A 212859-nucleotide genomic window follows, 5' to 3' on the forward strand; every position below is an offset into this window, starting at 1 on the left:
AGTAAAAGCTCCCTAATTCTGGTTGGTGATGTTTCCAACCATGGGAACTGCAGGTTTTTATTACAGAAAATAAATACTCATTTTTTATAAAAAAAAATCATCCCTACTTCAACCAGATCTATCTGCAATTTTTAGACCCCAACTAGAGAACAGGCAAACAGAGAACTTGCTATTCTAGTTCGATGTGAATTTTTTTTTATGTTACGTGCACTTTCAAACTAGGTCATGTAATACTGAATAATAATATCAATCATGCTTAGTTCAGTTCTAAGAAGCCTCCATGGCTGCTGGCTCAAAAAGTCTCCATGAATGGAATCCCCCCCTGTGCAGAGGTCCAGTATTATACAACCCATAAATTCTACTTACTCCCAATTTTGTGGCTTTAAGGGGGGCACACTCCTTTTATCTGGCCCTCTGCATGGGGGGTGGGGAGGGGACGATTTCACTCCATGAGCTTCTTGCTACCAGGAAGGCTAATGCTACGTCTTCAAGGAAAAATTTTAACTATCACCTTCTTTAGCTATCAGGGAGGGAACACTGTGTTCCATGTCACCTCTCAAAGCAGTGTCCCCGGCCTGCCCAGCCCAGCTGTCGTCTGTGTATCTGTGCTCTTCATACTGTCATCAAAGGGATTTGAATTTAGCATGCTGCCAGTCTGCTCATGTCATCATTCTCTTGGCTGGAGTCATAGAGGAGCATTCTGCCAGTCTGGGAAACAAGCAACAACCAGACCACTAAAACGTACTGCGTAGCTGCAGACAGTGTCTAACATAGTCAAAGGAATGTGGTGCAGTAGACTGTGGGTAAGGAAGAGCTTATTTGCATAAACTCTGCCCCTTCTAAATTAGCTCTGCAACTTTCAGAAGCTTACTGCCACTTAAAAGATTGGGGTTTTAATTGGCTTTTCAGGCAGGCTGGCCTTGGCTGTCAAAGAGCCAGGATCTGTGTACGGATGGCTGTGGATAACATTTAATGAATCAAAGCCCTTAGGAAGTGCCCTTTAAAGAAAGGCCTTTTTAATTAGAAAAGGCTTCTCTCCACAGTGCCCGACTTATGAAAACAAGGCAGATACGCTGGCACATGTGAGAGTTGACTTTATTATATTAATATCTACCTACCTACCACAGGGTGTTATGTGGCATTAACAGCAAGATTCCATTTTGCAGCTACATTCTGTTCAGCAGCTGAGCAGAAAGAAGCAAACATAACAAACCCATCCTGTCTACCAAAGCAAAGCCTGGGACACGCAAACTTTACGCAGAAGTTGCTATTATTGTCCACTCTGAACATCACATTCCACCAGCACGTTTCAGTGACATTGGCTGCTCATTATTATCAAGTTTCATATCGTACTACGGTAAACACTTGCTACACTTGACAGGAAAGCATGAGCACGATAAGACTTTCCAATGAGTCACTTTAATATCCATGGCAATGCCTGCCTTGGGCCTGTGTGCCCCTGATATGCCACAAAGGCAAATTAACCCCAATCCTGCAAAGTGCTGAACCCCTCCTGCAGCATTCTCAGCAGCCTGTTTTCATTGACCTGCTCAGCACCTTACAGGACTGGGCCCTTTGTGAGTACTTGTAGTTGCTGCGTTATGGCCCTTTGTGAACACAGGAGTAGCTCTAGCGTGACATGCATGAGGAAATAACCTATTTCTACAAACACATATCAATACTGTACACACCCGAAAGTGTAAATATCTTGACAGAAGGTTCAATCAATATTTTCCCAATATTTATACCACAGAACATAAGCGCCCGACAGTAAATTATTTAACATATTGTCCTCTCAGGACTTTCCTGCAGATAAAGGAAGCATCTACCTTTCCGCACATTACCCTGGAAACATTATTCATGTTAGCAAGGATCAGCCTTTGCATTTACAGCTTTAAAGCTAGAACTTAAGTGGCCATTTTTGACCTAACGAAGCCTGACATTGTCTAAAGCCATTCCTAGAAGGAGTAGTAACAGCGTTTTATTAGAATGAGTAAATACAAAGGAAAGTTCATCCTCAAAATACCCTAGTTACAAACAAAACTGAGCATTTATCAAGGAGAGATTGGAGCAGGATTAAATTGTTGATGATCTCTCAGGCCCTCTCATAATAAATTGATGATTCATTTGATGATCTATTTGCAGTGATCTTCTGGCCAGTGTTTAAGAAAGGGAAAAGAATCGCACCCTAAGAAATACGCATCAATATCCATGCAATTACAAAGTGATAATTTAATGTCTTGAACACTGATGGAAAAAAGAAAGATCCGATGACACAAATAATTGAGGTCATTAGTTTACCTGTAGAGATATTTCAGGTGTGATGTTTAAATGTATCACTTACTCTAACTATCATTGGTTTAAAAGATGAATTTAGGGGTCCTTCACTGTAACTTTCTGCTATGTATTTTGCTTGTGCTGCTGTCCTTGCACAGTCCTGGAGTTCTGTTTTTCTGTCATTTGTTTGATCAGACCCTGGTCTTCTGGCCTTTCCTTCAGCAGCAACATTTTCATGCTTTGCTAAATCATTTGATGATAGTTTATGGTACTTCTTAAAGCCATGCTGGGTTTTCCCCTGTTCTACAGGATTTTTATCATGTTTGGATACATCATTTGATAGGGGTAATTTTTGGTAGTTATCGATGTTATGCCAAGTATTCTCCTCTAATGCTGAATCACTTTGATGCTTCATGAGATCACTTGGCAATGAAGCTTGATACTTCTCAAAGTCACACAAACTATTTTTCTTTCCTGAACTATTAGTTTCATACCTCTCCAGTTTACTTGAGGAGGGTAACTGGTATTTCTCAACTTTGAGATGTGGATTTTTCTTTTCTGTAGTACTAATTTCATGCTTCCTAAAATCATTTGATATTGGTATTTGTTGCTTCTTTACTGCAGTATTTTTTCCATGTGTCACCAATTTATTTGATGTGGTTAATTGGTACTTTTCAGAGCTATGATGTTTATTCTTCTCTTTCACAGTGTTAGTTTCATGCTTTCTAAAATCATTTGATGTTGGTATTTGTTGCTTTTTCTCTACTGTGGTATTTTTTCCATGCTTGACCAATTTATTTGATGAGGTTAACTGGTACTTCTCAGAACTATGATGTTTATTCTTCTCTTCCACAGTTTCAGTTTCATGCTTCACAAAATCATCCGACAATGGTGTTTGTTGTTGCTTCTCTACTGTAACATTATTTTCATGCTTCACCAATGAACTTGATGATGGTTTTTGATTGTTCTTAGGGTTACACAAGGTATCTCTCTCTACTGCAGCTTTCTTTCCATGCTTCTGTGGTGCATTTCTTGAGAGTAACTGGTACTCTTCAAAATTATGATTGGTACTCTTCTCTTGGACAGTTTTACTTTCATGCTTCCCTATATTTCTTGATGACGGCTTTTGGTAACTCTTAAAGTTACTCTGGATATTTCTTGCCTCTGCAGCATTATTTTCATGTTTCATTGATTCATGGGATGAGAACAGTTGGTATTTCTCAGTATTACAACAGGCGTTTTCCTCTTCTGTTGTGTCATATTCATTTTCCACTAAATCTCTTGATGGCATTTGGTATTTGATGTTACACAAAGTATTTCTCGGTCCTGGAGTGTTAATTTTATTCTTTGATACTGGTAATTGGCATGTCTCAAAACTAGAAGAATTCTTCTCTTTTGCATTATCATCCTTATGCTTCATAAAATCACCTGATGTTGGTATTTGACACATCTCAGAGTTACACAAGGTATTTCTCTCTGTTGCAGTAGCATTCTTCTCTACGATTGTATCATTTTCATGCTTCAAGCCATCATCTGATGACAGCATTTGGTACTCTTCATATTTATGTAAGTTATTTCTTTCACTTGCACTATTATTTTCATGTGTCACCATTTCATTTGAGGAAGGAAACTGTTTTTTCTCAAAGTTCTCACCTCTCGTCTCATTTTCATAATTCAGAGCATCATTTGGAATTGGCAGTTGGTCCTGCTCCAGATTACGCCAGGGTCTTGTTTTTACCACAGTATTATTTTCATGCTTCTCTGATTCATTTGGTGAGGGTAGTCGGTACTTTTTCCAGTTATTCAAGGGGATGCTCCCTACTACGGTATTATTTTCAGGCTTCACCAGTGCATTTGATGAGGGTAATTGGGATTTCTCTATGTTACTCAAGGGACTTATCTCTTCTGCAGTATTATTTTCATGCTTCCCCAGTTCATTTGGTGAGAGTAACTGATTTTTCTCAAAAACATGATGGATATTCTTCTCTTTGGCTGTATTATTTTCATGGTTTATGACATCACTTGATGATGGTGGTGTCTGGTAATTCTCACCGTTATACATAGTATTCTTTGCTATAATATCATCTTTATGCTTCGCTGACTCATTTGAATAAGGTAATTGGTACTTATCAGAATTATGACAAGCCTTCTTATCTTCTACACTATAGGTTTCATCTTTCACCAAATCTTTTGATGATGGGATTGGGGGCTTTTCAATAGCATGCCAGGTTCTTTGTTCTGTAGCACTGTTTTCATGCTTTGTTAAATAATTTGATGAGAATGATTGACATGTCTCAGAATTAGGCCAGGGATTCTCATCTGCAATGTCACTTTCATGCTTCATGAAATACTTTGATGGCATTTGATAAGTCTCCAGATGACACAAGGTACTCCTTTCTCTGGCAGTATTGTTTTCCTGACTTGTCATTTCATTTGATGAGGATAATTGGTCCTTCCCAACATTCTCTTCTGGAATATAACACCTGTGCTTCATTAAATAACTTGACAATGGACCTTGGTCCTTTTCAAAATCAGAGCAGATATGCTTTCCTTCTACAATACCACTTTTTTCCTTCTTTGAATCATTTGATGAGCGTACTTGGTATGTCTGATTCATAGTCGGATTTGATACATTAGTGCTGAAATTATCAATGTTATTTTGTTGGCTGAGCGTTAGATGTGGTTGTGATTCCTGGGTTATTTGTTCAGTTTGCATTTGACAATCAGACAGCTTGTTTGGGTTTATGGCTGGCTCCTTTTCTTGCTTAGCTGTGATTTTGCAATCATTTTTTCTAGAACTAGGAAATATTTCCTGTTTACAGTGAAATTTCTCTCTTTTTACAGCAGCTTTGGAATGTTTGCCTTTAAAATCTGATGCATTTTCTTGCCTGGGCATCAGTGGTGGAATTTTGTCAGTAACTGGTATTTTGACAGTTAACTGCAGGTCATCATTTGGAGGCACTACATTCTGAGATGCCTGAGCTACTGGGGAGCAAAACAATGGAATATTTTCCGATAGTTTCTCCTCCGGGAAACATTTTTGGCTTGTGAAGAGAGGATCTTTTTCTGACTCTGAGAACACTATTTCTGTCTCCTTTGAACTGCATGCATTCACTGTTATTTTAGGAATATCAACCTCTTTAATATCCTGGGGACTGTGTCCACTGGATCCTTCAGCTATACCAGAATAAGGCAAGTTAGTAGATGGATTGTCTTCCCTAACATTTTGAGCAGCTTTATTATCTCCTAATGAAGATGTATCAAATCCAGCTAATGTGCTCTTCCCCTTGTGAGATAGGGTGGGTTTAGATAAGGTAGGAATGCGCTCTGCAAGGGCTTTATTTTTACAGAAAGTAGAAGAGCAGTCTAGATTAGGAAGGAAACCAGGTCCTTGGTTTGTGGAATCTATTTTAGTCTCTGCACTGTCCTTGTTGTCAGTCATGACCTTGGGCATTACACATTGTACAGTTTGCATCTGTCCTTTGTACTCTCTGTCTTGTGCCCTATTTTCTGGCATTTCATTCTTACCAGGCTTAATATCATGTTTGCTGTCAGAGTCACTCACCTCTCCCATTTGAGTGCCAAGATCAAAAGGCTGATTACTATCAGTGTTGTTTGTCAACCAGCTCCAAGGATGGCTAATTTCAGTCACAACACTGAATCTAGGCATTGGAGCGGTGGTACACACTAAATACTGGGACTGAGGGCTATTTAGAACTGTGGCTGTCACAGTGTGTAGCACTGTGACCTCTGGTTTGTGAATAGGTGTTCTACTTGGGACCTTTGTATTATTTTTCTCACCTTTGCGCAACAGCAAAGTTTTCGCCTCCGTGGCTGAACAAACAGAACTTGCCTGTTCAAACTTTTCCTTCAGTTTGGAGAAAACAGAATTCCTGCTGATTATTTTTGGCAAATTGCTGTTTGGCTCTTTCTTTTTCCAGACAGAAGTGTTCTCCTTAGTTTCTTTCTCCTCTGCAGCTAAAAATTTCTTCAGAATGTTTTTCACTGTATTTTTCCCACTCAGACCATTCCACTTGACCCTCTCATTGGGCATTATCTTTTTGTTCTCTTCTGGTGCTTGACCACTTCCTTTTTTTTCCTTATTTTTGTCTAATTTGTTAACAGTGGCATTTAGACATCCCCTGTTTACCCACTGCTTTTCTTTAACGATTAGTTTGCCAACTTCTCTTGTCTTCTTTATGTAAGGTTCGCGATTGTTATTCATGAACTTGGATTGCAAAAGCTGGAATCTTGTGGGGCGCTTGCTCTTGTTTGCACTTTGGCATTCAGGATTACAAATCACCTTGCTTCCTTTGCCTTCTGCCCATTTTGCCTTCTTCCTCGGCATCTGTGGGTCGCAGGCCGCGAGGTCTGTGATGTAAAGCAGCAGGCTGCTGAGGACAGCAAAAGCCCCTGGTTCTGTTGCCATCCTATTTAGCTTCTTCTTCAGCACCATGGGATCTATCAGCAGCTTATCATCACAAAACTTTGTACATTTAGTGCTGCATAAAAGAAAATGAATGCTCTTTTGAAGTCATCAGTATTGCCTCTACTTCCTTACTCTGTATTACTTTTATTTTATTTATTAACAGATCCTTTCTTTTATAACAGAAATCTTCTAAAACTTGTTTTACAACTTAAATCAAGATAAACTTAGTATTATACACACATACACAATTAGAAATTGGTCTGTGGAAGTCCCTACAGCTGTACTGACCAGTCCCACTACCAGTCACTTTCTTCTAATCTTATTATTTTTAAATTACATGTATAGTGCATTAAACAGAATACCTTAACTTACAGTTCTTAACTGGGTCATAGTTAGTTGCCTGTTAACAGCATGCAAAATATTTTAGAAGCCTCATGAAGCATCTTGTGGTGTGTGTGTGTGTTTGCAGATTTTTAATAACAATCCTACATTGTGCAGCCTGCAATTTCTCCTGTATTTTGTGACAATTGTTTAAAAATTTGGGTAGCACTGGACAGTAACTGGCAAATAGTCATGAGAAGAAACAACACTAACAATGGTGAACAAAGCTCATCTGTGCCATTCCTCACTCTCTTTAAATTCTATTGTCCCCTGATACACAAGTGTTACCAAACATTTCCACTCTTGCTAAACAATAAAGAAGATGAGAACACACTCAGTATGGAAATACAGCTGTGCCTCTGGCTTAACATAAAAACAAAATCTGAAGGCTGAAAAGTGTAGATCAGCCACAGACTCAGGTTTCACTGTAGATACAATTTAGAAATTAGCAGGAATCTTTCCAGTTAAGGAGGAGTCTAATCTAATCTGGGACATTTGGCATGTGGGAAATGCCTCCTTAAATCTACTTTCCAAAAGGATCACACCAATGACAAGTAGGACAGAACTAGAGATAGAGCACTTTATGTAATGACAGCCATGGCAATGGCACTTGACTACTGCACCCTTTCAGTATTTAACCTGGAGCAGGAAGTCTGGCATGCTGTCTCTACAGTTCAGTTTGGAGAATTAGGCCTTCAGAGAGTCGAGGATTTAAAAAATGGTGCTGATTGGTTACTAAATAAAATACAGAACTTAGTGCAAAAGCTGTAGAGTGAAGTCAATAACATAAGACAGTGCTTTGGAAAAAACCACAAGAGGTGTCAGCTTTCTAGCACCCATGAGAAAATGGATTACTTCACTGTGCAATAAAATAGTGTTGTGGATGGAGTCCAGCCAAGACACCAGGCGAAGATTTGGAATATTCATTTTTATGTCCTCCTCATTTATGAGCAGAAATGGGACAACAAATTCTGTAAACTAAACCCGATGTACACTAATAAGGTGCATAACTAGAATGAAGAGAGGTTGCAAAACTGTTCACATTTTATGTAGTATCAGTCTTCATAACTGTATTCTTATAGGGCAAGATCCTGCCACTCTTACTGACAGCAGGTTTGTACACCATTGATTTCAATGGGAAATTAAAACCAAACCTATGTAGTGATTTTAATAGGGCTACCTGCAGATTATGGTACTGCTCATTGTCAAAAAGGGTGGCAAAATCTGGCTTTCAGATGGCTACATTTCAAGTATACAGAAGAGAAGGCACTTAAAAATTACATACAACAGCATGAGATTAAGCTGATGGATCTAATAGGTTCTATTTATAATGACCTTCTGGGTATTTTAAAAGACCAAAACAGATTTTGACAACTGGCTGATGTCTGTATAACAAACAACTAGGCTCTGGGTTTCAACTGTGAATGACTACATTTCACCATAGCACAGGTGCCCTCCCCATACATAGTACATGGTAACACTGATTAAATACCCCTTCACGTAAGCAGTAACACACACAAGGACAGAAATATAATGAAGCCAGTTCTGATGTCATACTGAGAGTTCCATTTGTTACAACTGGTGTTAATTTCAGAAGGATGCCCTCATTGGCTATCATTAGATTGCAGTTCCCCCTCCTGTTATGGATAAGGGCATCTAAGGCAGGAGGAGATTAAGTAAAGTCACTCTTTTAAAAGCATATTTTTTTGGATTGCAATGGGCAGAGAAAGCCAAATGTTCAATGTATTTCAATCAAGAGCTCTGATGGATTTATAATTTTGAAAACTCTGTTATCATGACATTTGAGTTGATTGTTACCAGTTTAGTTTGAATTTTTTTGTGAGAATTAAGGAAAAAAAGAAACTCTCTCCCACTTGCTCTAGCCCTGCCCTATTTTTCTGTCTATCTCACCTCTGACTGCAAGCTTGCCAGGGTTGCGGCTGTTCCTTATTCTGTCTAAAAAGTTCCTACCATACTGTGGACATTCCCATAAACATATAATAAAGTATAAGCTGACCTGGCTTCCACTAACATCAATAGCAAAACCCCAATTGACTGCAATCGGAACAGGATCAGATCCTCTTGTTTTTGGAGTTCATTAAAATAGCATTAATCAATCAGTTGAGGACTGTGACACAATGATCATTAGGTGGTAAAAGAAACAATAGTGATCTCTATTGAGGGTTTACCCATAAGTCAAATCAATAGGATGTATTTTAGAGTATTTTCGTTAGGGTGCATTTTCAGAAATATTACACTGTTTTATAAGTACACAACATTATTTTGTGTATGTCCTATATCAGAATTTCTGGTCTATATTCATCAGCTAGTAACAGAAGATGAACAAGAGCTACTCTACCTATTCAGGGCATCTGAAGTTTTTCCAAGATGATTTCACCCACAAACGAGCATTACAATGTATCTGTGAAAAAAATCTGCTCTCTCGAATGACCATGTACCATGAAATATAAATCCTGGGTTCTCTATGTGAAGTTATTTCTCTAAAATAAACACAGATGTGTGGGGACACAGGGGAATGCTGATACTATTGTTACAGCATTAAAAAACCCAATGCATTTCCTAAGGGAGAGTCTACTGCATGAAGTCCTGCAGGGAAATCTTGACCACATTGAATGGGAGTTTTGACCTTGATTCCAATGGGGTCAAGATTTCATCCCTAATATTATCCCAATGCCTGTTGTTCACTCCTTGGACTATAACCACCTGTCATTATAGCTGAGAGGAACTGGACAGAATGGTCCCTTTGGGCTGTTGTGCATAGTGGGAGTCTGTTAACACCATTTCATAAACAGTCAGAGGGTTTTCTGTTGAGAAGTGCAAGGCACTCCCCCAGGCTATGAGCTAGGCCAGGGAATGAGGTAATAGCATTCTGGAACTGGAACCTGGAACTCCCCCATGGCAGTGGGCAGCACTAACGCATACAGTAGAACATCAGAGTTACGAACACCTCGGGAATGGAGGTTGTTCATAACTCTGAACAAAACGCCATGGTTGTTCTTTCAAAAGTTTACAACTGAACATTGACTAAATATAGTTTTGAAACTTTACTATGCAGAAGAAACATGTTGCTTTCCCTTTATTTATTTTTTAGTAATTTATGTTTAATACAGTACTGTACTGTGTGTGTGTGTGTGTGTGTGTGTGTGTGTGTGTGTGTGTTGCTGCCTGATTGCATACTTTCGGTTCCAAATGAGGTGTGTGATTGACTGGTCAGTTCTTAACCCTGGTGTTTGTAACTCTGAGGTTCTACTGTACCAGGCTTCTCTTCCCTACCCCCAAAAGCCATTTTTAAAAATTATGCTTCCATCTACCTTAAGAGATCTAGATAAGCTATTTTCTGGGTATTTTTGTCCTAACTACATGATTTTAAATGTCAGAATGGGCTGATCACATGTATGTCCAGGTGATCTAAGACCAGTTTCAAAGATCTTGTTTGTTTGTTTATTTTAAATGAACCCCCACCCACTCAGCAATAATATATTTTCAAGAGGCAAGCAGGCAATTTACTTATTTATGCATAGTTGTTTGCAGTAGTGTTATAGCTATGTTGGTCCTAGGACAGGAATGACACAAGGTGAGTGAAGTAGTAGTTTGTGTTGGTAAGCTTTCGAGCTACACAGAGCTCTTCTTCAGATCTGGGAAAGGTACTCAGAAGGTTGCTGCTAAATACAAGGTGAAACAGATTGCTAAGCATAAGGAGTTAACACATTGCAAGAAACCGTTCAAAATGAAGTTGGCAATTAACACCTCTGCAGTCATAGGACAAAGGTGAGTTAATAGTTTACAGATTGTTGTAATAAGACATATACTTCATGTGTCAGTATATTTACGCCTGTATCTGTAATTTTCACTCCATGCAACTGAAGAAGTGGGGTTTTTTACTCACAAAAGCTTATGCCCAAATAAATCGGTTAGTCTTTATGTTGCCACGGGACTCCTCGTTGTTTTTGTGGCTACAGACCAACACAGCTACCCCTCTGATACAAGATATATACTAGTATCTCTATTGTATCTATGATTTCTGGTGTCTATCAGAGTTATGAATTTATGCTCCCAGGCTCACCTCTTGAAGGTGTTGTGCCAGTTTACTTTGAGGACGTAGACTGAGAGGTCAGATATGGAGTTATTATTTTATGACAAGAGTTCACTCATGGGTAATGTTTTTGTCTTTTATAATTTTTCTGTATGAGTTCATTTGAGAGCGTAAAGATTGTCTGGTTTCACCCCTATAGTGATTGTTAGGGCATTTGATGCACTAGATGAGGTACACCACATGTTGCAATAGGTACGTGTAGTACCTATGGATCTTGAAAGGTTCCTATGGGGGATATTGAACAGTGTAGCAGTAGAAATATGGCTATGGGTTTTGCATCTGTTCTGGCAGAGTGTGGTGCCGCTCTGAGTGGGTATGTCCTGGTCTGTGGGGAGCTTGCTTCTGACGATGAGTTTGGCAAAGTTGGGGGGGTTGTTTGAAGGCCAGAAAAGGGGGCTTGGTAAAGATTTCTCGCAAGATGTGATCCTCATCAAGTTTGGGTTGTAAATGTTTAATACCACCTCATATGGCTTCCAGTGTGCGGTAATAGGTGACAGCTAGGGGTGCATGGTCAGTGGACTTTTTTCTGTATTGAAACAGGTTCTCTCGGGAAATTTTGGATGACCCATTCCATGATATGGTCTAGTTCTCTGGTGGAGTGTCCTTATATGGTGAAGGCGGTTTTATGTGTGTTAAAGTGTATATCCTGGACTTTCTCCTCAGAGCATATTCTGTGGTATTTGAGTGCCTGGCTGTAGATACCAGATTTCTTGGTGTGTTTGGGGTGGTTGCTGGATCTGTGATGGTAAGTGTGGTGATGTGAGGGTTTCTTGTATATAGTTGTCTGTAAGGTTTCTTGCAACATGAGTTAATTCCTTATGCTTACCTATCTGTTCCACCTGGTCTTTAGCTGTGACACACTGATTACCCTTCCCAGACCTGAAGAAGAGCTCTGTGTAAGCTCGAAAGCTTGTCTCTCTCACCAACAGAAGTTGGTCCAATAAAAGATATTACTTCCCACACCTTGTCTCCCTTATTTATTCACAGGCACTTCTGTGACACTTATCACTGTACTATCTGAGTACCAAAAGCCTGATACACTAGCAGGCTGAAATGCAATCTAATCCCAGTGACTGGGTTAGCCCAGTGAAAGCCTTCATAGCAGACACTGTCATGTCACAGACCTGAGGACGGTCAGACCCTGTGCCTATGGGGGCAGAGGAGATGTGTTCAGCACCTGAGCAAGAAGAGCTGCTGGAGGTAGGCCGGGGAGAGGGAGCTCATACCAATGTGTTTACTAACCCGATGAACAACCCCTGGATCCTGGCCCCTTCTTGCCTCTGTGCTGGGACTGTGGGGGTTTCTGGAGCCCTAGACCAGCAGTAGTGCCTATGCAGTCCTGCAGAGGGAAGGTGGTTTCCAACAAACATACACTTTAGAGGCTTGGGGAGCTCTCCTTTTTACCATCAGTAGGTGGGTGCTGGGCATTGCCCTTCTTAGTACTCTTCAGCCCATACTAAGCCATTCAGTCTCGCTGGCTGGCATGCAGTAGGAGCACCATGGTTTGCCAGCGCTGCAAGGGAAGGCTTGCATTAACAACAACAACAACAGTGTATCCAGGGCTTGTTAACAACAAACAACAACAACACAGAACTTTTATGAAATATTCACAGCAGATTTTGTCAAAACCTTTTGTAAAAAGAAACAAACTAATTCTTGGCACTCAACTCAACTACCTGGGTTTCCATTAAGGCATTATTATGCCAATGTGTCTCAGAGAGGACTAGCCGAGCAGGGAGTGCAGAACAGGGGCAGTGCAGGTTCCCCCCATGCCGCCTTGCTGACATGGCAGGACTGCAGGGGTACAAATGGTTTCATTTTCTCGAAGATGTGCTCAGCTTTTAAGAGGCCAAGTAAAGCTGCAGTAGACAGAATGACTGTCATCCTAACTAAAGAAGGCTTCTACTTAGCTCCTTTGCATGACAAGTATTTCTCACTACACTGTTCCATTCTTCACCATCTACACTGTAGGCAGCCCTAGCCAGGGTCATCAAGTGAGGGCTACAACGGCTCCAGCCTGGGCAGCCAATCACGACAAGTTGTTTTACTATGAGCTGCATGATTGGTCACCCCCAGGGCCGGCTCCAGGGTTTTTGCCGCCCCAAGTGGCGAAAAAAAAAAAAAAAGCCGCGATTGCGATCGGCGGTAGCTCCACTACGCCACTTTCTTCTTCGGCGGCAGGTCCTTCCCTCCGAGAGGGACGAGGGACCCACCGCCGAATTGCCGCCCAAGAGCCCGATGTGCCGCCCCTTCCCCTTGGCCGCCCCAAGCAGCTGCTTGTTCAGCTGGTGCCTGGAGCCGGCCCTGGTCATCCCATTGACCCACATAAAACTCCCACTGCCTGGCTGAAGGTGGCTATAGGTGGGGGAGAGAGAACACCTGGCAGGAGCTATGTTGCTTCTCATGCCCACTTGCCCCTATTAGAAAGCTTTTCCTGCCTGCTCACACAGCAATGTTCAGACAGACAGGCCTGGCCATATGGTTTGTAACTGCTACAGGTGATTTAAGTTCTGATAAATTAGGTTATTTGCATCCTATTTGCACTAGCCGGTTGTATTTTCTTTTCTCTACACTGGGTAATGTTAAGTTATTGTCTGGTCATGAGTACTCAGTGAGTTGGCTCCTGTTTCAGCATCTTTTTCTTAGTGCTAGCAAGTTTTAATATATCAAGTGGAGAGAGGCTTCAATAGTAACGCTGGTTCAAAGTTTGTTGGGAAAGGTGGTTGGTGTTTGGTTACTGGGAAATGAAGGTACTCTGTACCACAAGATAAGCCCACTTATAGAAGTTTCCAGGAGTTGACTATCAGCAGCTCTAACTTAGTGTTAGTTGAATCTTGGTTTGAGTCAGACGGCCATGACAGGGAGGCAAAAAGGCTGTTTTAGTCTTGGGACCACACGTAGTATCTTGAGGTCACCTGGCTTTGCATGTAATTTGGTTCAAGGAATAGCCTACAGTAAGGGAAAGCAACAACAGTGTTCCTTTGCAGTAGTGGGTACTCTTATTCGTGCTGATGTTTAAACCTTGTTATGTCTTTAATAAAGTGGTGGCCAATGGCCTATTTCCCCCTATAACTGTGGAAACAATGTTTTGTTAGTATTTGCCTGCTTTATAGCTTCTGTCTATGTGAACCATCTTTGTGAAATTAGATTTGTTCTTCTGTCTCTGAAATTAAGTTTGGTCATAAATGTAAGGTAAGATGAATAATGGGATAGCTTTGATACATTCTAGAAGAACAATATTGACAATTGTTAACTTAAAAACCACAGCAACCATATGTTTAGTTCAACCTTTCAAAGTCTAATGATGAGTCTTTGTGGAATGATGATTTCTTTTCCCCTGGAGATTTTTTCCTGGGTAAAGGAAAAGTTAGATGTACAAGAGAAAATCGTACCTTATGAGGACTACATTCTTCTCTCTTCTTAATTTCTGAATTTATTATGGGGAATGCTACAGGCATCATAAACTAGAAAGAACGTTGTCAGAAAGTCTTGATGTTTTCTTGTATAAAGTCATACGTTACAAACAAATATCCTTCTTTAAATGTTAACATATGCTCAAAATGAGAAAGCAGCACATAACAAAGATGCAAAGAGAGCATTCTAAAACAAGAACTCAATGTTGTTCATTGGGTAGCCCACATTTTAATCAAGAGATTGGCATGTGGACCATCTCCCCTACTAATCACAATGACATGGATCACCTGCTCCCCTTTCTATCATATAACATCCCAATGGCAATTGCTTACATAGAAAAGCAATAGGAAAATATTTATGTATTTTTAGCTGCCTTTTAAAATGCAAGTCAGCAGGTGGAAATAGAGAAGAGAAAACAGGACCACGTGACCAGCCAACTCTTTGTGGACCATTAGAATGTTCTCTGTGGACCACCTGGAATCAATCATATGGGGCTAAATTCTGCTCTCAATTACTCCAGAATTAATACTAGTATAATTCCACTAGTGGGAGTTATTCCACATTTATATCAGTATTACAGATCAGAATATGATTCACTAAGTTCTACTGTTAGTTTTATTCAGATCAGATACTAATTTTTAACTTGGCCATATAGTTAGTTGGTTTTCTGTTTTAAAAGCCAAAGTAACTGTTTTCTCTCCAGGCCTCTTTGTGAGAGAAATCTCAGTCACATGAAACACATCATAGCCTGGCTGGTGACACACTACGAGTCTTAAATGGCCTCAGCCAAAAATTCTGATACTGATACAGCAACATATAAGTACGATCTAAAAATGAAGAAATGATGCTTATGACGAGCATAAGATTAATTTATTTACAAATATTTCAGCCAGTTAACTTTTAAAAAGAGTTTTGAAGAGTCTAGAGTGAAAAAAACATAACAATGCAGAAATGTTAAACACAATGATGCTTTGCTGTACCTTGGAAGTGTTGCTAGTGTTGGCCTTTCCTTTCTGGAAGTTTCTCACATAACAATACATACACACCATAGTGCTGACAAAGGGTTAACATTTCATTAATGAATAATCTGTGACACATTAGGGTTGCAAGTATTACAGAGACATTAGATGTGAGGAGGAGGAAAGAGGGAGGTGGAAGAATTGTCAAAAGTTTAAAATCTACAGGGAACTAAACATCCTCACAAAAGGATCATACTATTAGTTTGGCAAAAAAAGCATTAGTTCTGAAAATTAATTATATATGTGTACAAGAAACTACTGATAATAGCGTTTTAGGGGTGGCATTAGTAAGGTAGGCAGAATTTTGATAATAAGAGGGGTTTAGTTATTTATATATTTTTTATTTAAAATAATCTCACTGACCTGAATTGTACTTTAAGAGCAAGTTCGATACTCAAAGTCCCTGCATCTGTGAAAAACTGAACATTTACAGTGTCCAGTTACTCCTGAATGACTCAGCTAACTGCACTTTAGAACTAAATCTCACCAGCCCAGAACAGTGTTATTATAACTAGTCAGTTATCTACAGTGTTTGACAGAGTCTTTATAGAAAGAGAAAAATGGCAGAAACTGCTTTACTTTTCCTCTGTGGATCGTCGGTAAAGAGACTCGCCCAAGTATTCTAGCCTCTCCCTCAGTTCAAGATCCTGGTACAAGCCTTTGGGAACCTTGTTCAGGCCGTAAAGCAATCCATACAAGCAGCCAGCAATAGATCCAGTGGCTGCGCTCTCACCTGTAAAATTAAACACAATTGTGTGCAGTTCTGTTGTCGTGAAAAATGCACTCTCCTTTGCAGATATATCACTACACAGAGAAGGAAGCTTTAAGCCACTACGGCAGAGATTTCTACTTATATGTGGTGTGCCAAAGAGACTCTCAGAACAGTAGCTTTAGGGAGTTCACCAACCAACTGGAATGTCAAGCCTCCACCTTTGCAAGAAGTAACAGGTCATACTGCATAACGTATTCCTGGGGGAATTCTGCACCAACAAATTAAAAATTCTGCACACAATATTTTAAAATTATGCATATTTTATTTGTTAAAATAATGCAAAATAATCATGTTGGTTTCAATTATTTTGGTAATTTATTTAAACTACAATACAATGGATGGAGAATGGAGTGGGGAGCACTGGAGGAAATCTCAAAATCCCATGTGTGTGTAGCTAGTATTGACCCTTTACTTCTGGTTTTGTCAACAAATATATTCAGCCATACGCTCAGTGTTACATCATAGGCAACTGAAGAGCAAGCAAGGGCTGGGCCTCAAATTCACAATTTATATTGGCTACTGACCATCTCCAGAAAAGTCAGTAGCAATCAGTTCATGGAGCACATTTTGATAGGAAATGTTAAAAATTTAGACAAGTTCTATTCTCTAAAGCACCATAAGCATTTATAAAGCCACACTGTCCTTTACAATATGTCTCTCAGGGTGCAACAAACCATTGCAGTTAACCCAGGACTAGAAAGGAAGAGTAGCTACAGAAGAAACCACTAGATTGCAAGATCTTTAGGGCAGGGAATGTATCTTATTATTGTAATTAATAAATAAAAATCACATAATGGCTGTGTGTATATATCCATAGTATCTTGTGTTGAGATCCCGTTAACTCTCACAAAGCTAAGAAGGGATGGGTCAGCACCTTAGACACGGAGTCTCCTTGGAATGCCTAGGTTGATTGTTGATGGCATCCTGCTGGGCTGAATCTGCAGTGTTGGTGATTCCGCATGAGGGTAGGGGGCAGGGCACAGTGATGAAGGAGCTATCTTTGGCATGAGATGCAACACAAATATATTAACCACTGTGACAGACCCAGGCCAGTGGGGTACAGAAGTCTGTTTTTTTTTTTTTTTTTTTTGAAAATTCTGCATATTTTATTTGTCAAAAATAACACAATATAATCGTGACATTTTTAATTATTTTGGTCATTTATTTCAAAATATCTGTCAGTGAGTATGTCTGTAACAATACAGACACCCCCTTCCCCCAAAAAGCTGTTTTTAAAAAAAAATATATTCCTAACTAGGCAGTGTGATAGACCCAGGCCAGTTGGGTACAGAAGTCTGTTAGAGGGCAAATATACTGGTCACTGGATGAGTAGTTTTCTGTTCCCTGAGTGACCAGAGCAGGGGCTGCACTAGAGATCAGGAAGCTGCTAGAACCAATTAAGGCAGACAGGCTGATTAGAACACCTGCAGCCAATCAAGGCAGGCTAATCAGGGCACCTGGGTTTAAAAAGGAGCTCACTTCAGTTTGTGGTGGGCGTGTGAGGAGCTGGGAGGACATGCTGCTGGAGGACTAAGGAGTACAAGCGTTATCAGACACCAGGAGGAAGGACCTGTGGTGAGAATAAAGAAGGTGTTTGGAGGAGGCCATGGGGAAGTAGCCCAGGGAGTTGTAGCTGTCATGCAGCTGTTACAGGAGGCACTATAGACAGCTGCAATCCACAGGGCCCTGGGCTGGAACCTGGAGTAGAGGGTGGGCCTGGGTTCCCCCCAAACCTCCCAACTCCTGATCAGACACAGGAGGAGTTGACCCAGACTGTGGGTTCCACCAGAGAGGGAGGTCTCTGAGGTGAGCAAATCTGCCAATAAGTGCAGGACCCACCAAGGTAGAGAAGGAACTTTGTCACACCACTTGTGTTCCTTTAAAGAGCACATGGTGTTTTTTATAAGAGTAAGGATGTTAAACCAGACAAATTACTGCTCAAGTAATTACATACTACAGTACCTGCCTGAAAACTCCCTGCAGTTTTAATTGCATTCAGTATTCTTTTTCTTCCCTCATATTATACACTTATGTTGTTTTTCTGTGAGTGGTTCTATAGCAGCCATCGCAGACAGAGGTTGCTGTATATAAGTGGTGGTAAAGTGAACCGTATACATAGATATCCTTAATCTACTTGTTGTGAGGCTTAATTCGCTAATGTTTGTAAAGCACTTTCCGAGCCTTGAATGGCAGGTGCTATTGACATAACACTAATCATGTGAAATTGATAAAGAATCAATAATAGGCAATATGGCAGATTTGATTTAGTCAGCAGCTTTACTGCTGAAATGCCTTTTTCGTGACTTAAAGGTTGCATCTCATACAACAATGACCATTTTGCCATTTAAACTCTAGGGGATTCAAATACTTGACATTATAAAGGAACAACAGGATTACTCACCCCCATGGAACATTGCTCGGTTGCAAAGTTCTGTCCAGTCACCACCACATCCTAAAAGAGCATCGTATGCAATCATGGGAGCATCATGGCCTCTTCTTCCACCCCGTCCTTCAGAACTCCACCTCCTGTAAGTCTAAAAGAATAGTTGTCAAGTTGGTCACAAAGCATTGCAAGTGCTCACCACCTTTCACATGCAGAATGATATACTGTAAGACACTTATACCCCAAGATGGTTGATAAGGACCTGCATTCAGGGGACGCTCACTCCTATCTATTTGTGACATTTTGTATGGAGCAGTGGAGGGGTGCCTCTGATCTTCCCATTTACAAATGCAACCACAATATTAATTTGAGATATTTTTTCAAAGCCTCCTACCACTGACAAATTCCCTGATTCCTCTGCTGAATAGTCCGTCCCCCCCCAGAAGCAGCCCTGCCTCTCAGGGACAGCCAGAGGCTTTAATGCCAACAGTCATGTAGGCCAGAAGGAAACAAAATACTTGTAACTACTCTGCAGGCTGGATCAGGAGCAAAGGTCTCTAGAATTCAACTGAGCCAGGAATTTCAAGAAGCTCATCAAGTCAGAGTCTCATTTCACATCTTAAAGTTCATACTCATAGAAATTAGAGGTGGAAAAGATTTATTAGGTTGTCTTGGTCTCCTCTCAGACAATGAGGAATTGTTCTCCATTCCCCCTACCACATATTCTCAAATGTTTTGTCCAGCCCAGTTTTAAATGTTTTTACTGTGTCCTCTTGCACATGTGTCCAAATGTCTCCACTTCTAGATATTTTATTTCAAATCACTCTCTCACCTTGTCCTGCCAGGCCTCCCTTCCTCTCAGACTGCTCAGAACAACAATATTGAAAATGATCTTCAAATACAAGAGGCAGAATACTTCCTCAGCAACAAAACCCCCTGGGCCCATCAAACAAGCCCTAGAATAGGTGCATCCAGACTTTACCTTTTTTACCTGCCCCAATTTCCAAACCACATCCAAAGTGCATCTGTTATGCTTATACCAAAAACATCATTTTGATTAAAGATTGGCCCGCAAGCCCGTTTTTTATCCCCTTAACATATAAAATACAATATAGCAATTTGAGTTGTACTTCCTTCAACTAGGGCTGAATTTGGCCATGAGCTTTATGGTGTCCCGAGGACTGTGTTGGAACTGCAAGCTATTGTGTTAAGAGCAGTGTGTGTGTATTTGTCTGTCTGTCCCTAGTTCCACGTGCAGACTAGTGGGCTCTGCAGCAAAGAATGGGAGCATTCAGCAGAGTCAGTGTGCAGACTGTCAGCTAGAGTAAGGTGAGATGAGCTGTACCTCTCTGCTTAGGGAGCAGCCAGTTTTGTTTCTCTCTGTTTAGGAGTTCTTGTGTGTTCTGAGAAAGTAGTGTTACACTGCAGCCTTCCAGCTGGAGTATTATATATTTTATCTAACTTCTGTTAGTATGCTATGAAAATAACTTTAATTTAAGCTTTATATATTTATATACTGTGCACCCACACACACATCAAAGGGGGAGGGGTCTCAGGCTAGACTGCAGCATCACTTTCTCCTTACTTTCATGTTTGCAAACAGGCAGTGCCCATCTGCTTCTGCTGTCATCTTACACAAGTAGACTGTAAGACCTTAATTCTGCAACCCTTATTCATATGAAGTAGCATTGATTTACACAAAGTCCCATTGGGATTACTTGCATCAGTGCTATTATGGATCGGGCTGCAGACATATGTCTCAAGTATCCTTTACTTTGAAAGTTGTCACTCATTTTAGTCCTGACGATACCTCCAGATTTGGTGTCTCCTAGCTTTGTTGAAAACTGTTATCTCAGAAATAAAGACTCTTGAAATTGAGACTATAGAAAGTTATTAGCACTCGGGAATCAAACCCCAACATTTTAAGCTTCTTGTATGAACGCTTTTTCAGTCCCCCTCATTTTGGGTCTTTGTCACACATTGCTTCCAACATTTGAGTCTCGATAGCTTGAGAGCTATGATTGAAGAATCAAGTCTTAAAATGAGATTGAGCTGCAGTGTCTATTTGTACAGTTTATTTAACACACAGTTAAAGAGTCAAACTCATATTTACTGCAAGATGATTTGTTCTGATTGTGTCCACTGCCTGCTTCTTGTCCATACAGTCAGGCAGAGTTAACTTATCTTTCATTGCCCCAAATTTCTGGGCATCTAGATGTGGCAGCCAATTTTATAGAATGTACTGTATATCCCTTGTTAATCTGAAGATTATTTATTTTTACAAATAAAAATGGTCTTTGCAAATATATTCCAATAAATAAAATCCGGCTATGTCTGCCTAATATTCAAAGCTTCTGTAGTTTTTGCGTGCATGCTTAAATGGGGGCTTTGCATGAACTGACAGCTGCACACATGATTTTAGAGGCCTGTTTGAAAATTTAGCCCTGGACATTTCTCTTCATTGTTGCAATACAGAAGGAGTTCCATGCGCAACTGATAAACTGAAAGGAATGCAGGGAAGAGCTCCAAAAAGGATCAAAGTGCAGCTCTACTTTGAAAAGAGGCTGTGAAAGTGGCACAGTGCGGGTTCCATGTGTTTCCCACTCAGGGACTGCAGATCCAATGTGCTCAGTTTACAAGTAAAAAGATGCATTTTCCAACTGTCAGTCCTGCAGACAGCCAAGGCGCTGCAAGTCAAGCAAGGGTCTTTCCTTCTTGTGCATCATTAATAACAAAAGCTCTACGTGCCAAAGTGGTCACACAGGTGTAAGTAGAATTTGGTCCTTGTAATTGGAATTTAGTCAACTATTCTGTTGATGATGAATGAGGAGGAATGTTATTCAGCTCAGCCTCTCATATAGTAGTTGTATTGACACTAGTAGCAGCAAAAACTAGTAAAAACTTATTGTCACTAAAGTAAGAAAATATGACTGAATACACACAGGGAGCAGAGCTATTAAGTGAGCAGGAGCCATCTTATCTACTATTGGTATTTCATTATCATCCATGGGGGCCTTCTGTCATATATAAGAGCACCGAAAAGTTTACAGAGCACTCCAGGTTAGTCACTTTTCAGAACAGAACCAAGCTCTAAGGCAGGGGTGGCAAACCTGAGCCTGAGAAGGAGCCAGAATTTGCTAATGTATATCACCAAAGAAACACGTCAGCAGCCCCACATCAGCTCCCCACACCCCCCACTCCCAGCCCCTCCCACTCACCAGCAGCCCTGCCAATCAGCACCTCCCCCTGCCTCCCCACACCTCCCGATCAGCTGTTTTGTGGCATAAAGGAGGCTCAGAGGGGGAGTGGGAGGAGCGATGTTATGGGAGGCTCAGGGCAGGGGGCGGGAAGAGGGGGAGTGGGGGCAGGGCCTATGGCAGAGCCAGGGTTAAGCAATGAGCGCACACCTACATACACACCAGCACATTGGAAAGTTGGTGCCTACACAAGGAGCTGCATATTAACTTCTGAAGAGCCAGATGTGGCTCTGGAGCCACAGGTTGGCCAGCCCTGCTGCTCTAAAGGACTGGAAGAACTGATATATGGGGAAAGTTTAAAATAATTTCATATTTATTGCCAGGCTGCTAAGTAAGTTGGAAACATGAGAACTATCTTCAAATACGGGAAAGTCATAAACACCAAGGAAGAAGAGGAATTTATTTAGTTTGGTTCAAGGAGCAATAACTAAAAGTAATGGGATTAAATTAAAAACAATGTAGACTACAAAATAAAGTACCCTGGGAAGTGGTGAAACACCATCTCTTGAGATACTTAAAACAAGACTGGACAAAACCACTGTGGGAATCAATTCTGTATTGACCAGGGAATGGACTAGGTTGGGGATTTTCAAAGAGCCTTGAGAGAGTTAGGTGCCCAACTCCCATGGTAATTTCTAGGAGAGCTGGTCATCCATTTCCTTTAGGGACCTTTGAAAATTCTAGCCTAGATCTCTGAGTAGGTCTTTTCCATCTTTAATAGCCATGATTCACTGCAATTTGCTTCTCAATTTCACACTTCTCTAGATGTTTATACATCTGGCCAGCTTGACTTGTATTGTATTTCTCCCTGTAATGGGTTATACTGGCCCTTTAAAGAAAAGAGAAATCATGTTGGGGGATGGGACAGCAAAGTCCAGGCTATTGTTCCCCTTTCCTCCTGATTCTTCTTTTCCTTAAAGTGCCAATATATGCTGTTTCACTCCCATTCCATGACTATCGCTTAGAACCTTATTCCTGATTCAACTGTAACCATTTCTTGTATTAACTCACATGTTAAGTAAAGATGGAATGATTTTTCTTGTCAGCAAATAAGCAAAAAACCTTTTCAGAAGAACCCCCATCCTATGGGGCAGCAAAGACCTTTAACAACCATCTCGGATTATCTCTCTGGAAATGTCTGTTAGTAATGAGATTTTCTGAGCTCTTCTTTAAGTTACATTTGCAGATTTTTACCTTTTCTCTCTCCTCAGCATCATAATTATCAGGAAAGACGGGTTTATTCTGATTATCTTCAGTGATTTCTCTCTCCTCCAAATAGAACTGCCATTTGGCTTCAAAGTAAAACCAGTGCTCCTGATATTCTGAATGCAAAACAAACTAATGGTGTAATATTTCATGTTGACAAGACTTTCAGGTGCACTTATATAGCTTTTAAAGAAAGAACAAAACAGGGTTTTCCCAGTAAAACTTTGTATTCTACAGGAATGTAACTTTAATAATTCACACACTCTCAAGGAGGATCAAACTGCATGTTCTATTTGATTATATCAATGGAACAGGTAATAGGAAGGCAGGAAAAATGAATATTAAAAGAAAGAAAGAGAAACCATTTTTAATTTTCTAAGAACTGCAGAATTGTCTTAAAAACATCCAACAAACTGGAAATAGGAAATACAGCATGATTTGAGATTGAGACAGTGCAACCTTCACCTGAAACAAACAGTATAAAAGAAAAAGATAAATGTGAATTACAGGGGAGAAAAATTACTCTATGCCTTTGTTTGTTGGTGTTCCTTTATAGCAAATCACGAATACAAACATTTACTTTTGTTTGGTTGAGTTTCTTTAAAACAAAACAATTTGCTGGGAGGGGTGTGCTTTTTTTACCTTAGAAATATGTGGACTGTCAAGTCTTACCTTCCCTGGTTTTGCTGGAGGACTCAGAGATGTGGACTAGAGAGCTTTTCTCCCAATTGTTTGAATGAAACAGGTGTTGAAGATACCAAACAAAATACAAAATGTTTTATACAGCCTGAATATAAATCACTTTCCATCTCAATTATTCAGATTTTATATGTAAGATTTCTCTAGTGTCTTGAACCTACTAGTTCTTCAGTCATCCATAGAATCTTCCAGGAAAAACTGAGTAAATAAAGACCAGAACTTACAAAACAGGAGGAGAAAACCTTCAGGCCATCTTTATATATCACCTACTTTTTTCTCTGGTCAGTGAGAAAAAACAGTGAATCTTGAAATCTGCAAACACACATGCTTAACTTTCTGTATATAAGTAGTCCTATTATCTTCAATGGGACTACTGATGTCCTTGATTCAGCAAAGTACTTAAATATCTTACCTTGCTTACCTTTTAAGCAAGTGCTTAAATCCAATCCTATTCACTTAAAACATTTAAACATGCACTTAAGTCTTATTGACTTCAATGGGTGTACTCATGTGTAAAGTCAAGCACATGCACATTTATTCGCAGGATTGAGACCATGAGGGGAAAGCTGGAAAAAAGGAATAGGTGGCAAAGATGACTAGGGTTAAGAATTCAAAAAGCAATGAGATGGAGAAGGCCATTAAATAAGCCATTGGAAAGTTGGCACTTCAGTACAGGAGTATGATTGCAGGTGTGTTCAGCATCACTGCTGCTCCAAATTAAATACAAACTAAGTCTGAATTCTGTTTCCCCTTCAACCATGGTGACAATCAGGGTACTGACTTCCCAGGGGAAGAAAAGAGGGTCGGAACCCAAACCAATAAGCAAACTGAATCAAATGATTGTATATGATATTATTGTATATGAAAGTGTATCAAATAAGATATTGTATAAAAACTGATGACATGCTGGCCATGAATATCACTGCATGATGTCTGTACTGATGGTGTGTAAAGAGATAAGTACATGCTCTGGAAATATGTTCCTAAAATATGTTGTGGAGAGAGCTGATAAACAAGCCTGCCTTAGACAAAGAAATGTGGATTTATATGTCTGAATAAAGCTTTGTAAGCCAGAGGACAATTAAAGTACATTTACATGTAAGATAAATAAAGCCACCCAGCTAATTAGCAGAAAACAGCCTACTGAGCACACTGGGAGACAGAGTCTGCACCCCTAGCAATTTTTCCTGGCTCTTGAGGTAAGACATTGCACTTTGGGGAAATATAAAAGGAACACAAAAAGCTATTCCAGTTATCCATCGCTTAGGGAACAAAGAGGACAGCACCCTAAGATTTTGTGAAAGTGGGGTCCTCTGGCCTGGAGGGCTAGAGTTTCTGGTAGCCTGATTTAAGTGAGAAAACTGGTTAGGCAAAGATAACCTGCTAAAATTAAGTTTTAATCACTAGAAAGCATGTTTTGTTTTGTTTTGTTTGGAATCACACCTGCCTCCATTTTCTCTTGCTTAGTATCACCTAAATCTCTGTTCTTTATTAATAATCGTATTTTTAGTTTTACTATAAAGCATCTTAGTGCTGTTATTTTGAAGTAGAGTGAGTGTTAGGTGAACTTAACAGGCTGGTGTGTGCCCTGCCTCTTTGGAGGCAGCGAATTTAGTCATTTCTGTGAGTGTCCAGTGAGAGGCACTGCAGAGAGACATCTTCGGGGGAGGTCGGGAACTGGGGTTCACTGAGTGTTACCTGCAAGGCAAGGTTCAGACTGGCAGAGTCTCTAGGAGTTTGCTGGTGAGGCAGACAGACTGGTGTGGCAGGGAGCTGACGTACAGTCTAATCTCCAGCAAAGCTCACTTCTGGTTCTGGGTTCCTTGAGGAGAGTGTCACAAACACTCAGACATGACAGAAAATTAGCAACTGTGCACACACAGTAGTCACTTTTCTAAATGAAGCAATTTGGTTCTTTCTTTTTCCTTCTTTTTTTTTCCTCTTCCAAAAAGGCTAAGCAAGTGCTCCTCATTAGGAATTAATATCCTGAAAACAGTTCATCTTCATCTATCAAAAACAAAAGCTGTTTTTGTTTACTCTGGTATTTTCTACATGCTGGTAGCTCTCCCACCCTGCACTTCCCAGAGGAGTATGTGAAAGTATAATGATAGTAGAGTCTACAGCACTCCTGATGCTGCAGCAGTTGCCATAGATCCCTGGGCCTGGGGGGCAGGAGAGAATCCAACCCCCCAACAGAGTTCCCTTACACCCACACCAGGACCCAGGGTTCATAGAATCATAGAATATCAGGGCTGGAAGGGACCTCAGGAGATCATCTAGTCCAACCCCCTGCTCAAAGCAGGACCAATCCTCAACTAAATCATCCCAGCCATGGCTTTGTCAAGCCTGACCTTAAAAACCTCTAAGGAAGAAGATTCCACCACCTCCCTAGGTAACCCATTCCAGTGCTTCACCACCCTCCTAGTGAAATAGTTTTTCCTAATATCCAACCTAAACCTCCTCCACTGCAACTTGAGACCATTACTCCTTGTTCTGTCATCTGCTACCACTGAGAACAGTCTAGATCCATTCTCTTTGGAACCCCCTTTCAGGTAGTTGAAAGCAGCTATCAAATCCCCCCTCATTCTTCTCTTCTGCAGACTAAACAATCCCAGTTCCCTCAGCCTCTCCTCATAAGTCATGTGCTCCAGCCCCCTAATCATTTTTGTTGCCCTCCGCTGGACTCTTTCCAATTTTTCCACATCCTTCTTGTAGTGTGGGGCCCAAAACTGGACACAGTACTCCAAATGAGGCCTCACCAATGTCGAATAGAGGGGAATGATCACATCCCTCGATCTGCTGACAAAGGTCAGGATTTTGCCCAGGTGCAGGACCTGGAGGAGCCCAACACAGAGAGGGTTCAGTTGGCATTTGCTGACCTTGGCCATCCTTAACACCACCAGTGGTATCATGCTGAACACACCACGAGGTACTTTCATTCTGCTACAGGGAGCCCAAGCAGCAGTTGATTAGTATCTTAAAAGAAATTCTATGTTCGAAAAAAGCAGAGTGAAAATGTCTACCTACATCTTAAAAACCATGAGAGTATTTTAAGAGAAAAAAAGTCCTGGTTTAAATAAACCACCACACACAATTCATTTGATCATCATGTGATTTTAAAACTAGCTTAAAAACTCAAAAGACCTAGCAATTATCTCTGCTTTTCTGTTGCACGCACCAGCATAGTACCCTGGTGCTAAAAACATAAATGATTTCCCCCTCACAACACTGCTGTAAGCTAAGGAAGTATTATTATCCCCTGTTTACAGATGGAGGATGTGAGGAACAAAGAAGTTAAGTGATTTTCCCAATCCCATGGAAAATCTGTAGCAAAGCCAGAAATTAAACCCACGCCGCCAAAAGTCCTGTGCCTGAACCACAAAACCATCCTTCCTGTATTTTGGCCCAGTTTTTCAACCCTTACTGGTGTTGAGTACTTACTTGCACTCCAGGAGTAGTCATACTGAAGTCAATGGACTACACATGAGAGTAAGTGTAACTTAGTGAGAGCAACAGACCTTTTGGAATTAAATGGGTCTCATTGTCTTTGTGACAGAAACAAAAATGGTTTTCTAAAAATGTAGGGCTCTGTTCAGCAGAAATTCTCTTCAGTGCATCTCAGCAGCCAAGGGTCTCGAGCCTGAGGTGGGAGATTTTTTTCCCCTTCCAAAATAGCCCCAAGCTCCACAATGCCATTATTATACAGTGCATTCTTCAGGAGTCCCACATATCTTTACACATCTGTGGGTTCACCCTGGTGGAGTGACAGGATCCTTCTGTAAAGTCAGTCAAAGTGAGACCTATATATACTAATCCTGCACCTGCTGCTCTTAGGTCTAGTCTATAAAAAAAAAAAAAAAACTTAGAGCAGAAGAGGCTGCAGTAAAAGAATTCAGTGTGTTCCAGAAAAACTTCTTGCTTGTCCACATTTTTTTGAACTGCAACTTTATCTCTCAAATAAATCTTAGTTCTTGGATGCTCCAAGTAAAGATTTAGATGTAGTCTGATCATCGCGTTCTCCAGGCCCCTATAACTCTTTAGAACAGATGGAAAAAACATTTCATAGGTAACATTTTTGGGGACACATCAAAGTGACTTTGGAAGTGAATTAAGTTAAATCAAATTAAGGACACTTTAATTCTGAGCAAAAGCATCTACACAGGAATTTAATGTGGTTTAACTAATCCTCTTTAAATTCACTCATTTAGCTACTTTCCCAAGTGTCCTCCTGTAGAAATTTGTTCACATTAGGACAACAATACTACAATATGGTGATCCTAGGCAAACAGGCACTAAAAAGCTGTTATGTATAAGATGCAGTAACATTATCTATCTCAGGAGTCCTGTTTCACTCAACTGTTTTGAACAATGAGTACAACAGAACATATCCTAAATGTTTGCACGGAATAGCAACAGCCAGATTTGAACATACAGACAAAGGATGAATTAACTGTTCTCTAAATATATGCATCTCCAGCTGCGTTATGGATTCCATTGGCAAAATGAGGCGTGTCTATTGAATTTCTAATGGAAAAAGTTGTACTGATCACTTGGGTCTCTTCTACTGTACCATTTGATGGAAGGCAGCTGAAACAGCTTAAATCTCAGCATACATGCTTTGCAAATGATTTGCTGACAAACATTCTTCCTACCTTGTAATGACATTGGAAGACTCCCTACAAAATAAATCTGGGCAGTTTAGCATTATAATTATTGTTTTGTCTGTTTATATAGTGCCATTAGTGTGCTAGGCAACTTGCAAGCCGTATGAAAACAAGGTCCCTACCCTGAAGAGTTTGCAGTCTAATGTGCAGACAATGTGGAAAGACAACATGTAAGCACAGGAGATGATGGCAACTAACAAAAGTGGCGCGATTGAGCAGTGAAGTTTAATGGGTGTCTTTATAGGTGATTGGTTTTAAAAAAAAAATAGTTTTAGTTTAGGAGTGTTACCTGCCATGTGTCGAATGGTCTTTTTGCAATATTCTTCAGCCATTGGGACCACCTTCATCATTTCCCTTCCCCACTGCACAAGTGGTTTTCCTTGTATTGCATATGATACAAACAGAGCTGTACAAAAGGACCCTAAAAAGCCTAGAATTAACATATAATATTAATAATTACTAACATGTGATCTACATTTCTACTGTAATAAATAAATAATAATAATAATAAAGACATCTTCGGCATAGCCTCAGGAAAATCATTACTAGCTGTGTCATATCTCTAGGATGGTTTAACAAATCCATCTGACCTATGTCTTTGTGTTTAATGGGCTGACACTTGGTATGTCAGGACTCTTGGCTGAAGCACACTGCTCACTGGATGATGACTTATTTCACATATGAGGGAGATTCTGTTCTCAGCGGTATAACATGACAGCAAATAATGCAGACGTCCAAAATAAATATCATGTGTTCATATGATACTTAAAATCTTTTAACTCAAGTCACATGGAACAACTGACATGGACCAAGTAATTCAGTTATACTCTAAATCACTTTGATTACAAAATCATTCAGCTTGCAGACTGATTAGGATTTTAGATGTAATACTGTTTCTTGCTCATTTTACTCTGAGTAACTAAGTCATTTCTTCATAGACGTTATGCATACTACTATGTTCTGTAGGTTTCTTCCTATTTCGTTTTGGGATCTAACTGCCCTCAATAGGAAGCTGTGCAAGTAGTCTATGGTGTATATTTGCAGGTTGCAGATCAAAGAATTTCACTGTTCAAGATAATATTTTCTTTTAAGAGACACTCGCAATATTGGCTGAGTTAGAAAATTACTTGCTTGTTTTCTTATATCTACTTGTGAAATTTTTGAGCTTTTTTTCAAATACAGCAAAAAATACCGAGTGCAAACTTTAAAATAAAGCTAAGAAACCAGCTCGGTAATTGTAGACCCTAAAGCCCCAAATGCAAAGCACTGGAACATGTGCTTAACTTCAAGCATATGAGTCAATGGTACTGCTCACATGCTTAAAGTTAAGCACTGGCCTAAGTGTCTTGCTGGATCAGGGCCTTATTCCTTATAGGAACATCCCCAACATTTTGGCCATTCAATCTTTTTAGCACCTAAAGGTGTCGGACTATGCCATAATTCTGTTTCTCTCCACAGAATGAATTTTCCTGAGAGCATAGTCAAAGAGCAAAGGTGCAATAAGAAGTATGCCACTCACTGGTGGGGACTGTGTGTTTGTTAAAGACATGGTCATCATGAAACATCCAGATAAAACAGTACAAAATGCAACTACAGTAGTTGCATTAAGTTAGGAATACAATAATAAAGCACATATGTGATTTGTGATCTTAAATATTTTGTTGGTGGCACTAGATTTATTAAATACAGACATGTGCTATAGGAAAATAAGTTTGCTGATAGAGTAATGCTGGTCTTCAAGGAATTGTAAGGGGTAAAAAATAAAGTATTTTATGAAGTTACAGCTCCAAATTAAACCATTACACCTGTTCCATGTTGCAGTTCATTGTGTGTTTCTCTACTACTGTGTAAGTAGCACAGAAATATAAACATGAACCTTCAGAACACAAACAAATTAATTTTTTTAAATTTCTTCCTAAAACATGTGGATTTGGAAACATCTTGATGTCCAGATTTGCTTCTCTTCACATCTATAGCTAACATAATCTGATGGGGCAAGACCCCATAAAAGAAAAACAGTATCTTCTGAAGGATAAACCTACGTGTTCACAGGATCATCTGGATAAATGTGAAATTGTTACACAGTAATTTGAGCAGGATAGTAACATGCAAATTCTTCAGTCATTACAAGTGATGTTTAAGGGGGTCTTCCACCCTACAGCTGGGGGTGCTATGTATTGAACAAATACCTCATGGAAGGCAAGGCTCAAGCCAGGATTTAGCGATCTGCAGATACAGCAGTAGTTCAACCAAGTGAGCTAACAGGAGCTGTGCTAGTCTGTTCTAAATTGATAATCAGTTATATATATCACAGGCAAATAATTTTATTTCAGTGGATGTTACCTGTAGGGTGATTATGAGTCATTCGTCCACACTCGATGCTCACTTCAATAAGAGTTTCTAGCCTCTCAGGCTTCCAGTATTTCATCCCTAAACACATGGCTTTTGTAGCGGCTCCAAATCCAGAACCTACATTAAAAAATGTTACGGGCTTTAAAAAGGAAATAATTATACACAAAATGTAGAATGCCATTGGAAACAAGCATATTTTGTTAATTCTAATAACATTTAGGGAACGGAGAGCTATCAGTCAAACGGTACCACAGTTTTCATAGCCTCACACATGGATTTTTGCCTCCATATGTGGGAACCTCATTACAATTGTCACTAAAAGTCCTGTAAGGAACACTGTAGGTGCACAAAAATACGTGTTCTTCCTTTCCCCTCATTTAACTCAAAAACTTCTGAAATCATTGATCAGTCTTGGCTGACACTGGAGTTGCTTTGCTTTTTCCTGACGCCAATATTGAACATAGTGGTAGGAGAAACAGACAAGCTCAAAAAACATAGTGGAAAGCAAATCTTTCAAATTGTTTGTTTATAGGACCTGATTTTTCAGAGTACTTTTGTAGCATTGAATATGCTCAGTCACAGCACCCATTACTTCAATGAGCACTCAGCACTTCTCCAAATTAGACCCCAGGAGTCTCAGATTGGGCACCCAGAATTTGAGGAACACACAATTAATAAACACTGTGAAAGTTATGGTTTAAGTGATTTGTCCAGCATAAACTGGCAGGCAGATTCATCAGCCTAGGGAGCACTGAAAAGGCCAAACGCTCAAGTTTAGTTCTACACTTTTTTCCTTGGGCGGGCTTTAACCAGAACATGCTCAAAGTCATACACCACACATACTAAGAGACCTTTCCACCTTTTGCAGGCTGGGAAAGAAGAAGACATATAATTTTCCCTTCTGCTACTGTAAACACCCACACTAAAGCTTCCCTGACGACTGGTCTCTTCTGTCTGCAGCTCTTACCTAAGAGGCAGGAAACCTTATACCTTAAACACCACATCAGAATATATATGCACGGAGGTTGCATGGGCAACCTGAATTCTGGCATTTCCTAACTTTTGAGTGCTTTACTTTGCAACCTTAATGTTCTTCTAACATGGGTTTTTTTATATATATAATTTCCTAAATTCTAAAAAAAGCAAAGTCCATCATGTGGAATCATATTGACCCCATCACCAGATCTGAAACCTTTAGAACCACATGAAACTGTTTTACCACTTGAACTAGCAGATGACAGTAGTAGGTTGTAATCCTCTATGTGGACCAGTCACTAAAGGGGATAAGGCAAACATTTTGCTTGGTGAGTTTAATATCTTTTTTCCAGACAAGAGCAATGTTGAGACTCAAATATGCTGGGTTCTCTTCCAGGTTCTGGAAGGGAATATATGCTCTAGTGCTTTTAGACTCTTTTGCTCTGTCCCATAGGATTGCGCCCCTTTGTTCCAGTCCCCCTTTGCCCACCATTTCTGGTCCCTCTCTGTTTTTCCCTCTTCTACATTCACATCAAGCTGTTTCCTTCTTCTCCTTCAAGCTGACATAGGCACCAGTCGGGGGAACATCGAGACCATGGGGGAGACAGTCTCCCTCATCTCACTTCCATTCCCTAGTGCCATGATGGCCTCTAGCAGCTGAGTGGTGTAACTGCAGGACAAGACCCCCTCAGTGCCTGCAGCCCTGGCGTAGAGCACGCTCAGTGCAGAGAGAAACTCGGAGAATTTAGCTGCCAAACCCTAATAAGACTCTCCATTTGGGTGTATTGGCACAGTAACAGCAAAAGGTACACCTCTGATACCAGGGTGACCCACCTGTCAAATTTTAAGTCTTTGGTCCAGAGCATGGAGGGCCCAGAGCTTCTTAATTAAATGGCTATGAGAATTTATATTAACACTGGCAAAACAACATATTTCCCCATAACCTCTTAGAAACAGCTGAGCCATGTTTGTTGAAGCCTTAAAAAAACATTCAGCCCAAGGCAATTGCCCAGCATGGAAATTTTCAGCCTGAACAATTAAAGTTTAGCAAAGTTCTGAGTCACTGAAAACAGGGTCGTACAATGGAAAACATTAGGCAACATTAACTACAAGTGTCACTGCCAGTTCAGCCTATAATACTAGAATCGCTTCATCCCTTAATGTAATACTGCTGCCTGTGAAACAGAATATGGCCATTATTTGACAGTGTACAGCAACAGTACACAACAATTTATCACAAGAAGTGACTAGGATGACTGTATCCAGAGGAAACTGAGCACACAAAATTTATGTAGGCAGTATGTAGTTACCCACTCTGCAATTTGCCCCAGGACATGGAGGCTGACATACCAACTTTTGCAAAAGTGAAACACTCTAGAATGACCACAAGAAATCAAGAATTTGGTTCTAACCTCATCTGAAAGATTAATCCGATCACCAGACTTTCAGTTCTACTGGAATCTTCTAATTTCATGAAGAAACTTGGAGCCTTGGGTATAGGGAATCCCTCACCTCAATTAAATTTTGCTCTGCTCTCAAGATTAAAAAAAATCCTTCTTGAAATATACAGATCAGCATTTCTTAGAATAGTTGGGCAAAACACAAGATGGAGCAGTGGGGACAAAAAATTTAACTGGCTTCAAAACCAGGCTTGATAAGTTTATGGAGGGGATCGTGTGATGAGACTGCCTACAATTGCACCTAGTTGATCTGTGACTGTTAACAGCAAATATCGCCAATGGCTAGTGATGGGACACAAGATGGGGAGGGCTCTGAGTTACTACAGAGAATTCTTTCCTAGGTGTCTGACTTGTGGGTCTTGCCCACATGCTCAGGGTCTAACTGATCACCATATTTGAGGTTGGGAAGGAATTTTCCTCTGGGTCAGATTGGCAGAGACCCTGGAGGTGTTTCACCTTCCTCTGCAGCATGGGGCATGGATCACTTGCAGGTTTAAACTAGTGTAATGGTGGATTCTCTGTAACTTGAAGTCTTTAAATCAGGATTTGAGGACTTCAGTAACACAGCCAGAGGTTAGAGATCTGTTACAGGAATGGGTGGGCAAGGTCCTGTGGCCTGCAACGTGCAGGAAGTAAGACTATCATGATGGTCCCTTTTGACCTTAAAATCTATAAGTTTTCATTTTAGAGAATTCTAGCTTAAGGCATCCTAAGAACTATACTTCCAGCATGAGAAAAAGAAGAAGAGGAAGGCTGAGAAGAATAGATAAGAACCCAAAGAGCTAATTAAATTATGTAACCGTGGTACTCTGTTTCTAGAGGTACACCTCTACCCCATTATAACGCCACCTGATATAACACAAATTCAGATATAATGCGGTAAAGCAGAGCTCCGGGAGGGCAGGGCTGCGCACTCCGGTGGATCAAATCAAGTTCGATATAACGCGGTTTCACCTATAACGCAGTAAGATTTTTTTGGCTCCCGAGGACAGCATTATATTGAGGTAGAGGTGTATATATAACTTTCTCAGGGCCACACATGCAGTCTCCCACTGATTGAATTGCCTCAGACTTGGCTTAAAATCAGCCAGAGCATGCATAGTGCCCATCACAGGGACATTGCCAAGTCCCTGACACACAGGAGGAGTAAATGGATTGGAGTTGCCAGGATTGCTTTCCTTGCCTCCCAGCAACTGTGTTGAGGGACTGAGCATGTGAGAGAGGAGCTATTCCTGCTGAAGAGAGTTGGCTGCAGAAGAGGGGGAAAAACAATGATAGCATTGGACTGCAGTGTTTTGGTCCTGATAGTGCGTCAATATTTGATGCTGTTGAGTGGTGTTGGTGCAGAGTCATATCACAGCAATACAGTATCATATCAACCTAGTGAGATGTCTGGATACTGTAGTACATTTTAGTGACTGTGACTATTTCATTTGATGATAAAGCGGTTCTCCGGTTTCTTCAAGGTTAAACTGTATGTATATGTGTGTATATATTATTAAATGTATAGTTCATTTAACCTTGAACTGGAGAGTCACAAATTAAATAGTCACAGAGAGCCTCAAATATATATTATGTATATACACAAATCTCTGTGTGTGTGTGAGAGAGAACAATGCTAAAGGATGGTAGGATTATCAGTGAAGAAAAAATTGGTCTTGGGAGTTTAATGCTATATCTACCTGAACAAAGGTAACATAATAAGATCTTTCTTTTTCCGCCAAAGAAGAGTTACACTGAAAAGGTTATCTACCTATAGGGTGACCAGATGTCTTGTTTTTAAAGGGACAGTCCCATATTTAATCCCTTCTGCAGGTGTCTCAACTTTTTCTTTAAAATGGTCAAATTGTCTGGTATTTTCTGTCTCCATCCCATGAGTACTAGCAGGTCCTGCTGCTGGCCGGATCCCTGCTCGCCAGCCACCCGCTCTCCACCAGCGAGTGGTGGGGGTGGGAGTGTCCAGTGCCCAACGATGGAGGTGGGTGTGCAAGGCTGGTGGCAGGCCAAAGCTGCAGCATGTGAGGCTGGCTGCTCCCCCTGCTGGGCCCTCAGCGCAGCCCCTGCTGCATGCTAGCTCTCAGCCAGCAGGGTCCTGTCCCCCACCCTGTTTCTGGACAACACTGGCTGCGCACTGTGAGCTGCAGTGGGTGGTGAGTGCAGGCAGGTGCCAGGTAGTGGCTGGTTACATGTTGCCTCTGCTGCCCACCCATTGGCCCTTTATAGTCTCCCCCTCTCAATGTCCTTTCCCTGCTTTGCCCCTTCACCCCCCACACCCCACTGCTCCTCTATATCCCCCTAGGCAGGACGCGTCCTGCTCCCAGCGCTGTGTGGAGAACCAGCCCCTGACTGGAATACAAAGCTCACCAGCAGCCTGGCCGGCAGGTTCTTTCCTTCCCCCACTGCCTCGGGCTGGGCCAGCGCCCTGGGAAAGCCCAAGACCCTCCAGCCCTCAGCACTGGCCAGGAGCAGCCAAGCCCTGCATGTGCCAAAGCCCCGCACAGCGCTGGCACAAGGAAGCCTCTCTGCCCTCAGCTAAGCTCTGGAGTGGAGGGGGAGAAGCAATTTCCAGCCTGTTCATGTCCTGACCCCTCAGGCTCTACAGCAGCCTCTGAGGCATGGGCTTAGCACCATCCTGACCTGCCCCCAGGAAGCGTAGGGCTGCTCCTTCCCCATGGCACCTCCCCTGCTGAGCCACCTCTCTGGCTGGGTTCGCTGAAGCCCCTGCAGTCAGGTTCCCTGAGCCCTGGTGCACAATGCGTCCTTAGGCCTTAACCCCTTCCTGCCCATGCTGTAATCAGGGGACAGGAGGTGGCTAGGTTATGTCGGTGGCCAGCAGCAGCCTGGAGGTGGTAGCTGCCTTTCAACACTGTGCGGACAGGAAGGGACAACTGCTTCCAGACACAGGGGAGCATGGCCGGGGGAGAGGGAGGGAAGAGATGAGCTCTATAAAGACACAGGCAAGATCATCCCTTCCCCCACCTCCCCTGTGGCTGGAAGCAGCTCCCATCCCTTCCCTCCCGCACAGTGCCGAAAGGCTGCTGCTGGCCACATCCTAGTGTGAACCCTGGCAAAAATCTGGGGAGGGGAGGCATGTGACCCTGCTTGCCCCACCCATGTGTTGTCTCGGGAAGATGTAGTGCCAGGTATCAGGAGAGGCGGTTCTGTGCTGGGGGCCCAGCCAGGCATGGAGCATGGAGAGTGCCAGGTGGGGAGGGCGGGTTGGTCAGTCACCCCCCGCCCCCATATGAGAGAGGGGTATGGGAGTGTGTGTGTGTGTGAGACCTCTCCCGGTGTGAACCCTAAAGCCTTAGAGATAAGAAGATAAATAAAAAGAATCCAATTACACAGTATTTCTTTTTAACAGGGGCTCAGTCAACTTGATGTTAATTTGAATGTTTGTACTGCATAGTTCTGATTGATTGCCATTGAACTCGCTTGAATACAAGTAATTTTACCAGATGTCCCATATTCAGCATAGGGAAATATGGTCACCCTACCTATCTATCTCAACTGCAAGCTCAACAATTTGTCTTTTTCAATGAGATCATTAAAAAGATAAAAAACTAGAGAAACAAAAATGGAAACATGGTGGAAAATATTCCTTAAAATAAACATGAAATTCAAGGACAAAAATCTGGACCCAGAAGCATAAGGCCAAGAATAAAGTTTCTTTAAATAGATGTTAAGCAGGCCAGAATTGATTTACAAAAGGACATAGTGCCCTACAAAAGGAATTTCTTGCATATCACTTGCCATCTTTGGACAAACATAGCATTGTTACAGTACGAATATCTTATTTGTGGCAGGGGAAAAACAATCTATTTCGAGATATTTCACTTTAAAATAAATGTCTTATTAACAGTCAACATATAACAGATAGAAAATACTGTACCCTTTTCATTAAACGGTGTATGCCAAGCTAGGAGATAGTTATCTGGTTTTAACTGTGAGCAACCTTCAATGGTAGCGGGGTCTGACCATTTCCCTGGAAGTTTGTCAATAATCTCAACATAGTGTTTTACCAAATCACGATACAGGTCTTCTAAACACCAGTAATCTGTGTAGAATAAGGAATAAAGGACCATTATAAATGGAAAAAGAAGAGGGGAATATTGAAAAATACAAAAAATAACCCAATCATGCATTTTTCAAATATGACTATTTTTCATTTCTAATTTATGTGAAGATTTGTTAACATAAATGAATACAAACACATTTATACAAACCATTAAAACAGCCCTGGAGAGGGTACATATGCATCTACGTCCAAATTACAATCAATAATATAAACAAGCAAAAGCAGAAAACACTAGAGAGGACATATTTGTATTTAGTTAGTTTAGTTGTTATTTTAATTCCCGCCAGTAACTGTTGCTTCAGAGCCCATTTAGGCCCTCATTGAATAAGGTACTTAAACTTATGCCTCGTTTTAAGGGCATGAGAAGTCCCTTTGACTTTAATGTGGCTATTCAAGTGCTTAAAGTTATGTACATGCTTTAATACCTTGACAAACCAGAGCCTCTGAGTTTATATGTGGACACTAGTCCAGTTCAAGACTGAATTACCCTGTTTAAAAATTTTCCACTGACTAGTTTTTAATTCTACTGATTCATTGTAATTAAGCACAGGGGCAAATTAGTGTTTTTTAATATATTTTTATTAATTGTATATTTTATATAGTTATTGATCATTTTATTTAGATTTGCATCCTCTTCAGTGCAGGGGTTTGTGTCTTCCTATATTTCTTCAGTGTCCAACACGACAAACTCTTGATCCTCGGTGGGTGTTACCATGATATAAATTATGATGAGGAGGAGTATTAATAATAGTAAATCTATATAATCTTAATTTTCTCAGCAAATGATTCTCTGAAACATGGTCATTAACTACATTTGCTTGTTGGTTATTTCTACTGTGCTTAAACCTGAGGTCTTTACTGAGAGCCCTTAGTAATGTTGAATAATACATTACTTCTTCAGTAGGACTACTTGTTGGAGTAAGTTACTAAGCGCACCAGCAACTCATCAGCTCATTCCAATTGGGCTTAAAAGAATGCACCTGGGCCCTTGAGGGAAGAGAGACCTGTTGAGTCAGGGCTGCCTGGGTCAGTCAGGAAAGGGCTGGTGAGATCTGCCAGAGACCGTGACAGGGGCAGGGGAGGGAGCTGCAGGAGGTCCCTTTAGGAAGCTGTAGATGGTTCCTGGGGGAAGGCTGGAGAGCAACAAGAGGGGTTTGCTGGCTAACTTCTCCAAGCCAGACGGTCAGGGCTGGAGACCAGAGAGCAGCAGAGGGAAGTGCCTGCTGGCTCTATGCTGGAGAGCCTAAGCTGAGAGCCAGAGAGGGCTGAAGGCAGGGGAGCAGCTGCTGTGCTTACGCACTGACATCGCCACACTGGAGAGCTGGAGCCAGGGGAACTGTGAGAAACTCAGGGGGGCAGCGAGATGCTCCCCTGGTGAAGATGCACTCCCAGCAGAGAGGCTGTGGGGATTGCTTCTGGGAAGAGCAGGGTTGCACTCAAACTGGACAGGGCAGAGGGCTGGAAAATGACTGATTGGGAGCCGCGGTGTGGTGGAAGATACCAGAGTGTTGTATGGAAAGACTCACAGCAGAGAAGCTCGTGGGCTGCCCACTGGGAAGAGTGGGGTTTTAAGGACGGGTGCAGGGTTAATTCGGTTTAACGCTGCTAAATTTGAGATAAACTTGTAGTGTAGACCAGGCCCAAGAGATCACCAGCACTGAGCAGATCCTTCCATTGTAAGATCTTCACAACACAGACCACATCCACTCTTGTGTTTATACAGTGTTTAGAGTAATGGGGCACACTCTCAGTTGAAACCTCTGAATGCTACCATAATATAAATATTTAATAACAAAACACACATACAAAAGGTGAGGTGAAAGAAGAGGAAATAATGAAATGTTGTTGCAGCTGCCACAAAGGATCACTATGTGTGTTATTAACCAATACAGCTAATGGGATTTTTTTTCTGTTTTTCCTTTTTTGGGATCAGGGGGTCTTCCAAATTTCTGATAAAGTCCTAAGAAACTTCCTTTTTTCCCCTTCTATGTACATACGGCCTTATGCTCCTCAGTCTGCATCAAGGCCACCATCTTGGATGAGGAAGACAGGAGCCTTCAGATGCTGACAATGCTGCTCCGTAAGCTTTGAATGAGAGAAAACGATCCATTTAGCAGCAGCTTCACAGGAGAGAACTAAGTCACAGATACAAGTGGTAGCTGAATAGGCCCAATAGACTTGATTACTTTAGTTTTACTGCATTCATTTCAATGCTTTGACACCATTGTGAAATGAGAATCAGGTCAAATATCTTTTATTTGCTTTCAGCCCACCACAGTGTTACAGACTGCTCTAGTTCTGTTTTTCTTCAGAACATACGATAAAAGTTCATTCATCATGCTTGTGTTCTTCCCAGGCATGTGGCTACGGGTTGAAGAGTCTTCACTAAAATTTCCCTCTCCAATCTGCAGCTGTCTCAGTAGTCCAGTCATGCATTTTGTTATAGTTTCTCCAGTCAGTGTGTACCGCATTCAAAGTGCAGGATAAACACAGTCTGACATTGAGCCTGGGCAAATGAGTGGATTAGATGATATGGACCTCAATTAATCAATAAATTAAATGAGAGTAATGTAATTAAAGCCAAGCAACACGGGTTTATGGGAAATAGATCCTGTCAAACTAATTCAGTATGTTTTTGGATGAGATTACAAGTTGGTTGATAAAGGTAATAGTGTTAATGTAACATACTTAGACTTCTGCAAGGCATTTTACCTGGTACCATGCGACATTTTGGTTAAAAAACTAGAATGATAGACAATTAACATGGCATATATTAAATGGATTAAAAGCTGGCTAACTGATAGGTCTCAAAATGTAATTGTAAATGGGAAGTTGTCATTGAACGGGTGTGTTTCTAGTGGGGTCCCACAGGGATTGGTTATTGGCCCTACGCTTTTTAACATTTTTTCAATGACCTGGAAGAAAACATAAAATCATCACTGATAAAGTTTGCAGATGACACAAAAATTGGGGGAGTGGTAAGTAAGGAAGATGACAGATCACTGATACAGAGCAATCTGGGTTGCTTCATAAGCTGGGTGTAGGCAAATAATATTTATTTTAATAAGATTAAATGTAAATGTATGTATAGAATCATAGAATGTAGGTCTGGAAGGGACCCCAGTAGGTCATCTAATCATCTCTTGCACTGAGACAAGATTAAGTATCATCTCTCTAAACCATCCCAGACAGATATTTGTCTAACCTGTTCATAAAAACTTCCAATGATGGAGATTCCACAACCTCCCTAGGAAATGTATTCCACTGCTTAACCACCCTGACAGGAAGTTTTTCCTAATGTCTAAACTAAATCTCCCATGCTGCAATTTGAGCCCATTACCTCTTGTCCTGTCCTCAAGTGAACAAAGGAGAACAGTTTATCACCCTCCTCTTTATAACAACCTATTACGTACTTGAGGACTGTTATCGCGTTGCCCCTCGGTCTTTTCTTCTCCCTACTAAAAGGCAATTTTTCAATCTTTCCGCCTCATCATGGTTTCTAGACCTTTCAAGTATAGAGCAACAAAAATTATTACTTTCTCCAGTTTGTCCACATCTTTCCCAAAGTGTGGTGCCCAGAACTGGACATAGTACTACAGTCAAGGCCTTTTTCAGTGCTGAGTAGAGTGGAAGAAATACTTCTGTCTTGCTTCCAACATTCCTGCTAATACATCCCAGAATGATGTTTGCTTTCTTTGCAACAGTATTACATTATTGACTCATATTTAGTTTGTGAGCCACTATAACCCCTAGATCCCTTTTTGCAGTACTTCTTCCCAAGCAGTCATTTCCCATTTTATACTTGTGCAGTTAATTACTCCTTCTTAAGTGTAGAAGATGTCCACGCAGTGTGCAGAGGCGGACAAAAAAGCAAACAGGATGTTAGGAATCATTAAAAAGGGGATAGAGAATAAGACTGAGAATATCTTATTGCCCTTATATAAATCCATGGTACGCCCACATCTCGAATACTGTGTACAGATGTCTTCTCACCTCAAAAAAGATATACTGGCACTAGAAAAGGTTCAGAAAAGGCAACTAAAATGATTAAGGGTTTGGAGAGGGTCCCATATGAGGAAAGATTAAAGAGGCTAGGACTCTTCAGCTTGGAAAAGAGGAGACTAAGGGGGGATATGATAGAGGTATATAAAATCATGAGTGATGTGGAGAAAGTGGATAAGGAGAAGTTATTTACTTATTCCCATAATACAAAAACTAGGGGTCACCAAATGAAATTAATAGGCAGCAGGTTTAAAACAAATAAAAGGAAGTTCTTTTTCACGCAGCGCACAGTCAACTTGTGGAACTCCTTACCTGAGGAGGTTGTGAAGGCTAGGACTATAACAGCATTTAAAAGAGAACTGGATAAATTCATGATGGTTAGGTCCATAAATGGCTATTAGCTAGGATGGGTAAGGAATGGTGTCCCTGGCCTCTGTTTGTCAGAGGATGGAGATGGATGGCAGGCGAGAGATCACTTGATCATTGCCTGTTAGGTTCACTCCCTCTGGGGCACCTGGCATTGACCACTGTCGGTAGACAGATACTGGGCTAGATGGACCTTTGGTCTGACCCGGTATGGCCATTCTTATGTTCTTATGTTCTTATAAACTTTGCATTTGTCCTAATTGAATTTTATCCTGGTTATTTCAGACCATTCCTCCAGTTTGTCAAGATCATTTTGAATTCTAATCCCTTCCTCCAACGTACTTGCAACCCCTCCCAGCTTGGTATCATCCACAGACTTTATAAGTGTTCTCTCTATGCCATTATCCAAATAATTTACAAAGATATTGAACAGAACCAGACCCAGGACAGCTCCCTGTGGGACCTCACTTCTCTCCCACCTTGAGAACCATTGATAACTATTCTCTGAGTAGGTTTTCCAACCAGTTGTGCAGCCACCTTATAGTAGGTTCATCTAGGCCAGGGGTAGGCAACCTATGGAACGCGTGCCGAAGGTGGCATGCAAGCTGATTTTCAGTGGCACTCTCACTGCCCGGGTCCTGGCCACCGGTTTGGGGGGCTCTGCATTTTAATTTAATTTTAACTGAAGCTTCTTAAACTTTTTAAAAACCTTATTTACTTTACATACAACAATAGTTTAGTTATATATTATAGACTTATAGAGAGAGACCTTCTAAAAATGTTAAAATGTATTACCGGCACGTGAAACCTTAAATTAGAGTGAATAAATGAAGACTCGGCACACCACTTCTGAAAGGTTGCCAACCCCTGATCTAGGCTGTGTTTCCCTAGTTTGCTTATGAGAAGACCATGTGAGACAGTATCAAAAGCCTTACTAAAGTTGAAATATATCACATTTATTACTTCCCCCTATCCACAAGTCCCCCTATCCCCTGTCAAAGAAGGATATTAGGTTGGTTTGACATGATTTGTTCTTGACAAATCCATGTTGACTTATTTTTCACCTTACGACCTTCTAGGTGCTTACAAATTGATTGTTAGATTATTTACTTCATTATCTTTTGAGGTACTGAAGTTAAGCTGACTGGTCAATAATTCCTTGTGTTGTCCTTATTCCCCTTTTTATAGATATGTACTATATTTTTCCTGTCCAGTTCTTGGGTACCTCTCCTGTCCTCTACAGGTTCTCAAAGATAATCTCTAATGGCTCAGAGATCTCTTCAGCCAGTTCCTTAAGTATTCTAGGATGTATTTAATCAGGTCCTGCCAATCTGAAGACATCTAATTTGTCTAGTTCTTAAATTGTTCTTTCCCTATTTTAGTCTCAGATCCTACCCAATTTACACTGATGTTTGCTGTGTTAGTAATCCGATCATTGTTAACCTTTTTGATGAAAACTGAAACAAAAAAGACATTTAACATCTCAGTCATTGCTGCATTTTCTATTGTTGTATTCCCTTTGAGTAATAGGCCAACCCTTTCCTTGGTCTTCCTCTTGCTAACGTATTTGTAATTTTTTTTCTACCCTTTATGTTCCTAGCTATTTTCAACTCATTTTGTGCCTTGACCATTCTAATTGGCCATTTAAGAACAAAAAATGTAGGCCATACTTGCATGAGAAGCAGTTACTGAAAAAGATTTGGGGGTCATGGTGGATTATCAGATGAACATGAGCTCCAAGTGCGATGTTGTGGCCAAAAAGGCTAATACAATCCTTGAAAGCATAAACAGGGGAATCTTGAGTAGGAGTAGAGAGGTTAATTTTACCTCTGTATTTGGCACTGGTGCAACAAATGCTGGAATATTGCTCCCAGTTCTAGTGTTCGCAATTCAAGAAGAATGTTGATTAAATTGGAGAGGGTTTGTGGAAGAGCCATGAGAATAGTTAAAGGATTAGAAAGTATGTTTTATAGTGATGGACTCAAGGAGCTCAATCTAAGTATCTTAACAAAGAAATAGTTAAGGAGTGACTTAATTACAGTCTAAAAGTACCTACATGGGGAACAAATATTTGATAATGGACTCTTCAATCTTGCAGAGGAAGATATGACACCATCCAATGCTGGAAGTTGAAGCTAGACAAATTCAGACTGGAAATAAGGCATGCATTTTTAACAATGAGGGTGATTAATCATTAGAACAATTTACCCAACGTTGAGGTGAATTTTCCATCACTGCCAAATTTTAAATCAAGATTGGATGTTTTTCTAAAAGATCTGGTCTAGGAATTGTTTTGGGGAAGCTATAGTGTGTTTGTGGTGATTTGTTGTTGTTTTTTAGGAATAGCTTTGCTTCTGTTGTATTTCAATAATCAAATTTACTATTACACTACAGCATAACGAACATGATTACAAGCAGGACTTGTCAGGCCTAGCAGATATCGTTTATACTTTTATAGAGCTTAAGAAGCAGGAAACGTGATGTGCATTTAATCATTGACCATATTCAGAAATATGTTAGACTGACATCTTGTCCTTATCTTTAGTGTATTAGCTATCCCTCAAACCATTGGTTAGCCAGTAGCCAAACATGAAGTATCCAACATTCTCTTCAACTGATCTCTGGACACTAAATTTAGAACAGTTCAGCAGCAGGCAGATAAAACATGAAATATGAGCACAAGTGAAATTTCATTAACTTAGACGATACATACATGTATCTATACATGCTAATATTATATATTATTACTTAATGTTAAGGGAAACAGACTAATTTTAAGAGAGAAATATTTGCTTCATTTTGAATAAAAAGATCTCGCTTAACACTGTTACTATGTGCTTAATGATGTGTTTTTGATGGCAAGGGCTTGCTAATCTTAAAAGCTTTGACTCATTGGGCAGAGAGTGGACATAAAAACCATTGCTTCCTATAGAAAAAAATTAATACCTTAAGAAAATGCAGACGTATTTATTCAGACTTGTGTGATTTTAGAGAAGGATGCATATAAATAGCAGTGACTGTTGTAATATATTTTAGGTGAAAATATAGTAAATTAAAATGGCTCTCTGTAGATCAAAGATACACATTTTTCTAACCAGGTTACTTCTTAATGGGTTTAAGGTGGCCCAGTGACATCTTGATGTACTATATAGTATAATGCTCAGAAACTCTATTAATGATTAGTCTATATGCATTTTTTTCCGAGCTTCATTCTTTCAAATAGGTTTATTCCCAGAGGGCAGTACTGTTCTCTGAAGCTTAGGGCACAGAAAATACTTATTTAACCAACTTTTCACCAAGTGCCCCACTGTATTAGTATTTAATTTTTATTAGCTTTAAACTTTAGAAAAAAATATAGGGAAATACTCTAAACCTAAGAAATCAAACCTTGTTACTTTTTGTTGCTGTGAGAACATTACTTTCACCTGGGAGACAAGTTGTGGGCTTATATTTATTATTCAGTAAAGCTGTGTCTTTAGACTCTGAATAGTTGCTCCCAAGCTTATTGCTCCCACATCATTTAGTGCCTATTTTAAGAAAGCTAGCAGCTCCACAGCTTTGTTCCTTCCCAATCTAGGTTCACTAGTCAGCTGTTACTTACCTGTGATGACAGCCTCTGCAGTAGCCATGTGCATGAGGGTATTGTCGCTCACTGGCCATTTGTCTCCAGACAGCACCAGGTTCTCAAGTCCTCCAATTTCCTTTAGTTCCTCTTGGATCTTTGCACCTAAAGCACTGTTTTCTCGGGTGAAATTTCGATAACCAAGAGCATCCCCTACCCCTGCCAGCAAGACAGCAGCCTTAAATTTCTCCATCACAAGGGACTTTGACTCTTCTCACTTTCCTTTTGTCTAAAGCAGCCACTGAGTCTTGATCTTTCTTTGTTCCTTTGCCTTCAGCTGAGCCCAACTGACACTTTATATTAGCCATTGTGTCACTGCACAGATCTCTCTGTATAAGGCAAGGCTTGCCTTTTCTGGCTTTGCAGGTGCCACCTCCTCTCCCAAATCCAATGAAGAGAAAATATTTCTTAATCCAAGTATATTTTACAGGGAGTTAATTGTAAAAATGTGTGTACAACATACAAGAAGTGAAATGCAAAGATCAAAATCATTCCTGCAATGCAGCATAAAGCAAGCCAGAAATACTTTGACTATCCAGTTTAAGTAACTCTACACCCAGATAAATAAATCTCTGGTAGGGGTGTTAATTTTTTTTAATGGCTTGTAAATGAACATGTTTTTCTTTGGTTCTATAATATTTTAGAATTAGTTTCTCTTTGTGGAACTGATTAAGAAACGGAAGCACAGTCTGCTGTTACAAAAGGATGTACAGAGCCCTTCCCAAAATGCAATAGATTCAAGGTTGGCAAATTATGTAGAAAGAGCCCAGTAAAATTCAGTAGCTTTCACATTTCTAACTATATCCAATGGCAATGTTTTATTATCTGGAGGCACAGATGGGTTTGTTACTGAATTTAGACAGGTAACCCAGAAAACACTGGCTCCAAATTAAGCTGGCTGATCCATTAAAAAAACCCATCACATACACACACTTTTTTTGCTCTTCCCTTTACAGGTGGAATCATTAACTAATTCATTGTGTCCTTGGATAAAATCAAGTAAAATAATAACTTATACCACAACTACTAGTATTCTCCTCTCTAGGAAGGAATGTACTTTTCATACCAGCACGTCCACAGGCTGCATTTTAGCTGTGACTGGAGATTAGAATAATATGTTTTGGAATGAATATTAAGTGATGATCAAAGGGGACTAGGAAAATTGTTTATCCAGAAAATGTCCAACTAGATGGATAATCTTATATTTTGGTAAACACTCTTGTACTCAGTGTTTGGTTCACTCTGTGCCTACATATTTGACCAGCCCTTCTGTGGCATGATTTAGGGAGGTAGACTCTACCCTTTGTACCTGAAACTGTGCACCCAAGCACAACTATCCCTGTCCACTCTGTCTACACTGCGATGAAAAAACACAGCACCGAGTCCCATCCCACAGCATGACAGGAGTCAGGAGGTCCACAGACTCAATGAAGCCTATGGATGCCTGCTTGTCATCCAGCTGGCCTCTGTCACTGCCCCTGTGGCCCTCTGGCACAGTCACCCCTCCCTTTCTAGTGGCTGATCCCCAGCACAGACAGATCCCCATGCAGATGGCAGGGCCCATCTTGTCCCCTGACCAGACTGAGCAGCAGAGGGAGCACAGCAGCTCCTACTGGAGAGGGTGGAGGGAACACAAATACCATCTATTGAGGGTCAACCCTCAAGGAAGGATGACAACCCCAGAAGTGGCAGCAATGGAGGAGGGTCAGGAATGGGAGTAGGAGTGGGGACCCTGACAGCCACACCACTGGGGGGTTGGCAGCACCATACCAGTTACAGGGGTTAAAGGGACAGTGATAGTGGGCTGAGGTGCCACAATAGATTCAACACTTGTGGCCTCTGTATTAGGTGTTAGGCTTGCTGGGTTGGGGCCCCCTCAAGCTGTTCTGGAAGTGACCAGCCAGCCTCAGGAGGGGGCACCCAGGAGGCTCAAAACCTGGCTGTTCAGCACCAGCTTTTGCCACAATAGGCTTGGCAGCCTTGAGCTTGGTGCCATCTACAGTCAGGCAGGTGGAAAGGGCAGAGGGCACCCTCCTGTGCCGTAAGATGGGGGAGGGCAGGAGGAGGAGGGGGCACTGCAAGGGACTTGGCACCTAGCCCTAGGCCTGCTGGCAGAAAGTTGTCTTCCCCTGGGGCTAGAGAAGGCAGACCCATGGCCTCAAACCTCCTTGAAGATGGCCTCAAGGCCCTTCCCTACACTGGCAAGGAGGCATCCTCCTCATCAGCCACCAAGGTAAGCTCCACCTCAGCACTGACAGGAGGGCCACCCTCCCAGGCCTCCACCAGGAGAGGCGTGACAAGAGCAGAGTCATCCCCCCTGCACCGCCAGAGCAGCCCCAGTCAGCTCCACCCGCTGGACCTTCTTAGTGGGGTGCAGAAGGCAGCCCAGCAGTGCCCCCCAGATGCTGTATAGGAGGCCTCTTCCCCCCCCCTTTTCAGGTCACAAATGAGGTGCTGGGCCCACAGCTTACATCTGTTGTGCTTACCGCCCCACTCCCCCCATCCCCATTACCAGTACCCAGTCCTCATTGGTGTTGTCTGAGGGCGGGCCAGTGGGGATAGGCTCAGTGGGTAGGGCTGATAGGATGGGGATTAGACGAAGCACAGATGGGACAACTGGGTGAGGGACAGTCTCCACCTTGGATGGACCCACTCCCATGCTCCCTGACATTGCCTCAAGTCCCCTGCCATGGACACCACCCTTAAGGCTGGTGGTGGCACTGCCCCCAGAACCCGAGCAGGGTTGTTAACTGGGGAGGAGCAGGGACCAGGTGGGCAGAGTCACTGGTACTGGTGGGGCCGGCGCTCTCCTAGGACACAAGGAGTGCCTTGCACCACTCCTTCCCAGGCCAGGGGACAGTCCTTCTAGAGGTGCCTCGGAGCCTGGGAGAGGAAGCACCAAACCTCCCAGGCTGGATTTGATTTAAATCACTGATCAGGAAGACTCGATTTAATCATGGATTTTTACACAAAAAGGTCTTTTTAGATGTTATAACCTTAATACATGTTCCTCACAACTCAGATATAGATGTACGTTTCATTTTTAGAAAGTACAGATACATTTTTAAAGTGATTTATTTTGAAAACATTTCAGATTAGTTTTACAGCTATATCAGAAAATGAATGAATGATTGGTTATTTCATTTACCAAAGGTAATTGAAGCAGATATTTATTAAGTCATTGGAAGGTGAACTATCTCCAATTCAACAGGTTAATCATTAATATTTGGAGGATTTTCTTGCCATGCTGTATTAGGAGGAGAATTTCACTAGACAGACATTTAAATTGTTTTATTTAACTAAAACAACAACATTATGTGTTCTGGATATTTTTCTTCAACAGCAAACATATAGTATTTTAACAAAACAAGCATATGAATTTTCTAATTTAAACATTCACGTTTTTTAAAATCAGGGTTTTTTTGGTTAAAATTGTTAAACTTATTTGCTAAAATAGTTAAATGAAATATTTAAAAACAAAAAAACCCAAAATCAACTATGTCAGCCAGGTCAACCTGAGAAACTTAAAATATTGGCTTCTGCAGCTAACTCAGTCGTCTTCACCTTCATTTTCCTGTTTGTTCATAATCTGGAAAAGAAAATCAAGTTTTCCTGCTTTTTCAGGTCCCAAACAATTTCTCAATTTGGAATGAATTAATCCAAAGGAAGAAAATATTCTTTTGACACTGGCAGAAGAAGCTACTGCTATTAAAAGTGAGATTATCACTTCAACAGCCTCTGAATCCAAGTGCTTAAGTGACTTCCACCAGTTCACTGGTGTGACTTTCTTTAAAACATCATCGGCAAACATATATTTCTTGAATGGTTCACCCTTAGTTCTGAAGTTTATTATAGTTGGCATTATGCTGGATGTCCACATCATAGCCAACTCCTCTTCTTCAGCAGTTAAGGTTTGACTCTGGTACCGAGTATTGAGAATATTTGCAAGAAAATGAGCTGGAGATAGTGCTTGTCCCATTCGTTTTTTTAATGCTTGTAATTTAACTCTGTCATTTCATATTTTTCTTTTTAAGATCTCACTCAGTTCCTCCCAAATTTCAACAGCGTCATCAATAACATGGCTATTTCCCTGCATTTTGTTCATGGCTACAGAAATAGGCTGTACTCAGCATATGTTCAACACTTCTCTTAAACCCAATATTGAGAACCTTGGCTGTGACAGTGCCACCTATTTTTTTCACGATTTTGTTCACGAACTGTCATCAGATTAAGCCAGTTCTTGATACAATGCTCAAAACAGTCCACTACTGAGTTCCATCGCACGTCTTGTGGGAGAGTTAGCTTGGTTCCTCCCACTTTTTTCAGAGCAGCTGCTGCAAAGTGGTTATTATGGAAGTATTTTGCAATTTCAACATTTGCCTTTATTTCTGGAACACTGAAGTCTTTGGCTAGAAGTGCTTCAAATGAGCACTGCAACCGTATGTTATTACCTTGGGACTCTCTTCACTCTCTTCTAAATAATTTCTTCCCATCTTGGATACATTTGCAGCATTGTCTGATCAAGCTGCATTACTAGACATTTTTTTCCCCACAGTTTGTTATAGCTTTTACTGCTACTTCTTGTAAGTATTCTGCTGTGTGTGCATTTCCTGATGTATCAACTGTTTCTGTAAGAGACGTTCCCTTCTTCTGTTGTCACACAGGCACATACAACAGGATCATTGTGGACATTGCTCCACCTATCAAGACTCAGGTTAACAATTTTACCACACTGCTCAATTTCTCTTTCATACACTTTATCCAGCAATTTGCCTGCAACATCTGCTCTGTTGGGTGGACTGTATCCTGGTCTTAATGACTGAACCATGTTAATGGAGTGTGGGTTCTCAATCATACAGAAGGAAGAGTTTGTTGCAAAAACAAACTGGGCAATTTTTTCATCAATTACCACTTTTGTAATTCTGTGGTTCTTATCACAAACTTATCTATGGTTGTTTCTGGATGATGGGAGTTTTTTTTTCTTTTTGCTACAGGTGATATACTGTGGCTATGTGACATACATGATGTGACTGAAACGCTATCATTGGCATATTACTCTGAAACTATAGAAAATGGTGATCTTGAAGGTGGATAGTTTACAGAATCCTGTATTTTGAAGATGGATTCTCCTAAACAAAACAAGTCAATGCAGTTATTTAATTATTATTACCATATTGCTGCTTTAGTATTACTCATTGCATTCTGACATTCAGTACTACTTTAAAGGTGAAATTGTAAAAGGAAGATCTGCCTATTTCAGCCTTTTTTTTTATCACAACTGAATCTAAAATAGTACCATAGAGTAACAACTATATTTTTTGTTCCAACATGAGAATTCTAGAATTGTCCAGAAGGAAGACTGGCAGCCCTTAAGAAAGAAGTATGAAATAAAAAAAGGTTTACCAACCTGAAGATCCTGCATGTTCAGACATGTTCCTTTCATCATCTTCAACGCAGCTTCCTCCTCAGAAGGAACACCTCTCATGATGTTTAGTGATTTTGGCAGTGAAGTCCCTGCCTGTGCCTTCTGCTGCCACCCTGCTGGGGTCGATGATGGTGTCAGCAGAGGTGATTGGTGTAGCCGTAGGAGTGAATAGGGGAGAAAGTTGAGGTGGGGCAATGACAGTGGCTGGAAATCCCCCTCCCTGTCTTCCCCCCAGAGATGAAGCCTCTGGAGCATCTGCCATTGAGGGCAGATGATAGGAACACCTGGGGGGAGGGAGCAGGGGGGAAGAGGATGTAAATAATAAAGGGAAGAGATGAGGGGAAAGGCTGCTAACCACTCCTCCCCACTAAGCCACATGGGGGTGGGAGGACACAAACACAAAATGGAGGAGTTAATCACGCAAATGAAGGGGAGAGGGGAATGCAGCAGTGTGTACATCAAGAAAAATTGGCTTCTCCTGCGACACTGGGAGTTTGGGGGGAATGCACTGAGTGAAAACCAAACCAAGTGGGAGGGAGAACACACATATGGGTACATGAGGATGCACAGGAAAAGTGGGGTTGTGCAAGGCAGGCGAACAGCAAGTGGGGGGTAGGCCGGATGCAGAAGCAACAGGACTCAGAGGCAGGCAACAAATCACAGGGGAGAGGGAATCACAAGGGGGGCCACCCCAAATGGGAGGGAAGGAATGAAAAGCAAGGGAAAGAGGGCCTACAAAACAGGGGGATAGAGTACTGTGGGGGAGGGGGAGAAGAATCATACAAGTCAGAGAAGGAGCAGCAAACTGCAAAGGGGAAGACCATGTTGGGGGGAGGAAAAGGGCAAACCACAAGGGGGAACCATGCAAGAGAGAGGGGGGAAGGAAGGCAGCAAATGGGAACAATGCGAGATGAAGGGGAAGGGGAGGCAGCAAACTGCAAAGGGGGAATAACATAAGATTGGGGGCAGTGAACCGTAAGAGGGGGCTGGTGAGCAGGCTCTGTGTTGAGTGACTCCCTCCCACACCCAGTATATACTTATCTGATTTTAAAAGCTTTGTGCAGGACACTTTTCCCACCCTGGTGCTAGAGGTGAAACAAGTGGAAGCATGGATGGAGTATGGAATCATTCTTACATATTTACAGAGAAGGTGCAAATAGCAGCTGGGAAAGGGGTCCACACATCAGTGTCTTATTCCCCTCCCCTCAGGAGGCTCTTCTACTGTTCCTGAGACATCCACTGTTCTCACTCCTTCAATAGTCTTCCTATTTGAAAAAAAAAATGAGCATCTTCGTTTTCTCCTCACACTCTCCTCATTTCATTATGACCAAGAATGGCTCCTGTGGCAAAGGGGCAGCACATGCTACTGCATTATTCTAGTCAGGTTTCTATATCAGACCCATCTCCCTAGTATTCGAGTGCTGCCTTAGCACCAGCTTTAATAGTGTTCAACCTAACCTTGATGCTACTGGCACTTGATTAAATTTTTTACCTTGCTCCAAGATTGCTTCAGTGACAAAGAAAAACAACCTGGTTTACTTATTAAAATCATCGAGCTCCATATTCCCATTGTTGTAAGTTACATGACTTCTTTAAAAAAGCACGGTGTCTGCCACCCTCCATTAGTGCACTCTCATACCAATTATTAAAAATTGTAGTATAACATGTCCTCATGATTTAAGGCTAGATTTATGTGAAATCAATAAAAAGAGATAGGAGCCTAGAACTGCTCCCTAAGGAGTATAGGTGGTGTGCTGGAAAGAATGCCATTGGAAATCAAGATCTGTGAGTGGGTAGAGAATTGAGGCAGAAGAAGTTGATGCTAGGAAGTTTATTTTGGAGTTCACAGCCTGGAACTGAGACAGATGTTTGGTCAACTACATTGTACTTTAATGATTCCATCACTGCAGTTAAACATCGAAGAAGGATTTCTAAACTTTTTGAAATCTGAGATTGCCCAGCTAAGCAAAATGGACAGAATTTTCTTTTAAGCTTAAATACTAAAAAACTCATTTTTGTTATATCTTTGTAATCTGCTGAATGACTGAATAAGAATGCAAGGATCTAACAAATAATCTGAACTGTAAAAACACAAGATTTCCAAACCAGAAAAGAGACAAAAACCATACACCAAACAATTTGTTATTGTTTCTGATGCATTATATTGAAAGTATTTATTCTTTTTCCATTACCACAAAATTTACAGATGTACAGCTTATTTAGCAGCAAGACTCTCATGAGGTGCATCATATGAGTGAATGCCTGCAGGCTTGTTCTCCTTAACATGACACATGATAAATCACATTGATTTAGAACTATCAAGTACAAACTCCATGATTCACTTAAGATATTTTAACAAGTCAAACCAAACAAATTGGCACCAACTTAAAAAAATATATATACAGTGTGTCTAGGCACTAATACCGTACACAGTGAACAACCTGATGACAGATTTCTGTATAATTTTTCTATTATAAACAGGTCAGCCTAGATGTTATCAATATACTGGTTTACCTAAATGCCAAGTCATAGCCAGTCTCCTTTGAATAAGTTTGAACAAAGGACAAAAGCAATCAGTAAAGTAATTATGTGAAAGCAAGATATTTATATTTAATACGGCTCTGGCTTAACAGCCAAGGGGTATTGTTCTGTGCTATTACGTAAGAGGATCTAGGCTAAATTCTAGACACAACCTCATAGGTGCAGAAGACCAGTAGCAACACCGAAGTGGGGTACTCCACCTAAGCAATAATTGCACCCTACTGGCCAGCTAATTTCACAAACTGCACTGTGGGACTCCTGTCCAGTCTTCCTTACATGGAATCTGTTTTCCAGAAAGAGCCCTAATAGAAGTAAGGCTTAAAAGTGAGCGGATAAAGGTGTGTGTGTGTCCAGGGAAACTGAAGATCCTCTGGAGCACTGAGCACCTCCTTCCTCTCTGAGTCAGAAGGGTAAAAGCAGACAAGCCCAACCTGGCTGCAAGATTCAGCTGAATGATAACCTCAATATTTTAAAAATGTTTTCCCTTAGTAAAAATGAATTTTATACAGTACATGAATTTAAAAAAAGGTGAAGTGTCAATTAGATTGATTCTAGCAAGTGTTCAGCATGACCAAATGTTTCACAAGCTCTGCTGTAATGGAAGTTACCCAGTTGCCTATAATAGAACTATAGATTAAGCAATTCATTCTTAGTTTGTAATGTACATAACTATATTTCAAGTCACAGTTGTCTGATAAAGGACTATGCTATTGCATTTGGTGAGATAAATATAGTTGAGGATATCAGAAAATGTTAAACATTTCACATCTAATGGCTACAGAGTATTCACCTATTTGGTTTTGTAGAAACAGTGCAATCCTTTTTGCTTTTCTTGCTTTAGCTGCATTTGATTTCTGTAGAATAATTTAAATTATGCATACAAATATATTTCTAAGCAGAGGCTTCAGAGGTTAGTTAAAGTAAAATAGTGTTATTTCTTAGTTACTATAAATAATATATAGTAATTGCCCATAGAGATAGGAGAAAGTTTTCTAAAGGACTGAGATACTGACATCTAGTGGATAAACTGTCAAGCAAGATGTGTTTACAAATGCTCAATACGGGTAAAACTAGACTAAGAATAATAAAAAAAAAATTGCCAATGGTTTATTTAGAACATGTCTGCTATGGAACTTCTTACAGGAAATTTCAGGATTCAGACAAATACAGATTCCCATCCCCACTTTTTAACAGCATACACAATTTAAATTCATACAAGAGGAAGAAAGAATGGAGGTAATATTTCCCTTGTTAACATATTTATGGAGAGATGCTTTATTATTGGAGGTTGTCTTCACATATTAGAAGTCAAGTACTTATTAAAAAGTCAATGTTGGTTTTTTTTTTAAATATGATGTGTCTTGCATATCTTCATGACTGATGAAGCAAAATGGTACAACTGGTTATGAAATGTTTACATTATTGATATATAATATGATCTAAATATTAATCAATAAATTACTTAGCTCAGAAGATTAGCTAATGCCTTTACAGATCTTGTGTCAATTCAGCTCTGACTAAAGGAAAGATCAATCATAGTTGTAAGTAATTAACAGCTCTTTGCTTTAACAAAAACTTTTACAATGACGATGATACACTCAGCAGGATGAGGTAGTGTTTACAAGAGCCCTGTATGTTAACATAATATGTTGAATACTTTCCAATGAAACCTCTCTCATATGCACTTTTTGTGCTTATGGATAGGGAAGACACTAGAGAAAGATAAGATTAATCCCTTGTGCTAACCCACAGCATTCACCTGCGGAAAGGTACAGATCATGGGAAAACAGAGATGATTGACCAAACTGAGACTTGGTATAAACAGATGCAACTCCACTGAAGTCAGTGGTATTGCATGCACTTACACTATAAGGAGAGGTTAGTCACCCTCTGGAGTAACTATGATTCTTTGAGACATGCATCCTGATGGATGCTCCACTTCAGGTGCTCATGCTCCTCTCGAGCCCTGGATCAGACATTTTCTATTAGCAGGGTCTGTTCGGCCTATGAATGTGTCTTGTGTATCCTTGCACCTCACACTGAGGCTATGTAGGGCTGTGTGAATGAACCTCCCTCAGTTCCTTCTCCATCCAAATGTTCCACAGAGAACAGTCCAAAGCAGAGGGGAAGGAGGGCAGGTAGTGGAGCATGCACAGCAACACACATCTCAAAGAACCACAGTTACTGCACAGGATGAGTAACCTCTTCTTCTTCTTCTTCGAGTAGTGTCCCTATGGGTACTACTACTTGGGAGTCACCTGGAGCAGGGAGCTTCATAATTGAGTCCAGAACTGAAGACAGGACCACATTACCAAGTGCTGCATCTGAACTGGAGGCATGGAACAAGGCTTAGCATTGTATGTACTAAATGTATGTACTGAAGATACTGGAATGTTTTTGAGTAATGCCCTGGACATTGTGATCTGGTAGAATGTGCTGTCACCTGAGGGGAGGGAGGGTTTGAGCACCAGCTGCACCATAACAAGTGACAATACACCCAGGGATCCACTTTGACAATCTCTTGGCAGAAGTCATGGACTTGTCCGCAATGAAAACAAACAGTCTAGGTGACTTCTGAAATTGATTGGTCCTATCTAGATAGAAGGGCATTGGCATCCTAATCTTTAAGGTATGAAAAGAAGTCTTCTGTTGAGACTTACGTGGATTTGGAAAAATCCAGAAGATAACTGGACTGGTTAAGATGAAATTCTGATAGTACCTTAGGTAAGAATTTAGGGTGTGGGTGTAAAGAGACCTTGTCCTTGAATAACTCCATAAAGTATGAGGGAGGGTCTGCCATCAAGGCCCCAATTTCTCTGACCATATGGGCCAACATAATAGCTACTAAACAGGCAATCCTCCATGGATAAGTGAAGCAAAGCGCAGGCTGTCCTTGGTTCGAATGGAGGTCTTGAAAGACATCTAAGTACAAAGTTGAAGTTCCCAGTTGGAGTGGGGTCCCTAACTTGGGAAAGAATTTCCCCAAAACCTTAATAAATCTAAAGACACAGGGTGAGCAAATACAGAAAATCCTTCTACTGGAGAATGAAAAGCTGATATTGCAGCCAAATGAACCTTAAATTGAGCTAACTGATAAGTTTGATTTCTTTAAGTCCAACAGGTAGTCCAGAATAGCTGAAAGCAACAAGGATTCAGACACAAGTCAGTGGCACTGACACCAATGGTTGACTCTATTCCACTTCTGCAGGTTAATAATTTGGGTTGACTCCTTTCTACTATTCAGTAACATTTATTGTAGTTCCACAAAACAGGTAGATTCTAATCAAACCAAAGATTACGGAACCATGCCCTGAGATGGAGGATCCTTAGGTTGGATGAAGTAAATGACCCTTGTCTGGGGAGAGGAGATGAGGAATGATAAGAAGTTTGGTTGCTGTGTGGATGCACAGCTGAAGCAGGTAAAGATACCAAGTTTGTCTCGGCCTGATTGGTACTATAAGGATAACGCGGACTTGGTCATGTCTGATCCTGTTCGTTAGTCTCTGTATTTGCAGTGTTGAAGGAAATGCATAGACTAGACCCTTCATGCAAAATAGGAGAAAGGTGTCTTCCAGAGACTGATAGCTTAGACCCCCTCTTGAAAAAAACAGACTAAAATACTTCTTGTTCCTGGTGGCAGCAAAGAGGTCCACACCTGGTAGTCCCAATTCTAGAATATACGGTTGTGGAAGTACAGAAAAGGATAAAGGGAATTTGAACCTAGATATCTTGACTTCTAGGAATAAAGTAAGCGTCAGGCTAACAATAGCTCTAATAATGCGTGATTTCAGGCAGGGCCTGGACAAGTGGAAAGCGAGTGGAACAAAAAAGTGTAAGAGATACTGTTTTTCGACCTTGTGTTAGATAAAAATGGAATACAGACTGTAGCAGGAACTGCTGAGAAAAGTAAGATATCAGAAGGAATATGTATAAACAAGATGCAGTTGTTGATCATTACTGTCTGTAACAAAAGGTACAAATGCTTACCCTAATTGTTTATCTAATGGAGACCTACCTAGGGAGGGGAATCCCTGCCCGTGTGTACTCTCCCATGCAATTGCAATTGTTCGTAATAAAGCTGCCTCTGGCTTGTTGCTTCAAACTCAGAGTGAGGACATTGTTTTCTTCCACAATTTTGGTGCTGTGACTCGGATGGCAACGCCCAGCTGAGACAGCGACAACTACTACGGACCATTCCCCTTCGAACCCCAAGGCTCCAATCAAGATCAGATGCAGAGTGGTTCTGAGGAATTTGTTGCCGCCCTTGCTGAGGGCATCAGCTGTGGTGTTCTGAACTCCAGGGAGGTAAATGGCTGAAATTTGGATCTGTTGTCACAATTATTGTTGGAGTTGGGTGAACAATAGGAGTGCCTACATAGACGTTGAGTTGATCTTTTCAGCAGTCTAGGGAGTTCTTTACATGAAGAGGGACCGTGACCTGCTTGTCCAAACTGTCTCTGGTTGGTGAATAGATTGTTCTGAGCCAGCCCTAGGAGCAGCAGTGTTGTAGTCTTGCATGACTGGTTATGCAGGCACAAGCTACCATATAACCCAGAAGCTGTAGACAGTTTCTTTCTGAGGATTAAAGTCTCCCTTCAATGGTCCTGATTAGATGTAATGAAGTTAAGAATCTTTCCATGGGAAGGTATACCATGGCTGCCATTGATTTCAAATACACTGTATGAACTGTATTCTCTGTACAGGGATCAGAGTGGATTTTCTTACACTGAGCTGAAGACCTAATTCCAGGAAAAGAGAAAGTGACGTCCGAGCAGATGACAGTACTACTTTGTAAGCCTGATGCTTGAGCAGCCAGTCGTTGAGGTAGGGAAGACTAAAATCACTTCTTGATGAAGATAAATAGCCACTACCACGAGGACCTTTGAAAACACCCTTTGGATCAAGAAAAGGCCAGAGGGAAATATTCTGTATTGAAAATGTTCCTGGCCTATAGTAAAACGTTGATATTTTCTGTTAAATGGGTGTATCACTATATGGAAGTTGGTTTTCATCCCTGGACCTAAAAGATACCTATTGCCTGCCTCTGATATAGGGATTATTGCTGCCAGAGTCACCATCCTGAACTTATGAGACTTTACAAATTTGTTTAGTAGTCTTAGATCCAAAAACTGATCTCCACACTCCATCCTTCTTTGGCACAAGGAAATATCTCAAATAGAATCCCCTACCCCTGTGAAGAGCTGATCACAGGATGACTATGAGCGGGCAATGTGATATGGCCGTTAAAAAAGCGAATGCGGTTTTAGGATGCATCAGGCGAGGTATTTCCAGCAAAGATAAGGAGGTGTTAGTACCGTTATACAAGGCACTGGTGAGACCTCATCTGGAATACTGTGTGCAGTTCTGGTCTCCTATGTTTAAGAAGGATGAATTCAAACTGGAACAGGTACAGAGAAGGGCTGCTAGGATGATCCGAGGAATGGAAAACCTATCTTATGAAAGGAGACTCAAAGAGCTTGGCTTGTTTAGCCTAACCAAAAGAAGGTTGAGGGGGGATATGATTGCTCTTTATAAATATATCAGAGGGATAAATATTAGGGAGAGAGAGGAATTATTTAAGCTTAGTACCAATGTGGACTCAAGAACAAATGAATATAAACTGGACACTAGGAAGTTTAGACTTGAAATTAGACGAAGGTTTCTAACCATTAGAGGAGTGAAGTTCTGGAACAGCCTACCAAGGGGAGTAGTGGGGGCAAAAGACATATCTGGCTTCAAGACTAAGCTTGATAAGTTTATGGAGGGGATGGTATGATGGAATAGCCTAATTCTGGCAATTAATTTGGCAATTGATCTTTGATTATCAGCAGGTAAGTATGCCCAGTGGTCTGTGATGGGATGTTAGATGGGGTGGGATCTGAGTTACTACAGAGAATTCTTTCCTGGGTGCTGGCTGGTGAGTCTTGCCCACATGCTCAGGGTTTAACTGATTGCCCTGGAGGTTTTTTGCCTTCGTCTGCAGCATGGGTCACGGGTCACTTGCTGGAGGATTCTCTGCAGCTTGAGGTCTTCAAACCACAATCTGAGGACTTCAGTAACTCAGACATAGGTTAGGGGGTTGTTACAGGAGTGGGTGGGTGAGATTCTGTGGTCTGCATTGTGCAGGAGGTCAGACTAGATGATCATAATAGTCCCTTCTGACCTTAAAGTCTATGAGACTGGCTCTATTGCTCCTAACTGAAGGAGACAATCTATTTCTTGCCTCAGTAAAGGCTTGTGAGAGGGAAGGATGGATAAAAAATGGACAGTGTAGTCTGATGTTATGACCTTTATGACCCACTTGTCTGTAGTGATCCACCTCCAAGCATGCTGGAAAGGGAAAAGCAGTCTTCAAAAGGGGGGATATGGGCAAAGGGTTGCAAGCTGCTGAATCAGAAGTGTGGGAGGATTCAAACCCTTGACCGACTTGTCAAAATTGTTGTTTCAATGATGACTTGGAACTTTTGGAAGAAGGAGTAGCCGCCTTTTTTCTCTGGAACTTATGTCTCTTCCTGGGGGTTTGGTGGATCTGTGAAATCCAACTGAGATGGGCAAGATCTCTGGGCTGTTTGTGACCTACTAAATCTTCTTTCATCAGAAGAGATATCTATATATATTCATTCAGAGATCTTAAAATGGCCATGGAGTATTTCAATGTGTGAAGAGACTTGTCTGTGGTTTCTGCAAACAGCTTTCAGCCATCAAAGGGGAGGCATTCAACAGTGTTCTGAACCTCTCTTAAGAAACCCTGAGAGTTGGAGCCATGACGCCCTGTGCATAACTACAACAGCAGAGATGGAGCTGGCATTGGTGTATGTAGCATCCAAGAATGCTTGAGGAGAAGTTCTAGCTAATAACTGACCCTCTGCAATGATGGCATGAAATTGTTCCCTCTCCTCCTGTGGAAAATCAATAAAAAGACTGTAAATTTATTACAGTTTGTGAAATTATTTGTCCATGACTGCCTGATAACTCTGCAATTTCAGATCGCAAACTAAGGAAGAATAGGACTTCCATCCAAAGAGGTCTAAAAGCTTTTGCCCTTATATGGGGTAGACTGAGTAGTGATGCTTACCCAACTCATTCACCACATCCACCACCAGAGAATTAGGTGGAGGATGGGAGAATAAAAATTCAAAGTCCTTTTATCCACCCATTTGCAAGTCGGCGGAATGTTAGCAGATGTTTGCCAAACTGTCTTTGCTGGGTCCAGGAATGCCTCATTAATGGGTAATGTAACTCTAGTGAGTGTTGCAGTTGCAAAATGTCAAGCAATTTGTGTTGCAAATCCTTGACCTCTTTGAGTGGTACTTGAAGAGTACTGGCTACTCACTTTATGAGGTCCTGAAATTGCAGAAAATCATCAACCATGGATGGTGATGGAGGTATGACTGCCACATCTGAAGATGATAAACAGACAGGAGTGAGGGGTGGCTTCTTCATCTGTCCTAGTCTCCTGTTCTTCAAATGTTTCCTTGTGTTGCAGAGTAGAGAATTGAACATCTCTAACCTTCCAATGTGTCAGAGATGGTTATCTGGCAAGTTGCTATCAGTACTCATCCCAAGGATCCCAGTATGGCCAAAGGGGGGGAACCAAATGGGAGAGAAAGTGACATCCAGGGTTGGTCCCACAACCCTTGGTATCAAGCATGAGGATCTTCCCTATGGGAGTCAAAGAACAGATTTCTATATGGATGTGCAATAGAACCCTGGATGAGACTGAAGAAAGTCTTCCTCCTCCTTGAGTATCTTCCAATAGGGGAGCACAAGTGGAAAAGGGTGGAGAGTCCAGCAGTACCAGAGAGCGATGGTAGTCCAGAGACTGGGGTCTTGATACCAAGAAGCATTTAGTATCCATGAGCAGTGGAGATTCTGGTCCATCAGCCATTGATAAGTCCTTTGAGTATCTGAATTCCTGTGGTACCATGTGATCGGTACTGCCATGGCAGTGTGCTTGGCAATTGAAGCAGACAGTACTATAGATTTTGAGCATATCAATGTAGGGACTGGTGGCGTCACACACTTCGGTTGTGTGATACTGAGGGTCCCAACTGGGGAGATGCCAACGATAAAGCCATGCTCAATGGTAATGGGCTGGAGAAGTGCTTATCCTTGTCCTCCTTGTCCCCTGTAGTCAGTTCCAGGGCTCTGTCAGAGCTGTGTTTCTCCTTAGAACTCTGGGACTCTTTGGACTCACTAGTACTGGAGGAGTCTTTCACCTCTAAGGTATGGAGCCGAGAGGTTGAGACTTCTGATGCCATGGACTTACTGGGGGACCAAGATCTTTTTGAGAGCAGTCTCATGATGGGAGCCAGTGCTCCTCTTCTTGGGAGACTTTACTGTGGCCTCACAAGGCACAGATCTTCCCTAGAAAGGGCAAGACAAGACCAAAGGGGCACTGGATCTGTCCGGAGACAGATGTCCAAAGCAGGGATATCCTGACATGGAGCGCTCCCTTCGACCTGCTTTAGAGAGTCATCAGCAGCAGCCTCAAATGGTTTTTCCTTGCCCTAGATTTAAGGGCCAGGCAGAAGTCACACTTCTGGGAGACATGCAACTCTCCCAAGTGGTGGACTTAGAGTGGCTGCAGCTGACTGGGAGATGTTTGAATCCTGTAGAGCTAGGTACACCATGCCAGGAGAGAAAAGCTTCCCAGAGGGAGGGAGAGGCACAAAGTTAATCCTCATGCTACTTATCTACTAACAACTATTTAATGCTAACACTAAACTATAAACAAGCAGTTAGCTGAGGCACGCTCCAGGCAGACACACTAGGGGTCTATCTCAGGCCAAGGTGGAACTGAAAACGAACTGAGGGTGGTTTGCCTGCACAACCCTATATAGCCTTGGTGTGAGGTTTAAAGACGTATAGTATACTTGTGTGGGCCAAATGAACACAGCTAAGGGAAAATCTTCAATCAAGGGTTTAAGGAGCATTCACACCTGAAGTGGAGCACCCATAGGGACACTATTCAAAGAACTATTACCTGTTTTACAAAATACAGCTCTACCTCGATATAACGTTGTCCTCGGGAGCCAAAAAATCTTACCGTGTTATAGGTGAAACTGCGTTATATCAAAATTGCTTTGATCCACCTGAGCAGCCCCAACCCCTGGAGCACTGCTTTACCACGTTATATCCGAATTCATGTTATATTGGGTCGTGTTATATCAAAGTAGAGGTATATTTAGAACAACAAGAACCAAGAGGCTTCATAACGCAGAGGAAAAAAAATCAACCCCCGTCAAAGGTTTTCAAGAAGGGGAAAGTTAAGAGGTATTGTCCATATTGTGGTTATGTCTCTTTATTTTCCCCCTTCCTTTTTGGGGTTGAGATCATATCAGGAACTGCACGCACAGAATACTGCATTTACACAGAACTTAGCTATTTTACGGTAAATTGAAGGCTACTAAAATCCTCAAATCTCACCAATTCATTATTTACAAAGAAGTAAATGGAAAATGTAAAGTTGAAGAAAAATTGAATTATGTTTATCTATTAATTATAAAAATGTGTCTTTGGTTGTTTAAGAGTCTATTTAAAAAAAAGTAAAAATGACTAATCAACACTGTAAATAATCATATTCAAACCAGTCTTGGAGTCAAAACAATGTAGAGCAGTCCTTGTGCAGCAATGCTATTGATAGCAAACATAACCACACACACATCAGGTGAACACTGTGATGAAGAAGTTAATCTTACAAGGGGAAAAAACAGACATGGTCTGTACATTTTTGAGAGCTTAAAAATATAAATCTAGAATCCTGGCACCAAGAAAAAAGTGTCAGTAAGTGTTTTGTTACAAGTTTATATTAGGGCAGATACTTACACAGAGCTGACTTGTATAAAAATACAACATACTACATAAGTTTTATTTAGGGATTTAATTTATATACCACAAATACTGCTTTTAATATAAGTACAATATAATACAGTTTTAATTATGTAACTGCTGGTGTTCATCTTGGATCATGAACTGAATGGCATGCTCTGCTGTCAAAACTTTAAAATGACCTCTAGTTAAACTTCCCCAAAGTATAAAATCATGCAAAATCTACATCCTATATGATACAACCAGCACAATAATTGAAGCCAATATCCTATGAACAGCCTGGGCTATCTTGAGTTTCTTCTTGCTGTGTCCATGAGTCAGCCATCATTTTCTTTAGGCGGAAAGGAGCAATTTCAATTTTGTCAGTGGCATTGAAACCAGTGACGGTGTGCACAGTTATTGGCGAAAACGTCTTCATTACCTGATAGAGTTCAGATTGCAAACTTAGTCCATTTGGAAGTGTCTGTGGTTAGGAGCTTTTACGCTTTACTCCTGTGACTACTGGTCGTGCGTATTCCACAAAATCATCTATGAGAACAGGCCATGCTCCTAAAGAGAAGTCAAACAATGTAAAAAGTCATAAATCTTAAAATAAATCTATTTAGTCTTTAAACAAGGGATATCAACTTCGCAGCATGATCTATATTTTAGTCATTGAACTAGATATAACAAAGTGATAGCATGGGCTATCTTTCACAAAGAAAACATGCCTAGCTAATAAAAGAAAACATTAAAGCATGTTCTCTCTGAGCTATACTCTGAGCGAAAACTATTTGTATGTTGTATCATAATTCATATTATGAGATGTTTATAATAAACTTGAGCTGAAAGCAAGATTATGGTACTCCTATTAGAGACATTCATATAATGGGCACTATTCACATACATAAAGATACTCAACATGTGTACGTGTTTGTAGATTTGGGGCCACCATATAATATATGTTAGCGAGAATACAAAAATGCAGATTTGTCCTTAATTTTTTTACTAGAAGAGACAAGGTTTAGTTTTTATTATTAGATATTTACATCGATTATGAACTAACAAATACTTTCATAAACTTAATTTTCACTTCCAGACTTCTATACACTATTAAAAAGCTATTTTGTGTAGATATTTTTTCTAAGTTTAGTAGCCTTAATTTAAAGCTAATAAGGATTTTTGTATGAGAATACACATTATTATTGTGGCTCCTGTAACATAACATGTTAGATAGAACGCACTGTACCAATACAGTTAAGGACTGCTTACTTTCATCTGCATATTAAAGCAAAATCCTGTTCAGCATACTTACAGGCAACATTCTTGGCAATAAATATGATCTAGTATATTTGTAGCTCTGCTCCCGAAAGTATACATTTTAAAACTTTGGGTATAAGTTGTGTTTTGGAGTTTATTCACAGCATTATTTCAATTTTGCTAAATCCAATTTTAAAAAATATTAAAATACATATTAATTACCTTCTTCATCATAGTTTGACATATCATCTGCAATCATATTTCCAAAGTCTAACAGAAGATTCCAAGTATCTTTTGGGATTGATCTTTTATGGTGTTCCTATGTAATATGGAAACAAAGTATATTGTTTAAGATACAGGTTATTTTCAAATTCTGCAGTTGCTTTAAATTCATATTTTACTAAAAAGAAATCTTACAGAGTTATATATTAACACCATCCTGCAGAATCCTCTTTACTAACATTGAAAGCTTTCCAAGAAAACTACAAAATAAAATATTTCTAAAAAAGGTAACTGTATAGAGCACATTTAATAATACTGATTTATTTCTCCTGATCTACTCACAGCAATTTATTATTATTTATTATTATTTTAAGAACAGTGACTGTTAGGATCAAGCACTCAGACAAGCAACCAGCCAAAGTTCAGATCCCTACTCCCCATTTGCAGTCCTGGTTGCTTCAGCAGGGGATCAGACTGTATTTAAAGCTGCAAGATCAGCTCCACTTCCGGCCAGTAGGGGGAAAATGATGTCACCAGATGACACGAGGAATCAAAAAACTGGTGTGTGGGTGGGTACAGAGGGTACAGGCTGAGACAGGCATAAGGTTGCTGGAGAGAGGCCAGAGATTGTGGGTGAAAACAGTCAATGGCAAAAGGGAAAAATCTAGTCACAGGTGGGCAGCAGGCTGGATATACCACCAAAAAACATAGGGAGGTCCTATAAAGGAACCAAAAGAAATCTCTGGTGTTTCCATATGTACGGGAGTCCCTATTAGCTCCTGAGTATTTAAAAAAATGCTACCCCTTTCCACTGCCTCACACAGCTTTTAGTGGAGTAGTAGCAACAGCAGAGAAATATATTTAACAAATATGTTTAATAAACAAGAGTATTCTTTGGGTTTTGCACTGGGACTCACAGATCAGAGCACTTCAAGATTTAAGCCAGCAGCCCCCAAATTTTTGAGGGCCGTGCCCTCCCTTACCCTTATTAATGCCCCCTCCCCCGGAGCCAGGCATGGCTGGGAGGGGGATGCAGACAGGGGTAAGGGAGCCAAGAGCGAGGCCAGGGACCGAGCTGCAGCTCTGCTCCCGGCTCTGCTCCTGCCCCCAGCCTCAGCCCCAGGTGGGAACAGAGCTGTGGCCAGGGGCTAAGGCTGAAGCGGGAGTAGAACCCATGCCAGATTCACAGCCAGGCCCCCAGCCGGGTGCAGAGCTGGACCACGGCTGGGGATGGGACTGGAACAGAGCTGTGGGTGGGGAGGGGCTGGGTGGCGCTCCCTTCCTGCCCCGGTGGGGCTGGCCTGGATCCATCGTGTGCTCCTCCTCCCCGAAAGACCCGCCATGCCCCCTAGGTAGGCAGGCCCCACACTTTTGGGACCTCTGATTTAAGCATACAGTTGATTTACAAGGAAACTCTTTTGGTTCATAAACTAACAGATTATTTGATTAAAACTTGTATTTGCTAAGACAAAATAGTACAATGTCAAAATGATGATATATATATTTTTCCAAAGGTTAAGGAGCTGAGTCTTCTTGCCTGCTCTGTCCTGTTCTTCAGCCATATTTGGGGGGGGGGGGGGGAGAATTTCCAGGGAGGGAAAGTGGTGGCAGTGGCCTTTTTTTTTTTTCCTCCTCATGGGGGGGGGGGGGGCTTGCTAAAGAAGTGGGTGGATTGGCTTATGTGGCCTGCATCTAGCAGGAGGTCAGACTAGATGATCATAATGGTCCCTTCTGATCTTGAATTCTATGATTCTATGATACTTGCATCGTTACAGAGAACATCCTCCTACTACATTACTTCCAGGGAAACTGAAAATAATTCAATAAACTATCCATGTGATGGGCAGGTAAGGCCCCACACTGGCGAGCCTGTGGACCCAATTGGCCTGGCCCCGCTACACCTGCAGGGGAGAGGAGAGACCTAGCCCAGTTCAGGGCTGCTCAGGAAGGAGAGCAGAGTTCTACTTCTGATGTAAGGGAAGCCTGAGCTAGCTTGCCATCTGGACAAGACATGCTAGAAGGGATGACTAGACCTTGAGGGATCAGCTGAAGCGAGACTATTTGAAGGTAAATCCAGGACAGAAGGGCAGGGTCCCATCAAAGATTCATCAGACAACCCTGTTTGGAACTGTGGTTTTCCATTCTGTATAGGACTGAAGCGTGCTTTGGGCAGAGGGCCTACGTACCATGACCTTGCAAGAAACAGTGACCTACCAGAGGAGACCTGCCCAGTTGAGGAATGAGCAGGTGCCATGGAGAAAACCTGGTCACAATCTGTTACACACAAAAAACTACATTAAAAGAACATTATCAAGGTTGCATGGTCAAGCACTGCAAAAGGTTAGGAAGTGCCAGAATTAAGGTTGCCTGTGCAATCTTAATTCAGGCTTTTTGTGCATATATAGTCTTTAATTACATGATCATATACTAATTTGTCCCCACAAGATCCTTGCCTCATTCAGTGTATAGAATGGACTATGCTTAATGAGCAGCTATTCAATATTTTGTTTTCTTTTCCTTTTTCAAATGATGGTCCCATGCCCTGTTTACTGCACATTAGTCAAACCCTGCTTTGAAGACAGAATTATAAACTTCTTCATGGGCTCTTCTGTGGTGTTCAACAGAATAGAAGTAACTAACTGTCACAAACAATTATACTATCTTCAAAACTTCCCTATGAGATGATGGGGTATTACCCCCAATTTACAGATGGGGGTTTAGGCACAGAGAATAAGGTCAAAAGTGGCCACTAATTTTGGGTGGCTAATTTGAGACATTACTGTTTTTGAAGTTGCCTACCTGCAAGGATATACTGGGTCTACTTTTATAATCAGAGACAAGGAGTGAATGTATTGCAAAACCATATTTATTCAAGAGAAATGTTTTCCAAGATAGGGCCTGATTTTTCAGAGTACTTAGTATTATACAGCACTACATAGCACTCGTATGTTCAAAGCAAGGTTCCCACTGACTTCAGTGGCATCTGGGAGTGCTCAGCACTTCTGCAAATCAGACCCCATGGTCTCGAGATGGGCATTCAGAAAATGAGTAATACACAATTAAAGACCACCTGTGAAAAGTGATTTAAGTGACTTGCCCAGTACCACATAAGAACTATGTAGCAGAGGCAGGGATAGAATCCAAATATTTCTGGCAGCATTCAACTGCCTTAACCACATGATCACTCTTTCTCTTACTACCATCCTCTGCCTCATTCACTACACACACCTTCCAGCTTCTGCAACAAACGAAGGAGGCTCCTACAGACAACAGCCTCTTTAACTACACAGTCCTAATACATCCACAGAGCAGGTCCACCCCGTGCACTGAATGAGGCAGGGGTCCTGTGGAAAAAATAGCATGTATTCATGTAATTAAAGACCATCGTAATGCATATACATGAAGTGACCACATTAAGGTTGCTTATGTAACCTTAATTCTGGCTTTTACTAACTTTTGAATGTTTGACTTTACAGCCTTAATGTTCTTTTAATGTAGGTGTCTTTGTGTGATTTCCTAGGTTTAAACAGGGAGAGTATTCTCTAGTGCAGTGGCTCTCGACCTTTCCAGAGCACTGTTCCCCTTTCAGGAGTCTGATTTGTCTTGTGTACCCCCAAGTTTCACCTCACTTAAAAACTACTTGCTCACAAAAATGAGACCTAAAAATACAAAAGTGTCACAGCACACTGTTACTGACAAATTGCTTACATTCTCATTTTTACCATATAATTATAAAATAAATCAACTGGAATATAAATATTGTACTTACATTTCAGTGTATAGTATATAGAGCAGTATTAACAAGTCATTGTCTGTATGAAATTTTAGTTTGTATTGACTTCGCTAGCGCTTTTTATGTAGCCTGTTGTAAAACTAGGCAAATATCTAGATGAGTTGATGTACCCCCTTGAAGACCTCTGTGTACCCCTGGTTGAGAACCACTGATCATGTGGGCACTGACTCTTCCGTCTGCTCTCAAGCTTGACCTATTCTGACCTGTCCCTTCCAATCTATCCCAGTTGTCTCTATTCCTCACCCTGGCTCCTCATTCTAGTCCTATTTTCTTTACTTAGCCAGTCCTAGTCTCCACCCCTCAAACTTATCCAAGTCTCTTTGTCCAGCCTGTCAGTTCAGATAGAATTTTCAGTTTGTAGCAAAAAACCTCAAGCAAATCTAGTGAGCATTTGTAAATTGCAGTTTTTCAAATAAACTTGTTGGAAAGATCTATTACTTGGGCCAATGTGGGTGGATTTTCTTGGGACTAGCAAAAGACACACCTCTGACACAAAGGCCACCCTCCTGCCAAATTTAAAGCCCATACTGCACAGCGTGGGGTTACTAGAGCTTCTCAAAGAATGAGAATGAAAAAAACATGGGGAAAACATTTTTCACTAGCCTGGTTCTCAGAAATGGCTGAACTATTTTGGCTGAAATTTTCCAAAACAATTCAGCCTGAGGCAGATACCCAGCAAGGAAAATTTCAGCCCAAACAGTTAAAGTTCAGTAATGTTATAAGCAACTGAAAACAGGGTTTTATAATGGCAAGCGTCAAGCAAACAATAATAGATGGTATCAGCCCCACCTATACTACTGCTCCTAAAAGCAGGAATCTGAACAGATGTGTCTCAGAGCATATTTAAAGTACATGACAAAATGGAGAAAGCTACATATTTTAACCTTTTGTTAGCTTAAATGTGCCTATTAGAGTTTGACTTTTTTAAAACCAGTTTTCAGAAGCAGTCACAATGCAAAATCTTAGGACAAATTTTGTCAAGTAGGTGTACAAAATCCTCACTTTCAGATAATGAATAAACCTCTGCTGTCCCAGAGCTGTATTCAAAGTATACTTGTGTGAAAATATTTACATTTTAAAACATATACTTGGGTTTCACTAAGACCACAGACAGCGGTACTTTTGAAATCACCAGCTTCCTTGGGTAAACTGTAAAAAGTCTATTTGTACAGAGAAAAGATGTTAATAAATTGCAAAAGAAGAAGTTGCCTTGTACAGTAATGATGGTTCTTCAAGATGGGTGCCCCTATGGGTGCTCCACTGTAGATGCGTCTGCATTCCTGCGCTGTTGATCGGAGAACTTTGATAGCAGTCCGTTCCATCCGCACATGTGCTGCTCCCTGCCTGCCACAAGTCTAGCCAGTGTGCGCAGGCAATCCTTCCTCAGTTCCTTCTCTACCGCACAGTCAACTAGAACTCTGAAGCAGAGTCCTGGAGCACCCACAGAGACACAATGTTATTGCACAAGGTGAGTAAACTTCTCTTCTTCTTCGAGTAGTGTCCCTATGTGTGCTCCACTGTAGGTGACTCCCGAGCAGTGCCCACTGCTGGAGGCTGGGACTTCAGAGCTGAGTCTGATATGGATGATAGTACTGTGGCGCTGAATTTGGCATCTGCAGCCGAATCCCCCAGGATGGCACAGTATTCTGCAAAGGTATGTTCAGATGCCCAAGTAGCTGCTCTGCAGATTTCTGATATAGGGATACCCTTGGAGAAGGCGCTGGAGGAGGAGATCGACCTCCTAGGATGAGTGCGTATTGAAGATGGGGGTGTTACATTACACAATTCGTAACAGAGTTTAATACAGCCTGAGATACACTTGGAGAGTCTCTGAGCTGAAATCACTGTACCTTTTGACCTATTTGCAATGGAGAGGAAGAGTCTCTGAGATTGTCTGAAGACTCTTGTCCTGTCCAAATAGAAGGCCAAGGCTCTCCTCACATCAAGCGTATGGAGGATGGCTTCACTATTATCCTGATGAGCTTTGGAATAAAAGGCTGGAAGGTGAATAAACTGATTGAGGTGAAATGCGGAAGTCAGCTTGGGAATGAACTTTGGGTGTGGTCTAAGCACGACCTTGTCAGGGAAGAACACAGTGAAAGAGGGATGCGCCACCAGAACCACTATTTCCCCAGTCCTTCTTGCAAGGGTGATGGCGATGAGGAATTCGGTCTTCATGGAAAGTTGAGTTAATTAACAAGTGGCCACGGGTTCAAATGGTGGCCTTGTCAGACCTTTTAATATTAGGTTGAGATCCCACGGAGGCGTGGGAAGTCTGGGTGGTGGGAAGAGGTGAGAAAGCTCTTTGTAATTGGATGTGAGGAAATTGAGTATCCTTCTGCCGGCTGATGGAAGGTTGCAACTGCTGCTAGATGACCCTTCAGTGAACTGATAAGAGTCCTGATTTCTTGAGAGTCAACAGGTAGTCTAGGATCACCAGCAGGATGGATGTATTAGGGATGATACCTTTGGGCTGGAACCAGATTTGGAATCTCTTCCATTTTTGTAGATAGGTATGGCGAATAGCTCCTTTCCTACTATGCAATAACACCTCCTGTACCTCCTCAGAGCAAGATGTCTCTATGTGCTGGAATCATGAAAGAGCCATGTTCTGAGCCATCAAATCCGCACGTAGGATGAAAAATGCACCTCTCATTCTGGAACAGAAGGTAAGGAGTGATTGGAAGAGTCATTAGTGGACATAGTGCTAGCTGTGACAGGTAAGGGTACCACATCTGTATGGGCCAGGTGGGAGCAATCAGTATGATGTTAACACACACTATTTTCACTGTCAACAGGACTTTCAGTATTAGAGGGAATGGGGGAAAGGTATAAAGAAGGCCCTTGTCCAATGGAGGGAGGAGGGCATCTCCCATGGAGTGTTGTCCAATCCCCAGTCTGGAACAGCACTGTGGTCATTTCTTGTTTTGGTAAGTAGTGAACAGCTTTAACATCAATGTGCCCCATCGCTGGAATAGATTTGGTGGTATTCCACAACGTATTTCCCATTTGTGGTCATGTGGGAATTTGCGACTGAGACTGTCCCCCATTGTGTTGTATATTCCCAGTAAGTAGGCTGCTGATATTAAGATATTGTGGGAGATGCACCAGTTTCATAGTTTTAGTGCTTCTACACACAGGGAATGAGACCTGGCACCTCCCTGATGGTTTATGTAATATACAAAAACCTGTAGGAGAACACTTCAACCTCCCTGGACACACAATAGCAGATTTAAAGGTAGCCATCCTGCAGCAAAAAAACTTCAGGACCAGACTTCAAAGAGAAACTGCTGAGCTCCAGTTCATCTGCAAATTTGACACCATCAGCTCAGGATTAAACAAAGACAGTGAATGGCTAGCCAACTACAAAAGCAGTTTCTCCTCCCTTGGTTTTCACACCTCAACTGCTAGAAGAGGGCCTCATCCTCCCTGATTGGAACTAACCTCGTTATCTCTAGCCTGCTTCTTGCTTGCATATATATACCTGCCCCTGGAAATTTCCACTACATGCATCCGACAAAGTGGGTATTCACACACGAAAGCTCATGCTCCAATACATCTGTTAGTCTATAAGGTGCCACAGGTCTCTTTGCTGCTTATGTAATACATGCAGGCCATATTGTCTGTCATGACTCTTGCGTGCGTATCTTTGATCAGTGGGAGGAAGTGAGCTCACACGTTTCTGACCTCTCTGAGTTCGAGTAGGTTGAAGTGGAGGCATCTCTCGGCTGGAGACTATTTGCCCTGTATTGTGAGACCATTGAGATGAGCACTCCATCCTATGAGGGATGCACTGGTGGTCAGAAGCAGAGATAGGGAAGACTGAACAAGTGGGATTCCCATACAGATGTTCACTGGGTCCTTCCACCGGCCCAAGGATTGCTTGCCCCTGGTGGGCATCGATAGTTTGCTTATGTTGTCTCTGTTCAGCCTGTAAACCAAACCAACCCATTCTTGGAGGCATCTCATACATAGTCTGGCACGAATGATAATCTATGTGCCCATGGCCATGTGTCCCAGGAGTTGGAGGCACTGTCTGCTGAAATATGGGGACTGAATTGTACTGTCTCTACAGATTTCTCAGTCTCTCCTTGTTGATAATGTGGGAGGAGCACCTTTGCCTGAATGGAGTTGAGGTCGGCTCCTATGAATTCTAGCCTCTGTTCTGGTGTTAATTTTTGTTCATTGATGTCAATTTTTGTTCATTGATCTGTAGGCCCAGATTCTGAAACAGATCCAGTGTGGTCTGAGTGACTTGCTAGGCCCTTACGAAGGACTGTGCCCAGAGAAGGCAATCGTACATGTAAGGATAAACCATGATACTTTGAGAGCATAAGTGGGCCACCACCACTGAGAGGACATTGGAGAATACTCTGGGGGCCGAGGAGAGGCCAAAAGGGAGTTCTCTGTATTGGTAGTGGTTTTGGTCCAGCATGAACCTGAGGTAATTGCAGTTATACCAAGCCACAGACATGTGAAAATAAGCATCTTGGAGGTCGAGGACTGAAAACTAGTCTCCTTTTTCTAACACTGGAATGATCTTGAAATTCTGAGCCACACTTGTTGAGTGCTCTGAGGTCCAATATAGGTCAACACCCTTTTTTCTTCAGTATCAGGAACTAATGAGAATAGAAGCCTCTGTCCCTTAGATGTGCGGGCACTGGCTCTATGGCTCATATGCTGAGGAGGTGGTTTATCTCCTAAGCACCAGGCTCTCATGAGAAGGGTCCCTGAAGGGGGACTGGGAAAAGTGTTTGGGAGGGGGGAGAAATGGACAGAGTATCCATCTCAGATGATCTCCAACACCCATTTGTCAGAGGTTATCTATTCCCAGGTGCTGCAGAATGGGGCAAGACTATCTCTGAAGGGATGGGTGGAGTTTCCTAGTGTGAAATGAGGTGAGTGTTCTCCAGGTACCTCGACTACCCTGTCAAAACTGTCTCTTTGAGGTAGAGGGCTAAAAGGAAGTTTGCTGAGATCCCGATGTCTTTCATCTGGAGAACCTCGGCTTTTTCCTCTGAGGTTCATACAATCTCTGGGTATACTGAGATAGAAACTGGGACGAGTACTGAGCTGAGTATTGTGAGCAAGGTTTGAATGGTGGCTGAGTGCTGTGCCTTCTTTTGTACCCAGGTGTATAGACACCAAGGATCAAAGAGTGTGGAGAGAGGCAACAGTCTTTTCAGCAAATAATTTCGTCCCCTCAAAGGGGAGGTCCTCCACCATCGTTTGGACCTCCTTGGGGAAGCCAAACAGATGAAGCCAGGAGGCCCATCTCATCACAATGGCAGCTGAAATAGAACATGCTGCCGTGTCAGCTGCATCAAGTGCAGACTGGAGAGATCTTTTTGCCACCAGCTGGCCTTCATTAACCAAGGCTTTAAATTAGTCCTCAAGAGAATTGGGGAGCTGTTCAATTAAAGAATTAAGCTTCACATAGTTCTGATAGTCGTGTTTAGCCCACAAGGCTTGATAGTTCAGCACTATGAATTGGAGGGTGGCCGAGTAGGCCTTCCTGCCCAACAGGTCCAAGTGCTTCCAGCCCCAGTCATAAGCGGTGGAGTTAAAGTGGTGTTGGCGGCTTTTAGAGTTAATCACATCCAAAATGATTGATTAACTCTAAAAGCCGCCTGTAGGCCCAGTGTGAGAACAGGAATTCCATGTCCTTTGCTGGCACACATATCTTGTCCGCCCTCTTATAAGTTGGTGGGATGGACGCGGGGGTCTGCCACATCACCCTGGCAGGATCCAGTAGAGCCTTATTAATAGGGAGGGCCACCCTGGAGGAGGTGGAGAAGTGTAGAATGTCCACCAGTTTGTGTTGTGACTCAGATACCTCTTGTAAAGATATTTGGAGTGCCTGTGCCATCCTCTGTGCCAAGCCCTAGAACAGTTTAAAGTCATCCTCCATATACGGCGGAGGAGGCATCACCATCTTGTCTGGTGATGACGACGAGAAGTGGGCTGGAGAAAAGACTTCCTTCTCAACTTCAGCTTCCGGTTCCTCTCTTGCCTGCTCAGGGAGTTCAGAGGCCCTCGAGGTAATGGCTGAAGGAGGGTACTTCCTTGGCTGTGGGTAGACCACACTAGCAGCAATGGAGGCCTGTAGCCTTTGGGCCTGCCAGGGATCCCAGTATGGCCACTGAGATGGGAAGGGGCTCGGTGATTGGTACCACAGTTGCCCAAACCAGGGGGGCTGCAGGTCAGAGGGGTGATATGCCTAGTGTCCATAATGAAACTGGGCTCTGTATGACAGGTGAGACAAGAGTGGGAAGCTAGCTCACATTCTGATTTCAACAATGAAAAGGGCAGTGTGTGGCAGGAAGTTGTCAGTGAGTCAAGGGCTCTGTGTGAATTTGGTACCAGGGGCCCATTACTGAGCAGAGGAGAGTCCAGTGTGTTGGACACGGAAAGATCCGTCACGCACCAGAAATCTGTCAGTGCAGAGGGCCTTGGTACTGGCAGAGGCTGTTGGTGCCAAGAGGCTTGCACCAGCAGTGTTGGAGATGTGGACCTGACAGCAGCGTCCGTCAATGCCTGGGAGTATGGTCGGCGGTACTAATGTTGATGACCGTACAGATGGAGCCTTCCCCAGGGCGGATATTCTACATTTCTCATGTCCTCGCGGTAACAATGCTTCTTTGCCTGTGCCCATCGACTCTTTAGGCATTCCGACTTGCCCTGTCAGTTCGGTAAAGTGCATGCCCTGGATACCAGATTTCAATGGCTTTGGTGCCGTCAGTACTGATGATACTGATTGATTGAGGCGAGGATTGTTTTCAGCTTGATCGGGGCTCGCTATGGGGACTCATGGACCTTTTCTTAGAGGCCTTACATGAGTGGCTTGCAGCCATCTCTCTAAGCTCACCTCCCTTCAGAGTGGAGGGCGGTGGCGAAGGCTCCCACCAGGACTCCGGAGATTTAAGGGCTGACTCCATGAGTAGGAGTTTGAGCCTCAGTTCTCTGTTCTTCCTTGATCTGGGCTTCAGTTGCTGACACAAGCCACACTTCTGTTTCTCTCCCAGGTGGCGGATGCACTGCAAGTGTCAGTCAGTCAGTGGGATAGATTCATTGCAACTGAAACACTTTTTGAAGCCCGGCTCTCTGGGCATATCCCTATGGGGTGGGCGGATTCCCCCCCCCCCCAACAGGGGGTTGACAAAGTCCCTTTCTTTTCTTAAAGGCAACAGCCAAAATAAAAAGTAAACAATGCAAAGAAAGATAAAAGGGGCTTCAAAAGAAGCTAAAATTAACAATTCTAAGAGAACTAATGATCTGCAAACAGACAGCTCTAGCTCTGTCTCTAGCCAGGGGCAGTTGAGAAGGAAGGGAGGAAGGATTGCTTGTGCATGGCTAGCATTGTTCCCCACTGGCCACAATGCATGCATGGGCAGGACTACTACCAAAGTTCTCCGATCAGCAGTGCAGGGATGCAGACACACCTATAGTGGAGCACTCACAGGGACAATTACTCAAAGAAAAAACGAGGAGTCCTTGTGGCACTTCAGAGACTAACAAATTTATTTGGGCATAAAGCTTTCGTGAGCTATAAGCCACTTCATCAGATGCATGGAGAGAAATTCAGTTGGTAGGTATAAATATACAGCACATGAAAAGATGGGAGTTGCCTTACCAAGTGGCGGGGGTTAGTGCTAATGAGGCCAATTCAATTAGGATTGATGTGGCCCATTCCCAACAGTTGACAGGAAGGTTCGAGCATCAACAGAGGAAAAATTATTTTTGTAGTGACCCAGCCACTCCCAGTCTTTATTCAGGCCTAATTTGATGGTGTCAAGATTGCAAGAAATGTATGTTTTCAAGATAAACATTTTCCATGCTAAGTGTATGGAAATTTCATGTAAATGAAGTAAAGTAGGTAAGTCAGATGCTTAATGACAGTATTTTGGGCTTTGTTTCTAAAGCCTAATTTGTACAACTTTTATTCTACCACCTACAGAAGTGTACTGATAGTAGATTATTATTTTTAAATACCGTAACTGTCACATTTTGTTAATGATTGCTCTCTACAAAAGGAGTCAACCTAATCGCTCAAACAGAAAAAATGCACTCCATTTTTTATTTTAAAATAATGACTCCCAACCTCTCAAGTCAGCCACAACAATACTGAAATTTAAAAATAGGATATTGTATGCATAAATATCACAAAGATGGATCATTTTAGCTTGGTACAAAACACACTTGTGATAAGCCTATGTGTGCCAGAGGATAGGCAGGATGTGGGCTCAATCTACAATTTAGGAAGTCAGATTGTATCTTCAGCCTTCACAAATAGAGAGTACAGGGTCAAGTGGTTCCCAGACTAGGGAGGCCTGCTCCTTAAAGGCCAAGAGACCTGAGTCTAGTCAGACCTGTTCAATCAGCTCCCCTCACCCCTTTGCCATAATTAGCTGCCTCCCAGTGTAAGGTGGCTTAACTAATTGGAGTCATTTGACAGACTGATAAATATCAGGGCCTCATAAAAGGGCAGAGAGAACTCAGTCTGAAGGAAGAACTACAGGAAGTAAGTTGGTCCCCTGAAGTAAGTTCTGGAAGGACCCCAAGGAAGAAGGGGCAGATCTTTATCCCAGAGCACAGAAGAGGGAAAGGTAGCCCAGAAAGGCTGAGACTGTGAGAGGGAGTCATAAGAAACACTCTGGGAGTTAACACTCTATCCCAGAGCAAAGGGATGTAAAGGGAGCTCAGAAGTTGTTATGAAGAGGAGCTCTGAGCCACATGAATTCCTGGGAGACAGAAAACCCTAGTAAGGGGAAACTGAGACAGAGTGTGTTTGCAGCATCATGCTCAGATAGCGGGGGGGTGGGGGGTGGGGGGGGGGGGTGATGCTAAACAGGCATACCTTATGAAACTGCCTCTAGGTATCATTTCCCTTTCCCCCATGAGAGAAATTACAGAGAGGATTCATTTAGTGCCTATTAACAATGTTCCATATCAGTTCTCGGAAAGCAAAGATGCTGAAAAAGAAACTGCTGTCATTCACTGTACTCTCGTCTTTTCTTTTTTTTGGTGTGCATGCGCAGTGGGAACACAATCTTACAAGCTGTGGGATTTGCCTCACTATTGCGGATTAACACAGGAACAGAAAAATATACTTACCAACAAAAATTTATTCCAAAGATCTAAAAATTTAAACCTTCCCGATAAGACTAAATTCCAATATGCAATTGCCATTTCTAAATCTGCAAAAAACAAGACAAAAAAATCACATATTACAGTGCTTTATACACAGTAAACTCTCAGAGTTAAAAAGCTCTCTCGATTCAGCTCTCAGTTTTGATTTTTCCCATACATCTCACTATACAAATGTATTGGCCAGTTTTTAAATCTCTTTTTATGATTAATGGTCTTAAGACCCAGTTAAAAAGCTGCCTGCGTGTTGAGGTGTAAAAGCCTAGGATATAACTCCATGGTACACAGTCATAAAGATGTACTTGTTAAGTGTGGCTCTGAAGTGCTCAACAGTTAAATAGGTCATACTACTGCGTGTGACTTTGCTCGGTTACTTTTAACTTGTAACAAAAGCTTTTCAAAGCTTTTCAAAAACTCACATTTTGAAGTACTAGTTCCCTGTGAAGTTGTATATAAATCAAAGCAGCCTGGTTTGATTACCATTGAAGATAGCAATTCAGTAGCAATAATGGCATATGGAACAACATAGGCATAAAGGAATCCCAATTATATACAGAGAAGGATAAAAGGAGGAACAAAACCTTGAAATTATCATTGAGCATGTTAACATATCTTTTACCTATATAGGTAGCACTCAGTGATTATCAGTAACCCTGGTTAAACCCCAGTTTGTAAAAGGTATTGATATAGTATCCATCTAGACATGCATAAAACAATTCACATGAAGAAAATGGTATTGATTCAACATTAATGTTTGGATTTAAATTCACAAAAATCAAGATATTCAGCCTGAAAGATGCCGGATGCCTTGTCTCCTTGCCCATTTTGTGTGTTAGATTGGCATTTCTTAGGGCTTTTAAGGAAAAAAAAAAGCCTTCAGTCATCTGGAGCACAATATTTCTGCAGCAACCCTCATGACAGTACAGCTTTTCTACAAGTCACTTACAACAAGAAGGCCTATACCCAATATTAAAGACCTATGTCACGATTTATCAAAAGCAACTAGTGATTCTGGGTGCCTCACTTTTGGAGTACTCAACTTGAGATACATTCAAAGTTGGGTGTAAATGTTTTAAGGTATCTGGGTACCCAAAAAAGGGGAGGTATTTAAATTAAAAGAACTCTTTTGAAAATCTGGGCTGTGGACTACAGTAGTTAGTTGCTTAAGTGAATCATGGCAAGAATAAAGCAAATTTTAATATCATGGATACTGAGTTCAGAATTTAGCAAAGTAACCGAAGTGTTAAATGAGTGACTGTCCTTTGCTTAGTTCACCGGGGATCGGGGGATGATACATTCAGATGGAACTTGAACAGGGGATTTTTGGATCCCAAAGTAGTTCTGCTTGTTAAGTTGAGACATTCCACTAACTTTTATTAGTAGTAGTGCCTCCTTTTCAAACATCTACTGAGAGAGAGAGATTAGTTTTAATCATGAATTACAGTGTACTTGTCCAGGAGTCCTAGCCCGTAAGAAATTATCCAGAAATTCTGGCTGAAAACATAGGTTTATGATGGAAGGCCTGGTCTACACTAGGCGTTTAAACCGGTTTTAGGAGCGTAAAACCGATTTAACGCCACACCCGTCCACACTGAGAGGCCCTTTATATCGATATAAAGGGCTCTTTAAACCGGTTTCTGTACTCCTCCCTAACGAGAGGAGTAGCGCTAGTATCGGAATTACCATATCGGATTAGGGTTAGTGTGGCCGCAGATCGACGGTATTGGCCTCCGGGTGGTATCCCACAGTGCACCACTGACCGCTCTGGACAGCAATCTGAACTTGGATGCAGTGGCCAGGTAGACAGGAAAAGCCCCGCGAACTTTTGAATATTTCCTGTTTGCCCAGCGTGGAGCTCCGATCAGCACGTGTGGCGATGCAGTTAAAAATCAAAATAAAGAAAGAGCTCCAGCATGGACCACGCAGATGTGATTGCTGTAAGGGCAGGCAAATCTGTTCTATCAGCGCTCCGTTACAGAAGACGAAATTCAAAATCATTTTTAAAAAATCTCCAGACAGACGCCATAGCAGGGACTCAGCGCACTGCTGCGTGACAAGCGTAACGGAAAGCCAAAGAATCAAATGGACGCTCATGGACTGGAGGACTCAAGCTATCCCACAGTTCCTGCAGTCTCCGAAAAGCATTTGCATTCTTGGCTGAGCTCCAAATGCTTCTAGGGTCAACACAGTGTCCGCGGTGGGTCAGGGCATAGCTCGGCAATTTACGCACCCCCCCACCCACCCCCAGAAGTGAAAGGGAAAACAATCCTCTCTTGACTCTTTTACATGTCACCCTATCTTTACTGAATGCTGCAGATAGACGCGATGCTGCAGCACTCAACACCAACATCCTTGCTCCCCCCCCACCATGGGTGGCTGATGGTGCAATATGGCTGATATCCATCGTCATCATCAGCCTATTGGCACATGGGGCAGTGCAAAAGGACTGGTAACCATGCCGACTAGCATCCGTGAGGTCGATCAAGGGCGCCTGGTCCTAATTTTTCCTGGTAGATGGTGCACTATGGCTGGTAACTGTCCTCATCATAGCAACAGGGGGCTGAGCTCCATCAGCCCCCACCCTTCATGTGTAAAGAAAAGATTCAATTGCCCCTGGACTAGCAGCGGGATGCTGGGCTCCTCTCCTCCACACTGCTTAATGTCCTGTCTGGGCTATCATAGCAGCTGGAGGCTGCCTTCCACTCATTTCTCACTAACAAGTCACTGTGTCTTATTCCTGCATTCTTTATTACTTCATCACACAAGTGGGGGGACAATGCTATGGTAGCCCAGGAAGGCTGGGGGATGAACAGAATCAACAGGTGGGGTTGTTGCAGGAGCACCCCCTGTGAATAGCATACAGCTCATAATTTCTGCGGGATCTGACACAGAGCAGCTGTGCTCTCTGGTTCTATGATACAGTGGTTCTCTAGTACACTTGCCCATATTCTAGGCAGGACTGATTCTATTTTTAGATACCAAAAAGGAGGAATTGACTCAGGGAGTCATTCCCAATTTTGGCTTTTGCGCCCCTGGCTGATCTCAGCCAGGGGCACTTATGACAGCAGCAAATGGTGCAGTGCAAAAGGACTGGTAACCATGATCATCTTATTACCAATTTATGGTATGGTAGATGGTACAGTATGGCTGGTAACCATCTCTGCTGTCATGCAAAAGCAAAAGCATGCTGCTGTGTAGCGCTGCTGAATCGCCTCTGTCAGCGGCATCTAGTACACATACGGTGACAGTCACAAAAGGCAAAACAGGCTCCATGATTGCCATGCTATGGCATCTGCCAGGGCAATCCAGGGAAAAAAGGCGCGAAATGCTTGTCTGCCGTTGCTTTCCCAGAGGAAGGAGTGACTGACGACATTTACCCAGAACCACCCGCGACAATGATTTTTGCCCCATCAGGCACTGGGATCTCAACCCGGAAATTCCAAGGGGCAGGGGAGGCTGCGGGAACTATGGGATAGCTACGGAATAGCTACCCACAGTGCAACGCTCCAGAAATCAACACTAGCCTCGGACCGTGGACGCACACCACCGATTTAATGTGTTTATTGTGGCCGCGCGCACTCGATTTTATACAATCTGTTTTGCTAAACCGGTTTATGTAAATTCGGAATAATCCCGTAGTGTAGACGTACCCGAAGTGTTACCTTGCCCATACCCCTCTACTCTACAGTATACTTAATGAGAACATTTATGCGGATATGTGACCTTATTTTGTTCTACAGCAACATTAATTACCCAAGACCAGCATTTAAAAACTCAGAATTTAGTCCACACCCTTCAGCAGAAGCAATCTGTAATTCAGTGCACGCATATGGAAGAGTGGAGGCTATATTAGGGGACGGGGGGAAAAGGATGCTTTCTTGAAGGCCTATATTCATTCCCAACTGCCCATGACGCCTAGGCCCCCACTATTAGTGATCCTTGCAGATAAGAACGTGTATGTTTCTGTACAACAGGAGAATGAAGTAAAAGCCTCTAGCAAATTACACACACACATTCAGTGTAAGATATATGGGTATACAAAAAATGAAGCTGTTAGAGAAAGTCCCGATAAGGTATAAAGAGAAAGTCCCCACCTCCACCAAGTTACAGCAGAGGAACATAACTAACATTTCAGATTTGATTATTACAGCTCTGTCATGTCACAGTTCAAAAGCAACTGTTTGGACTGAAGACAGTTCATAAGTTTGAAAGGGAAGATGTGGATGTATTTGGTACATTGTTAAAGCAGGCTGTATTTACATATGCGTGTGTGTATACTAATATACAAACAACTGCATTAAAGTTGTGAAGAGAAGCACTAAAAAGTCAGGAATTGACAAAGGTAAAGGTGCCCAATCACCTTCATCTCTGTCCTCTTGACTGTATGCATAATAGTTATATCATCATACACTGTTTTCCGCAGGATTCCTGCCTTGTTCAGTGCAGCAGAAGAATGGTGTTCATTGAATGAAATAGCTGGTTCCAAATTTTTTCTATCCTCACCATTGTTATCGCCCATTTTCACCCTGGAACTACTATATTTCCAGATAGAAAAATCTGTGGCAGAGCCCATATTTCCTACATCTCAGTCCAGTGCTCTGATCATAAAGCTATTCTTCCTCTTCCTGCAGACTCCTCTCATTTGCTACACATCATGCTACAACAATCACTAAGGCTGAGGTGCTGTGGACCCAAGGCCCATACACCAAAGAATCCTGCTTCATTTTCTATCTGAAATACACAATGAATGAGTAAAGGGACCTGTGCAAGGAGGTGGGGGGGGGGGGAGTTTGTCATAAACTATTGTCATACATTCATAAGATGGGACTAAGTTAAGACTGAGCTGGTTCAGCCTATAACTCTGACTGGCTTTAGGAAAACAACAACAACAAAAGTCTTGCTAGGTAAGTTGCCTTCTTTTCCCAAGGCATTTTGTTTGCAACCTAACGTACTGAATAGCTTATGTTCTTTAGAGATTAAGGTAACATTTAATACAACAAAAGTTTTAAAGAAAAAGCATAAACTCTGATAGAGCATTTCCAACCTTCGCTGTGTGATGATCTGGCACTCATCTCCTCATTTTATGGACATGATGGTCCACGATCATGCAATACATGAACTTATTGTAAGAAAAATTATGACTGTATTTAAAACACACCAAGACAAACATTTATTTGGAAAGAGTTAACATATAATATAGTCAGAACAAAAATGACATTAGTACAAGGGGATATTGTACACAACTATTTTATTCCACTACTCATGTGTACTTAATATTGAATGAATAGAGGAACTAATGTGAATAATATTATGGTTTCTATGATTCATTATGAGTTGATTGGTTTTGGCAATGGTCACTCAGCTCATAATTATGAAATGTTATCCTTTCCAACATAGAGAAATCAACCTTCCAACACCACCATATGACATTTTACATTGAAATGCACATTATAGGAAAGCACTACTTTTCTGAGAGAAAAGTTTTAGAATATTAGATTAAATACACCTGTTACAGACTCAAGGGATAGAAGTTCTCTGGGGCTTTATTTGATTTATTATAGCATCTATATTTAAACAGAACGTCTCAATTATGAAAATGTTTATTGTTAATTAAAGTGAACTTGATTATTTCAAGATTGTATTTAATATGGTGAAAAAGTTTTGGGGAATGTTAAATGTTATTCTAACATTAATACTATACTTTGAGGGGAATTCTCTGTGTGAATGTGCAAGCAATCTCTTGCACAGTAGGCAACAAAAATATAGGACAGGCTTGATATAACAATGTACGATAAGCATACTTCTCATGCAGAAGGTAGAACTACACATTCATATTTCTAAATTCTCTTTTATGTAGTGATTTCTGAGACAGATAGCAAAGAGAAAAATTCATAACGGGTAGTAAAGTTAGCATTAATGATTATCAGGGGTGTTGTATGTAAGACACAAGAGGCAACTGTTGCACTCCACTCGGCACTGGTGATGCCTCAGCTGCAGTACTATGTCCAGTTCTGGGCATCACCCGTTAGGAAAGATGTGGACAAATTAGGAAGAGTCCATTTATCAAAATGATTAAGGTTTAGAAACCCTGACCTATCAGGAAAGGTTAAAAAAACTGGGCATGTTTAGTCTTGAGAAAAGAAGACTGAGACCTGGTCACAGTCTTCAAATAGGCTAAGGGCTCTTATAAAGAGAATTGTGATAAATTGTTCTCCATGTTCACTGAAGATAGGACAAAAAGTAGTGGGCTTAATCTCCAACAGGGGAGATTTAGGTTAGATATTAGGAAAAATATAAAATATTCTAAATTTTCTAAATATAAAAAAGGGTAGTTAAACTCTGGAATAGACTTCCAGGTGAGGTTGTATAATCTTCATCATTTGCAAGTTTTTAACAACAGTAAAAATAAGCAACTGTCAGGGATGATTTAGGTTTAGTTGGCCCTGACACAGCGCAGGGGGCTGGATTTGACGACTTCTCAAGATCCCTTCCAGCCCTACATTTCTAAGATTCCTCAGTCCTAGCACTGCAAAAATCAAGATCTCCAAAAGTCATAACATTCCAAAAATTAAGTTTGTTCCTGCAGTGTTAACTTGGTCACACTGCATATCCTATACATTTTATACTGTATAGTAATAATTGCATTAAAAATTACATTAAGAGAGAACATAGGAATAGAAAAAAAAATACTACTCCTGGAGAGATCTAAAAAAAAATCAAATTCATGGGGGAGAAACATAAATCTTAGGACTTTCCTCACTTAAGTGTCCGATTTTTCAAACTTAATGTTGCATTAACTTTTTTTCCGTTTTTTTTTTTTTTTTTTTTTACATTTAATCTCTACTTCCCCCCCCCCCCCCACACACACACAAAAAAAGGTAGAAGTGAGGTATGGAATTATTTGGGAATTTTACATTCTACCAGCCTCATCAGAGCTTCTAAACTCAATGGACCTAGCTTCCAGTTTAACTGTGCCAATAAACTGAAGGACTACTGGGCATCATTAGCATTTTTCCTTAATGCACTGCAAAACTCAAAGAAAAACTCCACTGCAAATAAGCAAAATTGGTCAATTTACATGCTCATAACTTTAAAACCACTGAAATAACAGCTTTTTTGAAGTCTCAGTGAAACCTACAAGACAAGAGAACTTTGCATTTTGTAGTTTCAGCTATTTAAAGAAGTTTTTAGTATGCAAAACCTTTTAATCAGAAAATTTGGAAAAAAGTCTTTGTACTTGAATAACTCAAATTGGCTGACCTGATTTTTCTCCTTTGGGCTGAGAATCCAAGCATGGAAAAAAGTCACATCAAAAAGGAATTTATTGGATAAAGTTATGAGCAACTGAAACATAGGGATAGGAATGGAATTTGGAGCTCAACTTCAGTGATAACAGCTGCTACCCATACCTGCAATAATAGACATACCATGCATACATTACCTGCTTATGAAGTTAGGGAGATCCTGAGTTAGGCCTATTTTCTCAAACATGTTTGGCTACTTAAAAAAAGAAAACATACCTCCTAATGGAATACAAAGTTGCCAAAAGCTGCAGGGGGAGGTCATACAACTACTACAATGAATTTGAAGTACTTAGAAATTATGAGACTCCTTAGGCCATGGGTGTTTTATGTCCTGCAAGAACATTCTCTGTGTGGGCTTAGATTCAGTGTGTAAATCTTGGGATTATTTACTTTAACATTGTACAGACATAAAAGCATCTTCATAAATAAGATGAAATCACCTTAGGAACCACTTTAGGAAAAGGATAGATAAAAAGACAGAAAATATCCTAGTGCCACTAAAAGAACAGGAGTACTTGTGGCACCTTAGAGACGAACAAATTTATTTGAGCATAAGCTTTCGTGGGTTACAGCCCACTTCATCAGATGCACAGAATGGGAACATATAGTAAAAAGATATATATATATATACACATACAGAAAACATGAAAAGGTGGAAGTTGCCATACCAACTCTAAGAGGCTAATTAATTAAGATGAGCTATAATCAGCTGGAGAAAAAAAAAACTTTTGTAATTAAGATGGTCCATTCCAGACCGTTAACAAGAAGGTGTGAGGATACTTAACATGGGGAAATAGATTCAATTTGTGTAATGACCCAGCCATTCCCAGTCTCTATTCAAGCCCAAGTTAATGGTATCTAGTTTGCAAATTAATTCTAGTTCAGCAGTTTCTCATTGGAGTTTGCTTTTGAAGCTTTTCTGTTGAAAAATTGCCACCTTTAAGTCTGTTATTGAGTGACCAGAGAGGTTGAAGTGTTCTCCTACTGTTTTTTGAATATTATGATTCCTGATGTCAGATTTGTGTCCATTTATTCTTTTGCGTAGAGACTGTCCGTTTTGGCTAATGTACACGGCAGAGTGGCATTGCTGGCACATGATGGCATATATCACATTGGTAGATGTGCAGGTGAATGAGCCCTTGATGGCGTGGCTGATGTGATTAGGTCCTATGATGGTGTCACTTGAATAGATATGTGGACAGAGTTGGCATCAGGCTTTGTTGCAAGGATAGGTTCCTGGGTTAGCATTTTTGCTGTGTGGTTGCTGGTGAGTATTTGCTTCAGGTTGAGGTGCTGTCTGTAAGCGAGGACTGGTCTGTCTCCCAAGATCTGTGAGAGTGAGGGATCGTCTTTCAGGATAGGTTGTAGATCTTTGATGACGCGCTGGAGAGGTTTTAGTTGGGGGCTGAAGATTACGGCTAGTGGTGTTCTGTTATTTTCTTTGTTGGGCCTGTCCTGTAGTAGGTGACTTCTGGGTACTTTTCTGGCTCTGTCAATCTGTTTTTTTCACTTCAGCAGGTGGGTACTGTAGTTTTAAGAATGCTCAATAGTGATCTTGTAGGTATTTGTCTCTGTCTGAGGGATTGGAGCAAATGCGTTTGTATCTTAGAGCTTCGCTGTGGACAATGGATCATGTGGTGTATCCTGGATGGAAGTTGGAGGCATATAGGTAAGTATAGTGGTCAGTAGGTTTCCGGTATAGGGTGGTGTTTATGTGACCATCACTTATTAGCACAGTAGCGTCCAGGAAATGGACCGCTTGTGTGGATTGGTCCAGGCTGAGGTTGATGGTGGGATGGAAATTGTTGAAATCATGGTGGAATTCCTCAAGGGCCTCCTTCCCATGGGTCCGGATGATGAAGATGTTATCAATGTAGCACAAGTAGAGTAGGGGCGTTAGGGGATGAGAGCTAAGGAAGCGTTGTTCTAAGTCAGCCATAAAGATGTTGGCATACTGTGGGGGTCATGTGGGTATCCATAGCAGTGCCACTGATTTGAAGGTATATATTGTCCCCGAATGTGAAATAGTTGTGGGTGAGGAAAAAGTCACAAAGTTCAGCCACCAGGTTTGCCGTGACATTATCAGGGATACTATTGCTGATGGCTTGTAGTCCATCTTTGTGTGGAATGTTGGTGTAGAGGGCTTCTACATCCATAGTGGCCAGGATGGTGTTTTCTGGAAGATCACCAATGGATGTTTCCTCAGGAAGTCAGTGGTGTATTGAAGATAGCTGGGAGTGCTGGTAGCATAGGGCCTGAGGAGACATCCACATAGCCAGACAATCCTGCTGTTAGGATGCCAATGCCTGAGATGATGGGGTGTCCAGGATTTCCAGGTTTATGGATCTTGGGTAGCAAACAGAATACCCCTGGTTGGGTTTCTAGGCATGTCTCTGTACAGATCTGTTCCTGTGCTTTTTCATGGAGTTTCTTGAGCAGATGCTGTAGTTTCTTTTGGTAATCCTCAGTGGGATCAGAGGATAATAGACTGTAGAATGTGGAGTTAGAGAACTGCCTAGCAGCCTCTTGTTCATATTCCAACTTATTCATAACGATGACAGCTCCTCCTTTGTCAGCCTTTTTGATTATGATGTCAGAGTTGTTCCTGAGGCTGTTGATGGCGTTGTGTTCAGCAAGGCTGAGGTTACGGGGCAAGTGATGCTGCTTTTCCACAATTTCGGCCCGTGCACGACGACAGAAGCAATCTATGTAGAAGTCCATAGGAAATATTCTTTGAGTCGGAGACATCAAATCCCTGGTACACCCACACCTTGAATATTGCGTGCAGTTCTGGTCACCTCATCTCAAAAAAGATATATTAAGAATTGGAAAAAGTACGGAGAATGGCAACAAAAAATGATCAGGGGTATAGAAGAGTTTCCATATGAGGAGAGATTAAAAAGACTGGGACTGTTCATCTTAGAAAATGGATGATGGAGCGGAGGGGTGAGGAGAGGAATACAATAAAAGTCCATAAAACCATGAAGAGTGTGGAGAAAGTGAATGCGTAAGTGTTATTTACCTCTTCACATAACACACAAACCAGGGATCACCCAATGAAATTAACAGGCAGCAGGTTTAAAACAAACATAAGGAAGTATTTTTTTACACAATAAACAATCAACCTGTGGAACTCATTGCCGGGGGTGTTGTGAAAGCCAAAACTATAACTGGGTTCAAAACAGAAGTAGATAAGTTCATGGAAGATAGGTTCATCAATGGATATTAGCAACCCCGTGCTCTGGGTGTCCCTAAACCTCTGACTGCCAGAAGCTGGGACTGGACAACATGGGATGGACCACTTGATAACTGTCCTGTTAATTCCTTCTGAAGCATCTGGCACTGGCCACTGTTGGAAGAGAGTATACTGAGCTAGATGGACCATTGGGTCTGATCCGGTATAGCCATTCTTATGTTCTTATCTACATAGTCTCCCCCATATTATATTCTGAGGGTGAAAGTCTTATAGGTGAAAAAGGCAGAACAAGAAGAACATATCTCTGGAAATAGCTTTGCATCTAAATTAGAAGCTCCAGAAGTTTAGAATAATTTTAGTATAAATAAATGTACAGGTCTTTTTGGTTATGGTATAGAACAGCTGCTCAGTGGTCCGTTAGTGTATGGCAAACTACACTGTTAAGATATGGAGAAATAGTTGGTAAAATTAAAGTAGGCTGCGAAGCATATCCATTGTTGTTTTGGACTTGTTGATGGTTTGGTCACATTGGTCTGAACCTAATATAAAAACCTGCAACAGCATCATGACCAACCAGGAATGAAGGATGAAAGGGATGGTCACAGTGCTCTTAAAACACCTTTCCCATAGCCAAATACATATAGCATCTTAAATAGCTCATCTAAATAGATATCTGGGAAGAATGAAATCTAGATGAGTAACTAAGGGTGATAGATTAACAATAAAAAAATCCCACAGGAAGTGTAAGGACTCTCTTTTGCCTGAGACAATTTTGTGAGAAATAATAAATAATACTCCTATTTTTTAAACATCTGGATGTAGCAAGTTATGCAGCCTATATAATACAATCACACACTATCTGAGGCATTAGAAGGCTAATTTTACACCAAAGATATTAGTTGCAGGCACTTAGTTCCTAATACATAATTATGAGAGAGGAGGTAATGGATTCAGCCCTTGCAAGGGTTGGTACCCTAAAAGCTTTGAGATACAGAACTCTATCAAGGAATCTAAGGCTTTGGCTACACTTGCACTTCAAAGCGCTAAGTGTAGTCAAAGCGCCAGCGCTGGGAGAGAGCTCTCCCAGCGCTGTCCGTACTCCACCTCCCTGTGGGGAATAACAAAGCTGGGGCTTTGACCACACTGACACTTTGCAGCGCCGCAATTTGCAGCGCTGGAGAGGGTGTGTTTTCACACCCTGCTGCAGCGCTGCAAATTTGCAAGTGTAGCCAAGGCCTAAGAGCAGAGGATTTTTTATGCTCTTAATGCCACCATTTGTGCCCCCCCACCCCAATAAATTGACTTTCAGGCTATTTTAAAGGGGTAGTTAACCATGTTCTTGGAAGTCTGAACTAAGAGGTAGCTCACAAATCAAGAGTCAGCAGTTTGAGAAACTGAAAGTATTCTCTATCAGTGTTAACCTCTTCTGTCAAATGTATAGCCAATGATTTTAGTTTATTGTTCATTTACTGTGTGGTTATGATTAAGGCCTGGTCTACACTAGGAGTTTATGTCGAATTTAGCAGTGTTAATTCGACTTAACCGTGCACCCGTCCACACCAAGAAGCTAATTAGTTCGACCTAGAGGGCTCTTTAGTTCGAATTCTGTACTCCTCCCCGACGAGGGGAGTAGCGCTAAATTCGACATGGCTATGTCGAATTAGGCTATGTGTGGACGGAAATCAACCTTAGTAGCTCCGGGAGCTATCCCACAGTGCACCACTCTGTTGACGCTCTGGACAGCAGTCCGAGCTTGGATGTTCTGACCAGCCACACAGGAAATGCCCAGGGAAAATTTGACACGCTCCGGCACCTTGTGGATGTTCTGCAGGACCACCGGCAGGAGGACAGAGCACCCCTGCACTGTATCTGCAACCGCCCTCCCCCGCCACAAAGTCCCAAACCCCCCTCACCCAAAGTAACAAGGAGGGGCGACAGGGGCCGTGAAAACTGTCACTGCACCCCTGCAGAGTGCACAAATACAAGAAGGCTCTCATTCCCTAAATGTTGAGAAGTCCTTCCCTTCCTGGCTCACCGAAGCCCCAAACCCAGTTTCATCCCCTGTGTAGTTGATTATTAAAAGTAGTTTGCTGTTAATTACTATTTCTGTCAAGTTTTTCTACAGAAGACTGTCTGTGAAGGGGGGGGGGGGAGAAAGGGGTTGTTAATTGCATAGGACAGTCACCTTTACCAGGGTACAGACACGGGGGCAGGATCAACAGCAGGTCACACACACAGTGCAGTCAGTAGGCACCCTGGTCGGTCTGGGAGGTGGTTTTCATGTTCTGTGTGGGTGGGGGGTACGTGACTTTGTGGCATGGGAGGGCGGTTACAGAACTTATGCAGCGGTCCTTGTCCCGGACCACAGAGCCACGCAGTAGGGGAATCTGTAACTGTCCTCCCCCGCCACAAGGTCACATAGCCCCCACACACAGAGTCCCAAAAAGGAGGGATGGCAGGCTCCGTTGAAACAACCAGTCCGGCACTGCAGACCACTATGGGAGCAGGAGCCTATCATTCCTCGAGTGTAGAAGCAGTGTTAACATCACTGCACACCCTACCCACCACGGTCTGCCTCCCTGTTTCAACCCTTTAACGCGAATTCATTAATAAAGAAAACGTTGTTAATTAACAATGTTCCATTAACTTTATTTTTAAACGTGTGTTGGAAGGGGGGAAACGTGGTGAACAGGATATGTAACCGCAGAAGAAAGTCAACAGTAACTGAAGCAGGGGCAGGTTCAGCTTCTCTGTAAAGAAACTGAACAGTCACAGGTTACGCTGCTCCCTGAGGAACCTAGCTTTCAAAGCCTCCCGGATGCACAGCGCTTCCCGCTGGGCTCTTCTAATTGCACGGCTGTCTGGCTGAGCGTAATCAGCAGCCAGGCGATTTGCCTCAACCTCCCATCCCGCCATAAAGATCTCCCCCTTGCTCTCACAGAGATTGTGGAGCACACAGCAAGCTGCAATAACAATGGGGATATTGGTTTTGCTGAGATCCGAGCGAGTCAGTAAGCTCCTCCATCTCCCCTTGAGACGTCCGAAAGCACGCTGAATGATGACAGTTACCCAAGACCACCCTTGACACATTTTTCCCCCCAGCATGCATTGTGGGGAAATCCCAGAATTCAAATGGGCAGCGGGGACTGCGGGATAGCTTCCCACAGTGCACCGCTTCCAATGACGACACTTGCTCTGTTAGTGTGGACACTCAAAGTCGAATTAGTTTCCTTAGTGTGGACACACAAATTCGACTTTGTAAGGTCGATTCCACACATTCGAATTAAGTTAAATTGAACTAATCTGGTAGTGTAAACATACCCTAACATGTTATGTCATATATAATCAATGCTAAATAGAGTTACGTTGTAGGATTACAGAAGTATAAGACTGATCAGTAGTTAGAAGGGATAATTATATATTAGATATCTAAGTAAGTAGGGCTGAAACACAAGGTTTGTAGGCTGAGGCCTGCAAGATTTTAGCTTAGCTATTTTAGGCCTTGGAGATAAGAAATGCTTGACACAAGTAAGTGACCAAAGAATGATCCTATGCCACAAGATTATGGGAAAAGATGTACCAATGGGTGATAGTGAAAAATTAACAGTAATGTTTAGCTTACAAGATGCCCAGTAATCACATTTTTCTAACACATGCCCTAATCAGCATGATATGTGTAAATGCTAATAAGGTATAGATAAAAATCACATTATAAAAAGGAGCTGCCCAGAGCAGGAAAATTGAGTTCCCTATGGGAAACTCCAGCAGGAACCATCCATCTACTGATGAGCAATCCATGAGAGACCCTAACACTATTGTTAAGGATGTGAGTATAACCGTATTTGCAACTTGGGTAATGATAACTTTAATAAAACTTGTAAAACAGACTAGATCTTGTACTTGTGAATGTGTGTGTGGTCACTACCCTCGGTCTTTGTGTGTTCCTAGAGACTCTAAATCTGAAGCAAGTAGCACAGGTGACTTTCACTCTGTTAAGCTTGAAACTGTGGCGACCAGAGCCAAACCCACAGTGATGTAATACCATATTACAAAATTCACTTTAAATAAAATAAAAGGATACAAATGCTGCACTTTATACAGCCACCTCAGTGGTAATTATAACTATATAATGTAAATATTCATGTATTTAAACAAGACTTGATAATTCCATAGAGATACAGAAACCTGATTACATTGTGGAGACAGACAGTATCCTCATGAGCCTTTTGTTTATAAACACTCAATAAACATTAATATCTGCAGGGCATGCTCATCAGTTGCCATTCATGAATTTAAGATCTTTTTTTCTTTTGGGACAAAATTAATATTATATGAAATGGCAAGAGAAAGAAAAATATTTAAAAAGTGTTATAAAAATAAAGGCTAGTATACTTTCACTAATTATGCTGGGTTTTCACAATCAGACACAGGAAAAGAACCCCATGACATTTGCCATTGTTTATAAAAGTGAATCACCATCTTCACAGAATCGTAGAACTGGAAGAGACCTTGAGAGGTCTTCTAGTCCATTCCCCTGCACTCATGGCAGGACTAAGTATTATCTAGACCATCCCTAACAGGTATTTGTCTAACCTCCTCTTAAAAACCTCCAATGACAGAGATTCCACAACCTCCCTAGGCAATTTATTCCAGTGCTTAACTACCCTGACAGTTAGGAAGTTTCTCCTAACATCCAACCTAAACCTCCCTTGCTGCAATTTAAACCCATTGCTTCTTGTCCTATCCTTAGCAGTTAAGGAGAACAATTTTTCTACCTCCTCCTTGTAACAACTTTTTATATACTTGAAAACTGTTATGTCCACCCTCAGACACTCTTCTCCACATTAAACAAACCCATTTTTTCCCAATATTCCCTCATAGGTCATGTTTTCTAGATCTGTACTCATTTTTGTTGCTCTCCTCTGGACTTTCTCCAATTTGTCCACATCTTTCCTGAAATTTTGCGTCCAGAAATGGTCACAGTACTGCAGTTGAGACCTTATCAGTATGGAGTAGAATGGAAGAATTACTTCGTGTCTTGCTTACAATACTCCTGCTAATACATGCTAGAATGTTAGCTTTTTTTTGCAACAGTATTACACTGTTGACTCATATTTAGCTTATGATCCTATGACCCTTAAAAATATAAAAATATATTTAAAATATCCCTTTGGTGCAGCCTCTTCCTCCCTGGGCAATCAGGGAATGGAAGTGCTACCAAATCAGCACAATCAACATGGAGAGAAAAAAACAGGCCATTATATTGTAGTGATATTCTATGGTTTACCCAGCAGCAATACCAGTGGGCTCTCCACAAAGCTATATGCCCGACCCATTCTTGACTAGATGGACAACGTAACAAGAGGCCGGGATGTGAGAAATATGCAAAACATTAAATACTAACATACTGTGCTTTTCATCCACAGATCACAATGTGTTTTGATAAAGGTGGGCAAGCACTATTAACCCATTTTAGGGCTTGACTGAACCCCCATTGCAGTCAATGGAAAGGCTCCACTGATTTCGGTTGGCATTCATTTCCTACAGAAGAGGAAAACGAGATGTGATTTGTTCAAGTTTGCAAATGGATATAGGGAATAAAGCACTTGGATGACGCACATTCACAGAGTTTAAAAAACATGGTAGCAAGAAGTTGGTTGCAGAGCTACTTCCTTTGCTTCCTCCTAAAACCAGGGTTTAAGGTTAATATGAACTAGTACGACTTGCTGTGCAGGAGGAGAGCTTTAGGACTACAGGAGGCATTGGCCACGGGGAAAAGTCCCACCTGTCTTGAACCACTTAACAAAAATGCTCTTTATGTAGCGGTGTTCAATTTTACAGCTGTTTCCTTTTCAGAGAATAAAAAAAAAACAATTACAACTTAAAATTACTAAAGTTAAAACTAAAAGAAGAGGAGGAAATAGAGGAAGTAATACTGCTCTTTAAAAACAAACAAACAAACAAACAAACAAAACCCCCTGACAGGTGCACTCACTTTCTTTGAGAATCTTTAAATCATTTAGAAAAATATTTGAGTCTGAATACTTCTTGCTGGCAAGCTAATTAAGTTCCTAACACCATAAATGGTACATTCTTCCCCATCTTTATTTTATGGCTGTGAAACAACTAGACTACTGTTATTACAGCTCTGTCTTTTGAGATTAATTGGCTAACCTGGTAATTGCATTTTTTTCTCTCTTCTGTTGAAGCTTAATCTTCTTACTGATTCTGTAAAGCTTTGCTGCTTTAAATAAGCGTCACTATTATGAAGACCCTCTTTAAGTTTATTTGTTGAGCTGCTTGCTACAAGCTACAGTGCCCACAGTAGAAAAGTAATACTGTTTATGCACGGACTACTTTCCCTGACCTCTTCTATATTTACAGAAAGTGGTCTTATAATTGGAAGTGCGTGGGCAACCTTAAGTATAATTGGTGCTACCTGCTCTGCCTATAAATAGACACAAAAATATCTATGTTAAAAGAATGTTAAGGTTGCACCATCAAGAAGTTTAGAGTTAAGAAATGCCAGAATTAAGAGGGAATTATCAGACACAAATGAACACAATATGTTGGGGAAGAGTCAACATGGATTTTCTAAAGGGAAATCATGCCTCACCAATGTATAATTTTTGGGAGGCAGGGTGAGGGGGGAAAGAGAGGGGTGTCAACAAAGATATGGACAAGATGATCCAGTGGATATAGTGTACTTTCAGAAAGCTTTCAACAAGGTTCCTCATTAAAAGCTCTTATGCAAAGTAAGCAGTCATGGGTAGGGCCCTACCAAATTCATGGTCTATTTTGGTCAATTTCACAGTCATAGGATTTTTAAAACTGTACATTTCATGATTTCATGAAACTATTTAAAACTGAAATTTCATGGTGGTGTAATTGTAGGGGTCCTGACCCAAAAAGGAGTTGTGTGTGTGGGGTGTCACAAAGTTATTGTAGTGGGGGTTGCTTCAGACCTGGGCAGCTGGAGAATGGAAGCTGAAGGCAGCACCGCCAGCAACAGTGCAGAAGTAAGGATGGCATGGTATGGTATTGCCACCCTTACTTCTACGCAGCTACCTGCAGAGCTGGGCCCTCAGTCAGCAGCTGCGACTCTCTGGCTGCCCAGCTCTGAAAGCAGCAGCACAGAAGTAAAGGTGGCATGGTATGGTATTGCCACCCTTACTTCTGTGCTGCTGCTGGCAGGGCGCCGCCTTCAGAGCTGGGCGTCCGGCCACCAGCCACTGCTCTCTGGCCACCAGCCGCTGCTCTCTGGCCACCCAACTCTGAAGGCAGCGCAGAAGTAAGAGAGGCCCCCCCTAAAATAACCTTGCTATCCCCCTGCAACTCCCTTTTGGGTGAGAATCCCCAATTTGAGAAATGCTGGTCTTCCCCGTGAAATCTATACAATACAGGGTAAAAGCACACAAAACACCAAATTTCACAGGGGGAGACCAGATTTCATAGTGCGTGACACGTTTTTCACGGCCGTGAATTTGGTAGGGCCCTAGTCATGGGATAAGAGGGAAGTTCCTCACATGGATCAGTAACTGGTTAAAAGCTAGGAAACAAAGGGGAGGAATAAATGGTCTGTTTTTACAAAGGAGATCTGGAAAAAAGGGTGAAACTGTGAGGTGCCAAAGTTTGCAGATGATGCTAAATTACTCAAGACAGTTAAGTCCAAAGCTGACTGTGAAGAGTTACTAAGGAATTACACAAAACAGAGTGACTGGGCAACAAAATGGCAGATGAAATTCAACGTTCACATACAAAATGATGGGGTCTAAATTAGCTTTTACACTCGAGAAAGATCTCGGAGTCATTGTGGATAGTTCTCTGAAAACATCTGCTAATCATGCAGCGGCAGTCACAAAAGCTAACAGAATGTTAGGAACCATTAGGAAAGGGATAGATAAAAAGACAGACTATCATACCACCACTATATAAATCCATGGTAAACCCAACAACTTGAATATTGTGTGCAGTTCTGGTTGCCCCATCTCAAAAAGATATATTAGAATTGAAAAAAGTACAGAGAACAGCAACAAAAAATATTAGGGGCATGGAACAGCTTTCATGTGAGGAGAGATTAAAAAGACAGACTGTTCAGCTTAGAAAAGAGTCTAAGGGGGAATATGGTAAAGGTCTATAAAATCATGAATGGCGTGGAAAAAGTGAATGTGGAAGGATTATTTACCTCCTTCACATAACACATGAACCAGGGGTCACCCAATGAAATTAACAAGCATCAGTTTAAAACAAACAAAAGGAAGTACTTCTTCACAAAATACACAGTCAACTTGTGGAACTCATTGTCAGGTGATACTTTGAAGGCCAAAAGTTTAACTGAATTCAAAAAAGAATTAGATAAGTTAATGAAGGATAGGTCCATCCAAGACAATATGATCAGGGATGCAACCCATGCTCTGGGTGTCCCAAAACCTCTGACTACCAGAAGCTGGGCCTGGAAAATGGGATGGATCACTTGATAAATTGTCCTATTCTGTTCATTCCCTCTGAAGCCTCTAGCACCTGCCATTGTCAGAAGACACAGTACTGGGCTAGATGGACCATCTGTCAGACCCAGTATGGCCATTCTTATGTTCCTTAGGTTGCTTGTGCAACCTTAATTCAGTCCCTTTCTGCTTATTACTCCTGCACGTGCACAGAATTCATGTTCCCCGCAGATTTATTTGCCTCCCTGCAGAAAAATGACTTTCTGACAGGGAAACAAAGGGAAGCTGCAAGAGCAGTCATGCACCACTCCCTAGCTGTGCAGGTACATCATTTCAGGCATCCAGAGCAGCTGGCAGAGAGGTAAATCACCACAGGTATGGGGACACTCCAGCCAGTGGCTTCTATCCTGAGCCAGCATCATTTGCTAGTCCCAGCTGGGCTGGAGGCAGGAGAGGATGTGACTTCCTCTTCCCCTGCAAGGAGTGGCTGGGGATGTGTCAGACCGATCCCCAGAAACCTCCCCCAGCTGCAGGAAGTTCAGCATCCTCCCCTGCTTCCTGTCTCCATCGCTTCTCAGCTGTGGGTGGAGGGGTCACTGTATGGGGAACTGCTCCTCCATCCGCCCAATTCCTATGCATCTGGACCTTCCATACCCAGACACCCCCACCAAGCTTCATCCTGTATACACAAAACCACCCTAGCCCTCCATACCCAAACCCCATCCCACTGAACCTCAACCCCTGCATCTGGAGCCCCCTCCACCCAGACCCACTGCCTCCGGACTCCCATTCCTGCATCCAGATCACCCCCCCACTGAACTCCCTGCACTCAACCCCCCACCCTGATGTCCCACCCCCTGCACCAACTTGACCCCCAGGCCACTGACCCCCAATTAGCTGCGCCCAGACCCCCACTCCATCAAGCTCCACTCCCCCAGCACCCAGACCCCCATGCTGAGACCTCCACTGAGCCCCAACCACTTCCACCTGGAAGCCCCTGCAGAGTCTCATTACCCCTGCACCTGGAACCTCCTTAATGAACCTCTGTGCATCTAGATCCCCCCACACCTAGACTCTTCACTGAGCTGCCTGCACGCAGATTGTCCCACACAGAATCCTCTTACTGCACACCTGGATCCCCCCCACACTGAGCCCCTGCACACTTGGATCCTGCCTGGATGAGCCTGCCTGTCCCACTCCTGGTGTGCCTGGTGCAGAGGAGCAGGGCCCCAGGGTGTCTGTGGGGCAGGCCCAGGCCTTGCACTGTGTCAGGGTCGGGTGCAGCCTCACTACTGAGTCCGTGTCCCCAGGGTCAGGACACTGCAGGGTGATCTCCCACCTTTGTGCAGTCAGTGGCCTGTGCTCCCCACTGCCATGCTGGAGCCTCTGCATTTATATATTGACAAATAAAACGTGTAGAATTTTAAAATATTGTATGACGAATTTGTAATTTTTTTGGTGCCAAATTTTTAATTTGGGGGGGGGGTACAGAATGCCCTCAGGAGTAGCTTATGCATTTTGATCCAATCTTTAATTACATGATCACATATTTTTACACCGACAAAATTAAGGGCAGCATGGGATTTCCTCAACCTCATCAGAAATTTCTAAAGACATATTCCCAAGAAGCTACAACTTCATTAAAAACATGACTGTAGCATAGATTTAGCTAGTTTGAGAAAGAAGCAGGGAGGAGAGAATGTTAGCACCTCATTCTGGACTGTCTTTTCCCACTACTTCTGAACTTATTCTAGGACTATGAAAGAAAGAGAATAACAATCATACCATGCAACATATCCCCCTTCACAACACCGTCAGCCTCAAAACATCGGAGTTAGAAAGTGACTCCTATGGCTAAGTGTCATACATGTAAGCATATTGCACCATTCAGTATCCTTACATGTAAAGGGTCTGCACACATAAAGTCAGGATATGTTCTCCATAAAAAACAAACAAACAAAAAAACACACCCTGCCACAGCAAGTCTCAGAGCCTAGGCCAACTAACTTGGGCTTATGGTAGCATGGGGCTAAAAATAACAGTGTAGACATTAGGTGGACCCGAGACCCTCCTCCCTCGCCAGATTTCTGAGTTTGGGATCCAGCCTGAGGCCAAATGTCTACACTGCTATTTTTAGCATCGCAGGGTAAGCCTGAGTCAATTAATCCGGGCTCTGAGACTTGCTGCCATGTTGGTGGTTTTTTTTTTTTTGCTGTGTAAGTGTACGTTAAGCTTGCAATGTATTCAAACTGCTGGGTGTTATTTTTTTCTGCAAGGTGCCCTGGATTGGTCTCCTTTGGTCTTTTTCCTCTTGTTCCCTGACTGTAACTTTATGTGAGATGACATTTTTTTCTCCTACAGCTCAAACAAAAGCTTCACAGCATAGTCAAATCTATTTTTTGCTTCAATTAGTCTTTCTGACAAACTGCAGTGAAATCTGGCTCATGTGCCTGTAAAGAACAGGATTTTCTCAGAATAAGTCAACTGATTATGTGCAAGATGTGATGAGCTACTGAATCCCTCCTTTGCCTTTCCACTTTTGATTAATCATAATACTTGACTTTAAACTACAAGCTTGCTCATAATGGATGTGGAAAAAAGAACCCTTTGCTCCAGCTTCCAGACAGAAATAAAAAACTCTCCATATTGCCAGGTAGGATTCATCACCAGTACGGTTCACCCTCGAAACCTGTCTGCCAGATTCTCAAAGACTAATAGAAAAATTTACCTAAACAAAAGACCAAAGAAGCAGAACATGAGGCATTACTAATATTAGTAAGCCATTCCCTAATTACTGACAGAATTTAGCATCAAAGAACTGTGTCTTACACCAGTGCTTCCACAGATTGACATGCTTTTCAGAATACCAGCAAGAAAAATGTGAAATGGAAGAAAACAGACTAAGGCTATGTCTACACTGCTTATCTTACAATGGCATGGCTGTGGTGCTGCCGCTGCGTCGTTGTAAGGTAAGCAGTGTAGCCGCTCTTTGGCACCAGGGGAGAGCTTTCCTGACGACAAAATAAAACCACCCCGAATGGGTGCAGTAGCTCTGTCAGCTGGGAGAGCATCTCCCACTGATGAAGCAATGTCCATACTGGTGCTTTTCATCGTTAAAACTTTTGTTTTTTAGGGGTGTGGTTTTTTCACACCCCCGAGTGACAAAAGTTTTAGCGACAAAAGAGCAGTGCAGACATTACCAAAACTCTCTCACATAAGAGAAATGAACAATCATGGAACTACCCACTTTCAGGACTAAATACAGAATCTATTGATTCAATTTAGCTTTCCCCTCAATAATTTCTTCACCCACATACAGAACATACCCACTCTTTTCTCACAAACAACCTCTAAGCTAATTCTCCTATAGGTTTGTAAGGAAGATTGTTATTTCTATTTTTAAATACTTGGGAGGTGCACAGAGTACCTAGATAGAGCAAGCATCTATCCTGTTATTCTGACAAACACTGTAAAAGACAAAGAAAGTACAAACATATATGCTGTTGCTTTTTCTATACTAGTAGTTCAAAATCTGGGTCACTAATTGTATAAAGATGATTCCCCCACCAATGTTGAAGTAATCTTTCAGAGAGTTGCAGACCCAAACAGTCTACTCAGCGATTACTACTATGGAAGCTAAAGATGATGCTGCAATTAAAAAGAAGAGCTCGTAATACCATCTACTTATGGAGGATGCAACCTTCTTGGAGTCCTCATCCAAAGATGATCTATCGCTTAATCAAGGATACCTTTGAAACATGAACCTGAATGCCCGTCTCACAAATCAAATTTCTCTTACTCATTCCTAGTAAAGTGGCAGAATGAAGAAATGACACCCCCTTGAACCAGGTGTATAGGTGAAGAGATTTTTAGCAGAGCCACAAAGACCAATCTGACCACTGTTTCCTGGTGGGAAATGGAGGGACTGCTAGATGAAATGATTGAAAGTTCCTCCACTCTTCTGGAACAAAAACTGTCCATACGAAAATAGTCCTGAGCACAGGCAAACTCTCAAACATTAGTGCTTAGAGCTCAAAAGTAGGATTCTTTAGGATGTTCAGAACAAGCTTCAGGTCCAAGGAAGAAAGAGGCCTCATTCTGAACCTGGTTGCTGTCTCTATGATTCTGACCATCTTTGGGTGTAAACTGACCAAGGAACAATTAAGCCTGTCCCTTTGAACAACTGTGTCATCCAAGAGCTAAGATTCAAACCTTTATTCAGACCACCCGTGACAAGACCCAGAAGGCCTGGAGCACAGGTGAGATTAACCTCTCTAGTCCTATACCAAGCAAACCTTAAAGATACTCCAACTTCCAGACTCAGCAATAAGATCATGAGGTGTAGATTAAACATAAGCAGAACCATGGTGAATCCCAAAGTCTGAAAAATCACTCTAAAAAAAGTCTTGTCAAGTTTTCCTGGTGAACTATACGACAAAACAACTCCCACCTGGAAGATACAGGAAACATTCAAATGAAATTTAACAATTCTAAACACCACATCTGCCACGTCTAGGATGGAGCCATTAAGATGGCTATGGCAAGAGCCCTTGCAACCCTTTGCAAAAACCTGCCCACAGCTGAGAGAGGGCATCAGCTCTAAGGGCCAGTAAGTCCCTGGAGCTGACACAGTAGTCTACCTGATCTCTGCTCTCCCAGGCAATCACCAGGTGTACTTGAGAGTGCTCCATTTCATGCAGACCTCCTAAAGAAGTTCCACTCTCCAGGGCAAATTTGATAGATTTGGTGTTCAGGTCCCCAGTAATATAAATCAGTGAGAGGGAGATAAGGATTTTTCCCCCCCAGCTCACAGAATGCAGAACTCAGTCATTGTGCCTCTGCTCTGTCTTCCCTACAACTCAGTGGTCCAAAACACCTTTACAGCCACTGGGAGAAGGCTGCTATGGGTCCCTCCCCTTCTCACATGACTCCTTTAGGTAGAGAAACATCTACGGGTAAAGCCTCTCCAACACCTGCCCCAACACAGAAGGCTCAAGACTTAGCAAATATACTGAAATCTGAGCCTGAGAAAGTTGGTCTGTTTCCTTATAATCCCAGCAAGAACTTTAAGAGATTCAATTCCCAAAGTACTGACCCCAAAAGGAAATATTAGGATCTAGAGGAAAGACCTGGGTGTTGTCCTTTATCAGTTATACTTCTAATGAAGAGTATGTTACCTGGGTGAAGTAGATGCTAGTTCAGCTCCATGTTAGGTAGAGGAGGACTTTGGTGCCTGCCTCTAAGAAAGATAGGAACACTGTACTGATACACAGGTAGTAGCATTTTCTTGAATTTGGGTGGCATAGTATACTTCTCCTTAGCGATCAGAAAAAAAAATAGCACCTGTTGTACCAAAAGGGAAATAAGCTCTCTTTGTGCACCATATCTTCACCTGTACCAAAACCTCTTCTGTTTAATTAAACTGTAGTTATGGGGTTGATGCAGAATTTTCCAAGTGAGTTTCTTTGGCTTGTGTTATGCAGGAGGTCAGACTAGATCATAATGGTCTCTTCTGGTGTTTAAAAAAAAAAAATCTATGATTCAAACATGAACTCCAGGATTGAAGTATTTGTCGTACAGATGAAAGTGTGTTTTGAATGAAAAGGGAAGCAGAGATCATCACTGTACCACACTGACTGTCCATAAACTCTAATGTGGTGGAAGTGGTTGGCTTGGCTCTGCAGAAACACCATAAGGAAAGGCTTCAAATGTTTTTGGTAAGAGATGTGGGAAAATGGGGCTTGTAAATTCATGAGACAATTCCTGCGTCTTTTGTTAATATGACATGACTAGTCACTAGGCCACCCACAAAGAAATAGCTCCATATGGAGCTGTGGTAGATAGATAAAAACAAACCAGTTATCTAAAAAGAAAACACATTAAAATAGCCATGTGAAGAGTGAGAAGAGGATAAAAAAAAGAAAAAGAAAAAGCTAATTCAAAAGCTTTACTGTGTCAGACTGAGTCATTTATATTTGCTACAATAGGAAGTAACCTGGATTTCTCAGCTGATACTGACACACTTACAGGGTGCTGACAGCATAAATTTTACTGCAATTTCCTATTTCTATCTACTGGTATGGGGCTATATGCTGTACTTAGTGACCATACTGACCTAGGAAACACAGAAGAAAATACTGTTTCAAACAGCTCTGAATAAACTAATAATGACTTTAGATTATAAAAAAGAAAATTTTGCAGGCCAGTCAATAATGAAGGTGAGTTTTTAAATCAATGTTAAGATAATGGAACATTTAAAAAGAAAATCAACGCTTGCATCCTACAGTTTCTATGTATAGGCCTGCTCACAGACTAAATTCCAGGAACTTAAGCATTACTTGCCACACTGAGAGCTCAGTCCTGCCTTTATCCTAAACTTTGTAAAAAGAGCTGTTGTGTATGGATATATACAATATTTAATGTTTTAGAAACATCTGGAATATTTAATGACATGAACCAGTGGATGAAAATTTTGAACAGCATATAGCCTTCTTAGCAGAATTTCACATCCAAAGAGCATTAAAAAAACAACTGTCACATGGTGAAAATTTGCTGCAATTTACCATCACAAGCAACCCTGCCAACCGTAATAGGGAAGGCACTGACAAGACCAAAGGGCTCAAACCCAAAAGAATGAGGTTGTCACTCAGGGCCTCAAGTTTTTGCTTTTATGTTTACATTTGTTTTTAAACACAGTTAAAGGCATCTAAAGCTCCTGATACCTTTTCGTCTATTATGAATCTAAATAAAAAACTGATGGTCGTGGGAGAGAATCTTTATAGTTGCAAAGGTAACCTTCAGAAAGTGAATCAATGCACCACTTCCAGAGCCTGCAGACATCCACTATGGCCTAAGTCTACACTTAGGATTTACGTATCAGAGGTGTAGCCATGTTAGTCTGGATCCATAAAAAGCGTCAGAGTCCTGTGGCACCTAATAGACTAACAGACTACTGGAGCATAAGCTTTTGTGGGGAATACCCACTTTGTCAGACGCATGTGAGTATTCACCAATGAAAGCTTGTGCTCCAATATGTCTGTTAGTCTATAAGGTGCCACAGGACTCTTTGTCACTTAAAATTTAGGTTGTCATAGCTACAGTGCTCAGGGCTGTTAAAAATCTATACCTCTGAGCACTGTAGCTATGCTGACCTAATCCCTTGTGTAGACAAAGCTAGATCAATCCAAGAATATTTCTGTTGATCTAGCTATTGTTGCTCAGGAAGGAAGTATTCCTACAGCGACACAATAAAACGCTTCCATCACTGTATACTGTGTCTACACTCTGGGGTTATACTATAATAGGTTATTTTGAACTCCACTCCTGTCCTTTGACTGTTTGCAACCTCTCCCATCTTGGTGTCATCTGCAAATTTTATAAGTAGGCCTGTCAATTAATCTCAGTTAACTCACACGATTAACTCAAAAAATTAATCGCAGTTTTAATTACACTGTTAAATAAGAGACTACCAATTGAAATGTATTAAATATTTTGGATGCTTTTCTACAGTTTCATATACATCTTGTATTCTGTGTTGTAATTGAAATCAAAGTGTATATTTTGATTACAAATATTTGCACTGTAAAAATGAACAAAAGAAACAGTATTTTTCAATTCACCTCATACAAGTACTGTAGTGCAATCTCTTTGTCCTGAAAGTGCAACTTACAAATGTAGAATTTTTTGTTATATAGCTACACTCAAAAACAAAACAATGTAAAACTTCAGAGGCTACAAGTCCATTCAGTCCTACTTCTTTTTCAGCCAATCGCTAAGACAAACAAGTTTGTTTACATTTACAGGAGATACTGCTGCCCTACTTCTCACTTTGAGGTGACGTAAATAAGAACAGGTGTTCACAGAGCACTTTTGTAGCCAGCACTGCAAGATATTTGTGTGTCAAATATGCTAAACATTCATATGCCCTTTCATGCTTCGGCCACCATTCCAGAGGACATGCTTCCATGCTGATGACGCTTGTTAAAAAAATAATGCGCTAATTAAATTTGTGACTGAACTCCTTGGGGGAGAACTGTACGTCTCTTGCTTTGTTTTACCTGTATTCTGCCATATATTTCATGTTATAGCAGTCTCGAGTGATGACCCAGAGATGTTGTTCATTTTAAGAACACTTTCACTTCAGATTTCACAAAACATAAAGAAGATACCAATGTGAGATTGCTAAAAATAGCTACAGCACTCGACCCAAGATTTAAGAATGTCAAGTGCCTTCCAAAATCTGAGAGACAGGAGGTAGGGCGCATGCTTTCAGAAGTCTTAAAAGTGCAACACTCTGATGCAGAAACTACAGAACCCAAACCACCAAAAAAGAAAATCAACCTTCTGCTGGTAGCATCGGACTCAGAAAAGGAAAATGAACATGCGTCAGTCCACACTGGTTTGGATGTTTTTTGAGCAGAACCCATCATCAACATGGATGCATGTCCGCTGGAATGGTGGTTGAAGCATGAGCATCTGGCACATAAATATCTTGCGATGCTGGCTACAACAGTGCCATGAGAACACCTGTTCTCACTTTCAGGTCACACTGTAAACAGGAAGTGGGCAGCAGCATCTTCTACAAATGGAAACAAACTTGTTTGAGCAATTTGACTGAACAAGAAGTAGGACTGAGTGGACTTGCAAGCTCTAAAATTTTACATTGTTTTATTTTTGAATGCAGTATTTTTGTACATAATTCTATATTTGTAAATTCAACTTGCATGATAAAGAGACTGAATTACAGTACTTGTATTAGGTGAATTGAAAAATACTATTTCTTTTGTGTTTTTACAGTGAAAACACTTGTAATCAACAGTAAATATATAGTGAGCACTGTACATTTTGTATTCCGTGTTGAAATTGAAATAAATATATTTGAAAATGTAGAAGGTATCAAAAAATATTTAAATAAATGGTATTCTATCATTGTTTAACAGTGTGATTAATCACAATTAATTTTTTTAATCGCTTGACAGCCCTATTTATAAGCACACTCTCCACTCTGTTATAGAAGTCATTAGTGAAAGTGTTGAAAAGTATCAGGACAGACCCTGGAGGGACCCCACTAGATATGCCCTTCCAGTTTAACAGCAAACGATTGAAAATTACTCTGGAGTATGGTCTTTCAACTGGGTATGCACCCACCTTAGAGTAATTTCATCTAGAACATATTTCCCTAGTCTGCTTATCAGAATGTCATGTGGGACTGTGTCAACGCCTTACTAAAATCAAGATATTTCACATTCACTGCTTCCCCCATCCACTAGGCTAGTAACCCTGTCCAAGAAAGAAATTAGGTTGGTTAGGAATAATTTGTTCCTGACAAATCCATATTGGCTATCGATCATACCCTACTGTCCTTCTAGGTATATGAAACAGTCAGTTTGTAAAATTTGTTCCAGTACCTTTCCAGGTATCAAAGTTAGGCTGACTAGTTTATAATTCCTCGGGTCTTCTTTATTCCTCTTTTTAAGGATAGGTACTATATATTTGCCCTTCTTCAGTCCTCCAGGATCTCACCTGTCCTCCATGACTTCTCAAAAGATAATTGCTAATGGTTCTGAGATTGCTTTAGCTAGTTTCTTAGGTACCCTATGGTGAATTTCATCAGTCCCTGCGTTCTCGAATACACCCAATTTATCTAAATACTCCTTAATCTATTCTTTCACTCTTATTTTTAATGTTAATTGTGTTGAATAATCTGGTCACAATTAACCTTTTTAGTGAGGATAGAAGCAAAAATAGATGTTGAACACCTCAGCCTTCTTGATGTCATCTATTATTAGCTCACATTCCCCACCTAAGTAGTGGATCTAGGCTTTCCTTTGTCTTTCTCTTGCTCCTAATGTATTTATAGACCCTCTTATTGCCTTTTATGTCCCTTGCTAGGTGTTACTCATTTTGTGCCTTAGCCTTTCTGATTTTGTCCCTACGCACTTACACTATTGTTTTGTACTCATCAATACAATTTGTCCATGTTTCCATTTTTGTAGGATTCCTCTTTTTATTTTCAAGTCATTAAAGAGCTCCTGATAGGAAAAATAGTAAGAGATCATTATGGCTCCATCTTTCCTTCCCATCAGGATAGTTTGCAGCTGTGTCTTTAAAACTATCTCTTTCAGAAACTGCCAGCTCTACTATACAACGTAGCTGAGTCCCCACTACATTATAAGCTCTCGAGTCAGCAGCACTCCAGCTTCAACTCTGATGGGCCAGCTAGCTGAATTTAAAGAACCACTTAACTCAAGCTCAAGACTTGTATGCATACAGGGGAATAAGATTAGGGGCAACACTCAAGATACAGCTCGAGCTTACACTGCAGTAAAGACAAGCTATAAGAATTTCCCCGAGGCATAACAGACTAACAGAAAAAAACAATTAACTGCTTTGCAAGCTAGCCTGACTCTTGAAGATTACTGCTTGTCTGAAGCAGTTGGCATCATGGAATTCACTGACTTTCATAAAGACATAAGAGTGTGCATTCTAATTTACATGCTGATTCTGGACTTCCTCCCAATTAAACCCACAGTGGACCAAAGTTCAGACCTGATGAAAGTGGGTGCATCTCCACTAAAATCAAAAGAATTACACCTGCTTAAACTTGCCTGAATTTGATCCTTTTCTTAAAAATACTAAAAAAGTTAAATTTCCAAAGGCTGAAAAACCTATATAAAAAACTTACAATCTTTCAAAAAACCCAACACTACCCAGTTCAAATAATATCAAGCATTACCAGAATTGTTGACATTCCCAGTATAGTCATCAGTTTCTAGAGTCCTCTTTAGATTAATTTTCATTTCTGCTCTTCTCAGTTTTGTCTCATAAGTATTTCAAGACATTCAGGTGTTCCTTACCTAAAATACCATTTTTCAGGATAGAGAGATACCATATACCTATTGGCCTATCCAGGGTCAGTAGCTAACTCCTTTCTCTTCAGACCAGATAAATTGGGGTATTAGAAAACTGTTCAATTCCATTTTTTTCTGGGCCACATACACAAGTATATCCATTGCTGTAATTCTGATTGCAGTGCCTTTCCTATTTCTTGGTACAGATTTAGGTAAATGTCTTCTGTAATATATTTTAAATATATTGGTTCCTCTTTTGCATTTAAGCCAACTAAAACAGCAAGTGGCTTGTAATATACTCTTTCTTTAGGTATTCCAAGAAGTCAGATATTAAGCAAACTTAACCTGTGTTTGATAAGTTTTGCTCTGTCTCAAAGCACTACGATTTTTAATAAATGGTATGTAAGACTTCATGCATTTTAGAACATAAACGTTTAACTGTTGAGCTTTAGCTCTACTAAAAGTCACATAGCCAATGCTTTACTCTGTCAATTTTAAAGTGGATTGATTCAAATTGCTTAGGAGCCCTCACAATAAGATGTCGGCTGCAGAGCTTTGCCAGACACTTAAGCTGCATGATGGTATCTTGTCTGTATGACAGTGGCAAGAAAAAAATATTTGGTGAGAGGGACAACACCTAAAGGAAAATAAAGCTGATAAACTCATCATAGTTGAATAAAACCTCCAAAGCCAGTGGGGAAGGCAAGAACCAGACACTCAAAGTCAAACCAAGGAAAGAATGAACAAACCTCTCAGCCAAGATTGTCTGAAACAGTTTTTGCTCCTATTCTTGTCCGTCTTCACTCTCCTTCCCCTCAAGCTACTTTTTCATAGTAAAAATGTCTGTTAACATCCACACCAATTTCAAAGTGATACACAATTAAAGTGTCTGGAATAAGTGACTACTTTCTCCCAAATAATGTGCATATAGCAAAAGAGAATGATGACAATATTGTTACATTGATGACAATACAATAAATGTTTTGTTAGCCCTCATGTTAGCTGGTTTTACCAAGCTGTTGTCTGCTCCATGGATAAATTCCTTTAGTATCTGTTGGACAAAAACTTACGAATTTATTTAATACCAAAGGTTTGATACTTTATCTACTTATAAACTAGGTAAACACCCTTGACTTGACAAAAGTCATAAGGAAACAGCAGGTGAGAAAAGATATATTTACAGTACTGCATCAGGCAGTGAGTAAAGAATACCAGTTGTTATACTGACAGCAACAGCATGGTATGGGTTCTGATGAACTGTCAGAGTCTTGTTAAGAGAACTGTAAAAAAACGATACGGCAGGGGTCAGCAACCTCTGGCATGCGGCTCGCCAGGGTAAGCACCCTGGCAGGCCAGGCCAGTTTGTTTACCTGCCGCGTCGGCAGGTTTGGCCGATCGCAGCTCCCACTGACCAACGAGTTCGCTGTCCCAGGCCAATGGGGGCGGCAGGAAGCCGTGGCCAGCACATCCCTCACCCACGCCACTTTCCGCTGCCCCCATTGGCCTGGGACAGCGAACCGCAGCCAGTGGGAGCCGTGATTGGCCAAAACTGCTGACGCAGCAGGTAAACAAACTGGCCCAACCCGCCAGGGTGCTTACCCTGGTGAGCTGCATGCCAGAGGTTGCCAAACCCTGCGAAACTGTATGCTGATATCTACCTACCAACTTGGAGCTGATCCTACGTTTTATGCCAAATTGGATCAAAATAAAATATGATACCAAAGCAGGCCTACTTTAGTGTCAGCCTACAATTTTCACCTTTGTGTAAAGTTTTTGTTCAGGATAGTGGGGTTTCCAAGGGTTTGCCTCCACTTTGGGATGAATAGAGCAGCAGAAGTTTAGTTCGTGCTGAACAAAACAAGGAAGACAATGTGATATTCACACCAGAGCAGCTTACAGTCTAAGTATCACCTTTAATACTTGTTATAGGTTTGTGTTAATTTTTCTAAGGACCTTCTTACCATGTGCACCTATATACTGAATTTATTTAAATTCATAGAGTAGATATTATGTCAAACGTGCTAGGAAACCTAGCTAATTTACCTCACCCAAGGCAATATTAAAGAAAAGATTAAATGGGGGCGCGGAGGCACAGAAATCATTAAGTGAACTTTACTATAGTCATCATTTGCAACTAGTGACTACTATATTATTGAAAGCACATGAATCAAGCTTGTTGTTTTACCCTTCTCTTGTTGGGTTTTATACTCACCTAAACCTTTTTGTCCAGGGTTTTTAGCAAAAGTAAAGGTAAACTGATAAAAATCTTTGAACTTTATTGGATCCTTTAGCTCTTGTTCCAATCTTGGCAGTAGAGCTTTTAGCTTGTCTGTGGTGTCACACCTGCCGCAGAAGAGATGACAATATTTGTATATAAACCATACATAAACCATTTTAGAAAAGAAGTTTATAAATATTTATTATAAACACACAAATGAGTAACATTATTGTAAGATTCAATTACAAAATATCACTTTGGTTTACTTTACTAAACATTTAAGGGCCCTAAGCAGAAAGGTGGTTCTATACAAGCACCAAAAGTATACAGACGAGTAAGATTGAGCCATTTAGTTCAGGGACTTTTTTCCCCATAGATTTTAATAGCAGAATGGACCATCATCATCTAGTCTGACCTCCTGCAAAACAGTGCAGAGACTCTCACCCAATAATCCTTGTATCCAGCCCAGAACTGCTGGTCGAGCTAAGAGCACAGCTTTTAGAAAGATGTCCCATCTTTGTTTAAAGACTCCAAGTGAGGGAGAATCTCCCACATCCCTAGATAAGTTGTTTCAAGAGTTGATTACCCTGACTGTAAAAATTTTACAGCTTATTTCTAGTCTGAACTTGTCTACCTTCAACTTCAAGCCACTGGATCTCAAAATGCCCTTGTAGAGTGATGTAATGTATGGGAATAAGTAACAGTTTCCCAAACTGTGTTGCTGTGAATATCATAAGTTACAAGTTGCTGTTTATTTTATTTCTTGGTAGTTGTTAATACTTAAGACTACTTTTGTGAATATGTTTGTTTGTGCACGTGTGTGAATTGATGGGTATGTGAATGTGTGCGTGTGCGCACACCTCAGACTGCAGATTAGAGCTGATCAGAAAACTTTCTTAATTGGTTGAGCTGATGGACTAATGAACGCTCTTCTATCTTAAACAGGACCACCAGAATCAAGTAAAACTTAAATATAACTAATTGCAATCCTACTGAACTGTAATGTACTGTTTCTTTATTACTTTTATTGCTGTTCCACTAAATGTGAGGTTTTTAAAATTTATGAAACCACACACCGTAGTCTATGTACACCATATGGGAATTTGTACTACATGTTAAGCTTGTGACCAATGTTAACTTTAGAAGACTTTTCAACCACTAAACTGAATCATCCACAGTCACATTCCTTAATCAAAAACCAGGAAAAAGATGAGTCCTCCACCATGACCTGAGGGCCGGATTGGCAGACCAAGGTGGAGGAAAATTTCAGAATTGAGACCCTTCTGCTTAAAGACAATAATATTGAGACATTGCCAGCTAAATTACCCAATTTGACCTCAGCTGACTCAGCATCATATAGGAAGCATAAGAGTTTCTCAGGTAGCGAGGAGACAAACCAAAAGACAGATTACTGGATGTAGCCAATACTATGAATTGAACCTGGAAACAAATTAAGAACAGAGGAGTTGGAAGCACATCTTGAATGGGGGAGGGGGAACAGAGGAATAGGAGATGAAGAGATCACCCCGGCTCCTACCTGCTCCCCAGCCCAATCCTGGGCACTGCTCCAGCCTATCTGGGTCCTGCTGTCACCTCTCCCTCCACATGCGTGCACACAATTACTATCTCTACACTGGTGGAGGTGTGCCCTGCCCCCAGCTATTGCTTGAGCTGAGGGGGTGGCCAGAATCTGATTGACTCTCAGCTCCCAAACAATCAGCCAATAGGGAGGGAGCAACTGGAGCTTGATGGCATGGGGCAGAGTCAGACCTTGGCTACACTGGCACTTTACAGCGCTGCAACTTTCTCGCTCAGGGGTGTGAAAAAACAGCCCCCTGAGCGCAGCAAGTTACAGCACTGTAAAGCGCTGGTGTAAACAGTGCCCCAGCGCTGTAAGCTAATCCCCTCGGGGAGGTGGAGTACCTGCCGTGCTAGGAGAGCTCTCTCCCAGCGCTGGCGCCATGACCACACTTGCACTTCAAAGCACTGCCGAGGGAGCGCTCCCACGGCAGCGCTTTGGAGTTTCGAGTGTAGCCATGCCCTCAGAGGGGAAGCAGAGCTGAGCAAGGACAGAAACAGAGATAATCCCCCACAACATTTCTATTGCGGGAACTGTTTTGATAATTCAGCCTACAAATTTGCCTTAATTGAGAACTCAATGTAAAAAGTACATGAGAGTTCAGAAGATGTCATGATAACTTATAACAAAAAATGCTGATGGGAAAAGGTATGAAAGAGAGACTGGGAGAATTAGTCCAAACAAAAAGGCTACAGATATAACTCAAGGACTGTGTTAAGATTATTCTTGATAAACAAGAAAGTGTGGAACCAGAAATAAGTGAACCAAAATTGGTATGTCAGAAATTAGGTCTGACTGGTGGACAAAATGATGGGACAGGCTATATTGCCCATGATTCCTTTTCTGAGTCCTTAAAGAACAAGACTATGTAGAGAAAAACAGGCTACTAGGGCAAGCTTCATTACCATGGCTGCCACCCCCACCATCTTCTGAGATCCTATGCTTTGTCATCCTGCTCCTGAGAGATGTTCTGACCAGAGGAGGTCAGAGATAGGGACCCAAATGACATTGGGATTCAGCTGGGGCCAACAGAGCTGACAAACACCACCTGAGATGAAATAGGATCAGACTAACAACAGCTCCAGCTCATCTCAACTAACCTCTTCTCTTTCCCCCAAAAGGATAGTTACCACCATCTTTGATACCTTCTAAGAGACTGTTAAACAACAGGGGTTTTCCTTCTAAAAGCTTTCTCCAGCTAAGAGATACGGAAAAAGAGATGCTGTTAAAATGAAAGCCTTATTTAATACTTTAGATTTAAAATGCTTGATCTGTTTTTTCCTTTTTTCTTTTATCTTTAATAGAAAGTTTAAAGGATTTTTAATGGTGTGTTTGCCATGGTACTAAACAGGCTGTGGTCTCTGTATAACAAACCCCAAATCTTGTTTAACACTGTTTAATGTTGGACAGTAACTGGGTTATGTTAACACCTTTGGCCCACATATACTATATTACACAACAGGGCACTAGCCATCACTGCCTTCTACCTCCATGCCACCCTCTCCCCATGGTTCCACCTCCCTTGGCAACAATATAGTTTTCAGAGAATCACCTTAATAAATTTATTCCAGCTAAAATTGCCAGCAGGCAGACAGCTTCATTTTTTTTTTTATCAGCTGAAACCTCAAGAATAACTTTATTAGAGCACATTGATGAAATCTATTTTGAAGGTGAAAGACGCGGATAGTCATGGCGAAGATCACATCATGGAGAAATGGTCACAACTGCCTTATGTAGTGCAGCTAAAATATCTTTGACTCCCAATACACTCTGATAATGAGCAATCAGAGATTCAAACACTTCTTTACATCAAGAACTTCTTGTCTGAAGGGTAGGTCAACTCCCTAAATAATGGAGACAGGTGCCATACTCTAGAGACTTTCTGGCAGTATCGTTTTGTCTGGATCAAGCCTCAATCATTTTCCTTTCATCTAAATCCTAATCTATGCCTACTGTTAGGAAAGCAGAGAGACTGCAGCACCTGGGTTCAACAAGAAAGGTGTCAAACCACCTATGATCAGCATATCAATGGCCAGACAATGAGACTATTGGTCACCTACACACAAACAGCCTCACGTATGTGTTGAGCAGAATTCTGTCTAAAACAGCTCCGAGTGCAGAAGAGCAATACCACCAGGAAGAGGTGAAACCACTAAAGTCTGCTGGCAGGTTTAAAAAGAATCAGCATGAACACCTACTGCTGCCCAATGTTAGATGATCAAGCAATTATCCTATCAGTCTCTAGCCAAAAGCAAGAATGAAAGGGATAAAATAAATAAGAGGACTTCATATGACATCAAAGTTTTTTCATTCCCTTTTTTCCATATCCATTCCTTACCCAAAAAGGAAAGCTTAGAAAGAGGTTAGGAATTAATGAGATCACAAGCAACAAATGGTTTCTTGAGCAGGGGCCTAATAGACACTTGTGGTTTATAGAAGTTGGCACCTTATCAGTATCTTCCTGCAGTACAACAATCTCAAACCAACCTAAATTTTATTAGCAACAAGAATATGGGGTCAAGTCACAGGCCAAAGCTCTTCACGCACCTCTACAACAATCTCAATTAGTGGAACTCAATGTGACCCTTCTGGGAGTGGATCAGTCAACATGAGAAGAATGTATTTGATACATCTTTTCCATGGAACAGGTGTGTGGGGTGGGGTGGGGTGGGGGGGTGGTCAAGTGATTAATCGCTCTGTTAAATAATACTATAATACCATTTATTTAAATGTTTTTGGATTTTTTCTACATTTTCAAATATATTGATTTCAATTACAACACAGAATACAAAGTGTTCAGTGTTCACTTTATTTTTATTTCAAATATTTGCACTATAACAAAAATAATAGTATTTTTCAATTCAATTTTTCCAAGTACCATAGTGCAATCTTATCAGGAAAGTTGAACTTACAAATGTAGAATTATATACAGAAAATAACTATTATTTTTGAATGCAATGTAAAACTTTAGAGCCTAGAAGTCCACTAAGTCCTACTTCAGACAATCGCTCAGACAAACAAGTTTGATTACAATTTGCAGGAGATAATGCTGACCACTACTTGTTTAAAATGGCACCTGAAAGCGAGAACAGGTGTTTGCATGGCTGGCGGGCCCGAGCTACCCGCCGCCCAGTGTCCAGCCCCACCACCCAGGGCAGGTGGAGAGACTCAGCTCCCCACAGCTGCCAGTACGGCTTTCCCCAACCCGGCTCTGGCTACGGCAGCTTGGAGGTAGGCAGGCAGCTGTGGGGAGCCACGGCGGACCCTCCACCTGCCCTGGGCATGGGGTCCAAGCAGCATCCCCGCCCAGTGTCCCTGCTCCCCAGGCCTCCTGCCCAGGGCAGGTGGTACTCACAGCTGCCCGCCCGGCTCTTACTGTCAGAGCCCTGCATGGATAAAAAATTTGTATCCACATTCGCGCTATCTGCAGAAATGGTCCACAGATATAAAGTGGATACCTGTGGTTTTGCAGGGCTCTAACCATTTCCACTACTGTTGCCCTAACTTCAACCCCAGATACCTCATCTCTCAGAGGTTCTCAGAATACTAAAATGACCAGTACAGAGAACATCTAGAAAGATGGAGCTTATGTACCGCACAATTAGCAAACAAACATTTAGAGACAGCTACGGTTGCAGTAAGATAAACCCCACCCATATAAAACCTTAAAAGTAGGATGGATAAAAATTAGTTATAAAAAATCATATTTGTTTTGTTTATTACATATAGATTTTTTTAAGTAAACCATTTAAAACAGATAACTTATGTTAAGGCCTAACCTTATTACAAATTATTAAAATCATTTACATTAAATACAAAAATAATATTAAGCAGTGCATTTTTGCTGCCATATTTTAAAGAAAGTCAGTCCACTGAACTGGTGGAAGTCACAGGCTAAGCCTCTGGAATCAGAGTTTGCTGAAGTGCTAAACTAGCTTTTGACAGCAGTAGCCTATTTGCAAGTGCAGAGAGAATATTTTCTCTATTTCAGTTTATTCACCTAGTTCAGTTCAATGACAAGTTCATTTAAAGTTGAGAAACCAATTGGGAGTTGAAAAAGAAGGAAAGCTTGCTATTCTCTTCCAATCTATGAATAAAAGCTACATGTAAGAGGATGAGGTCTACTAGTTCTAAAATTTTGAAGGACATAGCGGCCAGAAACAATCAATCAGTTCAATTCATTAACTACAGATAATACTTCCCTTCTTTAATAAATCAGTATGTTTTAAATGTAAAACATGTCTGATAAGAAAAAAGCTATGTATCTAGCACAGTGGTTTTTCAAACTGCGGGTGGTGATGCAGTACTGGGTTGTGGAATGTAAGGCACTGGGTCACGGTGGCTCTGGTCAGCAACGCTGACCGGGCTGTTAAAAATTCCATTGGCAGCGCTGCCCGGTTAGGGCAGGTTAGTTCCTACCTGTTCTGACACTGCACTGTACCCTGGAAGCAGCGAGCAGTAGTTCCGGCTCCTAGGCGGGGGGCAGCATGGGGCTCTGTGTGCTGCCCCCGCCCCAAGAACTGGCCAATGGGAGCTGGGAGGGGAGGGGGGCAGCGCCAGCAGGTAGGAGCCATGTGGAGCTGCTTGTGCGCCTCTGCCTAGGAGCCAGACACAGTGCGGTTCGCAGTGCCAGGACAGGCAGGCAGCCTGCCTTAGCACCCCCGCTGCTCTGCTGACTGGGAGCTGCCTGAGATAACCCCATGCGCCAATCCCCTGAACCAGCCCTGAGCCCCCCAAAACCTGGTGCCCCTTCCTGCACCCCAAACCCCTCATCCCCAGCCCTGCTCTAGATCCTACACCCCCAGCCCAGAGCCCTAAACCCCTCCTGCATCCTAACCCCCTACCCCAGCCCAGAACCCCCTCATTCCCAGCCCCACCCCACACCCTAACCCTCTGCCCCAGCCCTGAGCCCCTCCCACACCCCGAACCCCTCATCCCTAGCTCTGTTGGGTCGTAGGCATCAACAATTTTCTTCAACTGGGTCGCCAGAAAAAAAGTTTGAAAACCACTGATCCTAGCACATTGAAGGTAGTTTTATTTAATTTTTTTTAAATCCTGTTTTTGTGCATTTTAATTGAATTTGAGTATTCATCCAAATAGAGGCTGAGACAAATCACAAGTAAAAAAATTAATCATCAGGTAAATAAGAAATATATCATTCATCGTTTTCCAACAGAATAAAAAAGGGAACATTAAGAATCTGAATAAATGCAAGTTAAGCTATGCAACTGCTTAAATAAATGTGCACAGACATAGTGTATCTTCCTGGTTAGCAAAAAGCAGCACAAATTTAGTGAAAAGGCTCTATTTAGTTCCAAATCAACTTGTTTTAATGGTTACCAACCTATAAGAATAAACCTTTCTTTAAGAAAATAACTGAAGTAAAAATGCAAATACAATTAAAATAGATTATTTAAACCAAGGTTCCTACTTGCTGATTTAAATAGTTTTGATTTAAATCAATCCTTCCTGCTTAGAAAAATGGAAAAAACGTACACATTCTTTCCCACCTTCATATTGCTATAACAGTTTCCCTAAGGCTTTCACTTCCACTTTTCAACTGACAGCCAAAAGCAATACATACCCCCTATTTCATCAAATATGCACTCAACACAAAGCCTTAACAGTGACCTCATATGCTTTTATATCAACAGATTAAAACATCTGACTATCACACATTCTATGCATTTGGGAAATTATTTTCCCTGTGTCCTACTGAGGTCAATGTTAAAGTTTTGCATTAAAGTGCCAGTTTGAAGCCTGGACACACATTTTTGTGAACCTGCAAGGGTGATGGTTCATGGCTGCCATCTTGGCCAAAACCAGGCATTGAACAGATGACCTCCAGAACTAAAAGCATGCTTGTGTTAAAGAGCCGGGCTCTCAGAGTTGTCACAGACTTGCATCCACAGGTCAACATACACACTGACCAATGGGTGACACAAGCAAAATGTGTAACAAATTACCGAAATGTGAAATGTATATTTTGGCAATTCACGTCATAGTTTACAAATCATAGTTTTCAAAGTACAAAATTGCTGGTAAAGTGGTCACATGAATCCTGGATTCTATCACTGGTTCTGGGAGGCGTATGGTGTATACCAGTTACTGATAGGATAACAAAAACTGATTTAGTCACTCTGAAAGGCAGTGAATAAGACTGGATTTTGTCATGTTGGAGACCTAGGTTCTATGCCTGTAATGACTTTGTATAAGCCCTACTAACATGAAAGGGGAGAGGTAAGAAGAAGAGTGTTCAGTAGCTCTTCCCTTTCTCCCAGGCTGAGGGTTCATAGTTTCAATCAATAATAAGGGGATTTAAACAAAAGTTAGCAGAGATGAGATTTCAGCTCCTGAACTATTCACTTCCATTACTGGGCATCCCTAAAATCAATCAGACAGGAAGAGCAGGCTAATTAGAAAGGATCACTACTGCCATCACTATCTAAGTCAGTAATTATGGGAAAGGAAATCAAGAAAAAGTGCATCATGCTTCAGTGAAATTTTGGTAAAACTCAGATGCACACATTATACAAATGAGCTATAGTCACATTCAGAAGTGTAGCTTCTTAAAACTCGTTGCTTATTTTACTATATTTAGCTTTGCAGAGGCAACACAGTCATGAAAGCATGAGCTGGAGTCTACTGTAGCTTATTTATCTTCAAAATCATCAGCTAAATTTGAGTTGTAGAAATTTCATCCCACTGGAACATTCAGCTACTACAGTGATAGATGCTTCTGAAATGAACACAGTTACTAGTAGCGCTGAGGGAAACTGCAGGAATACAGCCCAATTTAAAATTCCAGGCTTAATGAGACAAATCTTTTAAATTTGCAGTTTGAGCAGATCAGCAATGGAAGCCACTGAGTAAAAAATGAATATGGAACCACACCATACCACTTTTCACAAAATCATTTTTCAGACTACATAACAAATTTACCTAATTGGAGTGGCAATATAGTATATTGTAAAGGTCACTGAACTGGGAGTCAAAAGACCTGGATTCTATTCCCAGCCATGCCAATGACTTACTATGTAATCTTCAGCAAGTCATTTCACCTCTGTTTCTGATTACATTTTGCTTACGCTGTAAGCTCTCTGGGGACAGGTATTGTCTTTTTATTACGTGTTTGTGCTGTGCCTACCACAATGGGGCTCTGGTCCATGACTGGGGTTCCTAGGTGCTACCTTATACAAATAACTACAGCTGGAGCTCTTAAGTTTAATATCATGGAAATATTTGTTTTAATCTAATTAGACCATTAGCAGATGTTTAGAATGTTGCTATTGCAGCATTCTAGCAAAAATACTAACTTCTGGGATTCATGGTCCATAAAGGTGGAATAAAGAGAGAACACTTCACAGAACTGGGTACAGCAACTATCATACAAATAAAAGGGAAAGACATATGGTGAAGGAAAAAATAAGAGGAAGCTGAAATATAGAAGTATTTTCCTACTAGCTATAGTGAGTGAGGAAATGGCAAAGAAGCAGACAAATTAGACTTAAGATGAGATGTAAAAAGACGTTATTAAGATAAATACCCAGAACAAGTGAACAAAAATGCACAAACAAACTTAGAAGAAGGTGACAGGGAGAATGTAGACTGGAGAAGTGGAGACTGGAGGGTAAGTCAATTCAGTCTAAATTAAGGGAAGCGCGGAGCAAATCCCTGGAATGTTTTAAAAGCTTGATGTCTGATCCAGCTTTCCATTGACTTCAGTGGGAGTTGGCTTAGGCCCTAAAAAGTTTTGAACTACACAGAAAACTGATACACTCACCCCAATTCTGTCATGCCATCTACAAATTCCTTTTTACTGAATTCACATTGAGTGGCTGCCCTGAACTTCCATGCTATGACCAAGACGCTGATACTGGCAGGGTCCAGGCTTAAATCATCACAAAACTGCTGAATTCCATCAATACCAATTTTATTTTCATCCTGTGGGTCTGCAGTCAAAAATATAAAACGTATTACAAAACATATTAAAAACTTTCCTATAGACTAATGATCGAACAGTTTTGATATGCTGCAGTGCAGAAACTATTGTATGAGTACTTCTCAAATATATTCATTCTTAATTAGGACATCAATTTGAAATCTAGTCTATTTCAAAAAGTGAGTTAAAAGGTTTATCTTACAAAGACCCCCAGCCAATTTTTGTGAGTTTTTTAAATTATTTTAAAAAATGATTACCCCTTAGATATTTTTTCCTTCTCCCCATTGCTGTGTGAAAAACCCACAAAAACAATAGGTGGAACTGCCTAACTATAGGGAGGAAATACTGAAATTGATTATACCCAGACTGCTATAAAATGTACAAGTAGATAAGGCATTTACTGGTTAGAACCCTACTACAGGTGAAGGAGAAACACCAAATTTAGCTACAGATTCTTTTTCCTGGTAGTGATTTATGAGAAGGGAAGAACTTAAATTTCAGAGCCCAGGGTTAATTTGGGAGGCTGGAAGTGAGGGTTTTTTTTTTGTTTGTTTATTTTAAATACTTGCAGAGTGACAATCAATGAGACACAATGTTTATTTAGTGCCTAGCACAACAGGCCTCAACCTGGATGAGGCCATTCAGCACCACTGTGACATGCATAACTGTTTAATAATAAGTGGTTACCACTTAGGATAGAACCACACATTGTAATTGCCAGTGTCAGTTTATGTCACAACCATAATTATAAACATTTAATATGGAAAACTAAATCTAACAAAAAAACCCAAACAAATCCTTCATCAAAATTATATTGGATTTTTAATTAGTCTGACCCTAAGAAATGGTTAAAAAGAAGCAGTTACTGTACTATACAGGTATGGCAGCTGTTTTATTTTGCTACAGAATACCAATTACACTATAATGCAGGATTCTCTTAAAAATGTACTATGGTTACACACACATAAGTAGTATCTTCAAAGTTACCCTTCTATTTTTCATATACAACATGTACTACTCAAAATACAGAACTGTTTTTCCCAAATTTAGATGCAACAAGTCATAAGTCTTTCTTTAATTACAACAGCTTACTATATTACAGCTACAGTTAAAATGCAACTGAAATATTCTTTTAAGTTTGATATTTTGGATAACTAATTGGTAAAGACTTCAACTGTTCAGGCCTTTATTAGACCCTGATCCTGTAATCTGAACAGACTGCAAGATCAGGGCCTTAATATGCAGCTTCATTTAAGCATTGCTTTGGTTTCCCAGAGGTTTCTGAATGACTAAAGATTTAATTATTGGCTACTTTTAATAAGGACTTGATGCAGCAGTTACTACTTGTTTATCTTTCTCCCGGGTGTAATTCCATTGAAATTGATGGAACTAAGTGTTGGAGGAAAGAGTAAAGCTATCTAGTGTGTTGTAAGAATCAGGCTCCAAGAGAATATCTTGATTTATTAAGTTTTAAAATTATTCTTATAATATTTGCAGTGAAATTTTGTCTCCAGTGAAGTCAATGGTAAAACTCCCACTGGCTTCAAAGAAGACAAGATCCCACTCTTAGTGTTATTATTCACAATATCTGGGCAACTGAGGGAATAATAAAAAGGAACATGCATTGATCTGATTTGGATGTTACTCATTAAATAGGCAAAAAACAAGTAGGAAAGGACAGTACAGTTGGACAATGAAAGATGTGTCATCTCACATTTCAAACATGATGCCATCTACACACTTTTCTTTAGGTTCTATAAGCAAACCCTTTCTAAGGGCTTAAAAAGGAACCCTGGCCAGGCAGCTAAGGTAAAAAGTTTTTTTTTTTGTTAAACAGAAACTAAAAAGATGTTTAAAAATACTAATATGAATAGAAATGGTTTCATGGTGAATTTTTCCCTTATTAATTTGTTTAAACATCCTTACAGCCTTTTCAGTCCTAACAATGTTGCAATATTGTGCTGATGCATGAAAACAACAAAACTGACTAGACTATTTTCTTTCAACAAATTGAAATGAAATAGAAAAGTAAACAGCACAAATAATGAAAGATAAATAAGATTCATAAAATTCCTTCAGTATTCAAGTACAGTTCAGAATTTATATATATTTGCTTCCTTTAAAACTGGCAAACAAAAAGCCAAGAAAAAGACTGATATAAATAAAAGCAAAATTAAACCAAGTAAGTGGTTTAGTAAACTTCTACAAGTACACACAAATGTTCCAGTTTTGCCTCAATCTCTGTGCTCCTACAACTCAATGCAACCTTATGGTTTTAAAATGAAATTTTGAAGATCATCACTCTGTAATAAGGAATGAGCCTTTATGGTGTTTAAAACCTTTCAAAATAGTGTAGTTAATAAGAAAGAGACTAATGTACATACAAAGCAATTCTGGCAAAAATCATAACCATATAGTAGGTTTAAAAAGGATTCAGATTAGACAAAAGTCTGGTCAAGTATCCATTTAAAAAATGTCTAGATGACGATTTAGATTTAAGCAACAGATAGTGATTCAGAGCTGCTTCATTCTATTCAATAAACATTTACATGCATTAATATAAAATATTAACATTTCAAAAGAAGCTCTTACACTGGATCACGTCAATTCTTACACTTCCATGGCCATTTTTTCCCCTTTTATTTTTCCTCTTCTTTTAAACACTACCATAAAATAAAAAAAGAAATGGAAAATAAAACACAACTCCACCTTTAATTCACTTCCTTGTGAGTATGTTTTTCCTAGCATATCTAAACAGCAGGTGATCTGGCATATCATTTATAATGTAATATGCAAGCACAAAGGGTAAATTAAGGATGGAGTTTCAACCTTAATTCTGAGTTTCCTTGCTTGATAGTGTTATCAGACCCTTTCTTGTAGCTGAAAGCGTTCTTGTGCTTTAAAATAAAAGATTACCCCCTTTTATCTCAACTATACTTAAACATTTAATAGAGAAATTACAGTCATAATTTTACCATGCAAAGTAACATCACCTATCAAAATTCTTTAACAGACTTCATGGACAAGAGATCAAATACTATGCATAATGTGCTTGTACACAGCCATGGTCAAGTCCATAAGTAACTGATTTTAGCCCATTTTTTTCTAACTTCATATGCAGTCCTTCCTATGGTTAAAGTGATTTATACTTTATAAAACAAAATTTTGGATTTCCATAGTGAACATAAGACATGCAAGAAGAAGAAGAAAAAAACAGCCTTACATTCCAGAGAACCTCCTATTACAGCTACATACAGATCAAAAATTAAAAGTAGGATATTGCTTTAGCAGTCTTAAAAGATGTTATCAGTGGCAAAAAAGTAAAGTAGAAACATAATTAAAATTAAATAGTTAAAAGAGTGATCCTTACCTTTGTACCTGTTATACAATTGTTCTAATTTCTTTCTGTCTACTGAATTTTTCATGGATTCTTTGTAGTACAAGTCTGGGTTCTGGAAGTAGTTGTCTGTTGCCACTTCTAGTTTCCATTCATTCTGCATTAAGCAATATATAGCAGTCCTTTCACCAGCCTGGGTAAATGCCATAAACTGGCGGACCTTGTCCTTCTGAGACGATTTAAGCTTATGCTTTGGGATGCAAAAGAAGCAGGAAAGCCAATGAAGCTAATCCAGAAGTTTGTTTCAGCATTCTACTACTAGTGCCTATCTTCTAAAGGGGTTTAAGTTTTCTTGGCGTGTGACAAGTTTCACTTCAGAATTAAATGAAGACAAAGCCTTGCTCTTCTGCAGTTAAAAAGACAGCACTTCTGGAAACTGAAATGACAGCATCTGTATGTACATTTTAGTAGCAAATATTCTGGCAACAATAAATTCAAATTTGTGTTCCTGCTCACGTACACACAATTGTTTTGTACGAATTGTTTGATCTCCAGGTATTTCCCATTAAATTCAGAATTATTTGGTTAAAAACTCTAAAATACTACTGTTATGACAATTGGGTCTATTTGCTGAAAATAAGTCTAACATTAATGATAAAATACATTTCAAAGGTATGAGTCATATAAAAAAAATCAGAGATTCTGTAAATAAAGGCCTTGAGAAATATCTGAAAAGTTTAACAGTTGACTTGAGATTTTTCCTAATTAATTTCTAATGCTAGTGAACAATAGTGTTTTCCAGTTGATTATTTAAGGCAGTTAAAGTTACAAAGCACTTTTCAATTTTAACACTGGGAACTTGTTCATTGTTGCTTTCAGAAAAAGTGAGGTCAAAAGGAAATAAAATTGATAAAGAAGCCAAGCAAGAGATTCACTCAATATTATGAGTTTACAAAAAGTTTTTGTAAATCTAATCAAAAGCTTTAATATGTTCTGACAATAGAAGAGATGTTTATTTTAACCAATTACATGGGTTACTTTTATTCAGTAGAAAATAGGGTTTATAGGAACTATGAAATGTTTTTCTTGATGGCAATGAGCTGCGGCAAACCATATATCTACGTTCCCAGAGGATACTTCTGGAGAATATAGGAGTTGGAGGAAAAGAGGTTTGAAAGAAAGCAAAAATCTGCTACCAATGTGTTTTACCATTATTCTCTGCTGTATATATAGTAACTTTTTAAAAAAAAATCAACTCTCTTTGGGTTTCAATATATCTCTTTTACTCATCATAGTTAGTACAAGTTATGTTTCTAGGTAGATAACTAAGTTATCTGGGTAAACATTTCATAATTTGCTCACCCTCATATTTAACGACAGTGTAAAGTGACGCACTGACTTGCTAATACCTGATGAACATGCTTTTATAATATATTCTACTGCACATCACTGTTTCATGTTCAATGTGACACTACAGTTTAAATATACATATATCTTTTATCTCTTTTACACACTCTACATATAGTCATATCATTAAAAGATTATTGCAGATGATATAAGACAAGAAGTGCATCATATGCACAAGATAGAGACTTTGTTCTTTCCTTCATAAATTTATTTTCTAAATATTGAAAAAATACAGAAAAGAATACTCATAAAATAGGAACAACTTTATAGCCACAGAAATAAATGCAATTGATTTTTCAAAGGAAATGTTAAATTATCTTTGTTTTTTCCCTACTGGAGATACTGTGTACATCTATTTATATTTTTAAAAATCTTATATTTTCCTTGAAGTGGAAATATAAGAAATCATTCTACAATAAAATCTTGTACATTTAAACAAGAGTCTTTCTAGTTACAATTAATTTAGTGTTGGGTGACTTCACAATAGGAATCTGTGATAGAACTTTTAGTTGTCATGGTTGTTAGAGACAATGTGGTTGAGGTAATATCTTTTATTAGACCAACTTCTGGTGGTGAAAGATACAAGCTTTCATCACTAGAAGTTGGTCCAATAAAAAAATATTACTTCACCCACCTTGTCTCTCTAATATCCTGGGACAACATGGCTACAACACTGCAAACTAAAAGTTACGTCATATATATAAGGTCTACGAACTTCAAGTAACCTGTCTCTTTTCTGCTTCAAAAGGACAGAGATGGAAAAGAAGATCATTCACTTCACCTCTCTGCCAATGCAGAATTGTTCTCCAGAACACAGTTTTAAGTCCCGTTTAAATTACATACATACAGATTTTTTATTTTTTAAAAAGATACATAGAAATCATTTTTTCTAGCCTGTCTTCTTTCTAAATGATTGCAACATAGTATGTATATTTTGTAATAGGTCACAATGAGATGAAATACTTTATGTACTCTGACTTGAAAAATACAATCTGCCACATCACCACCAAAATTCTAAAAATTGTTAAAATACATCACCTATTTAAAACAGATGTTGCAAGATGAGGCCTAATTTGGACTCTTTCAAAATAGCTTTGATCACCTTTTAATTAATTGTAAACTCCTGTTACTTTTCTGGGCTTTCCAATTATGTACTTGCACAGTAGTGATGGCCTTGGAATGTTGCTCAGTGGGACATAAACCTGCTCTCTTTTGCATGAACATATATTTCCCCTATACTCAGTCAAATATTTATTCCAATAACAATCTATATATGCATTTCTATCTTGCCAATCATAGTCACATGTAGGTGCCCAAATACAATTTAAGCTTTGCTATTATCCTGATAGGACTGTTTCCCAGTGCAGTGGATTTGTACTCGCTAGGCTGACTTTCTCTGGGGACTATGGTGGGCTAGAAGAAAACTTGCCAGCTCAACTACTGGAGCCTCTCCTGAGGAAAGTGGCAATGCCCTTATTTGACAACAATTTATGGAGTCACGGATGTGATTTCAATTAGGGCTGAAAGAGGGTTTCCATATTATGGATGATTTTTCATTCTCGTCTAACTTTCTTTCCTTACAAAACAACACCCAGCAAGTCCGTGAGGAACGAGGGTGGCGGAACCACTCCAAGTGGTTTTTTTTAGTTCCCCTGGAGCTCCCTAAACCACCTTCCCCAAGTCCAGCACAGACACGTGCAGCACAAACGCAACACACCCCATAAGCCGACTTAAATCCTCCCTTCCTCCCACCCCCAACAGGGAGCTCCTCGCTGCTTCCCAGGGCCCTGCAAACTCCCAACCCCCGAAACCTGGGCAGCCCAACTCCGCTCCCACCCAAAAGACAACACCGGGACAGGGGGAGGGAGGGACTCGGCTCTAGCCTCCTGCCCTGGAAGCCCAAAGCCCAAAAAAGGGCAAGTACATGCCGCTGCTCCCAGGCTGAGCTCTCAAAATACCCACAGCCTCGCTCCGCCCCCTCCCCCTCCGCGGGACCCTCCCGGCCGGGCGCCTCACGCCGCGCGCTCTGCCCCCAGTTCCCCGGGACCCTCACTCCCCCCCCCCCCCGGGCCCTGGCGGGGCCCGCCCTCCCCGCGCTCTCCGTCCCTCTCCCTCCGGCCCCCCGCCCGGTGACCTTCCCTCCGCCGACCCCGGCAGCAGGAAACACGGCTCCGCGCCGGCCGGGGCAGGGCCGCGGCGCTGGGATCGGGACAAGAGGGGACGGAGAGGGGGGGATATTTTCCCACCTACCATCTTATTCCCGGCGCTTTGACCAACTTCACTGCCCAGCGCCGCCGCCTCCTGCGCAGGCGCGCACCGGTTCTCCTCAGCCACCTATCGCTGAGCGGCGCCGGCGAGCGGGCCCTGGGCCCCGGCCGCCTCTCTGGGAGCAGCAGTCCCCGCCTCGTCGCCGCGCCACAGGCACTGGGAAGTCGGCGCCCGACTGGAGGGGTACAGGGGACTACATCTCCCATGATGCATCGGGCCGTCGAGCCGGAGATTGTTACCCACCGTGCACTGCGCCGGCGAGTCGGCACTACATCGCCCAGGGGGCACTGCGCGCGAAACGGGGCGGCAGTTTGCGGGCTGGGCGAGCTAGGAACTACAAATCCCATATGACATTGCGCTTAAAGGAGCCGCATCTGCACTCAGCAACCGGCACTAAGGGAGGTAGCGTCTTGGCAGCTGGCGGTGTCGTTATTTTTCACCAGGGGGCCGTTGGGGCCGTTGAGTCAGGCACCCAATAGGAGCAGGGATAACGGCACGCGGCGCCACCCCGGCTCCCTGGGAGCAGCCGCCCCCTTTGGGCTGGCCTCGCCTGCGGCTCCTCCCGCTGCAGGTGAGCCGGGCGGATGGAGGTAGCGGCAGCCGGAGCCTGAAGCGGCCACCTCGCCCCAACCCGGCCGCCGCCCCGAGGTAGGAGCGGGCAGGGCCGGGCCGGTTACTCCTGCGCCGGGAGGGCGGAAGGGGGGTGACCCGGATCCTACAGCTGTGGGCGGGTTCCCCGCCCTTACCGGGCTCCGGGCCGAGCCCCTCGCAAGTGACAGCGAAAAGCGGCGCTGCTGGGCCGGGACAGGCGGATGGGCGCAGCCGGCCAAGTGGGGGCATCCCGCCCTGGAGAGACTCCGACACGCACAGCCCCGTGTTCCCCCCGCCACCCGCTCCCGTCCCGGCCCCGGGTCAGCCCCCCACCCCGGAGAGGCCGTGAGGCGCACACAGCACAGCTCCCCTCTGCCCCCGAGACACCGTGAGAGAGACCGCACAGCTCCCCCACCCCAGAGAGACCGTGACACGCACAGAACAGCTCCCCCCCCCCCCGACACACATCCTCCCGAGAGACTGAGATACACTGTGAGACTCTGGCGGGAGGCCGCACCCCAGCCCCGATCCCCCTCCCAGAGCCAGAACCCTGTATCCCGTCCTGCGTCCCCTGCCCCAGCCATGACCCCTTCCCAGAGCTTGCACCCCTCACCTCCTCCTGCACCCCAACCCCCTACTCCAGCCCTGACCACCCTCCTGGAGTCACCACCCCGTACCACTTCCTGCACCCTAACACTCTGTCCTAGCGCGGAGCTCCCTCCCACTCCTTGGCCCCAGCCCAGAGCCTGCACCCCCTCCTGAACCCTAAATTCCTACCCCAGCCTGGTGAAAGTGAGTGAGGGTAGGGGAGATGGAGTGAGCAGGATGACCTTTTTGGTGAAAGGGCAGGGTAGATGTTGGGTTGCCCTTACATTCAAAAAGTGATCTTGGGCAAAAAAGCTTGGAGACCACTGTTGTAATGGAAAACCACAAACTTTTGCTCCTTTTCTTATCTCTAGAGAGAGCAAAACTGTATAGGACATGGCAAAATCTCTTTCAGATATATCCAGAAAAGTTGTCCTCTTCACACATGTGCGGAAATAGATTTATAACAAAACCAGCCAAATCCTCCCCAAACACTGGTTTAAAATCTGTTCCCAGTGAGACAGTTTGTTACTCTACCTATCCCCGTAACACACCCCAGTCTCCTCCAGAATTAGTGAGACTTGATAGGAAGGAGCCGCTGGAGCGCAGCCAAGCGGGAGAGGCGTGGGGCTCCCTGGCAGCGCCAGGGAAGTTTATTAGTTTGGGGGACCCCGACCGGCTCCTCGCCCCTGTCCACCAGCCATTCTGCCTGGGACAAGTCTTGCGGGCCCTGCCCACTCCGCACTGCCCCCGGACCCACCGCGCTGCCCTGGGATCGGCCGGGGACAGGCGGCAGCGCAGGACGGAAGGTGAGCGGTGGGAGTCCGGTACCTTGCACTAGGGGGTCTGGGCGAGGGGCTCCCCAGTGCAGGGCCCGCAGGGCAGGGGCGCAGGCCACGCTGTCTGGACGGGGGGCCCTGGTGCGGCGCAGGAGCCTGGAGCGCAGAGTGGAGAGGATGGGACCCTGTGGGTGGGGCCGGGTGGTGCAGCCCAGCGGGGACACCTGCAGAGCGCTTTGGGCAGGAGAGACTCTCCCGGGACCATGGGGGTATCTGCACCTCCGGGAAGCCCGTAGGAGTCCTGAGCTGGGCCCCGGGGTTAATCTGGGGGGGGAAATTGGAGGAGCCAAGAGGGGCATGGCCAGAGGAGGAGCCTTTTTTATGTTTTCTCCCCCTACACTTAGAACCTGGCTATGCCACTGATTGTAAACACTTACACATGTGTTTAATTTTATTACTGTGAGTAGTCCCATTGACTAAACGTGGCCACTGTTGGAGACAGGATAATAATAATTGGAGATATACCTATCTCCTACAACTGGAAGGGACCTTGAAACAAGGTCATAGAGTCCAGCCCCCTGCCTTCACTAGCAGGACTAAGTACTGATTTTTTGCCCCAGATCCCTAAGTGGCCCCCTCAAGGATTGAACTCACAACCCTGGGTTTAGCAGGCCAATGCTCAAACCACTGAGCCACCACCAGCAGCAGCACAGAAGTAGGGGTAGCAGCACTGCAATCCCTCCCACCATAACCTTGTGACACCACCACCCCTCCTGTCTCTAAGTTAAGGAGTTGGGGTATTTTTCCCACTCTTTTTCTTGACTTAAGCAAACCACCCTTTGTTAGCTGTTCCGCTCTTTATTCTTTGGACCAGGTCTTGAGGGTTTATAGTGAGCAATTAAGGAATGTAGGCAGTGTTAAATGGATGGCTCTCTTAACTGTTCCAGACTAATGTTTTAAATGTATTAGAGAGACAAGGTGGGTGAGGTATTATCTTTTATTGGACCAACTTCTGTTGGTGAGAGAGACAAACTTTCAAGTCACACAGAGCTCTTCTTCTGACCTGAAGAAAAGCTCTGTGTGGCTCGAAAGCTTGCCTCTCACCAACAGAAGTTGGTCCAATAAAGATATTACCTCCCCCACCGTGTGTCTCTAATATCCTTGGACCGACACAGCTACAACTACATCATTTTAAATGCATCTATGCATCCGAAGAAGTGAGCTGTAGCTCACGAAAGCTCATGCTGAAATAAATTTGTTAGTCTCTAAGGTGCCACAAGTACTCCTGTTCTTTTTGCGGATACAGACTAACATGGCTGCTACTCCAAAACCTACCATTTTAAATGTATAGCAGGAGGTTTTTTAAGTATATATTTTGGAGAGATGTTAGCTGGACTCCATTACTTTCATAGGTTATGGCTACACTAAAGAGCTTACCAGTGGCACAGCTTAATTGCTCCAGCCCCTGCAAGCAGTGGTAGCTGTGTCAGTAGAAGAAGTTCTCCCACTGACATAGCGCTGTCCACGCCAGTGCTTAAGTTGGCATAAGTTATGTCGCTGAGGGGGATGACTAATTCCTCCCCCCCCCCCCAAGTGGCATAATTTATGTAGAATTATGCTGTAGTGTAGCCTTAGCCATAGTCATTCTTTCCACTAATTTTTTGTTTGGTTGTTTTGGAATATAATACCCAGGTCCACCCACCAATTTTAAGACCCTTCATTGGCTTCTTCTCTCCCTATTAGTCAAATCCAGTTTCTCATCTTTGTTTTCAAAGCACTTCACAGCTCAGGTCCTTCCTACATCTCCATTCACTCACTCAAGACACATGTTTACCTATGCTCTTCATGTCCTCTTATTCACAAACTCCTCTTTGTGTCATATTCTGTGATGCTGCTACCTGGAGCCCCCACTCCCTGACTCACTATATTACATCCACAACTATTCATCTTTCAAGCTCCTTAAAAACATTTGTCTTCCAAATGGTCTTTAAACTCTAGCCCTATTGGCAATCTTTCTCTGGTTTAAAAACAGAATTAAAAAAAATGACGAGCAGATTTTTTCATTGTGTGTATATATATTTTCACTCTGTGTGTGTGTGTGTGTAGCTAGATTAATAAATAAACATTCATTTCACAGGTTCTGAGCATGTTAATTATTTGAACAACAATTTTGGTTTTGTAGTTTTTTTTTTTTTTTTTAAATCATCTCACCTCTTCTGCCGCACACAAGGTCAGTGTCCGATATTAGCACATCTATACTATTGGGAGTGAAGGCATGCTTTAGGCTTGATAGAAGCCTGCTGTGGTTTTTAAGTCTCTGTTTTGATAACATTTAACAGCTTAAGCTTAGGTAGAACTGTGCATGTGTAAAGACATTGCAGAGTAATTATGTTTAGTATTGTGCATGTCTAAGGAAAATGCAGAGTAATAGTTTTGGGGAGGGAAATGTAGCCACAAAGCTAGGAAAAAATTGGTTTGCGCTAACACAAAACCTGTACTGACAGGACAAGAGTTAACAGAAAAATAAACTAATACATAGACATACCCTCCCTGCCTGCCTCCCCGAAAATACACCTCTACCCTGATATAACGCCACCCAATATAACACGAATTCTGATATAAAGCAGTGCTCGAGCGGGGCGGGGCTGCGCACTCTGGCGGATCAAAGCAAGTTCGATATAACGCGGTTTCACCTATAACGCAGTAAGATTTTTTTGGCTCCCAAGAACAGCGTTATATCGAGCTAGAGGTATATAAAACAGTTAGTCTAAACCAGTGGTCCCCAACCTTTTTCATCTGGCGGGTGCCAGAGGAGCCACGGAGGACCTCTGGTCCTTCCTACATCTCGTCATCCAGAGGCGTTGCTGCTGATTTTCGGCGGTATTTCAACCTCTGGATGACGCAGCTTGTCAGCAGCATTTCAGTGGATGCTAGTCCGCTGGCCGGTACGTGGGTGCACTTAGATGCCTGGGTGGGCACCATGGTGCCCGCAGGCACCGTGTTGGGGACCCCTGGTCTAAACAATGGAAAGCTGAAATTGTATATTCTCCTGTGTTGGGGATGACTGTGTGATTGAAAAAAACAGGAGTACTTGTGGCACCTTAGAGACTAACAAATTTATTTGAGCATAAGCTTTCATGGGCTAAAAGGTAATAATTGGAGATATACCAATCTCCTAGAACTGGAAGGGACCTTGAAAGGTCATTGAGTCCAGCCCCCTGCCTTCACTAGCAGGACCAGTTTTTGCCCCAGATCCCTAAGTGGCCCCCTCCAGGATTGAACTCACAACCCTGGGTTTAGCAGGCCAATGCTCAAACCACTGAGCTATCCCTCCCCCCACTTCATCCGATGCATAGAATGGAACATAGGAAGAAGATTGTATATACATACAGAGAACATGAAAAAGTGGAAGTAGCCATACCAACTGTAAGAGGCTTATTAATTAAGATGAGCTATTATCAGCGGGGGTGGGGGGAATTTGTAGTGATAATCAAGATGGATTTTGTGTGGTGAAACTATCCTAATGAGCTTCCCACTTAGTAGGAAATTCTTATTTACTTACAAGTGTTTTGCCTAACAAAAATTTGTTAAACCAATCTGCTGAGTAGTAATTCTCTCAGTCAAATGTATACATTGGCTTATATCTCAATCCCCCATCTTTCTTCAAGAAGCCAGTTGAAGCAAAGGTCCCTCTGGCATGATCTGAAAGTTGACAAATCTAAACTATTTTAGATCAGAGATAGGAGTGAATTCCAGCATCTTAGGGCCCTTATGAAGAGCACTATGCCAGCCCTCCCTCCTCTCTCTTGTATCTAGTGACCTAACGTCATCAACTCAGCTCATTGTAATTGGCAATGTATCATGAGTAGAGAGTTGGTGTCTCAGATGGACTGATCAAGCTATTTGTGCTTGTAATCTTTCTTGACTACGGTTATTGCTCCAAAGTTCAAAATTGAAGCTAAATATTTACCTGTTCTGAAAATTTGCTAAAATTTCAATTAAATTGTGTAATTCTAGAATGGCATGTTTAGATGGCAAATACATCATTTTATTTATTTTTTTAAGGAAATCTAAGTCCTTTATTGGGTACCATATTTGCACATAATTTCTGAACTAATGGAGACTGTTCACATCCTTTGTCCGTTATTTGAAATCCTACCATAGTTAGTGCTAAAGACACATAACTGACTATTTTAAAAAATGTTTATTTTTAATTATTTATTATCAGCACTAGGAGATATTCCTCAGAAAACCACTGAAAAATGATGTTGAGAGATACTGGTATAGCTTAGGGAAATTGGACCAAGTCCGTCTCAAGCTGGAAATGACAAAAAGTCAGGAAAATCTCATTGCTATCTGTCATATGAACTGAGAATTTTGCAACATGATTTATATTGTAATTTCTTTGTTTTTCTGTATCTTCTATAAAGCAGCTATTATACTTTGAGGTGCTATCCATAATTTGACAATGACATATTTTTGTTTAAATGTAGGCTTGAAAAGCACAGATGGTTCATGGATATTGTAAAATGAGCAAACTTACATACTTGTTAAGCTGTTAAGATAAAGGTTATACTTAGTTACTAGTAAGTTTAAAAAAACAGGTCCACATATCATTCAAAAGAAGCATGAGAGACCAGTGTGGTACTGCTAAGCTTTACAGCTTGATGGATTTAAAGCAAGGTATGTTTTGAAAAACAGGTAGCTCAGGAAAATAAAAATGTTACTAAACCAGAAAGATTTGATGGTTTTGACTATCGGTTGATCAAGGGAGAACGCACACTTTTTATTAAACTTCATTTGAGACTTTTTTTTTAATGGATTTGATCCAGTGGCCCAATACTGAACCATGTTTGACAGCTAATGTGTATTATCTTTCAGCACAACATGTGTATTCGAAATGCAGAGAGCATATTATAGAAGGCTTTGGACTGTTCCTGGTTGTATACAGTAATACAATGAAGGCAATTGAATTTAATTCCCTATGGATATTGATTTCACTACTTTGCTGCCAGTTATTGAACACTGCAGAGCATGAAGATGTAGTAAAGCATGCAATAAAGCTGCATCGTGGGAAAGGTGCTGCTGTCACACAGAGAAAACAGTGGGTCTTAGAAAACTGCAGAAAGCTATCTGGGCTCCTTCGCCAAAAGAACGTGGTTCTCAACAAACTAAAAAATGCAATAAGATCAGTAGAGAAGGACTTGGGGCTGTCAGATGAAGAGAAACTTTTTCAGATGCACACATTTGAAATTTTCCAAAAGGAGCTGAATGAAAGTGAAAACTCAGTCTTTCAAGCAATCCATGGACTCCAAAGAGCCCTTCAAGGTGATTACAAAGATGTTGTAAACATGAAAGAAAGTAGTAGACAGCGATTGGAGGCCTTGAGAGAAGCTGCAATAAAGGTAGTACTATCCAATTTTACTAATGCATTATGAAAGGTAATATGGTGAAGGTTTCATAGGGATCTCTAATTATTAAAAAGAGGTTTAAATTATTTTGTTTTATATGAAAAATATGGATCTGCACCAAACTTTCAATACTTATTCCTAGTGTAAAGATGGAATTTTGAGCAACGCTAGCAGTAAATCTGTTCTCTTCAGGTAAGTTAGAAGAAATGTAGTAGTTACAGGGAGTTTCCTTATTGACATTTAGAAATTTATAATAATTATAAAAAATAATTCTAATGAGAACTCCTGTAACTCCCAACTCCAGCATTACTTTAGAAGGCAAAGGAATATGAGAGGTGAGACTATTCATATAATTTGGCAGTAACATAGCATTCTTTGTTGTAATTGCACTTCTTTGTGTCAAGACAAACTAACTGAGATTGCCTTCTTTATAAAATAATCACTTTAAAGAACAGATGTGTGATAGTGAAGCATGAGCGTTTCACTGACTATTGTGGCTCGCTAGCCTCACCTTGATCTGTTAGGGCTCACCAAAGGGAGCCCCAGTCCAACAGACCTGGCAACGTTTAGAGAGACAAGGTGGGTGAGGTAGTATCTTTTATTGGACCAACTTCTGTTGGTGAGAGAAACACGCTTTCAAGCTTACACAGAACTCTTCTTCAGGTCTCAGAAACTTACTCAGAGTATGGAAAAATTTGTCCGAGCAGGACTGCTCTCTGGGGAACCACAGCAGGTCTCTGTGACACTCTGTACCTCAAAGTAGCACTCTGGAACCCCTATTCACCATTGTGATATGATTAGGATATTTTGGTACAAACACATGCCTTGTGAGGTATCATTTTAAAAGTCTTGATCTATTGAACATTAATAACCTCTTCGATTGTATGTACTGTCAGTGTATGTGGAATTATGAAGTATTGCAATATATACTATTGAAATATGTTGTGAGTTTGGGAGATTGCGAAAATGAGACTTTCAGTAGGGGCAAAGGAGCACCCATCACTGGCCATATGGACGTTGATGGCCCAATAAGAAAACAGTCCACTATCCCAGAGGCTCCTTACAGAAGGCACGTACACAATGGAGACTGCTTGACCAGTGGGAACTGACTGACCCCCATGCCACAGCGAGGCTCTTTCTAGCAGCTGGAAGAAGGTGTAAAAAGAGAGATAGTAACATCATCATTTAGCCTCTCTCCCTGCACCCCTATCTCAACACCTGGAAAATCTTCTGGAAGAAAAGACTTTAAACTGGGAAATTTGGTCCCAGTCTGGAAAAGGGTTCAGTCTGGGTATTGAGGAACTGTGCTCATATCATCTGTCATGGTGAGACACTGCTTGATTCAAATCATGCGTAGTCTCTTTAAGTTAGAATTTAGACTGCAAGTTTATTTTTGTTTCTTACTTTGCTCTCTATGCCTGTTACTTATAATACCTTAAAATCTATCTTTCTGTTCTTAATACATGTGTTTTATAATTTACCTAAAACAGTGTGGTTTTTGGTTGAAGTGCTAGGGGAATCTCAGCTCAGATTACAAAGACTGGTGCATGTCCACTTTACTATGAAGAAGTGGCGAACTTATTAATGAGTTCGCCCTGTCCAAGAGAACCTTGAGCAGTGCAAGATGGTGTATTTCTGGGGTGCAATGCTGGAGAGCTGGGAGAGTTGTCTGGAGCCTCTCCATTGGTGGTTCATGAGTGGCAGGGAGATCATTTATGTAACCCAGTTGGGTGTGTCTCTGCCTGTGGAGGTCTGTGTGAGTGCAATACCTGTCAGAGGCTTGTAGCTTGACATCAGCATCACAGTGTGAGAGGCAGCCAGCCCAGGTTGGTGAGTTTGGAGGGCTCAGTGGTCCTATAGTTCAGCTTACACCGTGGGGACCTCGTCACAGTCTCCCATCCAGAGAAAGTGCCATTATAGTGGAGTTACATGCAGTGGTTCCTTGGGCACATTCACAGTAATCCTCTTGTTTTCCTTGCCCCCTCTCCATCCATTATTGTAGAAAATATAATCAGAAATGTTCCGATATTTACAAGATAGGCGGGAAGGAAATGGAAGTGAGTTGTCATGGAAGGTGGAGAAGAGGGGAAGAGTGTGAGGGGTGTCATGGCTTATGTGACTGGGAGATCCTTGCAGGGGGTGTAAGTGCTGGGGACCTGGAGGCAGAAAATGGGGCACAGATCAGGGTTTCTCAACCCATAGGTCAGGACCCAAAGTTGGGTCACCAGAATATTTCAAAAGGACTCCTGTCCTACAGGCTGGCTGGGCTCCCCTCTCTGCTCCAGGCACTGCAACCTCTGGGGTCACAGCCCCACTCAGCTTTGGCCCAGCTGTCATGATGATGGGAGCCTGGGTAGGCCAAATTTGAGTGAGTGGCACTTCAACCCCATAAGAACACAAGAATGGCCATAGTGGGTCAGTCCAAAGGTCCATCTAGCCCAGTATCCTGTCTTCTGACAGTGGCCAATGCCAAGTGCCCCAGAGGGAATGAACAGAACAGGTAATCATCAAGTGATCCATTCTCTGTTGCTCATTCCCAGCTTCTGGCAAACAGGCTAGGGACACCATCCTTGCCCATCCTGGCTAATAGCCATTGATGGACCTATCCTCCATGAATTTATTTAGTTCTTTTTTGAAGATGCTACTCTTCCCCTCTTCTGCTCCCTTCCATGACAACTCACTCCCATTTCCTTCCCTCCTATCTTGTAAATATCAGAACATTTCTGATTATATTTTCTATAATAATAGATGGAGAGGGGGCAAGGAAAACAACCCCATGAGCCAGGTCACAACTCCACTCTCACACATTTGGTCCAGTTGAGAGTGGTAGGGCCAAACCTGAGCAGTGCTGCAACCCTGGAGGTTGCAATGCCCAGAGCAGAGAGTCAAGTCCAGCCAGCCTCACAGCACAAGAGCTGCAGGAGCTGCCGCTGTGGGATGAGTGCTAGGCAGAACTCAATCCCCCCTGGGGGGGCAGGATCTGACCTAAACCACTCCAGCGCAGGGCGGCAACCAGAGTGGAGCATTTGTCCAGGGTGCGTGATGGGGCCAGGGCTTGGGGAGGGAGCGTCACCTGTCTCGGTGTCTGGAGTCCCTCACTGCTAAGAGTGCCAAACTCAGGTCAGATTGTCAGAAATCAGGGAAGACACCCCAAATTAGTGGTATAGTCCTCCTGGATCACTATATTAATTTTACCATGGAGCCACAGACAGTCCCCTGTAGGCTCACCCCGCCCTTATTTTACCATTCACATAGATTGGACTTTATGATGAAAGATTATTAAAAACCAAAATTTACCACCCTTTAGGTTATTTCCAGACCCAAAAGTCCAGTCACTTACCCCAGGTCAAAATATGCTTCAGATCTCACCGAAGGCAATGCTGTAGTCAGTCCTTTAGTAAACTAAAACTAAAGATTTATTAATTAGGAAAAAGCAATGAGAGTTATAGCAAGTTTAAAGCAAATAATATACATTACAGGTGAATTAGGGTTTGTAGGTTCAAAATAAAAGCAGTGATATAGCAATGTGCCAGTCTCATAGTCTTTTCACAAATTCTCTCAGGGTTTTTCCAAAGTGAATTTGGGGAACTCTGTCTTGTATCTAGAAAGCTACCTGACAGCATCCAGAAAGATCAGAGATGGCAGGATCATTCCCAGCATCCAGTATTTATAGTTGAAAATAGCCTACCAAGTGTTTTTAGCACAGCATGTGTCCCTAGATTTCCCTCTGTTGAGCACACAACACCCATGCTTTGAAGTCACTGTTCCTCCTTGCTGAGCAACTTTAGACAAATGAGTATAAATAAATGGGAATAACGTGATAGCCAAAACCATTTAGCTTTCATGCAGTTTTAAGCACCAAATGAATCCACAACTAATCACTAACACACATTATAGTTCCAGGGTTAATTAAGTATACACAACAGCAATCACAGGTAAGATTAGCGTAAATGTAATTAATGGGGCATGTGCCATGTAAACACAGTGTGGCAATATCTTCCTTTGTTCTAGTCTAACAAGTGGATACAATAACATTAGCAACCAATAGGTTCACAGACAAGTGGATACAATAACATTAGCAACCAATAGGTTCACAGACAAGTGGATACAATAACATTAGTATTTCTTCTGATCTACGATTATTTGCTATAGTGTATGCTTAATAGCAAATAAGCAACAGGATATTGCCAAAATTAACAGATCAAATTTTACAAGATTTTACAAGTGGGTTGCTTTGCATGTTATAATGCCTCTTGATGTTCCTCTGAGGTTCACAGACAGGTGAACTGCCTGTTGCTTTTAATCTAAGCTGGTTTGCCTGCACCACAACCTCCAGCCCCTGACTCACCTTAGCAGCCCACCCAGCATGACTGGGTTGGGGAGGGGCAACCAAAAAACCTGGGGGTAGGGTGGGCACATGAACCTGTGTACAACCCCCCACACACACACGCACACACACAACACCTCTAGTAGGGGGTGCAAATATGCTTGCTTGCCCCAGGTGCTAAAATGCCTAGTTATAGCTCTGCCCCAGGGCCTCTATCCCCAGACTATTTAATGGATTGCGACAGTCCATAAATATTTATAAATAGACCCTGAGCCCAAAAAGTTTGAGGACCACTAGCATAGATGATGCAAGAGACTGAGGTATCCAAGAAGGAGGTGCAAGGGGTGATGTGAACAGAGGGTAGGATGCAAGCTGAGACACTCATTGAGTAGTCTGTGCTCTGAACATGGGGAATGAGGGGTGTGGAAAGTTTGGCAGAGAGTACCTTGAACACAGTGTTCTCCAACCAAGCCCCACCGCACGCCTCCATGCCACTGCTTCATGGGAGTGCAGGAGTTGGCCTCTGCAGCATATAGCTTTATGAAGCTTTGGCAATCATTATGAAATTAACATGATTTTTGACAATTTCACTGCTGTACAAAATTTTAAGTGGAAAAAATGCAGATTCACATCAACCAAACCATTTTGTGAATTGTTCTAGTTTAAAAAAGAAATGAATTGAGAAAATCGAAATGTTTCTTTGACATTTTAAAAATGAAACTTTTTTATTTTTTGATTCAAAATGACTTTTTATTTAGAAATTGTCTCCAGTTTTGTAATAAACCCTTCCTAAAAACATAAAGCTCAGTTGAAATGACATCTTTCATCTGACTCTAAAAGATTTTTTAAAGTTATTTGGAACTATCAGCAAACCACACATTGGTTTTCCCTACGGATCTAGTTCTAAATAGCAGCTGTGAAGCTAATCAGAATCTTACACATTTCACTCTTCTGCTTCTTTGCAAAGGTACTAATAGCAAAAGAGGTACTGGAGAGATCTCTCTGCAGACTTGGGAATAAATCACTGCATTGGATTACATTTTAGTCACATTTTGAAGATTCTTTGGAACAATAAGATCTAGAAACTTTTTAAAAAATAAAAAAATAAAGAGAGCTTCAATTCTGCTGAAGTGGAGGGTGTTCCCCTTGTGTGTCATTCAATCTTCTTCTTCACCCGCAACAAGCAGATTATTTTAAACTCTCCTTTTTTAATATTTGTAAAACATTAGCATGGTGATTTAACAATCTTATATAAAGCATAATAATGAGAGATGACACTGGAAAATGGTGGATGAAAAGAGAGGGAAGCTTACATGAGGTAGGTTTAAGAGTACTTGTTTGCACGTTCTTCCAGTTTTGTTCTAGTTTATTTGTATTAAATGTGTTAATTCCTTAGTTAATATTGATGTGTTCACAGGAAGCATTTTTTTCACTTTTCCAGTGGGATGTTAGGTGCAAAAGCCAAAATTCTGGGTGTCTGTGGCCTACTGTCTTCACCTCTGACTCCTTAATATGCTGAGGCATATAGCTTCTAGCTCCTGAGTGTCATGTCAGTTTCATATTGTTATTACATGGAAAAAGATGTTTGTTATTCACAAAGGAGAGCCAAAAAAGAAGGATGGGAGAGGGTGCAATACTGGAGGCCTCTTATGTCTTCCATTCTTCCGCCTTTTACTCCTTCTTACAGCAGAGAAGCTTTAGAGGATGGAGAAGTGACCAAAAGCTCCATTTATCTTTCAGTAACTTCAGATTTATCAGACACCTACTAGCCAGATGCTAGTACAAAAAACAAAGCTGCCAAGCAGGGTCCAGAGACGTATCCTGATAGTAATTCCACCACTCTCCCCTTTCCTAATAGCAGAAGGTGGGTTCTCAGCAGGGAGTTGCCCGTAAATCTTGCTGGTTGGTCTCATTCTTGGTACCCACACACTCGAGGGCACTCACCTTTACCCAATTCCTAAGGCACAAGGTGTAACCTGATTTATTTAGGCACTTTCACCCTGACCCAGCTCTTAGGGCTCTGGGCGTACTCTTCTGTGGGTTTGCAGGATCTTTTTACCATTGAAAGAGCCTTACATAGTAATATCCTTACCGTCTATTTAGTAACAATTACCAAGCAAAATACACATGCTAAGCATACAAAGCAATACTCACCAATCCTGGCCATGCAGGCACACTTTCCCTGTTGGCCAGGTAAGGTCGGTCTCATCTGGGTTCTGGTTGCTGCACATCATGGTTGTGCAGAGGATTCTTAGCAGCTCTGATTTTAGGCGATCTCTTGGGTGGTGAGTTCTTCTTCTGTCAAGTCTTTCCTTCTTATTCTTCTTTTCCCTTTTCCTTCCTTTTTCCTTCCCAGCTGGTCTCCTCCTTGGACCTCAGTTTATATAGTGAAACTTGAGTCCTGCTTAGCTATACCTTAACAAATCATTTTACTAAGATATTACAAAATAATTCTTTGACCAATCCTAACATATTGCAAAATAATTCTTTACCCAATAATACCCCCCTACCACTTCAGTTTATTTAAATCTTGTAAAATTAATTATGCAACAGACAGAAACAATCAAAGAACCAGACAGAAACCAGACAGATAAACAATAGAGAAGTGGGGACCATAAAAGCAAAACAATAAAGAAGTAGAGATTTCACACCCACAACTGTTGATAAGTGATTCCTTGCCTGATTAGAATGCCATCAAACAAAGTTTTCTTTAAACATCTTAAGAGATTCCTTGCTTATCTGGTGACAGGTTTCAGAGTGGTAGCCGTGTTAGTCTGTATTAACAAAAACAACAAGAAGTCTTTGTGGCACCGTAGAGACTAACAAAAATTTATTTGGGCATAAGCTTTTGTGGGCTAAAACCCACTTCATCAGATGTCTGGAGTGGAAAATACAGTAGAGAGGTACAAATACACAGCATATGAAAAGGTGGGAGTTGCCTTACCAAGTGTGTGTGTGAGGGGGTCAATGTTAACAAGCCAATTCAATTAAGGTGGAAGTGGGCTATTTTCAACAATTTCCCCCCTGCTGATGTTCACATCTCCTTGTCAACTGTTTGATATGGGCCACCTTGATTACATTGAACTCATTAGCACTACAAAAGTGATTTTTCCTCCCTTCTTATCAACTGTTGAGAATGTTTTAGCCCATGAAAGCTTGTGCCCAAATACATTTGTTAGTCTCTAAGGTGCCACAAGGACTCCTAGTTGTTCTTGCTTATCTGGTGATGGTTGGTACTATTAGGAGGGGCACCTTCTTAATAGCCCAATATTACATTGTTTTGATATAATTTAAAAGGAATGTGAGGATGTGACTTTCTGCTTCTTGACTCATGGCTGCTGCTCTCCTAATATGACTGCAGAAAAAGGCCTCAGCCTCATTTTGTGTATCTCTAGGTGTTTAGTCCTCTGGCTAGTAGGTGTCTGTAAATTTTTCAAGTGCAGATAATACTAGTACAGATTCTGCCATTTTGTGTTCTGGTGTCTCATTTCATCCAATGTGAGGCACAGTGCAGTGTGTGTACTGTCATATGCTTTTGACTAGGTCTGTTCAAAGCAGCAGCTTTTGAAGCAACATTTTCTTTTCATGGACCCACCTGCTATTCTTTGCCAGATGGCTCCCTCTGCTCCATTGCAGGATTGGGGCATTTGCAGAGCTGTGGCATGGGTGGAATAGTAAATGGCCCCCCTGGATAAATATTACAGAAGTTCTGCCTCCATCAGATGAAGAGGCAGTTGCAGCTAACTGCCTTTCAAGTGATCAGAAATCTTTTGTGTTACTGTTCAGATCAGGGGTCGGCACCTTTCAGAAGTGGTGTGCCAAGTCTTCATTTATTCACTTTAATTGAAGGTTTCGCGTGCCAGTAATACATTTTAACGTTTTTAGAAGGCCTCTCTCTATAAGTCTATTATATAACTAAACTATTGTTAAGTATCAGAGGGGTAGCCGTGTTAGTCTGGTTCTGTAGAAGCAGCAAAGAATCCTGTGGCACCTTATAGACTAACAGATGTTTTGCAGCATGAGCTTTCGTGGGTGAATACATCCGAATGCATCCGAAGAAGTGGGTATTCACCCACGAAAGCTCATGCTGCAAAACATCTGTTAGTCTATAAGGTGCCACAGGATTCTTTGCTGCTTAAACTATTGTTGTATGTAAAGTAAATAAGGTTTTTAAAATGTTTAAGAAGTTTCATTAAAAATTAAATTAAAATGCAGATCTTATCAGTTTAGTGCAGTGGTTTTTAACCTGGAGTGCACGCACCCTCTGGAGGTGCGAGACATGCAAGATTTTTTTTAGAAGGTAAATCATCGAAAACACAAATTAAGCTCAGGCACATAAGTACAATTACTTAGGTTTGATGAAACAATGTATTTATTAACATTATACATTTTTTAACGATTACTGTAATATACAAAGTTTTTAAGTTTTCAAGTTTTAAGCTAATTGTAGTGTAATTTTTTATAAGGGGTGCGAGAACATATTTTGAGAACTCCAGACCGTCAGCAGCCTGTGCAGGGCTGGGTGTAGTGTATTAAATTGCTCCCCATAGGAATGTGCTACTTAGGGTGTACTACTTACGGCTGCCAGTCCTGATGCTCTGAGCGGCATGATAAGGGGACGGGGAACAGAGGTGATTTTGGATAGGCATGGGAGTCCCAGGGGACCTTTCAGGGGTCGGGGAGTGTGGATAGGGGTCAGGGAGCAGGGGGGCTTGGATGGGGGAGTGGGATCCTGGGGAGGTGGATAGGGGTACCCCAGACTGCCAGCGGGCTGAGCCGCTTAGCCCGCCACCAGTCTGGGGTTCCGGCCACTGGCCCCGCTCAGCCCGGTGCTGGTCTGGGGTTCCATTCACCCAGGCCGGCAGTGGGCTGAGCGGGGGTGGCGGCTGGGACACTGGCTGGCAGCAGCATGCCAGTAAAAATCGACTCGTGTGGTTCAGATGTAGCTAATCTCTGTTTTCAGTTTATAGCCTTATTTACTTTACCACAGTTGATCTCTAACTTGTTTTGTCTCCAGTTTGTCCTGACCTAGGGGAGGAGCTGGCATGAATTGCTCCTCTTGTAAGGAAAAACTGCCTGGATGTTAAAGGCATCCTATATTCCTCTCACTGTCCAAGGAGAGTGTCTGTGCATCAGATCCAGAATTGCTGGGAGAGGTTTTTACCCTTCAAATGGTGCTTTCTAGCCGAGATCTATAAAGGGTTGGGAAGCATACAGTCTTTCAGAAAAATAGGAAAGTGCAAATATTCTTACCAGGGGACTAGACAGAAGAGCTAAAGCTATTGAAGTTGGGCCTGGCCATATTTGCGGTTAATTTCCCCCCCAACTCCACTTACTCTAGGAATGTTGTCAAAAATCTATCTGGCAAAGGGTAATTTTCATCATGCCAGTGAGACTGTGGGTTCTGGCAATTCTAAACATGTTAATAAACAAATCTGTACACCAAGGCCAGGGTTTTCATCACAACCTAGAGTCTTTGACTGGAAAGAGTTTTAATGGGATAATCTGAAGTGACAGGGTTGCTCTGAACAGATTGTTGTCACAACATTAACATCGAGGAAGCTATTCATGATTTGTCACTAAATGGGATGGACTTTGTTTTCCCCTTGATGCAGAGGACATGTAATCTATAAAAGAAAGAACTGCTCATGTCTCATGCTACATGCAATACAATTTTTTATGCTTGGTCTTGGTGTTAGATCCATTAAGGTCCAGATAGTGGCTGTCACTAGCGTTTTGGATCCAAATAAAAGCAGAAGCCTGTCATCACATTCTATTTTCCAAATTCTTACATGCTCTCACTAAATTAATGCATCTCAGACTCTTAAAAATGTTTTCCTGTACCACCTTCATTCTCTTCCCTATCCCAAAGAAACTCGGTTTTGTGCTCTGACCAAGAGGGTGGATTAAAAATCAACAATTCTTTTGGAAAAATTCAGATTTTTTTTAAATTTAAATTGGATTGTCTTTATTTTATTTAAATTATAACAAATTCAGATTTCATTTTAAACAGATTTATTTTTAAAAAGAAAACTTAAGTTTAGGCCTTAACATATTCTGTATTATTAACATTTCTTAAAACATTTATTTAAAAATAAATATGCTGAATCCAAAAGCCTTTATCAAAAACGTTGCGTTAAAGGCTACTTTTCTATATGAAGAATCGGGCAAAACATCTAGCTTTTGAAGTCAAGCTTTATAAATCTGGCACAATAGGTCAGCCTAAGTAATTTAGGAGACTCTCTCATTTTGAATTGACTTAGATGAGTAGGAACTTAAGCTTCAGTCATTTTCACTTAGACATATTTGAAATTTTTCTCAAGGCTGACTTGAAATATTAATTCACTGGCTATGGCTAATCCTACTGGTTTAATAAATCATTTAGTTGTAAATGTGATCCATGTTGTGATAAGAGATTTATCCAAAACATTTAAAGTTATTTTGTTTAATAAAAATAAATTGGATATACTGTTGTGTTTTTAATTAAATTCCAGTTACCATCCTAATGCACCTTGACACAAATCATGAGGAAAAAGTTAAGTAGTTAATAAGCAATATATCATTCACCATTTTCTAACATACTAAAATATACAGTTAATAAGAATATGAAAATATTAAGCTATATAGTTACTTAAATAAAACATATATTTATGTTAATATAATGTGCCCTCCTAGGTAGCAAAAAGATGCACTAGATTTGGTACAAAGACTCTAGTTGTAAATTAAGATGTTTTAATGGTTATATCAGCCAATGAGAAACACACCTTTCTTTAGAAAATAACAAGTACAAATAGAAAAGTTGATTAAAATCAATTATTTAAATCAAGGCTTTCCAGTTGGTGATTTAAATCATGATTTAAATGGCCTTGATTGAAATCACTCCACCCTGTTGACAGAGCATCCTTTAAATCTCTTGCTTCAGTAACTACTTAGTACTTCTCTATTAAGGGTTGCAATCTTAGGGCTTGGCTACACTTGCAAGTTAGAGCATATTAAATCAGCCCCGGGCACCCTAACTCCTGAGGTGTCCACACTGGCAAGGCACTTAGAGTGCCTGGACTCTGTAGCTGGAGCGCTCCTGGTAATCCACCAGCACGAGAAGCATAAAGCTCACTGCACCCTGGCTGAAATGCCCAGGTGTCAGTGTGGACGAGGTGTTGCATTATTGTGCTGCGATTGGCCTCCGGAAACGTCCCATAATCCCCTGAACTCAAGTGGCCACTCTGGTCATTGTTTTGAACTCAGCTGCAGGCATGCAGATTTAGGGATATCCCCTTTCAAAGCTCAGTTTCTGACAACTGGCATGCTTATCTGCTCCTGGACAAAGCAACTGTGTGTGTGTGTGTGAGAGAGGGAGACACGAGGGGAAGGGGGGGTCTGCTGCTGTCTGAACTTACAAGACAACATGCTGACATGTGCTCAGCCCCCCAAAACACACTGTGTCTTCCTCCCACATACACACAACACACTTCCTGTCACACTCCACCCTCTCCCCGATTTGAAATGCATGCTTCAGCCACTTGCACATTGGAATAGCTACCACAATGCACTGCTCTTTGTGGCATTGCAAGAGCTGCTAATGTGGCCACGCCAGTGCGCTTGCAGCTGACGGTGTAAACACACGGCAGCGCTTTCCCTGCTGTGGTCTCCGAAGCCTAGTTTAACTTACAGCACTCTACATCTGCAAGTGTAGCCAAGCTCTTAGTAGTTATAATCTTGACCAGGAGCCTATTTGTGCTAGTGCACTGTCAATAGATAATATTGCACCTTCCATTGTTCTGCTATCCTTTCTGCACCTGAAATTCCAGAGAAGGAGAAACAGCTAAAATTTGATTGTGAAGCCATAACAGTATATTTGTAATGTACTGAATCACAAGATGTCAGCACTTCGTTCTTCCTTACATCTGAAGTGCAGGGACCAAAAGACTTCAGACTAAATGCATAAGGCATTGAATTTGAAAGGTGCACAAGAAATCTGGCATTTAATTGCCTTCTGACATCAGGGCACATAATGCAGCAGTGTCTTTTTATACAGAGTGAGCAGGAACCTCAACCATTTATGCAAGACTGCTACTTGATTGTTGAGCTCTACTTTTTCCAAGTGCTACAAATTGGCTCTCTGGTTGGTATCTGATACTTTATTTAGCAAAGGGATCTCTAGGTCACAGCCAAACCAAACATAGGCTTCCTTTTTTGTTTCATCTTGTTCTCTATTTAGAATGCTTTTTCTCAGTGTAAACGCTTTTTCTGATTAACTACATCCCATCTGTAAGGGTTAGCGGATGCATCTTTGAAAGAGAGAAATGTTTTCTTACCTGCTAATTTCTGTTGTTTGAAAGCATGCTTATAAATCTCATCTTCCTTTTTCTAAGCTCACTTGATATGTTCATGTCTTTTCTGTTTGTGGTCTTTTTTTAACAATTTCCTGATTTTATATAGAGGTTTATAAAACTTTGAGAATATTTTCCATTATATTTGTTTGCTTGGTAATAGCTAGTGAAGTCATACTTTTTAGTTCACTATGCTCTAACTTCCTTGCTAAAGTGTATTTTTTCAATTGTACGTGGCATTGGAATTAATATATCTTCTAGAGAGTTTCTGAGGGTGTCCCCTCTGGTCCTCAGATTTCCAACTGCTTTTAAATGTTATAAAAGAACAGAGGAACCCACCTGTAAGAACTGGTGGATGTGTCTGTTCAAGTAACAAATAAAAGGTAGAAAAACAACTGTAAAGTCTCAGTGGAATTATTTAAATAAAATTTGCTATGAAGTTCTAATTCTTGTAAAATGGTTTGTTTCAAAAATAGTATAAATTAATATTAATAAGGTGGAATGTTGTCCTGTTCAAAGATCAAATAAAAACTTCATTCTTATTTGCTGTAAAATCCAACAGGAGGAAACAGAGTATGTTGAACTTTTAGCAGCAGAAAAACATCAGGTTCAAGCCCTTAAGAACATGCAGCATCAAAATAAAAGCCTGTCCATGCTAGATGAAATTCTTGAAGATGTTAGGAAAGCAGCCGATAGGCTGGAAGAGGAAATAGAAGAACATGCCTTTGATGACAACAAATCAGTAAGTGACATTGTAGAAATCATTCTGCTTTTTAATTCATATATTTTCATTTTTAGATCTAACGAAGCATTGCATTGATGCTACTTTTATGTCAGATGTAATAAATAGTGGTAATAATTTAGTGACAACTTTAAAATATTTGATCTTATTGCGTATCTTTCCTGTCCCGATTCCCACAGAAGAAATTGCTTATTTAGAGCTATTATGACTGCTTTCCAGGAAGAAATTGCTTATTTAGAGCTATTATGACTGCTTTCCAGGAAGCAGGTACTCTCAGCCATCTCCCTTATCACTAGTATTTTTTGTCTCTTAAATATGATTGCCACTTTTAACTATTATGTTGTGGAACAAACTTGCACATCATGATTTTGACATAACTGTTCAGGGTCCTCTAGGCTCTCAAAATACAGGCTCACCCTGTTAAAAAATTAGCCTCTATTTTTTTATTTCTGATTTTTTTTCTCTCTCCATTTTTGTTGAGAATATAATGGGAGAAGGAGTACCTTTGAATTTAGGTTTCACAGTCCGAAAAAAGGAATAGTGTGCCAGGTAAGGGCATGAAACACCTCTGTTGCATTTGCAGTGGCTTTTTTCCACTTGGACTTCATCTGCTTTCAGTCTCTTGGACTACTTGCAATGGCTCTGTGGGTGTGGGAGACTGGGGGAAAGACACAATCCCCAGGTTAACCTTGTGTGTGTGTTGGAGGAGAGAACACATCCATTTCTCTATGCCTTCCATCAGCCTTCCTTAGAGCCTCTCCAGTCAGTCCTGTTATCTGAACATAAGGTCGCAGCTTTTTGGCCTTGGCTTCTACTCTTGGAAGTTCTGATGGGAAAGGCTTTTGTTGGCTTGCAGTTCCTGGCGCAAGGTCTGTGCAGTTCATGAGTTGTGTTATGGGGGACTGGAAGTTGCCCTTTAGGAGAGAACCAGGGCCTCACTAGGCTCCTTTTGTGGTGGCCCCCTGCTGGGAAGCAACTAGCTGTTATGTTATTCTCTACTCTAGGCTGGCCCATCCTTGTAGATGGGGGTCATGGTTAGCAGGAGCACCAATGACCAGGGAATAGTTGGCAATAGCACTGTGTTCTGTTACCCCTGCTAGTAGTGGTACAGCCTAATGGAGTCAGGCTGTGTGGAAGGAGGCCAGGTTTGTCTGCAGACCCCTTTCATGCTGCCCTTCCTGCTTATTGGCAAGAGGTTGAATGGCTCCTTTTTCTCCAATGATTTCTTTTCTCTTTTCCTCCCTGTGCTCCTGTTAGTGGGAGAGAAGGAATAAAGTACCAGTCCGAGGCCTTCTCAGGTCCCCACTTCAGTTTAGCAAGAAGCATTCAGTATTTTCTTGTAATTTTTCTTAAACCAAAACATGTTACTATACCAAACCTGGGCTACAAACCAGACTTTTGTAAGGAAAAGAGCACTATAAACAGAGACTCAGTAATCTAAACATATATTTTCATCAAAAATATAACCAACTAGGATAACACAATAGGGATGGTATCCCTTGCCTCTGTTTGCCAGAAGGGAATGGGCGACAGGGGATGAATCATTTGATTACCTGTTCTGTTCATTCCCTCTGGAGCATCTGGCATTGACCACTGTTGGAAGACAGGATAATGGGCTAGATGGACCTGTGGTCTGACCCATTATGGCCATTCTTATGTTCTTATAAAAAGGAAAGGAAAATAATTCTTGTAAGCCTCTTATGCAAGATAACAGCAATCGCACACAAAACAGGCAAATAGGACTTTGTCATGTACAATCCACATACAATAAATACTCCTTTAGGAGACAAAATCCAGAAGTGGCCCATTAGATGTTCAGAGTCCTCAACACTCACTTTTAAATTAATAACACCTAGTGCTTATATAGCACCTTTCATCTGTAAATCTCAAAGCGCTTTAGAAAGATCTGTATTATCACCATTTTATATATGGGGAAACTGAGATACAGGGAAAGTGAAGTGACCTGCCCATGGTCACTCAGCAGATCAATGGCAGAGCCAGGAATAGAACCCTGTGTCCTAAATTCCAGTCTGGTGCATTATACACTAGGCCATACTGCCTCCCTTCCAACACTGACATCACTCCGGGTGCCATCCATGCCTGCCCCCATCAATATCTGTATTCCCTAAATTCCTAATTGTATTAACTTTATTACAACAAACCCTCAATAGGTAATCAGTACTTGAACTTGTTTATATGTTTGTTATATAAAAAGCAGATTGTGTAAAAATATCAGTCTGAGGCTTGAATATTTACTTTTCTACTGAGAAATGCTTTCTTTCTGCCAGGTGAGAGGTGTTAACTTTGAAGCAGTTTTAAGGGTGGAAGAAGATGAAGCAGACTCCAAGAGAAATATTTCAAAAAGAGAAGTGGAAGATGACCTGGGTCTTAGCATGCTTATTGATTCCCAAAACAATCAGTATATACTTACCAAGCCTAGGGATTCAACCATCCCTCGTGCTGATCACCATTTCATAAAGGTAAATTGTTAGACAATACTCTAAATAAATGTATATCGTGATCTAATAAATGGAAAAGTTCTCAAATTCCACCCTTCTTCCCTTATTGAAAACTTAGTGTTACGTTTAACTTGATCTTCCTGAAGATAAGGAAAAGAATGTATTTTACATGTTTCCAGAACACTATTATCAGCCCTTAACTTTTTAAAATCAAATCTTTTAAACATTTTTAAAATATTTCTTCAGACAAGGCAAAAACACTAGTCTTCTTTCAGCCCTTTGTACTATACATACTAAGACTGTAGTTTAAAATAAAAATTTTCTGCAATCTGATACCACCAGTCTGGAAAACTTATATCAGTTATTCTCATCATGTGAGTTTCTAGCAGAACCACCACTCAACATGCACCAGATGTTTTGGTGTAAAGGATTCTTGGTCTTGCCCTGTCTCTCCCAAACACACATTTCTTGTGTTTCCTCCCTCGTAGTGAGTCATTTCCCTTTCATCAGGACTGTGAACCATTGCCTAAAAGGGTCTTAGAGCATCCTCTTGTTCCAGGACCCTCAATCTTCAGATCAGTTTGCAGTTCCAATGAATCTCTGGTGGTGGTGCAGAATCTTTTGCAAGAAGTACGAAACTCTGTTCTGTCTGTTCACTTTCCGGTAGGAGATATAACACTTCCTTTGTTTTTTCTCTAGCTAAATTATTAGAAGAAAGAAATGGGCAAAGAAAGATGCAAAGGTTATCTGATTTAGAGCTTGTAGTATGAAAGCCTGGGACTGCCTCCTTTTTGGGATGTGAGAGGGGAGTCCTGGATAGAATTAGAGATGCAAACCTGTAGTCTTTTCTATACTTTTTCACCAGACCAACACTTAATGTATCTACTGAGACATTTTTGGCCATGTTTTTGCCACATTTTTGGCCAGTTTTGAGATCAGTTGTGTGAAGACTTCGCTGCATGAACCCCCGCCATCCTCTCCTGTAAGGGACTAATTCCAGACTGATGAATCCAGAAATTGCAGAAATTAGAATGTTTATATGTAAATGATGTTTCTGTATTTTGGATACACCAGTTTGGAAGGTCTCTCATTAGTATCGCAGATATTAATTCTTTGATATACATGGTTCATTAGCATTCTTGTTGTTCATTTTGAATGTTTTTGCTACAGTTGGTTTGTTTTTCATTTTGGAATATGAGCTACTTCTGACTGATACTTTTTATTATTATGGATTTAGCTCTTTAATATTTCCTTGTATTTCTCTCTTACGGAAGCTTCATTTGGGAAGGTCAAGAGAGACATGGCAGGATTAAAAGTCCTCAGAGACAAAACTTTTGGCATATCACTGACAGATCTGTGTGTCAGATCTTTCTTTCTGACTGATATGCTGAGAGCCACTTTCCAGAGTTGTGTGGCTAATATACAGAAACATCAAATACAGGTTAAAAAATTATTTTTAATCATCTCAGTTGCAAAAACAGGCAATGTCTATTAAATTTACAAAACACAACTCTGTTCCTCAGTTTCTTAATCTTTAAGTGGTAGTGGTGGTTATGCTTACTACATAAGAGTTTTGAGGCTCAGTTCATTCATATCTGTAACATGTTTTGAACTCTGTGGATGGATGATATTGTATAAATTTTATTTTTACATTGCCACCAAACTTTAAAGTTGGGAATAGCCATTAATTTCACCACAACTGGCTCATGACTTTTATATTAATATATTACTCAATTTTATACACTAGGATATTGTGACCATAGGAATGCTATCTTTGCCATGTGGCTGGCTGTGCACAATGATAGGATTGCCAACCATGTTTGGGTACATCATTTGTGGAGTACTCTTGGGACCATCAGGATTAAACAGCATTAAGGTAAGAGAGTGAGACTCTTGTATTTTTTTTTTTAATATCTGCCTTCATTTTTAGGGTTGCTTTAATAATTTTTTTAAGTTTTATACTGTTGCCAACTTCCATTGTTCAAAAATCATGAGAGAGGCCCCAGAAAATCATAGGATTTTCAAGAGACTCGTATTCTTTTTATTTCCCTTCTGATTTCAGATCCTTTAGCATTCATTCATGTTTTCAAGTTTTCTCCATCCCCATGAAGGATAGAAACTTACTTTTTTTTTAAATAAAAGAAAGGGAGTTTTCTCTAGGCTAATTACACTGAGAAATTGTTTCCCTGTGCAGTTGGAATAAAACCCTACTTTTCAGTATTATAGTTGCTCCTACTCAGGAGCTCTCCTGTGATCTATGCAGTATTGTTGTAGCCATGTTGGTCCCCAGATATTAGAAAGACAAGGTGGATGAAGTAATATCTTCTATTAGACCAACTTATGTTGGTGAGAGAGACAAGCTTTTGAGCTTACATAGAGCTCTTCTTCACGTCTTCTCCTGTGATCTGTCATGTTTCTCCTGAATAAGATAGCGTGAAATAATTCTTAGGGTGGTGAATTTTATTTATTTATGCTATCATCTGAGTTTGAGAAGGATGTGGCCTTTAGGAGGAAGGGAGAGGCAGGCCAGATTTTAGTCTGGGGAGGCAGAGAGAACATCTCTCAGTTCCCCATAATCAATGATGGTGTTTTATCCTGTTTTTCTATCTACCTCTCTTGCTCTGAATCTTCCAACTGTTGAGAAGTTTTAAGTGGTGATGGTGTTGCTATGGGAAGAGAGGCATCTGCCTTCTCCACTTTGCTGTCACTATATCATTTTCTCCCTGCAATGAAAGGCAAAGAGTTGGCAGAGTGATCACAGAGATGCAACCACAGTGCTTCTGAATAGCAGAGAGAAGAACACCAACTGGAGTCTATCGGAATGAATTATAGGCAGAGAAAATATTCAGCACTGCAAAGCAATATAGTAGCTAGGCAGAAGCTCCCTCCCTTATAAAGACATCAGAGATATGTGTGTCCTGAGGGGTGATTTAGGACTGCCTTTGGCTTCATGTACATTTAGCTCAGGAGACATCAATCCATATTCAATAAGTGCAATTAATAGGCATTTATTTACAAATTTATCAAGTTCAGCCCTTTTAGAATCTCTAATTTAAATTTAAATCTGTCAGGATTATTGCCAAAAACACCAGAGAAATAAACACTGTGTGAAATTCTTGTCTATGTAAACAGGAGTTCTAGGCCTGTTTCCCCCGCTATAAAATGGGAAATTAGTTGAGTAAAAATTGATCTATGGAATTGTAATCAAAAGATCTCAAAGTGCTTTACAAACACTGAAGAAGTATTTAATGCAAACCACATGAGGACTGTTACAAATTCCTTTTGTAGGCAAAATACATTGAACATTTTTAGAGTTCAAAACTTTGCAGATGAAAATAAACTTATGGGTGGTATTTTCAAAAGTACTTGGCATTGGCTTAACTCTGCTCCCATTGACTTTAGTGATCATTTACATTTTCAGAACACAGTGTGTCCACTAAATAATGGCAATGGTCTCTTCACCTTTAAATTAATTTTATTGCAATTAGTCATGCACTTGTCAGGTTCTAACAAAATTATATTAGTGCATTTATTTATAATCACTGTCAAATATTGAAGGCTGATAATGTTACAGGTGGGATTTTCAGCAATGCTCAGCATTGGCCTCTGCAAACTTGAGTGCTTTGAAATCTTGCTATGCAGAGAGCAAAGACACAGAATAATTTTTTTAATGTATTTTGTAATCAGACTCAGCATAAGATTTGTCACTGACTGTCTAGTTATCTCCTTCTTGCTTCATCTGTCACAGGTAATCTGTAAACTGTGAGGACAAAGCAGGGGAGGGAGTTTAGGGACCATTGTAGCAATAGCAGAGAACAGAAGATTGTTTTAAGTCCCACCAAACTATCGATAAAATGATATGTTGGAGGAAAAACAAATTTGTCTTAAACTCCAGTTTTCATCTTCCTTCATGCATACCTAGAAGAATACAAACAAAAGTGACAAAACTCATTTCAGCCAATCTTAGCAAAAGTCCACTTGCAGACTAAGCATGCAAAACTTCAGTTTCCGAGAGAGATTTTTTGCCCAATAAATGAGGGATTGAAAATTGGAGTGAATGAATATGTAATTTTTTTTAAAAAGTCTGTGTACTTACAGTAGACACATGCTTAAAAATTTGACTGTTTACTGATAAAGATGTTTTAGAACCAATCAGGGGTCCACTGTAATTTTCATAGTGTGCAACACATGTTAATAGAGAGGTTGTCTTGCAGAATACCACCTATGTGCGATTGCGCAGGCCATCACCTCTGTTGTTCCCAGTCACATAACATGCCAATATCACTTTTCAAAGTAACTGCGGTCCTTGCTGCAAGGAAGTATTTATGTATTTTTAGCTGTCCAGTGTGAAATGTTCAATCACTTGTGAAAAAAACTAATACCTACTTTTGCTCTTCATTTAATCTTTTCCTACCATCTGTTCTATTCTTCTCTCCTCTTGCTGCACCCTGTACATGCATCTCTGCCACCTGGTCCCCTTGTTTTGGTCTGCACCTGCTTCCCTGCTGTTTGGTTTCCTTCTCCTCTGGAAATGTTCTCCAGCTGCTTCATTATTTTTTTCCACTCCTCGGGGCATTTGTCTCCTAATGGTGATTGGTGGCTCCAATTCCTGAAGACAGCTCTTGTTCCATTTTCACCACTCTTTATGTAGCAACAGCCCCTAAAAAGAGGCAGGTAGGCAGGTTCCTTCTTGTTTGTAAGTCATCGTTGTAAAAGAGAGCCTGGCCACCTTCAGAAATAGTTGTGAACAAAGAGAACCAGCACCATATGACTACCAGTAAGTGTTCCAAAGACCACAATTTGGGTACTGCTGATCTAAAATAGTAATGTAGATGTGATTATATTATATTATAGTAAGCAGACTACACTGAACATTTTATATTCTTATTTTGCAGTCTATTGTACAAGTGGAAACATTGGGAGAGTTTGGTGTGTTCTTCACTCTGTTTCTAGTTGGTCTGGAGTTTTCCCCTGAAAGGCTAAGAAAGGTATTTGTGTATAAAACTTCTGCATTTCAGGATTTGATTGGTGATGTTGAAGTTATCAATTATATTTCAGAATTTAAAAGCCTGTCTACAATATATCTTAATGTAGTTTGACCATGATTTTTAAAAGTAAGAAAAATATCTCTGGTTCTTTCTTCAGATACTGGGGGTGGAGGAGAAAGAATGCAGAAAATGTTATCCTAGTGCCTATTTTAATATCCATCTTGATTTTCACAGAACAGTTCATGATTTCTAGGAAATGAAGACACACATTTACTGCAGGGCAATCCAACTATATTATATTGTGATGTTGAATCTAGTTGTAGAGGTGTAGACATCACAATGTTGTGAAGCAGGCATGTGTCCTGCAAGGCATAGTTAATGTATTAAATGCCACATGATGGATTTACAACATAAAGTGTACTGGATGAAATGTGTTGTTAGAGCCTGTTGGCCCTTGATTAGACATGTACCATAGTATAACCTAATTTATGTATTGAGATAGTCAGACTTCAGCAAAAAAAGGGACAAATATGTTAAAGAAAAGTTGACTTGTTAATGTAGAGAGTCAGGAACTGCAGCTGATTTTATGATATAAGGTTAAGATACATTAATTTTAATAGAAAATATACTGTTGCAAAATTATTAAAACTAGCACAATAATACAAATAACAGTAATAGCTAAAAAGACACATTTTGCATGGCATATGTTTGTTTTAGATTGCTGGTTGAAAGCCAGTGAGATCACATAAAAGGTGGTCTATTTTATTGATATCTGGACAATGATAGGAGTATCTCAGTTTAATTATATAAATTATAGACACTCATAAATTACAGATGTTAAAGATGAAGGCCTATTAAACCGTATGCTAGTCCATACCTTGCCATTGCTGGATTGAGTTGTACCTACTACAATATATTTTCTAGTGTTTTGTCCTGTCTAGTTTTAAATAATTTTGGGGGATGGGTTTTCTCTTAAAAACTGTTCCATAGCATGGTAGCTCTCATATTTGGGAGGGTTTTCCTGATATTTAACGTTTTTTCCTTTTCTTTATTTTATCCCATTACTCCTAGCATCATGCTAAATAAGTCCTCTGCTTATGTGGTGTCTGTATAGTTCAATTTGTCAACAATTACCATGTCAAGCCATCTATCCCTTTAATTATTTTCATTTCTCTTCTCTGAACTCCCTCCAGTTTGTCTAATACATCTAATAAGGTACCCAGCACTGGACATAGTCTACCAGGTGCTATCTCAGCAGAGCTGTGTAGTGAGGGGCTATTACCTCTATGGTATAACTCTGCAGCCCAAAATCACATGGATCTCTTTTACTACTCACGTTGAAAACCAATGTAACATTCATCAATGAGAGAATAACCCTCAGGTTATACAATACAAATCTAACTGTGTGTTATCCTCAAGGTGTGGAAGATATCTTTGCAAGGACCCTGTTACATGACACTTCTGATGATTGCTTTTGGCTTACTATGGGGACATTTACTACAGATTAGACCAACACAGAGTGTCTTCATTTCTACTTGTTTATCCTTATCCAGCACACCCCTAGTGTCCAGATTCCTTGTAGGGAGTGCTCGAGGAGATAAAGAAGGTAGGTGCAATTTAGATATGGATTGTCCCAATGACAGTGCTGATTAAAAATGTCTGTAATAAATTCTCAAAATGGTTGAGCATCATACTAGTGTCATGAGACAAAATAGAAAAGAGAGCATTGCCATTATTATGTAATGTACTAACTTGATGGAGAGCCTAGAATATTATTTTGATAATACACCTCTACCCCGAAATAACGCAACCCGATATAACATGAATTCGGATATAACACAGTAAAGCAGCACTATGGGGGGGCGGGGCTGCGTGCTCCATTGGATCAAAATAAGTTCAATATAATGCAGTTTCACCTATAACACGGTAAGATTTTTTTGGTTCCTGAGGAGAGCGTTATATTGGAGTAGAGGTGTACCAAGCATTGGTGCTTGCTTGTTTTTGTGTGGTTTGCACAGGCCCACTTCCTCTAAAATATAAGAATCTTAATAGATAATAGCATCATGTATTTATAAGGAGTCATGTTCTCTTTTATGACATCCCTTTGTAATGGAGTCCAACACTGATTTTAACCCTTTCAACCACAGGTGATTTTCATGTGTATGCTAAATCGCCAGATTAAGACTGCTACGACCAATCTGCCATGAGGGCAGAAAGGCCTGACCCAGTAACTTGCACCTTCTTTCTGCAGTCTGAGGCTTGCCTGCTAATATACTCTTTACTCTAAATACTTTTAGCTTCATATAGGCGGATGTGCTACAGGAAAGTTAAGGCAGCACTCTCAGTGAATAGTTTTTGGTTAAATATCTAAGAAAATTATGAATGTAAATTTCAGGGCTCTGAGTCTGAAAGTTTTCCTTAAATTATGCACTTATCCTGTATTTTCTAGTTTTTTCCTTTTAGAAGAAATGCACTCCCATTCCTACACACTTCACGTAGTGTAATTCTACTCTGTGACTGTAAAAATGCCAATGTGTGAATTCCATGTTTAATTATTTCCATTAATTATTTTCTCTCAGTCAAAATTTGTTGTTTACTTCTCATTTATCATTACTAAGGCTACGTTTATGTCACAGAGGTCACGGAAGCCGTGACTTCCAGAGACCTCCATGACATTTTCTGCTTCAGCCCCTGGGTCTGTGGGACGGGAGCTAGCAGCCAGTGAGGCCCCGGCTGGGTTCCAGCAACAGGCAACAGCCTCCACACTTTCAGCAACTGGGGACAGCCTTATGGGGGTTGAGGGAGAGAACTATGCAGCTCCTAGCCACCACGGTGGCAGGGGAAACTATGGAGCCGCATCAGCAAAAGTCACAGACAGGTCACGGCTTCCATGAATTTTTGTTTATTGCCCATGACCTGTCCATGACTTTTACTAAGAATAACCATGACAAAATCTTAGCCTTAATCATTACCAGTAATAAAGGTTCTTCAAGTCAAATGATTACTCCTGGGAGAATACTACGCCACTGTGTGTCCGCAGAATTCATGCTCCCCCATTTTTTATTTTTATTTTTTTTGCGTCCTGGCAGAAAAATGACTTTCTAACAAGGAAGCAAAGGGAAGCTGCAAGAGTGGTCATGTACCCCTCCCCAGCAGCACGGGCACATCACTTCACTGCTGGCTGCTTCGGGTACCTGAAATAAATCACTACGGGGGGGAGGGGAGTGGCAGGGCTGGGGATGCCCCAGCAGCTCCTACCCTGTGCCTGGCTCAGCTGCTAGTCTTGTCTAGGCTGGGGGCGGAGGAGGATGGGACTTCCGATTCCTTGCAAGGAGTGGCTGGGACTGGGTCAGACCACCCCCAGAAACCTTCCTGGGCTGCAGGAAGCTCTGTGTACACACTCCGCTTCCTGCCCCATTGCTCTTCAGCCATGGGGAGAGGGGTCACTATATGGGGAGTTGTTCCCCCCCATCCGCTCAACTCCTGTGCATCCAGACCCCCTGCCAAGCCTCACGCCTCCGCACACAGAACCCCTGTACCAGGGGCGGCTCCAGGCCCCAGCACACCAAGAGCGTGCTTGGGGCAGCAAGCCGCGGGGGCGGCAGGCAGGCTCCCTCCGGCGGTTTGCCTGCAGAGGGTCCGCTGGTCCCGCGGTTTCGGCGGACCTCCCGCAGGCGTGCCTGCGGAGGGTCTGCTGGTCTTGCGGCTTCGGAGGACCTCCCGCAGGCATGCCTGCGGGCGGTCCGCTGAAGCCGCGGGACCAGCGGACCCTCTGCAGGCAAACCGCCGGAGGCAGCCTGCCTGCCGTGCTTGGGGCGGCAAAATCCCTAGAGCCGCCCCTGCCCTGTACCGAGCCCTCCACTTGAATCCTTCATGCCAAGCTTCACTTCCGGCATTCAGAGCTCACCGGCACCCAGACCACCAAGCCCCATTACCCTGCACCCAGACCCCCACCCTTGGACCCAGGCCACCTCCTGCTGAGCTCCCTGCACTCGAACCCCTATCCTGATGAACCCCATCCCCCTGCACCTGGACCACTCCAATGAGTCTCCCGCACCTGGACACCCCCCCCCCGAACCTGACACACCCAGACCCCTCCTTCTGATCCCCAACCAACTTCACCTTGACCCCCTGGAGAGTCCCATTACCCCTGCACCCGGAACCCTCAACAAGCCTGAACACCAAACTGAGCTGCTCCCACCCATGCTAAGTCCCTCCACTCTTGGATTTTGCTAGGCTGAGCCTGCGTGCCCACACCTGTGCACCTTGCGCAGAGGGGCAAGGCCCCTGGGATGTTTCTGGGGCAGGCCCAAGCCTTGTGCTGTGTCAAGGTCAGGTGCAGCCTCACTGCTGAGTCCATGTCCTGGGGCTGGGGGGAAGAGTTGCAGGGTGATCTCCCACCTCCATGCAGCACAGTGGCCTGTGCTCCCTACTGCTATTTTGGAGCCTCCATATTTATTTATTGACAAATAAAATTTGCAGAATTTTAAAATATTGTGTGCAGAATTTTTAATTTTTTGGTGCAGAACCTCACTGACAACTGTGCAACCTGTTGTGCTTCTTCGAGTGCTTGCACATGTCCATTCAAATGTAGGTGTGTGCATGCCCTGAGCACAGTTGCCAGAGATTTTTCCCCTATTAGTATCCCTTGGGTTGGCTTGAGTGCCCTCTGGTGCTGCGCGCTCATAGCACTGGTATGAAGGGCCCTGCTGACACCACTCTCCCCAGTTCTTCTTAGGAAGGAAGAAGTACTGCAGATTTTTACTGACATTGAGGAAGTGACGGAGGCTCCTTGACTGTCATAGCCTTTTTGTTGTCCTCTCCAGACAAGGCAGTGGGGGCAGCAGGGATGTCCTCACCACAAAACATTCCAGGATTTGTTAAAGCGGGAAGCCTCAAACTTGGGAATACAAGCAGAGATGGTCAAGGAGACAATACATAGTCTCTTAGATATTTTCGTGGTGGGCCACTCTAGAGTGGCTCTACCACTTAACCAGGCCATTATGGACCCAGTCAGGGCACTGTGACAAACCCCTATCTCCCTCTGTCCCTCCTACAGTGAAACATACAGAACATAAATATTTTGTACCAGCTAAAGGGTACAAGTTCCTTCCCTTGCACCCTCCCCCAGGGTCCCTGGTTGTGGTGGCTGCCAACTAAAGGGATTGACAGAGTGAGGCAGGGTCCATGTCCAAAGCGAAAGACCCAAAGAAATTGGACCTTTTTTTTTTTTTTCAGAAGTCCTACTCCATGGGCTTCTACAGCTAGCATAGTGAACCAGCAAGCCTTGCGAGGCTGCTATGATTTTAATATGTGGGAGTCTGTGCTAAAATTTAAGGACTTGCTCCCTCAGGCGTCTAGGCAAGAATTCTCATACTTAGTCAAGGAAGGGAAGATTCCACAGCCAGATCAATAGCCACAGCTGTAACCATGCACAGGAACTCGTGGTTGCAGTCCTCAGGGTTTCTGCATGAGGTGCAACATATCCTTCAAGACCTCCCCTTTGAAGGGTCATGCTCTTTTCAGAGCAAACGGACGCTAGACTAGATGGCCTTAAAGACTCTAAGGTGACCTTGAAATCTTTGATCTGTATACCATGCCCTCAAAGCTGAAAAGAGAGAGAGAAGGAAGGAAAAAGAATGAACTTTCTCCCAGCAGGCAGATGACCTACCAGGAAATGTGCACACCTACTGTGGGTGGATCTGTGGTTCCAAGATAGGGCTCCTGAATCATCTCAGGACCCATATGTATATCTGTGGTAGAGAATCAAGGGATCACCGATGATGATATCCCGCCTGTATCCAGAAAGCACTACAGGCCCCAACAGACTGGCCTCTACTTTGCCCAGCCAGCAAGGCAAGATCAGCAGAGGAAGAAGAGCAGGAGGTTCAGACGAAGGCCCCCTCCACCAACCTCCTCAGCAGGACCAATACAGATTGGCCCCAAACACTTGGGGACCTTGAAGCATTCGTTTTGGTGAGATGCTCAAGGTCAACATTACAATCCCCTCAGCACTAGATCCAGTTGCCCCTTTGTTTTCCAACCAATTCTTGCGCATCTTCGATGCCTGGACCCACATTACCTCGGATCATTGGGTTCTAAGCACAGTAGAAATGGGATACACCATCCAGTTTTTGTCTACCCCAACTTCCCACACCCTTTCACTATTCATCTTCAGGGACCCTTCTCATGAGCAACTGTTGGAATAAGAAGTCCAATCCCTCCTTTTGGTGGGAGCCATGGAAGAGTTTCTGTTCTACCTAAGAAGAAAGGTGTTCTATTCCTGTTACTTTCTAATCCTGAAAGCCAAGGGTGGTTTCAGACCAATCCTAGACCTGCATCGTCTCAACTGCTATTTCAAGAACTTAAAGTTTCACATGGTCTCCTTGGCTTCCATCATTCCCTTTCTGGATCCAAGGGATCGGTATGCCGCCCTTGATCTCAAGGACACATACTTCCACATATCAATTTTTCCAAGGCCACAGACGATTCCTAAGATTTGTCGTGAACCAAGTTCATTACCAGTTTGCAGTTCTTCCGTTTGGCCTGTCCATCACCCAATGGGTCTTCACCAAATGTATGGCAGTGGTGCCAGCTTTTCTCAGAAAAAAGGGAGTTCGTATATTCCCTTATCTCGCCAACTGGCTGGTCAGAGGCTTGTCCAGAGCTCAGGTGAATCCGACATCAGTCTCATCCAATTGACCTTCCAACCACTAGGCCTACTGGTAACCGACCAGAAATCCAACCTTATTCCTGTCCAAAGGATAGAGTTCATCAGTGCAGTTCTCAACTCTGTGCAGGCAAGGGCCCTTCTTCCAGATGATCACTTTCGTTCAATTACAGTCCTGATAAGATCACTCCAGGCTTATCAGATCACGACTGCATGAAAGAGTCTGAGTCTTCTGGGCCACATGGCTTCATGCACATATGTAGTGCAACACGTGAGGCTACATCTCCGATCTCTCCAAGTGTGGTTGGCTGCAGTATACTCTCCCTCACGTCATCACCTGGACAAGGTGCTCACTGTTCCCACTGAGGTCTTTGATTCACTGACATGGTGGCCGAACCATTGCATGCTATGTGCGGGGGTACCCTTTTTGCTGCCCTCAACTGTCAATATCTCTAGTATCCGACGTATCAGCCCTCAGCTGGGGTGCCCACCTAGGGTCCCTCAGGACTCAGGGCCTCTGGTCTCAAGAAGAGCTTTCCCTCCATATCAATGTCAGGGAGCTCCAGGCGATCCGCCTAGCCTGTCAGGTGTTCCTACCCCACATTACAAACAAGATCATTTTGGTTCTCACAGACAACATGATGGCCATGTTATATATCAACAGAAAGGGCAGAGTGCACCCTTCCCCCTTGTGTCAGGAAGCAATCCGGCTGTGGGAGCTCTGCATCGCACACTCAATCAGTTTAGAAGCGTCCTACCTTCCAGGAATGCAGAACCAGTTGGCAGATCACCTCAGCATGTCTTTCTCCTCTCACCACAAGTGGTCCCTCCAACCGGACATCACAAGGGACTTCTTCCAACCATGGGGAACTCCCCTTATAGATCTGTTTGCTACCTGCAACAACAAGAAATGCCATCAGTTCTGCTCCCTGGGAGGCCACAGTCCAGGGTCTCTCACAGACACGTTCCTGTTATCATGGATAAATCACCTGTTTTATGCATTCCCTCCTACCCCACTGAATCTGAAGGTTCTGATGAAGATCAAGCGGGACTGAGTGCAGGTCATTCTCCTAAACCTGGCATGGCACTGGCAACATTGGTTCACCTCCCTCTGAGGCCTTTCGGTGGAGACCCTGCTACTGCTTCCACTACACCCAGATCTGATCTCTCAAGAGCACAGTTGCCTGCTCAATCTGAACCTAAGCTCTCTTCATCTGATGGCCTGGAAATTCTATGGCTGAATCCTGAGGAGCAAGCTTGCTTGGAGCAGGTCCATAGAGTCCTACTGGGCTGTAGAAAACCCTCCACCAGGGCCACCTACTTGCAAAATGGAAGCTGTTCTCCAGCTGGTCTTCCCAACAGGGAATTCCACCTACACAGCCCTCTCTGCAGCTCATTTTGGAATACCTTCTGCTGCTGAAACAAAGTCTGTCCCTCTCTTCAGTTCAAGGTTCACCTAGCAGCCATTTTAGCCTTTCATCCCAAGGTCAACAACCAGTCCATTTTTTTTCCACTTGAGATTGTTATCCATTTTCTCAAAGGCCTGGAGATGGTATGCCCCCAGGTTAGAAAATCCATTCCTCCCTGAGATCTAAACCTTGTCTTGTTGAAACTCACGGGTCCACCATTTGAGCCAGTAGCAACCTGCTTGTTGTTGCACCTCTTCTGGAAAGTGGTTGTCTTAGTGGCCATCACTTTGGCCAGAAGGGTTTCAGAAATAAGCCCTTACATTGGAATCCCCATATACAATCTTCATGGATAGGTTTCAGCTGGATCCACACCTGTCATTCCTCCCAAAGGTGGTTTTGCAATTCCCCTGCAGTAAAGCAATCTTCCTACCAGTATTCTACTCTAAATGGCATGTGAACAGAGAGGAACAGCGCCTACAGTCCTTGGATGTTAGATGGGCTCTGGCTTGCTACATACAAAGAACCAAACTATTCCACAGATCAACTCAGCTGTTCATAGGAATAGCAGAGAGAATGAAGGGTCTTCCCATTTCTGCCCAGATAATTTCAGCCTGGATTATTTCATGCATCCAGGCATCTCACCCCCCAGCTAATCTGATTGCTCATTCCACAAGATCACAGGCCTCCTCAGCTGCCTTCCTAGCACAAGTCCCTATTCAGGACATCTACAGAGCAGCAACCTGGTTGTCGGTGCACATGTTCTCAATGAACTTTGTCATCACCCATCAGGCTAGAGACGATGCCAACTTCAGCCACGCAGTCTTGCAGTCAGTCTGTCCTAGAACTCCAAGCCCATTTCCTGTACAACTGCTTGTGAGTTACCTACATTGGAATGGACACATGAAAGCACTCGAAGAAAAAAACAGTTAATAACCTTTCTGTAACTATTCTTTAAGGTATGTTGCACATGTCCATTCCAAAACCCACTCTCCTACCCCTCTGTCAGAGTCAGTCGATAAGAAGAAACTGAGGTGGAGCAGGGTTGGCAGGGTCCTTTTACTGGCGCTGTGAGCGTACAGCACTAGAGGGTGCTGGAGCCAACCTGACGTATACCAGTAGGGGAAAAAATTCCAGCAACTGTGCTCAGGGCATGCATATGCCTACATTGGAACAGACATGTGCAACACATCTGGAAGAACAACAGTTTACAGAAAGGTTAGTAATTGTTATTTATCAATGGGTTTGCGTAGATGTAACTGATCAGAAATTAACAAATAATTCTGATACAGAAGAAGTAATAGAATGCAGCTCAATCTCTTAGTTGTATTGGCTCCACAGTGCTAACAGGGCTGAAAAGCAACCTTATTTTTATCACTAAAGAAGTAGGTATGATTCCGAATGCACATATAGAATAGATATGGAAAGTCAAAAGAGTTTTACTTGAACACATTTCAGAGGAGAAATGTATCTTACGTAACAGCTCCTTATTTTCCCAATGATTCCCAAAATTTTTGCCTCATAAGCTTTTTGCCCACCTCCTTTCTTCTTCCCCAAAGGTCTATTGCAGGGGTCGGCAACCTTTCAGAAGTGGTATGCCAAGTCTTCATTAATTCACTCTAATTTAAGGTTTTGCATACCAGTAATACATTTCAATGTTTTTAGAAGGTCTCTTTCTAAAAGTCTATAATATATAACTAAACTATTGTTGTATGTAAAGTAAATAAGGTTTTTGAAATGTTTAAGAAGCTTCATTTAAAATTAAAATGCAGAATCCCCCAGACCGGTGGCCAGGACCCGGGCAGTGTGAATGCCACTGAAAATCTGCCATAGGTTGCCTACCCCGGTGTATTGTAATTAAGAAAGAAACTGCACATCTCCTTAATGGACACTAACTTAGGTTTATTCACACCCCATTGCATGAAACTTAAAGAATATTTTATGCATTCTATGTCTATTCATCAGGCTTCTGTGTCTATCATTCTACAGCAGGGGTCTCAAACTCAATTTGCCTTAGGGCCAGTGCCAGTCCTCAAATCCTCTCAGCGGGCCAATAATGTCACTGAAGATGCTGTTCAGAAAAGAAAACGTTCTATTTTGAATTTCTTAGAAATAATAAAACTGTCATACAACTTTTTCTACAATTCTTCACCTGCCAAAGAGGTTTTAGTGTTTGCCAGACACCTGGCAACGCTTCAGTTCTGTCACTTTGTTGATGTTTGGCCTCAGGGACTGAGCAGTTGAAACCTTCAGGATTGCACCAAGGTGTGCATCAGATAGTTGTGTTCAGAATTTTGACTTGTTTATATTCATTGTGGGGGAGAAAAGTGATGCTGCCTCCATGGCTGATTCTGCCGGGCAACTAATGATGCTGCCTCCATGGCTGACTTTGCCCGGCAACTAATGATATCTCTGTCCCTTTCCCCCCGGCCAATGGGAGCTATGGGGGCAGCGCCTACAGCGAACATTGTCTGCAGCATGTCTGCCTGCGTCTCTCCTCCCATCTTGCCTCCGAGGGCTGCAGATGGCCTGCGACATGGGAGTTTGAGACCCCTGTTCTACAGCATCTTAGTTAGTTTACAAAATAGAAATGATATACCCAATAACTGATCAGCTGGCTTTAACAAAAACTTATTTTTAATCCATGATAAAAACTTCCTGAAAATGGCTTATAATTATTTCCATATTTAGATTGCCATAGTTTGATTAAAAAAATATAAAGTATAACACTGTATTCTATATCTTCAGTCAATGAAGAAGTCTCTAGATATATGGTTACTACTCACATTGTTACAGATGCCATTAGATGTTTCGTCTGCATCAAGCTACATTTTTATCAGCGTCTTTTTCTGACAAACAGGTGATATTGATTACAGTAGTGTACTACTTGGTATGCTGGTAATGCAGGATGTACAGCTTGGTTTATTTATAGCTGTTATGCCAACGCTTATTCAAGCAGGAGCCAGCACATACTCCAGGTAAAGAGGTTTTAAAAATGTATTTATTTATTTGTCTCTGAAGAGGGCCTAATTGTTTTGTGGCTTGTCAAATTTGCCCACCCATAAGCTTATGGATCTGTGTATGACTGTGACAAAACTATATTTAGAATTTTTAATGTCAGTTTCTCAAAACATGATCATCCAGTGTCATGTGCACCCTTATATTATTGATATGTATAATATTGAATCAGAACACCTCACCCCAATACTTAACTTTTTTCCATCATTTGTTTTTTGTGATTTGTGTCAAAATTAAAGGCCTTCTATACCATTATATCCCATAATCATCCTATTGAAATATAAGTCTGAGTAAATTTATTGAGCCCTGTGCCCTGAAGGTCAGCCAATACAGGCTGTGTTGGACCATGTCGGGAGGAGATTCTAGACTTTAGCAGGAATTACTAGGTGCTCTGCATTTTTGATAATTAGGACACGTATTGAGTTGCCTAAATATGAATTGAGGAAGTTAACTAGCAACCCATTTTTGAAAACCTTTGCCATTAGATTTTTCACTTGGGGGAAACTGGTTTAAAGGCAAGAGAACAGGTAAAATAACATGTTTTTTCTTTTTTTCTTTTCTAGCATTGTCATGGAAATACTGAGAATACTGATACTGATTGGCCAAATTCTCTTTTCTCTGGCTGCTGTTTTTCTTATATGTCTTGTTATAAAGACTTATCTCATAGGACCATATTATCGCAAGTTGCATGCGGAGAGTAAAGGGAATAAAGAAATCCTCATTTTAGGAATATCTGCTTTCATCTTTCTTATGTTAACGGTAATCTTTTAAAATAATAAAACATTTTTACATATCTTTGATGTACAGATTAATATGACATCAGTACCAAAAACACTGACACATTTAACCTTTATTACATATTTTCCACAGTTCTGTAATTGGTATTTTAAAACCAAAACTCAAATGCATGGAGGATCAAAGCATCTAGCACATTTTAAGTTATACTGCAATATAAGTGATAAGTGGTAATTGATTAGGAGTTATGGATCAATAATTTTAATTTTATGTAACCTAAATAAAATCAGGTTGAACTTCAGCAGATAATTTTAAAATAAAACTGTTTGTGTAAATTATCATATTAGTGTGTGGTGCAAGTAAAGGTCTGTTAGTCCTCATTGTGTGTCCCAATTTTCTGAAGGTTTAAAATCCTATTTTCCAGTAGAGAAAACTGCTTTTGTTTGTTTGGGTTCTTTGGGGTGTTTTTAATAAATTTGAAAAATAATTTGAGGAGACATTTTGAGGTACTGAAATAAAGTAAACTTTTTTCCTGTTACATTTGTTTTTAACATTATTGGCTTACCAAATTTAGTCTTTACTACAAATTATTTGTTTCTTTTTGTGGGGGGGACTTTTTTTAACCAGATTTTTTTCTTTAAAGGCTATAATGGATCCTTGAAGCCACTATAGTTTTTTAGGACACATACACAAATTAAATTGTAATAAGTTCTTGATAGATCTTAGAGGTATATTTCTCTTGTCCCAGTGTCCCCTCCATTAATTTAATGCTTCATATTCCAGTCATCCAGTAGAGCAGACTGTTTGAGAACAGAAAGTGGGTATCACTCATAATATTTTACGAACTGTGGGTTTGAAATAGCACTGATATGGATTTGCAGAATCTGTTCATGCTCTTTGAATTTCTGCTGGTGTTACCATGCTTTAGATCATTCTTTCAGTTCTCCAAGTTTATGCTTTAGGACTAATAGTACAAGACAGAAGCAGAGTATGAAACTGATGATAAAAGTAAGAGGAGCTTGTGGACATGTTTGTATTGTGAGCTTTTTAAAACAAAATGTTGGCACTAAGACATTTTATAGGGAACAGAAGCAGGACCAAGATGGAGTAATGAAAACAATTAAGTTCAGCAAAATGTGTATAGATGCTTTCAGATACACCCTGAGAAAATCTTGCTATTAAGACTTTGTCTACACTTGCGGCGCTGTGTAGGATACATGTAGCTACATGCTACAGTGAAAGGGAAGGCAGGTTGTGTTCACATTTGTAAGTGTGGTGTGTATCTACATGTGGCAGTGAAGGGCTCAGGCAACTCTCTACTGCCAGTGTCTTCCCTGCAGTGTGGAAAGGCTCCAGCAGGAAGGAAGCAGTGGGACATTGCCAAATACAGCAGTGTAGACATGGGAGGCGCTGCTTGGCCATGTAGAGAGCCATGTAGGGTACTCTATTTGCTGACCCATGTCTCACCATCTACACTGCTAGTTGGGTATGCATTGTCTGTACTGTACACACCACCCTAAGTAGAGACATACGTTGAGAAAGGACTTGAGTATTCATGCCACTTTTTACTAAGGGACTACATCTTTTAATCTTTATAATTTAGGTCATGTAAGAGGTTAACAGGCGAACCATTTCATAATTCATAGACTTCTACAGCAATGGCATTTTTCTAAATTACACAGAAGTGCTTGAGATTCCAATCCTTTTCTAAACAAGCGCAGCAGATTGTTAAGTCATATAAGTAAGAGAAGAAACAGCTTATTCTTCTTCGAGTGATTGCTCATATGCATTCCAGTTAGGTGTGTGCGTGCCACGTGCACGTTCATCGGAAGATTTTTACCCTAGCAACACTCGGTGGGTCGGCTGGGCGCCCCCGGAGTGGCGCCGCTATGGCGCAATATATACCCCTGCCGACCCATCCGCCCCTCAGTTCCTTCTTACCGCCCGTGTCGGTCATTGGAGCAGTGGAGCGTGGCTTAGCTGACCTCCACTTCCCTAGCTACTTGTAGTTTCTCTCGTTAAGTATTTAGTTCAGATGTTTATAGTTGTAGTTAACTTTATTTGTTTGTAGTATAGTATAGTGTATTTATTTCACAGGGGTTCGGGGTTTATCCCCATCCCCTCACCCGGTGCCGGGTCCGATGCCCGGTCCACAGGGTTTTATAATGCTCGGCCGGCCACAAGCCGATGCCGACAAGAGATCCTCTCCTAAGTGCCTCGAGGGATCTCACCTCACAGATAAGTGCCGCATTTGTGAGGCCTTTAATCCGAGAACAAAGGAGAGCGGGATTTGGTCTCAAACAGCTCCTGAGAGAGGCAGCTCTTGCTCCTCCGCTCTCGGCGCCGAGCGCTGGTTAGTCTTCAAGGAGCGCTCCCTCAGCACTGGATCGCCGGTACCACCAAGGCCTCCCGGCACCGGCCGTCGCCGGCACCGACGTTCACTCGGCATGGATCCCTCTCCTGGAGGATGAAGAGGCACAGGACTCCTGCTGCGTCCGAGCTGCCTGCTCCGCAGCCCGAGCGCTTTGCTAAGTCGGATCGCCCGGCACGGATATCTGCCGTGGCACTGACAATATCCGCACCGTTAACTCCGGCCACGCAAGAGCCATCGAGTCCGGTGCCGGAAAGCTCCCCGGTACGAGCCGTGGTTGAGCTCACTATTAAGCTGCGTCAGAGCCGCCTGCTCCGCAGCCCGAGCGCTTTGCTAAGTCGGATCACCCGGAATGGATATCTGCCGTGGCACCGACAATATCGGCACCATCGCCTCCGGCCACGCAAGAGCCGTCGAGTCCGGTGCTGGAACAGTCCCTGGTACAAGCCGTGGTTGAGCTCGCTATTAAGCTGCGTCAGAGCCGCCTGCTCCACAGCCCAAGCGCTATACTAAGTTGGACCTCCCGGCACCGATACCTGCCGTGGCACCGACAATACCGGCACCATTGACCCCGGCCACGCAAGAGCCGTCGAGTCCGGTGCCGGAAAGCTCCCCGGTGCGAGCCGTGGTCGAGCTCACTATTCCCTCCACGCCGGAGACAGTTTCCACGGCTAGGGAGCTGATTGCACTGACAGCGTCTGCGCTGCCTCAACCCCCGGCACCGCCGGGGCGGCTTATATAGTCGATCAGCAAGCCTGCCTTGATCAGACCACCCTCCGTCGGCACCGCAGAGCGGCACCGTTCACGATCGCGGTTCCGCAGACGCTCTCGGTCCCGTCACCGATCGAGGTCCCGACGCCGCTCACCGTCTCGGCACTGTTCTCCATTTCAGTACCAGTAGTACTCGCGGCACCGGTCAGCGTCCCGTTCGCCGGCCCGGTACACTCAGCACCTATCCAGCACCCGGCACGGCTCCAGGCACCGGGACTCCCGTAGCCACTCCCGACATCGAGCCTCGCGATCTCAGTCGACCGCCCGGCACCGCTCCGGTGGCAGGTCCCGTTCTCAGTACCGGTATGCCTCCCGGTACCGATCCCCGGTGCCGCGTCGAGCGACGTCAGAGAGGGAGACTCTCTACCAAGGGCTTTTCAGCTCCTCCAGGGCCATCCAGCCACGCATCAGTGTTGTCCCGTGTGGACACTTCATATGCGCAGTACTCTGTTTTCCGATGTGCCCTCCAGAGTCTTCCAGGAGACCTATCAGTGGTCGTTCTGGTCACCTTGGGCGTACTACCACGCCAGAGGCATACCGGTGATCCCATCGAGCTCTGGATGCCAGAGGTGACAATTAGCCGTCCCCCTCCGACTGGTACAGAGCAAGCCCTGGTTCAACCGGGCTCCCAGATACCACCGGATCAGGAGGTCGTCCAGGAGCACGAGCCCCACAGGACCCGCTTGTCCCTGGCCTTTCTTCTTCCTCCTCCCCGGATGAGGCGGGGGCAGGAACATACTCCTCGGGCCCTCCTCTAATCAAAATGCAAGTACATGGTATCCTCCAGGGAGTAGGAGTACCTATATGTACATCTCCCCCCGCCCTGCTCCCTTGTTGCCCAGTCCCTCATTGGGACGGAATGCCATGGCCAGCAGGCACCAACCCCTAAATCCAAGGAGGCTAGGCGAATGGTCTTACTGGGCCGTACTGTACTCGGCGGGGGCCCTGCAACTTCGTGTAGCAAACTAGCAAGCCCTGCTTAGCCGCTACTATGGGTGGCGGTGGGCAAATTTACAGAGTTGGTTCTTCAGAACTCCCGTCAAGAGTTCGATGCCCTCCTGGAGCAAAGGAAGAAGCTGGCGAGAGCTTCCCTCCAGGCCTCGTTGGATGCAGCTGACTCCGCTGCCACGACTCTGGCCTCGGGTGTTGCCACGAGGCGCATTTCATGGCTCCAGTTATCGAGCCTTCCCTCGCAGCTGCTGCACACCATACAGGACTTGCCCTTCAATGGCAAAGGCCTGTTCTCTGGGAAAAAACTGGGCCTAGGCTGCAAAGCCTAAAGGGCAGCAGCGTCACTTTGCGCTCTCTCTCGGCATGCACACGCCGGTGCTTCAGCGCCGACCTTTCTGTCCCCAGCCTCACCGCTCTTACCCTGCGCCCAGACAAGGTCAGGACTTTGCCAGCGGGCGTGGCTTACGCGGTCATAGGCGTCAATCAGGACCCCAAAGGAGCCAAAATTAGGGTCCTTCTAACCACCAATGGGGCAAAAGCCTACCCATCCTCGTTCCTCTTAGGGACCCCTCTCACGAGCGATTCCTCTTGCAAGAGGTGCGGACGCTCCTCTTCATCGGAGCTATAGAGGAGGTACCTAAGAACGAAAGGGGCAAAGGGTTCTACTCCCACTAATTCCTAATCCCCTAGGCGAAGGGAGGTCTCAGACCTATCCTAGACCTGCAGGAACTCAACAAGTTCACGATACAGCTAAGTTCCGCATGGTACCCATGGGGACAGTCATCCCATCCTTGGATCCCGGAGACTGGTATGCCGCCCTCGATATGAAGGGCGCGTATTTTCACGTCGCCATTTCTCCTCCACACAGACGGTACCCCCGGTTTGGGGCCTACCGTTGTCATTTCCAGTATACGGCCCTCCCGGTTGGCCTCTATAAAGCCCAAGTGTATTCAAAGTGCATGGCGGTACTCGCCACCTCTCTTCGCCACCGTCGGATACACGTTCTCCGTATCTAGACGATTGGCTCATTCGAGGGACTACCGGGTCCAAGTTACCAGTCATGTGGTCATCGACACGAACCTATTCCTGTGTCTAGGCCTGATGATCAGTAGAAAAATCCACTCTGATTCCCACACAGGGAATAGATTTCATTGGGGCCATCCTGGATTCCAGTCTCACCAGAGCCTGCTTACCTCAGCCTCGGTTTCAGGCGATGGTAACAATTGTACAAGGTCTACGGACCTTCCCGACAACTTTGGCTCGCACTTGCCTAGGTTTCCTGAGTCACATGGCTGTCTGCACGTTTGTAACCAAACATGCCAGGCTCCGCCTCCGTCCACTTCAATCGTGGCTCACCTTGGTGTACCACCCAGGCAGAGATAGCATACTCATGGTCGTCTCGTTCCCCCCGAGCATCCTAGGCTCCCTCGACCGGGAGTTGACGCCCTCCCTGGTGTATCCAGGGATGCTGTTCCATTCACCCCTTGGGGTCCCTCATGACAGACACCCCATCTCTCGGCTCGGTGCTCACCTGGGTCAGTTCGCTCTCACGGCCTCCGGTCGGCTCAAGAGCTGGCCTTACACATCAATGTCCGAGAGCTGAGAGCAGTCTGCCTTGTATACCAGGCGTTTCAGCTGGCGGATCGCCTCAGCAGATCCTTCCTGTCTCACAAGTGGTCGTTTCCTCCGGACGTTATCCATTCCGTTTTCCGGAAGTGGGACTTTCCCCGCACAGCCCTTTTTGCTCTCGCGAGAACGAAAAGAGAGAGAAGTTCTCCTCATTCCAAGGCCTCTCCCCAGGCTCGATCTTGGAGTTTTTTCTGATGCCGTCGATGAGCCATCTGCTGTACGCTTTTCTACTGTTCCCGCTGGTTCACAGGGTCCTGCTAAAACTCCGCAGGGACAGAGCGCACCTGATCATGATCGCTCCAGCGTAACCCAGGCAGCACTGGTATACCACGTTGCTACACCTGTCGGTAGCCAACCCTATTCCCCTGCCTCTTTGCCCAGACCCCATGACGCGGGATCACGGCAAGCTTCACCACCCGGACTTGTAATCCCTGCACTTCACAGCATGGCTGCTGCGTGGCTAAACCGATCCGAGTTACGTTGTTCTACCTCGGTTCTACAGGATTCTCCTGGGTGGTAGGAAATCTTCCACTCTGTTAACGTATCTGGCCAAGTGGAAGCGTTTTTCCTGCTGCTACGAAACACGCAATGTTTCTCCCTCCAAGGTCCTGATCCATTCCATCTTGGACTACCTCTGGTCTCTCAAACAGCAGCACCGGGCGCGATCATCATGAAGGGTACACTTGGCAGCCATCTCTACCTTCCACCCAGCGGAGAGTGGCCGCTCCGTATTCTTACACCTTGTGGTTTCCAGGTTCCTCAAGGGCTTGGAGCGTTTATACCCCCCCCCCAGTTGGCCCCACCAAAACCTGGGTCTTCAACCTGGTTCTAACCAGTTTTATGACTGCCCTATTCGAGCCACTGACAACATGCTCGTTGATATACCTGTCCGGGAAGACAGTTTCCCTTGTAGCCTTTCCGTCGGCCAGACGAGTCTCCGACAGGGGGCACAGACAGTAGCTCTCCACCAGGTGCTAAGGATTACAAAGGAAGGATGACCTGGACTGGATGAGTTATTACCAGATAGATCCCAGATGCATTACTTAATAAAGTTGTGGTCTGGTTAAATCCCATTACTTGTATTTTTTCTTTCAGCAGAGCACTTATGTATACATGCTTAAATTCAGCCCTATCCAGCAAAGCACTTAAGCATGTTCTTAAATCCCATTAACAATGGAATTTAAGCACATACTCAAATCCTTTTTAAATCAAGTCTGTAATCTTGTCCCAGATTATAAATTCAGAGTATTTATCCTTGTTTAACAATTGGCAGGAAATTTGCTGGTTTAAATTAATTTAATTAGGTGAAATCCAATCTCTGTTGAAATCAATGAGAGTCAGTGGGACTAGATGTTATTCCTGGAGCATGATACAAGAAGTCTTAAAGTGCGGGATGGAAAATTTACAGTTATGTTTCTAGAGGGTGTCTCTAGTTTAGTTTATTAATAATCTAGATTACCACAGTAAATGCATTACTGTAGAATAATATATTGAAATAAATCTTATAAATTCCTTTCATTGTTGAAATTGTATTGAGATGCAGTAAGTAATACATTAAATCCCAAAGCAGTATTTTTGTAGTCTATAACTGTAAACTATAATCATAATTGATTACAGCCAGAGAATAGGAATAAACCTTCCTTTCTTCTTTAACAGATCACAGAGCTATTGGATGTTTCAATGGAATTGGGATGCTTCTTAGCGGGAGCACTGATCTCTTCTCAGGGTCACATGGTTACTGAAGAGATTATGTCCTGTATTGAACCAATACGTGACTTTCTTGCCATCATTTTCTTTGCATCTATAGGTAACTTTTTTAGAAAGTTCATTAAAAGTGTCAGACTGCAAGTCTACCTTCAAGTGTGAGTGGAGGGGCGGGAGGGTTTACAAGATTTTTATTTTGTAAAAATATTAAGAAAAGTATTCACTAACTACATTAATTTACTAATGTTTTATTTTTAAATACAGCATTGAAATATTTTATGGATGTGTAAATGAAATCTGTAATGTTAACTCTGGCCTCTTACTGGCATTTAAAAATGCAAATTCTTGAGTGTTAAATCTCTCAATTGAATTGGACCTGTTTTACACACAGAGCTAAAATGCTTGCAGTTAAAACTGTTAAAAAAAAAACAAAAAAAAACACACCGCACTACTCTTCTGTGTTTATTCCCTGCCTTGGATATTTCTTATTATACTAAAAATAATTTATGATGATCAGTCAGATTGTTGAATAGGCAATTCTTAAAATGAATCAATTTTTTGAGGGAGGGTGAATTTGGCAGGCTAAGGTACAACTTTTGGGTATGTACAAGTGACTGAGTTGGAATATTCATAGCTAAAGATTCTCAGCTGAACTGTTAAACCACCAAGGGACATTTCAAGACACAAACAGCCTCAAGCCATTCCACATCCCCCTTGGTATGGCCAAACTTGGGGGCATCCCCCCCATTCCTTTGTTGCCCACCTCAATGGCCATATTGGGAACCTTGGGCTCCCTATCATCAGCAGGTCTCCAAGGCATCTAGCTTCCGGATTCAGTGCCAGAGTCTGCGCTCTTCTGTTCCTTCCATCCCTCCCTCTCAGTCCCCACCACAGGAGGAGGAGTTTGAAGAATAAGAAAAAAGAGCTAATGAGTCTACCCCTTAAACAAATATTTATTTGTCCTCCTCTGATGAGGCATTTATCTCACCCCCACAGATGATTTCAGACAATTTCAGGACCTGATGAACAGTCACTGACACTCTCCACATTCCCTTGGAAGAAGTCCAAGAGTTCCAGCATAGACTATTGGATTTTCTTCATACTCCCTCTTCTACTCAAGTAGCCTTGCCCATAATTGAGGCTTTTCTAAAGCCCACAAAAACAATTTGGCAAATCCCCGACACAGTGCCACCAACTTGTAAGAGGGCAGATACAAAAATACTACATTCCTGCTAGAGGTTGGCATTTTTCTTCACACATCCAGCCCCCAACTCTTTGGCTATGGATGCTGTGAATGAATGCAACAGACAATTAAAAATGACCCTCCCTACCCCATGATAAAGATCTAAAGCATTTGGACCACTTTGATTGTAAGAGATACTCATCTGCCACTGTGTAGTTCAGAATTGCTAATTATCAGGTGCTCCTTGCTAAATATAACCACATTAAGTATAGCAAGTTTAACTCCTTTATTGAACATCCCCCTCAGAGAATAGTTTAAGGCCATCTTCACTGAAGACCAGCTCCTAGCAATAACTTCTTTACAAGTTTCCCTCAAAGTAGCTGATATAGCAGCTCACTCCATCTCCACAGCTGTTGTCTTGTGGTGACCCTCATGGCTGCAGTTGTCCGGAATCTCAAGGGAGTAATATAGTGGAAGGCTTTCCTTTTGGTGGGCTCAGCAAGTCCATAGATGAGTCCTTACACTCTCTGAAGAATCAAGAGCTACCCTTTGTTCACTGGAGTTCTGTACACCTGCAGGCAAGAGAAGCTTCAATAGGTCACAAAGGGCTCAAAGATCTCACACATCCCAATTTTCTACTTACCATGGACCCTCAGAACTTCCTAGAAAGAAACTTAGACTGCAGAAAAGAAAAGCCTTGGCTACTTTGACAGCAACAACTCAGCCATCCTTGTCAGCCAAGCATACATTTTGATAACTTTGGGGGGTTACGAACATTCCCACTTCTTGCATATGACATTGCATCATCCTACCATGACCTACCCACCTTTTGGTGATCATCTCTCTCATTTTCTCACCTCATGGGAGTAGATTACTTCCAATAGATAAGTTTTGGAGGTTATAACATGAGGCAACTCCATCCATTTCAAGTCCATATCCTCGTCCCATCCCCTTCCTTGTCCCTTTCAGGAACCTATCTCATAAACCTCTGTGGAGACCAGAGGTTTTCTCCCGTCTGCATATAGGAACTGAGGAGCTAGATCCTACCCAGTACAAAAGGAAAGTGTTCTATTCCAAATACTTTCTGGTTCCCAAAAAGAAGGGCAGATGGAGACTGGTCTAGATCTCAGGATGCTAAATGCCTCCATCAAGGAGCAGAAGGTCAGGATGGTGATACTTGCAGCTATTGTACCATTTCTAAATCCGGGGGACTGGTTCACAACCCTCGATATACAAGACACATACTTTCATATTGCAATACATCGTTCTCATAAGGTGTTTCTATGTTGTGTCAAAGTCAAGAGCATTTTAAATGTCAAGTGCGCCCCTTCAGGCTTCCTACTGCCCTCAGGATATTTACAAAGGTTACGATGGTAGTTGCCACCAAATTTCATTAATGGGGAGTAGTTGTCTTCCCCTAGTTTGATTTGGCTACTTGAAGGATGTTCTTACACCAAAGTTCAAGTCGCCATCAAGAAAGCTGTGACTCTGTTCAACATGCTAGGGCTTCATTTTAATACTGAGAAGTCCTCTCTCTCACCAGTTCAGCTACTAGAATTCGTAGGGGCCATTCTGGATGCTACAAATCCAGGCCTTAGCTACCAAAGGTCAATTTACTATATTAACAAATTTGGTTTATGCAAGTACAGATGAGTCCTCAGATAACTGCCAGGACTTCTCTGCAGCTCCTCAGCCACATGGCAGCATGTACCTTCCCTACATCACATGCCAGGTTACAACTCTGCTGCTCCTAGGCCTGTCCAACAGACAAAGATTGAACAAGTTGTTCTCCGTTCCTCGTCACATACCCTTGACTGGTGGAAGAATCCCAGCCAAGTCCCCTTCACCCATCCACCCCCCACCATCACTATTGTTTCTGATGCATCCCTTGTAGGATGGGGAGCTCATCTTCCTGAGCACACTATTCAGGGCAGGTGAACCTCCCAGGAATCTTTTAACCTTCTGGCACTCAGGGCCATCAGAGGTGCCTGTCAACAATTCCTTTGTATGATCAAAGGACAATCTGTCAGAATGACAGACAATGGGACCAGTATATATTACATAAATTCTCTGGGGAAGCGAGATCCCCTTCCCTTCATGCAGAAGCAATAAAGCTATGGAACTGCTGTGTAGACCATCACATCCTTACTTCAACTGTTTGTGTACCTGGCCTCCAGAATACCACCACCACCAAGAAACCATTTTGCTCAAGAGGCGGTCTAGGTTTTCATTCTTTGGGGGATGCTTTTCACATCTCCTGGTCAAAGAACTTGTTCTATGCTGTCTTCCAACACCTCTCATCCTCAGAGTCCTACACAAGATTAAACAGGACAAAGCCAAAGTTACTGTGATTGTGCTGACTTGGCTGAGGCAGGCATAGTTTCCTTACCTAATTTGTGTCTCATCTCACCCTGCTATCAATCTTCTGTCAATGCCTGATCTTCTCAATCAGGACTTGGGAAACATTCCTCATCCCAATCTGAGCATTCTATGAATCAAAGCTTGGTGGCTGGTTACTTCTTGGGAATAGAATTCTCCTATTCTGTAAAGGTTCAACAGGTACTGTTGAATGCCAGAAAAGAATCAACTAGAAAAACTTATCTGCAGAAATGAAGAGATTTTTACCATTGGGGGTGTGCAACAACAACTGTCTCCTGCCAACTCTCCCCTCTTGGAGATTATAGAGAAGCTTTTCATTTTGAAGAACACAGGCCTTTCTCTGAGTTCTGTTAATATTCACCTAACAGCCATCAGTGGGTTTCATTCTCCTGTGGAAATGTGTTTGGTGTTAACTCATCCTGCAACTTCAAAGTTCCTCAGAGGGTTATCTAATATGTTTCCTCAGGTCGGGAAGCCCACCATAGCGTGGGATTTGAATTTGATCCTGTATCAGAGGGGTAGCCGTGTTAGTCTGGTTCTGTAGAAGCAGCAAAGAATCCTGTGGCACCTTATAGACTAACTTGCTTTTATAGTTATCCATGAAAACAACTTTCCTGGTGGCTATCCCCTTGCTCACATAGTTGGTGAGCAAAAGGATTGATGGCTGATCCTTCCTACAGAGTTTTCTTTAAAGGCAAAGTATTTCTCTGACCACATCCCTGGTTCTTATCACTGGTGACCTTGTGTTTTCATATTAATGTACCAGTTTTTCATCCTAAACCTCATTGGTTCAGGGAGGAAGCCACTCTTCACCTTTTATTAGCCTTTTATTTGGACTCAATCCTTTCGTGCCTCTCCTAGTTTATTTATCTCTTTCACAGACAGAGTTAAAGGGATACCTATGTTCATCCAAAGATATTCCAAAAGGGTTTGTAGTTGAATTCTCTCCTGCTGCAAGGATGCTAATGTCCTGTGCCCTCTTAGCCCATCCTCCAGCTCTCAGTCCACTTCTGTACCCTTACTAAAAAAAAAATTACCTATTTGTAAAAATTTGCAGAGCTGCTACATGGGCTTCCATCCACACTTTCTCAAAGTAGTGTGACTTAGTGCATGTATCTCAAGCGGATGCCGCCATTGGAATTGCTGCCTTTCAGACAGTCTTAGACCCTGCTCCAAAACACTCACCTCCTTTTGAGGAATACTGCTCATAGGGCACCTGAAGTGGAGTACATGTAAGGACATAACTCAAAAAAGGAAAGGTTACTTATTTTGTACAGTACCTGGAGTTCTTCAAGATTTATGTTCACATGGATGCTCCACTACTTGCACTCCTTCCCTCCTGCTTCAGAATCGTTTTTTACATGGGATTGAGAAGGAACCAAGTGCAGTTTGTCCATCACAGCTGTATATACCCTTGTACTCCTGAGGGAATTCTGTGCCAAAAAATTAAAAATTCTGTTCACAGTATTTTCAGATTCCGCAAAATTCTGCGTATTTTATTTGTCAAAATAACACAATATAATCACACCAGTTTCAATTATTTTTGGTCATTTTATGTCAAAATACCTGTCAGACAATACAGACAACAAAAAAGATTCAGGAACTGTTTTTTGACAAATAGATTCCTTACTAGGTATATTAATACAGAACTCTGAGTAATAATTAATTTAAACTACAATACAGAACCATATTTCCTGCACCCCTCAGAAGCAGTGCAAAGGCTTGGGGGAGTCAGGGGTAATGGAGGAGCTGAGGGAGGGGGAGGTAAATTACTGAGAAGGAGCCTGGGTTTGAACTTGGAGAGTTGCTGGGTATGTGCGGGGAAAAATATGGAACAGGTTTTTTTGTGGAGTGGGGAAGGATTATTAGGGATCTTCCCATATGCAGACCTTGTCTGACCCCTAGCCTCTCCCATTCAATCAGGCACATCTCTCCCTGTCCCCATGTGTTTCTGCATACCCATGTGTCCCTCCACCCCCACTCAGACATCCACTCCCCCATCCATATGTGTCCATGTACCACCTTCCCCCTGTCACCATATGACTCTGTGCCCCCACCTAGCCACCTCCTGTCCCTGTGTCCCTGCATCTCCATCCCTATGTGTCTTTGTGCCCCCATTCAGCCACCCCCCATCCCTATGTGGCTCTGCATCCCTTCCCCCATCACCATGTGGCCCTGTGCCTCCACTCCCATTCAGCCCCTGCCCCATTCTGTCCTCCTCCACTAGCTCTTATAAGCCCCATCTCCTGACCTGATCTTACAGGCGCTGTGAAGAAGCTGTGAAGAAGGCAGGTTCTTTGTCTTCCCTAGCTGTCCCGGAGCTGCTGCTATGTCCTATTGCCACAGTGCCCTCTGGTGGGCAAAATATGGAATTGCAGCAACGTTTCAGCGGAAGCTTTTTTCTGCACACAAAAAATAGAAATATGTGCATCTCATTAATTATGCAGTAGCGCAGAATTCCCCCGGCCAGGAGTAACCCTTGGTACAAAGCATGAGGATAGCTAGTGTGTGTGCATGGACCAAACAAGCACTGCTATCACGTACCAAAAAATCTCTGATCAAAAGGGCCTGGGACACATGCACACCTAAAGTGGAACACTCATAGGGACAAACATTTGAAGAAGTCCAGTTACTTTACAAGAAATCTTTCCTAATCTTGTAGCTTTCCCCCCAGAACAACCAACTAAACAAAAGCAAAAGAAATCACAATTATCTTGTAACATAACTATGTTGTTCCAGTGATTTTCACAGATGTATTTAAGAGAAACTATTAAAAAGAAAACCAGTCAGGATTTCATCATCCTATGTTTGTTTAGAAATGTACATGTAAATGTTCTTGTGTTATATTCACTATTACTGGAAAATGATACAGTAAAGCAATAATATTTATAACCCATTCTCGGTTTCTCTTACAGGGCTTCATGTTTTCCCCACCTTTGTAATATACGAACTCACAGTCTTGCTATTTCTTACATTATCAGTGGTAATAATGAAGGTATCTTTTTTTCTTTATCCTTTGATAACATAGGTATTTTAAGTGCTGCATGCCATGTAATACGCATAGTATTTAAACATACATGCTTAAATATAGAATTGTCATTTTGGCAAAGATTTCTTCTGAATACTGTATCAGAGAGGTAGCCGTGTTAGTCTGGTTCTGTAAAAGCAGCAAAGAATCCTGTGGCACCTTATAGACTAACAGACGTTTTGCAGCATGAGCTTTCGTGGGTGAATGCCCACTTCGTCAGATGCAAGAGTGGAAAGGTGAATGAACCGGTGATGGTGTGGCTGATCTGGTCAGGTCCTGTGATGGTGTTGCTGGCATACAGTCCCCAGCTAAAGCCCCTCCAACGCATCATCAGGAATCTACAACCCATCCTGGACAATGATCCCACACTTTCACAGGCCTTAGGTGGCAGGCCAGTCCTCGCCCACAGACAACCTGCCAACCTGAAGCATATTCTCACCAGTAACTGCACACCACACCATAGTAACTCTAGCTCAGGAACCAATCCATGCAACAAATCTCGATGCCAACTCTGCCCACATATCTACACCAGCAACACCATCACAGGACCTACCCAGATCAGCCACACCATCACCGGTTCATTCACCTGCACATCCACTAATGTAATATACGCCATCATATGCCAGCAATGCCCTTCTGCTATGTACATCGGCCAAACTGGACAGTCTCTAAGGAAAAGGATAAATGGACACAAATCAGATATTAGGAATGGCAATATACAAAAACCTGTAGGAGAACACTTCAACCTCCCTGGCCACACAATAGCAGATCTTAAGGTGGCCATCCTCCAGCAAAAAAACTTTAGGACCAGACTTCTAAGAGAAACTGCTGAGCTTCAGTTCATTTGCAAATTTGACACCATCAGTTTAGGATTAAACAAAGACTGTGAATGGCTTGCCAACTACAGAACCAGTTTCTCCTCCCTTGGTTTTCACACCTCAACTGCTAGAACAGGGCCTCATCCTCCCTGATTGATCTAACCTCGTTATCTCTAGCTTGCTTCTTGCTTGCTTATATTTACCTGCCCCTGGAAATTTCCACTCTTGCATCTGACGAAGTGGGCATTCACCCACGAAAGCTCATGCTGCAAAACGTCTGTTAGCCTATAAGGTGCCACAGGATTCTGAATACTGTGTGTCTGTGAGATATAGTAAATGTTTTTATATAATAATAATAATAATAATAATATCGAGTACTTTTCATCAGTAGATCTCAAAGAACTTCACAGTATTTGATGTATTTATCCTTGCAACACCCCTGTGAACTAGGGAAATGTATAAAGTGTTATTACTGAAGAATGTATTTAATATCAATTTTTGCTATATGTTCTGTAATTTTTACTTAGAGTTATATTTTGATGTGAGACTCCAGTATTTAATGGGACTTTTTAACATTAAAGGGGGCAGTTAAATTTAGACTTTGTGGGATGTATGCAAGCATTGTCAGATGTTTTCACTGTACCAAATTCTGTACTACTTTTAGACTGTATAAAGGACAGCTGCCAGTGAACAGTGTGATTTAAGTGTTTAAATGCATAGTAACTGTTGACCAACACAATGGTCTTCTGAAACAATACATGGTAATAGAGTACCTGGTATAACTGTTATTGTATTAAAACAGCATGCTCTCTGTAATCATCTACCATACTTCTAAAAACAAACTGTTTTCTAAAGTTTGTTTTGGCAGTGCTTGTCCTTTCTCTGATCCTTCCAAAGAGCAGCCAGTATATCAAATGGATTGTCTCAGCAGGGCTGGCACAAGTCAGTGAGTTTTCTTTTGTTCTGGGAAGTAGAGCACGCAGAGCAGGGATCATTTCTCGAGAGGTGAGCTATTTATAGATATCCACTTCATTTTTAGTAACTGAGTAGTTGATTGGGTTTTGATACTATATTGTATCTGAAACATACAGTCTAAATTGGTAATCTTTTGGTATCATCTTGCACATGCTGACTAAATGAGATAGGCCTGCATAAATCAGAAGATATTTGATGCATGCAAGTCTTTCATAAATATAATTTATCTAAATAATTTCTTTATCATTCATATAATTTCATATTGGGGTTCCATATTTTTAAAATGCGGCTTTCCCTTTTGGGCAACTTGTTTTAATTTAGCACAGTCTTTAATTCTATAAAGAATGAACAGCTATAAAGTTTTGTACTTGATGGAGAATTTCTGAGGACACCCAAATTATTAAAGCTAAGATTGAAGACCCTTTAAAATATCGTAGATACGTATGTAACTGGTCATTATTGAAAAGGATTAATGAAATAACATTGGCCTACAGCTACAGTGTGTGTGACAGGAGACGTACTAGTTTCCCAAACACATCTGTCAGCATACCTTAATCTTGATTTACAAAACCCGTTGGCTTAAATCCTTTTAAGCAAAAATGGCCAGCTTTTCCACAAGTTATGAAAACATGTACTACAGTGAGACCATCAGATGTATTTTCATTTTCAAGCTATTAGAACCTTGTTCTCTTGTTTTATGAGCGGTAATGAACTGTGGCTGCAAACATAATAAGTTTGTCAATAGAAATTGAGCCCACAATCTCAGCACAAATAACAATATAAATAAATCTATTACTTGAGCTAAAGAACTTTATTCTGTGATAGCAGTAGGCTATATTGTTGTTGGGGCCAGTTACATATAAGGGAAACAAAAACATAGTGTATTATATATGCATTCTGACTAATGGCCCTATGCTCCCCTCCATAACATGAAGTTATAAAAACTGCACTTTTGTAAAATAGTTGCAGCCTGTGCAAACAGAGATCACAATGAAAGTTTGGGGCCTGCTTGTGCGTGCATGGAGTTCTTGTTGTTTATTTTTGTGAGCTCTGAGACCAAGAATTATGGCACCTTTCCTATCTTTGTTCCCCCAGATAATTTTACATAGAATCATAGAAGTCTAGGATTGGAAGGGACCTCAATAGGTCATCTAGTCCAGACCCCTGCACTCAAGGCAGGAGTAAGTAATAACTAGGCTGTTCCTAACAGGTGTTTGTCTAACCTGTTCTTAAAAACTTCCAGTGACAGAGATTCCATAACCTCCTTAGGCAATTTATTCCAATGCTTAGCCACCTTGACAGTTTGGAAGTTTTTCCTAATGTCCAGCCTAAACTCCCTTGCTGCAATTTAAGCCCATTGCTTCTTGTCCTAATATCCGAGATTAAGGAGAACAGTTTTTCACCTCATCCTTGTAACAACCTTTTATGTACTTGAAAACTTATCATGTCCTCCCTCAGTCTTCTCTTCTCCAGACTAAACAAACCCAGTTTTTTAAATCTTTCCTCATAAGTCATTAGTTCTAGACTTTTAATCATTTTTGTTGCTATTCTCTGGAATTTCTCCAGTTTGTTCACATCTTTCCTGAAATATGGCACCCAGAACTGGACACACTGCTCCACTTGAGGCCTTAGCAGCATGGAATGGAGTGGAAGAATTACTTCTTGTGTCTTGCTTACAACACTCTTACTGATACATCCCAGAATGCTTGCTTTTTTTGCAACATTGTTACACTGCTGACTCATATTTAGCTTGTGATCCACTTTAATCCCAGATCCCTTTCTACAGTACTCCTTCCTAAGCAGTCATTTCCCATTTTGTATGTGTGCAATTGAGCGTTCCTTCCTAAGGGTATGTCTACACTACCTGCCAGATCGGCGGATAGCGATCGGTTTATTGGGGATCGATATATCGCGTCTCATCTAGATGTGATATATCGATCCCCGAACACGCTCCCGTGAACTCCGGAACTCCACCAGAGCGAGCGGCGGTAGCGGAGTCGATGGGGAGCCGCGGCTGTCGATCCCACGCCGTGAGGACGGGAGATACGTTGAAATAAGATACTTAGACTTCATCTACGCTATTCAAGTAGCTGAAGTTGCGTATCTTACATCGACCCCACCCCAAGTGTAGACCAGGCCTAAGTGTAGTACTTTGCATTTGTCCTTATTGAATTTCGTCTTGTTTACTTCAGACCATTTCTCCAGTCTGTCCAGATCATTTTGAATTTTAATCCTAGTCTCCAAAGCACTTGCCGCCCTTTCCATCTTGGTATCATCCGCAAACTTTATACATGTACTCTCTATGCCATTATCTAAATAATTTATAAAGAAATTGAACAGAACAGAACCTAGGTCTGATCCCTGCCAGACCCCATTTGTTACGCCCTTCCAGCTTGACTGTGAACCACTAATATCTACTCTCTGAGAATAGTTTGTTTATGAGACGGTCATGCAAGATCAAAAGCTTTACTTAAGTCAAGGTATAGCACTTAAATTTCCAAAAATAAACTATCCATTTTTAAAGACGTAAACAGCTTTTTTCTGATTTTTGATTTAAAAGTAACTATTTTAAACTTTTCAGGATGTACAGTCATATAGTTATGCTTTTAGAATGAATGTAAGCACTCAGTGTATGGATTATGGCTTGATTTTTATCTGTAAAATGGCTAGCACACTTTGGTGTTAATTAACACCAAATATAGAATTTTTGAGTGTAGTTGGTACTTGGCCTTTGGTCTTGTCCCTTATTGAATCCCATGGACTGCATTTTTTAAATTGTCCTGTAAATATACCAATAATTATTTGCATTTCACTACTTAATATGTGTATACATTTGCATGTGCAATTGCAGGCACAGAGTTAGAGGCCAATCTGAGGCCTCTATGAAAAGTGGTCCAGAAATTCCCTAATTGGCATACCTCATTAACCTTCCCACCCCTTCCTTAGTTTATTGCACAACTATGAATATGAACTATAGAAAAGTAATTCCATTCTGATCTCCAATTTTCAGGTATATCTACTTATTTTGAGTGTAACTACTCTAAGCCTTTTGCTTGCCCCAGCACTGTGGAGAGCTGCAACTATGAAATGTGTTCCAAGACCAGAAAGACGATCAAGTACTTGACAAGACTTGTATTGAAATAATAAATTTGCTTTGGAAAGAATCTCCTCATTGCTCATTGTGTTTCTATGCAGCTAGAAAACAGTAGGTTTTGATATTCCTCTAAACATGCACTTGGTTCTGATACTGATTTTAAGAAACAAAACACTACATTAAAAAAAGGTTGGTATTTTAATGATTGCACAGCTTTTACAAAACGTTGTAACATATTAAAATCTGCCAGAATAACCTTTTATTTGGATCCAATCAGTTACACAGAGTAGAAATTATTTTTTTAAATATTGCATCATGCAATCGCCTTGAGTATTTTGCCTGTATGTGCCTTTTTATTGCATTGATTTTCATCCTCTACTGTTCATTCATCACAAAATTTTGTTTAGAAAAAGAGAGGAATTAAAAAAAAGAAAATATAAGTTATTTTATGGTGCCCATGGTACTGTCTTAAAATAACTCTTGAGAAAGTTAATTGTACATTCAAGAGTTAAAATGCTGGTCTGACATCAGTCTCTCTCACACACACACACACACACACACACACACACACACACACACACACACACACACACCCCTCTACCCCAATATAACGTGACCCGATATAACACAAATCAGATATAACGTGGTAAAGCAGCGCTCCTGGGGGGCGGGGCTGTGCACTCCGGCGGATCAAAGCAAGTTCGATATACCACGGTTTCACCTATAATGCGGTAAGATTTTTTTGGCTCCTGAGGACAGCGTTATATCAGGGTAGAGGCGCGCGTGCGTGTGTGTGTGTGTGTATATATAATATACATACATACACACATACATACATACAGTAGTGTGTAAACTCTAGCCCTTTAAGGCAGAGATGAGGTTTAACAACTCTAGCTTTCAGCTATTTTAAGCATTAAAATATATATCCCCAAGTGATACAGCCAGTATCTTGATTTTCGTTATACCTCTTAAAGTAGATGTTATGTATTTGCTTAGGATTGTAACTTCAATTCATTTTAATTTGTTCTCATATTTATTGACTACGTTTGTGACTAAAAGTTAACTGTGATCAGATGGTGTCTTGACTTTTAAATTGTTTTTAAGACTGACACCAATTATCAACATCTCCTGTTATTGATTTATTGTTATACTGATCGTTTACACTTTTTTAATTAATTGAGACCAAAATAAAATAGTAGGAAAAGAGAGCCTAAATATTTCAGAACATAGATATGAAAACATTTCAGTGACTCTCTGAAAGTTCTTTAGGATGAAAGTAGATAACTTATTCTACATTAAAAATGATTTTGTGTAAATTATGTTGCACAAAAGAAGGGACAATTTGGATATGTTTTGAGAACATGAATAACTCAAAACTTTAAATTTATACTGAATACAATGCAAACTTCTTAGTGATATATGAATATAAAAATGTTTTTAATTTGTGCTGATATATGTATGTGCTTCTGTTTAACAAATTCTTATAATTTAGTCTGTGTAGTAGAGTAAACCTTGTGAAAGCCCGCTCTTTAAATGTCATAGAATGAGCTGACTAACAGAATGTAGTTTACTTTGACAAACTATGGAGATTTAGCTTGAGTGATTTCTTCTGTTTAAAAAAAACAACAAATGTTTTTATTAAAATAGAAAGATGTAATTTGTCAACATTTTACATCTACTATTACACTGCCATATGAAATACCATTTTTGTGAGTCAAAAATAGAAAATGCACATTAAATATGTATTGTAGAATTTCTTAACTTGCTAATGAAATCTAAAAAAATCTACCACCTGAAGCACTGTTCAATTAATAAACATACCATCTTTAACAGAAAAACTTTGAAGACTCTTTATTTTAATTTTTTTCATTAATTTCAGCTATAGTTTTCAGTTGCAGATCAGCATTTGACATTTAAATTATAAAAGTACAGTAACTACTCACTTAATGTTGTAGTTATGTTCCTGAAAAATGCAACTTTAAGTGAAACGATGTTAAACAAATCCAGCTTTCCCATAAGATTTAATATAAATGCAGGGGGTTAGGTTCCAAGGAAATGTTTTTGGGCAGACAAAAGGCATTATATACTGTACAGTACTGTACAGATGGTTGGGAAGTGCCCCTGGCTTACCCCACACAGGCAAGCCCACTGCAGGCAAGGATGCTAGGAAGTACTTTCTCAGCAGCAGCTGCAGCTTCCCCAGAGAAGAACAGGTGCCGACTTTGCTGGGGGATGCTCCAGGCCCACCTCTTCCTGTCCCTGCTCCACTCCAGGCTCACCTCTTCCCATCCCCACTTCACCTCCTCTCCAGAGCAGCCACATCCCCGCTCCTTCCCCCTCCCTCCCAAAGTTCTAAGCACCGCCAAACAGCTATTTAGTGACACTTAAGACTTTCTGGGAGGGAGTGGGGAGGAGCAGAGCCACGGCACTTCCCCGCTCCTCCCCTCCCAGCGCTTTGTGCTTAGGACTTTCTGGGAGGGAGGGGGAAGAGCGGAGATGCAGTGCTTCCCCGCTCCTCCCCCTCCCTCAGAAAGTCCTAAGTGCCGCCAAACAGCTGTTTGGCAGTGGGGGAAGCGCTGGGAGGGAGGGGGAGGAGGCGGAGAAGAGAAACTTGTGCAATGCTCCCTTGTAAAGTCGCTGCTCTTCCACAGAATCTTACAAGCAGTGAACAGAGCAGGCAGCCAAATGACGTTATAAGGGAGCATTGCACAACTTTAAACGAGCATGTTCCCTAATTGAGCAGCGACATAACTTTGAAACAACAGTAAGTGGAAGGACGTTAAGTGTGGAGTTACTGTAATTGAAATAGACTGGCAGCTTACCATTCTTTGAGTGCTTGTCTATATGTATTCCACTTCTGGTGTGCATACGCTTGAAATTGGAGTTCTGGCTAGTAGTGTCCATTGGGCCTCGCCTGCACTATCCCACCAAGCTGAGGGCATAAAAGGTGGAACAAGGCCAATGACCATCAGTTCCTTAACACCTGTGGCTGCGAGATGGAACAGAGAGAGCAGTGCCTATCTGTTGTACTTGTGCTTCTTCAGGAGAAATTGTATAGTTATCTTTAGTTTGGGTTAATTAGTGTGGGAATATTTATGTAAGCTTTAGTTGTGTGACTTTTTTTTTTTAAACTTTTCTTCTCCTGGTACTGGGTCTTCAGCCTCATGGCTGTTCAAAAATCCTTCATTTTAAAATATGGTTTATGTGAGGTGGCTGTTCCTTTCAATGATGGACACTCAATGTTTATTTTGTCTTGGTGAGCAGCATCTCACCAAGAAATGTATTTTGTTTTTAAAACAGACTTTATACTTGCATAAAGGTTTTTCTTTTAAATAAGTCTATGAGGCTTTCCTGAGACCAAGATAGGCAGGATTCATCTGAATCCTAGCAGTTCTCTACAAAAAATGCCCTGGCAGCTACTGCCACTGCCTCAGGTTCTAGGGCTCCTGCTTCTTTACTGAAGCATTCCTCTGCTCCTCTCATTCCTTCGTGAGAGGTCTCAGCCAAAATTCCTTCTAAATTATTTTTGTACTGAGTGGGCTACTAATTCCACTGAGTACTACTTTGTTTTGGAAGGGGTGAAGGGTAGAGGTCATGGGTGAGAAGTATGCAGGGGCGCTTGCCCCCAGGGTGGCTTTTCCCCATTATCACACACAAGTCCCTGTCCCCACCATTTGCAGGAGTCCAGAGGGAAGCAATTCACTCTGCAACAGCACTTTCTGGAACCAGGTGGAGGGAGGGGGAAGAGGGAGCGCAAGAGGTGTTCTTGGGTAACATGGGTGGGTTTACTTAAGAGGGGATAAGCTAAATGGGAAGAAAAGGAGGGGTAAAGGGAACAGGAGAGGAGAGGGTAAGAGGGACAGGTATGGAATGAAGCTAAGTTGAAGAGAGTGTTGGTGGTGGGGAGGATGGAGCAAACAGCCAATTAGCACAGGGCAGAGAAAATCCGGTCAAAACTGGAACGCTCTCAATGTCTGAAGTCTCTGCTTTCGCTGCTTCTGCTCTTCCAGTTGAAGTTTCTGGCTGGCTTCTCCCTGCAGTTGTCTCCCAAGCCCACCTTGGGTGGGGAGGGAAGGGAAGCACCACCTTCATCCTAGTGTCCCCAGAGTGGCCATCCTGTGGAATTGGATATCCTATCAAATAACAATTTCAGTCCTTCATCTTACCAGGGTTACAAAATAAGTTGGGAGACTGCTAAACCACTAATGGTTAATGAAGCACCCCCTCACCCTGATAGTGTTCAACCAATGGGGATTCCCAGACATAGAGTTCAGTTTGCAGCTGAAAAGAACATGACGTGCAAAAAATTCTGTTCCATAGGGGGTCAAGTAGATGCATTCTTCATATCATGGTCTATGGGGCTGCTGTATATATAACCAGCAATTCCTGTCATACCAAGAGTTTTCAAGAAAATCAAGCCAGATCTGTGCTGATGATCCTCTTAGCTCTGGCTTGGCCCAGGCAATCCTACAGCTAATGAAATTCTTCTTCGAGTGGTTGTTCATGTCCACTCAAAGTAGGTGTGCGCACACCGCGTGCACGCCAGCCAGAAGATTTTCCCTAGCAGCGTCTGTACGGTCGGCCCGGGCGCCCTATAAAGGGGCCCGCTGACCCTCCACCCCCTCAGTTCCTTCTTACCGCCGGTGACGGCTAGCTGGAACTTCTTCTTCGAGTGCTGTCCCTGTGGGTGCTCCACTCTAGGTGACGGTGCGTCCTGGCGCTGTCGATCGGAGATTTTCGGTAGCAGTGCCTGGTTGGGGCGCACGCACTCAGATGGTATCGCCCGTCTAGATGGAATCTTCCTGAGTGCGTGCGCCCCACACCCTCCTCAGTTCCTTCTCAACCGTCCTCAGCTGAATTGCTGTCTTCTCTTCCCTGATCTCTATAGGAAACATAGAAATAATTATTAATTACTTCCCAATTGTTTCCCTTCCTTTAGTATAGTTACATAGTTAGTTACTTAGTTTAAAAAAAAACAAAAAACCCTCAGGCTTGTCTCCCATTGAGACACTTTCCTCACCCATCTCTAACTCATAATGCCAGGAGCTTCAGGTTTCAAAAGATGCATCTCCTGTCAGGACTCCATGCCACAGTCAGATGGCCACTCTCAGTGTGTGAAGTGCCGTGGGGACACCCACATCCCCGCGAAGTGCCTCCATTGTGCGAGCCTCAAATCAAGAGCTCGTCATGACAGGGATCTGCGCCTCAAGATCATTATGATGGAAAAATCCCTGCAGCTGTTGTCGGAGAAGGGAAAAGTGGAACCCGCCCCCACATGCTCCCCAGCCAGATCAGAACCGGTGGGGAGCGTCGCTTCACCCTCCCTGGAGCGGAGGCACGAAGCGCAAAAGTCTCACAAACGAGACTCTAAAAGGGTAAGGGGTCTCCGGCGAGATCCCTACCCCCTGTGCTGACAGCACGAAATACAGCTGCTTCAGCCTCTTTTGATGCCTCAGTTACTGCTCTGACAGAGCTGAGAGGCAGGGACCAGACCTCCCGCGCTGGGAAGGCACTAGTTCATTCGGTCCCCTCAGCGCTGCAAATGACTGCAGCGCGGACACCTCACTCCTCTTCAGCACTGAGACAGGCTACAGCACTGGCACCACGTTCCTTCTCGGCACCAGCAACAGCCGCGGTGCCGGCAGTGCGTTCGGCACCGACACCCAGAACAGCTGCGGTACTCACAGCCTGGTCAGTTTCAGCGCTAAAAGCGGCCGCGATCCCACCAGAGCGCTCTGCCTCAGCAACAAAAATAGCTGCAGTGCTGACAGCGCGATCAGCCTCGGCACCGAGAAGAGCGTCGGCACCCAGCCACTCTGCTACCCGCGCACCAGCAGCAGACCCCCTGCAGAGCACCTCCAAGCTCAATACAGTAGGACACTCTCTGTCACTCTCTCCTACTAAAGAGCTAGAGCAGAGAGCAGGCTTAGCTCAGCCTAGAGAGCAGGAACAACAGCTGCTCACTCAAAGTGACCTTTTAGTGCCACCTGAGCCTCACTCTCCACTCCTAGATACAGAGGACTCCTTTCTTGACCTGCCACTTTCTCCACCTGAACTGGCTTTCACCGACGGTGACCTTGAGCTACAGCAGCAAGTGGAGTTCTCCCCTCCTGCTTCTCCTCCACAGGCACCTTTACCACCTCAGGTCACGGCTCAAGCTCAGCAGCCTCAGTTTCCCTACGTTGCCCCCCCGTGGGTGATGCCTGGGTTCTCCTACCCCATGCCTTGGCCTCAGTGGTACCCGTGGCAGAATCCTCCTACCAATCATCTTCCTTCGGTGCCTCAATCTCCTGCTCCATCCACTTCCAGGGTGCCTGAGCCCCCTCCTGAGCCTGGGAGCTACGCACCATACCCTGACTCTCCTAACCCTAACTCTCCATTAGCCTCAGATGAAGCCATCCTCCCTTCACCTCCACAGACCGTGGATGACTGCAAACAATTTCAAGAACTTTTCAGGAGGGTTGCACTCAGTCAGGATATCCCCTTAGAAGAGGTTCAGGAGACTCAACACAAACTCCTCAAAATCCTTCAACCATCTGCGCCCTCAAAAATCGCACTCCCTATTAACGAAGCACTCATGGAGCCAGCTGACACTCCCTGGCAAATCCCAGCTTCTCTAGTACCAACTTGCAAGAAGGCCGAACGTAAATACTACATTCCTGCAAAGGACGCAGACTTCCTATTTTCTCATTCCCCACTGAACTCTCTTGTCATCAATGCAGTTGCACAGTGGACCAAACAGTCACAATATCGACCCACCCCGCAAGACAAGGACCTTAGACGCCTTGATGTCCTGGGCCGCAAGGTTTATACATCCTCTACACTACAATTCAGGATTGCAAACTATTCTGCTCTCCTCGCCAGCTATGATTTTGATAATTACAATAAGCTTTTCGAATTTGCCTCATACATCCCAGAGGACAGAAGAGCAGACTTCAAATCAATCCTGTCTGAGGGACAACTGATCTCCAGAACGGCCCTACAGGCGTCCTTAGACACGGCGGACACAGCAGCCCGTACCACTGCAACTGCTGTGGTTATGCGCAGATCCTCATGGCTCTCTGTGTCAGGCATTCCTAAAGAACTCCAGACCAAAGTGGAGGATCTCCCCTTTGATAAGGACAAACTCTTTTCGAAAAAAACTGAAGAACTCCTCCACACCATGAAAGATTCGAGAGCGACACTGTGCACCCTGGGCATTGACTCATCTTTTCCCAGGAGACAAGGATACCAACCCTACCAAAGACCACGCACACATCAGTACTATTGCCCTCAATCCAGACCATACAACACAACTAGGAATCGTACTAGACTTCCCAAACACAGACAAAATCAAAATCAAGCCACCACCTTCCGTCCACCGGGCAATAAACAACAGTTTTGAAACGTTGGTCGAGGGTCTGCACGACCACCCCTTGATCCCACCACTTACTTCTCCATTTGGCCACCGCCTCCAGTATTTCCAACATGCTTGGCAGCAGATTACACAGGACCGGATCCTCGAAATAGTTCAGACTGATTACTCCATCCCCTTCATATCCTACCCTCCTACCCTTTCCCCTTCCCCGTCCCTCTTCAGGGACCCCTCTCACGAGCAGTTACTTCGCACAGAAGTGACACACCTTCTGCAACTAGGCGCAGTGGAACCTGTGCTGACGCAACATCAAGGGACAGGATTCTACTCCCATTACTTTCTAACGCAGAAGAAAACCGGGGGATGGAGGCCTATACTAGACCTACGCCGACTGAACAAATTTGTGAGGACACAAAGATTCAAGATGGTCACACTGGGCACAATAATACCTGCATTGGATCAAGGGGATTGGTTTACAGCCCTCGACCTACAAGATGCTTACTTCCACATATCAATTCATCCAGCTCACAGACGCGTCCTACGATTCACAATCAGTCAGGATCATTTCCAATACAGAGTTCTTCCTTTCGGACTCTCCACAGCTCCAAGAGTTTTCTCCAAGACCTTAGCTGTGGTTGTGGCTCACCTCCGCAAACACGGGGTCACACTTGTAGTAAGTGCAGGCCCTGATAAAGGCCCAGTTGAGGCCTGAGGCCTGAACTAAAGTATGGTCAAGCCTTAGCTAAAAGCAAAAGGCAAGCTGTGAGCTGGAAGCCGGCCCTGTTTACAGAAGTTGGCGAGAAAAGGGCTGATGTTGCATAAACATATATTCACCTAGTGTATTATAATATAAACACAGCACCAGAACACACTATACTGGAACATTCCACAGACAACAAGGGACAGGCTGACCCATCCCAATGACAGGGGCAAAAGGGTAATCTGATGGATAGAGTTGTTTTGATCAAACCAACATGTACAAGGTGAGAGGCAGCACCTTAATACGTAGAGGGGTTGTACCTTGCTACATGGAAGGGTTGCACCTCAATACGTCAGAAGTGATGTGTAACTTGTTTGTACCTGTATATAAGAATGCATCCCTGGGGCGGTGTCTTTGCCCAGCCGAGGGGGCAGTGGAAAGTCCCGCCACTGACTGAGCTGAGTCCATTGCCAAGAGGCACTTTCTTGTAGTATGCCCTGAATTAGGCTAAGAAACCTACAGGGAACTGCCATTGTGTCCGAGGTCGCAAAAACCTAGTCGACGTGACTTTGCATTCTCGTCGGGTCTGCTGTGTCAGCTATCTTCGAAGACTTTATCTTTGGAGAAGATTGTGTAGGGAGGGTGGGCCATGAGGGCACTCATTTCACTAACATGTTCGGAAAATCCAAGATTAATCCCAGTCACTTAATAGTTTCTGCTCCAATTAGATTATCTCTCCCTGCAATAGCACACTTCTCGTGAATAGTATGCATTCCAAACTGGAGGGGAAGGGTTTTAACATCATATGTTAAACATTACTCTGACAACAACACTGTTCCCCTACCTGGACGATTGCCTCATCGGGGCAACTCCTATGGCGAGACACTTCAAGCCATGCGTTTCGCCATCTCCCTTTTTCACAGCCTGGGCCTCCAAATAAACATTCAAAAATCTACCCTGATGCCCACGCAACAGATAGAGTTCATTGGAGCTCATCTTGACTCAACCCATACAACAGATTCCTCGCTATCACGCAGCTCATACGTACGCTCTCTATTCGTCCCAGGACGCAAGCAAGAATCTGCCTACAGCTCCTTGGTCACATGGCAGCCACCACCTTCGTAGTTCAACATGCCAGGCTACATATGAGATGCCTCCAGGGCTGGCTCAACTCCAGTTTCAAACCCAGAAGACACCCCTTAGACACCCCCTAACTCCTCCACCCCTATAAATTCCCTACAATGGTGGACGAGTCCAGAAAACCTCTGCACAGGGGTTTCCTTCCAGCAACGATCCCCAACGCTCATGCTCACCACGGACGCTTCCCTGATTGGTTGGGGATCGCATCTAGAGGAACACAGGGCACAAGGCCGGTGGTCTGCATCAGAGACACATCTACACATAAATCTCTTAGAGCTCAGAACAGTGAGGAAGGCATGCCTTCACTTTCTTCCCTTCATAACGAACAAATACCTGCGAATCTTAACAGACAACATAGCATGTATGTATTACATAAACAGACAAGGGGGAGCCCGATCACATTCCTTCTGCATGGAAGCCATTCGACTATGGAATTGGTGCATACGACATTGAATACAGATCATCCTACCTACCAGGCTGTCACAACACTACTGCTGACGCACTGAGCAGACACTTCTTGACAGAACACGAATGGGAACTGCACCCCGCAGTACTTCAACAGCTTTTCTCCCACTGGGGTACGCCGTCAATAGACCTCTTCGCCACGACCCGAAACCGAAAATGCCCCCTGTTTTGCTCCAGGGCGGGACTCGGGACTGCATCCTTAGGGGATGCATTCCTCATTCCATGGATCAACTACCTCCTGTATGCCTTCCCACCCATCCCTCTACTACACAGGGTTCTTCGGAAGATCGCGGACGACAAGGCCCAGGTCATCCTTATTGCCCCGGCTTGGCCAAGACAGACATGGTACCCCTACCTTCTCCGCATGTCCTCCCGTCACCTATGGGCTCTCCCCAACAGACCAGACCTCCTTTACCAGGACAACGGACGAGTCCTTCAACCCCAGCTCCAAAAGCTCCACCTCACAGCCTGGTTCCTTCATGGTTCCAAACCCATGAACTAGCCTGTTCCCAGAAGGTCCAATATGTCCTCTTGCACAGTAGGAGAGACTCCACTAGTAAAACCTACCTTCAGAAGTGGAGACGTTTCGCTCTTTGGTGCTCGCATAAACATTTAGCACCCAATAATGTGACCCTCCCTAACATTCTAGACTACCTCCTGAAACTGAAACAGGACGGACTCTTGCTCAGCTCCATCAAAGTGCACCTGGCGGCGCTTATGACCTTCCATGAGCTATTGGATGGGTACTCACTCTTTACACACCCCACCATTAAACGCTTTCTCTCTGGCCTGCAAAATCTTTACCCTGAAATTCATCCAACAGTGGCTACATGGAATCTTAATCTCGTTCTTCATGCCCTCATGAAACCTCCATTTGAGCCGTTGGCTACCTCCTCTCACCTCCATATGTCCATGAAGGTGGCTTTCCTAGTTGCCATAACATCAGCAAGGATAGTTGGTGAAATGAGTGCCCTCATGGCCCACCCTCCCTACACAATCTTCTCCAAAGATAAAGTCACTTTGAGACCACATCCTAAATTTCTTCCTAAGGTGGTGTCGACCTTCCACCTCAACCAACCTATATACCTACCTACTTTCTATCCCAAACCTCACAAAACTCCACAGGACGCAACCCTGCACACTCTCGACGTCAGGAGAGCAATTGCCTTTTATTTAGAACGGACTAAACCGTTTCGCAAGTCTCCACGACTCTTCGTTTCCATTGCCGAAAGATCAAAAGGCACGGCTATCTCTAAACAACGTCTATCCAAGTGGATTTCTGACTGCATCAGATCATGTTACCGTGCGAAGGATCTTCAACCGCCCGACAACATTAGAACTCATTCCACTAGAGCCATGTCGGCATCCATTTCCTTCTTACATAACGTTCCCATTCCTGATATCTGCAAAAAGCGGCTACATGGTCATCTGAACACACGTTTGCAAAACACTATGCTCTCACGCAAGACAACACAGCAGACGCAATAGTAGGCCATACAGTACTATCTTCAGTCCTCACTGCCGCATCTCCAAAGTCCCACCAACCATAGTGGGTACTGCTACACATTCACCTAGAGTGGAGCACCCATAGGGACAGCACTCGAAGAAGAAGAGAAAGTTACTCACCTTGCAGTAACTGAGGTTCTTCGAGATGTGTGTCCCTGTGGGTGCTCCACTCCCCACCCTCTTCCCCTCTACTTTGGAGTACAGAGATGACTCTCCACGGTAGAGAAGGAACTGAGGAGGGTGTGGGTCGCACGCACTCAGGAAGATTCTATCTAGACGGGAGATACCATCTGAGTGCGTGCGCCCCAACCAGGCACTACTACCGAAAATCTCCGATCGACAGCGCCGGGACGCACCGTCACCTAGAGTGGAGCACCCACAGGGACACACATCTCAAAGAACCTCAGTTACTGCAAGGTGAGTAACTTTCTCTTCTCTTGCATAGCAAGTCTGCAGTGTCCTATCTTTAGTTTAGTCCATGTATAAAGTTGTATTATAGTTAGTTCTCTGTACATAGTTCTTAGTAGTGGGGGGGTCCCCCCCCCGACTTTCATCGCCTTCTGGGGCATGCCCAGGTCCCCCGGGTTCAAACTTTGCAAGGATTGTGGAAAATTCATGCCCAAGAGTGACCCGCACTCTGCGTGTTTAAGGTGCCTCGGAGAGAGCCACCAAAAGGAACGGTGCTCTATCTGTAGAGGCTTCCGCCCACGAACTCTCAAGGACAGGGCTCAAAGACTTAGAGTCCTCCTGATGGAGGCGGCCCTACAGCCACCCTTGGACCCGGAGCCGGCCGAGGCGGTGCCCAGCACGTCGTCTTCGGTGCGGAGCGCCCCGGCACCGGCATCAGGACTTAGGGCCCAGCCCAAGTCGTCAAAGACCCGGCACTGGACGGAGTTGGGTCATAGGAAGTCGGCCTCAGTGCGGCACCGCTCGCCTTCGCCGGTGCCCGCCAAGAGGAGGAAGCCGGTGAGGGATAGGTCACCCCACCAGGATCCGAGGCTGACGCCGTCCGCGACTGCAAGCGGACAGGCCGGGCTACAGCCCTCTGCGGTTCCGTCGACTCCCGCACCGCAGAGAGGGCGGTCAAGTCCGGACCAGCCTAATTGCCCGGACCTTAGCGGCAACTTACACCCCCCTTCGACGCCGGAGGCATTCGAGGCAGCCTCCGGTCTGATGGGACTCTCGGCGCCAGCCTCCCCACACCGCAAGAAGTTGCCTACGGTGGTCCGTCCCCCAGTGCAGTCTAGGGGCAAGCCGGCCATGCTGTCGCCTCCCTCCCCGCACTGCACCACGCGGATGGCACCAGACCAGACGAGAGGCCCTCCGCACCGCTCTCCAGTGCCACCGGGTGCTGCTCCCCCTAGGTCCTCATACTCAGAGATCTCAGACTCAGAGGCGGACTCCTATTGCTCCAGTCGGTCGCGGAGCAGGAGATCGGGGTCGGGGGTGAGCCACCACCATTACCCACAGTGGCAGCAACAATGGCAGCCACCCTCGCAGTGGCTGTTTTGGACCCCCTGGGCCTACCACCAGTCAGTAGGCCAGGCGTTTGGCCCTCGATCACGGTTGGTCTCAGTGTCCTCGATCTCGGTGGCCCCGGCACAGCTCCTCCTCCACCGGCACCGTCGCCGGGCAGGGGTGTGCCATTTCCAAGTTCAGCAGCCCCTAGCAGGGCAGCAGCACCGGCAGCAGCTTCAGGTCGGGCTCCGCAGGCACCGCATGATACGCCAAGCCGCTTACTGGCAACCCTGGTACCGGTCGCGGTGCCACAGTTAGACTCAGAACCGGCACCGCAACCACAGTACCGTGTGCCGCAGGACCCTGAGGGACTGCATGCACCGCAGGAGGGGCCGCTCCATGTACTCTCCTCGTCATCCTCCCCGGATGAAGCAGTCTCGGGCATGGCTAAGGCACCGGCCCTAGAGGACATTCGTATCCTCTAGCAATTGCTCCAGCGAGCAGCTCAGAGCCTCGTGATCCAGGTGGAGGAAATCGAGGTTGATGCGGACCCTGTAGTGGATATCCTGGCGCCCTCAGGGCCATCCAGGGTGGCCCTCCCACTGATAAAGACTATAGCGGATACGTCCCGCACCCTCTGGCAAACGCCAGCCTCATTGGCCCCAACTGCTAAGCGGATGGAGCGGTGCTATTTCGTCCCCTCCAAAGGGCACGAACATCTGTACACCCCCTCCCGCCCCCTGGACTCCCTGGTAGTGGATGCAGCCAACCAGCAGGAGCGTCAGGGGTTTCAAGGGTCAACGCCAAAGAACAGGGATGCGAAAAGACTCGAGCTCTTTGGCAGAAAGGTGTACTCCACGGGGGGCCTACAACTCCGCATTGCCAACCAACAGGCGATTGTAAGCCGATATGGTCACAACACGTGTTCGGCCATGTCGAAGTTTATGAAGCTCCTTCCCCAGGACTCGAGGTCAGAGTTTTCAGCCTTAGTGGAGGAGGGCAAACTGATCTCCCAGCCTCCCTGCAGGCCACCTTAGACGCGGCAGACTCAGCCTTGCGCACCCTGGCCACAGGCCTGGTCATGCGGCGAGGAGCCTGGCTCCAGGTCTCGGGCCTGCCCTATGAGGTCCAGCAGACGATTCAAGACCTCCCCTTCGAGGGGCAGATGCTGTTTTCAGAGAAAACGGACAAACGTCTGCACAGCTTAAAAGACTCGAGGGCCACGCTTCATTCGCTGGGCCTGCATACCCACGCGACCCAGCGCAGACAGTTTAGACCGCAAGCGGCCCCCCGCCTGTACCAGCCACAGACTCGCCAGGAGCTGGGGCGCAGGTGGGGCAGAAATGGCCGGAGGCGTCACCAACGCCACCCCTCCGGCCAGACGTCAGGTCAATCGAGGCCACCATTGGGGCCTAGACCCCCTATTTGATGGTACGGTCGAGGGAGACCTACCAGTCGAGACTCTGGATCCTTCCACCCCTACCTTTGGGTCACGTCTGTCCCCCTTCTACCGTGCCTGGTCCCGAATCACGTCGGACAAATGGGTGCTCCGCACGGTAGAGAGGGGATATTCTATCCAGTTCTCCTCCTTTCTGCCCCCCCAACCCGCCTCCCCGTCCCTCTTCAGGGACCCATCTCACGAGCATCTTCTAACTCAGTAAGTGCAGTCCCTCACGGAGGCGGGGGCGGTGGAGGAAGTCCCTTGGGAGCTCAGGGGCAAAGGCTTCTACTCCCAATATTTCCTGATTCCGAAGGCGAAAGGGGGCCTAAGACCCATCCTAGACCTGCGGCGGATGAACAAGTTTGTACGGAAACTCAAGTTCCGCATGGTCTTCCTGTCCTCAATTATTCCCTCCCTGGATCCAGGAGATTGGTATGCCGCCCTCGACTTAAAGGATGCCTATTTCCACATTGCCATAATTCCCCGACACCGTTGGTACCTCAGGTTCGTCGTGGCCAAAGCCCACCTGCAGTTCACAGTGCTCCCGTTCGGCCTGTCAGCCGCTCCCAGGGAAGTGCATGGCAGTCATGGCCGCCTTCCTGCGCAGGCAGGGCATCCAGGTATTCCCCTACCTGGACGACTGGCTCATAAAGGTCCGCTCCAATGAGCAGGTAGAGACACAGGTGTCGTTCATCAGGCGGACCTTTCTCGACCTCGGCCTCCTCTTGAACAAGGCCAAGTCCACCCTGTCTCCGACACAACGCATAGAGTTCATAGGAGTGGTTCTGGACTCCACTCACGCCAAAGCGTATCTGCCGGAATCCAGGTTCCGGGCGATTTCTGAGCTTATCCTTGGACTGCGCCACGCTCCGGTAACCACGGCGCGAGTGTGCCTCTGGCTGTTGGGCCACATGTGGTGGCCCAAGCCAGACTCTGGCTTCGCCCGCTACAGTCCTGGTTAGCGACAGTTTATCGCCCGGCCAGGGACCCCCTGGACTTAGTGGTGTCCATTCCACGTTTGGTGCTAAGCTCGCTGCAGTGGTGGCTCGACCCGCGGGAAGTCTGCATGGGTGTCCCCTTCACTGCCCCGCAGCCCTCCCTCTCCCTGGTGACAGACGCCTCGGATCGAGGTTGGGGGGCGCACCTGGGTCACCTCAAGACACAGGGCTTGTGGTCGCCGGAGGACCTCGAGTTGCATATCAATGTCAGGGAGCTGAGGGCGGTCCGACTGGCGTGTCTGACCTTCCGGTCCCACCTGGCCGGCAGATGTGTTTCAGTCCTCTCGGACAACACGGCGACAGTTTTCTATATCAACAAACAGGGGGGTGCACACTCCTCTCCCCTGTGCAGGGAAGCCCTCGCGCTGTGGGATTTCTGCGTTCTCAATGCCATCCACCTGACGGCATTCTACCTTCCGAGGGAGCAGAATGGTCTGGCAGACACCCTCAGCCGCTCGTTCCGGGGTCACGAGTGATCCCTTCGGCGGGATGTGGCACGTTCAATTTTCCAGCTCTGGGGCGTTCCCCGGTTAGACCTGTTTGCTTCGAGGGAAAACAGGAAGTGCCGACGGTTCTGCTCCCTCCTGGGCCGCAGTCGGGGGTCTCTGTCGGACGCCTTCCTACAGTCTTGGGTGGTCGGTCTGCTCTACGCCTTCCCTCCGTTCACCCTGATACACAGGGTGCTCTTGAAAATTCGCAGGGACCACGCGAGGGTAATCCTGATAGCTCCAGCGTGGCCGTGCCAGCATTGGTACACGTCACTCCTGCACATGTCAGTTCAGGCACCCCAGACGCTGCCCCTGCTGCCAGACCTGCTCACGCAGGATCAGGGCTCCCTCCGCCATCCAAACCTCGAATCCCTCCACCTCACGGCCTGGATGCTTCATGGCTGAACCCGGTGGAGTTGCAGTGCTCCCAGCAGGTTAGGCAGGTGCTGCTAGGTAGCAGGAAACCGTCTACTAGGGCCACCTACCTGGCAAAATTGAAACACTTCTCCATATGATCGGGTCAGCGGGGTCACTACCTGCTGGGGGTCCCTATCCCCGTTGTCCTAGTCTATCTGCTCCACCTAAGCCATCTGGGCCTCTCCCTTTCCTCCATTCGCGTTCACTTGGTGGCCATATCCGCCTTTCATCCAGGAGAAGGGGGTACCTCGGTGTTTGCGAACCCGCTGGGTGGGCGTTTCCTCAAGGGTATGGACAGGCTCTTCCCGCATGTTCATCAGCCAGCCCCCGTCTGGGACCTGAACCTGGTCCTCTCCGTCCTCTCAGGGCCTCCCTTTGAGCCTTTAGCTTCGTGCTCCCTGCTGTACCTGTCGTACAAGACCGCCTTCCTGGTGGCAATCACCTCGGCCAGAAGGGTGTCAGAGCTTCGGGCGTTAACATCTGAGCCCCCGTACACTGTCTTCTACAAGAACAAGGTCCAACTTAGACCTCACCTGGCCTTTCTGCCTAAGGTCGTTTCCCAGTTCCACATGGGCCAAGATATATTTCTCCCGGTGTTTTACCCTAAACCACACTCCTCCAGTGAGGAGCGGAGGCTCCATTCCCTGGATGTCCACAGGGCCTTGGCTTTTTACATAGAGCGGACCAAGCCCTTCAGACACTCGACTCAGCTCTTCGTCACGGTAGCGGAGAGGATGAAGGGGCTCCTGGTCTCCTCTCAGCGAATCTCTGCATGGATCGCGACCTGCATCCGGGAGTGCTATCGTATAGCTAAGACCCCTGTCCCTCCGGTCACGGCCCACTCCACTAGGGCGCAGACCTCCTCTGTGGCGTTCCTGGCTCAGGTCCCGACTCAGGAGATTTGTAGAGCGGCCACGTGGTCCTCCATCCACACATTCTCGGCTCACTACGCCATCACGCAGCAGGCGAGGGATGATGCAGCCTTCGGTCGTGCAGTTCTCCAGTCAGCAGTGATCTCCGACCCCTCCTCCTAAGGTTAGGCTTGTGAGTCACCTACTTTGAATGGACATGAACAACCACTCGAAGAAGAAAAAACGGTTACCCACCTTTTAGTAACTGTTGTTTTTCGAGATGTGTTGTTCATGTCCATTCCAACATCCACCCTCCTACCCCTCTGTCGGAGAGCCAGCAAGAAGGAACTGAGGGGGTGGAGGGTCGGTGGGCCCCTTTATAGGGCGCCGCGGTGGCGCCACTCCAGGGGGCGCCCGGGCCAACCCTACGGACGCTGCTAGGGAAAATCTTCCGGCTGGCGTACATGCGGCGCGCGCACACCTACTTTGAATGGACATGAACAACACATCTTGAAGAACAACAGTTACTAAAAGGTGGGTAACCGTTTTTTTCTTCTCCAAGTGATTGCACAGAACCTATCAAGCACTCCCAGCTACTCACAAGGACCGCTGTGAGGGGAATCCAAGCCTCCATTGCTCTGGATCCATCTCCATCCCCTGGGTGTTGTAAGCTCCTTGAGCCTGAATGGAGTCCAGCCATTGCCCCAAACTTAGGGTCCCTTGGCACACTCTTAGGGCTCAGACTCACTGTCTATCACTCCATCCTGAAAGCTAGCACCTGCTATCCACCAGTGTCTCTAGGTGCAGTGGTACCATTCAGATTCCCTTGTCCTTAAACCACCCTCTCCCAGAACTCCATCCAAAAACTGTGAAGCTTCTGGTTACAGTTAAACACTGTTAGGGCACACAGCACTCGTGAAGTAGCTAACACACTTTTCCCAGAATCCAGCCTGTTAATGCTCTTTTATACTTAATCATACAATGCACAGGAAAGCACCGATCATACAATACAGTAAACACTATACAAAAAAACCTTGCCTCAGTTTCCTCACCACTGAAGGGTATTCTTTGGGCTAGGGACATTTGAGTTGTCCAGAGTCCTTAGGGCCATCTGGGTTCAGGAAAATGGACAGGGACACCACTGACACATAAGACTGCTTTATGCTGGATGACCTTGGTCTCTCCTGCACAATGCTTTCCTCCTCCTGTCTGGCTCCCTCTGTTCCTACGTGGCTTGCTACTTAACCCTCCCTGGCTTCCTTTGTTCTATCTTTTGGGTAACTTTCTACGGCTTCTTCCTTCCTCCCTCCTTTCAGAGGAATCAGCTAAACTGGTTTTCTAAGGATGCAGCTCACTCATTGTTCCTAGGTGTTTGCACCTGAATAGACTCATTGAGTCTTAAGCACCACCTCAGTATGCTCTGGTCTACTCTACAAACTTACGTTGGTCAGGGGTGTGGACAATCCACACTCCTGAATGACACAGTTATACCAACCTAACCCCTGGTGTAGACAGCACTATGTTGACAGAAGGGTTTCTCCCGTGGACATAGCTATTGCCTCTGGGAGGTGGAGTACCTATGCCAATGGGAGAAGCTCCTGTCAGCATAGGTAGTGTCTTCAGCAAGCACTACAAAGATGCAGCTGCATCGGTGCAACTGCATTGCTGTAACTAGTGTAGACAAGTCCTGTATCTCTGTCTGGTGTGTTCCTGTTACAGCACCTGCCAGCAATGGTGGATCCACATGCATATAGGCACTCATGATACAGCAGTTTTTTATAATATAACTTCATAATATCAACCAGAATTCATAAATTGTACAGATGTGGCCCCAATTAATCACAACTTGTATATTCCACATTAGGTGTGTGTGCACCCAGTGTACTGAAGAGGAATATTTTCTCATAGTGGTATCTTTCAGGGCAGCGCATGCGCCCTGTGTCTGGTCATGCTCCTGCCCAAGGATATAAACAGCAGAGCTTCCATGATCCTTCTTCAATTTCTTCTTATCACCCATGGTCAGTAGTTGTGCAACTGCATACAGAATTCCACAACAATTCCATTTTCTCTAAAGATAACTTTACTCTTTTGTAACCAGTTAATTCTTAGTATTAATAATACTGTATGTGACACTCACACTTATGATATTTTTGTGTTTTATTTTTTGCTTGTTTTCCTCGAGTGTCTAATGCCTGGTATCAGAACCAAGCAATGCATAAATCTTTGGGTTTCAAGCACTGCTCTGTCTGCAGGATAACTATGCCTTTCAGTGAGCCCCATTCCCATTGTTTTAAATCTTTGGGGAAGAGAATTATATCAGTAAGAGGTACCATATTTGTACAACATTCAAGATGACAATCCAGACATCAAGAGAAGCAAGACTTAGAGATTTTTTTGATGGAAAGTGTATTATGATCCTTTTTGGAGCCGAGACATTTGGTACAGGCAGGTGTGGACGTTACCCCTTATTGGAGTGTGTGATGTTCCCTTCTGGTGTTATCTGGACTGTGATCTGCTAGGCCACTCCAATCCTGGACTCCAGGAGCCAGTCTTACCCTGCTCTGCTGTGTGAACCCCAACTCCTGGGCTGCTCACACACAGCCTCTGGCATGTAAACTGCTCCTTGGATTGTGCAACCGAATGACACTAGCCAATATCTCAGGTCCCAGACACAACCCAAGGAACCTCCATTTTGCAGTGTCCAGTTATGCCTGCTGGATGCTGCAAGCTTATGAGTTCGTCAATTTAACAAAGAAATTGATATGTACCAGGCTTGTTATCCCAAGGGGAGTCTCTGACACACTTCAAACCAAACGCACTGCTTCAAGTAGAATAAATAAATAGATTTATTAACTATAAAGATAGATTTTAAGTGATTATAACTCAAAGCATAACAAGTCAGATCTGGTCAAATGAAATAAAAGCAAAACACATTCTAAGCTGATCTTAACACTTTCAATGTCCTTACAAACTTAGATGCTTCTCACCACAGGCTGGCTGGTTGCTCTTCAGCCAGGCTCTCCCCTTTGATCAGCGCTTCAGTCGCTTGGTGTGGTGGTGTCTGCAGATGTAGGTGGAAGAGAAAGGAAGAGCATGGCAAATGTCTCTCCCTTTTATCATGTCCGTTCTTCCCTCTTGGCTTTGCCCCCACCTTCAGATTCAAGTGAGCATTACCTCATTGCAGTTTCAAACTGACCAAAGAAAGGGGGGTGACTCCCTCGAGAGTCTGACAGATTCTTTTGCTGCTGTCTAGGCCAGCGTCCTTTGTTCCTGTGAGGCTGGACTGTGTTTGTCCCATACCTGCCCTGATGAGGTGTGAACTGCCTCTCTGCTCTTGAAGAGTTTTTGCCTGGGCTTATTTTAAGCCACGAAGATACATTTTCAGCCTCATAACTACATACTACATTCATGAAATTATAACCTGTAACATTACTGTAACAATCACTATAACAATCATGCTCAGTGCATCATGAGCCTTCCGAAGACACCCAACATGACAAAATTTGCATTGGATACCACAAAATCATTTTACAAGGATGAACATGGGGATGTAGGGTGTTCCCCCAAGATACAGCGTGTCACAGAGTGCACCTCCTGATCTCTCTGACTGTCCTTCAGTACCCAGACTGGCTCTCTTGGACACTTATGAACAATCAGCACAAGCTGAAATTACTCTGCCTCCTTTAAATTATTTCATCTTCCCTGATTAAGGCTATATCCTCAGAATCTTCATCCTCGATTCCTCATGACTATGAAACATATCAGGAACTGATAAAAAGGGTAGCAAATTCTCTGGGAATGAAAGTGGAGCTAGTTCAAGAAAATCCACAAAAATCCACATATTCCACACCTCAGCTCTAGGTAGGATAGCTGTGATGTTTTGGGGATAACCCAGACCAGTAAAGGGTTCTGTCACCCCCTGCCCTGTAACCTTGGGTGGCCTTAATGCTATGCTGTTATGGTTCAGAATTCTGACACCAGTAGCCAGCCCACAAGCATAACGGTCTCATGCTGGCTTCCGCCAGCCTGGTCACTCCTTGCAGGGTGACCCCAACAGTCCTGAGTCTCCCCAAATCCATCTTCCCTGACTTCTTAACTACCAGATATCGACTTTTCCCCTCTGGTTCATCATCCCCAAAGGTGTGAAACCTGCCCCCAGTTACCAGTTCACTTTGGCACATACACTCCATATAGTTTGCACAACATAGACCACTTGGGGTAAAAATAAACAAAAGGTTTATTTAATAGTATGACACTGACAGACCAGCCAACCTGGGTATGACCCATAACAACTTAATGGGCTTCCTTCTCCTGCCTTTGTGGGCTGGGGGGGCTGTCCTGGCTTCTACTTCCTTGCTCCAGAGGCTCGAAAGGATCTGAGTCTCCTGCTCCCCTCCTCTACTCTCAGGCCCCCCTGAGCTTGAGGACCCCTCCCCCCAAGGGACTGGTTAGCCCCACCCCTGGGCTGACTGGGGGGCCTGGGGGCCCAACCCCCCCTCCTCCCTCTCCCACTCTGCACTGGGGCCCTCCCTGACCTCTGCACCTCCCACTTAAATTCCATACAAATACTCCTGAAGCACATTTAAATCAAAATAAAGAAAAAAGTAAAAAAAGAATAAGAAAAAATGAATAAAAAAAAGAAAAAGAACAGAACTGAACAGGAAACATTACATCTAACATACTGCTCTGGGGCTACAATGTTCAAAACAGCTGTCCTTCCTCCCCAGCCTTCCTTCTCCTGCTTGGCCCCAGCTGTCAGGCCCTCACTTGAAATGGTGGTGACCACACAATGTGTGGCACACCTCCGTTGACATGGTGGTGACTGGGTCCTTCGCCAGCTCCAGGCCGGCATCCCCAGCCCCCCCAGCAGCCTGCCCTTCCTGCCATGCTGGCTCTTTCCTGGCTGGAGGCTTCTTTTTCTTTACCCCCCCCTGGCCCCAGGCCCCAGTTGCCACCTCTGGCCTGCTCTCTGCTCTCAGCTCTGGCTCTGCTCTCTGACTCCTGCTCCTCTCCTGCTCTCTGGCTCTCTGGCTGCTGCCTCTCCGCCTCAGCACCATCTCTCTGGCTGCTCTGCCTCTCTGGCTGGCTGGGCTGCAGCTCTGCTCCCAGCACTCTCTCTCTCTGGATCTGCCTCCTCTGGCTCTCTCTCTGCTGCTCTGGCTCCCCCTCCTGGGCTGGGCTCTGTTCTCCAGCTCAGCTTGGGCCCCTGCTTCCTCCTTAGCTCAGCCCCTGTCTGACCCGGCACATTCCTGCTCACACACACACACACGGGACAGGGACCACTGGCCTTTCTGTCTCCTGCGATTACGGCCTGCCCCCTCTCAATCACTGCTGACCAGAATTGCATTGGCCTCCATTGTTTGTGGGGGGGTGTCAGTCTCAGGGTCCTGATTTGCCATCAAACCCTCCCCTTTTAGTGCTGGGAGCTAGCAGCCAAAACACCCCCACTGAATGTTAGTAAGGGGGCAACAGTCCCCTTACATTAACAAGAGGCACTGAAATGTAATCAAGACAATCTACTTATATGTGAATTTCAAAGAGATGTACTAGACCAGCAATCATTAACCCATTTATTTGTAGTAACAGAAATCAAGGGTAGATGCTAAGTGTAACTGTCTATTTATCTATATCTCGTTAGAAGTTTAACAATATAACTAGATTAGCTTGTAGATGCTAATTCCCTTTCATGTCTTAATTGCCTTATTATTATGCATGCAGATGGTTCAGTTAACCTCAAGATCAAAGGTGTAAGTTACTGCAGGAAATTAATAATATTATTTACATTGTCTTCAGCTTAACTAACTATCCTATAATGAAATACCGGCTAATTGCCTTATGTGAATGAATGCAATTCGTTTACCTGTGCATGCATAGAAAATAGAAGATTAGCTTCAAAGCAACAGTCCACAGACAACATGCACTGTTTATTCTTCCTTGAGGGAAGGTCCTGCTTTGACAAGAGGCTTGTCAGCTTGCTAGAGAGCTATAAAGGAAAGCCCCAGCCCTGATCCTGCCATCTGCTTAAACTCTGAATAGGGAAAGTATCAGTTGCAAGATGAAGATCTTCCACATAATGATTTGGTATAACCTGGAAAATGCATGGAAAGACTTGGAACAGACTCTGCACTGCCTATTGGCCTATAACCCTTTAAATTGATTCCAGGATGACTTTTACAAATCAGCAGCCTCACCATCTCTGCTATGAAATTCACCTAAGTACTTTACACATATTTGCATGTATTTTGATTTTTTAACTATTTGCAACTCTTTTCTTTTTCCTATTATTAAACCTTTAGTTTTAGTTACTAAAGAATTGGCATCACTGTGATTACTGGGTAAGATCCAAGACTCATATTGACCTGGGGATAATTGTCCGGTCCTTTGGAATTGGTGAACCTCACATATGATAAATCAGGTTTTCAATAACTCCTCACTATATTAGATTTGGCTGTCTAGATTGGAGTCAAGGGCTGGAATGCTTAAAGGGAACTGTATTTGGCTTCTTGTTTACTGGTGTGGTATTACAGAATCTGTTTTGTTACCAGCTTGTTGAATCTAATAATAGAATAAACCATCAGTTTGGGGAATTGTCTGTCCTATTCCTTGCAGTCTGCCCTGAGTGTAGCATTCTCAGTGTGGCCCATCCAGGCACCTGGTCACAAACAGAAAAATCACTGATTCAAAGATGAAATAGCAAGGGAAGCAAACACATACAGTTCACACAGAAAATAAACATAAAGATGTAACTTTTCTAATACAAGTTACCTGTTGCCTTTGAACAGTTTGGCAGCATACCCCTCTGCTATAGAGGGGATACCGCGTTCACAAACAGTCCCCTGCCTTTGAGACCGTCCCTCAGTTTTGGAAGACTTTCATTTCAAAGCCCTTCCCTTTTAACAGGGTTTGCGGTTTATTTTCCTTTCTCCCAGACTATGGTAATTCATGATTTTTCAGAGCAAGTGGGAAATTCCCTTAACTTGATAGGCAGGGTCTCAGTGTCTTCTCATTAACTGTAACAGTACATTATTTGTCTTTTCCTGGCTTGTACTATGGATTGTTAGTTGCGTCTGGTTTTCTGTAAACACCAGGCTTGGGAGGAGTCCCTCCCTGCTGTGAGGTATATTTTAAATTGTAGTACAAGTAATGAGCATAGTACCCTGTATTCTATATACATAAATACATATAGATTCGCAACAGTATCTATACATATTTTATAATGACCATCAAGTTCAGAACATTACAAGCTTTCATTAAAGCCTTTTTCTCAACATATTTTATACACAGTAACATTGCATACAACTAGTTGATTCAATTGCTTACTTTTTGGGGTTAAGACCCTCTGTTCTCTGCTTGGGGTGCTGAATTCTGATTGTGTCTGTAGCATTACCCATTAATGAGCCTTATTATACTGGAATTTATAAAATTTCTACAGCAGACTCCCTCATCATGCCTCATATGGCTAAGAGAACCGAGTGCAGATACCAGGTCTCATCAGAGGATCATGAACATTTTTGTTCTCCCCTGACTCCCGAGATCTTTGATGCTCTCTGCAGTGAATGAAAAGACTTAAGAGGGGCATTCAAAGTCTACCCCAAGGATAAAGACTTGAAAAAGTTGGACATATTTGGTAGAAATATTTATTTAACTTCAAGCCTACACATTTGTAGAGCCAACCATCAAGCACTGTTGGATAGGTCCGATTTCTTCAACTGGTATGCAATGTCCAAATTCCCGGATAGAATACCAGAGGAATCCAAAGGGGAGTTCCAGGAAATGTCTATATAGGTCATCTGGTGGTGAGAACATCCTTCCAAGTAGCCCTTGACATGGCAGATTCAGCAGCCAGAGTGATGGTAATTGCAGTCACTAAGTGCCACTCATCTTGGTTGCAATTTTCCTGTATGCCCATGGAAGTCCAAAAAACAATAAAGACGAAGCCCAGCATTCCCTCAAGGATTCTAGGGCTACTCATACACCTTTGGGCATCTACATTCCATCTTCAAAGAGGAAACAATACCATTCTCAATTCCAACAGAAGCAGACATTTTATCCCCCAAGACAGCCTGAACAAGCTAAAAGGTTGGGTGAGTCTCAAAGGAGCCCACCTCCTTCTGCATTGGCTTTGTCTAAACAACCATCCACCCTGAAGCAGTGTATTTGATTCTTTGGTCAAGGTCAGAATATCAATCTATCCAGGTCTACCTTGTCGTCGTCCTCTCTTTTGGAACAGTTGTTCCTCAGAGCTTGGAACCTCGTTACAATACACCAGTGGATTCTGAACACCACGGGACTGGATTACACTCTGCAGTTTCTCTGCATTCCTTCCTTCCACTCACCCCTTCTTTGTCCCTTTTTCAAGGGCCAATCTCACAAGGCTGTTCTCAAGCAAGAAATACAGCATCTTCTCACGTTGAGAGCCATAGATGAGGTGCCTCTGCAAGATTGGGGAAAGGGGTTTTACTCTCATCATTTCTTCACACTAAAGTCCAAAGGAGATCCGAGGCCTATCCTACCTAGATCAACAAAATAATAAACAAATACATTAAAAAATACAAAGTTTTGCATGGTTTCCCTAGCTTCTATTATTTCTTCCTGGATAACAATGATTGGTATGCTGCCCTCAAGTTGAAGATGCTTATTTTCATGTGACTATCTACCTAGGCCACAAAAGATTCCCTAGTTTCATGGATGCAAATGTTCATTATCAATGTATAGTCCTCCCTTTTGGCCTGTCTTCAGCCCCAAGGGTCTTCACAAAATGCATGACAGTAGTGGTTGCTGACTTCAGGATTGATTTGAGGCAGCTCCAAGCAACAGACAGAGGACGTCATCAGACAAATCCAGTGCTTTAGGCCTGATAATCAACAAGGGCAAGTCAATCCTGTAATACAGATGATCGAGTTTATTGGGATTGTTCTCAGTTCAAATACAATAACGGCTTATTTGCCCCAGTCCAGGTTGGAAGAGATTCTGGATTTATGCAATGCCCTCCAGGCCCACCCTCTGATGAAAGTAAGAAACTGCCTAAGACTCCTAGGACATATGACGGTTTGCACACATGTACTCAGCATGCCATACTCCACCTCTTGTGCATGTAGGGGTAGTTAAAGTCTGTATCATTCATCAAGACACCTGCTGGACATGCTGATTCATGTACCTGAAAGATTTCCTTCTTTCTTGAACTGGTGGATCGAGCCAACATGTGCAGAGGAGTTGCTTGCTTGCCTCCCTGAGGCAGCAGATTGCTCTCTGGTGGTCCAAAATATTTTACTGAACAGCAGAAAACCTTCTACAGGCTATATTACTTTATGAAATGAACGTGTTTCTCCATCTGATCTTAGCAATGGGGCATCCTTTCCTTGCAGACTAAACTCCAGGACATCCTGGAATATTTGCTGTACCTGAACAAACAAGGTCTCTCAGTTAGTTCCCTAAGGGTTCTCCTAGCTGCAGTTTCTGTTTTCCACCCTCTGATAGGGGGTAGATTGGCGTTTTCTAATCCCATGACTATTAGATTCTTAAAGGGTATAGATAGACTCTATCCACCTTTCACCTCAACCAAACAAAGTACACCTCTACCCTGATATAACGCGACCCGATATAAACAATAATGCAGTTTCACCTATAACGCCGGTAAGATTTTTTGGCTCCTGAGGACAGCGTTATATCGAGGTAGAGGTGTACTTACAATCTTTCTTTCTCAAGACACATAATCATGAGTCAGGGCTTTTCCTTTTACAGGGTGAAAGGAGGGTTTCGGGGCTCCAGTGTGTGTGTGTGGGAGCCTCTACAAAGTGGGGGTTCACCGTGCCACCAATGGAAAATAGGATTGTCCTCTGTGGGGCCACTGCTTTGGTGCTTCTCCTCTGTGGAGATCTATTTGGCATCAGATGAATCCACCCATAAAAAAAAATGCTCCCAGCTGCCAGGGGTGGCTCTATGTCTTTTGCCACCTCAAGCATGGCAGTCAGGGAGCCTTCGGCGGTGTTTCTGCGGGAGGTCCGCCGGTCATGCGGATTCTGCGGTGGTTCTATGGGTGATCTGCCGGTCCCGCGGGACCGGCGGACCTCCCGCAGAAACGCTGCCGAAGGCTCCCTGGCTTCCACCCTCACGATGATCGGCACGCCATCCCCCCCAGCTTGCTGCCCCAGGCACACGCTTGCTGCGCTGGTGCCTGGAGCCACCCCTGCCAGCTGCACTGGGGTCCTTTTTACTTCAGCCTCTTGTTTGGAAGGTTTACTTCATCCAATTAGCTGTAGATCCACATCATTGTCTTTGAGTGCTAAGGAACTGTTGCTTGGCAGAGTCATTGACTTCGCTGATGTTGGCACAGGGTACTTCAGTGATGAAGCTGCCCCACTGGGTTAATTGGCATAGGGAGCTTGATCTGCTCTTACATGGGTGAGAACTGAATGCGAGAGCTCAATATCCTTTGCTGACCTAGAATTTAGTTTCAAGTTCTTACCCTTTGAAGCAATCTGTGCCTGCATCACTCGGACTTTCAGAGTCTAACTGGAATGCCACAAGTTGGGATATTTCTTCAGTGCATGAGGTGACATCATTCTGCAGGCAAATCAGGCATTTCTGCATATTGTGGTCAACTCTTGAGGTAGACGATGCAAAGAAAAGAGGCTATTTTGTACATAGTTTTGCTACACTGACAAACATACTTGAAAGAAAATCGAGTAGCAAAGCATAGAAAAAGCCAACATTAAAAGATTTCTGGCACCATGAACACCAACCAGGTGCTGATGCTCCAAAATACCTGAGAAATGCAAAGTACAGGAGCATTTTGAGTTAGGCATTAGTGTGCTGAGAAACAGTCAAGACTTCCTCTGAAGCAAGCATTGAAGCTCTGGGGCAGATATCATAGCGATAAAGAAA

The 212859-nt window shown here is 42.8% G+C and overlaps 3 protein-coding genes and 2 long non-coding RNA genes across 13 annotated transcripts; 2 read left to right on the forward strand and 3 right to left on the reverse strand.

The window, feature by feature from the left end:
• Positions 1–292: 292 nt before the first annotated feature.
• On the reverse strand, positions 293–45746 carry ADPRHL1 (ADP-ribosylhydrolase like 1). Of its 3 annotated transcripts, XM_039527674.1 has the most exons (8): positions 45450–45746; positions 37295–37459; positions 30959–31084; positions 28905–29045; positions 23241–23368; positions 18808–18940; positions 16214–16367; positions 293–6779 (listed from the first exon to the last, which is right to left on the reverse strand). In XM_039527674.1, the coding sequence occupies exons 1-8, from the start codon at positions 45661–45663 to the stop codon at positions 2315–2317; spliced, it is 5526 nt and encodes a 1841-aa protein (XP_039383608.1). In that variant the 5' UTR covers positions 45664–45746; the 3' UTR covers positions 293–2314. The 3 variants fall into 3 exon arrangements, with proteins under 3 accessions (XP_039383608.1, XP_039383614.1, XP_039383618.1); XM_039527680.1 differs by lacking the exons at positions 37295–37459; positions 45450–45746 and adding an exon at positions 32433–32596 and having other exon boundaries at positions 367–6779; XM_039527684.1 differs by lacking the exon at positions 293–6779 and having other exon boundaries at positions 14626–16367.
• LOC120399450 lies at positions 17934–20029 on the forward strand. The gene is made up of 3 exons (XR_005595172.1): positions 17934–17981; positions 18762–18934; positions 19635–20029. It is a non-coding gene; the product is annotated as an uncharacterized LOC120399450 (long non-coding RNA).
• Positions 45747–62541: 16795 nt separating the features above from the next.
• DCUN1D2 (defective in cullin neddylation 1 domain containing 2) lies at positions 62542–126570 on the reverse strand. Of its 7 annotated transcripts, none has more exons than XM_039533145.1 (7): positions 126196–126570; positions 122572–122788; positions 119043–119211; positions 109675–109805; positions 77636–77718; positions 64729–64825; positions 62542–63816 (listed from the first exon to the last, which is right to left on the reverse strand). In XM_039533145.1, exons 1-7 carry the CDS (start codon positions 126196–126198, stop codon positions 63737–63739), a joined length of 780 nt encoding a protein of 259 aa, XP_039389079.1. In that variant the 5' UTR covers positions 126199–126570; the 3' UTR covers positions 62542–63736. The 7 variants fall into 7 exon arrangements, with proteins under 7 accessions (XP_039389079.1, XP_039389087.1, XP_039389115.1 ...); XM_039533153.1 differs by having other exon boundaries at positions 122572–122974; positions 126196–126569; XM_039533181.1 differs by having other exon boundaries at positions 122572–122989; positions 126196–126569.
• A 1138-nt stretch (positions 126571–127708) lies between these two features.
• Positions 127709–185231, forward strand: TMCO3 (transmembrane and coiled-coil domains 3). The gene is made up of 13 exons (XM_039533131.1): positions 127709–128198; positions 133050–133573; positions 146799–146978; positions 149267–149458; positions 151185–151313; positions 154333–154425; positions 155845–156031; positions 165362–165479; positions 166083–166278; positions 173633–173783; positions 180158–180237; positions 181944–182093; positions 185074–185231. Exons 1-13 carry the CDS (start codon positions 127724–127726, stop codon positions 185185–185187), a joined length of 2589 nt encoding a protein of 862 aa, XP_039389065.1. The 5' UTR covers positions 127709–127723; the 3' UTR covers positions 185188–185231.
• Positions 175135–188444, reverse strand: LOC120402813. Its single transcript, XR_005597305.1, has 4 exons — positions 187980–188444; positions 179494–179644; positions 178523–178675; positions 175135–175435 (listed from the first exon to the last, which is right to left on the reverse strand). It is a non-coding gene; the product is annotated as an uncharacterized LOC120402813 (long non-coding RNA).
• Positions 188445–212859: the final 24415 nt, after the last annotated feature.

This window comes from Mauremys reevesii, linkage group 1 (genome assembly GCF_016161935.1).
Source record: "Mauremys reevesii isolate NIE-2019 linkage group 1, ASM1616193v1, whole genome shotgun sequence".
NCBI lineage: Eukaryota > Metazoa > Chordata > Testudines > Geoemydidae > Mauremys > Mauremys reevesii.

Excerpts from the sequence above, each read along its gene's own strand:
- DCUN1D2 (XM_039533145.1), bottom strand. Across the intron at positions 119,212-122,571 it reads ATTGTATAACAGGTACAAAG|ACCCACAGGATGAAAATAAA; the intron begins GTAAGGATCACT and ends TTTTGACTGCAG. Across the intron at positions 64,826-77,635 it reads TTTGGAATAAATTTTTGTTG|GAACACCATAAAAGATCAAT; the intron begins GTAAGTATATTT and ends CATATTACATAG.
- TMCO3 (XM_039533131.1), top strand. The coding sequence starts at position 127,724 with ATGGAAAACCACAAACTTTTGCTCCTTTTCTTATCTCTAGAGAGAGCA. Across the intron at positions 128,199-133,049 it reads GCGGCAGCGCAGGACGGAAG|CACAACATGTGTATTCGAAA; the intron begins GTGAGCGGTGGG and ends ATTATCTTTCAG. Across the intron at positions 149,459-151,184 it reads CTGATCACCATTTCATAAAG|GATATTGTGACCATAGGAAT; the intron begins GTAAATTGTTAG and ends TTTATACACTAG.
- ADPRHL1 (XM_039527674.1), bottom strand. The coding sequence starts at position 45,663 with ATGGAGAAATTTAAGGCTGCTGTCTTGCTGGCAGGGGTAGGGGATGCT. Across the intron at positions 37,460-45,449 it reads TGCAGAGGCTGTCATCACAG|ATTACTGGTGTTTAGAAGAC; the intron begins GTAAGTAACAGC and ends TATTCTACACAG. Across the intron at positions 31,085-37,294 it reads TACACCGTTTAATGAAAAGG|GTTCTGGATTTGGAGCCGCT; the intron begins GTACAGTATTTT and ends TTTTTAATGTAG.